Here is a 276,098-nt window from a genome sequence, read left to right on the forward strand (position 1 = left end):
ACGAAAGTAGAGCTTTTTGGGAAAAGGCATGGACATAGAGTTTACAGGTAAAAAAGGAGGCACACAGTCCCCACAGTCAAACATGGCGGAGGTTCCCTGAAGTTTTGGGGTTGCTTTGCTACCTCTAGCACTGGAGTGCTTTACTGCCTGCATGGCATTATCAAGTCTGAAGACTACCAACAAATTTTGCAGCATAATGTAGCGCCCAGTGTGAGAAAGCTGGGTCTCTTCCAGAGGTCATGGGTCTCCCAGCATGACAATGACCCAAAACACACTTAAAAAAGCACTAGAAAATGGTTTGAGAGAAGGCACTGGAGACTTCTAAAGTGGCCAGCAATGAGTGCAGACCTGAATCCCATAGAACATCTGTGGAGAGATCTGAAAATGGCAGTTTGGAGAAGGCACCCTTCAAATCTCAGAGACCTGTAGCAGTTGGCCAAAGAAGAATGGTTTAGAATTCCAGCAGAGCATTGTAAGAAACTCATTGATGGATACTGAAAGCGGTTGTTTGCAGTTATTTCGTCTGAAGGTTGTGCTACCAAGTATTAGGCTGAGGGTGCCAGTACTTTTGTCCGGCCCATTTTTGGAATTTTGAGTAAAATGATAATGATTTTTTTTTTTAATTCTCTTTTGTGTTTTTTCATTGACAGCAAAATAAATGAAGATAGTACTACCAAAGCATTTGTAATTGCAATCATTTTCTGGGAGGAATTGAGCATTATCTCACAGAATTGCAGGGGTGCCAATACTTTTGGCTAGCACTGTATAGCACATTAATCTACCAGAATTCCTAGTGTATGATTTATTAACATTTTTTTTTTTACTATACCGCTGTGAATAAGTATATTAACACCTGAGAAAATCAATATCAATATTTGGTACAGTAGCCTTTGTTTACAATTACAAAGGTCAAACGTTTCATGTGCCTTTTCACCAGGTTTGCCCACACTGCAGGAGGGATTTTACAGCACTGCTTCATACAGATCTTCTCTAGATCAATGAGGTTTCTGGAATGTCACTGAGAAAGATGGAGTTTTAGCTTCCACCAAATATTTTCTATTGGGTTTAGGTCTGGAGACTGGCAAGGCCACCCTAGAACCTTGATATGCTTTTTACGAAGCCATTCCTTGGTTATGGCTTCAGGCAATTGTAAGACCCAGTCACGACCCATTTTCAATGCTCTAACTGAAGGAAGGAAGGAAATTATTCCCCAAAATCTCACAATACATGGACCTGGTCATCCTCTCCTTAATACAGTGCAGTCGTCCAGTTTAATTCGCAGTAGGCATGGTGTTCTTGGGATGGTAGTCATTCTCATCATTCTTCTTCTTCCAAGCGCTATTAGTGGAATTAAGACCATAAAGTTCCATTTTGATCTCATATGACCACATGACTTTCTCACTAGGTCATTGACAAACTTAAAACAGGCCTTGACATGTGCCGTTTTAGCAGGGGAACCTTCCATGCCATGCATGATTTTAAACTATGACGTCGTAGTGTATTACCAACAGTAACGTTGGAAATGGTGGTCCCAACTCCTTTCAGATCATTGACCAGCTCCTCCTGAGTAATTCTTGGCTGATTCCTCACAATTTGTAAGACGATTGAGAACCTATGTGGTAGATCTTTCATGGAGTCCCAGTCCGAGGGAGATTGACTGTCATGTTTAACTTCTTCGATTTTCTAATACTTGCTCCAACGGTGGATCTTAAATCACCAAGCTGCTTGGCAATTGCCCTGTAACTCTTTCCAGCCTGGTAGAGGTCTACAATACTGTCTCTGGTGTCTTTGGACAGGTTTTTGGGGTGTATGGTGCGGACAGGTGTTTATATGCCTCTTACCGCCTCAAACAGGTAAAAAAGTCAGACTCAAAAAGTCCACTAGATATTCTCTTAAATAAGTGGAGTGGAGGTTGACTTTTTAAAGGCGACTAACAGGTCTTTGAGGCTCATAATTCCAGCTCATCGACAGGTGTTCAAATACTTCTTTGCAGCAGTAAAATACAAATAAATTGTTAAAAAAGAATGAAAGTTAGTGAAACGACCTCCGTGAAGTTGCCCCTCCATCAGATGCAAATTTATAGAAAAATTATGTGATTCGTTTGTGCTGAAAAAATTTTTGTTCGTGCTGCTACTATCGTTTTTGAGATATGAACAATTCTTTTTTTGGTTAATTAGATCAACCAGTCCCCCATTTGGAATCAAAATGGCTAAAAATTGTGTCAATCATTTGTGCTGGTTTGCGCTGTACAAATTGTCGTTTGTGCTGCAACCATTGTTGAGATGTTGAGATATTAATTTTGATTGATGACATCATGCAGCCCCCCCTTTATTGTAAAATGGGCCTGTGCCTTGTGCTGTAAAAATATCCAATTGACTCAAAGATTAAGCCATATATGTAAAACATTCTGAACTTCCCCTTTAAATTCATTTATAGGAAAGTCAATAACATGCAATGATATTTTTCGGCCACCAGGAGGGCATTGTCTGCCCTACCTCCCCTCAATCTCCGCCTATGCCACTGAGTGGATGTACTATTACACTTTACACAAAAAAGTATGTTACCAGAAATCACATGCGCCACCCCCGGCATCGCTCGCGGCCCCTTGGTGGGCGGCGCACCCCACTATTTGAGAAATACTGGTTTAATCATTGTTTTGTAGCATTATGATGTCTCCACTTGCTTTTGTTGGTCTCCACTTCGATGGGAAAATGCACAGAGGTTAATTGGGGACTCTGAATTGCCTATAAGTGTAAATGTGGGAGCATGGTCATTTGTCAAACGGTGCTGTCAACTGTAATGGGCTCCATTTTACCTGTGATGCAAATAATAGATTGACAGATTAATCAATCTACTGTATTGGGTTGGCAGTCAGACGTCAATGATCAATTTCATGCATTATTTAACTTACATAATCTGCCAATTGATGTTTATTCATTTCGATCAGTTATAAGCAGTTGATTTTAACCTGTTCGTGCACATACTATGAGTATTATTAAATAGTGCTTTTATAACACTGTAGGCTTCATCAGGAATAATCACCGAGCTGTCCACTGTCTTGACCCTATTTGGCTTCCATTGTTTTTCAGGAATTACTTTAAGTTTATTTTACCTATTTCTTTTCTGTCTGCATTATCCATAAACTTCACTATCAGTTCACGGAACACGGGGCTTGGGGGCCGATCCGTAGGGGGTCTATTTTCAAAAACTTAAAATATTTTCAAAACCAAAGCCGCAAGCGACCTAAAACCAAAACAGGCACCTCCCTAGGCATATATAAGTCTCCATGAGCAGCGACATCAAACAAAAGTCGTTCCCTAATAAAATCCCGATGAATTTTTTAAATTATTACAAAACTTACAATGGCTATAAAATTCTCAAATTTTACGCCAGATACACAGAAATCACTAAATGCAGAGATAATTACCTATATTTTCAGGATCAATAGCAATATTTAGCATATCATATGTTTTTGCACCAAATAGCAACTTGGATTTAAATTTTTTTTTTTTAATTTTATTTAGTGCAAGTTTTAAACAGCTAATAAGTTACTCAATTTTCACATCAGAGACTTAATACTTGAGGAAAGCATGCAAAATCATCTTAATTTTACTCAAAAAAAGCATAATTTGCATTTTTCTAAATACAATCACAATTTATTTAGGTTGAATTCCGCTATCGCGTAGCGATACATAATCTAACATGGCGGCATTCACGAAACAAAGAGCGTTTTAAGTTGAAAATTGTTGTAAATAAATGCTTAAACTGCGGAATTTCTATAAGTATGAACGTAAAACAGTCTCGATTCTTGGTTAAAAGCAAAAAATCAGGCAGTTATCGTTCATTTTACGTAAATATTTCAGGCCAAAATTACGTTATTGTGTAATCCAACATGGCGGCTGTGACGAAACAATGCGCTTTTTAAGTTGAAAATTCTTGTAAATAAATGCTTAAATCACAGAATTTCTATGGATATGAATGTAAAACAGTCTAGATTGTTGGTTAAAAGCAAAAAAATCAGGCAGTTATCGTTCATTTTACGTAAATATTTCAAGCCAAAGTTTTACTAATTTTATCCATTAATTTTTTTTTTTTTTTTTTACGTTTCAAAGTGCATGCATGGTGCTATTTAATATAATAATTACCTTGAATCCTCGACCAAATCACTCTTGAGACACTCCTGCCTGCATGTATGCAGTAAAACCTTGGTCCTGTTTCCACCTAAATCCGGAGTTAGAACGCAGCGTGTGTTTGAGTTTATCACTGTGAAAGCCAACTCAACATTCTGCTTGGGTCGGCCCCCTACGGGAAGGCGTGGCACAATGTCTCTGGGCGCTATCTTGTCAACTGATGGTGGAGTCTATGCATTATCCATATGACATGACTTTGATGCAGTTATTAAGACTACATATTATTTCTGCCAAACAAGCAATGTTTCCCCTCTACAGTGGATTGAGTTTTTAAAAAACGAATAGAAAACTTTCTTTTTAATCTGAACTGATACTTTAGGTCGCATATGTCGACCGTGTCATTCTGTCATCAATATAGCCAACTATTCTATTCCTTATCTCCAGTGTTCAGACCCATTTTTATCTCTCTGCATTGTAGATTGTGTGCAGGATTCCTAGATTTTCCTGGACATTTTTGCTTAAGTGGCTGATGAGATGATAAATAAATAATTTTTAAAAAAATCCAATATCTGTGAAATATATAATGCGCTCAGCGGGGGCTCGGTTTCCCTTAGACAGAGCATATTGAAAAACATTCATAAACAGCTTCACTGGGGACGTCTCCCGGTAATATAATGCACACATTACTACTCTTACACAGTTTCGGGGAATCGTACCTATCACAGTTGCCAACAGCATCCATAATAGTATTACTAACTGATTGTTTGCTTTTATTGAACACATAAACATAGCATAGACGAATTATATTAGAAAGAATGAAACAGACCCAACCATAAATCAATACATTTTTTTACACTTGTCTGGCTGATAACTGGACTACCATATATAAATGTACAAATAATTTACTACATATGGAGGAGGAACATGTGGGCAAAATAATAACGGTAAATCGTGTAGATACTGTAATAGCGCTATGAAAGTACACTCTATCACAGTGTAGATGTGTGGCTCACATTTACCCATACTCATATACAGAGATGGGTAAAGCAGCCAAAGATTTTACTCAAAAAAGAGCAGCACTACTTCAAAATTATATTACTCAAGTAAAAGTAGTCATCCAAAAAATGTACTCAAGAACAAATTAAAAAAGCGATCAGTGAAAACAACACCCAAGGTCAATGACAAGGTGAGTAACTGCTTATAATGTCTGATATTTTTTAAACAATGTTATATTTTTTTTCTCAGCACAACATCATCTATATGAACTGTTGTTATTATAATACTGTATAATAACCTATTACATGACTATAATAGGCAAATTAATACACAAAAATCAACACATTTTAACTAGAAAGAGCTACAGAAATAAACATCATCAGTCCAAAGAGCATGATAGTCCTCATGTGGAGAGAAAACATATTTCCTGCTATGAAATTTAAACGATCATAGTTCTGGCTTTCGTTGGCCTATCGGTGCAAAAAATAAAAATAAAAAAATTGAGAGAATCCGCTCTTTCTAGTAATGTTGAATTCAAAATAATATTACTAAACTCTTTAGGTACAAGTAGTCACCCCAAAAATGTACTCAAGTACAACTATAAAAGCATTTAGTAAAAAGAATACTCAAGTAATGAGTAACATTGTGAGTAACTGCTTACAATGGGTGATATTTTCTTAAACAAGAGTAGTGAAGGGAATAGTTACCTTTCTCGCACACACCATATAACTGTTTGCATTACTCTTACACATTTAATATAATTAATCAAGGAACAGTATTGTTTCTCATATTTACTGTAGGACTGTTTGTATTACACCGGAGGTGGGTGTTGAAGCTCTTTCTGACAGGGGATTCTGCCAGACATTCCCAGCAGACCCTCACAATACGTTTGGACCTGCCAGGTCTGGCCAGCATCTTCCCCTGCCATCGGAGCCAACACACCACCAGGTGGTGATCAGTGGACAGCTCCGCCCCTCTCTTCACCCACGTGTCCAAAACATGCGGCCGCAAGTCCGATGACACGATTACAAAGTGGATCATCGAACTGCGGTCTATGGTGTCCTGGTGCCAAGTAAACATATTGACACCCCTATGTTTGAACATGGTGTTCGTAATGGACAAACCGTGACGAGCACAGAAGTCAAAAACACCACTCGGGTTCCGATCGTGGGGGGCCGTTCCTTCCAATCACCCCCCTCCAGGTCTCACTGCCATTGCCCACGTGAGCGTTGAAGTCCGCCAGGAGAATGAGGGAGTCCCCAGAAGGGGTGCTCTCCAGCACACCCTCATAGGACTCCAAAAAGGTGGGTACTCTGAACTGCTGTTCGATGCATAGGCACAAACAACAGTCAGAACCCGTCCCCCAGGGGTCGCGTTAACCGAATATTTTCCGTCGTTGACCGGTTTTTTAAAACGGTGACGGAAAAAACTGAAGTCCATCTGTCATTTTGACAGGTTGCAATTCACACCCCAGACCACAGGGTGGCGAGTGAGCATATTAATTAGCTATTGTCTCTCTTGATGCATGACGTCGTTGGCCTTACTCGGAAAAATGTCAAGGCAACTGAGTGTCTGAAGTTTCTTCAAAAAGCCCCAAAACGACGATGGATGAAAGAGGTGAAAAAAGAGGGACTTGTGCAGTGGAGGATGAAGGATGACAACGAATCAAGTGAATCGCCGGTTCACTCCTCACTGCGGCGAGCAGTTGAAAACACCGCCAATTACTAAGAAGGGCAGAATTGGTAACAAGGTAAAAGCGGCATAAAGCCAAAAAAGCGGACCAAACTAGCCAGAGCCTGAAATTATTTCAAGGAAAATATGGAGGGTGCCACCACTGTGTGTACTCTTTTTGCTTAGCTGAGCTCGCATACCACGGTAGCACGTCAGCTATGAACAAACACTTGACGCGCCGTCACCCAGGTGTATTTCGGAAGACAACAGGAAACAACAAGCTAGCGGATTGTAAGTCCATACAACTTTCTAACGATTTTTTTTTAAAAATTGAAGTTGCCTTTATGTGCGTCGTATCAACGTGCATTTTTAATTAGTAATCATAATACATTAATATATATATAATGGAATTATATAATATTTTATTATTATTAAATGTATTAGGATCATGGAAGGTCCCACTAGGGGGAAAAAAAAACATATATCCTGTATATACATAATATAATAAAAATATATATGGAAACACAGCACTGGCCTGCTTACTGTAATCCATGACTGCACTGATGTTAGTTACTTTATATTACGCATCAAGATATAGTCATTTTAAAAATTTAAGTGACTGGTAAAAATAGATTATGACCGGATTTTTATGACCCTGTCAGTCAAAATGACAGACAACGAAAAAGTCTAGCGCAACCTCTGCCGTCCCCCCACCCGAAGGTGGAGGGAGGTTACCCTAGCGTCTACCGGGGTAAACCCCAACATACAGGCGCCAAGCCGGGGGACCATAAGTATGCCCTTACCTGCTCGGCACCGCTCACCGTGGGCTTCACACACACACCAGCTCGGGCTCCTTCCCTGCCAGAGAGGTGACATTCCATGTCCCAAGAGTTAGCCTCTGCAGCTGGGGGTCGGACCGCTAAGTCTCCCGCCTTTGGCTGCCTCCCAACTCCCTGCGCACCAGACCCCTTTGGCCCATTCCACAGGTGGTGGGCCCAAATGAAGGGGAACCAGCGTTGCCTTTTCGGGCTGTGCCCGGTTGGGCCCCATAGGGACAGGCCCGGCCACCAGATGCTTGCCTTCGAGCCCAACCTCCAGACCTGGTTCCATGGGGCGGACCCGGTAACCCACGTCCAGGCAAGGGAAACTTGAGTCCATTTATTTTACTCGTCATTTTGTGCCATGCTTTGTCTGGCCCCCCACCTAGGACCTGTTTGCCATGGGTGACCCTGCTAGGGGCTTAAAGCCCCAGACAACATAGCTCCTAGGGTCAATGCGACACGCAAACCCGTCCACCACGATAAGGTGATGACTCAAGGAGGGGAGCATGAAGCACAAAAACGAATATATTTTTAAAATTAAAAACCTGATCCTTTTCACCCGATTCCGATCCTTTGAAACAGGGGTGCCCAATCCCGGTCCTCGAGAGCCCCTATCCAGCTTGTTTTCCATGTCTCCCTCCTTTAACACACCTGAATCAAATGATCAGCTCATCAGAAAGCTCTGCAGCAGCCTGATAACGATCCTGATTAGTTGATTCAGGTGTGTTAGAGGAGGGAGACATGGAAAACAAGCTGTATAGGGGCTCTCGAGGACCGGGATTGGGCTCCCCTGCTTTGAAAGATGGCGCGATTGACCCGATTTCCGATCAGGTGATCGGATCAGGACATCCCTAAACATTAGTATACTTCTTTTCTCAGCACAACGTCATCTATTTGAACTGTCATTATCCAAAGATCATGAAGAAAACAAATTCCTACTATAGAATTAAAATGATCATATCCCCAGTTTTTCATGGTTTATCGGTGCCAAAATAAAACTTGGACAGAGCTTGATATCAGCGCTTTAGAGTAATTTCGACTCTATGTCAAATATTTTACTTTTTACATCGCTTTAAATACGCCACTTGATTGAACAGGGCGGCGTGATCATAGGACTTCCGAATGCAAGCTTGCGTGTGGTCATGTCGCTGTGTGTTTACATCTGATTGGTATCGTGGAGTTATGCGATTATTGTTGCAATATCTCATTGCTGAAACCGGAGGAGCCCTGTGTGCATCTCTGGCGAAAATAAAGTGAAATCTAATATTTGGAATAAGAAGGAAAAATGTTAACGTGCTGCCTGTAATGTGTTCCCAGAGAGTGTGCCCAGTTGTTATGAGTTTTTTTTCCGATCACTGTATAATCAAAAGCTCATGTACCCAAAAGAGCAAGTCGAAAATACCTTTATTCGACATACAAATTTGCGAATGCGTGCGCAGTCACAGACTGTATACATACATACAGTGGGGCAAATAAGTATTTAGTCAACCACCAATTGTGCAAGTTCTCCTACTTAAAAGGATTAGAGAGGCCTGTAATTGTCAACATGGGTAAACCTCAACCATGAGAGACAGAATGTGGAAAAAAAACAGAAAATCACATTGTGTGATTTTTAAAGAATTTATTTCCAAATTAGAGTGGAAAATAAGTATTTGGTCACCTACAAACAAGCAAGATTTCTGGCTGTCAAAGAGGTCTAACTTCTTCTCACGAGGTCTAACGAGGCTTCACTCGTTATCTTTATTAATGGCACCTGTCTAACTCATTATCGGTATAAAAGACACCTGTCCACAAACTTAGTCAGTCACACTCCAAATGTCACTGGCCAAGACCAAAGAGCTGTCGAAGGACACCAGAGACAAAATTGTAGACCTGCACCAGGCTAGGAAGACTGCAGCTGCAATAGATAAAATGCTTGGTGTAAAGAAATCAATTGTGGGAGCAATTATTAGAAAATGGAAGACATACAAGACCACTGATAATGTCCCTCGATCTGGGGCTCCATGCAAGATCTCACCCCGTGGCGTCAAAATGACGGGGAAATGACAAGAACCATGAGCAAAAATCCCAGAACCACACGGGGGGACCTAGTGAATGACCTACAGAGAGCTGGGACCACAGTAACAAAGGCTACTATCAGTAACACAATGTGCCGCCAGGGACTCAAATCCTGCACTGCCATACGTGTCTCCCTGCAGTACACGTCCAGGCCTGTCTGCGGTTCGCTAGAGAGCATTTGGATGATCCAGAAGAGGACTGGGAGAATGTGTTATGGTCAGTCAGATGAAACAAAAATACAACTTTTTGGTAAAAACACAGGTTCTCGTGTTTGGAGGAGAAAGAATACTGAATTGCATATGAAGAACACCATACCCACTGTGAAGCATGTGGGTGGAAACATCATGCTTTGGGGCTGTTTTTCTGCAAAGGGACCAGGACGATCTGTGTAAAGGAAAGAATGAATGGGGCCATGTATCGAGAGATTCTGAGTGAAAATCTCCTTCCATCAGCAAGGGCATTGAAGATGAGATGTGGCTGGGTCTTTCAGCATGACAATGATCCCAAACACACAGCCAGGGCAACAAAGGAGTGGCTTCGTAAGAAGCATTTTAAGGTCCTGGAGTGGCCTAGCCAGTCTCCAGTTCTCAACCCCATAGAAAATCTGTGGAGGGAATTGAAAGTCCGTGTTGCCCAACGACAGCCCCAAAACATCGCTGCTCTAGAGGAGATCTGCATGGAGGAATGGGCCAAAATACCAGCAACAGTGTGGGAAAAGCTTGTGAAGAGTTACAGAAAACGTTTGGCCTCAGTTATTGCCAACAAAGGGTACATAACATAGTATTGAGATTAACTTTTTGTATTGACCAAATACTTATTTTCCACCATGATTTGCAAATAAATTCTTTAAAAATCAAACAATGTGATTTTCTGTTTTTTTCCCCCCCACATTCTTTCTCTCATGGTTGAGGTTTACTCATGTTGACAATTACAGGCCTCTCTAATATTTTCAAGTGGGAGAACTTGCACAATTAGTGGTTGACTAAAGACTTATTTGCCCCACTGTACATTTTCATTGGTAAATGGTAAAAAAATGTATTGCCATATAGTATAGTACATCTATAAGGCATGTTTTTTTCTAAAACTGAATTTTTCTATCCAGACCGAGGAGGCACACTCTAAATACATTAAAGTGATATAGGCACCTTCAAGTAAAATTCAAGTATCTCGAGCCCGGGCCGAGTGCTCTTTTTTTTGGGAAATCAAAATATGGTCACCCAAGGGTTCAGCATTTGCTAATTTTCAAAATGACATGGAAAGCAGGAGCTTGAATTACATGCAAAACCTTTGGAAACCATTTTTGTTTTGTTTTTTCCCAACAACATAGGCTTCCACTTGAGCATTCTCTTTGCTTGCCTCCAACACTGCAGGACACAAGATGAAACGAAAATGGCAAGTAAAGTTCATTTTACTGCTCAGAGCAGGCCTGTCACTTGGCGTTACCTGGATAAATCTTTGCTTGCATGAGGTGAGAAGAAAGAAGATTGAGGAAGTTAAGCTTTTGTACGAAAACACATTTACGACAAGTATTATTGTCGTTGCTTACAATTTGGATTGCCTTGTGGTATACACTCATAGTCATTTGCTTTTTGGCAACGATGCTAATGGAATATAATTAGTTTAGGCATGATAGTCTGCCAAAATGTGGAAGCAAACTAATCAAGTCATAAAATTGCCCATAATTTCACTTTATGTGCAGCAATCGTTTTGTCAGGAATACTAAATTGTTGGCGGTTGTCAGAGGAACAAAACTAAGACTAAATTTCAAGTGTTTGTATTTTCTGAAAGAGACAATAGGCATAGGCAGAGATTGATGGGGAGCGGTGGGTGGTACCACCTGGAGGCCGAAAAATGTCATTGCATGTACCCCTTGCTTGAGCCAGCTGTCGGGCGTTGTGTTGACAGTACTCATCTCAGCAGTAAACTGTGAGAGAGATTTCTCTGCAATGAACAGAGTAAGACATTTGGTCAACAGTACATTGTACAGAACTGTACAATGTAAGTTAGAGATGCTTAAGTGCAGGGGTTAATTTGTGTCGGATCCTGCCGGAACAAGATCGGGCACCTCTTGATTTTGGCCTCCCTGTGTTCCTGGACTTATTTGGGAAGATCCGGCACCTCTCGTGTATAGAAAATAATCATAATAATATAAAAATGTTTTTTAAAAAATTCTATAAAATAAAATAATAATATGCATAAATTAGGGCTGTCAAAATTAACGCGGTAACGCGCGGTAATTAATTTTTTAAATTAATCACGTTAAAATATTTGACGCAATTAACGCACATGTCCCACTCAGACAGTATTCTGCCTTTTGGTAAGTTTTACAGCAAGGCTTTTTCTGCTGTCTAACAGCGAACTCTTGTGGTCGCTTTGCGACATGGTTTATTCTTTTCTTGCCAGTTCAATATGGCTCCACAACGTCTCTGTTGTGCTTATATGATCCTTGGACAGGATTTGTCCGTAAGTATGGTTGTTGTAAAGAATGTACATATGTTAATTAGCGAAATGTTATATTTTTTGTATGAGATGCTTTTTGTTTATGTTTAGTTAACCTGTATAGACCCTACCCACCGACGTCACAAAATCACGTGCTCGCTGTATGGTTCCGCCCACTTGTCCGTCATTTTGTGTCTGTATTATCAATGGTCTCAATTGATCGAGCAATTTATAATGCCTTTCATGGAAGACCCGGTGCTTTCGGATGCCGTAAACTCACTTGATGCGTTTCATAAAAGGCGTTATGTGGAAAAGCTTCAGTTTATCCATTCGCCAGATCCATATTTGATGCCTAAATCGATGTTTTTCGACCCGCTGTCTCCGCCGTATTTGCCTGACATCTGCTAGCTACCCTGAACTGTACAACTATCTTGTCCACACAAAATCAGCCTATTCTCACGAAAGTTTGAAAAACTTTAAGAGCTTGGAGGCTTATAAATACTTCGTTGCTGGTTGGGTGAAACAGGTCCTCGTCCACGAAAATTCGGCAGGAATCTATCTTGTGCTTGGAAAGGTGAGTTACGAAATTTTCAATTCAAAATCTTTTGTTATTGCTAACATCTACTGTCAAGTCTAATGTATTTCATGTCGTTTGTCAATGGAGTTAGGGCTTTTAATGTTTATATGGTTTAGCGATAGCACTCTCACTACATACATAAGTGTATGTTGTCGGCGATTAGCCTAGCAATGATCTTAATTGTGGTTGTCAGCCCAAAACCCTCTAAATATATATTAAAAGCATCTTACCAGATATAAAATGACTACTACATAATCTGTGGTAATCGTTTGGAGCCCAGTTTTCTCGTCGAATTGCAGCAGCCCATCTCGCTCTCTTCTCTCCGGGTCTCTCGGAATCCGGTAGAACTTCAAGTCTCTCCGTCTTCTCCGTCTATCTTCTCTGTTATTGCAACCGACCGCCACACACGCCTTCACCATTTTGATTATTAATGTTAACGAGCAGAAAAACACGTCGTAAATAGGAGGAATGTACGTAGCCGTAACAGGGAAACATGATGTGTTGACGGACAATTGGGCGGCACCAGTCAGGAGGAAGGAGTTGTGACGTCACGTGGGTAGGGTCTATAGCGTGCTAAGCTAACGTTGTTGCTAATGCAATGCTTGTGTACTTTTTTTTTTTTGGGGAGTTTTAGGACGGTCTAAAGAGGACAATGGTTTGAGGCCATTTTATTAATAAATCAGATGAAAAAGGAAGAAGTCTGATTATTAAGGCGTCGTTCACTAGCTGTCTAGCTTTGGAAAAAGTAGACGCTTCGGAGTGAGGACAGCATAGACAGATTTAAATGACAGTAGAGTGAAATGCCAACTACAGTCCTTATGTACCGTATGGTGAATGTATATATCCATCTTGTGTCTTATCTTTCCATTCCGACAATTTATTTTACAGAATATATATATATAATTCACAGAAAAATATGGCATATTTTATAGATGGTTTGAATTGCGATTAATTAATTTTTAAGCTGTAATTAACTCGATTAAAAAATTTAATCGTTTGACAACCCTAGCATAAATACATTTACAGAACAAATCCCAAGAATTGCATGTTCATATAAATTTAACCTCATTTGAAAGAGTTGGAGATTTGTTGATGCGCTGAAAAGCTGGACCAACAAATCAGGCACCTGACATAAAAAAAAAAAAAAAAAAAAACTTTAGTAATTTGCGGCATCTGGGGAGCAAGCAGCCAGGATCAAACAGTATTTCAACATGCCAAAAAAATAGAAGGAAGATGATTCAAAACGAGTCACAAAAGCAACAACCGGCAATGAGGGCAGCTGCAGCGATCATGCTAACGGGCCGGAGCAGGTGCAGCAGGAGGCTAGCGCCGCAGCAGCTAGCCAGGTTCCCGGACAGCCAGCAAAGCCGGGCCAGGAGGCTGCTACCATGGCAGCAGCTGGTCAGGTTCAGCGTTACCCGGAGTGGGGGCCAGCTAGAGCGCCAGCAGTCAGCCTGGTGGACCAACAACAGCCATTGCAACAGGCCAGTACCCTTATGGCAGTGCTTCTCAATTATTTTCTGTTACGCCCCCCCCAAGGAAGACGTAAATGTTTCGCGCCACCCCCCAACTCTCTGCCGCCACTGTAAATAGTATCATTTGTCTATAATATTACTATTATAAGCAGGGGCGCCGTATAGGGGGGAAAAGTGGTACTGATTCTAAGGGCCCATGGCCTGAGGGGGCCCACAAAGAAAATTAGAGCATTAGGTAATCGTTTGCAAATTTAAATATTAATCATTATAATTTTAAAAGGTATAAAACGAAGGGTTTCTTTTTCTTGTTTTGTTTTTGGCAAAAAGTAAACATCCAGAGAGCATATGTATTGCCAGCAACACCCCCGCGTATTTTCATTAATTGGTTTCGTCCGCCCTTCCTTTGATCAGACCGCGCGCAGGCTGAGCAGCGGTGCACATTTACAACACCAGTCAATGACTCTGAGTACTGTGCGTGCGGTAGGCTACATCAAAAATGTTTTCAAAACAGAAATCAGGCTATCAAAAGAGGAAAGAAAATAAAGCAAAGCAGGAGAGGGGTAGAAAAGGCCAACAGGATGTGAAAAAGTACTTCACAAAGGAAGGTTGGTGTAAATTGTGTCAGTGTAGTGCTGAAAATTAACCTGTTATTTTAGCTCACGCGACGTCTATTGGAAAGCTCAGAAGCAGGTCTCAGCTCACTCCGTAAGAAATACGGGATTTTTCCCGACCTCAGTGAGCGACATTGACCAATTCAAGAACATGAATTCCAAATAATGACGGCATTTTTTGGTATCATACAGATGTTGAAAGTTGGTGTGGATTTTTTTTTTTTTTTAATCTGGTTGAATCCAGTTTGTCAAGAATTTATTGAATTTAGTTTGTCATCAATTAAATTTAGTTAGTTAACAAGGAAGGGACCTGGCTTCGGAGCTGTAGCCTATAGTGGAGATTGTAAATTTTCAAATGGGGCTAAGCCATGAAATACTGTAATTGTTTGCTAGCTAGTGTTTGCTCCACTTTTAGCTTACATTTAATTAGTACAGCAGGTTAACCCTTTCGCAAGCTCTCCACACCAAAACAGTTGTCTCTGCCCTCGCCTGTTGTAATAGGCACAAGCACAACTCCTCTTGCTGCGTCTGGCTCAGCAGCCCTGTCTCCTGACACCCTTTATGAGCCAGCCTCATCTTTACTCCCAACTGAAGGAGGTGAGGAATCAACTTGAACACTGCCACACCACACATAAAATATCAGTGGCTAAGAGACAAATAGTAATAAGTAATAATAATTAATAATAATAATTATTATTATTAATTAATGATACATAATTAATAATTGAATTAAGATACTAGAATAATATAGAAGATATTGTTATATTTGTCATTTTATGTACACTACAGAGCCAGGACCATCTTCAGTAAGACACCTGAACTCTGTGTATACTGCTACATTCCCCCCTAACTTGTCCTCTCTTGGTCTCCTGAATGCAATTTTTAAGATGCAGCTGCAAAGCATTTTTGGAGAAGTGTGCATCGCTTTACGAATATTTTGCACACTCCCCGTAACGGTTGCAGGCGGCGAGAGAGCTTTTAGTAAGCTAAAACTCATAAAAAATTAGATGAGGTCCACTATGTGTCAGGACAGGCTTTCTAGTCTTGCCATGTTGTCCATTGAAAGTCAGTTGGCTAGGAAGCTAGACTTTAATGATTTGATCACTGACTTTGCTATCAAGAAAGCTCGGCGCTGGGCTCTTGGTGACTAAGGCTGAGCAACCTGCAATCTGCTCGCTTTGTTTGTAATTGTGAGTGTGATTGCTTGTGTGTGTGTGTGTGTGTGTGGGTGTGTGTGTATGTGTGGTGTTCGCTTTGTTTGTTATATCATTCTAAAGATTGTGTTTTTGATTGGCGTTAATGTATGCTGTAGTATTGTTAGAATAAAAGTTTTGTTTTAACTTAAGTCATTCATTGTGGTATTGGAGAATATTTCTAATAAAAATATATTTAGATTGTAAAAGATGGGCTTCAGTACATTTCTTAAAGATGATATCAGTCTATTCATTATTGCTCTATTCGCTGTATGTTTACATAAATATATTTTCATCTTAAATTAATGCAGAAAATGCACAAATTAGTGTGTAAAGATTCACCAGAATGCAGGAAATTACGTAGTTGATACTCTAAATGTGTGTGTGTGTGTGTCCCGGCACTGGTGGTGGGGCCCAAAGTGATATCTTTTCATGGGGCCCAAAATCCCTGGCAGCGCCCCTGATTATAAGTACGCCTCAGCCTAACATTGTGTCCTTTTTTTCTATTAAAGAAAAAAAGTAACATAGATCAACTTATAATAAAGTATAACTTTATTAACATTGTTTTTGCTTATAACAGAAAAGACTTAACGCGCATCAATTTGCCTGAAGTAAAAAAAAAAAAAAAAGTTCACATCCAATCTGTAAAAATACACTCAAGGTACATTTTTGACCATTTGATACTGAAAAATAAAATGTAATAAAATCAGTAAATAATAGCAAATTCAAATTGATTAGAAACATGTACTCTTCAGGACATGCCAAAAATTTGACCGAAAAAAACAAAACTGAATAGAAGGGGGGAAAAAGTGTCTTTGGACAGAAGGAAAGTTTTTATTTTCGCTGATTCGCCACAGTGCTCACTGGTTTACAGATATAACACTGACAAAGCGGGACGATTGTGACAATTGGCAATATTCGGCACGTTTTCGCTGAAAAACAATCAAGCGGCTTATCAATGAGATTGAGGTCCAATGTCTTTAAGTGGCGTCTTAACTGATTTGGCTTCAGACTCTCCGCTATAATCATTTTTAGACTCAGTAAACACTGGTCTTTCCTCATTTCCCACCATATTAAAAGTCAAAGCCAAAAGGCAAACGGCCCGCAAAAAAAGCGCATTCTCGGCGGCCGAGGGAGAACCGTAGGTGAGGGCGGTGATCGTGACGATCCCAAGCCGAAAACGGCACTTCTCGGCCGGACACGTGAGAAACGGAGAAGACAGTGGGTCGCTGCGTGAGTCCAGCTCTGCATTGAGTCTCTTCCGTGTGCACTTGCTTATTTCAAAAATACTGCACGTACTTTGAAAATGAGAGCGCCACTGCCACCCACGGAGTGGATGTGCAAGTACACTTTATTCTAGTACGGCAAAAAAAAAAAAAAAAAGCATGTTCCCCGAGGTCACTCGCGCCACCCCTGGCATCGCTCTGCGCCCCCCTGGGGGGGGCGTGCCCCACCATTTGAGAAGTACTGCCTTATGGGAAATTCGGGTTTGGACTGCACAATTTGTAAGGCGGTGGGAACTTTGGGGCCAGAGAAGACGGGAGGGGATGAAACTCGCAAGAGAATGGGTTTGTGTTATTTATCTCCAAAATACATACTTAATTTGTTACATTCCTATGAAACATCTAGATCCCTGAGGTCATCTGGAACCGGTCTCCTGTATATTCCAAGAACAAGACCCAAGCAGGGTGAGGCAGCATTTAGTTATTAGGCTCCTCACCTCTGGAACAAGTTACCTGAAGGTCTGAAGTATGCTCAAACTGTTAGCTCCTTTAAATCAGGGCTACAAACGATTTTGTTTAGCACTGCATATCCATAACTGTCTATATATTTTCAATCTATTTGCTTTCTATTCCTCTTCTGCCTTATCTGATGTCAATTATTATCAGTAGCAGTAGTATGTAGTAGCATAATTTATTATTATTATTATTATTATTATTATTCTATTTGTGAGTAAATATGATTTTTATGTATAATTTTATTTCCTGTTTCGATTGTATTTGTTTTTACGTTCTATTGATTTAATGTGATTTTTATGATCTTATGTGAAGTAAGGCACTTTGAATTTGCCTTGTGTTGAATTGTGCTGTATAAATAAATTTGCCTTTGCCTCAGATATTTGTTTTGTTTTTCCAGTTAGATCTGTTGAGAAACTCATTTCTGACCTTGTACTGTAAGTCCCATCTGTGGTTATGTGTGCCAGTATAGCCTAAATAATTGTAAATGTTGATGACTCATAACATTTATATCATGGATACTATTACGAAATACTATACTACGAAATTGAGGCTTTTACGTCCCACAGAATGGCAAGTGGGCATTTGTGTGTCGTTTTCAGCACCATTTTCTGCGTATGTTCCAGGACCTGTGCCGTCTCGTCATCCCTGTGCTGTCATATGTACTTTGCGTTCGGGCACCTTATGATTCACATATTAAATACTGCTTGTGTTCATTTCCTAGATCTTATATATTTCTTATTCCTGTGTAGGTGAAGACGGACTTAAGGAACAGGGGGACAATCTTGCAGCATGCCTCACATTGACAATGAATGGACCACCTATTGCTGATTTCCCTTATTTTTTTTTCTTAGTCGATGAAAGTGTTCTCAGGCAGGATGCAAACCCTGCAAATAGAAATTTGTTATTTTTCTTGTATAAAAAAAATGTTGTTAAAAAAAATCATATTTGTCATGACATGAAACAAATTCGCCGCGGCACAACATGATGGGACTGTCCGACTCCCACGCAGCCCACCACCACCACAGCTTCAAAAAATCCTGGGGGAAACCCTGTATTCTAAATTAATTTTATTACTGAAACTATGTTTCGGGTCATCAACATGTTTTGCCCCCCCTCCCTCCCACATAAGTCAAGCTCCGCATATGTAAGAGGTGGCATTTTAGATTTTTGTTTCCGGGTGCAAGAACGAAAGGAAAATATTGTAAGACTGAACTTTATTGGTTTCAAAAGAGATGGAATTGCACCAGCCCAAAAGTCTTTTAATTGACTTAACATCCTTGATATAAAGCACATGAACAGTAGGTGGACTACTACTCCAAAGTCATTTTACAGAAACCACTGAGACATGCACTTCACTGTTGTTTAGAATCCAATTTTAATATTTAATTGAACTATAAAAAGCAACATTAAAACAATTTCTCTTTCGTTACAAAAATGGGTCACCTTAAGGGTTTCTCATTGCATTGACAGAAGGGTTTTAACAGTGGATGTCTAGCAGTTGTGGAACTCTGTTTAAAAAATAATCCCCACCCGAAATATATCAACTTAATTGTTTAACCAAGGTATATACAGGGTATAGCATCCTTGCATCTTAAAAGGTTATCAAGTAAGTCTGAGGTATACAACCAAAATTAAAAGCCTGTCAGAAAACAAAACAGAGAAAACAAACAAATAGACTTAAATTAATAAAATGAATGCCATGATTGCTACTTGCAAAGGATCACAACATTAGTGGGAGATGTTACCGCATTGTTGTTTCACCAACGGTCATCACGGCAAACAACCTTAAGCTTTGAAGTGTCAATATATACAAAGGGCAATGTCTAAATTTGGCAATGAAGAATCGTTTGGATGCTCACTTTATTTGCCTCGTGAAAGGTACACAGTATTTAGAAAACAGAACAATAGCAGAATTCAAATGAAGATTCCTTTGCTGAAATAAAGGAGCCGGAAGCAGAATGTAACACATGCAAGTTTTGAAAGTGGATTCAGAAATAACAGTAATGTACAAAATACTTACAGTTTTTATTATTATTATCAAAATATACCTTCTTTCATTTCTTAGCACCTCTATATTCCTTTTGAATATATATTTTTTTAAACAAGCACCATTGATTTTCGTACAGCACCTGGAGATTTCAAGAAGAGGGCCTTGTCGTCTGACCGTCTCCTCTCTCGGCTTACTCCGATTCGCCCTCCTCTGCCAAGCTTTCAAATGTCCTTCACCTTTTGCTCCGTGATGGGGTTAAGTCATGTGGTTAGAGCCCTACAAGGGCAACAAGTATTCTCCTGGGTTACGCATACATACATGGAAAGGACACGTTTGCTACACCATCTCTTATTCAAAACTTGCATGTGGCATAGAAAAGCCCGGGGTGGTGGGGGAGTAGTTGGGGGGCTAGGGATGCCTCAACGACTTTCTCTGCTGACCCCATCAAGTCCTTTTTTTATTTAGTTTTTTTTTTTTTTTGGTCATTTTTATTTATCCGAGGAAGCAGACGGGCCCAACTTCAAACCCGAACTTCTGATTTGGGTCTCCAAAGTCAGTCAACATGACATCGATGATTGGAACCTGATCAATTTTGGGAGTATTAATCTCCATCACAGTCTTTCCGTAGCCCTTCCTCGTCTGCAAAAGAGGGACAGGGAAACTGATTAGAGAAAAACATCCAGAAAAAAACAGCATACAAGAACATACATCATTGATAGATTAGTGATACTGCAGCGATTTAAATACTGTATTTTCCGCACTTAATGGTGCCTTGGAATACAAACTGGATTCGGTTGAAGTTGGGAAATTGTGTAAAATGTAAATAAAAACAAAGTACAACAATTTGAAAATCCTTCTCAACCCATATTCAATTGAATACACTATAAAGACAACATATTTAATGTTCAAACTGATAAACTTAATTTTGTTTTTTTTGCCAAATAATAATTAACTTCGAATTTCATGGCTGCAACACGTCCAGTGGAAGTTGAAATAGGTGGCAAAAAATACTGAGAAATCTGAGAAAAGCTCATCAAACACCTATTTGGAACATCCCACATGTGATCAGGGTAATTTGGGAACAGGTGGGTACCATAAATGGAACCTCCCCAAACATGCTCAGTCATTCACAAGCAAGGATGGGGCGAGGTTCACCACTTTGTCCACAACTGCGTGACAAAATAATTGAACAGTTGAAGAACAACATTTCTTAAAGCAAAATTGCAAGGAATGTAGGGATTTCAACATCTACGGTCCATAATATCATCAAAAGGTTCAGAGAATCTGGTGAAATCAATGCACGTAAGCGCCACGGCCGGAAACCAAGACTGAATGACCGTGACCTTCGATCCCTCAGACGGCATTCCCTTAAAAACCGACATGAGTGTGTAAAGGATATCACCAAATGGGCTCAGGAAAACTTCAGAAAACCACTGTCAGTAAATACAGTTCGTCACTACATCAGTAAGTGCGGGTTAAAACTCCACCATGCAAAGCTAAAGCCGTTTATGAACAACATCTAGAAACGCTGCCGGGTTCTCTGTGCCCGAGCTCATGTAAAATGTACTGTTGCACAATGGAAATGTGTTTTGTGGTCTGATAAGTCCACTTTTCAAAATGTTTTTGGAAACACTGGACGTCGTGTCCTCTGGACCAAAGTGGAAGCGGACCATCTGGACTGTTATCAACACAAATGTCAAAATCCAGCATCTGTGATGGTATGGGGGTGCATTAGTTCCCATGGCATGGGTGACTTACATTTCTGTGAAGGCAACATAAATGCTGAAAAGTACATAGATTTTGGAGCAAAATATGCTGCCATCCAAGCGACATCTTTTTCATCGACGCCGCTGCTTATTTCAGCAAGATAATGCCAAGCCACACTCTGCACGTGTTACAACAGCGTGGCTTCGAAGTAAAAGAGTCCGGGTTCTCCCCTGGCCCGCTTGCATTCCAGACTTGTCTCCCATTGAAAATGTGTAGGGCATTATGAAGCGTAAAATACGGCAGAAGACTGTTGAACAACTAAAGCGGTTCATCAAGCAAGAATGGGAAAGAATTCCTCATGAGAAGCCAAGAGAATTAGTTTCCTCTCTTTCTAAACGTTTATTGAGTGTTATTAAAAGGAAAGGTGATGTAACGAAGTGGTAAACATGCAAAAAATAACACACGTGTTGCAGCCATGAAATTCTAAGTTAATTATTATTTGAGAAAAATAAAATACAGCTTATGAGTTTGAGCATTAAATATGTTGTCTTTGTAGTGTATTCAATTGAATATAGGTTAAAAAGGATTTTCAAATCATTGTATTTTGTTTTTATTTACATTTTACACAATTTCCCAACTTTAACCGAATCCGGTTTGTAGAAGGCGCTCCTTCAATAAATGTCCTATTTTAAAACTGTTTTCATATATAGGGTACGCTGTATTATAAGGCGCAGTAGTAGTGATTGTTAGAGTTGCATTATGCATCCACTAGATTAGTGGTTCTTAAAGTGCCTATGACAGCAAAAAGCATGTTTATTTCATATTTCGCGCAGTATTTTATGCTCTTGAATAAAATGGACCGCTTGGATGTGTGTGGAAGCGATCGATTTATATATACAATTGTTTGAATCCCGCGCCATGAAAATAAGTGGCTTCCTGGATTGAGGAAGAATGCGAATGTGAGGTCAGATCACATTACAGCCACTACTACAACCACTATAAAAAAAATGTGGAATCACCAGTCTCGGACAAGCAACTCACTCAGACATTTTATCATGTAGAACCTTGTCGAGAGTCAATAATCTGCATTGGACAAGGTGTCAAGAGTCAAAAATCTGCATTGGACAAGGTGATGATGCTGGAACTTTTGTTTGGTGCTGTTCCAGTGAGATTTACAAAGATGACTGCCTGAACAAAACATCAACATTTCCTCAGTCTTTAATGATATGGGGCTGCATGTCAGGCAAAGGCACTGGGGAGATGGCTGTGGTTAAATCTTCAATAAAAGTACAAGTTTACATTGAAATTTTAGACAGCTTTCTTATCCCTTCAATTGAAAATATGTTTGCCATTTTCCAAGATGACAATGCATCATGCCACAGAGCGAAAACTGTTAAAGCATTCCTTGGAGAAAGACTCATCCAGTCAATGTCATGGCCTGCAAATAGCCCAGATCTCAACCCCATTGAAAACCTGTGGTGGAAATGGAAAAAATGGTCCACAGCAAGGCTCTGACCTGCAAGGATGATCTGGCAACTGCAATGAAAGAGAGTTGGCACCAAATTGATGAAGAATACTCATCAAGTCCATGCCTCAGAGACTGCAAGCTATCATAAAAGCCAGAGCTGGTGCTACTAAATAATAGAGATGTGTTTTGACCGTGTGTGACATGAGTCAGGGTATATTTGTGTGATTTTTTTGTTTTCGAAAGGCGGGGAAAAAGACTTGTTATATGCCACTCGGGTCGGGTTAGCACTTCGGCTAGCTGTCACGCCTCCTGTTTTGTTTACGCTCTTTCCTCCATCTCCAAGCTGGGGCAGGGAAGCCGGGGCAGGGAAATGGCAAAAGCCGGACTAACTCTGGTGGCATAAAATACTTTTCGAGAGGTTAACAAGTCGGCAAGTTTTGACCATTATGCAGTATTTTTGCCCTGTCGTACTGAATAAATGCATTTTTTTATATTTCATATTCCATTTAGCACAAGACTGTTATTTGTCATGACCATACCATTTATTTTGCAATCTAGGAAAAATACTTGGTTAAAAACAATATCCTGTAAAAATTTTGCAGTACAGAGATTGAAACATTGATGACATTTTGCTGCTCTCTTTCACATTTTGTTCGTTCTGAATCTTCCCCCTCAATAGGTTGAATCCTAAATCAGCTGAAATCGTTACCCTGCCGACGTCATCATCCAGCTGGGGACGCTACAGTGCTATAATGACAAGCGAAGCTAAAAGGCAGATTAAAAGACTCATTTCCCGTCATCTGCGCTTTGCTAAATTGTTGTATATCGTTGAATTGTCTGAAAATGGCATTTTAATTCACATATGTAATAATGCTATTTAAGATTTTTTTAATGCTGTCACAGGCACTTTAAGAAATAAAACCAGGGTACACTAGTCTGGATAAAAGGCGAGTCTAAAAACGTGGGTCTTTAACCGTGATTTAAAAAGGCCTAGATTCTTAATAGTGCGGATTTCAGGGGGCAGGCTGTTCCACAATCTGGGAGCAGCAACTGCAAAAGATCGATCACTTCACTGTTTAAGTCTCGAGTCCCTTGGAACTTGCAAAAGAAGCTGTCCGGTAGAACAAAGAGCCCTGCCAAAGTTGCAGAGGGTTAAAATCTCCGACAAATAAGAAGGAGCCAGGCCATTAATAGAATTAAAAACAAATAGTAAACGTTTGAAATCAATTCTAAAATTAACTGGAAGCCAGTGGAGCGATGATAGCAATATGTTCACGTCTGGGTGTGCTGGTTAAAAATCGAGCAGCAGCATTGTGAACAAGTTGCAGACGATAAATAGAACACTTAGGAAGACCAACATAAAGTGCATTGCAGTAGTCCAGTCTTGAGCTTATAAAGGCATGAATTGCTTTTTCAAGGTCGTGGCGACTAAGAAAAGGCTTCACTTTGACCAAGAAATGGAGCTGGAAAAAACTTGCTCTTACAACAGAACTAATCTGTTTTTCAAAGTTGAGGCCTGCTATCGAATATCACTTTGAGATTTTTTAATGTGTGTCTTAAAATAAGGAGCTAGAGTGCCAGAGTTGGGCTCAAGGGCATTCGCACCTTCAATGAATGGCCTATTTTAAACTGTTTTCATATATAGGGCGTACTGTATCATAAGGTGCAGTAGTAGTAGTTGTAGGGGTTGCATTATGCATCCACTAGGTGCGTTAAAGGGAATGTCATGTCATGATGTCGATAACCTGAAGAGATCTAGTTGCACAGTTTCAAAGGCAACTGTAAGTAGAACAGTACTGTGCAATGGTTTAAAAACATGCATTGCTCAGAAGGTTCCCCTGTTGAAGCCAGTACATGTGAAGGCCTGTCTGAAGTGTGCCAGGGAAAATCTGAATGATGCAGAGGGCTCATGTGAGAAAGTTATGTGGTCAGATATGACCAAAGTAGAATTTTTTAGTGCAAACTTTACTCGTCGTAGCGGGAGATCGACAGGCGGATTGGTGCAGCATCTGCAGTGATGAGGACTCTGGACCGGTCCGTACTCGTGAAGAAGGAGCTGAGCCGAAAGTGGAGGCTACCAGTCGATCTATGTTCCTACCTTCACCTATGGTCACGAGCTGTGGGTTGTGACCGAAAGAACAAGATCCCGGATACAAGCGGCCAAAATGAGTTTCCTCCGCATGGTGTCTGGGCTCTCCCTTAGAGATAGGGTGAGAAGCTCGGTCATCGGGAGGGACTCGGTGTTGAGCCGAGTTGAGGTGGCACGTAGGCCTGTCGCGATAACAAATTTTAGTGTGCGATAATTTTTTTCATAAATTATTGCGATATGCGATATTATTGCAACCCCCAATTAAAAAAAAAAATACAATAACACTGTGAGAATACAGTATATATTAATAGATCATGACGAACGAATCGGCTTCTAATGTGGCGGACTTTTTTTTGCTGTACCTGAACGCACCGCGGGGCTGACGGTGAGCAGGAGAGCGCTATTTTACTTTCTGTTTCGATCCTGGCGTCAACAGCAGCGGACACTCGGCGAGTTGATGGAATAAATGATTTGAAACCTGACGAAGCTGGCGATTTCTTAGGCGATGTTACCACAATAAGAACTGTCACCTTAACTTATAAAGACTGGCGAACGGAGGGGGACCGCCGGCCGAGATCGGCATTCTACGACCCATTTAATGGATGCACACACCATGCTTATATTTTGCTATCATTCACATATTCATTTCATTGGTAAGCGTCACCTTTTCGTTTTTTTTCTCCACCTGCACTAAACTTAAACTGCACTAAACTAACAAAAGAACTGAAATGCATTTTGCGTAGTTGGTAACAAGGAAGCCGAACTTTTTAACAGCACGTCAGCCGCACGTGCGCATGCAGGTGCACGCGAGGCGATAAATCGCAGCGGAAAAATTATCGCCTTCATTTTTATTTACTGTGCGATAAATGGAATTATTGCATATTGCGACAGGCTTAGTGGCACGGGCATCTAGTTCAGATGCCTCCTTGGAGAGGTGTTCCGGCATGTCCCACCCGCGGGAGGCCCCTGGGACGACCCAGGACACGCTGGAGAGACTGTCTCTCGGCTGGCCTAGGAATGCCTTGGGATCCCGCAGGAGCTGGTTGAAGTGGCTGGGGAGACGGAAGTCTAGGCTTCCTTGCTAAAACTGCTGCCCCTGCGACCCAACCCCGGATTAACCGGCAGATGATGGATGGATGGATGGATGGATGGATGGATGGATGGATGGATGGATGGATGGATGGATGGATGGATGGATGGATGGATGGATGGATGGATGGATGGATGGATGGATGGACTTTACTCGTCATGTGTGGAGGAAAAAGAAGAATGAGTACAATCCCAAGAACACCATCCCTACTGTGAAGTATGGGGGTGGAAACCTCATGATTTGGGGCTGCTTTTCGGCAAAGGGGACAGGACGATTGTACTGTATAAAGCAGAGGATGAATGGTGAAATGTATCGTCAGATTTTGAGCAACAAACTCCTTCCCTCAGTCGGAGTTTTGAAGATTAGTCATGGCTGGATCTTCCAACATGACAAAGATCCGAAGCACACAGCCAAGCTGACCAAGGAGTGGCTTGCGTAAAAAGTATATCAAGGTTCTATAGAGGCTTACCCAGTCTCCAGACCTCAATCCAATAGAAAATCTTTGGATGGAGCTGATACTTTGTGTTTCTCAATGACATCCTTAAAACCTGACAGCTCTAGAGAGGATTTATGTAGAGGAATGGGCCAAAATCCCTGTTTCCATCTGTGAAAACCTGGTGAAGAACTACAGAAAACGTCTGACCTCTGTAATTGCAAACAAAGGCATCTGCACTAAATATTAGCACAGATTTTCTCAGGGGTACAAATACTTATGAACCCCAGTAAATTACAAATAGATTATTGAAAAATCATACAATGTGAGTTCCTGATTTTTTTTTAGATTATGTTTCTATAAGTGGAAATGCATCTGTGAAGGAGTTCTATAGTTTTACACTTGGAGTGGCTACAAGAGATCACATGGGATGCGTTTGAGAATACTAACACAGCACCATGCAAATTAATGTCTTAACCATCAATTGAAGCTCTACTTATAATTATCTTGCAGTAGGAAATGGACCTGCGTCTGTTTAAACAGATGGGCCTTACCGCACATCCGTCTGAGAGGGCCTTGATGTAAGGGTTGTTATCGTAAGACATCTCTTCATCATTAGCACCCAGGAAGCGCAGCGACTTGTCATAGCTGTCACTGGTGGCATCATGCCATGCTACAGACTGGTGGCAACTGTAGGTGAAGTTTTGCCTAGCTGAGGCTGTCAGTAGTCTGAGGAAGGTCATCTGCACCATGTTAATTGAGTTGCCTTCTGAGTCGACGTAGGAAAGCTGCGGGAAGAGCAAAGAAGCGTGTAAGCCATTGACTATATATAAAATGGCTAAGGTTTTCGAAAACTCAACATTGTTTCAATATATGGCGGAAAACACAGACAAGACAAGCAGTTTCTGCTCTTGTACTCCTCTTTAAAAGGAACTGCTGTATTTTAAGCCAAAAGAACTGGTGTGTTTAATAGAACAATATGTCTACCCTAATTTTCGGACTATAAGCCGCTACTTTTTTCCCTCATTTTGAATCCTGCGGCTTATAGTTCAGTGGGGCTTATTTGATGATTTATTTGGGTTAATAGGTAACACTTTGTTTGACAGCGGCATCATAAGACTGTCATAAGAACGTCATAATTATGACATGACACGACTCTATAATGGGCATTACTGAATTATTATGACAGATGTCAAAATGTGTCATGTTGCATATTATGTCACTAACTCCATTTATGTCCAGCTCAGATCTTTTACGTCCATTCAAAAGTGAGATAATTTGCTGGATGACACTAACCGACATCTATTATAAGCATTCAATAATGCCTATGACAGTGTCATGTAATAATTATGACAATATTATGACACCACCATCCAAGAATATGTTACCAAATACCATAACTAGCAATTAATGAAACAAATGGAACAGTAAATGAAGAAATAATTAGGACAAAACATGATTTTTGATTGTTTTTAAATCTGTAGCGCCACAATGCATGCTAGGAGGAATGTTGGATGACAACAGTGTTGACAGCAGGTGGCAGCAGAGGTTGACTGTCTCCCCCAAGGGAGCAGTGATGGCCAAATGAAGATTTTTAAAACAGTAAGGCTTTGCACCAAATTGGTTCAAGGCTTAATGGTGGTTCATTTGGTTTCATGACAGTCTTATGATGCCAATTTCAAATGAAGTGTTACCAGTTAATATCTTTTGGTGTAAATATCCCATAATACAATGAGGACAACTGCGGCTTATAGTCCAGTGCGGCTTATCTATGAACAAATGCCGTTTTCATGTCAAATTTGGTGGCTGGCGGCTTATGGTCAGGTGCGCCTTATAGTCCAGAAATTACGGTATATGCTGCCATAGCAGATCAATGGCGCATTAAGCCCCCGAACTATTTTAAATTTGTCCGTTTTACCCTGGAAAACCCCTGTTTACAGACGTCGCGCAACCGCTTTTGTTTCAACCCAGCCAAAAAAATGAAGGTAATTAATTATATTTATTATTCAAAATGTCTGTCATTTTTAGCTTAGAATCATTAATTGATGTCTAATATTTAGTTTAAAAATAAACAACTTTAAAAAATTATTCACTCACATATTTTAAACTTTTAAACAAATGACGTCACAATAAAAAAACTGGTGTCTGTAAAAAAGTCACGGATATCAACCTCATAACTATCGCTTAATTGTATTTTTTTTTTTGTTACTGACGCATTTTCTCATAATATTTTAGATGATAAATAATCGATCCAAACAAAGAAAAATTGAAAAAGAAAAAACAATTTTAAAGGGTAAATATATGACATAGAACATCTCGACCACTCCTTGATGTTTGCGATTTCTGCATCGCGACCCTTGTTATATTACCATGTTTCACCCATAAAATCCCCCAAAAATCCAGCTGTGGCCATTCACAGCTGTGTCTTGACACTCAGTGATATATGTTACATGGAGTTTTTGAATTGAAACAAGTACGCGATAATATCTCTGTAATTCTGCTCTTGCGTGCTGGATAGGTTTTTTTTTTTTTCTTTAAAAATGCCCTCCTGTTCAAAAATTTTCTTCCCACGGAAAATTGAGATTTTAAACTTTCCAAACATGTATCACATATGAATATCAGACAATTTTGAAATTTGGCCAGATTGGGGGTCTCAGAGTGGAACTTCAAGTCACCTGAGTGTTTTCCGCATAAATAATACGCATGAAACAACACAAAATGCAATAGCTCAAACAAACTAAGTTTTAAAAGAACACCTTTTAAAAGTTGCATATTTACTGTGTGTGAAACAGTCTTGTAAACCGTGTCCTCTAGCAACGCACAGGACACCAGTTTGATTGAGCAGTACATGTGTTGGTTATGACAGGACATTTTTACGTGTTCAAGGACAAAAAAAAGGCCGACGGTGGTATTTTAACGGTCCGGTGTTTTCATGACTCTGAAGTGAAATTGCATTCAACATTGTGTATTGTGCACAAGCTTAGTGAAACATTTATTTATTTATTTTTTACACTAGAAGCTGCACTTGTTCACAGTATAAAGTAGTAGTAGGAAAGAGGAATCTGAAGTAATTTCATACTGTTTGAGTTCATTAGTAATGGCTTCAGTTTATATAGATAATGTAGCTGACTGGATAAAAGAAGGTTTAAAATTTGGAAATATATTGATTTGATTTTGGTTGCACAAAAGTGATACATAAATAGAAGGGATTAGGTCCACTGGAGGGGAAAAGAGGCTGGCCAAGATTCTGAGAATAAAAGTCAGAATTCTGAGAGTAAAGTTTTTTTTCTGTTCTTCAGTTGCCCCAATCCTCTTTCGTATAAATACAATAAACATTAAGACTGCAACAACTAATCGATTAAAATCGATTCATAAATTAGTTGCCAACTAATTTTACAATCGATTTTTGCTGGTCTCATTTGTTTGGGGGTAATGTGAGGCTGCGCGCGCATGTGCCAGTGATTTGAGCAAGAGAGAGAGAGAGTTCACTGCTGCAACTGCTACTGTTGGGTTGCTGAATCAATAATATTACCAGGTGTCCAGCGTTATATTGTCTTTTGTGTTGTTAGATCCATTATGCCTCCGTCAGAGGTGAGTAATTGAAAACAATTGTATTGTATGTATTCTTTGTTGATGAGATGTTACCACTTAGCATGGAGCGCTAAGCTAGTTAGCAATTATGCTAAATAGTGTTTTAAGTGTCCGTTTGTATTGTGTTTTGGAGAAGCTTATTAGGAATTGAGTTTTTGTTAGATTGTAAAGTCGTCTCATTTCTTTTTTTTTTTAATAAAGAAACCACACACATAAACCTATTCATATAACAGCTTAGAGTCTAAACTGCAAATTGTCATACAAGAGCGTGTGCTTTGAAAGTGGTATTGTATTTATGAACAACTGTTTGATAAAGAAAGTTGATTCATTACAGTCTGCCTCCTCCTTATTCGCTATTGTTGTTTAGCTTGTTTAAAGGAAATGAGTTATTGATAACATTTATATGAGCACTTTGCCCATAAGAAAAACTGTAATCAGCAGCACTTTTTTTAATACTCAGAACCTTTATAAACCTTAACAGGTTTTATGTACTTAAAACAATACAGTTGTAGACTACAGTAAAGTTAAGTCAGTAAGCTGCAATAAAATATTTTCCCAAGGAAATAGTCATTCATATTGTCTTCATTGTTACTTACAGTGGTGGAATGTAACAAAGTAAATACTTAAGTTCATTTTTGTGTATCTGTATCTATTTGAGTACAAATATGAAAAGGTACTATGTAATTTTACTTCACTACATTTTCCGGTACGTATCTGTACTTTTTACTCCACTACTTTTCAAACTGTCGCTTGTGTTAAACCTTACTTTTGTTTGTTTTTCGCTCATTGTGAATTGATAGTTTCGTTTTCATGCCTCCAATGCAATCAATAAGCCCTGTGCAATTATAGCGTTATTGAGCACTAGAGGGAGCAACATGAGTACAAGTAAGATTAAGCAGATGAACAAAATATTGGCCAATAAAAAACAACAACAGTGAGAGTAGCGCGCCTTAAAGTGGGTGCTGCACACTCTTGTACTCTCAGGTGGGGGTATGCACATGATATTTGCTTGCAATTTGCAATTAAGATACATTTTGGAGTTTTTTTGAACTCGTTAAAGGGTATATGACAGGAAAAAGCATGTTTATTTCATATTACAGGCAGTATTTTATGCTCCTGAATGAAATAGGCCGCTTGGCTTTGTGCGGACGCAATCGATATGTTTATTCAACTTTTTGAATCCAGTGCCATGAAAATGAGTGACTTTCGTCCAGAGTTTCAGATTGAGGAAGAAGTCGGATGCACAATCAGCGGTTGAACGCTTCACCCAGCAGCCACATTTGTTTTGGCTGAAGTTTTTTGGATTTTGGATCGACAATATTGTTCAAAAGATCCATACTTTAACCAGAATAGCTTGAAAACACTTCCTCCTGTATTGTGCGCAATGTTAAATTCACTGAATTTGTTACTCCAGTGACATCATCACCAATAGGAGGCGCCGGAGTGCTACGATGACAGTCGGGGCTGAACGGCAGATTCAAAGACTGATTTCTTATCATCTGCGCTATGCCCCATTGTTGTATGTAATTTAATTTGCCTCAAAATATGATAATATAATAATATATAATAATATAATTCCAATAATAATGCTATTTAAGATTTCATTCAGGGTTTCGTATACACTTTAAGCTTTTGTTTACAGCGCAGTCATTTTTATTACTTTTTTCCATTCTGCACGGTTATATAATTATCTTTAAAATATAAAATATATATACAGTATTTTTATCACATTTTTGCATCGGGAAAAAAACACTTTTACTTTTTACTTGAGAATTTTAAAGCAAGTACTTTTCTGCTTTGACTTGAGTAAATTTTTCTCAGATACTTGAACTTTTAGTTGAGTGAAAAAGTCCAAAAGACTAAGTATCTGTCCTTTTACTTAAGTAAAAAAAGCGAGTGCTTCATCCACCACTGGTTACTTACAACAAGCCTAAGACAGATTCAAGTTAAATTGTGAAGGTAATTGAAAAAAGTGACATTTATCCTATTAATCGACTAATAGTTTAATGAATCGCCCAAATAATCAATTATAAAAATAGTCTTTAGTTGCAGCCCTAATTAACATGTTATTGCACTTCAACAACAAAAAGATTGGCTCAAACAAAGCAAGACAAAACACTTACTATTTTACCACGCTTGAATTCACTGTACCATGACCCAGGTACTTCTTTAGGCCATGAGGATATTCTGACCTGTAGAAAATAAAGACACAAACATTTTTGAATTTGGCGGAAAACACAGACAAGACTGAAAAAGCAGTTTCTGCTCTTGCACCCATCTTTAAAATAAACTACAGTATTTTAAGCCAAAAGAGCTGTTGTGTTTGATAGAACAATATGTCTAATATACTGCAATAGCAGATTCATGTCGCATTAAGCCCCCGAACTATTTTTAATTTGTCCGTTTTACCCTGGAGACCCCCGTTTACAGATGTCGTGCAACCGCTTTTGTTTCAATCCAGCCATAAAAAGAAGGTAAGTAATTATATTTCTTATTCAAAATGTCTGTCATTTTTACCTTAGAATCATTAATTGATGTCCAATATTTTGTTTAAAAAAAAAAAAAAAGACTTTAAAAAAATTATTCACTCGCATATTTTATACTTTTCAAACAAATGACGTCACAATGCAAAAATTGGCGTCTATAAAAAAGTCACGGATATCTACCTCATAACTACCGCTTAATTGTATTTTTTTTTTTTTCATTTCTGTCGGATTTTCCCCAATATTTTGGCGATAAATAATCGATCCAAACAAAGAAAAATTGAAAAAAAAAAACATTTAAAAGGGTAAATTATATGAAAATGAAATTCTCGACCACTCCTTGATGTCTGCGATTTCTGCATCGCGACCCTTGTTCTATTACCATGTTTCACCCATAAATTCCCCCAAAAATCCATCTGTGGCCATTTACAGCTGTGTCTTGACACTCAGTGATACATGCTACATGGAGGTTTTGGATCGAAACGAGATAAGTATGAGATAATATCTGGTTAAGATCATGGCATCTTTAATTCTGCTCTCACATGCTCTCTCAACTCCAGTTAGGGTTTTGCTGTTTTAAAAAAAAATGTTTTTTTTTGTGTTTTTTTTTTTTTAAATGCCCTCCAGTTCAAAATTTCTTCCCCAAGAAAATTTAGATTTTATGCTTTCCAATGATGTATCACACATGCATATCGGACAATTTTGAAACTTGGCCAAATTGGGGTCTCAGAGCGGAACTTCAAGTCTCCTGAGTGTTTTCCGCCATATATTAATTCCAGTATACAATTCAGATTTTGTTTAGATACTGCTTTTTATTGATACCACATAGTACTTTCACCCTGAGGCAAATGCTTTTAGTCAGTCATAAACTCAGACTGCTGATGAAACATGCCATGATAGGATTGCAGAGGAAAACATCACGGGTATCAACACAAAGCAACTTACCCCATTGGACTTGTTATCCGGATAAATGCATGTTTCTCCTCCAGCTGTAAAGTTACAGTAGACTTTGAAAGAATCCCCTGAGCAACCTTGGTTTGGATCAATCCAGTATTCACCTAAGCGGAAACAAAAACACTTGGCTAATGGCAGCCGTATAAATATGTAGTAGTGTACATCTAAACAAAACAACCCCTTGTGTTCAACTTGACTTCCGTTTTCCTTTTTGGACCTACCATCAGGGAACTCTGGGTGGCAGAGTTGAAGATCTTTACACGTTCTAGCTGGGTTGTTCTGCGTGCCCATTGGGTATTTCATACGCTCAATATCCTGTTTAAGGTTGTTGAGTGAGCCAAAGATGTCCTCCATGCCCTCGCCGTAGTCCATGAAGGTACCGGCTGCATCGGACTGCATGTTGCTGGAGCGCTTGGTCTTCTTGGGGGAGCGGACAGGCAGTGGCTGGATGACCTCGCCGGGCGGACCCTATAGGGTGTATTTTTTACATCTAAGATGGGAATTGTTTCTAAAAACACAACTGTGTAATTGTGATTTACTCACAGGAGGACCTGGTGGACCAATGGCACCCGTGTCTCCTTTGGCACCAGCTGGACCCTGAGAGATTCATGAATCGGGTTAATTTAGTTAAAGCTGACACATTAATTAGGTCAATTCATTTATTTATTTAAACTTTTTGTTCTTACCGATGAACCCTTAGCTCCTTTTGGACCTTGAGGACCCTGAATGAGGTAAAACAGGGACATCAGTTTGGTATTTACACCTTGGAAATCTCAACAATCCAATCACTGAAAAAACTTACAGGTAAGCCAGGGGGGCCAGGGGGCCCGAGAGGACCTGCTGATCCACTGATACCCTAACGAAAGATAAAACAGAAGCAGCCATGCATTAAAGAAAAAGTGAGGATGAGTAGTATTATTGTAAGACTCAAGTAATGAGAGAGTCAAAAGCCAGATCAGTGTATGGTATGAATACAGACACTGAATGGTTGTCAGCTTACAAGTATTGTGTTATGAATTATGTATGTGGATGATATTTTCTTCCCCTTAAATTTTGCACATTTAAGATGAGTTTGTGTATGGCTAGAACGGCTGCAGTGACATGCTCAGACAAATACTGATATGTAGGCATAAGAACGATGCTATTGTATATGCCAATGTAAACTATTGAGCAGTGTGTGCAAATGAGATAATAACTTAATTTTTCACAAATTTTATGTACTTAACAGTTTTTGTATTCATTCAAATGCAGTAGGCTTCTCAACAATTCTCTTTGCGGTGCGTCAAATCTACAGGACACATTCATTTTTACTTTACAGGGACTTTTGATTTGTGTTCAGGTCCGGACCAACAGTTCGTCTTCTGCATCTAAATTATCTAGCAATGCCTTATTTAGTGACGTAAAAACAAGACATGTGCCGATTACTGGTTTCAAGGTGTACCGTGGTATGAAAATGTCAAGGTTCCATAACTGCAAAAAAATTCCGTCATACCGTCTCTAGGTATTAGCTATTTTTTATGTCCCAAAAATAAATGGAGAAATCATGCTCAGTGTCAGTGAGTCAGCTGTGCTAACCGATGGCTGGAGGAGGTGAAACTCCTGAACTTTTGCCCCTATTAAAGAAAACAAAATTGCTGGTATGGGAAGACTTCGGCTACAGAAAAGTTACAGACACCTGCGGCTTACAGGACGAGGGCCAACCGACATATAAACATTTTTGCGGAGGGTGGCTGCCAGGGAGACAATACCTCCGATATGATTTTGCACTTATACAAAATTAAAGGTTGTTAAACACTGTCATGAACATTTCCCACCAGCTACGAGAGTTAACTCCAGTGTGTTTAGTGTGTCTAGTGGTGGTAAAACATGTGGTGTTTTTTCCAATTTGTTTAGAAAAAAAAATCATGTTCAATGGATTTCTTTTTTTTAAACCAAAATATTTCAAAGTAACACATTTTAGAGCTGTAATTGAAATACGGACATACCGTGAAACCGTGATATTTTGGCTTAAGGTTATCATACCATCAGAATATCATACAGGCACATGCCTAGTAAAAACATGTCATGGAACTTGAAAATCAGTGTTGTTTTTGTCAACAATGACGATAATGAAAATATTTCGGCGACGAACAATTTTCTTCATGACGATGACAAGCTGAAAAGGTGGCTCAGGAGACTAGAACATAACGAGACAAATGCCAGTTTTCATCTGACGAGACAATGCCGAGATGAAAATGTGACATCATTTTTGTCATATGTTCACAATGCGTGACATTTCATATTGTACATAGAGTACTGTATGTCACTCATGTGAGTTGTGCTGAGCCTCTCCCTCCCTCACGAGAGTTAAGGATGTATCTCCAGCCAGGCTGTGCTCCGCCTAGCTTGTTTGGAAACACAGTAAGATTTGTTTTCTTATCTTGGAAAAAGAGAATACGCAATGTTGCTTTAGCCTTTAAAGGTCTGTGCTGAGTGATCATCAGATGCTAAATGTAACTCCTAGCATCAGTGTAGCATTCGCGTTAGCATTAGCTTCAGAATGATGAGCGTCCTCTTAAAACACTGACCAGTTTAAAGCAGAGTGACTTGGCTTTTATGGTCAGTTCGTCTAGAGCATTGTTTTTTTTTAACCCTCTGAGTTACGGCACATTTTCACATTGGAAAAAATCTCACAGCACACCAGCAACCAAAAATGTTCCAAACTTACTTTCTGTACAATATATTTATTTATAAAATAATTTCTCAATATTTATACTTACTCAGTGTGAAAATTGAGCCTGTTTAGATGAACACAAAGCCAATATGCTGGCAGGAATCTTTAACAAATCTCATTCGCTCTGTTTTTATGTTTTAGCAGCAGTTAGGCTTGAAAAGATCAAAATGATCAGACAAGGGGACTTTAGCAATGTCTTTAACCGCATCAGGGCCGACCATGTCGCTGGCAATGGCTTTGCAGGGAGGTAATATTAATGTATCTGCCGCAGTGTGGGACTTTTTGGATTAAGCAACAAGTTCAGCAACATGGTAACTAGCTTTGAGGGCCTTCTCATATACCTTTGTTGTTTTTCTAAAAAAAAAAAAAAAAAATTGCCTGTTTCTGTGTTTTCACGAAGGAGAACAAAATAGTCCATCGACTAGTTTTGAAGCGATGGGTGTTTCGTTTGGAAATTAGGTTTAAGCTTGCTTGGCACTATGGCGCTGTTGGTAGCTGCTTGTGTCGCATTCACGAACTTCTCGGATTTCTAGCCATCAGCCACCTTGCTGTCCTCGCTGTCAAAGTGTTGGAATAAAACACGGAGAGGATTGAGGGTCGTTACATATGGGTAAAATGGAAAGGACATTTCCGTGTGTATCGACACCTGACGATTCTAATCAAGTGATGTACAGGAGACGTGCTGGGGTCCACTATGTCGCGGACAGCACGGTGGCTGAAGGCTAGAAATCCGAGCCGTTTTTGAATGCGACACGAGCAATGCCTCGCTCATCTGCACACGACCGCGACCTTCTACCTACTTCTTCCTTCCAACTGCAACTCCACCTGACGACGTTAAAAAAAAAAAAAATCCAATATTAGATCATTTGTCGCGGCACACCTGACGATCTCTCACGGCACACTAGTGTTTCGTGGCACACTGGTTGAAAAACACTGGTCTAGAACAGGGGTTCTTAACCTGGGTTCGATCGAACCCCAGGGGTTATGTGAGTAAGTCTAATGGGTTCGGCGAAGGTAAAAGAAACACAGAGCTTTTGGACTGGCTTGCTCCCAATTTACATTCTTAATCCATTTATTTTAACTGCTAGTCCTCCATCACACGGGAGGAGGAACTGGTTTGCTCAGTGGAAGGTGGATTTGCACTCGGTATGAGGGAATACAACAGACCAATGGGCAGCATGGTCTCAAATTTTGACCTGTTTATAAAACATGCTGTCAAAATGAAAATAATTTTGAAAGGGAATTTGCTAAATTAGTAGCTTGCTAGCTTAGATATATTGGTTTTGATATTTAAAAAAAAATCATGATTGTCTAAATCCGACGGGTTTGGTGACTTCACATGTGAAACTTGTGGGGTTCGGTACCTTTAGCAAGGTTAAGAACCACTGGTCTAGAGGATGCTAAACGCTCGGACAACTTTTTTTTTTCTTTTTTTTTTTTACATACAGTTTGTGGCTTTTAGGTAGTTTTAATTGAAAATAATGTGCTTCTTTTCCTGCTAAGTATGCATTATCATCACAAAGTTGTTGTTGTTCCTGTACTGTAGACGCTACAATATGTGCTCATCTGTCTATGTTCATTTGAAATTTTTGGAAACCTGTATTTATTCTTGGACCAAAACCTTTGAATTTTACAGATGAAATCATTTTGAATAACTGTCGACTAAAGGTGCTTTCACACTAGCACTTTTTGGTCAGTTATAAATGGACCAGAGTTCTTTTTCTCAGATAAAATGCTTTGTTTTGTAAATGTGAACGTGCATCCAAAATGTTCAGATTAAACAAACAAAATCTGGTCCGCTCAGAAATCATGGGTCTCGGTCCGCTTTAAGCGCACCCCGCTTTGCTTGTGAATGCAACTGGAGCAGGGTACGCTTTTGCTACTTTATGTACGGTGTTACAGCGTGGAGGTGTGATGCTCTAATCTGTGACGCGAAACACAGTGCATCCTTGGAGGCGAAAGTACAGGCTATTCAAAATCAACAATGGCAAGATGACAGACGATTAACCATGGCCGTTCCATTTGATGCACAGAATCGGGTCTTAATGTGGCATTTGTGTTTTGCATGCTGTTCCGTGTGAGAGTGACAGGTGGAGCCTCTTGGGATGTCTCATGAGTCTTGTCTTGCTCTCCTGAAAGTGGCGCCAATTTGACTGTCCAAAAAGTCACGAAAGGGAGAGCGATTGTGTGCCTGTGTAACGTGGGGTACCACGTGGTTCCCTTTTGCGGTTTAATTTTCCCTTTTGCATTTTTTATATACTCCAATTTGCTCGGCATCAAGTCGAGAGGGAGTGACAACACCACTGGCGGAGTGGCGACTTAATGTATGTTACATTACGTGCAAATATCTCCCTCCCCTCCCATCAATAAGTGCGCCTTTCAACCACGTGATGCTACTCGAAAAGTTTGGTTGGCGCAGTGTGAACGCTGAACCTTTTCAAAAAGTCCCTTGCAAGTGTTGTTGCTGTTCCTCTTGGTCTAATCTGAAAGCGCCCTAAAACTAGACGAAATTTGTATGAGGTTTCATTGACTAAAACGAGACGAAAACCTTTTGAAATGACTACAATATGACTAAGACTAATAAGTATTTTCGTCCAAAAGACTAAGAGACAAAAACTAAAAGAGCTGCCAAAAACAACACGGTTGCAAATTCACCTAATTTGCAACATTCAACCTTATTGACGAGTAGATAATGTGTACTGAAGATTTGTCCCAAGACATTTTTCTATCGTTTCCTATTAAATCAGTATGTATCAGTACATGATAAAAACTGACAGCTTTTGGTACTGGACATAAACTACTTACACCATCTCCTTTGTTGCCAGATGACCCTTGTGGTCCAGGCAAACCTCGGTCTCCCTTCTCTCCTTGTTCACCAGGAGGTCCGATCAAACCGATCAAACCTGGATGTCCCTGAAATTGATATATGCATATTTTAAAGCAAAGCCACAAAAACACCCTTTTTACTTAGGCTATTCAGCCAAAACTATGACTGTCCTCCTTCCACAAACTATACGGAAAACTATGCATAGGGTTATAAAAGCTGACATTTCATTAGCATTTAAATTCATGGATATTGTTACGTTAAAAAAAATAAAAAGACCAGTTTGAAGTACAGCCATAATGGTTTTGAAACTGTTATGCTCTAACCAGACACTATGCATTTAAAGCGAGATAAAACACAACACTTTTCCTCACACAGTACTTTTAAACTGCTCTGTCTCAGGCAGTTGTGTCAGTGTGTGGGAGGCAATTTTGATGGAATAATGTGGGCTGTCACAATATTCTCACTACTTATATTTCACCAGCAAATTCAACAGAAGAAAAGAGGATACGATTAGAGTGTTCCTGTACATCACACTATTGAATCTCATTCAGGTTTAGCCTTCAGTAGCCACTTTGGTTTAAAAAATAATAATTTGTGCATTATTTATTATTCTTAAATATATTAGTTTTGAGCTTTCTCAAAGACATAAGAATGTTGTGCCATCTGCTTGTGGGAAAAATTAAGTCAGGGTGCCACTGTTACCTTTTCACCCTTGGAACCTGGGTCACCTTTCAGACCAGGAAGTCCAGGAGGACCCTGAGCAAAAGTAGATATTAAATGATGAGAAGCTGAAAAAAGAATGACTGAAAGGTCATTTATTAATTTCAATGAACAGAATGATGAAGACTAAAGAGCCAAGACCTTCTCATCCTCTTTCCAAAGTCAGATGTACTAACCATAGGTCCAGGTGGGCCATCTTGTCCTGAGGCACCGGGGAGTCCTTGCTCACCCTGTGAAAAACATGACAGTATTAGGGCCATTGTATTTACCCACCCCCTCATTTTCTATGACTAGAAATATCTAGATATTGTACTTCATTATTTTTAACTGACTGGAAAGTCATTGAACATTTTGAACTTATTTCATACTATGCTTGTGCCTGAAAGGAGTTACTCGATTTCCTTTGGACCAGGGGTGTCAAATGTACGACCCGTGGACCTGAAGTGGGGGTTCAACCTGGCCCATTGGGTTGTTCTGCCTGACAGTAGATTTGTGTGATCGAGTGCGTGGACCAGGGGCACCGTATAGGGGTGAAAAGTGATTTTGATTCTAAGGGCCCATGCCCTGACGGGGCCCACAAAGAAAATTAGAACATTAGGTAACCGTTTGCAAATTAAAATATTAATCATTATAATTTCAATAGGAAGAAAACGAAGGGTTTCTTTTTCTTGTTTTGTTTTTGGCAAAAAGTAAACACCCAGAGAGCATATGAATTGCCTGCCCCCCACCCCAACCCCCGGATTTTCATTAGCTGGTTTGGTCGGCTCTTCCTTCGATCAGACCAGGAGCAGCGGTGCGCATTTACACCAGTCAATGACTCGGAGTGCGCGGTACTGCAGAAATGTTTTCAAAACAAAAATCGGGTTATCAAAAGAGGAAAGAAAAGAAAGCAAAACAGGAGAGGGGTAGAAAAGGCCAACAGGATGTGACAAAGTACTTCACAAAGGAAGGTTGGTGTCTTGTGTCAGTGCAGTGCCAAAAATTAACCTGTTATCTTAGCCCACTCCAGACCCATCTGGAACCTCACGATGTCTATTACAGAGCTCTGAAGCGAGGTCCCAGCTCACTCCGCAAGAAATACGGGTTTTTCCCGGCCTCAATGAGCGATATTCACCTATTCAAAAACATAAATTCCAAATAACGACGGCATTTTTTGGTATCCTAGACGATGAAAGTTGGTGTGTAAATTTTCTTTTTTAATAACGGTTTGAATCCAGTTTGTCAAGAATTTATTGAATTTAGTTTGTCATCAAACATGATGAGCTGTAGCCTATAGTGGAGATCCAGATGGGGCTAAGCCTACTCCATAATGAAATACTGTAATTGTTTGCTAGCTAGTGTTTGCTCCACTTTTAGCTTACATTTAATCAATACAGCAGGCAAACCCTTAGCAAGCGCTTCATGCTAAAACAGTTGTATACTGTATACTGTAATATATACTGTAGTATAGTTAAGTTAAAACAAAACATTTATTCTAAGTCATTCATTACGGTAATATATATTTACATTGTAAAAGTACATTTCAGACAAAACATTTATTCTAAGTCATTCATTACGGTAATATATATTTACATTGTAAAAGTACATTTCAGAACATTTCTTATAGATGATATCAGTCTATTCATTATTGCTCTATACGCTGTATGTTTACACAAATATATTTTCATCTTAAATGCAGAAAATTCACAAATATGTGTGTGAAGATTCACCAAAATGCAGGAAATTAAGTAGTTGATACTCTAAATGTGTGTGTGTGTCCCGGCACTGGTGGTGGGGCCCAAAGTGATATCTTTTCATGGGGCGCAAAATCCCTGCCAGCGCCCCTGGCGTGGACTACTGCACTTGGCTCACTTCCGTGTCAGCAATAACATTTGTTCCTTCGACCCCTCCGAGTCAAAATGGATTGGATGTTGAGCACCGTCAATGGAAGCCAATGAGTTGACAAGGAAGTGACCACCCAAAAATGACCTCAAACCAAAAGAAAATCAGACGAAATCAACAGGAAGCAACCTGGAAATGTGCCAAAATCAACAGGAAACACTCTGTAAATGCCCGAAAAAAAAAAAACAGGAAATGAACTAGAATTTACAAGAAGTGACCAAAAAGTATCTTAAAATTACAAGTAAGTGCCGAAAAATTATATCACTGTAAATGCTAATATACAACTTAATTAAATATGATAAGTGAAGCAAATTCAATTTTTATCAACCTGTTGTGAACACTAATTTTTAATAAGTAAGTAGTAATCTGGAGCTGGAAAAATGCCTAACTTGATACATCTCAGTTAAGTCAAATTAGAAAAAAATGTTTTGTGCCCAGTGTTCTTTAGGCGTTCTTTCAGACGTGCAGATCCGCCTCGTCTATTTCATGATTTCTGACACCAAAACATTCCCGCACATGTCCACGGTGAACTGCACCTTCAACCAGAGCTCTCTTTAGCACCTTCACTTACTTGACTCACTTCACATCGATTTGGTTAGTAAATATTTTACTCTTTATACTGTCACGTTGCCTTGTTGTATATGGCAACGTGACACTTTATAAAAGAGTAAAATATTGTAGCGTGTACCGTGCTATTTATCTGTTCAGGCGTAATGGTTGATGGGTAGCTGTGGCAACCATGACTGAGAGTAGTGATTACTGATTTATGTTATGTATGTTCTGTTTAATAAAGTGTGTTGTTACTAGTGTATGTGGCACAAGAACAGCAAGTGTTAAAAAAAAAAAAAAAATGCCAGTCTCTGTCATTCTTCTCCACGTTGCTCGCCACAATATTTACTTACGAAATCGATGTGAAGGTGTTGAAGAGAGCTCTGGTTACACTACTGATTGTTCATTTAACACCAAGCATTAACAAAACATTCAGCAGTGTGTCAAGAGCCAATGTCTCTTGTGTCTTAAATGCATTGTTTAGCATTTTAAAATAGTTTAATTCCACTGAGGTAATCCATTGAGTGTTCTCTCTTGATTTATTTGGGGGTAATAGGGTCATTACCGTTTGAAAATGTGTTATTAATTAAACTAGCATGAGCTGTTTTTATTGTAGAATTATTTCAGGTAAAAATGAAAGGAAGGTCACCTGCAGATGATCAATGAGCAGCACTAAAGCTAACTAAGTTATCACTTCAGCACTGGAAGCTCACAATAAATTAGTTACTGTAATCTAATTCATTTGAGTTATTTTAAGTACTGCAAACTCAAAATAAATAAATTACAGCAATCCATTTATTAAGGTTAATTTGAGTCCTTAAAACTTGAAAATATTAAGTAAATTGCATCCTATTAATGTAAGTAAGATGAATTACATTTTCTAAGGCAGCAAGTTTGCTTTTTTTTTTTTTAAGTAAAGTCGACTTATCATAATTTACAGTGTGCCATTGACACCATCCGATTCACTTAAACTGGCTGTGAATGCTCATCTTTTAGTGCCATTGACGACGCTCGACGTCCAATCCATTTTGACTAGGGGGGTTCATTCATCTATTTTGACTGGGAGGGGCGAATGAACGAACCCTCCCAGTCAAAATGGATTGGACGTCGAGCCCCGTCAATGGCAGCCGGTGAGTTAACTTATTTGGCCAAAAATAAACTGGTTCGCCCCATATGATTCTAATTGCCCTAAATGTGGCATGCAAACTAAAATGAGTTTAATATGCCAGCTTTAGACAACAAACTAAATAAGAGTTTACAGCACAAATTCCATTTAAGAAATACAGCTGCCTTGTTAATGAATATTCAAATAGAATCAAGGAATTAACAGAAAAAAACAAAAGTAAAAACAGATTATTAACATTATTTTTAAATGGTCATTGAAAATGACCTACTTCATTTAGGGGTGTGACAAAATTACAAAATGTTGATGTAGCAGGATACTTTGAATCCCAAAAGGTTATCGATATGCTCCTGCCAAGAATCGATATATCGTTTTAAAAATGTTTCACTGAATGAAAAAATTAAATGAAAGGAACCGACAGGTTACTACCAAAATCTTTCACTAGAATAGAGTCTGTGTTAGCTCACTGGATACCATTAACGACGCTAGATGTCCAATCCATTATGACTGGGAGGGTCAAAGATACAGTGAAGAAAATAAGTATTTGTACACCCTGCTATTTTGCAAGTTCTCCTACTTAGAAATCATGGAGGGGTCTGAAATTTTCATCGTAGATGCATTACCACTTTGAGAGAGATACTCTGAATAGAAAAATCCAGAATTCACAATGTATGATTTTTTTCACGATTTATTTGTGTGATACAGCTGCAAATAAGTAATTGAACACCTAAGAAAACGAATGTTAATATTTGGTACAGTAGCCTCTGGAGACTGGCTAGGTCATGCTAGAACCTTGTTATGCTTCTTACGGAACTACTCCTTGGTTTTCCTGGCTGTGGGCTTCGCGTCATTGCCATGTTGGAAGACGCAGGCACGACCCACCTTCAATGCTCTGACTGAAGGAATGAGGTTGTTACCCAAAATCTCACAATACAGTCCTGTCCTGTCCCATGTGCAGAAAAACACCCCCAAAGCATGATGCTACCACCCCCATGTTTCACAGTAGGGATGGTGTTCTTGAGATAATACTCATCATTCTTCTTCCTCCAAACACAGGTAGTGGAATTATGACCAAAAAGTTCTATTTTACCCTCATCTGACCACAAGACTTGCTCCCATGACTCCTCTGCATCTCCAAATGGTTATAGGCAGGGGTGAAAGTGGACCGGAACGAGCCGGACCGGAGTTCTGCTTTGAGTTTATTAGGTGGAACCACCCGGAACGCCGCTTTGATCCCGCATATATGACGGCAACTGTCCAAACACTGTTAAAAAGAAAAAACCCTGCCACGCTGCCACACACGCATCTCCAATAAGAACAATATACTAACGTCAGATTTACATAAGAGAAAGGAAAGAATTAATGAGGTTTATTTTATTTTAATCTACCATGTTAATGTGCACCTTGGACTTATTTTTTTCATTTATGTAAGGCTACTTATTTATTTCCTTATAATTAAAAAAAAAAGTGTTTGCTTTGTCTTCAAAATATATTCCATTTCACTGTGTATAATGTATGTTATTTGTACTTATTTTTTTGTTAATGTATGTTACTTATATCTCTATCATTTAAAAAAGTCGATGTTTACATTTTCTTCCATTTTAAAGTGCATACTATGTTATTAAATAGTAAAAATTAAGGTTTTGCTTTTAGATTTTAAAAAATGAGGGGAAAATAAAAATTACATTGAGTTTTAGATGGAATTTTGTAAATAAGTGAAAAAATACAATTTTGAATGGAGATCAGTTTCTCATTTATGCCTTCTTCCAGTGTATTGCAGTAGCCTAATGCATGTGTTAAATTCTTTCATTTTCTGAGCCGCTAATCCTCACAAGGGTCACAGGGGCGCTGGAGCCAATCCCAGCTAACTATGGGCAATATACGGGGTACACCCTGAATCAGTTGGCAGCCAATCGCAGGGCACAAGGAGACTAACAACCATTCGCGCACACAGTCATACTTAGGGACAACTTAAAGCAGGGGTGTCCAAACTTTTTGCAAAGGGGGCCAGATTTGGTGTGGTAAAAATGTGGGGGGCCGACCTTGGCTGACGTCCTTTACGTAGAACAACATATTTAGGCAAATTTTAGCAAGCCATTTTGTGTGTCACATTTGCTTTATTATTTTTTAAAAATAATTTCAAAAATCTCGCAACTAGCCTGTGTGGCGTTCTCTTTCGACTCTCGGGCTTTTGCAAACTAACTTCAAGTTGCTTCAATTTCTCGCTGCGTATCTTCCCTGTAATCTTGTCGTACATGTCAGTGTGTCTTGTTTGGTAATATTGCCTCACATTGAAGTCTTTAAAAACAGCAAGTGTCTCTTTGCAAATGATGCAGACACTGTTGTTGCGTATTTTAGTGAAAAAACAGTCAAATTTCCACCTATCCTTGAAGCAATATTGAAATTATTGTGAATGAGCCAACATTAGTTGGTTGTCTGTTGGTTTAGTTGTTTTTGTCTGTTTTTCCTTTTTTCTTCTTTTTCATTGTGTGGACAGGAGTATCCCACGAGTAAGGATGCTGGACAATGAGATCAGGGGTGGGACAAAATAAGTTTTTTCTTCTTCCCACTCCCTTTCGAGCGCAATTGTTTTTGTTGAATTATATTGTATGTTTTTTTCCTTTTGTGTGTGCATGCTCGAAATAAAGAAGTTTCATCATCATCAAGCGTCGGCCAATGCAGTCAGCTTTTTTGTTGTTGTTGATTATCACCATTTTAGAAAATTGTAAGTAAAGGGTCACACGGGGTAATGTTGCTTAGAGTGCTGCTGCCTTTTAGTGGGTAAATGAGGAGCAGCATTTAGTGTGTAAGCTACTTCATATGCTGGTAGCAGTGCTGCTGACCAATTCATTAAGTCTGTGTGCGGGCCAGACGTTATTGAATTTATGACAGAGGCTGGGGGCCGGATGAAATTTGACCATGGGCCGCATTTGGCCCCCGGGCCGGACTTTGGACATGTCTGACTTAGAGTGTTCGATCAGCCTACCATGCATGTTTTTGTTATGTGGGGGGAAACCGGAGTACCCGGAGAAACCCCACGCAGGTACAGGGAGAACATGGAAACTCAACACAGGAAGGCCGGAGCCCAGTATTGAACCCTTGATTTTTTGCATTTCGGTGGTTTTAGGAGGTTTGACACTCCCCCACCCCACCCCCATTAAAAAAAAAATGGAGTCAGGGAGTTCTGGCAAGAAATTCTAGCCACTTTCACCCCTGGTTATAGGCAAACTTAAGACGGGCCTTGAAATGCGCCGGTTAAGCAGGGGAGCCTTCCGTGCCAAACCTTGACGTTTTAGTGTATTACCAACAGTAACCTTGGAAACGGTGGTCCCAGCTCTTTTCAGGTCGTTGACCAACTCCTGTCGTGTAGTTCTGGGCTGAATTCTCACCTTTCTTTGGATCATTGAGACCCATCAAGGTGATATCTTACATGGGAATCGACTCCGATTGATATTGACCGTCATGTTTAGCTTTTTCCATTTTCGAATGATTGCTCCAACAGTAGACCTTTTTTCACCAAGCTGCTTGGCAATTCTTCCGTAGCCCTTTCCAGCCTTGTGGGGGTGAACAATTTTGTCCCTGGTGTCTTTGGACGGCTCTTTGGTATTGACCATGTTACAAGTTTGAGTCTTGCTGGTTGTATGGGGTGGACAGATGACTTTATGCTGCTACTGACCTCAAGCAAGTGCATCTGATTCAGGATAATACATGGATTGGAGGTGGCCTTTTAATAGGCATTGTTAAGAAATCATGCATTGCCATTTCTGGATTTTTCTTTTTAGATTATCTCTCTCACAGTACACATGCAGCTATGATGAAAATTTCACACTACTCCTTTGATTTCTATGTGGGAGAACTTGCAAAATAACAGGGTGTTCAAATACTTATTTTCTTCACTGTATATTGGACGTCTAGCGCCATCAAGGGCAGTGCCTTCACAGCCAGTCTTGGTTTTGGGGCATTTATATGTCACTTCAAGGTAATTTTGGGGTGTTTACTAGAGGCATGCGAAATTTCCGATTCTTAGATTATTAGCGATTCGGCCGTGGAAGATTCGAGAACGATTCACAAATATCCAAATTCCGATTATTGAATTATACCAGGTAAAGCGGAAGTAAAACACAGTCGGCGCGGTCTTTGGGACGCCGTGAGGAACGGATCGAGAGTAAATATCATGTTCAACTCATGCCGCTAGATAGAAAAAAAAAAAACTATCATACCTGACTGCGGCCGACAGCCGCTACAAACAACGCCCAGTTGCTAGTTGCTACAAACATACGGCTACAATAGATATCATATATATGTGGAACTAGATGAAAAATGACAGATGACGTCGGTGTTAGAACATGTATTATTTAACAGAGCTGCGAAATTACAGACTTTCCGGCGTAAGTAAACAGCCGCGATTTTAAAGCAGTAGACCTTTCTAGAAGGCTCTGTTGTAGCGAACCTAATTAACTTTTTATCTAAAATACTCCTAAATCGACAGAATCTTGTCTTGAATCTATCTTTAAATGATGAAATAGTTTTAGAACTTTGACAAAAGTAGACAGAAGGGAAATTATGGAATAACGGGAGCAGTTTTAACAACTGTAACAGTTGATTCACAACATTAAATTAATTGAATGTAGTTTAAAGCTGCTGATACAGAATGGGGACTGGAGTTTTTTTATTTACTGTTTTTTTTGGATATTTGTTTACTGTTGTATGTTAACTTGATACTGTAATAGTAGTTTGGCTTAGCCTGAGAGGATTTTTGAACTATTTTGGAACTAATGTACAAAACATAAAAAAAAAAAAAATAAATAAAAAAAAAAAAAAAAAAAAAAAGGAGGGGGGTGCATCAATAATCGTTTTATAATCGAATCGGAGCCTCTGAATCGTAATCGTAATCGAATCGTTAGGTGCCCAAAGATTCCCAGCTCTAGTGTTTACATGTAACTTCTTGTTGATTTTGACTCACTTCCTATTCATTTGGGGACATTCCCAAGTCACTACCTATTGAGTAACCCAAAATTATCAGGAAGTGGTCTGTAAATGCCCCAAAATCAACAGGAAGTAACCAAAAAACAATATGTTGCATATTGTAGAATGATTTCCTGACCCATGTATCAAAACATGTTGTATCACCTTATCGTGAGATAATTTTTATTGTGAGCCTTGTATCACAAATTGTATCGTATCATGAGTTACCCAGAGGTTCCCACCCGTAACAATTTATCATCATGTATATGTAGGACTGTTGTTGGTATTTAGACTTACTACAGGGCCAGGGATTCCACGTAGACCCTCTGGACCAGGTTTTCCGGCAGGTCCTTGAGGCCCAACTGGTCCTGTTTTACCAGCTGGACCTTCAGACCCAGCCTCTCCCTGTGAGGAGAGAAACAGGAAATGTGGCAAAGTTGTAATAGTTGGTAAAAGTCACGATGTTGCAATGTCACTTCAAGCGAAGAAATCTAATTAAGTGTTTGTTACCTTGGCGCCCTTCTCCCCTTGTCTGCCTTCAGCACCAGCAGCTCCCGGAGGTCCCTGGAAAGGGAGGGCAGGACTATTAAGCATTTGAACACATACTTGACAATATTATGCAGCCATTGTTTACAGACAAGTTGCTGATCGTCTATGATTCTTCAAAACATTTCAGAGCATAACTGAACAGAAATAGCAATTTTTTATATGAAATGTAGAATGTAAGATTTATAATGAATGGCAACTGGATGAAATTACGTGCCCAAGATAGGAATATTGAATTTTGAATTTCTGGGTATAGCAAGAAAAAAAATTTTTCTTTGTCAATATCTCAGATTGTTTACATTATTTTTTTCCCCAAATCACTTTCATATTGCAATACTTTAGTTTGACTCTAGGAGTGCTACAGTGTCCCCCAGAAGTGGGCCTATTCTTGGATAGCTCCCCATTTTTTTAATGAAGGGAATTGCACTTCAAAATGTTTCTTTAGTAGTTTTTGAAAACAAAGGTTTTAATGGAACATTCTATCACCAGAACCAATACACATGAAAGTTAATATAAGTCAGTACAAATTCATTTTGCATTGACCATTTAGCCTATCTAATAATAAGGCTCATATTCGTGAGAAATAAACAAGAAATAAACAAGCTATGGTAACAGCAGGGGTCGCGTTAACCGAATATTTTCCGTCGTTGACCGATTTTTTAAAACGGTAACGGAAAAAACTGAAGTCCATCCGTCATTTTGACTGGTTGCAATTCACACCCCAGACCACAGGGTGGCGAGTGAGCATATTAATTAGCTATTGTCTCTCTTGATGCATGACGTCGTTGGCCTTACTCGGAAAAATGTCAAGGCAACTGAGTGTCCGAAGTTTCTTCAAAAAGCCCCAAAACGATGATGGTGTTGATAAAAGAGGTGAAAAAACAGGGACTGCACAAGCGGGCACGCAATTCAAGTCCATGCGCACCAGGAGGAAAGTGTGAGACTACATTCAGGCCACAGCAGGTGAACTGTTAATTTCATTGTTCCATATGCTACATATGGTAGGCTACCTACCTACTGGGGCCACAGTCAGCTGTTTTTGTCACTGCGGAGAAAAAGTTACATATTCATCTGCTTGATGTGTGATGGCACGGTGTGGATTCTCTGTTAAGCTTGTTCGGACAGAATATTAACCCTTGAGAGTCGAAGGACGCGCCGGCGCGTCCTCAGCGCACGTCGTCTTTGAAGCACCCTCGCGTTTTAATTACGTCACCCACATGCCGTTGGTTGGTCTCGTTTTAAAGTGCGGAAGTTGCGGTTTACTCTCGTTGTTATTTGAAGTCAATCGACCAACTAAAACGTGAGATATTGTCATTTAAGTTTTATAGTTTTATTGTCCTCTCAAAAAAACATTAAAACACTGCATGGATCATTTGTTTATGTCTATATTTCCATAATTTCTTGTCCTTTTTCAAAACGGAAGCTCCATGAAAAAAACACAAATCAAACGAACCCTTTCGAAGTCACAGTGGAAGCACAAAATGCGTTTTTTTTTTTTTTATAAATATGCTCCAGCACCTCCGCGACCCTCGTGAGGAAAAGCGGCATGGAAAATGAATGAATGAATGAAATATAACTGCCGTGCGAGGTTCCACCGAACGAGAGGCAGGAGTGTTCTGACGCAGCGACGGGCGAGCGACGGCCGTTTGAATCAAGCAAGCGGGCGAGCGACTTTGTGTGACTTTGAGGATGAACGGAAAACTAAATTTAGCGCAAGCAATTGTGCTTTTTGATCAACTTGAGGAAGAGGGTGGTCCAAATTCGTCATCATCGTCTTCTTCGGAAGAGTCCTCGAGTGAAGATAGTGACGGATTTGAACACGTGGGTGACGCCATCGACGAGCAGAGGTAAGCCAACTCACTTTTTTTTTTTTTTTTTTTAATGCTGTAAAAGTTTCTTTTGATATTGCAAGACAAAGTTAATTTTGATGCAATATAAGTGCGTGTTTGTGTATGTAATAATAAAATGTGCATATCAGATCAAAGTATAATTTGTGGTCTTCTTTCTATATGAAGATTAGGGATGTAGCACATATTCAGCTACGGTATTCTTTCTATTGTCATACATATAGATTTCCATTATTATTTATTGCTGTATATATTTTTATTTTATACTTTATTATTTTCATAAATACTGACTTTTGTTTCATGTACATTTATAGTGACAATGAAAGTAAAGTGAAATGAAAATGGAAGGGTGGAAAGAGGACCGACACCCCATGGAAGTGTGGGCTGTGATGTAGCCCTGTGTCTAATTCCAGGACGAAACTGCTTTTCGGAGTGGCATGCCTGAAAAAAATTTAACTTGTTTATTGTAAATATTTTTGAAAATACTTTTTTCCCCAATGTTATATACATATATTTTTTCCCACAATCAGTCTTCTCAATTTGTGTATATAAATGTGTGTTCAAGAAGCTTGATTGTGTGTACATAGTTTTCATCAGGTGATGGGCCGCAATACCTAAACTCATAAAGAGATGGCCTCTAAACACTTTTTGTGTTAGATGGTATATTTTTTCACTGTTCTTCACTGTTTGGTCTGCTGTATATAACCTGTTTTGACTAGAGCATGTATAAATGCAAAAAACGCCTATGGCTATACCTGTTGTTTATGTTGAATTGTCAAATAAAAGACTATTTATTCTAAATTTTTTTGGTTGAATGTTCATCCTAACATGTTGAATAAATATTACAAAGTTTCAAAACGGTTCGTTACGCATGTTTGGTTGTCAATTGGACATCAATATTAAAAATTTTGACAAAACGATTTTGGAATTTTTGGTCTTTTTGGGCCCAAAATTATGATTTATAATTGGTCAGTGAAGGAAACAACAGTTTGGACATGAAGTTCAAGGTGTCACAAAAAAAGGGACCAAACCAGGCCATCGTAAACAATTCTGTCTTTGAAATATAAAGGCAACTTCAAAGGCATGCAAAATCAGACAAAATAGGCCCAGACCTTAAAGGGTTAATTTAAAATGAATGAAAACTAAATACTATTGAATATGTTGAAGCGGTATGCAATGTTAAGAGTCTTGTTAGCTGTAGGCGCACTATCCTATTCCCCTCACTTTCCACTCGTGGGGGCCTGCGCTTGTCAGTGATGTTTCTTATTCTCGCTATATGATTATACAACTTTAACATTTGTTAATAATACGCTCTGTGTGTAGTATCATCCAGCGCTTTTACTTTTTAAATGGGCACTTATAAGCGAAAGCAAGAAGTAACAACGGGAATATTTTTAAACAGGCATTTCACGGGAGAGCATTTCGACTCTTCGGCCAATCATATAGCGAGAGCGAGTGGATAGTGAGGGGACCGCGCGCGGCTCTTAAGTGTCTCTGTCACGTGACTGCGTCGTAGCCGGTAACGCGCTCGGCCAAATGGACACACAAGTACGGAAGGTGAATTATGCCAAACAAAGGGTCACCACCATGTCATTATCATCATTTTAAAAATTTAAGTGACGGGTAAAAATAGATTATGACCGGATTTTTATGACCCTGTCAGTCAAAATGACAGACAACGAAAAAGTCTAGCGCAACCTCTGGGTAACAAGTAGAGATTTGGCAGTTGAGATGGGCATGGTTTGAGCGGACACACCTACACTCCAAGACCTGATGGCCGGGGCCTAATTTTTTCCCCTTTTGAGTAATTTTTTCAAACACTCAAATTTGACAGGGTTGTTAACAACGCTGTCTTCTTTGACCTGATCATATAATTTATTAATGTTGACTTCTACTTTAAAGCTTTCAGCCACTTGTCATGTTCACATCTATCTAGTGCTAAAAAGTCATTTTATATGTCAGTTGTAGCACAAATTGATCAAGTTCACAGAGCAGGTCTGTTATTCTCCAGTTTGCCATATTTTAAGATTTCTGTAAATTTAAATTAAACAAAATGATTATGGCTAAAACTAAATAATCATAGGTGATACTAATGAACAAAACTTACTGTTTGCCTCAGAGAAAGCATAATTTATTTAAAAAAAAAAAACAAAAAAAAAACCAAGTAAATAATGACACAGCTCTGTAAATATTGAAATATTACATCCAAAGACTACGTTTACTTAGTTTAGTTATACTATTGTTGTTGTTGTTTAAACAAACACTAGTAGTTTTTCTGTTTTGGTCAATTTTAGCGACGCCGGTGGACAAAACCATACTGTTTTGCCTTAAGGAAGACTGCGTTTCCCATGAGAATCAGCGCACACCCGCAAAGTGTTGCAAAAATCTTCAATTAATAAAAAATTAATTGTGTCGCAAAAATCATCAATCAATAAAAAATTAATCTCCTGATCGCCAGCAGATTAATTATGCCAGCAAGTCAAAGCCAGGATTTTTTTCCCCTCCTCAGACAAAGTTTTGTCTCTTTTGTTGCCATCCATGCAGAGTTCGCGCGAAAGCGTTCACATCGACTTCAGTCTTTATAATAAATGGGTAAAGGGGGAAATGACGAATGCCATAAAGCAGTCAGCACATTTGTAGTTATTTCTGTGTGGCAGGATTCCTTCATTCGACATATTATCACAAATGTTCTAAACATATTTTATAAAGGTTGAAAAATTACCTAGTGTTACCTTAAATCCCAGTTTGGAAATGCTAATCTAGACAAATCCATTATTGTAGGCTATGTATTTAAATAAAAAATCTGTAATAATTTTCTTTCCAATGAAATACAACCCTTTTTGGTGCACGTTATGGTGATGTTTTAAATCATGTTGTAATCTTTACAATGACAATAAAGGCTTTCTATTCTATTCTATTCTATTCTATTCTATTCTATTCTATTCTATTCTATTCTATTCTATTCTATTCTATTCTTAGATGGACCATTATGCTAAGTCATGATCATGCGCAGGACAATTAATGAGAAATGTATAGGCCCAGATGACCACCAGGCATCCAATTATATGACGGATTACCTTAAAGTGCATATGCCACCAAAAAGCATGTTTATTTCATATTTCACGCGGTGTTTTATGCTCCAGAATGAAATGGACCGCTTGGATGTGTGTGGAAGCGATCGTTTTATATATTCAATTTTTGACTCTCGCGCCATGAAAATGAGTGACTTCCGGCTTCAGTCTCGGGTTAAGGACGGATGCGAATGTGACGTCACCCGGGTCAGCATCTCACAATAAAGCATTGCTTATAGGATGCAGATGGACTGAGGATTGAGCTTATTTTGCTGATTAATTCATTTATTCTTCGCATCACGCCAGCCAAACGGCTGCAGAAAATTGTTGCTGCACCAGGGAGAGGCGTGTGAGCCTTTTTGGGTTTCAAAAGTTCCCGTTCACTGTGGATATTGGCCAAAACAAGTCCTACTGTGGGACCATTGGACTTACGAGGAAGTGAGTAAACATCGTGTTTTGTATTATGTCAAATGTGTATGTCGCCCATCCCTCCCGACCCCTCCCCCCCGCCAGGAGAGCGCTATACTCAGCTTATTGCCCCCTTCGTGTGCCCGGTGTTCTGTCAAAGTTTTAACCCCATCAGAAATGACAACTTTGTGTTAAAAATGTCCTCGAATTCAGCGATTACAAAGAAACATTAATGGCAAACTTTCTTTAGATAAAGAACTATTTACCTATGTTTGATCATGGACAGACAAATAGAAAATCTCTCCTCAGACAGATCCTGCCATGTTAGCTGCACAACAACTGCACGCCGCTCTCTGTTTACATCGTCGGCGTGTAGTAAAGCATTATTTTACACCATATTCGTGTTAACCCTGTGCCAGCTGTGCATTCCTCCGGCATCGGCCGGTTTGTCCGGCGGTACTCTCCAGCTGCTTCCCCGGCAAGTTCTCCTGTCCGTAGCAAGGGAACGAGCTGTAACTTGCTCGCTGCCGGGCGGGTTGCTGATCAGCGAAGACAATCGACAACCCTGCCGCCGTGTGAAATTATCCGGCTAGTTTTGTGTGATTTTTTGCTTCGAAAAGCGAAAATAATACTTTGCGACGTAACTCGGTTCTGGTTATCATGTCGGCTAGCTGACACGCGTCTCGGTTTGTTTACATTCTCCAAAGCCGGGGGGCAGGGAAATGACAAAAGCCTGACTAACTACGGTGGTATAAAATATCGTTCGGGAGGTGCGAGAGTAAAGGCGAAGTCAACAGGTTTGATCATTATGCAGTAATTTTGTTATGTCGTACTGAATAAATGCATTTTTTATTATTTCATATTCCATTTAGCAGAAGACTGTTATTTGTCATGACCATACCATTTATTCAGCAATTGGGAAAAAAATACTTCGATAAAAAGAATATCCTGTAAAAATATTGGAGTAGAGAGATTCATTTTGCGGCTCTCTCTTCATTGCATTTTCCTCGTTCTGAATCATTCCCCCTCAATGGGCTGAATTGTAAATCAGATGAAACTATTCTCCTGCCAACGTCATCCTCTTGTTGGGGACGCTAGAGCCCTACAATGGTGGGCGTGACTAAACGGCGGATTAAAACACTAATCTCTCGTCATCTGCGCGTTGCCAAATTGTTGTATATAGTCGAATCACCTCAAAAAATGATTCTAATTCACATAATAATGCTATTTAAGATTTTTTTTATCCTGTCGTACGCACTTGAAACGTTAATAACAAAACAACCACGTTCTAATTATGTAAAAATAACATCATAAATTTTAGCCACTATGAAAATGCAACAGTAATCTGTGTTCTGTCCACAAAAAGACTCTGCCACTGTTGGAATCCAATGAATCTCCCTAATTTCCCCAGAGGATACAGTTGATAAATTTGAGAAAACAAAATACTTTTTCTCATACAAGACAGTAAATTTGCTAGCTTTTCAAATAAAGTCACCTGTTATCCATTTTGTGACTTTGTGACGCCAAAAATACCATCTAATTTTCTAAAATCTTAAAAAAAAAAAAAAAGCACCTTAGTATGATGCAGACATTTTATTCATGTTAAATTCGATATTTAATCTCATAAACTAAAAAGACTGTTATTGATTCAATTAGCACAACAAGCAAAAATCATAAAATATCTGGCCAAATTGTGTTTAACAGCTGAACAACTACCACATCCTGTTAACGATGGTTCCACATTCATGTTATAAATCTACTTTTCCCCAGCTGTCAGACAGCCGCATGGAATCAATAATGTGGCACACTTGCAATGGCCCTCATTTTGACGAGGATTTAAAGGAATCAAAGATCAATTTCTTGTTAAGCCTTTTTCCATTTCTTTTGCGTCGAGGGTGAAAAAAAAAAGAAGAAAAAAGGATTACTGATTTTGAAATCTCAATGCTTTTTTCCCCCCCATCAGGCTTCAGGGCATCTTTCATTCACAGCAATGCTTCTTAAATCTCCACCCTTGTTATCCCCACTTTATGTTTAATGAAAATGAATCACCCGTGCTTAAGTGCAAACGTGACAAGACCGAGCTGTTGAGGACAAGCACTGCCTCATTTATTTCAGGGCAACACTTGTAATGGCTCAGGAATGACAACTTCTAAGGCATTCATATGAAGTCCCTACAAAAGTATGCATTTTAATATGAAAACTTTTTAATAGATTTAACAGTAATAACTTACTCTTTTGCCAGGAGGTCCAGGCGGGCCAGCTTCCCCTGATGGACCTGGAGGTCCCTGAAAATAAGCATAGATATGTTATGTTTTTTTGCTAATATTTGCCATTTTAGGAGAAAAAAAAAATAACAACAACAATACACACATCCATATCAAAATGCTTTACTACTCTCACATCCAAGATGTTCATATTCGTAAATGTTCTTGCTGCATTAACTATACAGCTGAAAACTTTTATTGTAAAAAATATTTTTGAAATTTGGATGTTTTGAAACCTACAGGACTACCTGTACTTACGAAGGTCTCTACATACAGAATTTCCAGGTTAAGACACGCCACAAGGGAAAATATTGCCTCTTGTTATGAAGGAAATTTCAAGATACGAAAGGCTAAAATACAGTATGGCTGGTGCTTACAATTCCCTGAGTTTACTGAACGTATCATACTCATAGCTGCTCGGCCATTGGCTTTTGCCTGCCATTCCTGGCATCCAATTGGCTAAGAGGGACCTCTACTGTATATGTATGTGTGTATCCCAGGGCCCTGTTCATTCGCCCCTTGTGTTCTGACAGCTTTACATGAGTGCATTAACTTTTATTCTTTACTTTGTTCTTGGTTTTTTACATATTGCACAACTCTGATGTTATGTTTATTGTGTCATAATCTAATTGTAACATGTATTTGTTGTATGATGTATGTTTTGATGCATTTTTATGCATTATAAAAGATGTATGTCTGAGTTTTGGGGGGCTTGGAATGGATTAGAGCATTTACATGTAAAACGCATCTCTACTTAGAGAATTTTCAAGTTACGAAACTACTTTCAAAACCAAATAATTTCCTAAGTAGAGGTACCACTGTATTTTATAACTGGGGTTTATTACCGTATTGGCCCGAATATAAGACGGTGTATTTTGCATTGAAAAAAGACTGAAAAAGTGGGGGTTGTCTTATATTCGCGGTCTAGACATTATACCTATTCACGTACCTATTCACGACGCTATATGGCGCCAGATATCATTGGAGCGATGTTCTGTCATGACAGATCTCAGCTACTCTCAAGTTTAACCAGTTTGCATTATTTTATTTAAATGTTTTTCCTTATTTATTCCTTAATTTTTAGTCTTAAATAACCTGTTATTTTTAATGTGGGAACCCTGGAAAAACCTGCAAAATCACAGTGAGAAAAGCAAACTCCACACAGAATGTCCTCAGTCCAGATTCCAACCCCTTATAATGGATTTTAACAACTTACTGCTTGTCCAGTTTCACCATCCTCTCCCTTCTCTCCTGGTTCTCCGTCTGTGCCCTAAAATATATTAGATGTGTTAAAAAATGCTCACCATATTTGTACTTAATGCAATTCATATAGTTAAATCAAATAACTAAATCATTTTATATGGCCATGAAGTCAATTTTGCTTGAGGTATCTGTACTTACAGCAACACCGGGCTCTCCAGGAGGACCAGTGTCTCCGGGGAATCCAACAGGACCCTTGGGAGTGAGACAAAAAAGATGTGTCAGTGACAGAATTTGACAGAATTTTTCTACATGGAAGAAAAAACAATCTTAGCCCTATGGTTTAGTACTACTGTAACTGGTTGGCACCAAATCGAATTCATGAGAAGAATCCAAATGACAATGTATCTAATCCTGCTATTGAAATGGATAAATTCATGCATCATTAGAAAGCAATCATGAATTACTATCACATCAAATAAGAATAATAAGGTGTAATATTTTAACAATACTTACAGGATTCCCCTTTGGACCATCATCTCCAGGGGGTCCTTTGGCGCCAGCAGGTCCGGCAGCACCAGGAGGTCCTGCTTCACCTTTCTCTCCTCTCTCCCCTTTGGGTCCCTGCAGTGGTTGAGGTGATAAATGTTCATATTTTATGGAGTCAAGTCAATTCAGAGTCAAAAAATACTAATTGCACAACATAATTTTTAGAATTGTTGTGCCACATAACCAATTACTTTACTCATTAATAGATGTAAATACAGAAACATTTAAAATAAAAATTTAAAAAAAAAAATATATATATATATTACACATTTTGCCTCCATATTTGCCTGAAACTTGAAAAAAAGAGACTATTTTAAATAATTCATAAGCAGTAAATAACCAAGTACAGTGATCCCTGCTACAGTGAATCGCGGATTTTTAATAAATGTTCATCAAAAATTTTAAATTGAGAACAAATATTCATCTAAAATTAAAAATTAAGAAAATATTTTGTTATTTCATTTTATTATATTACATAATTATGCACACTTTATTTACATTTACGTATGTAGCAATTGAGAGAATTAATATACAGTACAGTGTGTATTATTTATATTATTTCTACATTATTTTATATATGTTATATATATTACTAAGGTTTTCTTAACATGTTTCAAACTATTATTTAATATTCTAATGATAACATATGCATTTATAGGGTTTTACATACAGTTATTGATATTATATATACTCAAAAAAATGTTTGCTAAAAATGGGGGGGGTGACACTAATTCACGATTTTTCACATTACACGGGGGGTTCTGGTCCCCATTAACTGTGATAAATGATGGATCACTGTATTCAGAAGTTAGGGTTGGCTGAATATTTGATATTATTCCAGTTTTACGTGATAGATTTTGTTCCTCTTGTGCTTATAAGCGTCAACCATTCTAAAGTAACACAATAATAATAATTAATGTCTCCATGATAGAACATTCCATATAAAAACAGTTTTCTCTAACTCACTTAAATGACAACTGAAATATTAATTGTAGTGCTTTATATTATTGGCGCAGGATGTAACATTTTTAGAATGGCAACGTGCTCTATATCAAATCAAGCTACATACCCCAGTGCCAGGCTCTCCAGGTGGTCCAGGGTTTCCAGCCTCACCTTGTTCACCCTATAGGAAGACAAACTTAAGTGACTAAAATGATTGCTATGCAAATGAGGTAACTGCACCCTTTTTGACTCGTACCTTCTCTCCTACTGAACCCACTGGACCAACACCGCCTGGAGGACCTTGTGAACCCTGCAATACAGAGAAGCGAGGACACCTGTTTAGAACTGTATACTGTAACTGGTGAATCCCATAACAATTTTTTCTCAAGCTTGGCTAAGATGGCCACAACTCAAAATTGTTCTTATTTAATTAAACTTACATCAGCACCACTCGGACCCTGAGGACCTCGAGGACCAGGTGGGCCAGGAGGACCCTATTGACAGAAAAGGAGACCATGTATGTCAATATACAGTATTATAACATAATACAACTATAAATGTAGCAGCAATGTTTCTTACCATGGGACCAACATCACCGTTCTCTCCCTTCTCACCAGGAGGTCCTGGCAGCCCCTGAGGATATGAAAACAAATATGCTGTATGTTTTACAATGTCGCATGACATACAAAATTGAAAAGTTTATATCTACCATGTTTTCCACACTATAGGCGCATCAGAGTATCGAATGCACGTTCAATGAATGGCCCTTTTTTAAAGGGTACAACGGACAGAAAGACATGTAGTTCTTGAAAGATAAATGTGAGGATGAGTTAGAGTTAGGGTTTTGGTTTTAATAAAATTTGTAAAATTTTAAATAAAAAAATAAACTATTAGCTCGCATTTGTTGTTGACGTCACAGGGCGAGGATGTCACATGGCCACGCTGCCGTACTTCACAGTGTCAATCTTTAACTATGTAAGGTAGTGATTTAAAAATACCACAAGGTGTCAATGGCGAGGTTTAAATTAATAAGAGATCAAGCCAGTTAGTGCGTTTTGACCCTCGACTGACGCCGTAGTTCCCTGTTAACTGCGGGTCCGTTGTAGGTTACGTTCATTGGAGTGTTGTGTTCACAACAAACAAGACACTTGATAATGGCTCCCTGCATCATAGTTTGTATATTGTAACAAAATATTGCCATCCAGTGTATTTGTTGAGCTAAACGAGTTGCTAAAATGTTTAAATAGTTTGTCCAAAGTCTGAGTAAGTTGTATGTGTATTTTGCATATCTATTTTTATTGTGAATTTGTGAATGCCAGTTCTTTTTGCATTGTTGTTTAACTGTGTAAGAACAGGGCCTCATCAATACAAATTGAATCACTTTTCTTTTTGTGAACATTATTTTTTGAGAGATATGAACACTATTTTTGTTGTATTTTCACTATATGATACTTATGTTGGTTGTGAAGGAGTTGCTGAAGCTTATGCCAATAAACAGCGCGGTCTAAGCTACGAATCTTTGTCCACTCTCCTTTCTCTCTGCCTTACAGCCCACTGTGGACTAAAGGAAACCTAGAGCGTTAGTCAAAGGACAAAATGCACTCATTGGCTTCATCCCTAGTTAATTTAAACCCGCCATTGACACCTTGTGGCGTATTTAAATCACTAACATAAATAATAAAAGACTGACACTTTTTTTTTTTTTTCTTTTTAAGAGTGACACGTGGAATTCCGGCAACGTGGCCATGTGACGTCACCGCCCTGCAACGTCAACAACAATGGCAACCTACTAGTTAAAATAATTTTACAAATTTTATTGAAACGAAAACATTAAGAGGGGTTTTAATATCAAATTATTATAACTCGTACTTTAGAGATTTATCTTTTAAGAACTACATGTCCTTCTATCCGTGGTTCCCTTTAAAACTGTTCTAATACAGTATATAGGGTGCACCGCATTATAAGGCACATTAGTAGTAGTAGTAGTAGTAGTAGTAGTAGTAATGGTGATAAAGAGTGATGGAAGAAGAAATGTTTTATTTACAGTAACTGAGACCTTAAAACATGCCAACTAAGAAACAGTGATGGAATTTTCACTTAAAAAAAAAAAAAAAAAAGATGTTTTTTAAATGGCGTCCTCCTGTATCTACTGTCGAGATTCTTCATTGACTCCTCATCTTAGCTGGAATACTGTGAATTTCATCCTGATTTCACCATGGTTACTAAAATGGCACATTGTTTACTTGCTCAAGTGCTGCCACTTGCTCATGTCTGCCAATACGCAAAAATTCCCGTTTTTCTTTTTAAAGTGGTCAACAGCAGATTTCAATAATGCACTCATGTAGGAGGATGCCATTTAAAGGACAAAATTTTAAAATGAAAATTCCATAGATGTTGTTTGTTGTTTTACGGTTCCAACTACTATAAATAAAATATTTTTCCTCCATCACTCTTTGTTTTATTGGATTGTCAATAAGTTGTTTTGGGGTTTAGTTGTAGTAGCTTTATGCATACACTAGACATAGCTAGGCCAAAGGGAATGTCACGTCATGATTGACCGATATTGATCTGAATATAATTGCGCTTCTGGTTATAAGGCGCACTATTGGCTTTTGAGTAAATGGAAGGCTTTTAGGTCCGCCAAATAGGGTAATTAAAATTTAATAGCTGGGCAACTTTTCAATGAACATAACCGAAAGGTTTCATTGGAGATTTAGCATCATCCTCATCATTATATTATTAGCGTTCAGAAATTTATTAACCCTATGTTTCTCATTTGTGCCTGTGAATTTCAATTCCAAGACAGCTTTTTTTTTTTTTTCCTTGTAAGATATAAGCATTCACAGACAAGTTTCAGAGGTACTTCAGAATTTCTGCTCACAACTTCCATTTTACACTTTCTCTAACCAAAACAACAGTGGAGCTGAGGTGGCATCTCTCTTCAAAATCACTCAAAAAAGACAATATGGATATACCGGATCCATCTGCCATCACCACGACATGGGAGGACAACATATTCATGAAGGCAGATGTGGAACCAAGCCCGTGCCACCACAAAGACCGGGTGTTAATGTAGCCATGTTGCCGCTGTGTTATGGAATGTGTGTTTTTCCTATCCCTGCATTTTCATGTGTCCATTGCTCCAAAAATACTTAAGATCTTGCACATGAAACGACCTGTTGTCTTTAATATTGCTATTACGATGATAATTGTAAGTATGATGTTTAATTGTACTACAACTACGGAACGGCTGTGGCTCCAACATATGCTATCTTCTGCTTGCCTGTTGCTAATCAGTATGTGTAGGATGGCACAGTTCTGTTCAATTTGACTACAATTCTGTGTTTTGCGTCACAGCTGAGACATCATTAGCTTTGCTAAATCAAGTTACACAACGATAAAGAAATGGGAACAAACACTCATCTACTAAAAGTCATACATGGGTTTATTACCCTAAATGCATAAATGCAAGTGTGACAAGTTTTTGTTCGTTTGTTTACAGGTGGAAAATGCTGTTAGGCAAGGGAAGACAAGTGCCTCGCAACAACACTTACTGTACGTTGATGAACATATATCAAGACTACTTGCATTCTACTTTGATGATGGCAGGCTCGACTTATGCTCCACCTTTGTTAATATTTTTCAAATAATTTTATAAATTGTGAGTTACTGACCTGTTTTGCACATGCACCAATCGATTTAAATAAAATAAGAAATGGAAGTCCGGAGCAGAAATTGTCAAAAATGTCACCGCCCATGTTTCGCTCAGGAAACTTGTCTATACTTTTTCAGGTACGAGCTTTTTTTTTCTCGCATTTTCTTTGTAATTAAAATGCTCAGACATGCATGAGATCCCTCAAGTGTTTCTCCATTAAATACTAAACCGTCACCCAGCTGCTTAAGTTTTGTTTTCTGAGTCAAGGGACGTGGCTGGTGCCCTCAGAGTGAGTTCACATTGCTTGTGAGTCAGTTCTATGGGTGACAAAAGCTCTGTGTAATGCATGCTGATTCCTCCGATGCCGATCTCATCTCATCGGTGTCAAGTTGTCCTCTGAGATTAAATCGTTAGTGGTCTAATTATGCAGAATGCTAAATGTGATAAACAGAAAGAGACAAGTGGAGAAGGTTGTTTGCTGCAATTAATGGAAAAGTGGTAGGAAGTGAATGAATCCTAATTAAAAGTCAATTAAATGCTACATAGTGCAGAATAACTGTAATACATAAACAATGTTTGTAAAGTCAGAAAAATTAATGACAACAATTTAATCGAGATTCCAATTATATATGTATACAGGTTTTGTTGTACTACAGTACAAGTGTTGTTGAACACTTTCTCATAATATTTAAGAGACATGAATTAATGGCTCCAACCTGCAAACCGATGGGACCTGGTGGTCCAGGGAAACCTCTGGCTCCTTCATCACCCTTCTGTCCAAACATACCCTGTTGACCCCTGGGCCCAGGCTCTCCATCGGCTCCCTGAGAACCGACAATTTTTCATATGACACAAACCACACAAAAGATGAGAATGATTTACAATTATTCAATAACAAAATCAATCACTTCAATATCAGCTCATTGAAATGAACCATAAGTGTTGTTACTGTTACTTACAGCAGGACCTGGCGCACCAATGGGACCTTGAAGACCTGCTGGTCCGGGAGGACCCTAGTAAACCCAAACCAAAAATATATGAATAACAATGTGTAGAAAATAACCAATTGTATTTGTAAATGTGTGAATGAAACTCCTCCAGAACACACCTGTTCTCCCTTATCGGCTTTGCTTCCTTTCTGGCCCGGTTCTCCAACCTCTCCCTAGGAAATACAGAAAGATCAGTCTCAAATACATAGACGGACAATACAATTATTGAAGCTATGTACTACTAATACAACTACCACTGCTGCTACTTTCTAAAGAATCAGACAAACTAGCCTATTGTGGCTTATTACATACTTTGGATGTTGCTGACTAACCTTATCACCATCCTCTCCAGGTGGACCCTGGGGTCCGGCAGGTCCAGGCAGACCCACAGGACCCTGAACACCATCACGACCAGCTGGACCTTGAGGACCTTTCTCACCCTAAAAGCAGTGTGTTTGCAACATTTTTTTGAAGGAACAAAGACTAGGAAAGAAAGTCAATCCATCAGTGTTCAACACTACTTACAGGTGCACCTTTCTCTCCAGCAGGACCTGGGGGACCTTGTGGGCCAGGTCGACCAGACAGACCAATTGGACCGGCTGAGCCAGCAGGACCTCTCTCACCAGGAGAACCCTGGATGAAGCCATTTATAGCCACATATCAATAACTACAATAGATTAAATTACTGCATTTTCCATACTATAAGGCACACCTGAAAGCCTTCAATTTTCTCAAAAGCCGACAGTGCGCCTTATAATCTGATGCGCCTTATATATGGATCAATACTGGTCAATCATTCCCTTTAGCACAGCTTCATCTAGTGGATGCATAACGAAACCCCAACTACTACCACTACTACTACTGCTCCTACTACTACTTTTGCGCCTTATTGCGTCCGATATATAAATAACTGTTTTAAAATACTCCCAATGCGCCTTATAGGGTGAAAAATACGGTAATAATTTTATACCATTTTATACGTGTATGGATTAGATGAATAACATTTTTATCCAGCCATTCAGCTCATATGATCCAAGGAGGCTGAATGACAATCGGATTAGATTTCAATAAATCATTTTACCATTATTTGCTTTTAAGTCATTGTAAAGGTCCCTTTGCCAATTTTCAACACAGCTTTAACAAGAGCAACACATATTACACAAATTGGTTTTAAGCTTTACTAAAGAAATAATGGTTCCGGTTACAAAACTCTTTTAAAATACCAAGAGTGATTTAGTGCTGCAATGATTAATTCGATGAGAAAAAAGCTTCAAATCAAATTTTGCAGCTTCGAAGATTTGTTTAATTAGAGTGGCATTGTAATGGTTTGTTTTCAAAGTGTTTGCAAGTGTTTGTTTTATTGATTTGGGCAGATACACTGCCCTCTAGTGGAAACAGTGAATATGACAACTCTTCTAACAGCTGAATTCAACTGCTCAGCTGTTAAGGCCAACATAAGGTTGTAAGTTTTTGCTTGAGTTAATATGTTTGTCTATGTATTTATAATTTAGTTTAGCTTTTAGTTCATTTTAGTTCAGTTTATTGAAATATATTTCACAATTTTTTCTGGGAATATGTATTTGAACGATTTGTTAAGATTTTTGTAAAAAAAAATATATACGATACAGACCAAAAGTTTGGACACACCTCATTTAGTGCAACAAAAATTAAGGTCCCAACCCCATTAATAAAGCAATACATTCCACTAATTAACCCCGAAAAGGCATACTTGTGAAGTCAAAAACTATTTTAGCTGACTCCCTCTTGAAACTCTTCAAGAGAATGGCAAGTGTGTGCAAAAATGTATTTAGAGCAAAGCATGGCTAATTTGAAGATGCTAAAATATTATACATGTTTTAGTTATTTCACCTTTTTTTTTGCTAAGTACATAATTCCACTCATGTTCATTCATAGTTTAATTTCCTTCTGTGAGAATTTACAATGTTAATAGTCATGAAAATATAGAAAACACACAAATGAGAAGGTGTGTCCATCCTTTATAGCATTTAAGCTAGTGGAGTTTTGCTATCTATGTTAGCCAGTTGTTCTTTGCTGTACTTAGATCTGCATTTAGTTATTTTTTATGCATTTAGTTATTCTTTAAACTGTTTGGGGCAAAGCTCAGGTATTTTAATTTGGTTTTAAATACATTTATTGCTCTTGTGAAATGAAAGCACAATTCTGCATCGTCTGGGGAAACACTCAGGAATTGTATTATGTATTTGCATTTAATGCTCTTTTGAAAGTACAATCTGAACAAGGCAAAAATAAATATTATTTGAAGCATAAACACTTGTTTATTTGTTTTTAGGTCTCCTAAAATTTATTCTGCAAGGCATTAAATGTTTGCAAACCGATTACTCTATTATTAAAACTAACTAATCAATAGGTTAATCGATTACTGGAATAATTGATAGTTGTAGCCTTAGTGTGTTTATCTAATGCTCACCAAAATACATTTAATGTTCTGGTAAATCTCATGTGTGCAAGAACTGAAGCAAGTACTGGTAGACATGATGCATAACCATGTATGACTGTGACAAAAATAAAATGTTTACTGTGAAACAATCAAAACCTATGTAATATCACTGAAAAAAATATAATATTTGGTGTGTTGGCACTCAAAAGAGCCCTTTCAGACATTTCCGCAAAATTGAATTGCCTTGAATTTTAGTGTGTATATTATCATTTTATGAGTAAAGTAACTATGAGATCCACTTCAGCTTATTCACTGCTACATTGTTTTGTTAGTTTAAAAAATAAGTCTCATACAGATGGTGAATATGTCAATGATTTTTTGATTACTTTTTCACAGAAACATTCACTTATAAAAAAAGTACTCACAACAGGACCAGGTGGACCCTGAGGACCCTCGCCTCCCTTCAGACCTGCTGGACCCTGAAGACGAAGGGAAATAAAGATTATTTCCTTCTGAGCAAATGCAACAAACGCATGCCGTGTATACTAAAATATGTAATTTACGACACTTCATGTGAAATCATGCAGGCAGACCCAACAACAACATTTGCCATTTAATGTTCGAGAAAGGACAATTAAAAAGCAGATGGATCCTTAACTACAAGTATCTATTGTACATGTCTTTCAGGTCGCACCATGATGCATTGCAGCTGAAGTCTTCATTTGCTACGTGTCAAGTTGCATTTCCACTACACAAGATTAAATGTGAAAGCTGCTGTCTTGAAATAAGTGAATAGCTGGAGATATGTGCTGGTTCATTTGTTACGGAGTAAAGGTCTGCCCACTGCTCCTGTAGTAAACTAATGGCAAGAGAGAAGCAGTGATAAATATGTTAAAATGGAGTGGCGCTTTTACCGTGGCACCAGGTAGACCTCTCTCGCCTGGGAAACCTCTGAGGCCGGGGGGCCCATCCTTTCCGGAAGTACCCTGAGGTCCGGGGTCTCCCTGAACACACAATCAAAAATACTGGGTAAGTTTGATGTATTATTTTACAAAACAATGTCCTTACTACATCATGATTTTGTTGCAAAACAGCTCATATACAAATCAAAACATGGACATAAAAATGTATCCAGTGTGAACTGATTTGTTCACTCAAATGATTAAGGGCATAGGTTATCATAGAGACGGTAGGGACATAACACTACCAACTTTTCAGGATGCTCAAATTATCCCCACCAGCCTTTAAACAACTTTATATGCATTATATAATGAGTTCAGTTATACAGGTAATTTAGATTGTCTTTCCATATATTGTAAGGATAGACTTGACCCTACCATTATTAAGTGAATTATTTTCATTTTGTTTAAACTTGTATTTACCCCTTTTCACTTGTGAAATGCACCGGTCCCTTTTTTTCTCCTCAAACACACGTTTGATTGGCTGGTGACTTGAGCCATCCCCGACACTCACACTTGCTCACACTCACTCAGCCCTGACAGAAATGCATGTCGACAATATGTTGCCTCCTCCGCCCCCTTCAAAGAGGAGGGATATTATAAGTTTTTTTTTCAGCCAGCAGCAGCCACTGTTAGTAATTTGAAAAGACGCCAATATTGTGGAAGAGGCGAACACATGACTAATTTTGCTACTGAAAGTCCGACCTGCATCAGAGTTAGCGTAACTGTGTGAACTTGCTAACCTGCAAAGCTCGAGTAGGAAGCTGCAGAAGTGTCCTTCTGCTTGTGTTTTCTACTGCTATAGTAATTAAGCTGTGACAAATGTAGTGAACTGAAAAAATGTGAGCAAGCTGCTGCTTAGAGAGAGATGGGTTTTTTCATAACCTCATATGTTGCTCACACAACACAAAATAATCATAATTAACTATGTACATTAAAAAAACACTTTTTTTTGGGGGGGGGGGGGGGCTACCCACACTAGCATTGCGATCTCTGTGATCACCCCTGATTTAGCATATCAATTAATTAGGTTCATATTCGTGAGAAATGTACCCCTGACACCCATTCAGTCTTACTAATGTCCCATCCCGAGCAAGAAGTGTACATGCAGGTTATGCTGTTATATCGTCACTACCAATGTTGAGTCCAAATCTACGCCCTAGCAAATGGTTATTGCTGATCTTGAATTTACTGAGACTATTTTGGTAACTATACATAATATAAAGGCTCAAAATTTTAGCATCCCATTGTACAGCCAGTAATGATTTAGTTGTATCTAGGGGCAAAGAAAGCTGTCAGTCATTTTTTTTTAGGACTTCATTCAGACGCATGTAAATGTGTAATATGAAGTGGTGTGTAATAATGATACACCTAACCTTTATTGAAAATTGAAATCAACTGGGAATAAAGAGGAAATTCACTGGAATTCAGGTGAAATCCCTTCATTTTGGAGCTCACTGATTTCTGGAGTCCTCAGCTGACTTTTGAGTGAGAGGCGGGGTTTAATTAACCATCTATGATAAAAGGGCATTAAAAAGGGGAATAATTACTCACTGCGGAGTTTAAAAGCAGAAATGGTTTAGCAAATATTCATGCTTTCCATTAAACTGTTTAAGCTGTTTTCAGCCCTTGTTTGCCTTGTTTGACTGATATAAACCGTAATTTTCGGACTATAAGCCGCTACTTTTTTCCGTCATTTTGATTCTTATTTGTTGATTCATTTGGGTTAATAGATAATACCTCATTTGACAGCGACATCATAAGACTGTCATAATTATGACATGACAATGTCATGGGCATTAATGAATGCTTATGACTAGAGGTGGGAATCTTTGGGCACCTAACGATTCGATTACGGTTACGATTCAGAGGATCCGATTTGATCATAAATCGATTATTGATGCACCACAAACCCCGCCATCCCCGCTTTTAATTTTTTGCACACTAGTTCCAAAATTGTTCGAAAATCCTCTCAGACTAAACCAAACTACTATTTCAGTATCAAGTTAACTGTTAAAAACAGTAAATAAAATACTCAAGTCACCAATCTGTATCGGCAGCTTTAAACTACATTCAATTAATTTAATGTTGTGAATCAACCATTAAAGTTGTTCAAATTGCTCCCGTTATTCCATAATTTCCCTTCTGTCTATGTTCGACGTAAAAGTTTTAAAATTGTTTCATCATTTAAAGATAGATTCAGGTCAAGATTTTGCCGATTTTTTTTTTTTTTTTTTTTGGATAAAAAGTAATTAGGTTCGCTACAACAGAGCCTTTTAGAGAAGTCTACTGCTTTAAGATGGCGCCTGTTTACTAGCGCAGGAAAGTCTGTCATTTCGCATCTCGTACTTGGTATATGATCTAACACGGCTGTCGTCTGTCATTTCACATCTAGTTCTAGATATATGTGATATCTACCATTGCCGTATGTTGCCGTGTGTTTGTAGCAACTAGCAACTGGGCGTTGTTTGTAGCGGCTGACGGCCGCAGTCAGTTATTATTGTTTTTTTTTTTTTTTTTTTTTATCCAGCGGCATGAGTTGAACATGATATTTACTCTTGGTCCATTCCTCATTGCGTCCTGAAGACCGCACTGACTGTGTTTTATTTCCGCTTTACCTGGTATAATTCAATAATCGGAATTTGGATGTTTGTGAATCGTTCTCGAATCTCCCACGGCCGAATCGCGAATAATCTAAGAATCGGAAATTTCGCACACCTCTACTTATGACCAGTGTTGTTAATAACGATGTTAGAGTATAACAACGTTACTAACGGCGTTATTTTTTTTCAGTAGTGAGTAATCTATCTAATTACTTTTCTCATCTTGGCAAAGCCGTTACCGTTACTGAGGATGTAAAGGCGTGGGTTACTACGTGTTACTACGTTGGTTGAATGACACAAGAAAAGTCTGAGAGACACGGATTCACGGAGACCAGAGAGCAGTGCGGAAGTGGGGAGGAGGCAAGGGAGTTGTGAACCCGTTGTAATCGCGATGTTAGGTGGCTTCAATATTACCTTACTGTAGCCGATAGCCTAAAAACTACGCCCACATGATGCTATGGTAGATATCATATGTATATAGAACTAGATGCGAAATGACAGACAAGGCGGCGTTAGCACATGTATAGAGAACTAGATGCGAAATGATAGACTCGCCTTCGTTAGTAAACAGCCGCCATCTTAAAGTGGTAGACTTGTCAGTAGGGTTCTGTTGTAGAGAACCTTCCTCGCGAACATAAGTAACTTTTTATCTAAAATACTCCTAAATCGGCAAAATCATAACTCGAATCTATCTTTAAATGATGAAACAGTTTTAAAACTTTCACATGTCGAAAGTAGACAGAAGGGAACTAATGCAATTATGGGAACGATTTCAACAACTTTATCAGTTGAGTCACAACATTAAATGACTTCCAAACATAGCAAAGGTTACAATCTAGTTATCACAATATCCACAATACCGCTGTATCTAGTTAATTTTAGGGTAAAGAATTGGGCTAGGGCCAATTGTCCCAAAAACCTTTTGAACTTCACATAGTGTGACCTGATTTTTTGTTTTTGAAATGAAAAAAAAACATGAAAAGTAACACGAGTTACTTTGCCATGTAACTAATTACTGTTACATTCAGGTAACTGAGTTACTAACTCAAATTACTTTTTGGCAGAAGTAATTTGTAACTGTAATTAATTACTTTTTTTTAAAGTAAGATTAACAACACTGCTTATGACAGATGACATTAGGTGTCATCCGGCAAAGTATGTCATTAACTCAATTTATGTCCTGCTTGGATCTTTTACATCCATTCAAAAGTGAGATGATTTGCCCGGTGACACAAAATAACAACTGTCATAAGCATTCATTAAAGTTCATGGGAGTGTCATGTCAAAATTATGATGGTCTTATGGCAGTCTTATGGCGCCACTGTCAAATAAAGTGTGACCAAATACCATAACTAGCAATTAATGAAACAACTGGAATAGTAACAAAACATATAATAAGCACAGAAATGAATTAGGATTGTTATGTATCTGTAGCGCTGCAATGCATGCTAGGAAGCATGTTGGGCAGCAACAGTGTTTGGACAAAGGAGCAATGATGGCCAAATGAAGCTTCCTGAAGCAATGAAGCTTTGCTGCCAATTGGTTCAGAGCTTCATGGTGGTTCATTTGGTTTTATGACAATCTTATGATGCCACTGTCAAATAACGTGATGCTGCTTAATATATTTTGGTGTAAATATCCCATAATTCAGTGAGGACAGCTGTGGCTTATAGTCCGGTGCAGTTTATCTATGAACAAATGCCGTTTTCTTGTCAAATTTGGTGGGTGGCGGTTTTTAGTCAGGTCTGCGATTTATAGTCAGGCCTGCCTTCTAGTCCAAAAATTACGGTATATGAAAAGTGAAACTCATCAATGGCATGATATCAGAATTTTATTCTGATCAGTAAAGCTTCTTCTAGCTTTGTTCTTCGCATTGAGTACGCTGTAAACAGTGAGGCACAGATGCCTTTGGGGCTTATAAAAGGATTTAGGCTCTGCTGCTTGGACCAAAGCAATGTGTCCCTGGCATACTAAAGCAGAGGCCTGTGTGTGAAAACGAGAGACGGAAATTTGTCTGAGAGTAGTAAAGTGTTTGGAGTTAGCTGACAGACTTGATTAGATTGTCTGTTTTAGAGAAGATGGGGGTGGAAATGAAAACACAGGACTTGAAAAAGGAGGGACAAAAGGGAAGATAAATGTTGCTGAACGTCAGGGGAGTTACTCCAACAAAATGTCTTCTGACTAATATACTTTCAATTGTTGGCAAAGGGGAGAAATTAAACAAAACATTGCAAATATGTAGTGAATAATATGTAGAGTTGTCCATATTATCGGGAAGCCGATAACATCGCCCAATAAAATCATGTTAAAATGATATCGGATAATTTCGACATCGGGTTTTCATTATTTGTTTTGGGCCAATATGCATATGGCAGTGCTGTCATGTCCACTTATTGCCTGCCTGGTGTTTTTTCGACACCTGCTGGCGCTTAGGTGTGATTACAATTCATAAGTTACAGCCTTTTCCGCTGACGTAATCACCACGTAATGTCAACGCGAGCTTATTGTGAATAGAGATAGCTAAATGGACAAGCTAACGTCTTCAACCAATGTACCATAGCAGTTCTTGCCATCTCAACATGTTGTTTGTGCCTTAAACAAGCATCAATGATTGAGAATGAACGTGAGTATTTTTCCTTCATTCTGAAGGGTTCCAGAGATCGGTTGGAGCTGCTACATGCATGGCTGTTTCGTAGCTTTGTTTACATAATATTCGTGTTGCACATTTATACCGTGAGGTGACGTGTTCGTTCAGCATCTTTGGGATGTGTTGGAAGTCTGATTGAGTCTAAAGTGCTTACCAGTAGTTGCCGCCACGTTTTGTGGCAAAATTGACTGCGTGTGTACAGCGTACTTCCGGGTTGTGCTCGTGCATTCGCGCGTGCCCCCATCTTTTTGTTTATTGCATTGTTTATTCCACAATTCATTTGTGTCTTGTTGATTATTGTGCAGTCAATTTCCATTGTTTTACATTGGCATTGATATGCTGTTAACCCTGACTCCCTAACCCTAACCGGAAGTTCATAATTTTTGACATTAGGGTTAATGTTCGAGTTAGTGGGGGTTTAATTAGTGGGTGAAGTTGATTTTAACAAATTCCATGCAGTTTTTCAGTTATTTGTTAGTTTCAGGGCTCCGGATTGGTTCAGCAAGTGCGAGTCAGTGGTGGTTGAACTCAACTTCATCGACTAATTAAACCCCCGCTAATTCGAAGAGCAAGCTTTAAGTGAAAAATTCTGATCTTCCCCTTTAAATTATCGGAAACTCAAATACATGTGATGACATTTTCTGTTGTCATTTTTATGTTGAGGCAGCAACGGGAGGAAAATTGATAAAAAGTAACCGATAAATCCATTTTAAAGTAACTTAGTTACTTTGATAATAAAGTAATCAGTAAGGTAACTAGATTTTTTTTTAGGCGTAATCAGTAAATAAATTATTTTTTCAAGTAATCTGTGACAACACTGATTGCTAGCTGTTCTACCAGATGCTATTCAAATTAACATGCAGTGTATACGTTGCTTTACTTTGTGACTTTATTTCATATTATTGACACAATATTTTGTTGTTTTCAGTTTTACAAAAAAGTATGAGTGCTCTTGTCAGGAGAAAGATGACCACAGTAAAGCCAATTCAACTTTACTCCAGCATCTGACTTCACTTTAGAGCCTAATTTGTTTGCTATCTGTCGATTTGTGTACCCACATACACATTGAGGATAGAATATGTGCCTTATTGGCACTTGCACTTGATCCCAAAAACTTATTTGTGCACTATTTTGATACAACAATAAATATAGTGGTTCAGTATAGGCACTTTTGTAAGTCCACGACCACATATATCGGTATCGGTTTGATATCAGTACCGGATTTTTGGGTTATCAGTTATCGGTTAAAAAGTCATTATTGGACAACTCTAATCATTTCTGTTGTATTTTTAATGGCCACTGCCTCTTTTGTTAGGACCGCACTCCATCGTTAAACTGTATACTGCGTCATCCTATGACAGATTTACTTTCCAATGACGTAACATGAATTTGTCTGATAGTCGAAATGCGATAATTGTCTAACATTATCACAATAGCAAAGTCGTGATTCAAAAATGAATTTCTATGACAGACAATAAATAGAAAACAGTCAATTGAAATGCTAATTAATCATCGATTATTGCTCTGTAGGACATTATCAGAAATCCAAGCAATAATTATACTGTATCTCCTTCAAGGATGTAAGAGTATTTTTGGCCACTGGACTAAGACTGTTACACAATTGACATTGCAATAATAATGCGTTTTTCTTTTCACATCAAACCTAAATGAAATTATATTAGATCAGTACTTTTCAAATAGTGGGGCGTGTGTCCTCCCAGGGGGTGCAGAGCGATGCCGGGGCTGGCGCACGTGACCTTGGAAGACATACTTTTTGCCGTACTGGAATATAGTGTAATTGCAGTGGGTGGCAGCAGCGCTCTCATTTTCAGAGTGTGCGCAGTATTTTTGAACCAAACGAGAGCACACAGCAAAGATCACTGGAGATATCAAGAGTTAAGACGAGGAAATATGACAAAACATATGTAGCTTTTGATTTTTGGCTTTGACTTTTAATACAGTGGGAAAGATCAGTGAATTTACAGTGTCTAAAAATGTTTGCAGCTGAGAGCAGGAAGCCAAATCAATTAAGACGTCACTTAAAGACATTAGACCCCATGCACATTGATAACCGCTTTGAGTTTTTTTCAGCAAAAATGTGCCGAATATTGCCAACAATCATTTCACTTTGTCAGTGTTACATCAGTAAACCAGCGAGCACTGGTAGCATCTTTTAATGTGGCATACCAAGTTGCTCAGTGCAAAATAACCCGACACCATAGCAAAGGAGCTGATACTGCCTGCAGCAAAAATAAAAACTGTCGTTTTTGTTTCATTAATTTTTGTTTTTCGGTCAAATTGTTTGGCATATTGCCCTCATGAGTTAATATTGGTAATCAATTTGAATTTATCATTATTTATTGATTTTATTACATTAAAATTTTCAGTCTCAAATGGTCATGTGTTTTTTTTGTTTTTTTTTTTAATTCAGGCAAACTGATGCACTTTAAGTATTTTCTGTTACAAACAAAACAAGGTTAATAAAGGTTATATGTACTTTATTGTAAGTTGATCTATATTACTTTTTTTCTTTAAGGTGTACTTATAATAATAATAATGTTATTCATATTATGTATAATTAATTTCATAGACACATGATACTATTTACAGTGGTGGTAGAAGAGAGTTGGGGGGGGTATGTAAGAGAAAATAATTGAGAAGCACTATATAGGATGCTAAATGAAGTTCACCAAAACAACTCCATCCTAAAATGAGATCAGAAAATGCACTGAGAGCAAAAAGGTGTTTTATGTTTTCTATTTCATTTGCAAACACAAGCCAATGTTGGACCATGTCATCCACCATTTGTCACCAAAAACATACAGTGGGCACTGTAAAGCAGAGGTGCCCAATGAGCCTCATTTGAAAAAGAAAAAGGAAAAAAAAACAAGTTCAAAATGAACCACGACCACACGGCTCTACTGGCTAATTCAGGACCTTCAGGCAACAATACGTCTGTAATTGATTAATGTAATTTATTTGCCCAGAGACGAAAACTCCAAAATTGGGCTTAAAGAGTGTACATCCCTAAAATATACCTACTAAATTTCATTCTAATCCATCAACGAATAACAGAGGAGCGACGGTTTTAGTTAGTATTCTCCCTAAGAACAATAACAAACTGAGTTTTTGAGACCTCTCCTCGGGCTATCTAAACAGGCTGGTAGTATGTCCATCCTTCCTTGCTATTAGATTTATCTTCAGATAGACATAGTGCTAATCATGTCAAGCTTTCACGAAGGAACCAATGTCAGAGGTCAGTAGCCTATCACCAATCCCCCCTTAAATCTTGTCTTCACTGTTTCAATTCAAAGGCATTTTCAACTATTATCCTAATATGCTAAATGTATTGCTGTATAAAAAAGCTTTAACAGAAATGTCAGTAACACTGTTACGGAATATCAAAAAAAGTAATTCACTGGACTACCATTAAATGCTATATTGACTCACCTTTGCTCCTTCTTTGCCAGCAGCTCCAGGTAGACCCTGTTCTCCTGGTGGACCAGGAGGTCCAGGGTGGCCTCTTTCACCTACAGGACCAGTTTCTCCAGTGGGTCCCTAAAATTTCATCACAATCACATTTATTTTAAGCCCAACCAGGAAGTCATGGTGATTTGGAAGTGAGTTTGAAATGAATGCATTGATATTGTCTTTTAATACAAATTTAGTTTTTTGTTACCTGGGGCCCGACAACACCTCCTGGGCCTGGTGGACCAGTTTTTCCTTGGAAACCCTGAAAGAAAATACAGAAACTTCAATTTAAATAAATAAACGAACAAACAGTCAATTTAAGTGATCGTGCAATAACTGCATGTTAGCATCCCTTTGATGTACTGAAGATGGAGTATTTAAACTATGCCCACAGAGTTTAAAAGAAATCATGTGCCAGGATTAGTGACGAGGTAAGCATAGAAGAGGATGTCAACCTGTCCACACTTACAGGTGATTTACATAATACTGGGTTCCCCACCTCATGTCAGATTTATGTACTCTCCACCCCAACTAATCACCTCTCCTAAGACTTACCTTCCCTCCTCTTTCTCCTGGGTTATCTGGCCCCCCACATGGTGTTCAACGGTAATATGATTAGATTGCTATCGTGCCACTATGTTCATAGGTAGCATAGGATTTTGATAATGTTTTTATTTGTTTGTTTGTTTGTTTAATTTGTTCTTCTCCTCTTCCAGCTGCTTCCTTCATTCCTTATCTTTCCCAAACCCCTTCTTGTTCACTGATGTCTTCTAATAAATAAAACATCATGAACAACCACAATGGGAATATATCAAACTCCCATGTGATACACAGAGGTGAGTAGTAACTAAGGGTGGGATAAAATATGCTCCTGTAGAGAATTGATATATCGTAGGGTGACCAAATGTCCTCTTTTGGCCTGGACAAGTCCTCGTTTCACGTCGTGTCCTCGTCGTCCAGCCGGGATTTATGAATTCATGAAAATATCCGTTTTTTATGATTTTTCACAGGACCATTTTGAAAAAAAAAAAAACCTTCGGCGGCTGGGGGGCAGCGCGTGCCTGCGTTGACGTGGCTCCTACTAGTAGGGAGGAAAGGAGTAGTTCTTCTTGTTGGAAGTTTACCTCTTGTATAATAGCGCATTACTGCCATCTACTGGGTTGACAGTTTGGCAAGAGAATCAGGAAGTTACAGACTACAATAAGTAGTTCTAAGAGATGTGGCTCCATACACCTTTCTGTAAGTTTATCTTCTGTTAATGTCTATCATGTGTCTTGTGTTGTATATTGGATTATATGTGTACACAGTGATGCAGTATATTGTATTAGTCTTGTAATTGTTCTGCATTCGTGTATTTGGTTGAATGTTAGTATTATATTCTAAGTAGCTGTGTTTCTGATGCCTCAGGTTTCCGTCATCTACATTGATAAAAGGAAATTCATAATTAAAACGGAGGAGTATTTCTTCACAATTAGTGTGTGTTTAAATTGACTATTTTCACAGAATACTAAGGTACTGCTGCCTGTGACGTGTTCCCAGAGCGCCTGCCCAGTTAAGTTTTTTACGATAAATACATATATAATGGCAACTGTTGACTTCTGGCAGAGCTTTGTACTGGCGTGATCTGTAAAATCACATTTGTTGTCGCATCGTCGTGCTGCCAATGATTGTAAAATTTTATGGCTTATAAAGTTTGATTTTGACTCGGCTCCCGGTACTCGCTAACTGGATAGCTATCAGTGAGGTAAGCCTCGCAAGGCATAATGGGAAACCTAGTTTTGAACTGCTGCGTTTGGAAATATTCTGGTTGAATAGTTTCAGTTTATTGTCGGTTATCATTTGCGTGCGATCTAGAATATTGAATGAGAATGACAATTGAGTGGGAATGATAATTTGTCAACGACCATTGTCGTGATAGTAATTTATAAAAATGTTTAGTTGGCACATAGCCTACTGTGTGTGTATTGACTGGAGTACATTTCCATGGGTCTGCATTTTTTTTAATCATTATTAATTGGTTTTGTTTGTTTGTTTGTTTTTTGTTGTTGTTTTTTTTTCGTTTTTCTATAAAACTGAATTTTTCCATCCAGATGGAGCAGGCACACTTTAAATATCTTAAAATGATATAGGCATCTTTGAGGGAACTTCGAGTAAAATTCAAGTATCTCGAGGCCGGGCCGAGTGTCCTCTTTTTTTTTTTTTAAAATCAAAATATGGTCACCCTAATATATCGTTTTAAAAAGGTGTCAATGTCTAAAAAAATAAATAAATAACATTATGGAACGAACTTGATGCTACCAAACTCTTCTACCATAATAGTGTCTCTGTTCTGGGGGAGGGGTGAATGAAAGTTAGTCATTTAAAAACAGAACATTCACAATCAGTTTTTCCAATTATGGACGCGTTTACAGGCCACTTATTGTTTATTTTAGGGCATTCACAGGTGACTTCCTGTTGAGTTTGAGTCAATGCCTATTTACAGTGCCTTGCAAAAGTAGTCGGCCCCCTTGAATCTTGCAACCTTTCGCCACATTTCAGGCTTTAAACATAAAGATATGACATTTAATTTGTTTGTCAAGAATCAACAACAAGTGGGACACAATCGTGAAGTGGAACAACATTTATTGGATAATTTAAACTTTTTTAACAAATAAAAAACTGAAAAGTGGGGCGTGCAATATTATTCGGCCCCTTTACTTTCAGTGCAGCAAACTCACTCCAGAAGTTCAGTGAGGATCTCTGAATGATCCAATGTTGTCCTAATTGACCGATGATGATAAATAGAATCTAAATGTGTGTAATCAAGTCTCCGTATAAATGCACCTGCTCTGTGATAGTCTCAGGGTTCTGTTTAAAGTGCAGAGAGCATTATGAAAACCAAGGAACATACCAGGCAGGTCCGAGATACTGTTGTGGAGAAGTTTAAAGCCGGATTTGGATACAAAAAGATTTCCCAAGCTTTAAACATCTCAAGGAGCACTGTGCAAGCCATCATATTGAAATGGAAGGAGCATCAGACCACTGCAAATCTACTAAGACCCGGCCGTCCTTCCAAACTTTCTTCTCAAACAAGGAGAAAACTGATCAGAGATGCAGCCAAGAGGCCCATGATCACTCTGGATGAACTGCAGAGATCTACAGCTGAGGTGGGAGAGTCTGTCCATAGGACAACAATCAGTCGTACACTGCACAAATCTGGCCTTGATGGAAGAGTAGCAAGAAGGAAGCCATTTCTCAAAGATATCCATAAAAAGTCTCGTTTAAAGTTTGCCACAAGCCACCTGGGAGACACACCAAACATGGTGCTCTGGTCAGATGAAACCAAAATTGAACTTTTTGGCCACAATGCAAAACGATATGTTTGGCGTAAAAGCAACACAGCTCATCACCCTGAACACACCATCCCCACTGTCAAACATGGTGGTGGCAGCATCATGGTTTGGGCCTGCTTTTCTTCAGCAGGGACAGGGAAGATGGTTAAAATTGACGGGAAGATGGATGCAGCCAAAAACCTGTTGGTATCTGCACAAGACCTGAGACTGGGACGGAGATTTATCTTCCAACAGGACAATGATCCAAAACATAAAGTCAAATCTACAATGGAATGGTTAAAAAATAAACGTATCCAGGTGTTAGAATGGCCAAGTCAAAGTCCAGACCTGAATCCAATCGAGAATCTGTGGAAAGAGCTGAAGACTGCTGTTCACAATCACTCTCCATCCAACCTCACTGAGCTCAAGCTGTTTTGCAAGGAAGAATGGGCAAGAATGTCAGTCTCTCGATGTGCAAAACTGATAGAAACATACCCCAAGCGACTTACAGCTGTAATTGGAGCAAAAGGTGGCGCTACAAAGTATTAACGCAAGGGGGCCGAATAATATTGCATGCCCCACTTTTCAGTTTTTTATTTGTTACAAAAGTTTAAATTATCCAATAAATTTTGTTCCGCTTCACGATTGTGTCCCACTTAAAAATTTTATATCTTTATGTTTGAAGCCTGAAATGTGGCGAAAGGTTGCAAGGTTCAAGGGGGCCGAATACTTTTGCAAGGCACTGTATTTGGGGAGATTCCCGGGTCATTTCCAGTTCTGTAACTCAAAATCAAAGTGACCCTGAAATGCCTCAAAATCAATGGGAAGTGACTGAAAATCAACAGCAAATTACCTGAAACTTATTATTAAATGAAACTTATTGGTTGCCATGGACCACCATAGACGTCCGATCCGTTTGAAGTGGGAGGGATGGCAGCCATCCTCCGAGTTCAAATTGATTGGACGTCTACTAGTGACAAATTCATTCCAATTCAATGCAGAAGGATGAAAAGAGCTTGTTTTTCTTTTGATTAGTTGCTCTGTATAATATCCTAGAATGATTTCCTGACCAATGTATCGATAATCGTCGTATCATCACATCGTGAGCTTTATATTGCATATCGTATCGTGGGGGACCAAGAGGTTCCCAAACTTCCCACCTCTAGTAGTAATGTGTTACATTTGCTCAAATACATTTACTTGAGCAACTTTTTATGAAAAAAAAATACTTCTAGATACTAGAGTAATTATACAAAGCCATGCTTTTTTACTTCTACTAGAGTAGGTTTGTGAAGAAGAAACGCTACTCTTACTCCACTACTTTGGGCTACACTAGTCATTACAATTTTCCTCTTTAATCTACATATTAGATTTTACTCTTTTTTTGCCAGAGATGCCAACAGTAGCGTTTCACCAATGAGACATCGCAACAATAATCACATGACTCCATTATCCCCATCAGATCAAGCTTTCCCTTCTATGATAACGCCGGCCTGTTCAATCATGTGGCATCTTAAAAGGACTGTAAAAGATCAAGTATTTGACATAGAGCACTGCCCTCAACATAACTCGAAAGCGCGGATCTCCCAGGTTTTATTTGGCACCTAATGACCACGGAAAACTAGATATGATCCTTTTAATTTCTTAATAGGAACTATTTACTTTTCAAACTTTACTTTTTGAAATTTACTTTTTGAGTTTTTTTCCCACTAGAGGGCACTAATACTCTTTGAACGAATGTCTTCAGGTCTGTAGATTTTGTTTCTCTCGCCAGGATTCAATGATTTTTTTTCTTTGGCTTAATATTGTTATGTATTAGGTATAGTATATTATGATAATATCGGTTTAAATAGATAACAAGAAAAATATTACCATTGTTTAAAAAACAAAAAAAAACAACCATCGGAAGCAGTTACTCACAATCTGTGATGAGTAAATTGAGTAATTCATTTCACCAAACTTTTTTACTTAATTTGAGTTATACTATTATGAAGTAACGCTACTCTCACTTGAGTACATTTTTTGGCTACTCTACCCACCTCTGGTGATACATTATAAGTGATCAGACCATAAGGACACACAGATTCCTATTGTCCACGTCTGAGCAGCTGAACAGGACAAGTAAAAAAAAACCAAACAAAAAAAACAATCTTTTCTAAAGGCAACATCCATCCATTTTCTGCAGCACTAATTTTTACTTGGGCCACTGAGACACTCGACACTTGGTATCCTGAACTGATTACCAATCATTTGCAGGAAATGATAAAATAAGCTTTGACACTCACATTGACGCCCATATACAATCTTAATTCAACCTTATAAATGTTTTGGGAATGTGGTGTACAGGAAGATAAGGCAAACAAACACAAAATGGCCAAAAACAAGATTCAAACTCAAACAGTGAACTGAGGAGGATGTGCAAAACACACACCAAGGTGCCTTAAATGTGGATGTTTACTCTTAGAATGAATTTAAAGCTACAAAATATAGTGTATCACAAAAGTGAGTACACCCCTCGCATTTCTGCAGATATTTAAGTATATCTTTTCATGGGACAACACTGACAAAATGACACTTTGACACAATGATAAGTAGTCTGTGTGCAGCTTATATAATAGAGTTCATTTATTTTCCTCTCAAAATAACAGTCACATGACATTTTGGAGGGACCATGACAAGCAGTACTCATTTTGGACATTTAGGGATGTACGTAGTTCCCATGCGGTGTACTCACTTTTGTTGCCAGGGGTTTGAATATTAATAGCTATATTCTGAGTTATTTTGGGGGGAAAATAAATTAAGTCTATTATATAACCTGCACACAGACTACTTTTCATTGTGTCAAAGTGTCATTTTGTCAGTGTTGTCCCATGAAAAGATATACTTAAATATCTGCAGAAATGCGAGGGGTGTACTCACTTTTGTGATACACAGTATATCCTAAAATGTTATGTATATAGAATCGATGTAATTCCTAAGCAGCACGTCTTTAACCACCTTCTGTAGATAGAGCATCTCTTTTAAGCACCTTCATAACTTGACATAATCTCAAGAGGATGTCTGATTCTTGTCTCAAGAACAGTTTGAATGTCATCATAAAGGAATATATTCATACATGCACACACACAGTTCTCTAGGGAGTGGAATGGAAGCTACTGAACAATTAGTTGTGGAAAAAAGCTGCTGAATAAGTTCACAGTCGTGCTTGATTGGTTTATGCAGTGGAGTATTCCCCTTGGATATGCTTTAACATTCTTTACCCTTCATAGGGCAAACTAACTTTTCGCCATTTTCAAATAAATGATGCGGTTGAAAAATACATTGCTTTATTGCCTGTTCTTAATAGGCAAAGCAGGAGCCTATCCCAGCTGACTGGGTACAACTTAGACTGGTAAGCAGTCATTTCCCAGCAGTCATTTGAGTACATATCAACCATACGTATTATTATTACTTTACCTGACTTACATCAGTAAACCAGTGAGCACTGTTAGCATCATATGACGTTGCATACGAAGTTGCTTAGTGCAAAATAACCCCACACCCAGTGATTCTTAACTGGGGTTCGATTGAACTTCAGGGGTTCGGTGAGTAAGCATCAGGGATCGGGGAATGCTAAGAAACACAGAGCCCTAGTTTTTACAATGACTAAATCTGGGCAAAGTTTTTTACCAGGTGTTGGACTGGTTTGCCCTCAATTTACAGGCTTTGTTCCATTTCTTTCAACTGCTAGCCCTCTATCTAATGGGAGGAGAGATCGGTTTGCTCAGTGGAAGGTTGACTGGCACTTGTTATCTGGAAGTATAACAGACCTACAAACAGTGTGAACTACATAGATAATTTTTAAAAAGTTAAAAAAAAAACACATTTGCGTCATTTTATGCCATAAAAATAGTATGTGATGCAAGGATGCGACAATAAAATCAGAATGTAGACATGAAAACAAAAAAGGGAAAAATGTGAAAGAGTTTCATTTCATTTTCTAACGTGAAAATCAGTAAAAGGCATAATTATTTGTAGTCAGTTGAAAATTTTGGAAGAAATGTGAACAAGAATTCACTTAGATGTTAGCTTTCTAGGTTTTGAATTTGTAAAAAAATGGGAGTTGGGGGGCACGGAACGTTTAGGTTTTCCTGGGGGGGGGGGGGCGTAACAGAAAGTAATTGAGAAGCACTGTGCTAAAGCAACATATCATTTTCTCTCATGCAAGATAACAAAAAGAATCTTACAATATTTACATAACAGGTAAACCTGAAGCTTCCTGTAGCAGCCTGCCTTCAAGCTGCTGCGGGGTCCTACTATCAGCCAGCGGTGGTCACAGTTACCCACACAGATGCCTGATCGAAATCCTTTTTTTATCGGCTTATTTTTTTGTTTGTTAATCGGCCGATTTTTGGGGGGCTAATCAGCCAATAGCCGATGTTGGAAAAAAATCTATATACAATGATCCCTCACTACTTCGCGCTTCAGACTTCGCACCCTCAGTCCATCGCGGATTTTTTTTCCATTACAAAAAAAAAAAAAAATACAGATGAGCTGTCCCGAGCCGATCGTGTAGTCTCACTCTCGCTCCGTCTCTTCCTCTCCCTGCTCTTTGTTAGTCACCCCATGCACAGGAGTTGCTTATTAAAGTTACAATTTTGACAGATATTTAGGTTTGATCTTATGGGGTCAGATTAGTCTCATAAGTACTCGTACACACATTGTGGGATTCATAAACACATAGCATGCGAAACACACACACATTGTGGGATTCGTACACACATTGTGGGATTCGTAAACACATAGCACGCGAAACACACACACATCGTGGGATTCGTACACACATAGCACGCGAACCACACACATTGTGGGATTCGTAAACACATAGCACGCGAAACACACACACATTGTGGGATTCGTAAACACATAGCACGCGAAACACAAACACATTCACCAAATGTGTGTGTGAATTGTTTTACGCGCATTTGTAACGTGCTTCCAATTACAAATTCCCACTTACGAATACAAATTCCCACTTACGAATGTGTGGATCGTTTTGATACCCGTCATGCGCAACTGAGAAGAACACATGCATTTTTTTAACTGGAGCCCGTCTTCAGCCAATCAGACGTCTTCTTCTTAAACAGCCAATCACAAGGGCTGGGCTGTTTCGTTACGTCACTGCTGTGCGCCTTCAAGTCCGGCTGGAGATTCCTTTTAGACTACAACGCAGTTCATGCGGTTGTCGTGCGGGTAAGTAAATTTCTAAAGTATTTTCTTTTTATAGTGCCTTTTGACCACTAACCTATGTAAGCAATTACATATACACGAAATACTTAATTGGAATATTGTTGATATTGCAAGACGAAAGCGTAACGAAGTTAACGTCTCATGATAAGGAGTAAACACTAGCTTCCTTGCTTCTATTGTTGTCGTTGGAAGGGAGTAATATTTCTAAAGTATATTCATTGTATAGTGCGTTTTGTCCGCTAACCTCTGTAAGCAAATACATATACACGAAAGACTGAATTGGAATATTGATGATATTGCAAGACAAAAGCGTAATGAAGTTAACGTCTAAGCAGTAAACATGTTGGTCGCCAAAGTTTTAATGGCGATTCGGTTATTGTTCAAGAGAGATTTTTTTACATTATAGCCGGTTAACAGCGTACGGAAGTTAGCATTGTATGATATAAGCATTAAACATTTGGGTCACCTGGGTTTTAATGGAGTTTCGTGCTTGAAATCATACAGAAATTAACCATATGGCTAGTGACCCAATTAAGCCATTATATTTTGAGAAGGCTAAGTCCTATATATATTAAAATTTTTCAAAAAAGCTTAACTGCTAATCATTGTTTTCGGGAGTGTATGTATAAAGTATTTGGAAGTCATTTTTCAAATTTGTCTTTCTGTGCATGTGCTTTACAGTTGGTGTACAACATGGAGAAGAGGTTCCAGGAGATTTTCAATTTTATGTCTAGGGGTGAATTCCCTAATTTATAGTGAATCTCAGAAATGTGCTTTAAGAAGATATATGCAGAAGCTCAAACTGAAGGGTGAGTAGGCAAAGTATTTGTGATGTTGCTGTTATTTATAATATATATATATGTGTGTGTGTGTGTGTGTGTATACAGCTATATATTTGTTATTTGTGTGTATTTGTGTTTATATGTGATCCAGTCCCAAACAGAAGCACGATCACTGTTTAATGAAGTACACTCGGCTTCAATTGGTGCACACACAGGCACTGTTAAAACCAGATCCTCAATGTACTCCAGAAATTATTGGGATGGCATGACGGTGGACATTGACTGGTGGGTATGTGATGGTTTATTTCTGCATTTTGTCACTAACTAATTTTGGTGAGCTATTTCAGATCTTATTAACCTGACCCGTTTCTCATGACGATTTGTTTTAAGGTCTCTGAATGCGACGGATGTCAGAGGACTGGTAACTCTTTGGCTGTGTGTGACACAGCCATTACAAAGCATTAAGGTATATTTTCATACTGACCGTGTGTAATCAAATAAAGAAATGTATTTCTGGTTTTTATTACATGCGTGAAAAATTGGAAACAGCTTTGTCTAATGTCACGCATGTATTTAATATTTGGACATGCGTGAAAATTAGGTTTTTATGTGTTCCCTTCATATCAAGGTGGGAGCCATCTACCCAGATTAAGTTAAAAACTTCAAAGATAAAACATGGTGCTCTTCAGATTTTGTAGGAATAGCTGTAAGAGATATGTTCAATATTGGATTTGCCTTTCACAGGTGTCTGCTGTTTGGGAGTTGGTTGGGATAGACCTGACTGGGCCTCTCCCAAAAACCAAGGATGGCTTTCAGTACATTCTTACTGCCACCGATTATTTTTCCAAGTGTGTTGAGGCCTTTCCTTTAAAAAACAAAACAGCATCAGAAGTGGCATAACGTATCTGCTCAATTGTTTATAGACACAGATGCCCCCAAAGAATCCTGTCCGACCAAGGAAGAGAATTTGTCAATTAGGTATCTGAATGCATTAAATTATTTTCACAGTGGGATTTTGGCATTGTTGTTTTCCCCCTTTTTTATTTATTTTTTATTTTTTTAATTGGATTTATTTACAATGTATCAATTTTTCAGCTCAACGATAACCTTTGTGCCTCCTGTGCATTGAAAGGAGTGTTACAGCTGCATATCATCCTAAGACGAATGGGCTGGATGAGAGGACAAATAGCAAACATAAAACGGCAAGTTGTTGTTGGTGTTCTAAAATGTATAATTGTACCCTTCTACTTCGTACAGCTCTTACAAAATTGGTGAACGACCGACAGGATTTGTTTGGTGGTTTGGCCTATTCAGTAGATAATTTTGACCGGATGGTCATCTGGTCAAGTGCCGTAAATAATAACTTTTTTGATTTAACAATGTTGTGTTTTCAGTTAAATTACTGTGGGCTGCAGAGGATCAAGGCAAGGTGGAGGCTGTCGTTGGACCGTATAAATTATATGACACATCTTTTCATACGCTAAAAGGCAACGGCTGGCTGTCTGATGAAGTCAGTGGGAGCAATAAGTGTTTAGCAAATAACAAAGATTCTTGCCTTTTGCCAATTTTTTTATTTTGCTATGCAAGTATTTGATGCATACATGCATATCCTCATTGAAAGGCAGCAGCCAAGTGCTGGATATAGTTTTTCTCAATGCATTTATTTTTTGCCGGAGTATAGTTGTAATGTTGTTACCCCTTTTTTTAACAGGAGCCCATTCACCAACTCTCTGCTGTGGTAGCTGGGAGTCTGCTTTTGGGAAAATTTCAGCCTGTTAGAAAGGTAATCCATTTCATGCCAATATTTAGCTATATTATTTTAACGCCAGTAACCCAAAATAACAATAATTTGGTATTGTATGTTCTTCAGAGGAAATTCCCTGTTGAAAAAAAAAGTGTATTTGTCCTGTCCTGTCCTGTATGCGCTCATTGGATTTTAGTGGTTAGTGGGTTTCTTATATTTTCTTAAGACCTACCGATTCTGGAATGTATTATATATAGCTATTAATTTAGCTGATGCCATACAGAAGTTAAATTTCATTAAGTTAACTACATAAATCTGTCATTGTGCAGAATTACACAAAGGAACTAACCTTTTATAGATTGTCCACATTTCTAAGAGAACACTGGTGATCAACGATCCCTTGAGTAACGAGGACAAATATGAGCAAAATCTTGCGGAATTGGAGGTAACCGCTTCAGAAAGTTTAAATTCCTAGTATTATGTTAATATGGAAGTTAATAGTTCAATGTTCATCTTCATTGTTTTGCTTATAAAACAATAATTAGGAACTTCTTGAGGTTGGCGGGCCGTGAGTTCCAAATAGAAACTTGGACTACCAAAACTGTGGCCCATAACAAGCAGCAGAACAACAGTAGCTGTGGGGTTTTCACATTAAAGGTAATGATTTTAAGATTTCGGAGTCTCTGCAGTAAAACTTTGCTGCTGTTGTTGTTTAGCACTGATATGTAACAGAATGCCTAAAATGCCATTTCAGTTTGCGGAAGAGTATATGGCCAATGGAGATCTCAGGCACAACCAGACCCACCTTCCCGAAGTTCTGAAGGCTCGAGGAGATCTAGCCTGTGCCCTCCTACAGGCTGGGAGTCTGAGATGTCTATTTAAATTAAAAAAATGTCTCAAAACTTACTTGGTCTCCTCACCTCACATAATTGAACTCCTGATTGCTCTCAATGTCACTATTTACTTTCAAAGGCATCCAAAGAACAGATCTGAGGATTTGCTGCTGCGCTTTATCCTCTCTTGCCATCATTGATCACTTATTAGGTTTGTCGCAATAAAAAAAAGTGTTTAAAAAGGTAGTAAAATTCATGTGGCAGGTCTTAACCCCTTAATGCCTGCAATATGAAGCAATTGTCAGAGAATCACAAAATGTGAAAAATAAGGTCTTAAACCTTTTTTTTTCCAAATTTGTAAAGAAAAATGTGTAATAAGCGCTCTAATATCTATTTTCCTTGTTAAATCCTGTTTTTCTCATGGAACATGCAGATGCATGAGTTGACTTGCATCCATTTTTTTTTTTTTTTTTTTTTTTTTTTTGAGGAAAGAGTTCTAAATCCTAAGTGTATCAAATGTGATTCATTTGGCAAGAAAGCTCTGTTGCTCCAAGTCTTTCAAAAAATATATTTTTTTATATCCGTAATAGACTACCATCCTTTAAATACTGTCACTGTAGGTAGCATTTTTAACAGGCTTATAATGTCTATTTTTTTCCTTTTAAAATGGTCTTAAATTGGTTTAAGCATAGACATCACAATCATACATTAAGAAGTCTGAATTTTCCCAAGTATGACTTTCAAATAGGCTTGAAATGGAGAAAGTAATCTTAAAAAGACTTATTTAGCGGAAAAAAAGCCTGTTAAAAATGTGCCACATATAGTACAGTATTAGACATCTAATCTTGCTCTCATCATCCCTCTGCTGAGCGGTTCAATGAGTTTTTCACCAGTTGACATCCAATACATTTGAAGTGCATGGGAGGTCCTCCCACTCAAAATGGATGGGACGTCTTCAGCTGTCAATGACAGAGAAAGGCAAAACCGTTAAACGTATGCTACACGTACGCTACATTTGTTCGACGGGACACCTTGCATCGATAGTCCCCGCGGTCGAGTTGAGCTGTCAAAAACGGGGCTCCTACTTTTACAAAAGCTCCCCATTTGTCACTTGTCACTCAGTACACCGGACTTGAAGGCGCACAGCAGTGACGTAACGAAACAGCCCAGCCCTTGTGATTGGCTGTTTAAGAAGAAGACGTCTGATTGGCTGAAGACGGGCTCCAGTTAAAAAAATGCATGTGTTCTTCTCAGTTGCGCATGACGGGTATCAAAACGATCCACACATTCGTAAGTGGGAATTTGTATTCGTAAGTGGGAATTTGTAATTGGAAGCACGTTGCAAATGCGCGTAAAACAATTCACACACACATTTGGTGAATGTGTTTGTGTTTCGCGTGCTATGTGTTTACGAATCCCACGATGTGTGTGTGTTTCGCGTGCTATGTGTTTACGAATCCCACAATGTGTGTGGTTCGCGTGCTATGTGTGTACGAATCCCACAATTGCGTGTGGTTCGCATGCTATGTGTGTACGAATCCCACAATGTGTGTGTGTTTCGCGTGCTATGTGTTTACGAATCCCACAATGCATGTACGAGTACTTATGAGACTAATCTGACCCCATATGATCTTGCCACAGATGCTTGTAAGACAAAGCTTCAAAGCACCGCATGCGTCAATTATCGCTTAACTTGTTAAACAGTTGCTGTGGCAATTCTGTGTGTAAGTGAGCAGCTTCAGTAGATTTGAGTGGACTTACTCAATGAAGCCAAACATTTTTCTACTACTTTATTTTTGTTTAAAAATAATTCGGTGGGACAGTAACATGTTTAAAATGTTTAAAACTTATCATAATAATTACATTTGATGTGCTTAAAAAACATTTATTAAAATACATTTATAAACATTTTTTTTAAGGGGGAAAAAAGTAATATAGATCAACTTACTGAGCTACTTCATGGTTTTTCATTTAACGCAGTGGGTTCTGGTCCCCATTAACCACGAAAAATGAGGGATCACTGTATAGGCCTGATATAGCCTTTAATATGTATACATTTACATCCGCACCCATGAATAACTTAGATTCTTAAGTTAACCTAATATGCTTGTGTAATGCCACTCCATTATTTAATATCATTTAGTGTCAAGAGAGATTCAGCTTGACTCTGTGATAAACACTCAAATCTTTCTTCATGCAATGCAACTTTTGTGGATGGCACTAAGTGTCTATAAGCATTTTTATTGCTGTAATCAATCCACATATTTGATGCCTGCAGAGCTTGCTTTTCAGCAATAAATTCACAATCATAAACATCCTAATGAAGAGTAAATTGTCGCTCAGACAGCAGAAAAGGAATGTATGATATGAATACGGAGATGTGCAAGCATTTAGAAAAACTTAAGTCCTCTGAGCCTTGTCTAACTGGCGAGGCATTTCAAATGAGATAAAAAGGCTGTTTAAAGGCCATTACAAATGAATATGACTGCTTTTTTATTGTTGAATTAATCTCATCTTAACAATATAGCCCCTTGTGTAAAGATGAATTGTTAGAAAATAAGTACTCACCGTCTCACCACGCTGGCCTGGATGTCCAGGCAGCCCATCCTTTCCAGGTGGTCCCTATTTGGAGAAAATGAACACGATGATCATCACCGGCAAGAAATAACAGCAAATTTTTCATTTTAGTTAAAACGTCAGCATTTTATAAATGCTGTAGAAGGGCGCCATATGGTGCACACAAAATAGGAAATATCTGTCTAGACAATAACATTTCAACTAATGACCCACAAAACTATTATAGAGGTATAAGAATTAATGGAAATGTTCTTGCTCCCTTTAGTATCATTTTTCTTAATTATTATTTTACAGGATTATACATAGTGTTATCCTAGGTACCACTGTAGCGAATGAACAACTAAAATCAGTTTACATGCATGGCAGTGTTCTAATAAGCAAAGTGAATGTATTACTAATATATTGCCTTAAGTACATTGTTTTAATATTCATTGGTGTGTTCAAGCTACTTACAGGAGGGCCTTTTGGTCCAGGGAAGCCCACAGGCCCCTGAGGTCCTTGTGGTCCCTATTGTAAATATACAAATGGTCAGACAAATGACAAAGATGTGCACATGAATTTATAGGTCTTAGTTAAGCTTCAAAAAATTAAAACATCAATGTGCATGGAACGAAACTGCAGACAGATGCAAAAAAAAAGTGCTCTGTACAAATAAATATGGACTTTGCTCTTAATAATGCTTTGTTTAACCAAAAAAAAAAAAAAAAGAAAGAAAAAAAAGGAACGTTGTAATGACCATCAAGGGAGGCTCTACGAGACAGTTCAGTATCTTTGGTTTTAATAGTGTCGTAAAAGATTTGTCGCTGCTATATTTAATAAGTGGCTGTAAAACTAAAAAAAAAAATATACAGAGGTAGTCAAATGAATTAAAATACAGAGAGAGAGAGAGAGGGAGAGAGAGAGAGAGAGAGAGAGAGAGAGACCTACATGTCAGGAATGAAATGTCAAACATGAAAGGTACTATTGAAATTGCTCATTTCAAACAATATACTAGATGCAAGTGAGTGCATAGACAACACAATCCTCATTTTATTGACACATCGGGCCCTATTTTCATAGACTGTGCCTAAAACTTGTGTTTTTTGTGTCAATGCAGCCCAAGCTGGATGTGTTTTGGAATTGGTCTGCGCCTAGAAAGACATACAGGTGTACAAGTGAAAATTTTTGTGGGTAAAGGCGCACTTTTACTACGCCACCAAATAGTTTTGCGCTAAAACTAGTTTTAGCACAAACATGTTTCTCCTTCATCAGTTAAGAATAGAATGTTTGCCAACAAATGTCGCCGTCGTCATCTCCCGCTTATCCGAATCTGGGTCGCAGGGGCAGCAGCCTCAGCAAAGATGCCCAGACAGCCCTCTCCCCAGCCACTTCCACCAGCTCGTCTGGGAGAATCCCAAGGCGTTCCAAGGCCAGCTGAGATATATAATCTCGCCAGCGTGTCCTGGGTCGGTCCTGGGGTCTCCTTTCAGTTGGACATGCCTGAAACACCTCCCGAGGGAGGCATCCAGGTGGCATCCTAACCAGATGTCCAAACCATCTCAACTGGCTCCTCTCGACATCTCGGTCATCTGGGAGGGACTCCCAGATGACCGAGCTCCTCACCGTACCGCTAAGGCTTAGCCCGGCCACTCTGCGAAGGAAACTGATTTCAGCCGCGTATCTACAATCTTGTTCTTTCAGTCATTACCCCAAGTTCAAGGCCATAGGTGAAGGTAGGAACGTAGATTGACCGGTAAATCAAGAGCTTTGCCTTCCAGCTCAGCTCCCTCTTCACCATGAAGACTGGTTAAGTGCCCGCAACACTGCGGACCCCGCCCCAATCTGCCTGTCGATCTCACACTCCAACCTACCCTCACACGTGAACAAGATCCCGAGATACCTGAACCCCTTTAACTGGGGAAGGCCCTCACCACTAACCTGGAGCGAGCAATCCACCGTTTTCTGGCTGAGAACCTTGGATTCAGACTAGTAGGGGCTGATTCTCATCCGCTTCACAATCAGCTGCGAACTGTCCCAGCGAGAGCTTGGGATCGCTGTGCGATGGACCTAGAAGGACCACGTCATCTGCAAATAGAGATACCACCACCAAACTTGACCCCCTCCAACACCCGACTGCACCTAGAAATTCTGTCCATGAAAGTCACGAACAGAACCGGTGACAAAGGGCAGTCCTGGCGGAGTCCAACCCTCACCGGGAACAGATCTGACTTGTTGCTGGCCACACGGACCAGACTCATATTCCTGTGGTACAGGGACTGGATGGCCCCTAACAGGGTGCCCCTGGGGACCCGGTTATAAGCCTCCAAATCCACAAAACACATTTGGACTGAATTGGCAAACTCCCATGCCCCCTCAAGCGAGGGTTAAGAGCTGGTCCGTGGTTACACGGCCAGGACGAAAACCACATTGTTCCTCCTCGATCTGAGACTCAACTATCGACCAGACCCTCCTTTCCAGTACCCTGGACTTTCCCGGTGAGGCTGAGGAGTGTGATCCCTCAATAGTTGGAACACACCCTCTGATCGCCTTTCTTAAAGATAGGGACCACCCCCCGGTTTGCCATTCTAAGTTCTAAGGGCACAGCCCCTGATGACCACGCAATGTTGCACAGGCCTGTCAACCAAGACAGCCCTGCAACATTCAAAGCTTTGAGATGCCCAGGGCGGATTTCATCAATCCCCGGCGTGCCGCCGTCGCAGAGTAATTTCACTACCTCAGTGACTTCTGCCCCAGTGATTGACCCATCCAACCCCGGGCCCCTCGGCTGTTTCCTCCATGGAATGCGTGTTGGTGGTTATTAAGGAGGTCCTCAAAGTATTCCTTCCACCGCCCAACAATGTCCTCAGCCTCCCCCCTTTGAAGCACCGGATGGTTTGCCAGAACCTTTTTGTAGCTAATCGATAGTCTTCCTCCATAGCTTCACTGAACTCCTCCCACATCCGAGTTTTTGCCTCGGCGATCGCCACAGTTGCACTCTGCCTGGCCCGCTGGTACCAGTCAGCTGTCTCAAGGGACCCACAGGCCAACCATACCCTGTAGGTCTCCTTCTTCAGCCTGATGGCCCCCCTCACCTCTGGTGTCAACCATATGGTTGGGGGGTTTTCACCACGACTGGTCCCCGCTACCTTGCGGCCACAGCTCTCAGCAGCCACCTCCACAAAGGCAGAGCGAAACAACCAAAGCACCCATGTTAAAGGGAATGTTAAAGACCCTGTTTATTAGCACACAGCGGCAGCAGTCATCCTACCTTCTTTCCAAAGCATATGCTTATGCCTGTCCACGAAATGACCAACAACTGGTCTAAAGCACCCATTTGCTGAGTGTACACTCGCTTTGGTTTCGATTTGTATGGCGTACAAAAATAAAGTCCATTAAGTGTTTATGTATTAAGTATTCTGGTCCATCGTTTTCAATGAGGAGCACAATAGTTGAGTAATTATGCAGAAATTTGAAACAATACTGGCAAATTTTGTGTACCAGATGTTTGATCAGACTCATGCATCATGGACTTACTCTCTCACCAGGTGGGCCTGGAGGACCGTCATTGCCTGATGTACCCTGCAAGGTTCAACAACAACAACAAATGATTATTATTCCAAGTTGTCAAAGTTTTCATCAAAGAAGCCCATTGACAACACTTTTTTAATACTTATGTGATTAACAGCACTGAGTCATATCATATACCTTAGGTCCTGGCTTTCCTGTTGGGCCTCTGGCTCCTCGAGCCCCACGAGGACCCTGCAAAAGAACAATGTGTAATGTTAATTTTAAAAAATTTAGATACAGTATAACAAAAAAAAAAAAAAATGAAGTACATAAAGATGATTAATAAAAAGATTGGTAGATTGTCACATACCGTTGGACCTCTTTGTCCTCTCGGTCCAGGTTTGCCTGCAACACCCTATGAAAGACCAAACAATAACAAAAAGAAGGTGAGCTGAAATGCTCATCTGTCTCTACTCAGCATCATCCAACACATAATAACAATGTAGAATAAACATCAATATGTCGTGTTGGATGTATTGAATAGAGTAGAATAGAATAGAATAGAATAGAATAGAATAGAATAGAATAGAATAGAATAGAATAGGCATGTATCGTCATAGTGATTCATTAATGACAGATTGGAGCAGTGTTTCTTACCCTGGCACCTTTCTCTCCATTGGCTCCCGGGAATCCAGGGAAGCCACTTGAGCCCTATCAAAAAAGAATGGAAAGGACATCAAATAAAGCAATGATTCGTAACCATCTTGCCACGGCCTAACTATGGGACTTGAGCTCCGACCTGTTGAGGCGATAATGTAATTGTTCTACCCCTGGGCCTCAAGGGCCAGTGGCGGGGCTGCCTATTTTAGGGTTTCTACAGACAGCAATGGTTTTGCACCTGATTGATTTCTATGTGCGAGGTTGACAGCCAGTGGTCAAAATTTTAATCACAGTTGTACGAAAAAAAAAAAAAAAAAACGACTTTTCGACCAGGGAGGTGGGAAGTGCGTTGTTTAGGGTGCTGCAGCACCCCTAGTGTTGGGGAGAAAAAAAGTTTTGGTAGCTTATTTTTGTTAAAATAATAATAATTAGCGCTGCAACGATTAATCGATAAACTAGAGTAATTCCATTAGAAAAAAGCTTCGACTCAAATTTTGCTGCTTCAAATATGTGTTTAATTAGAGTGGTGTCTTAATAGTTTGTTTTGAAAGTGTCTGCATTTAGTTTTATTGATTTGGGTGGATACATTGCCTACTAACAGTGAATATGACATAACTCATTTAAAACGGCTGAATCCAGCTGCTCCCTGTTAAGACCAAAAAAGGTAAGTTTTTGTCCGAGTTAGTATGTTTTTTTAATGCATTCGTAATTTAGTTTATGGGAATACTTAGGAATATACTTGGGAATATGTGTTTGAACCATTTGTTAAGAAAGTTGTAAAAAAAGTTAACATTTCATAGCATTTAAGCTGGTGAACTTTTCCTATGCAAGTTAGCCAGTTGTTCTTTTGTTGTACTTAGATCCTCATTTAATTGATTTTTTATAACGTTTGAGACTAAGCTCAGGTATTTTAGTTTATTGTTAAAATAAAGTTAAATTCCGCATAGTTTGAAAAAACAACATTGTATTCACAAGTATTGCTCTTTTGAAAATGCAATATTATCCAAATTATATATTATATAATTATATATCTATATTAATAAAAAAATCCAACACACACACTGTAGGGGAAATAGAATGTTGTCTTTGTAGTAGCCCCGTAGTAGTATGTAAACTATCCAGCATGCATGTGTACTCCCATTGTGCACGCCTTGTATGGAGAACATGAGCGAGCATGACGAATTGGGACTGAAACGGCTGATTTTGGATAGGAAAAACTAAAAATGGTCCTCAGGAACCCCTGTTTTGAGTTACTTCCAGCACCCCTGTTTTCTACTAATAATAACAGTAATAACAATGATGTCCATTTGCGTTTTTGCTCACTGGATGCACTTTTTATTTTAGTTTGTTGTGAGTCCTAAAAAAATGTTCAAGGGCCATTATATTATTACACTAGTACATCTCAAATAGTGGGGCGCGCCCCTGGGGTGGCGCATGTGACCTTGGGGAACATACTTTTTTTCCCCCATACTAAAATAAAGTGTAATTGCACATTCACTCAGTGGGTGGTAATGGCACTGTCATTTTCGGAGTGTGTTCAGCATTTTTGAACCAAACAAGACCACACAGCAAAGAGCACTGGAGATATGAAAGCTAAGACGAGGAAATATGACGAGCCGTATGTAGCGTTTGGCTTTGACTTGTAATACAGTGAGAGATAAGGAAAGACCAGTCTGTTTACTGTGTCTAAAATGTTTACAGCGGATAGCAGGTAGCCAATTAGCCCCAAATTCACATAGCCTGCGTTTGCGACACGGTTGCGTGACGGCTATGAAAACATAGCAGGTCCATTTCTACTGGTTGCGTTAGCGATACAAATGTCTGCGGCAATCAGACAGAACAAATCACGAGAGCACTAATGAGAATGCACAAATTCAGGCACAATATGTACTATGTACCTCCAAATGTCAGACACTTGAGAATCAAGGTGTAATAAGTGCAACATTTGTTTTTTGTTGTTTTATCATGACACAAATAATAGACAAATAATAGACAAAGTTTCTTTTTTTTGTGCATGAGGACATTACAAGCCCATGGAAAAAAAAGTAAATAAATATATTATCTATTCGTGATAATGAAAAGTATGAGAAAAGTGCTTTATTTTGAAAGGAAACCGGTAGTTGTATTTTGTTTCAGTGCTAAATGTCCTTTCCAACACGGTGGTATTGTTGTAACTTCATTCGGTCTGGCTGCGCCGTCCGGAAAAAAATAGACTGCTGCGTTAAGCCTACGGTTACCTGCTGCACGTCCTGGATGATTCCGCAGGTGGTGAAAATTGTCATACTGATTAGTATGCTTGCGAAAACCTACGACGTCGTGAACGCAACCAATATTGTCACAGCCGCAGGCGGTGTGAATTACACTTTAGACGTCACTTAAAGACATTAGACCCCATTCACAATAATAAGCTGCTTGATTTTTTTTTCCCCAACAAAAACATGCTGCATATTGCCAACAATCGTCCAACTTTGTCAGTGTTACATCAGTAAAACAGCGAGCACTGTTAGCATACCAAGGTGTAAGGTGTCATACCAAGTTGTTGGTGCAAAATAACCCCACACCAGTAGCAAAAACAAAAACTGTCCCTCTGTCCAAAGACACTATTGTTTTTTGTTCTATTAATTGTTGCTTTTTCAGTCAAATTGTATGGAATATTGTTTTCTTGAGTTAATGTTGCTAATCAATTTGAATTTCTTGTTATTTATTGATATTAAATTTTATTTTTCAGTATCACATGGTCAAAAAATGTACCTTGAGTGCATATGCGGAGATTAAGGGAGGCCTTAGCATAGGCCCCCTGGTGGCCAAAAAATGTCAGTGCATGTATCTGACGTTCCAATCTATTAATTTAAAACTAAGAGTTTGCCGGTAATATGTTGTCTATAAAATTTGTAAAGCAATAAAACAACAAAAAGGAATGAATTGAACAAAATATATATTTATCATGAAAAAAATTTTTTCGAACAGATCATGTGACTAGCACCTAAGCCGGTCATTTGCTTTGCTCAGCCAAAACCACCTGAGAGCAGAAGACGCAAGATGGATATACATAATTTTTTCAAACCTAAGCTTTCAAAAGCGACAATTACTGAGCAAGAACCAAGGATTGAAGATGTGGACCATGAAACACCAGAGAGCACCGCCAAAATGGTGAGTGGAGTTTCAATTTGCCCCACTAAAGACGTTAATTGTACAACACAGCCACCATATTCTTCTTCTCCACTAAGAAAGAAAAACAGCATGTTTTGCCCCCTCTGCCACCAAAGTCAAACTCCGACTATGCTTGAGTTTGAGTTTTTTACAGTTTGGATGTGACCTTTTATTTAATTCAGGCAAACAAAACAAGGGTAATAAAATTATACTTTATTGTAAGTTGATCTATATAATTTTTTCACTTTAATATTAAAAAGGACACAATGTTATGCAGAAGTGTACTTATAATAATCATAATTTTATAGACAAATGATACTATTTACAGTGGCCGGAGAGAGTTGGGGGTGGGGGGCATAAAACGTTCACATCTTCCTGGGGGGTCATAACAGAAAATAATTGAGAAGCAATGTATTACACTAATGGGATGAGGACTACATTTAAATAAACATATGAGTAAATTATGCACAAATGGAAGAGTATGTGTAAAACTAAAGAAAAAAATGAACATTGTGTACACCAAGTAGGTGATTAAAAACACATCTTACCAGAAAGTAACGTCCACATCAAGTTGCATTGGAAACATTTAGTGCAAATGTGTTGAGTCACATGATCTTTGATCAATTTACATCTCATTTTCTTGAAATCTAAAGCAATTCTTACATATTATGTATGAAATATAATAGATCATTAGTTTACTCTTGTAATACAGGTAGTCCCAAGGTTAAAACCTGCCCGGCTTATGTGATTTTGACTTTACGATGCCAGAGTCTCACCCGCCATTTTGTCTCCAGACTTTATTTATTTTTTAGTCGCGTAAACAGTACCTTGTTGTACCTCACCGTATCTTGTCTTTTACTGAATTTTATTAATACGACTGTTGACTTTACGACTGAGACGCGTGCTTTTATTATAGTGCAGGAAGCGTAAAGTAGGTAGTACTTCCACAAGCGAGTAAGAGCATGAATAAGAACATATTTACGCACACGAGGAAGTGTGCACGCTAATACACGAGGTAGAGCGCATTTGCAACGTTAGGCGCTTTCTAGCTAGGATGTAGCTCCAACGTCTTGGCGAGGACAGTAAAATGACGTTGCCTGGTACACCAGACTCACCGCTGTTCCAGCTATTGAGTCTGGCCACCATTCAGCGGATACAATTTCCAGGGCGGAGCAAGCCACAGCAAACAGACAGCGGAGTGGACCAATCAGCGACGGGCAGACGTGACATTAGTAAAACGACGAGGGCAGGGCGAGGGACTTGCGCGCAGAAGTAAACATACGAGGAGAGCGGAGTTTATTCAACATGGCTAGCGCGAGACAGACTGTTGTCACTGACTCGTGTCGATATGTTTTTGGTAATTTAAAACTGATTTTACCATGGATTGGAACATATTCTCGGCTCTCCTGTTCACCATCTGTGTTGTTGTGGAGACGACGTTGCTCGTTAAGAACACGTCACGCAAATAAACGAATCTGATTTGTCGATTGATTTTGTACCTGCTTGAGAGGCCGTTAATGGGCTGGTTCCCAGACTTTTCTCTCAGTGTTTGAAAAATACAGGGAGAACAGTCTGGCCGTGCCAGGCAAAAAATGACGTATAATACATGTTTTGATGTTCTGATTTAGGGGGTGTTTATGGGTATTTAAAGGGTTCATTCCGATTTACGCAGAAATTTGGGTTATGTCGCCAGCATATGAACAGAACTAGTTCGTAACCCAGACACGACCTGTACTCAAGTATTTTGTTGCAGTGCACTGTTGTACAAGATGCTCTGCAATAAACTCTGATAGTAGCCATATATGGTAAAATGACTTACTTATTTAAAAAAACAAACCTACCTTAGGTCCTTGTCTTCCTGGATATCCTGGCAATCCTGGAACTCCCAGTTTACCCTGAGTAATATTAAATTATTCATTAAGTATGCTAACTGAAAATAACTTAAGATGTAGACTCTTGTCCCATTACCTTTTCTCCAGCAGGACCTATGGGACCTGACTCTCCGTTGGGGCCAGCTCTTCCCTTAGGACCCTCTGGACCATCTTCTCCACGGGCCCCAAGCATGCCAACTTCACCCTGATGCCATATTAGATCAAATAATTAATATTGTATGTCCTGGACATGGATTTAATGAGATGGATAAACAATTTCTCACCCGATCTCCTTTGATTCCCATGTCCCCTTTGAAACCTGGAAAACCGTCTTCACCCTAAAAAAGAACAAGAACAACCTATAAACAGTCATTGTCCCAGTGACACCTGCTCAATGGAATTATTCATGCTTCTACAACCCATGGCAAAAAGTATGGAATCAGCAGTCCTGGACGAGCACACAAACTCAGATAAAAAGCTTGAAAAATAATGAATTAGTTCAAAAGTGCAACTCTTTAGCATTCAGAAACACTAAAAGAAAATGAATAAAAAATATTGTGGTGGTCAGTAAATGTTACTTTTATAGAGTAGGTGCAGGGAAATAAATATAGAATCACTCCATTCTGAGGAAAAATATATAGAATCATAAGAAACAAACAAAGAAATAAAAATCAAAACACATCTCTAGTATTTAGTTGCACCCCCTCTGGCTTTTATGACAGCTTGCAGTCTCTGAGGCATGGACTAGATGAGTATTCTTCATCAATTAGGTGCCAACTCTCCTTGTCAGATCATCTTTGCTGGTCGGAGCCTTGCTGTGGACATTTTTTTTTTCAATTGAAGGGATAGGAAAGCTGTCTAAATTTGAAGAAGATTTCACCACAGCCATCGACCAGTGCCTTTGCCTGACATGCAGCCCCATATCATCAAAGACTGGGGGAATTTGGATGTTTTCTTCAGGCAGTCATCTTTGTAAATCTCACTGGAACGGCATCAAACAAAAGTTCCAGCATCATCACCTTGTTCAATGCAGATTCTTGACTCGTCACTGAAAATAACCTTCATCCAGTCATTCACAGTCCATGATTGCCTCTCCTTAGCCCATTGCGGTCTTGTTCTTTTCTGTTTAAGAGTCAATGATGGTTTCCTTTTAGCTTTCCTGTATGAAAATCCCATTTCCTGTAGGCGATTTTGCACAGTTCTGTCACACACATTGACTCCAGCTTCCTCCCATTTCTTCTTCATTTGTCTTGTTGTAGATCTTCTGTTTTCAACACATATGGCCTTTAGTTGTTTGGATGTCTTCCTCGGTCTACCAGTATGCTTAACTTTAACAACCTTGCCATGCTGTTTGTACTTGGTCCAGATTTTTGATACAGCTGAAAGTGAACAGCCACCATCTTTGGCAACCATATGTGTAGCGTTACCTTCTTCAAGAAGTTTGATAATCCTCTCCTTGGTCTCAAGAGACATCTCTCTTGTTGGAGCAATGATTCTTGTAAATCCACTTAGTCCAGCAGCTCTCCAAGGTGTGATAACTGCACTGTTTTTAACTGCTGACTAACGAGCAGATCTGATCTGAGGCAGGGAAAGGAAATTGACTGGGCGTGTCAGTAATTTCTACTCAAAATGGAGTGATTACAATTTTTTTCTTCAGAATGGAGTGATTCTATATTTATTTCCCTGCACTTGCTCTATAAAATTAATATTTACTGACCACAGCAATGTTTTTTATTCATTTATTTTAGTGTTTCTGAATGCCAAGGAGTTGCACTTTTGTACTAATTCATTCTTTTTTCAAGCTTTTTATCTGAGTTTGTTCTACCTAATAAAATGTCTGAGTGAGTGCTCGTCCGAGACTGGTGATTCCGTACTGTTTGCTAGGGGTTGTACCTGCAGGTCGTACTGTGAAACAGCATCACAGACCACGTGCAAAAGCTTAGTGTTGACGCCTCTCATCAATTGAATTACAAAATACTGATGCTATATGTTAAGCATTTTTGTTACTTGAGTAAATGTTAAGTAATACTGCTTTGAGTTTCAAATGAGATTAATCCTACATACATCAAAGTTTCAGCTGCTGTCAACTTGACTATTTTTTGAGTCACCTGTCCTTTTTCATTCTATTTGATAGATAATTCAACGCTGTCTTCTTTCATCATTCTCACATATGAAAAAAAAAAAGCAAAACATTCCTTATTCATGACAAAGCCTACATTTCCAAGGCTCAGAATTTTCACGATTAATGATTCAGTAAGAAACATACATGCGTACCTGTCACTACGGTAACCACATCACAGAGTCTTATCGTGTAGTTTATACAATCCAATACAGTATCGATCTCAAGTGACCATCTGCGATACTTCAAAGGTGGATTTGTTTTAAATTCTGTGCGGTGGCACGCACGCAAACACTTCAAACAGCTCCAGATGAAGTGAATTGTTCTTTGAAAGTGTGACGCCTTGTGCAGATTCACATTCACACAGCCATTGTCTCCACCGAAGGAGGCCATTGTGTGACCTCTGCTTGGCGGTAGCTCAAAGGATTCAGACGGACGTGAGACAGGCAAAGACAGGTCCGAGTCACTGAAGCTGAATCTTGAATATGTTATCAGGCGGCTTCACAAACTTTCTTTCAATGGTCAAATTCTTCCCATGTTTTAAATTCGCAATACAGTGATCCCTAGCTACTTCGCGCTACAAACTTTGCGCCCTCAGTCCATCACGGAGTTTTTTTCAATTAAAAAAATAAATAAATAAATGGATACATGTGAGCCCTCCCGAGCCGATCACGTAGTCTCACTCTCCCTCTTGCTGCTCTTTGTTGGTCAGTGCACTGAAGTTGCTTATTGAAGTTAACGATGATTGACTGACGTTTAACATTTGATCTTGCCACAGATGGTTGGAGCCGAAGCTTCAAAGCGCCGCATGCGTCAGTCATCGTTTAACTTGTTAAACAGTTGATGTGGCAACTCTTTGTGAGTAAGTGAGCAGCTTGAGGGGATTTGAGCGGACTCACTTAATGAAGCATTTTAAACAGACAAGACTTTTCCACTTTGTTCTTCTTAAAAAAAAATAATTCAGTGGGACAGTAACATGTTTAAAACATCATAATTGTTACATTTGAAGTGCTTAAAACCATTTGTTAAAAATTATATATACATATATATTTTTTTTAGGGCTGTCAAACGATTAAAATTTTTAATCGAGTTAATCACAGTTTTAAAATTAATTAATCTTAATTAATTGCAATTCAAACCATCGCTAAAATATGCCATATTTTTCTGTAAATTGTTGTTGGAATGGAAAGATAAGACACAAGACAGACATAAACATTCAACATACTGTAGATAAGTACTGTATTTGTTTATTATAACAATAAATCCACAAGATGGCATTAGCATTATTAACATTTATGTGTATTTTGCATAGCTATTTGATTGGGAATGCCAGTTCTCTTTGCATTGAGCTCTTTTCTTTTTGTGAACATAATTTTTTTGAGAGATAGGAATATTAATTTTGTTGTGCTTTCACTAAATGATACTGTAGCGACTTAACTGTTCGGCCCAAAAGCATGATGGGAAGTTGGGCAACCATGACTGTCAGTGGTAGCTGCAAATGGTATATAGTATGTTCTGCTTTGTGTTCAATCAGGCGTGTTAAGAAAAAGAACGTCATGACTGTTAGTAGTGGCTGCTTAAGCCAATAAAAGGCGCGGTCCAATGAACACCTGTGTCCACTCACATTTCTCTGCCTTTTCAGTCTCAATGTGCTAAAACGGCATCATAGTAAACTGTTTGAGGCAACACATGAACGGGTCATTCCGTTCACGAGTTAATTGTGCCAAATATTTTAACGTGACTAATTTAAAAAATGAATTACCGCCCGTTAACGCGATAAATTTGACAGCCCTAATTATACTTTGGGGAAAAAAGTGAAAAAATCATGTCTTATATGTATCTATTTCCACTGCTAAATCTGAATAAATACATCGAACACACAAAACATTTTTTCACAGTTTTTCACTTATCGGGGCTCGTTCTGGTCCTTGGCGGCAAAAAAAAATGAGAGATCACTGTTTTATAAAGAAATTGTAAAAATTATCCTATGCGGGGCCAGTAGTGGGCATTGTGTGTTTACAAATAAATATTACACTATTGGGCAGCAACTGTAATAGAACACAACACTACTAGAGTATTTAACTGCAATCATATAGAATTCACAGGGTTCACTTTGGTTAATGTTAATATCTCGTTCTTACCTTTTCGCCCTTTGAGCCTTTCAACCCCCTCACGCCATCAGCACCCTGTTTTACAGAGAACATGTTAAATCTTACATAAAACTAGAAAGAAGAAATTGCAATAATAGCTTTGCTCTAGCAGGTTAACCCCTTGGCGCCACTTCCTGCTGACATCAGGTCACTTCCTGTTGATATCAAGTCACTTTCTGTTGATTTGGGGACATTTCAGGGTCACTTACAGTACTGTTGAATATCATGTCACTTCCTGTTAATATTTTGACGTACATGGCTGTCAATGGCATAGATTTGCATGGCCGTCAATGGCGTGGACGTACACTGGTGTCAATGGCATGGATGTACTTTGGTGTCGGTGGCATGGACATACATTGGTGTCAATGGAATCTAAGTACATTGGCATCAATAGAATCAACATACATGGCCCTTAATAATGTGGATGTACATGCCCATCGATGGCATAGACTTACATGGCCGGCAACGGTATGGACGTACATTGGTGTCAATGGCATGGATGTGCATGGCCGTAAATAGCACGGATTTACTTGGGTGCCAGTTGAATGTCAATGGGCTGTAATGGTTAATACATTTTCAAGTCAAAAATCACAACCACCCATGTTTTTCTGCCCTTGAAAATGAAGAGGAAATGACTGTCAATGGCATACCATTAGAAATGAATGGGAAAGTTTTTGTGGATGTATGATTTATGGGATTTGCTGTTTTTTTTTAATTGGAGGACATGATACATTTTTCAAAAAACTGGTGTTTTGCTGCGAACGGTAATTTTTTGGGGGGTCATTCAAAAGATCCCTGCATCGCACAAGAATTCCGGTCCTTTCGGTATTCAAATGGGGTTGGTGGACCAGACAGTTTGGGCTGTGCGGCACGCCGAAGAAACACCGTTTAAAAAAATGAATAACATAGATGGTTTTTCTGTACATGCTAAACTACTGAAACATCTTACCTTGACACCACGAGGCCCAGGATAGCCAATTGGACCCTGTGGACCCACTGGACCCTTGAAAGAATAACAGCGTGTCAAACTTTGCATTCAAGTATTTATATGAATATGTTGTAATATCCATTATGTTGTATAGGTACTGAAGTTAATTTAAATACGTTACTTCTATTGGTGAACTGCTATGATATTTTTAATTGATGCAAAAAGGTTGTCTTGCTCAAGAAAGGTTGGGAAAAACCTAGATTAAATTAGATGGCCCCTCCGTGAAGTTTGCCCCCCATCAGACACAAATTCATATAAAAATGATGTCAAACCCTTCTTTTATAGATCAATCTAAGGTCAACCAGCCCCACATTTTGATTAAACAAATTGCTAAAAATGGTAGTATTCGTTTATGCTATGTTTGTGCTGTAAAAAAATTATATTTAAATTTCTAAATATCTAAATTTATAGATAATAGCAATAGATATCAATTTCGTGTGATAACGTCAATCGTGGCCCTTCTGTTGCGGCTGACGGAGCATACCAATTCTCTCAATAACAGAGGGGTATCTCAACAACGAGAGCAAACGTAGCACAAACGAATGGCACCCCTTCGGGTCCACTATGCAGTAAATAGGGGGCTGCGACTCACGTCATCTCTCGAAATTCATATCTAAAACTCCCATTTACTGCAAAATGGACCCGAAGGGATGCCATTGACAATGCCATGACACCCCTCTGTTACTGAGAGAGTACGTACGCATCCCTTAGCCGCGGGAGTCGGATACGGAAAAGCCGTGATTGACGTCATCACTCTAAATTAATATTTCAATAGCTATAAAACAATAGCAGCACAAACGAAAATTTTTACAGCACAAACGAGCACAAACGTAGCACAAACGAATGGCACCATTTCAGGCCCATTTTGCATTAAAGGGGAGGTTCCGTGATGTCATCACTCAAAATTAATATCTCAGTATCTCAAAAACGATAGCAGCACAAATGAAAATGTTTACAGCACAAACCAGCACAAACGAAGCACAAACAATTGACACCATTTTTAGCCATTTTTAATGAAAATTTGGTGCTGGTTGACCTCAGATTGGCCGATAAAAGAAATGTAAACATCTATACTATTATTTAACATAATATATTTAAAAAATATTAGAAAACTGAGCTGTTTTCTAACATTCTTTTTTAAAAATATTTTAGATTTTGTGGAAACCGACTCATGAAAAACTTCATAGGTGATTCCTACAGCTACAGTATCTTAAAACTTGTGTTACTTGTCCTGGCAATGTATGACAAACTGTCCACTTGAGTACATAATTTACAATATTAAGAACTGTTAAAATACAGTATTTCCCGCACTATAAGGCGCACCTAAAAACCTTCCATTTTTTCAAAAGCCGACAATAGGCGCTATAATCTGATGTGCTTTATATCTGGATCAATATTGGCTAATCATGGCATGAATTTCCTTTTAGCGCAGTTCTATCTAGTGGATGCGTCATGCAGCCCAAACAACTACTACTACTATTACTACTGCGCCTTATAATGCTGCGCACCCTATGTATGACAGAAACATTTTAAAATAAGCCATTCATTCAGGGTGCGCCTTATACTTTGATGTCTTTTATAGTGCGTAAAATACGGTGATAATAATTAAAAAAAAAAAACTAAATAAATATATGGCTTTGTGATCCAGAAGTAGCGCCATAGAATGATGCTACCTGGCATTATGTTTACATAGTATACTATGTTTGAATCTTCACATTCCAACTCAGCGACATGAAACACAATTATTTTCTTCTTGTACTTTAACTTATAAAAAAAAAAAAAAAAAAAAAATCTTTACCAAATAAAGCAAGGAAAATGTTTTGTGCAACATGCAGTACCTATTTTGTAACACACTTATGATTTGTCTTTGTAAAAAAACAAACATTTAATTTCTGAGGCACATACCTGGGCTCCTTTCTCTCCAGCTGGACCCTCCTTTCCGGGGTGACCCTGTAAATCATAATCAGATGTAAAGATCATGCTAATGTTTGAAAATTCAAATGAGTCATGGCAATGTTAAGTGGTATTTTTTTATGGCCGGTACAAAATATTGTCACACATTTCATCTTGATCTTACTCTGTCACTCTTACATCTGAAAATTACTGCATTAAGGCTTTTTAACTCGTTTAATTAGTTTGGTAGTAGTCAGACTAGAACACGTGTGACATTAAAGCCAGAGGTGGGTAGTAACGTGTTATATTTACTCTGTAATATTTACTTGAGTAAGTTTTTGAGGAAAAATGTATCTCTAAGAGTGGTTTTACTAAGCCATATTTTTTTACTCATACTTGAACATATTTGTGAGGAAGAAATGCTACTCTTACTTCGCTACTTTGGACCTATTTTGTTTCCTTTTTTTTTTTGCCAGAGACACCAACAGTGGCTAAACCAGTTTCACCAATGAGAGGTCGGAATAATTACATGCCTCCATTATACCAAACAGACTCAAGCTTGCCGTTCTATGATCGTGCCGGCCTGATCAGTCATGTGGCGTCTTTAAAGCACCGTAAAAAATTAAGCATTTGACATAGAGCGCTGCCGTCAACATGACCCAAAATTGCAGATTTTATTCTTTCTCCCAGTTTTTATTTGTCACCGATTGACCATGTAAAACCGGATATATGATCGTTTTTAGCTTCATAAAAGGAAGCTATTATGTCTGTTTTCTCCCCTTGAGGACGAATAATGCTTAATTTCTGTGTTTTTTTGGTTGTTGTTTGTTTTTTTGTATTTGTTTGGCTTAATGTGGTTATGTAATTATGTTATGGTACAGTATAATAATAACAGTTAATATAGATGAAGTTGTGCTGAGAAAAAAATATACCATTATTTAAAAAAAAAAAAAAAATCTGACATTTACTCACAATGTGACTCATTACTTGAGTATTTTCACCAAATACATTTTTACTTGTACTTGAGTACTTGGATGACTACTTTTACTTCTACTTGAGTAATATTATTGTGAAGTAATGCTAGTTGTACTTGAGTAAAATTTTTTGGCTATTTTACCAACCTCTGATTACAATGGTTGTTGTTTGTTTGTTTTTTTGTATTTCTTTGGCTTAATGTGGTTATGTAATTATGTTATGGTACAGTATAATAATAACAGTTAATATAGATGAAGTTGTGCTGAGAAAAAAATATACCATTATTTAAAAAAAAAAAAAAAAATCTGACATTTACTCACAATGTGACTCATTACTTGAGTATTTTCACCAAATACATTTTTACTTGTAGTTGAGTACTTGGATGACTACTTTTACTTCTACTTGAGTAATATTATTGTGAAGTAATGCTAGTCGTACTTGAGTAAAATTTTTTGGCTATTTTACCAACCTCTGATTACAACACAAGATCAAGTACAGAACAATAATCTTAATTAACGATTTGAAAAAAAAAACAAAAAAAATTGAATTTCATTTTTATGAGTAATAGTGGAAATATATGTCCAAAAAAAACAAATGGTTCCAGGAAGTAGACAAAATTGATGTAAACTGACTTTTTAAATGCTAGAACCGTCTTAGCCAATGACATTCGAGTATTTCAGCTTGTCCACCGTGACATCAGTTACACCCACGATTTCCTCGGCTATTGTGATGGCGAGGCTAATTACATGCGACTCGTCACTTAAAGGGTATGAAAACACTAAGGGGCTGTGAGATATCAATAGAACCGTTATGTGGCAAGATAACAAATATTAATAAAGTTAACAAAAAAATAAATCGCATTCATGAGCAATTATCGAAAATAGATCGAAAATTACGAACATTTCCGAAAGTATTCCGGAAACAGCCGAATGGGGCAGAGACGTCAGAACAAGGAAACAAAAGGTCGAGGCAGGTGCCATCGTTGTTTATCGACGAGAGAGTTGCGTTCGTGTTTTATCAAAAAATCGCTAAAATGGTTCAAACCTGTCATGCTATGTGGTTTACAAATAACCATTTGTCGCAATGTAGTACCCATGAGTTCCCGAACGCGAGAAAAAGAGCTGGACTACGCAGACAATGAGTAAAGTTCGTCAGTGCTAAGAGGGCTAATTTTTCAGACCCAGCCTCCGGCACGGTTTTGTGTGGTGCGCATATTACACCTGAAAGCTATACGAACTATGGACAAATGAAATCAGGTTTGCTACGAAATTGCTGCTGAAAGCAGATGCAGTGCCCAGCTACACGCGCAGCCACCTAAATGTCCCAAGATAACAAGAAAGAGGACGATGACTGGCTCTGATGAGACCACCCCAGCACCCCAGGCAAAGCAAAGGCCAAGCAAATGGCCAGAGTGAGTACTCTTTTATAATAAAAACATATCATGCATTGGATATAGGACTGGACACATGTATAAATTATCGCTCGTAAAATATATACAACAAATCCTCTAATCCCATTCATATTTGTGTCGGTTGGCAGAGCGAAAACCGATGATAGCACATTAAATGATAATTATTCTATACATTATTTTGCGGTCACGGTGTATCAGCTTCACAAAAAGAAATGCAAAACAAACCATTCTGTGTTTCTGTTGCCGCCGGTGTTTCATCAGTGTGATTGCTCGCCTCAATGATCCTTTCATTAGGCTGCATTTGCTTTCGTTTGGGCTCAAATTGATAACCCAAAACACCAAAGAAAGATTCATAACTCCCCTCATCACCATTAGAAGAATGTTCGTTACGTTGGATTCGTCGCTGCAACTAGAAACAAAATTGTCCGCCATCATCGCCGCCATTCAGTACTAAGCACTAAGCCGGTTGTTTCCTTATAGTGACGTCACGCACACAATATGCTAGATTTCCGACATTTTGGGGGCGGGTCGTTTCAGCTTGACAATCGACCTAATTTCTATCATTTTCTTGGTGTTGCGATGTGTGTAATTACACTAAGTGGCATGATATAATTTCAAAAGGCATGCGTTGATGGATAAATGATGGAATATTAGCATTTCCCCAGGTGTTGTCATACCCTTTAAATAGTCGTATATAGATGAATTTTGTGCGAAATATAAAAGGTTAGTATTGTTAATGTTATTTTCCGTATTTTGTTCCAGTAAGCATATGTGCTGCTTTGCAGTGCTCCCAGTCATGTCAACACGGAATTTACTCGAAACAACGACATTAAGAAAAGCTAGAAAGTAGTGCCAGTATGCTTCAGTGTTCGGCTTTCGGCTGTACAAACAGGATGAGTAGTATCGTTTTGGCCCAAATATAAGACGGTGTTTCGCCCTTTCAACACGCACAGTATATAGACCATTGACTTGTGTATTTTCGTTGTACTCCTGCGTGGTCACAGCTCCTGGCTGGATCACACATTTGTACCCTTGATATATATCTTGTTTATCTATAAAGTCTTCAAAGCAGGCAATCCTTAGCTGAGTTTGATTCATTTCTCTCATTTGAGCTATCTGTTGATACTTGTCTCGGAGTTCAAAAGTGAACTTCCCTGACAGCTTTTACGTCGAAAATTCTTCTGAAAAAATGCTTAAATCCTGAATTCCTTATAGATACGAACGTAAAACAGTCTTGATTCTTGGATTAAGGAAAAAAACCAGGCAGTTAGCATTAATTTTACGTAAATATTGCGAATAATGACACCAATGCCGTAGAGGTTAATTTCTCCCATTGATTTTTTTCACATTTCAAAATGCATGCATGGTATGAAAAATATAATAATGACCTTGAATCATCGAACAAATCACTCCTGAGACAATCCTTCGTATGTGTATGCGGTACAGCTTTCGTACTTTTTCAACCTAACCTTACTGTCTCAGGAAATTAGAATATTGTGTATTCTAATTTCCTGAGACAGTCCTGTATATATACACAGGACTGTCTCAAAAAATTAGAATATTGTGTATTCTAATTTTCTGAGACAGTCCAGTATACCATGGATATTATCTGAAATTGAGGCTTGTAAGTCCCACAGCATGGCAAGAAGGCATTTGCGTGTTGTTTTCAGCACCATTTTCTGCGTATGTTCTGGGACCTGTGCCCGTCTCGTCATCCCTGCATTGTCATTTGTACTTTGCCTCCCGGCATCTTATGATTTACAAATTAACCACTGACTAAGACTAAAACAAAAATTAAAAGCGGTGCCAAAAACAACACTGGAGCTTGCAAATATTAGTGCTTGATTTGGTATGTTCATGTAATATTGACATTCTGGATACATGTGTACAGATAATAAGAGTACGTACAGGAGGTCCATCGGCACCAGGTAGTCCAGGCAACCCTGACCTGCCCTGAGGTCCCTGCAAGCGAGAAAAACACCCATCATTGACATCTTTGGATGAAAACAAAAATAAGAATATTTTTTTAAATTATGTAACTGGGTGAGCACATACTTTTTCACCAGGAGGTCCAATAGGGCCTTGTGGACCTGGAAGACCCTATGAACATAAAAATAGGAATGAGACATGGTTTCTCTGACAACACATACTCAAAATTAACTGTGGTGTATGTCGGGCTGTAAAGTGTTGAGCCCATGTAAGAATGTTAAGCTTGTGTACGTGCGTTTGTGTGTCTTCAATCAGGGGTTATCAGAGGACATATTAGCATTAAACCTTCATTTGGGACTGCTTAATTAAAATATGTGCATGAATTTATGTGCAATGTTTTTTTTTAACGATAAACAAGAGTATTTCATTTGAGTCACTCGAGCTTAGTCTAACAGGTGTAGTATCTTTGAAGGAATTCCACTAATATGAAAGGATAAATAAATATGGATTAAATGAATTAACTACAAAACATGTCCCCGAAACACCACTAAAATACTGAAAAAAGGGAGCTTGCTAAACAGTATGTGTTGACTTATTGTAGATTCAAATGAGAAGGTTCAAAAGTTAATTTAAACATTATGGAAGCTTTTACACTCACACACCCACACTCCTCTTTGTTTTGACATAAATTTGCTAGACAGGTTGTGATTAATGAGTTTACCTGTGTGCCTGAAACTCCCTGTTGGCCTGGTGGTCCAGGCTCTCCTTGTGGTCCCTAGATGAAATTAGGAATAGCGGTCAAATCAGACACAACATCTAACAGTACATGAAATTGAACTGTCACTTGGACTGTGCACATTAAAACAATTGAAATAAAATTGTCGTCCAAACCTTTATCAAGCAGCAAAATAAAATTTACAACAGTTAAGCATTGACAGTAACCCAAACATAAAAAATAGATTGGATGTCTATCAATGAGTTAAAATGCATTTCATAGCTTTCAAGTGAATCTTTATTTCTATAGACATCCTTTAGATCTTTATTTATGACAAGTGTCATAACAAATATGGCATAACATCGTTATCAAACAGTAAATAGTGAGCATATGATGGTTCTGCTCTGTAGGTCCTTTGAGGCAGAGTTGACTTTTGACCTAACAGCTGTGAATCCCAAAAGAATGTTAACAACCTAATGTAGACATCACAGAGATAAAGAAACTGTTAAACATAAGACAAATAATATTCTTTAAGAGCTTAGAGAAAACTCATGTCTACTCAGATTTTTTTCAGTAGTGAGTAATCTATTATTTTTCCCATTTTTGCAATCCCGTTACCATTATTGAGGATGTGAAGGGGCGCGTAACTACAATTTGCATGAATGAAGGTCAAGTTGTCTGCTCATGTCACACGTCCACCTGCTTGCCTGCCCTGGAGAGAGCAGAGCGGGACCCTGTTGCAAACGCGATGATGATGGGCTAGGCGGCTGGGAGCGTTAGCATTGCATTCGCGTTCTTGTTGGTAAATGGTAAATGGAGAGTACTTATATAGCGCATTTGTTTACTTTGTTACAATGCCCTAAGTGCTTTACATTAGCACAGATTTACCCTTTCACGCACACATTCACACACCAATGGTGCTGCTGCCTTGCAAGGCGCTGCCAAACCATTGGGGGCAAATTAGGGTTCAGTGCCATGCCCACCGGCACTTCGACAGTGGGCAGTCACAGCCTGGAATCGAACAACTCACCCCAAGGACAACTGGAGCAACCAACTGCGCCATGGCCGCCCGTTGTTAGCAATAGCATTTAGCGTAGCGAGCGTCATCTTAAACTCTCGGGCAACTTTTTTTTATATATATACAGTCCCTGACAAAAATCTTGTCGCTTATCCATTTTGTAAAAACATTTATTTACACTATTTATGTTGCCTTCCACCCTGCAGATTTCTCGCACACCCTCATACTGGATGGAACCCCAGACCGTGATTTTGCCACCACCAAACTTTAGTTTTCTGAGTGAATCTCAGATCCATGCGGGCTCCAGTAGGTCTCCTGCAATATTTGCGGCGACTGTGGTGTAAGATTCATCTGAAAAATCCCCCTTTTGCCACTTTTCCAGCGTCCATCCTTTTGACAGGGTGTGGGCCTTGGCAAATGCCACACGTTTTTTTAATTGTCTGCACTCTGAGAGATAAATAGTCTGAAATATCAACAAATCTTAGCTGCCTCTTACATTCCTAATACATAAAAAGGGACAAATTCTGCAGCAGGATGGTGCTTCATCGCATACTTCAATCTCTACCTCAAAGTTCCTCAAGGCAAAGAAGCTCAAGATCCTCCAGGACTGGCCAGCCCAGTCACCAGACATGAACATCATTGAGCATGTCTGAGGTAGGATGAAAGAGGAAGCATGGAAAACGAAACCCAAGAATGTTGATGAACTCTGGGAGGCACGCAAGACTGCTTTCTTTGATGTTCCTGATGACTTCATCAATAAATTGTATGAATCCTTGCCGAAGCCCATGGAAGTCATACAAAATATTAAATTTGGATCTCACAGCACCACTACTTAATTGGCTTATGTTATGTAACATATTTTTGTATTTGAAGTACATTTTTTAGCTCAATTTTCACACTACTTTCTGTAGGCGACAAAACTTTTGTCTTGCCAAAATTTGACCTTTATGTCTTCATTAAATGATCTATCTTTTTTCAGTGAAACATATATATTTTTGTACATTCAACATAATTTGGGAGGGTCTTAGCTTTCATAGGAGCCATTTCTGAAACCAACTGAATCATTGAAAGTCAGGTTATTAGCAATTGTTTCTACAAATTGGATAAGCGACAAGACTTTTGTCATGGACTATAGTTTGTGGCGTCCAGGCTGGTACAATTAATTGAAAATAATGTACTGTTTTCCTGCTTAGTTTGCATTATCATTACCAAGTTTGCGTTGTCCTTGTAAACGCTACAATATAATATTACTTATGATTATTATTATTATGGCCAAAACAGTCACTTGCCCTAAACTTTTCTTGACTGACGTATCCATGAACCTTGTTTGACTCTTTTTTATTTTAATCAAAACAACTAGATTAAAGACAGGAGAGCCATGAAATTCAGAGCCTCATCTGCATATTGAAAAATATAGCTATATATATTAGTGGTGTGATGAAACACAATCAGTCAATATAAAAAGCTTTGATGTGAAAGATGTTCTAGAATGTATAATGTAAAAACGTGTAAAACGTGCTGAGTAAGTAATTACTCTTACAATTAGGTAACTGAGCTACTAACGCAATTACTTTTTGGGAGAAGTAATTTGTAACTGTAATTACTTTTTTAAAGTAAGATTAACAACGCTGCTCATAATTAAGCGTTTCGTATTTTTCTAGTCGGTTAAATGCACCATCACGGATCTTGAGCTTCTTTCAGACATACTCTGAACTCAGGTTAAGTCCCGGGGTTTAAACGGCCCTTATGTCTGAAAGCAATACCTGGGTCGACTGACATAGAAATGACACGGACATTAATCGGGTCGCGTTGTAGTATAATGTCCAGGACTTCACTGGGACGCAACATGCATAAAAGCAGCCACTTAATTCCCCAATCACACCGCGAAGGCTGATGACGTAAATATCATGGCGGGCCGATCGTCATTTAGTTTTTCTTCGCAGTAAGACGAAAAGCAGTGAAAAAATGTCACAATTATCAACAAGGCAAACTGAAAATATTGCAAAATTAAACTGGAAACATCCCGAAATTAATTTGCTACTGAATCTCAGGCCCATTGTCCATCTTTTGAAATGTGTGGTTTATTTTTTTGCACGTGCCGAACAAAAATGACGTCATGTCCCTCGCCTTCCACATAGAGAGAGTGCTGAATCGCCAATACGGGACAGGTCTAAAAGTATCCAACCCCGGTAATTCCCGGTACATCTCCGCACGTCACGGGTAAATCCCGCGTCACATTACATGGGAATTTATCGGGATATAAGTCTGAAAAGGGCTTTGGTCTTCGCGCCTCTGCCTCTTTGTAAACAGGCTGACCAGCCATTAAGAGAAATAACCCCCCCCCCCCCCCCCCAAACCGCCACACACGCACGCACTCGTAGCAGGGGGGAAAAGACACAAAGTTGGGGAAATTTTGTCAAACATATCAGGAATGTATTTCTCTTTCAGTTACTTTTACTCAGTCAGTTTTTGTAACATCAATAGTAGAAACATCATGCTCAACTCATGCCGCTAGATAAAAAACCAATAATACCTAACTGCGGCCGACAGCCGCTACAAACTACGACCACATATGCTACAGTAGTTATCACATGTATATAGAAATGACAGACTCGACTGCGTTAGCACATGTATAGAAAACTAGATGCAAAACGACAGACTCGTCAGTGTTAGTAAACAGCCGCCATCTTAAAGCAGTAGACTTCTCTGGAAGGCTGTTATAGCGAACCTTCCCAGCGAACCTAATTAACTTTTAATCTAAAACACTCCTAAATCAGCAAAATCTTGACTTGAATCTATCTTTAATACAGTCCTATAAAATTCTGGAGCAAGGGCATTTGTATTGGGAAAGGCCAAATGGACCTCTGCTGGGCATTTTAAATCATGAAACAGTATTAAAACCTTCACATGTCGAAAGTAGACAGAAGGGAAATTATGGAATAATGGGAGCAATTTTAACAACTTTAACGGTTGATTCACAACATTAAATTAGTTAAATGTAGTTTAAAGCTGCTGATACAGAATGGGGACTTGAGTATTTTATTTATTGTTTTGAACTGTTCAACTTGAAATAGTAGTTTATTTAAGCCTGAGAGGATTTATTTACAATTTTGTAACTAATGTACGAAAAATTAAAAGCAGCTTATAGCCTTGGGTCCTTGGTGCATCAATAATCAATTTAAATTCGAATCGTAGCCTCTGAATCATTATCGAATCGTTAGGTGCCCCAAGATTCCCACCTCTAAGCAATAGTACGTAAAACAACAACTTTTCCTGAATGTTTGGGCTTAAAATAGCTCGTAAATGCACAAAAATTTTGCATTTTAAACTTTTTTATTTAATACTGTATGTGTATTAGATTGCAATTTTTTTTTGTGCTTATAGACCAGTCACAATTAAAATATTTGGCTGGGAAATTAATCGAAATTCCCATTCCTAATCTATACTTAGTAACACACAGTACAATATATATTACCATGTTTCCTTTTGGACCTGGAGGCCCATCAACTCCAGCAACACCCTGTGAAAGACAAATAGAGAGGAAGTTAGGTCAAATACTGATTATACATGAAGTTAGATGATGATCATGAGGAGTCTGATGATGCATACAGGTGAGCCAGGTGGTCCAGGGGAACCGCGGGGTCCTAGCAGACCTCTTGGACCCTGAGAGAAAATGAGAAAAATTTATTCATATGTTTAAAAAAAAAAAAAGAAGTGATGCTGTTCCATAAAACAAGTGTATGACCCTTGTGGATATTTTGGGTAAAGCATGGTCGAACACACTCTTAAATTTATTTGAATAAATGTGTTCAAAACATCTATGACCCTCAGGATATTGGATTATTAGTTTAAAAGAAAAACACATACACTCTCGCCAGCCAACCCTCTGGGCCCGATCTCTCCATCCTCGCCCTGTCGGGAGAAGTTGACATCTTAGTTATTTCTTGAACTCAAGTTTGGGTGGAAAAAAAAAGAAACAGCACAAATTAGCCTTAAAACATATTTCTATATTCATTTACTGGCAGAGAATAGCTCCCCACAGTTTGCTGACCTTAAGTTCAGCATTTTTGCTGTTGTTTCTTTCTTTTGATGCATGCTCTGTATTTGAAATGAGAAGTACTTACTCTCTGGCCATCCTCTCCAGGAGAACCGGGGGGTCCAATTGGTCCTGGCTCACCCTGATAAACAGAGCTAGATTAAGAAAGTCACCACTGTTTTGTTTTTATCCCCTTATCTAATCGTACCTTCCTTAATGAAAAGGTGAAACGCAAGCGCTCCGGCAAGGTCAAAACATTTTCTAACCATTTTTCTTATAAACTAACTGCATTGCTTGGCTTTAGTAATATAGTCTAGAGCAATAGGTTTTATAAAGTCATCCAGGATCCTTAAAATGAGATTAGGAATGATTGTTTGAGGAATAATTTGGCAAGGTTTCACCGATATAGAAAACACAATACAAAAATACAACATATCAATGTAACTTAATTCATGTAGGGACATTGATCAATATTTTTCCTTTTCGTCACATTACAGATGGTCACTCAGCACACATTAAGATAATTCACTGATGATGACAACGGAATGTAATGTAACACAAATAGGATCAGCCAAAAGTCACTTGATTGTGTTTCAGACCAACACTGTTGACGGTCAATATGTTTTGTTCTTCATACATGGTTTATAATTCAGTTTACATCAACAAACACTCCAAAGAACAAACGAAACAATCAATAAAAAGTTGGGTAAATTTCATCCAACTGCACTTACCCTGTGTCCTTTTTCACCAGGCAATCCGGGGAGTCCGTCAAAGCCTCGATCACCCTGTGTTATGAACACACAAATGTCAACTCACAGCAACATACCGTAACCATTACCAGAACTAGTTTTTTACATTTTACATTGCATTTTACAAACATTGTAATTTTAACCATCATTTTTAGACTATAAGGCACAACCCATAAGATTCAACAAGCTAATTGGATGTGTTAATACAATATCTAACCAGTGGTGGAATGTAAAGTATACTAAGAAAGTAGAGTATTTTTACTCGAGTACAAATTTGAAGTGGTACTTTTTACTTTTACTTCACTACATTTTATAGCATGTATCTGTACTTTTTACTCCACTAATTTTATATTGTCGCCTGCGTTACACGCTTTCTTTTGTTTTCTTTTTCTTTCTCATTGTGAATTGATAGTTTCGTTTTCATTCAATCAATTCAATCGAAGCAATCGATAAGCCCAATGTAACTAAACCGTAATTGAGCACGAGAGGCTGCAACATGAATACAAGCAAGATTAGCCAGGTGAACAAGATATTGACCAATAAAAACCAACAGCTAGAGCAGCGCCTTGAGATGGGTGCTGCACACTCTTGTACAGTAGAGGGCGGTATGCACCTGATAGTTGCCTGCAATACGCCATTAAGCTAAGTTTTGGAGTTTTAGAGCTTGTTCAGCTCCTGTTTACTGAATTTCAATGTTCAATGAATTTTCTGTATGTATGTACGGTATGTATGAATGAATTTTTTTTTTTTTTAAATGCATAGATCTATGATTATACGTATATTAAATTTTTTCATCGGGAGAAAATACTTTTTACTTGTAAAGTTAATTAGAAAGCAAGTACATTTATACTTTCACTTAAGTACATTTTTTCTTAGATATTTGTATTTCTGTTTCAGTAATTTTTTGCACCTTGAAGGAATCTGACCTGAAAGCCAGACTGCCGGAATTAAGCCAGCCGAGCCGCTCGACCTGCGCTGGCGCAGATCCAACGACCCGGGCCAGCATGACCCGACAACTCGGCCAAAAGGACAAACTCCACGCCTTCACCTTAGTCTTAACCCCTCGTACTGACTCCATTTTGAAAGCTGGAAAAAGGCTTTGAAACACAAGTTGACAATTTATTCAGGTTGACAGCGATCAAACGGCAAGGCAAAACAGCAACAGACCCAGGTGAGAAAGCAGACTGGTTCCAGGGTCACCGTATTACAAGTCAACAAAAGATTCCCGAGAAAAAATGACAAAAGTTTGTTATAATGTAATCTTTTTGAAGGCTGTCGCGGGGCGGGCCATGTGCAGGAAGAGGGGTGTGTTTGGGTCTTCTACTGTTGCAGATTTGGGCAGTCAAGTTCGTGTGTCACCGTTGCTCTTTCATGGTTAATGAGGCAACTAAGGTGGGAGGTTTGGCGTGCCTCACCGACTGAAATGCGTTGAGCTATCAAACTTAAGAGTTCTTTTTGTTATCAGGTGTTGTGGTAGTACAGGACGTCCCGCCATTTGTTCTGGACTGTCCTGAAGAGCTGATTGAGGGATTTGGTGTTGAAGATGTCTTGCCTATCACCTGGTAGTCAGCATCAATCTTGCTCAGTCAGCTGCATGACGCAAGCGTTGGGCTTCCATGTTTAGAGGACGTCATGTATCTCTTATGCCCTATGTCAAATATATTCTGCTTGCTTTCCTTAAACTATGATATAAATGCTATTTATTTTATATTGGGTACGTTAGAGTAATACAAACAGCCAAACAGTATATACGCGAAAAGATGCTATTCCTTCAACCTGTATCTGTACTTGAGTATAAAAAGTAGGGCTGTCAAACGATTAAAATTTTTAATCGAGTTAATTACAGCTTAAAAATTAATTAATCGTAATTAATCGCAATTAATCGCAATTCAAACCATCTATAAAATATGCGATATTTTTCTGTAAATTATATATATATTCTGTAAAATAATTTGTTGGAATGGAAAGATAAGACACAAGATGGATATATACATTCAACATACGGTACATAAGGACTGTAGTGGGCATTTCACTCTACTGTCATTTAAATCTGTCTATGCTGTCCTCACTCCGAAGCGTCTACTTTTTCCAAAGCTAGACAGCTAGTGAACGACGCCTTAATAATCAGACTTCTTCCTTTTTCATCTGATTTATTAATAAAATGGCCTCAAACCACTGTCCTCTTTAGACCGTAGTGAAACTACAAAAAAAAAAAAGTATACAAGCATTGCATTAGCAACAACGTTAGCTTAGCACGCTATACAGGTTCACTAAACATAAACAAAAAGTGTCTCATACAAAAAATATAACATTTCGCTTACTAACATAATATGTACATTCTCTACAAATCTTGTCCAAGGATCATATAAGCACAACATTACAACGTAGGCGTCAACCCGAGACGTCGTGCAGCCATTTTGAACTGGTAAGAAAGCAATACTGTAAACCATGTCGCAAAGCGACCACAAGAGTTCGCTGTTAGACAGCACAAAAAACCTTGCTGTAAAACTTACCAAAAGGCAGAATACTGTCTGAGCGGGACTTGTGCGTTAATTGCGTCAAATATTTTAACGTGATTAATAATTTTGACAGCCCTAATAAAAAGTAAATACTTTATCCACCACTGTATTCAACTCGCAATACACTATAAACCTCCGGCGTCCACAATGCATTATAGGATATTGAAGGCCTTTTCAAATTAGCGCCAGCCTAGTGTGAAAGGTTTAGCGGCTACCTATTCATTGTGTATGTGGGTGGGGACTTCTCCTCGAACGTGAGCGGCGGTGATCGTTTTGGACGGGGCGGAAAGTCTTGAGTGAATTTTCGCCGAGGGGCAGGGGCCCAAAATAGAGACTTGTTTTATTTTCATATCGCCGCCATGCTGACGTCAACACGCATCCAATAGCAGAGGGGAAGGCGTACTTATGTCTGTGCTAACAGGCTGTTTCGGAAGACAGATATATGCAAAGCACGGCTGACGAAACCTTGATAAATGCGCTTTTTTAATGTTTTGCAAGCTCTCAGACATTCGAAAATGACTCCCATACCTCTCCTTGCTAAGCTAAATGGTAACTCAATGTGCGTTTGTGTGGAAATGTGGTTCACGAACAACAACAAAAAAATATTCACCTATTCACCTTCTCATTTACTTTACACGGCTATTATAATGGCCCCTACTCCTTGAAATAGGACAAGTCACTGTTTTCTTGTGCAGCAATGAAAAATAAATGCATTATGCTTGCTTGCTTGTTTCCTGACAGCGTCTATGTCAGCTACGTGGCTCCTCTCGTTTTGCGCTTGCCTTTACACAAAAGCTCATTAAGCCTGTAAAACTCCATAAATATGTCACACTGGACTATAAACCACACGATTCAAAGCAGGATGAAAAAAAGTAATGGCTTCAAGTCCAAAAATTACAGTAACTATATTGTAATTGCTAATGCTATTTAGTACCTTGCTGCCTGGCTCTCCGGGCATCCCACGTGCACCGTCAGCTCCTGCACGGCCCTAAAAGCAAGAAAAATTTTTAGCAATGATACAAGAGTGGCAACATAGTTTTAAACAAAAGTATACACTCAGTATGATGAAAATAAAAGAGAACATCTGACATGTAGAGAACATTTTAAAAATCTGACATTAGAGTGGAAATGGGTGCAGTAATATAAGGTTTTCAACAGACGTCATCAACGATACAAAAAGAAAACAACAAAACGCCTCCATTTAGCTCATTAGGATTTGCTTTATGTTTATTATGAGCCAGTTAGTAGGTCAAGACATTTAGCAAGTGACACGATTTAAGGCTGAACGTCCCAGATTCACTTTCTGACTCATTTTGACATTTTCAGACAGATTAAACAGGCCGGCTATTGATCCACGGATTGGAAGCTGCATAGGCCTTTAAGCACCTATCAAGCGATTGTTTGTTGCGTTGTAAATAATCCTCTCAGCGCTTGAGCAGCAGGTACAAACAACTGTACACACAACAAATTTGGATATTCTAACATGCACTAGAAGGAGGGTGGATTGGGGTCAACGAGTTCACTTACCCGTTTGCCAGGTTTTCCTGTTTGTCCTGGTGGCCCTTGGACACCTCGGGGTCCCTATGGACACATAAGAGGAAGTGACCAAAACTGTCTTTGGATGTGGCTTTCACTTACTGGTTATTTTTTATTTTTTACTTAATGCATGGTTTTCACCTGAGGCCCGTGATCTCCACTTTCACCTTTCAGCCCAGTAGAACCAGGGAGACCCTTGAAAGAAGATAGGACTTATCAAACAAGTTGTTTCTAAACATCATCATTAGTCACGTTTTTTCCAGCAAAGACAGTTTGTTTAAATGTAACCACTAGAGGGAAGTGTTTCGCTATATTACATACATACGTACAGGCTTCAAGAGGAGTATGTAACATACAGTAAGGCAGGGGTGCTCATTGTTTTTTGCCCTAAGATCTACTTTCAAGGAGACAACCTTAACAGCAGAGGGGGGTTGGGGTGGTCCCCAAAACTTTTTTTTTTTTTTAAATGTACGTTCATACAGGGGTTGGACAAAATAATGCAAACACCTTAAAAAAATCAACAAAAACTAATTTAATATGGTGTAGGGTTGCTTTTTGTGGCAATTACAGCTTCAATTCTCCGAGTTTTTGATTCATAACACTTCTAAATTGTTTCCAAATTAATTTCAAGCAGTTCCCCGGTTAGAATACTATCTAACTCTTTCCGAGACGACAGCGGTGGAAATCGATGTCTTAATTGAATCTCTAAAACTGACCATAAATGCTCAATAATATTGAGGTCTGGGGATTGTGCCGGCCATACGAGATGCTCAACTTCATTAGAATGTTCCTCATGCCATTCTTTAACAATTATGTACAATGATTATGAAGCCAAATGTTAGGTGTTTCCATTATTTTGTCCAACCCCTGTAGTTAATTAAGTTGTATGAGTGACATATGAGGTTATGTTGCCTAAATAACGTAATTAACTATGTGCATTTAAGAATATATGAATAAATACATAAAATGTTTGTTTTTTTGATGCGGCGAGCTACCCACGATCGACGTAATGGGCACCCTTGCAGTAAGGTATGAAATACAGTGCACTACTTAAAACCAAGGGTTTGGTCTCAATATTGGTAGGGACGTTATAACAGCATAACCTGCATGTACACTTTTTGCTGGGGATGGGACATACAGTAAATAAGACCAAACAGATTGGGTGAACGGGGGTCAGGGTTACATTTCTCAACAATATGAAGTGAAGGAATCCGACCTTTTAGCTAGATTGCCGGAATCACGCCAGCCGAACCGCTGGACCCACGCTGGCGCAGCTCCAACGACCCAGACCGGCGAGATACCACCAACCCGGCCAAAAGACCAAACTCCACGAGTTAACCTTAGTCTTAACCCCTTGTACTGACTCCATTTTGAAAGCTGGAAAAAGGCTTCGAAGCACAAGTTGACAATTTATTCAGGTCGACAGCGATTAAACGGCAAGGCGAAACAGAAACAGACTCAGGCGAGGGGGCAGACTCATTCCAAGGTCACCCTATCACAAGTCAACAAAAAGTTCCTGAGAAAAATGACAATGCTTAGTTAAACATTCAGTCTTTTGAAGGCTCTTGCGGGGTGGGCCGTGGGCAGGAGGAAGGGTGTGTTTAGGATAATCTTCTATCGCAGTTTAGGCTGTTCGTGCATCACACTTGCTGCGTCACCGTTACTGGGGCAACCGCAGTGGGAGATTTTGCCCGCCTCAGCGTCAAAGGGGCTCTTGGAGTCTTATCAGTTGTGTTATCATTGGATATCGGGCGTTCTCCGGTGTTCCTTGTGTTGGGACAGGACATCCCGCCATTTGTTCTGGACTGTCCGGAAGAACTGACGTGGAGACGTGAGCTTGTAGATGTCTTGCCTATCACCTGTTAGTCAGCGTCAATCTTGCTCAGTCAGTTGCATGATGCACTGGGCTTCCGTGATAAGGAGGCGTCATGTATCTCTTATGCCCTATATTCTGCTTGTTTTCCTTAAACTATGGTATAAGTAGGGATGGGAATTGATAGGATTTTTACGATTCCGATTCCATTATCGATATTGCTTAACGATTCGATTGTTTATCGATTCTCTTATCGATTCTAATTTGGGGAAAAAGAACAAACGTTTTGATTGGCATCGAGTTTGTTTACTCAGAAGTCACAACCTTACAAACTCACAACGAGATCAAAAGAGGCCCAAAGCCTCAATGTTAACTGTGGCAATAAGTGGCAAATACACAAGAATGTGTAACATTTTACTGAAACATTTATCTAATAGAAATAAAAAATATTGGTATATATTGGCAGATAGGTTTTTGTTCTGCCTTTGGCAATATGTGTTAAAGCAGGGGTCCCCAAACTTTTTCCTGTGAGGGCCACATAACTTTTCCCTTCTCTGATGAGGGGCCGGGGTCAGTTTGTTACAGAAAAAGTGTGACGATTGCAGAAGTGCATAAATGTAAAAAATTATTGTTTTTCAGAAAGCCACAATCAAATAACCCTTTCTGGATTCTTTAAAATAATAATAATAATTAATAATAAAAACACTATTGATTAAATAGATAATAACCAAATAACCCTCTCTGAATTCTTCAAGGAAAAGGCCAGAAAATAAATAACCCGATTGAGAAAAAAAAAAAAAATTCAAAATGGCCGGACCTAATGTGGAGGCGGGCCGTATTTGGGCCGCGGGCCGCAGTTTGAGGACTGCTGGAGAAGAAAGAAGAAATACCGCATCCAAGTGAGTGAGAGAGGGAAACACTTCTACGAGCCTACGTTCTTTGTTAATGTTAATATCTACAGAGGCAACGCCTGTATGTATCATCTTTTGTGTTGTTGTTGTTGTGTTTCCACTCGCGATCGGACACTTAATTCCAGTTGTGTAGTGGTTTGAACGATTTGCTAATGCTAGCGAACGAATGCTAACCATACTGTTATTAGCAGCTAATCATCGCTGATTTACGTTGATGCAAACCTGTTTGTTATTGGGGACGAATTTGATTTGTTTGATTTCTATTCTTAGTTTCACTCTTCAAGTGATGGTTGAATAAAGTCAGCAAATTATACCAACGTCTTCTGCATCGTCATTTGGGAGTTTAGCTAGCTGTATAGCCGGGACTTTTTTTTTTTTTTTTTTTCTTTATAGCCAGGACTGAGCCTTAGCCTCTCTGTGAGGACAGCGCAATCGTATTCCCTCCCGATGCAGTTATCTCCACCTTGCAATGACTGCAAGTCGCTTTGTTGTAATTTTTCCTCGTGAAGTGAAGACACACTTTTGAGCGTTTGAACCTATGTGCTGTCATTGTTATGTTTATGGCTGCAATGCTCGTGCTTACCCGTCGTAACCTTTCATTTTCACACTCTTTCCTGGTGAAGTGTAGTCAAACTTTGGAGCGAGTGGTTCTTGGCGCCATGCTAGTTAGATGCGTCTGGACAACAACACACGTCACGATGCAATACGCATCTTTAGGAATCGTTAAAGGGATCGTTCAGGCTTTTTCATTGTGATGTCGAGGCCTCGAAACACTCGGAACCGGTTCCGAATTGGAATCGGATTTCGATTCCCATCCCTAGGTATAAGTGATATTAATTTTAGATTGGGTGTGTTAGAGTAATACAAACAGTTAGACGATGCCTACAAGAAAAGGTACAATTCCCTTCAGAAGCCAATTTATTGATAGGAACCTTTACATTTGCTGTAAATTGGAATGAGTTTATCATTGCTGTCCCTCCCACTTCAACGGATTGCACGTCCATGGCCATTAGTGGCAGCCAATGCATTAATTTTGGGGCATTTCAAGTCATTTCCTGTTGGTTTTCGGCCATTTCCTTTTCCTTTTGGGGCGTTTACAGTTCACTTTCTGTCAATTTTCAGTCATTTCCTGTTGATTTTAGGCAATAACGGGCCACATCCTGTTAATTTTGGGTTACTGGGCCATTTCGCGTCATTTCCTGTTGACTTTCGGTCACTTCCATTAACGTTAATAGTAGAAAATACACAGGAGGATAGTTCTCTCAAAGCAGCTTCCTCCTCGAGTTTGAGAAATTTGCACAGATTAATGTCATGCTAACTCTGATGCAGGTCAGACCGTCAGTAGCAAAATTAGTGGTGTGTTTCCCAGCAGCATAAAATTGACGTCTTTTTACATTACTTACAGTGGCTCCTGCTGTCGGGAAAAAAATTCTAATACCCCTCGTCTTCGAAGGGGGCGGAGGAGTCATCAGCCAATCAAACATGCGATTGAGGGGGGAAAAATGGACTGGCACATTCAGCAAGTGCAAAAGGGTCAATATAAGTCTGAATATAATGAAAGTACTGTGATTCACTTAATAATTGTAGGGTCATTTCTATCCTTACAACATATGGGTAGACAATCTAAATAACTGAAGTCATTGTATAATGCAAATAAGGTTGCTTTAAAGTTGGTGGGGACAATTTGAGCATCCTGAAAAGTTGCTAGTGTTCCGTCCCTACCGTCCCGATGTAAACCTACGCCCTTGCTTAAAATGACTGTTAGTAAGCATGCCATTTGAATATAAATACAGATTTGTAAATACTTTGGTTAACTAAAACCATGTTGATGAATGATTATTATATATTTATTTTGTATGTTACACTACAGTAATTATTATACAAAAGCCTTAAAAATAGCAAGACAAAAGGACACACAGCAATACAACATGTTGTGCACTTCCGTTGGACTATTTCAAGCTAAATCCACACACAATGCAGTAAGATTTTAACGTGTTCGATTTTAGATGATTGCACTTGGACTGAAGCCAGTGAAAGGCTGACTTCACAGAGGCCCAGTCGGTGCACTTTTTGCAGCAGATGAGTGAATCGTGTATGAACAAGCCCGACAGGGAGGTAGTGGAAAGTGGGGGTTGGACAGAAGTACATTTAAGAAGCTGGTAGCACCTAGATGGTAACAAGCAGGCGGTGTGCATGGTGTCACAGAGCCAAAATGTGATGATGCAACATTTCTCAAGAAATCATCTGGCTTGAACTTTGGCACAATGTAATACATCAAATTACATGTAACCCAAAACATTAAGAGACAACTTTATTTAGCCTGTTGTAATGTAACAATTGATGATGATGAAAAAAACCTACTGTAAATTCGCACTTAAACATGTTTCATTGAAAAGTACTTTTTTGCTGGTTTTACAATCAAAAATTAAAGCCAGAAAGATATATGAAAAAAGAGAAAAAGGCATTTAATGGTCAAAATAAAAGTTACTCACCACTGGCCCTGATCTTCCTGTCAAACCCATTGGCCCTGGGGGTCCTCTCATTGCGAGCTGTGAGGTAAATACGAAATGAATGGCAGTATAGATGATTTCTGGAAATTATAGACATTTTGTTTCTTCAAATGTACATCAGCAATCATTTTTTTGCGGGGAGAAATAGATATAACACAGCTTTAAATACATTTGTAATAGGTTTTATAGTCAAATAATGTTTTTATCATGTTATGCATGCAAATTCTTCTCATTGTACCATTAATCCGAGTTACCATTAATCCGAGTTAAAATATGTTATATGGGTAATAATTAAGAGTTTTAATTATGAGGATTTTTTGCAGTTTTCCTCAACATCTGAATGACAAGATGTATTATCCCGCGCATTGCATTTCTAACATTGAACATTCCTTAATTATCTATACCTTACCACTTATAATATTGTATTGTACTTGGGATGGATTTTTAAACTTAAAAGTTAAACGCTAACTCTGCACCGACATACAGGGGTATTCTCAACACCTATAAATTTTGGCCACCCCAGGCTGAGAGTTCTAGGAGTACTTTTAACAGTCAACTATTTGTTCAGTGGCCTTTGCATATTGCTATTTTTCAGCCCACGTGACAAATACATTTTTACACACTTACTCTAGCCTGAGAAAGAATGGCTTGAGCTTGGGCTTCTTGGGCTGACACCACTGGACCCTTCTCACCATCACCACCGAAGCGGAACTGTTATACACAAATATACAGACAAAAATAAAGCCATGAATAGGTTCTTCAGTCCGTTAGTAATTGTTCCTATTTATTTAGTGGGACAGAAATATGTTTGGTTTTAACATTTAATATTTTTAGAGCATACCGGAAGCATGAGCATGGTACCAGGGGGCCCTGGCAGGCCATCAGCACCGGGCAAACCAGGACGACCAGGAGGACCCTAAAGTGGAACACATGTATAGAATAATCAATGATTAATTAATTGTTATACACTATCATCAAATGCCGTTGAGCGTCAATAAAAACCAATACACTTTGGTTTAATATTTTAATTTGTGTTTCACATCTTGGATGAATCCAAAACTAAATGCAACTCAAGGTAATATTAGATAATACATTTGAGAGTGCAGGGATCGACAATATAAATGGCCCGGTGGCCCGAACGTTTAAAACTTTTAAAAACCGTCAGGGTAAAATAATGTAAGTAAAATGAATGTGTCGATTTTTTAAAAAATTCGTATTCACCTTCATTCCCAGTGGTTCCGTATTTTGATGACGTTACGCTATCCGGATCAAAGACAACCTTACAGTCTAAGCAGCCAGCCGTTGCTGTCCGCGAGGCATAACCCGATTACTGTTGCTGATTGATTGTCAGTATCTCAGTACCCACCTAACGTTATACTACGAAATGACATGTTTCTGAAACCCCTAGCACCCGGCCAAGCACCAGGGAAAAAAGACTACTTAAGAAAAAGAAAAGTACCGGACGAGTTCAGAGAAAGACAAATCCAATATGAAAAGAAAAGGAAGAGAACGTTTCAGCCCCAGTGGCTATAATGTGACAAAAAACAAGGTTTACGGTGAGGTGTGCAGATCAATGCCCACATATGCAGACACGTAAGTTAGAGAAAAGTTAACGAGTATGAAGCCTATGGTATGACCATAATGTGATAATTTTGACTTCTAAATTGTTGCCACGGCAACAGAGACAGAGAAGACTTCCAGAGGGCAGTCATTTGCCCAGGCACCGGGCTCTCCCGCGGGCCCGCCTTCCTCTGGAGCTTCCAAGAAAAAATGTTTTTGTTGTGTGTGTGTTTGTTGTTAATGTTTGTGGTTGGGTTATTCGTTTTCCAGGTTGGTGTAACCCGTAAAGTTGAAAACAGGTCCTGTAATTTTCGGACGTAAAGCCGCTACTTTTTTCCTTCGTTTTGAATCCTGCGGCTTATAGACCAGTGCGGCTTATTTGTTGATTGATTTGGGTTAATAGGTAGCACTTATTTGACAGTGGCGTTATAAGACTGTTTAAAGACCGTCATAATTACGATATGATGCTATCACGGGCATTACTGAATGTTTTTGACAGATATCATTAAGTGTCATCCGGCAAATTATGTCACTAACTCTATTTATGTTTAGCTCTTTTACATCCATTCAAAAGTGTGATTATTCGCCGGATAACACTAACTGACATCTGTTATAAGCATTCATTAATGCTCATTACAGTGTCATGTCATAATTATGATTTCTAATGACAGTTTTATGGTGCCACTGTCAAATAAAGTGTTACCAAATACCATACCTAGCAATTAATGAAACATCTAGAACAGTAACTGAAGAAATAATTAGCAAAGAACATGAATTTTGATTGTTATTTACATCTGTAGTGCTGCAAAGCATGCTAGGAGGCCTGTTGGACAATAACAGTGTTGCCAGCAGGTGGCAGCAGAGGTTGACAGGCTCCCCCAAGGGGGCAGTGATGGCCAAATGAAGCTTCTTGATGCAGCAAAGCTTTGCAGCCAATTGGTTCAAAGCTTCGTGGTGGTTCATTTGGTATTATGACAGTCATGTGATGCCGCTGTCAAATAAAGTGTTACTGGTTAATATCTTTTGGGGTAAATATTCCATAATACAGTGAGGACAACTGAGGCTTATAGTCCAGTGCGGCTTATCGATGAACAAAAAACGTTTTCGTGTCAAATTTGGTGGGTGGCGGCTTATAGTCAGGTGCTCAAGTTTATTATGTTGCGAAAATTACGGTAAATGCCGATGACAAAACGCCAGTTCATAACACGCTGATGTTACACAAAATAATAAAAATTATAAACATAAACACAAAAATATCCCTTTTCAATAAATCTACCTAAAGAAATAAAAATAAAGGTTATTTGTGTTATTCAAGCAAATTATTATTTTTTGGTGATTATTGGGATCAACAACTGACGTGTTGACCTGGGCCAATGGTTTTGGTAGTGGGGCCAGTGAACTTCAGTGGCTTATTTCCCTTATTGTCAACACTAGAGTGTTTGTCATTTTGTGAAAAATTCCAAAAAGGGACAAGAGTATCTTGGAATAGCTGTTACAGTAATTTTCGGACTATAAGGTGCACCTGTCTATAAGCCGCTACGCACCAAATTTGACACGAAAATGGCATTTGATCATAAATAAGCCGCACTGGACTATAAGCCGCGGCTGTCCTTACTGTATTATGGGATATTTACACCAAAAGATATTAACCAGTAACAGTTTATTTAACAGCGGCATCATGTGACTGTCATAAGACCAAATGAACCACCATGAAGTTTTGAACCAATTGGCTGCAAAGCTTCATTGCTTTAAGAAGCTTCATTTGGCCATCACTGCTCCCTTGGGGGAGACAGTCAACCTCTGCAACCACCTGCTGTCAACACTGTTGTCCTCCAACATGCCTCCGAGCATGCATTGCAGCGCTACAGATGTAAATTACAATCAAAATTCATGTTCTGTGCTAATTATTTCTTCAGTCACTGTTCCAGTTGTTTCATTAAATGCTAGTTATGGTATTTGGTAACACTTTATTTGACAATGGCACCATAAAACTGTCTTAAGACTAAGCCTGTCGCAATATGCAATAATTCCATTTATCGCACGGTATATAAAAATGAAGACGGGAATTTTCCTGCTGCGATTTATTGCCTCGCGTGCACGTGCGCGCGTGACGCACGCGCTTGCGGCAGATGTGTGGCAGACGTGCTTGACAGCGCTGTTTAAAGTTCAGCTTCCTTGTGCCACTCTGTTTTGTTGACTTCTGGGTATGTTCGTTTTATACATTTGAGTTTGAGTGACCGTCATTTAATGGATGGAGGCAGGGCCGAGTACACTGGCGGCGCACAGCAATGAGCGAGCGGAATGAGGAAGAGGACGAACCAGTCTGCAAAATGTTTCTCGAGGTTGTTTCAACAAAGATGGCCAACAGAATAAATCTACATGCTCATTCGAAACACTATCATCCTCTCCAGTTTTCACTGCTTAGTAAGAAAACTGCATCGCAACAAGCAAAGCCTCCTCATCACGTTAATTGACAATTAGAGGTATTCGCTTGATGTGAGAAATACAGACGACACCGCGCAAAATAGCGTTCCCTCACAGAAAGTGAAGTCCGCTACATTGCGGAAGAAATGAGACCGTTTTACCTCTGTTAAATGATATTTGATACCTTTGGGAGCCAATTTTTTGTTACTGCTACTTAATTAGTCTATTTTTCTCTGTTGTTGTTGAAGTGCAATTACTGTTACTGCAACTTTATACCTATGTGCCTAAATGCTTCAGTTATTAAGTGCAATTTTATTTTTTGTTGAAAAAAGATATTTATTACGTGTTTCTGTGTGGTATTAATACTGTTGTCTTTTACTTGAAAGAGGCATCGTCTATTGTTTTTAGTTGTGATTTCTTAAAAGGTATTTTTTAATTTAAAAGTAAACATTTATTGCGTTTAAATGGGTGTACTTGATCTATTAATATATACTGTATTCTCACTTTGTTATTGTAAATCGGTTAAAAAGGGATGGGACTTGATAAGCATATGCTTCTCTCGTCAGCCCTAGTCTTTTTTTCGGGTTGCTCATATCACATCTTGCAACTGTCAATGATACAGATGATGATGATGACAATAAATAAATAAACGCTCAAAAAAATTGTTTTTGGGGGGGGGGGGGCAATAATATCGCATATCGCAATAATATATGAGATAATTTATCGCCCACTAAAATTTGTTATCGCGACAGGCCTACTTAAGACCATCATAACAATAACATGACACTACCATGAGCATTAATGAATGCTTACGACGGATGTCAATTTGTGTCATCCAGCAAATTATCTCACCTTTGAATGGATGTAAAAGATCCCAGCTGGACATAAATTGAGTTTGTTACATAATTTGTTGGATGACACTAAATGACAATCATCATAAGCATTCATTAATGCCCATGATAATTTCATGTCATTATCATGACGGTCTTTGGCAGTCTTATGACACCGCTGTTAAATAACGTGTTACCTATTAACCCAAATAAATGATAAATAAGCCACACTGGACTATAAGTCAAAATGACAGCAAAAAAGCAGCAGCTTATAGTCCGAAAATTACAGTGTATTGACCTAAATGAATGAATGATTGAATGAATTGCACTTGTCCATATGAGTAAAGAAGTTAGTCAGTCTTAGTTCTCCCCCTCATGCACACAACTAGCCATGTCCATCTTTAAGCATCTGTCTGCAGTCCAAAACAAACATCCAATGTTAGATGGAGTGTCTTCAAGTTTGGGTTGCCTGCCTGAGTCCAGAAAGTACACCATTTAATATGCATAACTCAAGACTAGAGCACAAAATGTTCAAGTTGGCTTAACTTGTCGAAATAAACACTTCCATGTCTTATAAGGTCATATCTAACCAGAATACTAATATACTGATAACTTAAAATAGCAATAATAATTTTGATAAAATCTTGTTAAGTGTAGTAAAACGATGCAAAGCACTCAAACGGCATGAATGTAAATAGATGACTCTTTGACACACTGTGTAGCAAACAAAGACTTTTCACAGTACAACAATTTGCTTTGACGTGACAAAAACATTTTTCTGATATTGTGCAAACATGGCAGTTTTGACCTCCGGGGCACCTAACCGATTAAGTGATTAGTATGCACACACACTGAAATCCTGGGCTGGATGTAATTAACTTTAGCAGCTGCTGAGATCATAATTAACTTAAAACAACATGCAAGTAAGGCATGCATTTGACACTTTACGCCAATGATACCCAACTGCTGAAAACACAATCATCAATCAGAGTTAGATGTTTGGTGTCCATATTTTGACTTCATTGTACAATTGTGTGGATATATTTATTTTCATTACAAAATTTTTTTTTTTAGTTCTTATTACCAATCGAATGGACTGTAATTACGAAATAAAATGTCTTACCAAAGTTGTAATCATCTTCATTACATGTGTTTTCTGCCAATATACACATTTAGAAAAATATATTTCGTCTAATTTAGTGACTAGTGTGGTTCTTTTAGTAGTGAAAAGAGGCGGAAAAAAGCAAATCTTTGAATGAAAATTACTCACTCTGTCACCAGAATCTCCAGCAGCACCAGGGGGTCCTTGTAGGCCTGAGGGACCAGGAAGACCCTTAAAATATCCAACAACAGTAAGTTAACAGACAAACACCATAATGTGACTATCGATTCAGGTGATAATTATGGTGAAAAAAATTATATACAGTGGTACCTCGCATCCAATCGCATCGACATATGATCCTTTTCACGTCCGATGTACAATTTAACTCGTCATTCAACTCGACAAAGGATGACATGCTCGAAATATGACGATTTACAACACCGTCACAATTTCATTATTTTCCTGCAAGACGGCCCCACGGCGGAATCTCTTGTGAGGGAAATCAACATGGGTCCAAATAAGGTTAGTGCAGGTAGTGAAAAAACGTAAACGGTGACTCTTACCTTTGAAATTAAGAAGAAAATGATGAAAAATGTGAGCATGGTGTGCACGTCAGTGAATTGGCTCGACAATACGGCCGGAATATGTCTACGATCCTGAGGACGACTCTCATTACTAGTATTATTATTATTGATATTGAAACATCGTCAAGGAAGTCGCCAGCTCCATCAAGTTTTCCATCCATCACATGCCGCTTAATCCTGGGTCGGGTCGCGGGGGCAGCAGCTTTAGCAGGGAAGTCCAGACTTCCCTTTCCCCAGCCACTTCAACCAGCTCCTCCGGCGGGATCCCAAGGCGTTCTCAGGATAGCTGAGAGACATAGTCTCTCCAGCGTGTCCTGATTTGCCCCTGGAGCATCCCGCTGTTAGGACATGCCCGGAACACCTCTCCAGGGAGGCGTCCAGGAGGCATCCTAACCAGATGCCCGAGCCACCTCAACTGGCTCCTCTAAACGTGGAGGAGTAGCGGCTCAACACCGAGTCCCTCCTGGATGACTAAGCTTCTCACACTATCTCTAAGGGAGAGCCCGGACACACTGTGGCGGAAACTCATTCCGGACGCTTGTATCCGGGATCTTGTCCTTTCGGTCACGACCCACAGCTCGTCACCATAGGTGAGGGTAGGAAAGTAGATCGACAGATAAATCGAGAGCTTTACTGCAGACGCTTTTCCGATCCCCCTGTTGATCTCCAGCTCCCTCCTACGCTCACTCGTGAACAACATCCCAAGATATTTGAACTCCTCCACTTGGGGCAGGATCTTATTCCCAAACCGGTGATTGTACACCACCCTTTTCCAACTGAGGACCATGGTCTCGAATTTAGAGGTGTTGATCTTCATCCCAACCACTTTACACTCGGCTGCGAACAGCTCCAGTGAGAGTTGGAGGTCACGGCTTGATGAAGCCAACAGCACCACATCTTCTACAAAAAGCAATGTAATGCTGAGGTCACCAAACTGGACCCCCTCAACGCTTAGATTCTGTCCATAAAAGCTATGAACAGAATTGGTGACAAAGGGCAGTTTTGGCGGAGTCCAACCCTCACTGGGAACGAATTCGGTCCTACAGGGACCGAACAGCCCTTACCAAGAGGCTCGGTACCACATACTCCCGGAGCACCTTTGACAGGACTCCCCGAGGCACACATTCGAACGCCTTCTCCAAATCCACAAATCACATGTAGACTGGTTGAGTGAACTCCCATGCACCCTCGTGGACCCTGCCAAGGGTGAAGAGCTGGTCCACTGTTGCACGGCCAGGACGAAAACCACACTGCTCCTCTTGAATCCAAGATTTGACTTCCCGACGGACCCTCCTCTCCAGCACCCTTGAATGGACCTTACCAGGGACACTGAGGAGTGTGATCCATCTATAATTGGAACACACCCTCCAGTCCCTCTTCTTAAAAAGGTGGACCACCACCCCGGTCTGCTAATCCAGAGGCACTCTCCCCGATGTCCACGCGATGTTGTAGAGGCGTGTCAATTATTATTATTATTATTATTATTATTATTATTATTAGTCCAATTTGTATTTATAATTTATTTGTTTTACTATATATAATTGCTATTTCAAATTGTGCCTGCAGTATTTATCAAGGACTCAGCGTAGGTTTTTGGGCCATGGAACCAATTAATCGAATTACGTTATACAGGTAGTCCCTGGGTTACGAACGCTGGCGACGTAACCTGAATTTCCACGTAAATCGGAATTAAATCTTTAAGTAACCCTAAATATCCCTTAAATCTCATAACTATCCAAAAACATGTATAAAATAGTTATCGTATTGTACGTCATTGTACTGTCCTCTCCAAGATGTTGGAGCTAAATCCTAGCTAGACAGTAAACTAAGCTGTAATCTTTCCCTTCTCTCGCTCACTCGGCTGCGCAAAATTTCCTGGGAGCAAATGCGCTCTTCCTCGTGTGTGCGCTACGCTCTTCTTCATGTGCGCAAATATGTTCTTCTTCGTGTGTACAGTGTATCACAAAAGTGAGTACACCCCTCACATTTCTATTTAAGTATATCTTTTCATGGAACAACAATGGCAAAATGAGACTTTGACACAATGAAAAGTAGTCTGTGTGAAGGTTATATAAATAAAAATTTATTTCCCCTCAAAATAACTTAAAATATAGCCATTAATTTCTAAACACCTGGCAACAAAAGTGAGTACACACCTTAGTAAAAACGTACGTTTTGTGCGGCGTATGGTCTGAGCACTAGCAGCCTAACCCCCACCTCTACAACCTCTGCAGCAATCCTGTAACTAGTCACATGACATTTTGGAGGGAAAATGACAAGCAGTACTCAATTTGGACATTTAGGGATGTATGTAGTTTCTATGGAGTGTACTCTTGTTGCCAGGGGTTTAGATATTAATGGCTATATTTTGAGTTATGCTGAGGGGAAAATAAATTAACTCTAATATATAAGCTGCTCACAGACTACTTTTCATTGTGTCAAAGTGTCATTTCGTCAGTGTTGTCCCATGAAAAGATATACTTAAATATCTGCAGAAATGCGAGGGGTGTACTCACTTTTGTGATACACTGTATGTACTCGCGTGGGGAAGTACTATCTGCTCTACGCTTCCTGCGGCAAAATAAAAGCATACATCACAAAACAAAAGTCAAGATTATACACAAATACACATTTTGCCAAAGTGCAGAACAATCATATTAATAAAATAAAGTCAAGAAATAAGATACAGTACTTTGATGTATACTAAGTTACTGTTTACGCAAAAAAAAAAAAAAAAAAAGCAGCAGCGACAAAATGATGTTGTAAAGTCAAAATCACTTCGTAACCCGGGGACTACATGTATACGACCATTTCGACTTAAAAGCCAGGTCCCGGAACGAATTAAATTCGTATGTAGAAGTACCACTGTATATAAATATATACTCACAGCTGGGCCTGGGGGTCCTGGTGGTCCTTCAATCAGCATCCCCTTGAAAAAACAAATATTGTTTCACCCCACAAGCACTGGCCATAGAAAAACAATGAGTATAAACAAACACATTTACTCCTGTTCATAGTATTTTACACTACTACAGAAAGAGTAAAGACTGACTTGTCATTTTGAATCCCTGACTACCAGGTTTTAATGTCTTACAGGTTCAATCACAGCTGGCTCGCCCTTCTCTCCCTTTTGGCCAAAAGCTCCTCCAGCTCCAGCGACCTGTGATAACAAGGACAGCAAGAGGTAACACATTTTGCTCCGTATGTATACTGGACGTCATGAATATGTGGGAGCCAGAGGCATAATTAAGACTGACACACTGGAGTGAAATGACTAAACAGGCAAATGTTAGTTATCTGGAGCAAGATTTGAAGCCCAACTGAGTGTGTTGGAAGTGGAGCAATACAGTACCTGTATTTGTACAGTGCAGAATAACCAATGGTGAGGTAAAAGTGAACAAATTGTTGCTGCTGACATGCAAACCCAAGGAAAGAAAGACATGATAAGGTGCATTCACTTTGTGCAAAACAATCAGAGGTGGGTAGAGTAGCCAAAAATTTGACTCAAGAAAGAGATGGAAAATTAAAATAATAATTTAATTTAAAAAAGAGACTAATAATTTTACAGTCATCCAAAAGATGTACTCAAGTCCAAGTAAAAAAAAAAAAAGAATGCTCAAGTAATGAGTAACATGGTGAGTAACTGCTTACAATGTTTGATATACTGTATATATTATACTGTAATAATAGTATTATACTGTACTATAAATTATTACATAACGACATTAAGCCAAAGAAATACAAAAAAACATTAAGGAAAAAAATCTGCAGAATAAAAAAAACATTATTCGTCCAAACAGCATTAGTGCCCTCTGGTGGAAAAACATGGAATAGGAATAGTAAAAAGTCTTCTGGCTTCGAAAACTACTCTCAGAAGTCCATTTTTCTCAAAAAGTTACTCAAGTAAATGTAACCGAGTAAATGTAACGCGTTACTACCCACCTCTGGAAAAAATATATATATTCTATCAATGATGGTGGTGTTTGGGAAGTGGAAAGGGTAAGTGAATAAGAATAAGAATATGTAGTATGTAAAGAAAATGTATTTGTTGTAACAGCTTGACTGGTGCATGTCATTTGGCAGTCATAGTCCAGTAATCCTGCCTCAAAATAAATGCTTGTGCTGAGATTGATACTGGGTAAAATGCTTTACTGTCTTTGGGAAATTGGGTGATTCTTATGAAGCTAACCGAAAATATGTCTTTTTTATGATTTTATTTTTTTTATTTTTTAAGATTTTTATGGATATCGCCACGAAAACCCGAAATATTTCATTTTTAGTTGAAAGATGGTTATGTCTATTATTTAACCCATAAGTTGTTACCAATATAGATTTTTTTTTTTTTTTTACGTATTCAATCAATTTGGTAATATAAATAAACGGATTTAAAATTATATAATTTAGCAAATTATGATAAGATAAAATGTTTTTTTACTTTGCATTAAAATATTTAAGAAAAATCTAGTAAGCACCCAGCATTCATTACTGATGCAATGTATTCAAGATCCCGTCAAAATCATAGTGTTTGTTTTTCTTAATAGTTATTCTGACTCATAATGCACCAAAATGAAGGCAAGACAAAAGCTGGCTACAAGATAAAATTGTTTGGCCTCTTTGGATATTGTTAATAGTAGGGATGCCCCGATCTGATCACGAAAACTGAAATCGGGCGGATCGCGCCATTTTTCAGAGTATCGGAATCGGGTGAAAAAGATCTGGTTTTTAATTTAAAAAATGTATGTTTAAGTTTTTCTGCTTCATGCTCGTACAGCCTCTCACTCTCCTTCCTGCTGGTTTTTTTTGTCTGAAGGCAGCTGGAGTCGTAGGTTTGTAGCTTCGATCAGGCAAGTGAAGGCTCTGTAGCTCTACGATCAAAGGCCCGAATGTGTCAATCATAGTTTAGTCAATCTTCGTTGTTTAGAGGCTGTTGTCGGTAGCGTGAGCGTCAAAGCGTGACTTAATTTGAGTGCATGCACTCATATGAAATATATGACTGTTATGGAGCGTGATTAAAAGTATAGTGTTAAAGGTGATGCAATGAAATATGTGAGTGCACCTACATTTTTATAATAAAAAAGTTGGGTGTACCAGTGCAAACAATGCAAAACGTAAGTGTGGAGCCTCGGCAATATATATCGTGATGTTAATTTCTTCCGATATCATTTAATTTTTTTTTTACTTTTTAAGGGCTATAAAGAAACAATATAATTCCGAAATACAATGGCATCGCCTAAAGATACATAAATATATCCGTTTTATACTAGTCAACACTCCAGGAAAAAGCGGAAGAGGAAGTACTGTAAAAAGTACAGTACTGTAACATGTTTGGAAATTTTGTTCAACTTTAAAAAAAATCGGATCGGGACTCAGTATCCACAGATTCTCAAAATCAGGTAACTTGGACTCAGGTGCAAAATATGCGATCAGGACATCCCTAATTAATAGTTAAGTTTATGTTTTTTATATATGCCTACTTCCCCACCATCGATGATCATTACTATAATGTATAATATTCCTTGTAAATAATAAATAATGAATAACATAATATTAGGGAGCTCAAACTGTTGATAAAAAAAACTTAGTCATCATAGCTTTTGGAAAATGTCCTAAAGTACCGTAACGCATAGCTTTCATGAGAATCACCTGATTATGCAATAACCTGTAATGATGAATTCTTGTCTGAATGGTTGATGAGGTAAAATAAACAGTAGAGGTCGACCGATATATCGGGCCGATAAATGGATAGTGTTTTTCCGCCATTTGATGGCAAACAACAACAAAAAAACAAAAACAAACAAACAAAAAAAAAAAGGATTTTGATCAGGCATCTGTGTGGACAATTGCAGTCACTGCTGACTGACGGCAGAACCCTGGAAGGACCCTGCAGCAGCTTAAAGGCGGGCTGCTACAGGAAGCTTCAGGTTTGCCTGTTTTATAAATATTGTACGATTTTTTTTTTCAATGCTGCTTTAGCTATTTAAGGTTTACTGAGTGATCCTTACACGTTAAATGTAACTTGTAAAGCATAGCATTCGTGTTAGTATTAGCTTTAGCATGGTGAGCATCCTTTTAAACACTCACTCTCACTTGTCTACATCGACATTTGAAAATCCCACATCGGTCGACCTCTAATAAACAGTTATTTAAATGACAAAGAAATAGAACTGGTGAATGATTAGTAGTTAGGGACCACCTTATTACTACCTAAATGAGTATGTTGCAGAGAGTCTGCTTAGGCATGAAGAGATGTCAACACAAACAAGATCATTTGGAATGCAATGATTTCAGCGTTGTAGAGTGTGTCAATCTATGAAGTGAAACATTCTGTTATTGCAAATCCAAACAATGAGTACTTCTGAGAGGTCAATCATATCACCGACAAACCATAAGCCCGGACGCAACATGCCAACGATTCTTTACTCATGCCAACTACAAAAGGTGCACTGGAAGAAAGAATGATCCCCTTACACAAGTATACATGCACACACACCTCAGTTTTCAACTTGGGGTGTGGATACTTACGGCACTTTCAGAAACGTCAGTTTCAGCAGCCACCCCGGGCCCCACTTCCTCTTCATGGGCACCGGTAGGCTTCGAGGGGGTAGGGCCATACTCATCATATGTCCCATAATCATACAACCTGCTGTCAACCTCTCCCAAGTCATATTCCTTTAGGTCATCATATTCCTTCAAGTCATATGCTTCCACACCAGTGTCCACATTTCCCGCTGTTTCTGGGACAACGGCAGGTTCCAGAGCAACAGGAGGGGCTTCAGTGTCATAGTCACCGATTACATCCTCCTCCACAGCCTTGAGTTGTTACAAAAGCCAAGAAGAAGGGAAGCAATTGCCAGGAAAATGTTAGTTGGAGCGTACTTGTTTTAATTATTTTTTTAGGAGTAATCACATATAAAATTATATCGGTAAAGTGAAAATGTTAACACATTGAGCATCCGTCACAAATTTGAGGGCAACTTTATTGAATTATATACTTTAAATTAGGGATTTGACCGAAAATTTGGCCCCGAAAACTTTCGGCTGAAAATAGCTAAAATTGCAGGTCGAAAGTTTACCATTGAAAAGTGTGAAGAACCTTAGTCCTCTTGTGATGATGTCATCATAACACTGAGAGCTAACACTACTGGCTCAGAGCCAACATGTCTGATTTATGGAAAGATTTTGAGCTATCAAAGAAATATGTAAATTGTTAAATAAAGGAAAATAAAATAAATTTCGTTGCTGCTTCACGCCCGTTCTGTAGTTCCTTTTAAAGGAATTCGGCCTCCCAGCCAAGTCGGCGGAACAGCGACAGCCGAACTAGAAGGCGTTCTGCTGGCGCAGCTCCAACAAGTCGGTTGGGATGGCCAAACTCCGCGCGTTCACTCCGGTGTTAACCCTTTGGACTGACTCCAAGTTCCAAAAGTTTGAAGAAGGCTCACCGAAAACAGGTTGACAATTTATTCGTTGACAGTGATCAAAAAGCAAGGCAAAACAGACGACGGAGAGGCAATGCTAGATCCAGGGTCAGCAAAACAACGGATACATCGAAATGTCCCCGAGAAGCAACAGTTGTTAGCTAAATGGTCAGTCTTTTGAAAGCTGCGGTGGATTGGGCTGGGCGGAAGGCGTGCCTGGGTGTTGTGTTGGGATCATCCCTCTGTGGCAGGTTTGGGTGGCTAAGTTCGTGTGTCATCTTTCGTGGCTGGGTCGTGGTTGCCACGGCAACTGGGATTCGGCATGCCTTGACGTCTAAGGCGTCGAGCTATCAATTTGTTGTCTTGGTAAGGCGGGGGTTCTCTGAGCCCACCGAAGAGTCGCTGCCGTCTTCTCCTTACCATATCAGGCGAGGGCTGATAAGCTGGTCCACTTTACTGTGTCAGAGGGCATGGGGTAACATCTCCTTAAACTATGGTTAAATGCTTTACTATAATGAATGTGTTAGACTAATGCAAACAGTTATACGGTGTCTGCGAGAAAGGTAACTTTCCCCTTCACTTTCCATTGATGTCCCATGTCACATCGAGTACTGTGCATTTGTTGCCTGAGTTGGTTGGAGTATAATCACGGGAACAGAATACAAATAATGTAGTATTAAATGTGTAGATGTGCATTTTGCTGTGGTTTAGTACAAAACACTTCCTCTTTTTGTCACTTTTGTCCGTGGCTTTCACACCCACTCTGCCAGTCGCCATTTAATCTTCGCTCGGCTTTGTTGCCGCTAGGACCCACTCGTCTGGCTTCGACAAAAACAGAATAGCTTTTTCTTGTTGTTTTGAACTACAATTCCACACAAGCATACATTGACATCTCATTTAGCTTAGCAATTGGAGGTGTGAGACCCCTTTTTCGAGTATCCCAAACTTGCTGTGAATTGCAACTTCTGATGGGATGCAAAATCTGCCAGAGCCCCTGAAACACACCCTCCCATGGGGTTTCAGAATCGGCACCTTTCAAACTAAATTTCCTTAGTCTCTGGGGTTGTAGAACCAATGCAAAGGCAAAGGGCAGTAATCAGAAAATAATGAAATAAAATATCCATCCATCATCTACCGCTTAATCTGGGGTCGGGTCGCAGGGGCAGCAGGTTTAGCTGGGAAGTCTAGGCTTCCCTCTCTCCAGCCACTTCAAACAACTTCTCCGGCGGGATCCCAAGGTGTTCACAGACCAGCCGAGAAACATAGCCTCTTCAGTGTGTCCTGGGTCATCCCCAGGGACTCCCGCCGGTGGGACATGCCCCACCCATCCAGGGAGGTGTCCAGGAGGCATCCAAACCAGATGCCCAAGCCACTCAAGCTGGCTCTTCTCAACGCAAAGGAGTAGCTGAGTCACTCCAGGATGGTCGAGCTTCTCACCCTATCTCTAAGGGAGAGCCCAGGCACCCTGTGGAGGAAACTCATTTCGGCCGCTTGTATCTGGGATGTTGTTCTTTAGGTCACGACCCACAGCTCATGAGTATAGGTGAGGGTAGGAAGATAGACTGACTGTTAAATCGAGAGCTTCGCCTTTTGGCTCAGCTTATTCTTCACCAAAATGGATCAGTGCAGAGTCCGCATCACTGCAGACCTGTTGATCTCGTGCTCCCTCCTGCCCCACTCGTGAAGATACTTGAACTTCTCTACTTGTGCCAGGATCTCATCCCTGACCCGAAGAGGGCATGCCAGCCTTTTCTGACTGAGGACCATTGTCTCGGATTTGGAGGGCCTGATCTTATTCCCGAACGCTCCACCCACCGCTACATTGAGAGTTGGAGATCACAGCTTGATGAAGCCAACAACACCACATCATCTGCAAAAAGCAAAGATGGCATGCTGAAGCCATCAAACTGGACCCCCTCAATGCTTCGGCTGCACCTACAAATTATGTCAATAAAAGTTATGAACAGAACCTGTGACAAAGGGCAACCTTGGCAGGGTTCAACCCTCACTGGGAATGAATTTGACTTACTGCCGTCAATGAGGACCAAACTCTGACACCGGTCGTACTGGGACCAAACTTCCCTGGAACTCCAGACTCACCGCTGTTCCAGCGATAGAGTCTGGCGACCGTTCCACGGCTCAAATTCCCAAGGCGGCGCAAACCACAGCAAACAGACAGTAGAGTGGACCAATCAGCGATGGGCAGACGTGACATTGGTAAAGCGACAAGAAACTCTAGTGTGAGGAAGCACATCGTCTTTTAAAAGAAATGCTTACAGTGCTGTCAGTTGCTGGGGTTTTTATGGACTCGATGTGTTTTTGGTTATTTAAAATTGAATTTGCCGCGGATTGAATACATATACATACATACATATTCTCGGCTCTACCGTTCGTCATCTGTGTTGTTGTGTGGAGATGACTTCCACCGCAAGAAATACATTGCTCGTTAAGAACACGTCACGCAAATAAACAAATCTGGTTGCACGGTTACTTTCGTTCGTGCTCGAGAGGCCAATGAGGAGCTGGGTTTGGAGAAGGCGTTTGACAGTGTCCTGTGACGAGTGCTTCGAGAGTACGGGGTACCGAGCCCCTTGGTAAAGGCTGAAATGAAATAACTAAAACAAAAAAAATGCAATTAAAAAATCGATTATAATCGATTATATGCATGTGTATTTTTCGGCTTTTCAGTTTTCACCCCAAGTATTTCCCATAGCCTATACGGTTTTCGATTTCGGCCAAGACTTTTACTTTCGGTACATCCCTACATTAAATAAATGTCACAATACCACAGAATGCTCAAGGTGTTATCATTGTAGCTTCAAATACAGTCAAAGCATGTTAATACATAGATGTTGCGGCACATTTAATACTATTCCAGCCTTACTTTATTCCCAATCATAACTTGTACCGAAACAAAGAAAGACTGGAATAATTGTTTCAGCAGTCATTTTGCAAGCACTATCATTCAAGATTGTAGCCAAATTCACAAATTTGGATAGACCTGATAAACCACAGGAACTTGGCACAATCATTTCTTACATTCCAACTTGTGGATTCAATTTTGGCGAGCAACAAAAAGAATGTGATTACACAGGTTTAGCTAGTACTTATCCACATCGCCAATTGACAGATTGGAAGTCGTCTGTGTCATCACATCCGCTTCATCAAAAGCTGCGGTAAGTAAAGCAAGTTGAGAGCTGGCTGTGGCAAGCTTGAGTTTTTTACACTTGAAACCAAGCTTCTTCTTGTTGGGAAACGGAACATATGTTGTTCAATAATACTAGCCCATGCCGTATCAGTAACAGAGCTACCTTATAATTGTGTGACCAATAAATGGTGGATTATATTAGCAAGGGAATCCGACCAGACAGCCAAAAGAGTATCATAGTTTTAAGATTTTAACAGTTAAGAGTTAGTTAAAATCTTTAGCAAAGCTAATGAAAACCAAAAGACGCACCTATTTCAATCAGCAATAGTTGTGTCTTTAATACTGTACCAGATACCATTTTGGGAAAAATCCTCCTGGATAAAATTCCCTCTAAACTACTTCTAAAATTTTAATTTAAAGAGTATGAAGGTAAAAATTACCTCACTGGGTCCAAGCGTGGCAAAGGGGGACTGAGTCTGAGAATCATCTACAGTTCCGTAGTCAATGCCTGTATTGTAATCTCCTTCTACATTGTTTAGCTGAGTCATGTTGGAAAAAGGAAAGAAGAATAAAGCAAGGGTTAACACAAAGGTTTGAACCTGAGGTTATTTGCTATCGGGGTCCTCCCAAGCTAACTAAAGACTCTGCTACTTCTACTTAGAAGAGGTTAAGGAGCTCGCGGGCTACCATCACAGATTTTCTCTGCAAAATCTTGATGGGTTTCGTTTCTTTTCTCATCTTAATCGTTTACCCTAAAACTGCCTCGGGGTCGGGCCGGCGCTGTGGCTTGGTAGCCAGGCATCTGTCGCTTCTTCTTAGCGGCAAACTTTTTAGCCAGTGATTTTTTGGCAGCCAAGAACTTTAACGGCTTGCCCTTAGTTTTACTGAGGGACTTTCGGGTCCTCTTCTTTTTCATGGAGACACTACGTTTGGTTCTCTGGAAGAGGGAGGGCGGCGACAAAACAAACACCAAGAAAAACATTCAAGAGTGGAAAGGCACAGTCTGTAAGTGATGTTCAAACAAAACATTATAGCCAAATAACAGCGCATGATGTGCTTGTTTGTTTTAAAGCAACACAAAAGCTACTTGGACTGGTGTTCACCATATTAAAGATTGAAAGGTGTTAGACAACAATCACAGATTGTGCTTTTCATGAAAAACGCAGCTCTTTGGAGCTATTGCAACACAATAAAATCGCCAGGTTTGTTTTGCAAACATTCAGCTTTAAAGACATGCTTGAACGCAAAGACAAGGATTGAAACAAAGATGTTTGATACGCAGAGTATGTTTACATGCACATTAAAATCTACCTAAACAATAAGGAAATCATAGGCACAATGACTAGTTAAGAACACTATTCATTTGATGGGTTTTGATGCATGGCAGACATGAACTGAATAAACACTGTTATACAGCGCCAGTGACAATGATAGCTGTCAAATCATATAAATGCGAAACCTGGCATTGAATGAGGTTTTAAGTACACCTGCAGAATCTAATGAGATCCAAAAAGAGTGTTCTACAGGTGCGCCTCGAATAACATAATAATACTCAGCTTTGATTGACATTGCAATAATACTGTATCCATTCAGCAATATATAGCGGAAAACACAGACAAGACTGAAAAAGCAGTTTCTGCTCTTGCACCCTTCTTGAAAATAAACTGCTGTATTTTAAGCCAAAAGAACTGTTGTGTGTAATGAAACAACCGCTTTTGTTTCAACCAAGCCATAAAAAGAAGGTAAGTATTACATTCATCTATCAAAAGGTCTGTCATTTTAGCTTAGAATGATTAAATTATGTCTAATATTTTGTTTAAAAAAATAACTACTTTAAAACATTATTCGCTCGCATATTTCAAACTTTTAAACAAATTACATTACAATGAAAAAAATGGTAGCTGTAGGTCACAGATATCCACCTCATAACTGTCGCTTAATTGTATTTTTATTGTTACTCTTGCATTTTCCCCGATATGTTAGATCAGAGGTCCCCAACTGCCGGGCCGCGGACCGGTACTGGTCCATGGCGCAGAGAAATAATAATTTATTAACGACTGCATTCTGTCCAAATTAACTTTGGCCTGTGCCCCTTAACACACCAATATCCCTGTCTGCTCTAGATATAATACTACAGGATAGAATGCCGTCATAGAAATCCATTGATTGGACTGCTCGCACTACATATTCTTTTGTATATTGATGTGTGCTTGTCCTCGATAAAAATGTATGATGTAGGGCGGGCGCATCACATTTGTTCCCGGAAATTATTAGCCCCCACACTAGAATGACTGAAAAAATAGACGTCTTTGGACAGATATTTTACAGGGAAAAGGGCACCTGACAAGCCAGAAGATGAGCCAACAACCTCAAAGAAAACAAAATCGACGCTACTTCCCAATCACTAAAGACCCACAAACTGCGAAGGAGTGTATTTATGACCCATTTGTGAATAAACCGAGTGATTCGAGCATGTCTGTGCAACAGGAGGATCATCTTGTAATGATCGCAAATGACGGCGACCTTAAACGTACATTTGAGAAAACAACTCTACCGAGGTTCTGGATTAAAGTCATTCTGGAATATCCTGACATCGCTAGGAGAGCACTGAAAACCGTGCTAAAATTTCCAACATCGTATCTTTGTGAAGCTGGCTTCTCTCACTCTCCCATCACACCTAGAAGGGACCATTTCGTCTCAACTAAACAAGCTCAGGCCTTCCACTGATTCAGCGGGTGAGTTATATTTTCCCTGCACTTAACACGACGGGGCTAAAAAACAATGTTATTTAATATTTGCTGTATCTTTCTGACGCACATTGCCGGTGTTCTGACAAATTTTGCATGCGCGTAACGTTAAAAATGGCCGCGAATGCAGCGATTCCACAGTAAACACAACAAACTTTCTTTAAAGAAAGGAATATTAACTTACTTTTGCCATGTTAGCTGCACACAAATACTGCACGCATGCAGGCAGCTCTCTCACTTAATGACTTTGCCGTGTTATTAAGCATTCATTTACGCAATTTTCGTGTTGCACATGTATGCTTATGATGTAAATAATTTTTTAGAACTGTAGGATAACACTGAGAGTCCAACTGAATATAAAAGAGGGCTTTTTCACTGCCACAAAAGCTTTGGGAGCAAGTCCGTGAAAAAAAGACCCAAATCACACCGGTCCGCGGTGCAAAAAAGGTTGGGGACCACTGAGATAAATAATCGATCCAAACAAAGAAAAATTGGAAAAAAAAAAAAACGTTTAAAAGGGTAAATATATGAAAAAGAACATCTCGACCACTCCTTGATGTCTGCGATTTCTGCATCGCGACCCTTGTTATATTATCATGTTTCACCCATAAAATCCCCAAAAGATCCAGCTGTGGCTGTGTCTTGACACTCAGTGATACATGCTACATGGAGTTTTTGGATCGAAACAAGGTAAGTACGCAATAATACCTCATTAATGTCATGGCGTCTGTAATCCTGCTCTTGCATGCTCTCACCTCCAGGTAGGGTTTTGCTGTTTATTTTATTTTTTAATGCCCTCCTGTTCAAAATGTTTCTTCCCCCAGAAAATTGAGATTTTAAGCTTTCCAAAGATGTATCACACGTGCATATCGGACAATTTTTAAATATGGCCAAATTGGGGGTCTCAGAGCGGAACTTCAAGTCACCTGAGCGTTTTCCGCCATATATTGTAAATATTAAAGATCGAAAATCGAAAATTTGGCCGATAAAGCCTTCGGCCAAAAACTGCTAAAATTGTGTTTTCGGTTTTCTGTCAAAGGGCCGAAAGTTTACCACCGAAAAGTGTGGCGAACCTTAGTCCTCTTGTGATGATGTCATCAAAACACGGCGAGCTAACACTCCTGGCTCACAGCCTACAAGTCCGTGGTGGAAGTATTTTGAGGTATCAAAGAAATATATTTATTATTAAATAAAGGGGTGGCAGAGTGGTTAGCAAGTCCGGCTCACAGTTCCGAGATCAAGGGTTAAATCCCGGGCTCTGGCCTTCCTGTGTGGAGTTAGCATGTTCTCCGCAAGGTTGCGTGGGCTTTCTCCGGGAACTCCGGTTTCCCCCCACATCCCAAAACCATACATGGTAGGCTGAACGAACACTCATAAATTGCCCATTGGTATGAGTGTGTGTGCGTGAATGATTGTTAGTCTTGTTGTGCCCTGCAATTGGCTAGCAATCAAATCCGGGTGTACCCCTCCTATTGTTAGCTGGGATTGGATCCAGCTTTCCCATGACCCTCATGATGAAATGTATACCTTTCGGTTTTTCGGCCAAATGTTTCCAATATTCGGTTTTCAATAATTTTGCTTTCGGTACAGCCCTAGTTTATATTAATGTGCCTGCAATTGCAAAGAAATAATCCTGAAATAATCAGATTTTTCATTTTTCTTACATTATGTAGTAATAGTGGAAAAATTATCCACATTGTCATTAATGCTGTAGTGCTACAGTATAGTCTTTATATAGTCATAATGTGACTTATACAGAAGGTGGATCAAAGAATAAATATATCACAATGTCATTATTTCTCCTGCGAGAATCTATCCATCCATGTTTTTCTATCATACTTAATCTGTTCAGGGTTCTTGGGCGCTAGAACCCATCCAAGCTAACTTTGGGCCAAAGACAGATAACAACCTTTAATGATTCACAGTCACTCTAGGTGTATTGTTGGGTTTACACAATCATTCACTCCCATCCACTGGGGCACTGAGTGGAAATTAAATTTATTTATAAATTAAGGATCTGTTCTTTTTAAGCACTCACCCTAGAATGGGACGATGACGGTAACGAAAATATTTCGTCAACAAACAATTTTTTTCATGACGATGACGAGCTAAAAACTTGTCTTCGGAGACTAAAACATAAAGATGGATGCCAGTTGTCGTCTGACAAGACGAGAACGAGACAAAAATTCACCATTTTCCGTCATAATTTGTGATATTTTCATATCGTATGTGTAGTTAGCACACATTTTAGCAGTGTTTGGTCGTACCACTCATGTAAGGTGCTGCGCCTCCCCCCGCCCCACACACAGGCTTAAGCATGTGCCCATTCCAGGCTCCTTTTGTGAAAATGTGCTGCTGGGTAAGTTTTGTTTTCTTATCTTTGCTATGTCATTTTGCTTTATCCTTTAAAGGTCTGTGCTGAGTGATCCTCACACACTAAACTAACTTGTAGCGTTAGCATAGCATTCGCATTAGCATGCGTTCGCGTTAGCATTAGCATTTAGCACGGTGACTCGGTGAGTGTCTTCTTAAACTCTTGGAAAACTTTTTACATACAGTTCGTGGCGTCCAGGTGAGTTTAATTCAATGCAAATAACTTGCTGTTTTCCTGCTGAGTGTGTATTATGATCATGAAAATGTTGATGTCCTTGTACACTCTACAATTATGTGCTTGTCTGTCAACGTCAATTTGAAATTGTTGTAAACCTTTTATTTTTTTATTCATGGACTAAAACTTTTGAATTTATAGACGAAAACTTTTTGAGAATTGTCAACTAAAACTAGACAAAATTTGTCAGCGTTTTCCTTGACTAAAACTAGACGAACACATTTTAAAATAACTAAAATATGACTAGGACGAATAAGTATTAAAAGAGCTGAGTCCAGCTAACTTTGGAGAACTTTGAAGCATGCTTTCTAACCACTACTATTCTATTCTATTCTATTCTATTCTATTCTATTCTATTCTATTCTATTCTATTCTATTCTATTCTATTAAAAATTTTTATTTTTTTTTAAATAAAAATAAAAAAACATACTTAGGAGTAAATCTGTTCCTTCTTAAAATGAATAGACTATATAAGGTTTTCACAGCTTTTTGGGTTCATTTATTTTTTTAGTAATATTTAATGTTATTATATCAGGCATGAATATCACTTTTTGGCGAAATTTACCATTTTGAAGTCAAAAAGGGTGACCTACGTGAATTGTGTCGATCCGAGGAGAAAATCTTTTATTGGTGTGGGGGGGGGGGGGGGTCGGCAGATTTTTTTAATGTCGGATGCTTGGTATGCAGGTGGGGAAAGCGGAACAAAGTCAAAAAAGCGCACCAGAGTGGCCAAAACATTGACTTATATCAACAAAACAAAGGAGGGTACACTGTTGTGTCCTGTCTCTTCAATGTTAAGCTTGGCTGCACGTCGGCCATGAAGGAACACCTAAAGCGCTGTCACCCAGTTGTAATTTTGGAAGACGACAGGAGACAAGCTGGCAGATTGTAAGTCAATCTAACTAACTAACTAATGACATGTTTTATTGAAGTCTGTCGCAATATGTGAAGAGTCCATTTATCGCACGGTAAATAAAAATGAGGGCGGTAATTTTCATGGCTGCGTTTCATCAGCGCATGCGTGCATGCATACATCTGTGCGTGCGCGTACGTGTTGATGGCATATTAGACTCCAATTCCTTTCACAGATGTTTATTGGTCATCAACACGCTGTACAATTAAAGTTCAGACATACAAAATATATTAAACACTGTAAACGTTAGCATTGCTAGATTGAGTATAGTGGGGAAAAAAGACAATCTACTTTAGCCTGCTATAAAAGATTGCCAGTCTTCTCCAAGACAAACTTGCAGTTAAAAGGTGACACTTCAAACATGAATAATCACTAGTTAACAACATTTGCAAATGAAAAAATATTTTAAAAATTGATTACTGACACCACACGCAATGACAAAAGACCTTTTTTTGGGGAAAGCAAAGCTTACTGTTAGCGGTTTAGCTAACGTACTTCCAGTGAACATTTAAAAATAAAAGCACGTCATGTTCGTCATATAAATAACGATTTCTGGAGTTAATCCCACATACTTCCGAATTCAGATTCTACATTAAGAATAGCTTTAAAATGACACCCTTTATGAAAAATCTGATTGGCAATGATTACAATACTATTATATACATATATATATAATGGTAATGCTAGATATTTTTTTTCAAGAATTGTTTTGAATCATGTTGGAAAGGCCAAATCAGTGTTCTGAATCTGTTTACATTCCATTCTTTTGCACAGCATTTGACCTAATTGTTTATTTGTGATTTATTGTTGTTATTTATGTGTTTATTTGTACTTCAATGAAAAAAATTGTGAATTAATAAGCGTCATCAAAAATTTCATTGCTAAATTGGTGGGAAAAAAAAAGGGGGGGGGGGGATTAGTAGATTGGTCGACTAATCGTAAAAATAGTTGGCTGACTAATCGGGAGAAAATTAGTCGTTTGGGACAGCCCTAGTTGTACAGTGTACCGGAACATATTTCCTCCACACCCTTTTCACCTTTTTAACCCCTGACCCATTTTCATGCCTGTATAATATCATGGTAATTTGGTAAGATTACAACCCTCAATAAATCATATATTTAGTCAGTCACATAGATTTACACATTTCAGAACAATCAAAAATATAGTGCTTCTGGTGTATCAATAATTTTGCAAAAACTATAATAATATCATCAAATTGTGCAGTGAATTGTTGTGTAGCACCCCCCGTGCCCGCCCCGCCCCCCTCACCTACCCCCATCCACGCACAAACTCTAAGATACATAAGGTAACCAAAAATTGTCAATCAAAAACAGAGCATTAGAACCTTTGTAAAAGCACAATTTCATAGAACAGCATTCGAATGGAGCTCATCTCAAACCTATCATGATTGTTGATAAATTCTGGAATTCCTATAGTAATGTGCATGTAAACATAACATTGAGATACAGACAACACAAAAGACAAACCGTAAGAAGGATTGAAACAAAGAGGGATGACACATTTGTTTTACATTTTTCATTTACCTTCGGCTCAGAATACTCATCATCAGTAGGACCGATGTCAGTGGCTCCCTCAGCATAATCATAGAACTGAGAGTATTCTATATCATCAGTAGTGTACTACAGATGTTGGTAGAGAGACAGAACAGGGAGATAGGGAGGGAATTTGTTAACATTAGCGACAAGGATGCAGAGTGCAATGATGTTGCTTCTAATGCAACCATCACAAGCATGTTAAATAGGTAAAATCAAATAACTGCATTATTTGTAAGGGGGCAAATTAATATTTTCTTTTTTTGGATGACACTGTATGCATCCAGAATATATGCAAACATAGTATATAGTCAGGAGTTGCATAATGATAAATAATCAGAAACAAGTGTTACTGAAAAGGTAGTTGCTTAAATGTGGCGAGCAGATGAGCGAAATGCGGGAACAAGCTCTGCCGGTATTAGCCTCCAAAACATGCTAACAGATGGGATGTTTAAGAGCTCATAAATTAGATGACTACAACTAGTAAACTTCAAAGTCCGATGTACCAGTTGCATCTTAAACCCATTATAATGGAACTTTCTCAATGAGAGCATGTAATTACGCAGTTCAGGGCATCTAAGGTCACCTTAATGACAGATGAATTGACAAGAAGTATGCAAATCCTCACCGAGGAAACAAAAAGATGGAATTCACTCGTTTTTCAAAGTCATCACATTCTAACACCACTCACAGTAATATTTCATTGATACCCTAAAAATGAGATATGCTGTTCAGAAGCATAGAGGCTAAATAATCATAATTACAGCATAGCCAGTTTGACCTTGCTTGATAAATGAGCAAACTATAACTCATAAGAGCAGTTCATTAATTGCACTTCAGTCTGATGTACTTTTGGATTCATTCGTACGTACCATATACACCTACAAATGAGAATGACATATTTAACTGCGATGACTGTTCCTAGGTCGATTCACCAATAGCTCTAAAGCTAGCAATTGGCAAGTAATTAGATTTTTCTATGCATCCCTATACGTAAAGTGGTATGAAAAATTATCTGAACCTTTTGGAATTTCTCACATTTCTGCAATAAATCCCCATCAAATGTGATGTGATCTTTGTCAAAATCACACAGATGAGAAAACAGTGTCTGTTTTAACTAAAACCACCCAAACATTTATAGGTTTTCATATTTTAACGAGGATAGTATGCAAAACAATGACAGAAGGGGGAAAAATAAGTAGTGAACCATCACGTTTAATATTGTGTGTCCCCCCCTTTGGCAGCAATAACTTCAACCAGACACTTCCTGTAGTCTAGCACAGTGTTTTTCAACTGGTGTGAGGGATCACTGTGATTCACTGTGAGGGATCGTCAGGTGTGCCACAAGAAATAATTGTCGCATTTATATATACATACATATATACACACATATATATGTGTATATATATATATATATATATATATATATATTTTTTTTTTTTTTTTAATTTTTTTTTTTTTTTTAACGTCGACGGGCGGAGTTGCAGTAGCAAGGTTCTCGGTCGTGTGCAGCAGATGAGCGAGGTATCGCTCGTGTCACGTTCAAGAACTGCTCGGATTTCTAGCCATTAGCGACCATGCTGTCTGCGACAATATGGACCCTAGCACGTCTACTGCACATCATTTGGTTAAACTGATTATATTTCGATATACTCGAAAGTCTCCTTTCTATTTTATCGATATGTGACGACCGTCAATCCTCGAACCTGTGTTTTATTCCAACACAATGTTGAGGACAGCAAGGTGGCTAATGGCTAGAAATCCGAGCAGTTCTTCAAAGCGACACGAGCAGCTATCCAACAGCGCCATGGTGCCAAGTAAGTTTAGACGTCATCTTCAAACGAAACACCCGTCGCTTCAAAACAAGTCGATGGACTATTTCGTTCGCCTTTGTGAAAACACAGAGAAAAGGGCAACTTTTTTGAGAAAAACTACAAAGGTAAATGAGAAAGCCCTCAAAGCCAGTTCCCTTGTTGCTGAACTTGTTGCTAAATCGGAAAAGTCCCGCACCGTGACAGAGATATAGAGATATTATTACTACCTGCTTGCAAAGCCATTGTCTGTGAGATGTTCAGCCCTGATGCGGTTAAAAACATTGCTCAAGTCCCAGTCTTATACTGTAATTCTGAGCTTTTTCAAGCGTAACTGCTGCAAAAAATATAAATAAATAAAAACACAGAAAGACTGAGAGCTGTTGAAGAATCGGCTTTGTATTCATCTAAACAGGCTCAAGTTTCACACTGAGTAAGTATGCATACTGATAAATTATTTTATAATTAAATATACTGTACAGAAAATGATTTTGGAACATTTTTTGATTTGTGGTGTGCCGCTAGATTTTTTCCAATTAAAAACGTGCCGTAATTTAAAAAAGGTTAAAAAATACTCGTCCAGCACATTGATCAGTACTAATCTTGGCCCGTTCTTCTCTTCAAAACAGCTGTAGTTCAGTTAGACTCCTGGGATGGCTGGCATGAATCGCTGTCTTTGGGTCATACCACAGCATCTCCATGGGGTTCAAGTCTGGACTTTGACTTGGCCACTCCAGAGCGTGTATTTTGTTCTTCTGAAACCATTCTGAAGTTGATTTACTTCTGTGTTTTGGATCATTGTCTTGTTGCAGCATACATCCTCTTTTCAGCTTTAACTGTCTCACAGATGGCTTCAGGTTTTCCTACAAAACATCCTAAACATGTTTTGTATTCTTTCTTCCATTAATGATTGCAAGTTATCCAGGCTCTGAGGCAACAAGCAGCCCCAAATCATGATGCTCCCTCCACCACGCTTCACGGTGGGGATGAGGTGTTGATGTTGGTGAGCTGTTCCAATTTTCCTTCACACATGACATTGTGTGTTACTCCCAAAAAAATAAACTTTGGTTTCATCAGTCCACAAAATATTTGCCAAAACTTCTGTGGAGTTTCCAAGTGCCTTTTTGCGAACATTAAACGAGCAACAATGTTTTTTTTAGACAGCAGTGGCTTACTACGTGGAGTCCTCCCATGAACACCATTCTTCGCCAGAGTTTTACATATAGTTGATGTGTTCACAGAGATATTGGACTGTAACAGTGATTTCTGTAAGTCTTTAGCAGACACTCTAGGGTTCTTTTTACCTTTCTGAGTATTCTGCGCTTAACTCTTGGCATCATCTTTGGTGGACGGTCACTCTTTGGGAGAGAAGCAACTGTGCCAAACTCTCTCCATTTGTAGACAATTTATGTGACTGTCAATTGATGAACATCCAAACTTTTAGAGATGGTTTTGTATCCTTTCCCAGCTTTATACAAATCAACAATCCTTGATCGCAGGTCTTCAGACAGCTCTTTTGACCAAGCCACGATGCACATCAGACAATGCTTCTCATCTAGACATTTCCTACCAGGTGAGTGTTTTATAGTGGGCACGGCAGCTTTAAACCACTCATCAGAGATTGGGCACACACCTGACTTAAAATGTTGGGTAAAAATTGGTTTCAATTGCTCTTTAAGTCTCCTTAGGCAGAGGGTTCACTTACTTATTTTTCTCCCGTCTGTCATTGTTTGCATGCTATCCTCATTAAAATGTGCAAACCAATAAATGTTTGGGTGGTTTTAGTTTAAGCTGACACTGTATTTTCATATGTGTGATTCTGACAAAGATCAGCTCCCATTTGATGGGGATTTTATGCAGAAATGTGAGAAATTCTAAAAGGTTCAGATACTTTTTCATACCACTGTATAATGGATAATCTGGAGGAAGAAAGAAAGAATAGACAGATGAAGGGAACTATATCTTGAAACCAAAATGACACCCTACAATATTCACAAAAGATAAAAACATTTCAGTACACAGTGCCCTGTACGTACAGTTTCTTCGGGCTCTTGATTTTAATAGTGTGCATTTGCACTTCTGGAAAAACCTTGACGATTGATATTCACAACTGACTCAGGGCGCATGCTATAGCATCACCGAAGAGTAGAATGCTGCATAGCCCTTATTTGTAGCCAACACACTATGATGATTTAGACAATGAACCCCAATAAAACTGCCAATTGTGCTTTTCAACACTAGTGTATTACACTGAAATATACAAGATTAAAATACAAAGTACAGGTAGTCCCCGGATTATTAACGCGTTCCGTTCCTACGCTGGCGACGCAACCCGAATGTCTGCGTGACTCGGAATTAACCTTTTAAATTACCCAGAAATTTCAAAATAACTATCCAAAAAATCTAAAAGTATTGTATTTTGTTTAATGATGGAGGACACACCTCCCTCTGGTGGCAGCATTGGGTCTGGCTGGAGCGTCGCCTTGTATGACTAAGGAGCAGACCCGTCTAACATGGATAAAGGATAGCTGCGCTCTGGTTTGGCCAATATGAGGCTGTAAGTTGTTTCAGCTAATATATGTTTGTCTACGCATTTGTAATTATGTTTAGAGCTACAGTTTGTGGAGTTATGTGTGAGCGATTTGCTGTGAGAATTGTAAATACATTAGCATTTGCAGAATTTAATCTAGCGGATTTTTGTTAAGCAAATTTGTCTAATTCAATCTACTAAATTCCCATATTGATCAGACTAGATGAACGTTTAAACACCAATTGTTTTGTGCCAAGTGTTTTATTGTTAAAACGTGTGTTGTTTTTGAACATAAGTGTAAATATGTGTGTTACGGCTTTACAAATGTCAAAGCTGAAGGAAGTCAAAAGCTTCAAAAACCACAGTTGCCTTGTTTACTGTCTGTCAAGCTAAACAACTTAACATGTAATGAGGAAAGAACATGTCATACTTATAAAGAAATCTAAAAAATAAGATCCTGCGAGGTACAATAAGGTACTGTTTATGGGACTAAAAAAAAAAAAAAAAAAAAACGACTGGATACAAAATGGCGGAAGAGACTCTGCCATCGTAAAGTCGAAATCACTTAAGTCGAGTACGTCACTACCCGGGGACTACCTGTATATAAGTATACAGTATGACTGAAAAAAATTATGACATCGCACTTTAAGTTAAGCTTTCCTGGCTTTACAGTCTCAAGTGTATGCATTCACACATTTAAATGAAGTGTTTGGATGATATGCAGATTCTTGTTAAGAGCTTTTACCAGAAACTGAAATTCCTACAGGCTAACTCAGACCAGAAGAATGTGAAATTCAGTAACATGTTTTAAATGAAAGAATGTATATAGTACAACGTGTAATTAGGTAGCTGGCCAAATTTTCATTCGAATAAACAATGCCATCAGAGTACCCCCATGAGGCCCAATATTAAAACATAAACTATTTGTGTGCAAACAAAGAAAAAAAAAACACGCTGAACTGTTGAAGTGACCGTGTGGAGCGCTGAAATAATGAAACGTTAAAAAGAATTAATGCTTTCAATGGAGTACAAAGTATAATTAGGGTCCTAAACATGTACTTTTCAGAATTTCCCCACCCTCCCTGGTTGGCTGACCTCTTCCTGAGCCTGCTGGGCCTGCAGGGATTCACCATGGGGGGTGTCACAGTCCGGGCTGTAATGTTCACAGTAGTCATATGCTGCTTTGGAATCAGCTACAATCAGAAGTTGCTGGATGTCACCCTGCGGAAAACAGTGAAAACATACTCAGGTTAAGTCATGTAAGTGTTTACTTAGTGCATAGATACAATTCACAGATAAGATAAAGCTTCAAGACTGAATGACAATGTGAGAGGTCTCATATTGCCCATAGACTCCCACATCTTAGGTGGGATGGTGTAATGTAAAATTATATGTGACAACTCTCAGGCCCTTCACACTTATGAGGTCTGGCAGCATAAACAAAAGCCCTTGTGTGATAAAAGATCGACATGAGAAATGAGCACATCTCAATCGAATGGTGCAGGGAGAAATTTAAAACACTGGGAAATGATTATTATTAACATTGAAGGCTCTTACCACACGAAACTATGTAAATACATACCAACAGACGCAATCAACAGGCATTATGATGTGCTCCTTTGCAGCTTTCTTCAACTACGTTCTAGGTTTAATGTGTCCAGCAGTGTTATAGATTAACCCTTAGATGCATGATGCAGGGTCCTTTGTAATGCAATGTTTAAAGTAATGGTAGCAGCTATGGGATTCTAGATGAGAAAAAAACAGCTTTTTTTATTGTCCTATGAAACTATGATTCAATATGTGGCTAAATAACTACATAGACAAACTAGATACACTTTGCTGTCTTTCCTTGCATGCCTCAGCAATCCAAAAATTTCAGGGTGGAGTTCATAAGGGGCATGGAGCATGTTCAACTGTTGAAACCAAATGTGAAGCTGGTTTGGCATGTACAGTATGAGAAATCAGTACACGCTATATATGACATAAGGCTCAAAATAATCCTCATGTAGATGGGTATCAAACAAATACAGTTTTTAAGCAAGCATGTAATTGGATTTATGCTGTATACAAGTATATAATAGAGGGGTTTACAAGTATGTGCCCATTCTGTGTGACAACCTGGAGGGACTGCAATGCACTGAAATGACCCAGAAGCACAGAAATACAGACATGAGATTTTGTCATATGGGGGTGATTTAGCAATTAGCATGACTCCTTGTTGTGATTGGCCTCGAGCCGGGGTCCTCAATTAGCGGACCGCGGTCCACGACCAGACCACGGCACACCTCTCTGCGGACCCAGAGCAAACGGCACTTTTCAAAAAAAATATATATATACTTTTTGTAACACATATTATTTGTATGAATCGCCAATCTATCGCTATGCACTACTATTGTATCGCTAAATTCTGTTTCATTTTTGGTCTTCTTCTTCAGATGTTCCCACATCTTTTGTCATCTCTAAGACAACGATGTACTTATTGGCTGAGAGAGCCTGCATGGATGCGCTGATTGGCTGAGAGACCGCGCATGGATGTGCTGATTGGCTGAGAGAGCCTGCATGCTGCTAGCTATCTAGAGTGGACCGCAGCAGTGTGAAACACGAGTCGCACCCGGCACTTTGCAATCTGTTTGTTTTCTTTTTGCCATCAGTAGAAGACAGAATCTAACAAAATGGCATACTCAGATTTGACCAAGACAAGAAAAATGGACAACGAAAATTGCCGTTTAAATGAGGAAATGACTGACAAATATGCGTCCATTTTACCAACTGCAAGTAATAAACCTGTGTGCTTATAATGAATGCTTCAAGACAGTTGCTCTGATAAAAGGTGAAAATGTGAAATGCCATTATGTTAAAGAGCACAGCTCTTTTGAAGACAAGTGTTCTCCTAAATCAGAATTGAGAAGGCAAGAAATTAACAGGTTGAAGCAGTCATATCAATAGTCAAGGAAGGTTATTGTTAAATCTATGACACAACAACAAATTGCAACGGAGTGCTCACTCAGAGTGTCGTGGGTGTTGGCCAAACATAAGCCGCTCTCTGATGGACAAATAATAAAAGAATGTATGACTGAAGTGATGGCAGCAATGTTAGAAGGAAAAGAAAAGAAGGAAATGACAACAAAAATCAAATCTCACATCTCATCAACCACAAGACGCATTGAAGTATACTGGCTGATGATGTGAGTAAACAGCTTTGTGACCCCCCAAATGCCATTTCTCTCAGTGAGCAGTGTTTTACAGTTAAAGTTACTGTCAATAAATAGTATGTTTGCGCCTTAATGACATAGCTTGTCATTTACAGTATGTCCCGTACATGTGAACATGTACTGTACTACTTGCACATTTTCTTTTTGTCCAACAGTGTTTTACAGTTACAAAATTTACTAATAATACTTGCATGTTTTGTTGTTTTTTGTATTTTTATTTTCAAGCAAATGTTTTGATAATTTACTTTTATTTAATCAGAACGTGCACTGTATTTTTGTTTGGTCATAAGAAAACCACGTTCAACACGTTCAACCTGCCTTGTACTTGACCGACATTAATAAATGGACTCATTCTTTTATGAAAAAAATGATAGTAAACCTTCAAGATTTGTATTTGAGGACCCCTGGCCTAGAGTCTGCCCCAGTGTTGCTTTCGTCAGTGACGACAATAACGAATGAATTTCGTCAACGAACACTTTTTTTCATGAGGATGACGACATGAAAACTTGTTTTGGGAGACCAAAACATAACGATACAAATGCCAGTTTTTTGTCGGAAGAGATGGAAATGGGCAATGGTTTATGTCACATGTTTACAATGTGTGATATTTTATGTGCCGTGAGCCAGCATTGTACCAGTGTCTGGTTGGACGTGTCGCAATCCCCCCGCCCCAATTCGCCAGTCTCGTCTCTAGGCACTCCAGATTGCACAAATGGTAAGATTTGTTATCTTATCTTGGTCAGAGAAGAGAGAAGATACAATGTTGCTTTAGCCTTCAAAGGCCTGTGCTGAGTGATCATCACACACTAAATGTAACTCGTAGCGTTAGCATAGCATTCGAGTTAGGAAAAGGCTAATGCCAACGGCGAGCGTCTTCTTGAACTCTCTAACAAATTTTTTTTACATACAATTTGTGGTGTCCAGGTGGGTATTATTCATCGAAAATAATGTACTGTTTTCCTGCAGTGTGTATTATCACTAAGTTGGAGTTGCTCTTGTAGTTGCTACAATATGTGCTCGTCTGTCAATGTTCATTCGAAATACAGGTAGTCCCCGGGTTACAACGTACCCGACTTACACGATTTTTCGTCCGCCATTTAGTCTCTAATCTTTTTTTTTTTTTTTTTTTTTTTTGTCATGTAAACAATAACTTACTGTACCTCACAGTATCTTATTTTTTACTTAATTTTATTAATATGACTGTTCTGCCCTTTGGAAAAATGTGCATTTGATTTAATGTTGACTTTTGTTTTGTAATGACTGCTTTTATTTTGGCGCAGGAAGCGTAGAGCAGATAGTACTTCCGGACACGAGTAACGGAACATATACACACGAAGAAGAACACATTTGCACACACACGAGGAAGAGCGCATTTGCTCTCACAAAGAAGTCGCGCAGATTACATTTTAGCTCGCTATCTAGCTAGGACTTAGCTCCAACGTCTATGTGAGGACAGTACAATGATGTATGATACATGTTTTCGGATAGTTATTTAGATATTTAGGGTGGATTAAAGGGTACTTAAAGGGTTGGTTCCGATTTACGCGGAAATTCAGGTTACGCCGCCAGCGTAGGACTGGAACTCGTTCGTAACTCTGGGACTACCTGTATTTGGAAAACTTTATTTATTTATGTTTGTTTATGTGAGTTTATGTGTATATGTGAGTTTTTTTTTTTCTTTACATACGAAAACATTTTTAATAAATGTGGACTAAAACTAGACAAAATAAGTCTTACGTTCTCGCCAACAATGGAGTTTATTTTTTCTTTAAATACGAAAACATTTTTAATAAATATGGACTAAAACTAGACGAAATAAGTCTTACGTTCTCGCTATTATTGTCCAAAAGACTAAGGCCAAGACGAAATTTAAAAGGGCTGCCAAAAACAACACAGGTCTTGCCCTAACAAACGCACAATCATGAATTTCATTGGTGAATAGTCCGTACTGTTCATCACAATCATTTTTGTTGGCATCTAAAAAGACACTTGAACAAAAGGAAATCGTGAACCACACGGAAAATCAACCAATGAAATTTGTCTTAGGTTTGACACATCGCATTGCTGTTGCTACAACAAGCAGTTTGCAAATGATGCTCCCACAATGTAAAACATTAACTTCACCACACTTGAGCGTGCTTGGTAGACGCGATCCAGTTGCGCCTAGTTAGTAGAAGGACGACCACGTGTTTGGATGAGCGAACAAGTTACCACCTGTTTTTGCATGCGCAAACCTTTAGGAAATCAGGCCCTCAGTGTCAAAGGGCCAAATAGATGATTGGCAGTCAAACATGAGATGAGTGAAGCAGGCCGTAACTTGTCAAGAGAATGTGAGCACGTATCCCCCCTCTGCATGAAAATATGATCTATGGATCCTGAACATGTACCTTCATATAAACCGTCTATTTGCTAAGACTTGCAGAGCCCCTTGAAAATCTCTTTGTTCAACCATCCATCAACATCTTGCACCGTTTGACTTCAACACTTAAGATTCCACCCTGGCTACCTCTTGGTGGACGTAATGCTATTTTTAAAAGGGTTTAATTTCCCTATAGTTACAGTTACAAAGGTATTACTGGTCATTTCAAGTGGAATACAAAATGCACAACAACACCCTTTCTCGTCTAATGACATTTTCAGTAGGGGCATAGACTTCATAATACAGTATATCACAAAAGTGAGTACACCCCTCGCAGTTCTGCAGATATTTAAGTGTATCTTGTAATGGGACAACACTGACAAAATGACACAATGAAAAGTAGTCTGCGTGCAGTTTATATTATAGAGTTAATTTATTTTCCCCTCAAAATAACTCAAAATGTAGCCATTAATATCTTAACCCCTGGCAACAAAAGTGACTACACCACTTAGAAACTTCATCCCTAAATATCCAAATTGAATACTGCCTTAGTGAAAGTTGTTGATATTAACATACAACATGTCAACTGTCAATATTTTGTGTGGCCACCACTATTATCCAGAACTGCCTTTACTCTCCTGGGCATGGAGTTGACCAGAGCTTCACAGGTTGCCACTGGAATGCTCTTCCACTCCTCTATGACGATGTTGCGAAGCTGCCGGATATTTGAGACTTTGCGCACCTACACCTTCTGCTTGAGGATCACTCCAAAGATGTTCTATTGGGTTCAAGTCTGGAGACATGCTTGGTCAGTCCATCACCTTTACCCTCAGCCTCTTCAGTAAAGCAGTTGTCATCTTGGAGGTGTGTTTGGGGTCATTATCATGCTGGAACCCTGCCCTGCGACCCAGTTTCTGGAGGGAGGGCACCATGCTCTGCTGCAGTATTTCACAGTACATGTTGGAGTTCATGTTTCGCTCAATGGAATGTAACTCTCCAACACCTGCAGCACTCATGAAGCCCCAGACCGTGGCATTCCCACCACCATGCTTGACACACTTATCTTAGTACTCCTCACCTGGTCGCCGCCACACATGCTTGAGACCATCGGAACCAAACAAATTAGACTTCGTCTCATCAGACCATAGGACATGGTTTGATGTAGAGTGTAGCGTATGGTCTGAGCACTAACAGGCTGACCCCCCGCCTCTTCAATCTCTGCAGCAATGCTGATAGCACTCCTGCGACGATCTTTCAAACAAAGCATTTGGGTGTGACGCTCAGCACGTGTGCTCAGCTTCTTTGGACGTCCAACCCGAGGCCTGTCCTGAGTGGACCCTGCTGTTTTAAAACACTGGATGATCTTAGCCACTGTGCCGCAGCTCACTTTCAGGGTGTTGTCAATCTTCTTGTAGCCTTGGCATGTAGCGCAACAATACGTCTTTTAAGATCCTCAGAGAGTTCTTTGCCATGCGATGCCATGTTGGAACTTTCAGTGACCAGTATAAGAGAGTGTGAGAGCTGCACTACAAATTTGAACACACCTGCTCCTTATGCACACCTGGACCAGGTGTAACATGACATTTTGGAGGGAAAATGACAAGCAGTACTCAATTTGGACATTTAGGGATGTAGTTACTAAGGGTTGTACTCACTTCTGTTGCCAGGGGTTTAGATATTAATGGCTATATTTTGAGTTTGACAGGAAAATAAATTAACTCTATTATATACGCTGCACACATACTTTTCATTGTTTAAAAGTGTCATTTTGTCTGGGTTGTCCCATGAAAAGATATATTTAAAAATCTGCAGAAATGGGAGGGGCGAAAATGAGCTTTTTTTTTGTTTCCCATCATTTTTGAGGCTGCTTAGGACAGCTATAATTTTCTCCAAGATCGTCAGCCATTGAATATGGTATGCTCGCCGGTGGTGGCTCTGTTGTACAATTAGTCTTTAGTGGGGCAAATTGAAACTCCGCTCACCATTTTGGCGGTGATCTCTGGCATTTCATGGTCCCAATTTTCAATCCTTGGTTCTTGCTCAATAGTTGTTGTCGCTTTTGAAAGCTTAGGTTTGAAAAAATGACATATATCCATCTTGCTTCTTCTGTCCTCAGGTGGTTTTGGCTAACCAAAGCAAATGACCGTCTAAGGTGCTAGTCACATGAGCTGTTCAAAAAAATAATTGACCCACTATAATGTTTTTTTTTTTTTTTTTTTTCATTTTTGTTGTTTTATTGCTTTACAACTTGTATAGACAATATTTTACCGGAAAACTCTTAATTTTAAAATCATATATAGGAAAGTCAATTGCATGCAATGACAATTTTCGGCCACTGGGGCTGGCCAGGTCTTCCTGGCCCCCTTAAACTCCTCGTATGCGCAAAATAAACAGAACATGACTGGAAAATCAACAGCAAATGACCTGAAATGCCCCCCAAATTAAACTCATCGGTTGCCATTGACCACCACAGATGTCCAATCCGTTTGAAGTTGGAGGTTGACAGCAAATGAACATTAGTTTAATGAATTGGACGTCTACTAGTGGTAAACTTAATTCAATTCACAGCAGAAGGATGAAAAAAGCTTGTTTTTCGGTTTATTAGTTTTGTAGAATCCTAACATGATTTCCTGACCCATGTACCGATAATCGTTATATCACAATGTTGTGGGATAATCGTTATCATGAGCCTTGTATCGTAAATTGTATCTTATCATGAGGTACTCAGAGGTTCACACCCCTAAATGTCAGGCAGTTTGTGGGCCAAATAGAAGATGCCAATGACTTAATCTTACACTGCAAGAATGTATTGCATAATGCATTTGCAATTAAGTTTTAAAAAAATATATATATTTATCCTGATGTGGTCTCACGCAGCCCTGCAGCAACAAATAGCTTAGTTGTTTTCATAGAAGCCAACTTACAATTGTGAGCCCTTGAAGTAACCAGCTCTAAATCTGTCTTCAGCAAGAATGCGATTTGTCTGAGATGTGTTGCCACACCCCTTCGGCAAATTTGGTGGTGACTGGTGATTAACATGTACACAAACTACTAAAACTGACATAAGGGCCCGTTCATGGTTAACGTATGTAATGACCTATATGTGACTGTTTAATGTGTGCATGAACTGCATGAAAAGCTGTCCGTTTAGTGAAAATCAGCTGATTCTTTCTTGGAAAATTCTGAACTCCTCTTTCAATATTAGTGTTGAATTGAGGAGTGCAGGGTTGCCCCTACATAGAGAAGATTGTGGCACGTCGCTACATCAAAATGAGCTGCCACGCATTGCAAATGAGATTGTTTTTAAAGATACATTCTAATTTATAATTTGTATAATTTAAAATGACGTCTAAAATAATATATATAGCTCATTATTTACGCACTATTTCTGAAATAGCACGTGAAATACAAATTGTTCCTGCACACGCCTTATTTGAAAATCACATCGGTTTTCCTGTAGTTAACTAGCGCCTCAGTAGGGGCGCGTAGTTGGAAATAGACCCTACCCACGTGACGTCACAACTCCGCTCTCCTGACTGGTGCCGCCCACTTGTCCGGCAACACATCGTGTTGACCTGTTACGGCTACGTACATTCCTCCTATTTACGACGTGTTTTTCTGCTCGTTAACATTAATAATCAAAATGGTGAAGGCGTGTGTGGCGGTCGGTTGCAATAACAGAGAAGATAGACGGAGAAGACGGAGAGACTTGAAGTTCTACCGGATTCCGAGAGACCCGGAGAGAAGAGAGCGAGATGGGCTGCTGCAATTCGACGAGAAAACTGGGCTCCAAACGATTACCACAGATTATGTAGTAGTCATTTTATATCTGGTAAGATGCATTTAATATATATTTAGAGGGTTTTGGGCTGACAACCACAATTAAGATCATTGCTAGGCTAATCGCCGACAACATACACGTATGTATGTAGTGAGTGCTATTGCTAAACCATATAAACATTAAAAGCCCTAGCTCCATTGACAAATGACATGAAATACATTAGACTTGACAGTGGATGTTAGCAAGAACAAAAGATTTTGAATTGAAAATTTCGTAACTCACCTTCCGAGCACAAGATTCCTGCCGAATTTTCATGTACGAGGACCTGTTTCACCCAACCAGCAACGTAGCATTTATAAGCCTCCAAGCTCTTAAAGTTTTTCAAACTTTCGTGGGAATAGGCTGATTTTGTGTGGACAAGATAGTTGTAAATATCAGGGTCAGGCAGAGACGCTGAAGGCAGCCGGTCAAAAATCATCGATTTAGGCATCAAATATGGATCTGTCGACTGTATAGAACGAAGCTTTTCCACATAACGCCTTTTATGCAACACATCCAGTGAGTTTACGGCATCAGAAAGCACCGGGTCTTCCATGAAATGCATTTTAAATTCCTCGATCAATTGAAACCAATACTAATAGAGAGACAAAATGACGGACAAGTGGGCGGAACCATACAGCGAGCACGTGGTTTTATGACGTCGGTGGGTAGGCTCTATAGGAAAAATCTGCAGAAAGGTATTTCAACTTAATGAATGCAATTCTGGTTTAAGCCTGTGAAAAGGGACCTTAATATGGACATCGAGGTAACGTTTAAGTTCTTTATGGCGTGTTTTTGACCCGAATCGTCACGTCCTAGCATAGCATTTTTTCGCTACAGATGTCATTTGTTGTAATTTCAGATGAGTTTTTGAAGTATTTTGGAAAGAGACAAATTCTAGAAGATGAGGTTTAGGTAACAAAAATACTATTATTGTTGTGGTGATGTAGACCGTCACGTTCTGAAATTAATTAAATAATAGTGAAAATAATTAGCATGCTAATTAAATACCTTGGAACGCAAGGCTCACGCTCCCAGGTTCTATATGTATTTAGCGCTCACTTTCCGAGGAGTAGAAATAACCAAATGGTTATGACAAGCGTTGTATTTTAATGTTGAAATAACGTTTTCAAAAACGGAATGAGGCAAGATCACAGCTGGAGATGCAGATTAGGAAGGTGCACTAAGTCCAGGGAAGGAGAACTAAGCTAACAGGGAGGCAACATGGACAGAAATGGCAAAGGTCAAGTCCTGGCTGCACCACACAAATCAAAGTGAGTATTAAGAATTGTGCAACTATAATTTTTATTAATCATAATTGTATTGTTTTAACTTATGTTACGGTGTTGAAAAAGGTTTATGTTACAGTGTTGAAAAAGGTTTATTGTTCATAAAATGGCATATTCCTGATCCCAAAAATTACAAAACAGATGGCGAAATAAGTACTATTCATCTCATTGAAAGAAATCGTTTTTTTTTTTTTTTTTTTTTAATATCAGTTTACACTACGGAGTAACTTTAAAACAGAAAAGTACTGTACCTCCCACAAAGACACTTCAGTTTTAACTTTTAACTTAATCTGTGAAAACAAGGGAATGAAACAAGGTAGTCCTAATGGCTGATCCATTGAATGCGTTTCAGAATGTGGACCAGGTCAGCATGATGGTAAAGATTGCCCCACAGATGAATGGGGCGGGCTGTAACCTTGCTTGAGCCAACGGTCGGCTTTTGCGTTGACAGTGACTCAACAGTGAACTGTGAGAGAGATTTCTCTGCAATGAACGGAGTAAGACATTTGGTCAACTGTACAATGTACAGTTAGAGATGCTTGTATGTCTTTGTTTCCTGGATCTTTTTTTTTTTTTTATTCCTATGTAGGTGAAGACAGACCTGAGGAACCGGCTGCAGAGGGACTTGAACCATGCCTTGCATTGACTATAAATGTGACCACCGATTGCTGATTTCCCTTATAAAAGAGCCCTCAAATTGTTTTTTTAAGAAAATCCAGGAAAATCAAGTGCAAGCCGGATGCAAATTTTGCAATTAGGTGTTTGTTTTGGTTCGTCTTGGAAAAAAATAAATGTTAAAAAACATTATTATTATTAGTCATGATATGAACCGAGTTAGAGTCACTTTTTTTTGCACATTTAAAACATTATTTAGCAACTTAAATATTTTTTTAAATAAGATGTTTTGGACCTGATTGTTTAAATCCAGAACTAAATATTTAATTTAAATCTTAAATTTATGTCCTGCATCCTAAATGTTAAATCTGGAAACCGTTGGAACTAAATATTTAGCTTAATATGCAAATTCACATGACTGGAGACCGGAAGTAACAAAATAAAAGCTGGCGCACACAAAACACTCTTTAAATAGTTTCTCCTAAATGTGTATTTTAGCTATATATTGTTATAATCACAATGACTCATGTCCAAGAGCCGACCGACTGCCACCGTTGAGTAGGTTTTATTCATTTTTAATTAACATAAACGGACAGTCTGAGCCTTCCCATGGGCTCACCACCTGTGGGAGGGGCCAAAGGGGTCGGGTGCGTAGGGAGTTGGGCGGCAGCCAAAGGCGGGGGCCTTGGCGGTCCGACCCCCAGCTGCTGAAGCTAACTCTTGGGACATGGAATGTCACCTCTCTGGCAGGGAAGGAGCCTGAGCTGGTGTGTGAGGCAGAGAAGTTCCGACTAGATATAGTCGGACTCTCCTCCACACACAGCTTGGGTTCTGGTACCAATCCTCTCGAGAGGGGTTGGACTCTCTTCCACTCTGGAGTTGCCCATGGTGAGAGGCGCCGGGCAGGTGTGGGCATACTTATTGCCCCCCGGCTTGGTGCCTGTACGTTGGGGTTTACCCCGGTAGACGAGAGGGTAGCCTCCCTCCGCCTTCGGGTGGGGGGACGGGTTCTAACTGTTGTTTGTGCTTATGCACCGAACAGCAGTTCAGAATACCCACCCTTTTTGGAGTCCTTGGAGGGTGTGCTAGAGAGCGCCCCCTCTGGGGACTCCCTCGTTCTACTGGGGGACTTCAACGCTCACGTGGGCAATGACAGTGAGACCTGGAGGGGCGTGATTGGGAGGAACGGCCCCCCCGATCAGAACCCGAGTGGTGTTCTGTTATTGGACTTCTGTGCTCGTCACGGTTTGTCTATAACGAACACCATGTTCAAACATAGGGGTGTCCATATGTGCACTTGGCACCAGGACACCCTAGGCCGCAGTTCGATGATCGACTTCGTAATCGTGTCATCGGACTTGCGGCCGCATGTTTTGGACACTCGGGTGAAGAGAGGGGCGGAGCTGTCAACTGATCACCACCTGGTGGTGTGTTGGCTCCGATGGCGGGGGAAGATGCTGGCCAGACCTGGCAGGCCCAAACGTATTGTGAGGGTCTGCTGGGAACGTCTGGCAGAATCCCCTGTCAGAAATAGTTTCAACACCCACCTCCGGCAGAACTTCTCCCTTGTCCCGGGGGAGGTGGGGGACATTGAGTCCGAGTGGGCCATGTTCCGCACCTCCATTGTTGAGGCGGCCGATCAGAGCTGTGGCCGTAAGGTGGTTGGTGCCTGTCGTGGCGGCAATCCCCGAACCCGCTGGTGGACACCAGCGGTAAGGGATGCCGTCAAGCTGAAGAAGGAGGCCTATCGGGCCTTTTTGGCCTGTGGGACTCCGGAGGCAGCTGACAGGTACCGGCTGGCCAAGCGGACTGCGGCCTCGGCGGTTGCCGAGGCAAAAACTCGGACATGGGAGGAGTTCGGTGAGGCCATGGAAAACGACTTCCGGATGGCTTCGAGGAAATTCTGGTCCACCATCCGGCGTCTGAGGAGGGGAAAGCAGTGCACTATTAACACTGTGTATAGTGAAGATGGTGTACTGCTGACCTCGACTCGGGACGTCGTGAGTCGGTGGAGAGAATACTTCGAAGCCCTCCTCAATTCCACCGACACGCCTTCCTTTGAGGAAGCAGAGTCTGGGGACTCTGAGGTGGGCTCTTCGATCTCTGGGGTTGAAGTCACTGAGGCGGTTGGTAAGCTCCTCGGTGGCAAGGCCCCGGGGGTGGATGAGATCCGCCCGGAATTCCTAAAGGCTCTGGATGTTGTAGGGCTGTCATGGCTGACACGCCTCTACAACATCGCGTGGACATCGGGGACAGTGCCTCTGGATTGGCAGACCGGGGTGGTGGTCCCCCTTTTTAAAAAGGGGGACCGGAGGGTGTGTTCCAATTATAGAGGAATCACACTCCTCAGCCTCCCCGGTAAAGTCTATTCAGGGGTGCTGGAGAGGAGGGTCCGTCGGGAAGTCGAATCTCAGATTCAGGAGGAGCAGTGTGGTTTTCGTCCCGGCCGTGGAACAGTGGACCAGCTCTACACCCTCAGCAGGGTCCTCGAGGGTGCATGGGAGTTCGCCCAACCAGTCTACATGTGTTTTGTGGATTTGGAGAAGGCGTTCGACCGTGTGCCTAGGGGAATCCTGTGGAGGGTGCTCCGGGAGTACGGGGTACCGAGCCCCTTGGTAAGGGCTGTTCGGTCCCTGTACGACCGCTGTCAGAGTCTGGTCCGCATTGCCGGCAGTAAGTCGAATTCGTTCCCAGTGAGGGTTGGACTCCGCCAAGGCTGCCCTTTGTCACCGATTTTGTTCATAACTTTTATGGACAGAATTTCTAGGTGCAGCCGAAGCGTTGAGGGGGTCCGGTTTGGTGACCTCAGCATTGAATCTCTGCTTTTTGCAGATGATTTAGTGCTGTTGGCTTCATCAAGCCGTGACCTCCAACTCTCACTGGAGCGGTTCGCAGCTGAGTGTGAAGCGGTTGGGATGAAGATCAGCACCTCCAAATCCGAGACCATGGTCCTCAGTCGGAAAAGGGTGGAGTGCCCTCTCCGGGTCGGGGATGAGATCCTGCCCCAAGTGGAGGAGTTCAAGTATCTTGGGGTCTTGTTCACGGGTGACGGTAGGAGGGAGCGGGAGATCGACAGGCGAATCGGTGCGGCGTCTGCAGTAATGCGGACGCTGCACCGGTCCGTAGTGGTGAAGAAGGAGCTGAGCCGAAAGGCAAAGCTCTCGATTTACCAGTCGATCTACGTTCCTACCCTCACCTATGGTCACGAGCTTTGGGTCGTGACCGAAAGAACAAGATCCCGGATACAAGCGGCCGAAATGAGTTTCCTCCGCAGGGTGTCCGGGCTCTCCCTTAGAGATAGGGTGAGAAGCTCGGTCATCCGGGAGGGACTCGGCGTCGAGCCGCTACTCCTCCGCGTAGAGAGGAGCCAGCTGAGGTGGCTCGGGCATCTGGTTCGGATGCCTCCCGGACGCCTCCCTGGAGAGGTGTTCCGGGCATGTCCCACCGGCGGGAGGCCCCGGGGACGACCCAGGACACGCTGGAGAGACTATGTCTCTCGGCTGGCCTGGGAACGCCTTGGGATCCCGCCGGAGGAGCTGGTTGAAGTGGCTGGGGAGAGGGAAGTCTGGGCTTCCCTGTTAAAGCTGCTGCCCCCGCGACCCGACCCCGGAACAAGCGGAAGATAATGGATGGATGGATGGATGGACAGTCTGAGTTGCTCCAGCTTTTATTTTGTTACTTCCAGTGTCCAGTCATGTGAATTTGCATATTAAGATAAATATCTAGTTCCAAACCATTTCCAGATTCAACATTTAGGATATTGGATATAAATGTATTATTAAAATTAAATACTTAGTTCTGGATTTAAACATTCAGGTCTAAAACGTCTTATTAAAAACTAAATATTTCAGTTGCTAAATTGCATTGTAAATGTGCAAAAAAAAAAGTGACTCTAAAAATTTCAAACCATTTTAAACACTGTGTGGCGCTAAATGTGAGAAAATTATGTCGCAATTTTTAGCATGTACTGCTTTACAAACGGCGCCCCATAGCCATAGAGGTTCTGTTTCTGTAGATGATTTTTGGATGTTTTTCTTCAGATTGAATCATTGTTGCTTTTGTCAACAATGACGATAACGAAAATATTTCGTCGACGAACAATTTTTTCATGTCGATGACGTCACGATGACCAACTAAAAAAGGTGTTTGTGAGACTAGAACATAAGGAGACAAATGCCAGTTTTCTTCTAACGAGACGACAACGAGGTGGAAATGCAACATTGTTTCTGTCATATGTTCAAAATGCGTGACATTTTCATATTGTGCGTGGAGTACGTCAGCTTGCATCGTTGCAGTGTTTGGGTCATGTCACTCATGTGAGATGTGCTGCAACTCTCCCTACTCACCGGAGTTAGGTTGCATCTAGAGCTAAGCTGCGCTCCATCTTGCTTGTTTAGAAGTACTGTAAGGTCTGTTTTCCTGTCTTGACAAGAGAGAATATGCAATGCTGCTTCAGCCTTTAAAGGTCTGTGCTGAGTGATCATCAGACCAGAGTGACCACCTGTCCGGTTTTAGGATGGAGACTCAGCCTTTTCAGTGATTCAGCTGCGGTTAAGTTATGTGTCGCAACTCAGCCCCACGGTTGTCACAACCAGTCTGTGATTGGCCAAGAGTGACTTCAGTTAAAAACGTCCTATAATATGAAAACAAAACTACACGCATGCCTATCTGACAACATAATTTCCTCGCCGAGATTTTACAACACTGCTAGCAAACATGCCAAAACAGTGGACATCTTTTAACACTGAATGGACGAAAGAGCACGATTTCCTCGCCAAAACAGTCGAGACTCATTCAACGGTTTCTGCATGCATTGGCGGTGTGACGTGGATGTGAGCAGGAAGGGCAAAGCAGCGGTAAAACGTCACGCGGCGAGCGCGAAACATAAATGTGAGGAGCTGGCGCGTCGACATTGAAAACACTTTTTGAGAACCATCATCGCCTCTGGATAACAAAATAACTAAATAACTGAACTGTGTAAAGTTGTTCCTCTTACAGTATAAAGGGTTCACTTCTTTTGAGTCGTTGAAAATGCTCAAATTTTTTACCATAGTAAATTTCTTGTTCTTAAGAATTTTGTTTGTTACAAATGTTTCTTGTTAATACCGCTGTTCTGCCAAAATATCTACACCAGCGAAACATCTACCAATGGTGAATTTGAGACACTAATACTGCGTGCACGTTTAGCTTGTTTTTTTTTAGATGCGTACTAGAACGTACTAGAAAATGCCTTAAGAAAATACTTAAACGTAATAATATCAAGGCTGGTTTAAATACGCGACGTGACTAATGTGGTCAAGAGATTAACAATCTGCTTTAAAGCTACCACAAGAAAACACAATGCTTAAAAGCTATCAGAGGAAAACACAAGTCAAAAGTATTTTGAGGCATAGACTTCACAATGATATTTACGCGACGCACCCCAGACACTGCGGCACGCCTTCAAGTAGGGGGCCATCTCACACGTCCCCTTCAGTTGGTCGAAGTTATTATCAAACACATGCAGCCATCCAACACCGGATTTAGGTTGAAAAAGTACGAAAGCTGTACCACATACAAACAGGAAGGATCGTCTCAGGAGTGATTTGCTTGAGGATTTAAGGTAATTATATTTTTCGTACTATGCATGCACTTTGAAACGTGAAAACAAATCAATGGGAGAATTTAACTGCTACGGCATTGGCGTCATAATTCTCAACATTTACGTAAAATAAATGTTAACTGCCCGTTTTTTTGCCTTTGACCAAGAATCAAGACTGCTTTACGTCCATATCTACAAAGAATTCGGGGATTTAAGCATTTATTCACAACAATTTTCAACGTAAAAAGCTCTTTGTGGTGATAAGGCGGCGCCACAGTGGCTTAAAGACTGGCAGCACATTTGACATATTTACATAGAAAAAATGCTAACTGCCCGTTTTTTTGCTTTTGACTAAGAATTGACTGTTTTACGTCCATACCTATGAAGAAATCAGGGATTTAAGCATTTTCAACGCAAAAAGCTATTTGTCTGTGTTTCCCCTCGGTCAGCTTTGACGGAGGTAGGCCCCCTATTAATCGGCCCCGCGCCGCATGAATATATTATGAAGTCTATGTTTGAGGAAATGGAAAAGTAAAAATAAATAATGAATAAAAACTTACTTATTACTTACTTATTTACTTACTTTATTTTGGCCGAACATTGTCTCACGATAAGATTTGTTTTTGGGCACATTGCAATTTGAAAATACAGTACTGTCAACTAAATAACTTATCCAAAAAGTTTGACTTTTAATTAGTATTTTTTTTTACTATTTAGTTACACAAATATGATCTTTAAAAAGTGAAAAACTTTTTTCATGATGAAAATACACCTCAAGTCTGATGTCAAGTGTTTCTTTTTTTTTTTTTTAATATGTCCTCCATTTTGACCTTATGGAAGTGGTCACCCTAAAACGAACACATTTTGAAATGACTAAAATATGACTAAGACTACTAAGTATTTTTGTCCAAAAGACTAAAACAAAAGGGATTAAAAGGGATGCAAAAAACAACACTGGACTGAATCAACAGCATCTTTCCTGGCAGATGACCAATTCAGTATTATCCTTTTAAGCAACATTCTTTTTCAAAAGGTCTCAATGAACCTCCTATGTTTACCAAAAGATTTAATTATCTCCCAAAGCAAATGCATGGCTGTAACAAAAACTCTATGACTGACAAGCTCTCGCCAATGTAAGGTGTGTATGCGTTTGGGGAAACTGGACAGGAAAAGCTAGATCAAGCTTTACCCTGACTCAAAATGACATGTATTACCTCATGTGTCACCCTAAGACCAACATTGAATGCTTGAACCTTACCTTGAGTCAGTTCTAATTAGTCCACATCTGTGAGCCAACCATTTGCACACAGACCGCAGCGACATAGAGGTTACAAAATAATTACAATAAAAACATAATTTCCCAAAAATACAAGTGCAACATGGAATTTCCAGTAGCATAGAGTAGAATGAATAAAAAAATTACAAGATCATTAAGTCTACTTGGAAACCTACTTGCCACTCTGACCTTTCTTTCCAGGCAAAAATAATATTGTAGCCGTGCCATTTGGCAAAGACGAGCCAATTCACGAGCTCAAGAACAGGCAAGTTAAAAGCTGCCAACTCAGGAGGGGGAACACCAAAAGGAACCAAGAGACAGACAGGCAGGCAGGGGTTTGGAGAGAGCAGCTGTGATGGTAAAAGATGTTTTGTGCAGGGTAACACCTGGGGAGTGTTAGGCCGAGGCTTCAGGTCTGTCTTCTATGGTTGACTGCTGAGATAAAAGCCTTTGGCAATTTGGAGTAAAGCCAGAACTCCTAAAATAAGCCCCTCCTAGAGGAAACATTGCAAAGTACTGCACAAAAACCATCTCATGGGGCGGTCATAATGACTACGGTACAAGAGTTCAATGAGAAAAAGGACTTGTGCATAAAAATATTTAAATAGGCTGTTTTTGAATGTAATCTTGGTAGAAGTGACTTTGAGAGCCTGGAAACCATGTTAAAATTTAAGCGAGCAAGAACCAAAAGTGGTATTTGCCATGTACCAAATTGGATTTTGCCATGCGGCATTTTTTATTGATATGTGGCAAAATGGATTTTGGTTTGTGGTATATTTTGTTTGGTATGTGGCATTTTTGGAGGGTATATGGCATTTTTGCAGGCCATGCACATCCATGCAATTGACAGCTATGCACGTCCAAATTTTCCATTCGTTTTAATTGGCAAAAAAACATGTGTGGCTGCGATTTTTGACTATACACTTACCATTAGAGCGCATTGACATTCAACTGGTACCCAAGTAAGGCTATGCCATTGACGGCTATACACGACGAAATTTTGCATTAATTTTAAATGGCAGAAAAACGTGTGGCTGTGATTTTTGACTATACACTTACCATTAGTCAATGGCATAGTCTTATTTGGGTGCCAGTTGAACGTCAATGCGCCGTAATGGTATAGGTATGGTCAAAATTCACAGCCACACATGTTTTTCTGCCATTTAATATGAATGGAAAATTTGGATGTGCATAGCCGTCAATGTCATGGCCTGCAAAAATGCCATAAACCCCCCAAAAATGCCACATACCAAAAAATAAATAAATAAATAAAAATGCCACAAACCAAAATACATTTTGCCACATACCAAAAAAACACATGGCACATGGCAAAAATAAAAAAAAATACCACATCGCAAAATCCATTTTGCCACATGACAAATACCACTTTTCGTTGTCGGCCCAGCTGATTTTGTAAGTACTGTACATTGCAGATAACACTGGATAAAATATGTAATGTGTTATAATATATACGTATAATGATAATATGTACACAGACATGCACTGGTTTACTAAAAGAAAGATCTACTTTTATCGCTAGTTATGATCATATTCTTTCATACGCAACCACTTGGCAAAGCAGATCAAATCACTTCGGCTACGTCTACAGTGGAACGGATATGAATGTATCTTGTAATTCGGGCAATATTTTATACCTGTTCGCACTACGTTTAAGGTGTGTTTATAAACGTCTGCATTTGCGCAGACTACACCTGCGCTAAAAGGAGCAGCCTCATTTGAGACGTCATCGTCCGCGTGGGTCACCTCTGAACCGGAAGCTTATAATTTTTTAACATTGTCTTCTCCGTACATAACTAAGCGTAAAATTTACAAGCTCTTTCAGTTGTAAAAAGAGGAGCAGGAAAGCCACGTCTGTACAATTCGCCTAATGGCCTATCCAATTATTATTTGGATAGCCTGGCTATACTAGGTGCTTTAGGCGCCATTCAGGAAATATTGCGCTCTTGTAGTCCGTGTAATAAGATCTCCGGAAAAGAGGTACATTAAAGTAGCTGACATGCTGTATAGTCTAACTAATTGCCGTAATTTTCTCACTATAAGGCACCCTTGAGTGTAAGCCACCACCCAACAAATTTGACACGACAACGGCATTTGTTCATAGATAAGCCGCACTGGACTATAAGCCATAGCTGTCCTCACTGTATAATAAGTGTCTATCATTAGACCAAATGAACCACCATGAAGCGTTGAACCAATTGGCTTCAAAAAGCTTCATTTGGCCATCACTCCTCCCTTGGGGGACACAGTAAACCACTGCTGCCACCTGCTATCAACACTGTTGTTGTCCAACACGCCTCCTAGCATGCATTGCAGCACTACAGAGGTAAATATCAATCAAAATTCATGTTCTGTGCTAATTATTTCTTCATTTACTGTTCCAGTTGTTTCATTAATTGCTAGTTATGGTATTTGGTAACACTTTATTTGACAGTGGTGCCATAAAACTGTCATTAGACAATCATAATTATGACATGACACTGTCATAAGCATTTATAAATGCGTATAACAGATGTAATTTAATGTTATCCATCAAATTAGCTCACTTTTGAATGGATGTAAAAGATCCAAGTTGGACAAAAATTTAGTTAGTGACATAATTTGACACTTAATGACATCTGTTATAAGCATTCAGTAATGCCCATGATAGTGTCATGTCATAATTATGACGGTCTTATGACGCCCCAGTCAAATAAAGTGTTACCTATTAACCCATATAAATCGACAAATAAGCCGCACTGGACCATTAGCCGCAGGATTCAAAATGATGGAAAAAAGTAGCGGCTTATAGTCTAAAAATTACAGTACCGTATTTTCCGTACTGTAAGGCACATTAGAGAATTAGGCGCGCCTTCAATGACTGGCCTATTTTTAAACGGTTTTCATACATATAGAGCATTGCATTATAAGGCGCAGTAGTAGTAGTAGTAGTAATAGTGGTTGGGGTTGCGTTATACATCCAATAGATGGTGATACGCTAAAGGGAATGTCATGCAATGATTAACCAATATTGATCCATACATAAGGCGCACCAGATTATAAGGCGCACTGTCTGCGTTTGAGAAAATTGGAGGCTTTTAGGTGCACCTTATAGTGCAGAAAATACGGTACACGTTTAAGGCCATTATCTGTCCTAATGTAGCTTAGCCCATTCAGGTCACTAAAGCAACTATGTCATCTGTCTTCAAGGGCTCACAAGATGACCATATCTAATGTTGAGCGTTTGTTCGTGTTGACTTTACTTTATGACTAAAAAATGTGTAATTTGACTGACGCATGTGTTTAAAAATTGCATCCTTTAAAACAAGCCATATGATTTGGGGGGGAGGCAGGTTCAGGGTCAAATCATCATCTCATCAGCCCACAATTATGCTTGTTCTCGCAACGACCGCACAAAGTTTACTAACGGTTTACTGTAGCGCTCCAACGATTAATCGAGTATTCAATTAAAAAAATACATTCGAATTACATTTTGTTGCCTTGACTTTTCGTTTAATTTATGTGGCATTGTAATGGTTTATTTTGAAAGTGTTTGCATTTAGTTTTATTGATTAGGGTGGATACACTGCCCTTTGGTCTGCCTCTTTTCACATGGCTGAATCCAACTGCTCCCTGTTAAGACCAACTTTAGCTAAGTTTTTGTTTGAGCTAATGTTTTTTAATGCACTCATAATTTAGTTTATAGGTATAATTAGCCATTTTTTTGGGAATATGTGTCTGAACCATTTGTTTAGAGCATTGTAAAAAAATAAATAAATTAAAAAAAACTAGCATTTTATAGCATTTAAGCTAGTGGAATTTTCTATGTATGTTAGCCAATTGTTCTTCTGTTTTACATAGATCCTCATTTTTTAAAAATTATACTGTTTGAGGTATTCAATACCTAATTAAAATACTCAGGTATTTTAATTTTTCATGTTCCTTATCCGATTACTCAATTATCCGAACTGACTAGTCCATCGATTAATCGACTACTAAAATATTCGATAGCTGCAGCCCTAGTTTACTGACAGTCCTAGTGAAGCAGATTGGGCACAAAACAACTTCGATACATTTGAATCATTAAACAATACAATTTAGGTGAACTGGAAGAGGTCACAAAACAACATTGATATGAGGTGCAACAATTAATCAATTAATCGACAACTAATCGATTAACAAATTAATCGACAACTATTTTAATAACTGATTAATCCTTTGGGACCTTCTTCACCTTAAACTTGTCTAAATTCTTGAAGACTTCTCAGTTGTATATATTAGCAGCCGTTTAGCTACTCCTGTCATTATAGCGCTCTGGCGCTGCCATCTGGGTGACGACATCGGCAGAGTAACGATTTCAGCCGACTTAGAATTCAGCCCAACGGAGGAAGACGATTCAGAATGAGGAAAATGCGACAGAAAGCAGCAAAATGTCATCGTTGTCTTTATCTTTCCACTACAATATTTTTACAGGACATTCTTTTATTCTAAGTATTTTTTTCCCCCAATTGCTAAATAAATTGTATAGTCATGACAAATAAGGGTCTATATTTTAATATTTAAAATCCATTTATTCAGTACGACAGGGCTAAATTACTGCATACTTTTCAAAACTGCCGACTTCTTAAACCTCCCGAATGATATTTTATGCCATTGAGTTAGTCCGACGAGCAAGTTTTAAGTCACTGCGGCCCCGGCAGGAAGGCAGTGCTCGTCACCAGGGATGCGGGGGGAAAACAATGGTGAAAATGGCGCAATGTGTCGGTGGACAAATCGGGCGACATCGGAGCGCGTGGCTCCCTGAGCCCAAACCGAGCATAGCGCTCTCTAGGCGGGCACGTGAAGAGGGCCAATGGGGTGGAAGTCTCGACCCAATCGACAACCAGAGAAGAGAGCGGGGGGCTCCCCGGGCCCAAGCTGAGGATAGCCATCAATAGATGGGCACGCCTTTATCGGCCAGCGACAATGTTGTGTCACAAGGCACCAGTCGTGGGCCAAGTGGCCTTCTCAGTGGACAGGGAGCATTATCGCCCACAAAATGCAAGCCACCTCCTTATTAAAACGTTTGCCGTGATCCAAGTATTTGACAAAAATCTTTTGGGAATTCCAAAAAGCACATTGGGCTGGTGTGACGCAAAAAATAAACGATTTAACCTGCAAAATCAGCTGAATCCGCAGTCCATAAGCATACATACTGTATTGTGACGATGATTAGTCCACTGACGTCACATTTGCCTTCCTCCTGAATCCAGACTCTGGCCAGAAGTCACTCATTTTCATGGCGCGGGATTCAAAAATTTGAATAAATATATCGATCGCTACCACACACATCCAAATAATCCATTTCATTCAGGAGCATAAAATATTTATACTTAATTTTAAATAAACATGTTTTTTTGTGTCACAGGCACTTTAAAGTCTGTGCTAAGTGATCATCACACACTAAATTTAACTCAAAGCATTAGTGATAGCATAGTATTCGCGTTAGGCTTAGGCTAATGCTAATGGTGAGCATCCTCTTAAACTCTCGGACAACTTTTTTTAAATGGAGTTCGTGACGTAAAAAAAAAAAAAAAAGTACTGTTTTCCTGCTGAGTGTGCATTATCACCAAGTTGGCATTGTCCTTGTAGATGTAGGTCCTCGTCTGTCAATGTTCATTCGAAAAACCGTATTTTTCAGACTATAGGTCGCAGTTTTTTTCATAGTTTGCACATTACACATTATTATATCATTTCACATGTTATTTTTGCGTTTTGGAGTGACACTGATGGTTTGGTAAACTTGTTAGCATGTTCTTTATGCTATAGTTATCTGAATAACTCTTAATAGCTTTGTTACATTAACATACCGGCCACGTTCGCATTTCGTTGCTCATGCATCATGTATCATTATCAATACTGTACTCTTATTCAGCATGTTGTTCTCTATTATATTTTTATTTTAAATTGCCTTTCAAGATGGCATATCTGTTCTATGTCTTGGATTTTATCAAGTAAATTTCCCCCAAAAATGCGACTTATACTGCGGTGCGACTTAAATGTTTTTTTTTCCCTCTTCATTGCACATTTTTGGGCAGGTGCGACTTATAGTCCGAAAAATACGGTAGTTGGAAACATTATTTATTTATTTATTTTTGGAGGAATTTTTAAATATTAACAGACAAAAATATTTTTAGTAAACATCGGACAAAACTAGACGAAATTAGTCTTGTGTTTTAATCAACAAAAACTAGACGCAGACAAACACATTTTGCAATGACTGAAATATGACCAAGACTAATAAGTATTATCGCCCAAAAGACTAAGTCAAAAATGAGAAGACCTGCCAAAAACACCACTGCCTCTAATGAATTGCAGTTGATCTCGGCATATATCAAATAAAATAACATTGTTCGTGTTAGCCAACACTGATAAAATGCCAAAATCATTCATCAACGTTCTGTAGTTCCTTTGACATAACTCTACCTAAATGTCAGCCCAGGGCAACCTTCCTTTTGTCTGACGATCACAAGCTATAATTAGACAACCCCATACAACAATTAGCTAAGCCTTTAAAAGGTCAACACATAACCACACACGCGCCTGCAAGGACACACACCTATCAGGCAGTCTGGTCACAAAAAAACTCCCTGAGAATATACACACGGTATTTGACTAATAGGAATTGCATTTCCTCTCGCTATAATAATCAAATCCTTTAATCAAGCCACATGACACAAAAAATACTGCGCTTTAACCCATTACAGAACAGTAGGTTTGCATGCGGTTAGAATGCCAATGTTGAAAAAGACAAAAAGTAGCACGACCATGAGTAAATATGCATGCATTTATCGCATTGTTTTTCCAAATATGAATTATCCAAAAGTTTATTTTTTAATTGATTTATTTGAATTAAAATTAATCCACTTCAAGAGCGTCTTAAGTATATTACATTACTGTATATTATTGTTTGTCTAAAGTAAGGGCAATGTGAACACTATTTGGAGAAATATAATGCTAGCGGAAAGATTTAAGGGATATAGTCTTGAAAACTTGAAATAGTTTGTTTTTAGTTGAAAGATGGCTATGTCTATTATGTGGCCCAGTCCAACATTTGTTACCAAAGTAGTATTTTGAACGCTTTTTTTAAACAGGATTTTAGAGTAAATTTATTACTGAAACGCGCCTATGAAAGGCTCTGATGTTCTCACCTCAATACAGCATCATAAATATTCAATCAATTCAATTAAAAAAAAAAAAAATATATATATATATATATATATATATATATATATATATATATATATATATATATATATATATATATATATATATATATATATATATATATATATGGCAAAAAACACAGATAAGGCTGAAAAAGCAGTTTCTGCTCTTGCACCCGTCTTTAAAATAAACTGCTGTATTTTAAGCCAAAAAAACTATTGTGTTTGATAGAACTATATGTCTATATCCTGCCATAGCAGTTTCATGGCACATTCAGCCCCCAAACTATTTTTAATTTGTATGTTTTACCCTGGAGACCCCCGTTTACAGACACCGCAGAAGCGCTTTTGTTTCAACACAGCCATAAAAAAAAGGTAATTGTATTTATCATTCAAAATGTTTATCATTTTTAGTTTGAATCATTAATTGATGTCTAATATTTTGTTTATAAAAAAAAAAAAAAAAAAAAAAAAACTTTATAAAATTATTCTCTCTACACTAAATGCCTCCCAAAATGTCCCCCACGTCAATCTTAGACAGTTTAGCCTCTTGGACTATGCCAATTTAACAGAAATTGTGTCAAAATTAAAGCCCACAACATGCTGCCTTGACATCCTTCCTTCAAACTTTTTCAAAACTGTTTTTCATTGCATAGCCCCAGACATACTTCAAATTATAAATACTTCTCTCCATACAGGAGAGTTTCCACAGACTTTAAAAACTGCAGTAATAAAACCTCTCCTAAAAAAACGTAATCTGGATGCCTCAACCATTAGTAATTACAGGCCAATATCAAATCTGACATTCCTGGGGAAATTATCGAAAGGGTTGTGTTCGAACAGATCCAGACTTTTATGACGCAAAACAATCTTTTTAACTTTTCAGTCTGGATTTCGGCCACAACACAGCACCGAGACTGTGCTTATCAAAGTCCTAAATGATATTCGTCGGAATATTGATGCAGGCAAATAATCTGTTCTGCTACTATTGGATCTCTGCGCCGCATTCGACACGGTTGATCACAACATACTACTCAGCAGATTGGAACAGTGGGTACGGCTTACTGACACTATTCTTCAGTGGTTCACACCCTATTTACATGATAGGGATTTCTTTGTGTCAATCGGAAACCATCAGTCAGAATGAACCAAATTCACGTGTGGAGTCCCTCAAGGGTCAATTCTTGGACCATTCTTGTCTAACATCTATATGCTTCCCTTAGCTCAGATTATGGAACAGTATGACATCTCCTGTCACACCTATGCAGATGACACACAACTGTACATTTCTGTCTCCCCACATGATTATAGTCCCTTAGTCTCCCTGAGTAAATGCATTCATCAAATCAATGAATGGATGTGCCAGAATTTTCTCCAGTTAAATGTGGAGAAGACAGAAGTGATCATTTTTGGGCCAAAAAAGGAAAGGTCAAAGATAAGCAGGCACCTTAGCACAATGTCCCTTACAGCTACAAATCAAGTCAGAAACCTTGGCATAATTATGGACTCAGATCTAAAATTTGATAGCCATCTAAAGTCAGTCACTAAATCTGCTTATTACCACCTAAAAAAATATAGCCAGAATTAAGGGGCTTCTGACTCAACAAGAGATGGAAAAACTTAGGCATGCATTCATTTTCAGCAGATTGGACTATTGCAACGGTATATTTACGGGTCTTGATAAAAAATCAGTCAGGAAGCTGCAGCTAGTACAGAATGCAGCCAGAGTCCTCACAAATACAAGGAAGCTGGACCACATTACACTGGTTTTGAAATCGCTACACTGGCTTCCAGTGAGTCAAACGATAGACTATAAAATACTACTGCTCGTCTACAAAACACTTAATGGCTTTGGACCAAAATACATGCTTGATTTGTCAGATTCCTATGAGACATCTAGACCCCTAAGGTCGTCTGGAACCGGTCTCATGCATATTCCAAGAACAAGAACCAAGCAGGGTGAGGCAGCATTTAGTTATTATGCTCCTCACCTCTGGAACAAGTTACCTGAACGTCTGAAGGGCTGGGCATCGAGCATCGATGGGAACAGGGACTAACACTCCGGTTCTCCAAGAACCATTCCAATTTTTTCCAATTTTCGAACTTTCGATTCCCTGACCGCCGACCAGATAAAATAGCTGCCGAATACCACGAAGAAGAAGCCAAATGAAGTGTGTGTTTGTGCATTGCTACTTGATTTCAACCATGGACGCTACGGCGGCGCTCAAAAGTTTGGCTCAACTTCACAACGAAAAATGACCAGATAGCTCAGTGCAACAACGACCAATATGACTAAACAAGCTAAAATTAAAACTTCATAGAATACAAGTGCTGAGTAGTGTATAGCTGAGTGCCGCGTATTTGACACGCTGTGGCGCTCCTTTAACCAGTCTGAACCAGGTAAGTAAAACGATAAATTACGTCTGTCTTCTGTTGCTCCCGCAACCTGACCCCGGAGTAGGCGGTAGCTGATGGATGGATGGAGTAGTACGATATAAGTCGTATATTACGTCAAGCTAAAGTAGCTATAAAAGCAGATACATACTTTACGTAGCGTGTTGCCGCCTTCATTGAAATCAACAGTATTAAAAGCATATTTTGTTTTAGAATCAGTTTTACAAATAAGGACATCCTTATTATTTTGTCTCATTTACATAAAATTATAATCAATAGAAGAACTTATACTAATACTTCGTCTTAGCTCCCAGCTAAGGTACATGTATGTAAAGTACGTAGCGGCTCACAGCTACCTTACCCCGACAAAATATTTGCAACTTTCTCATAACAATAGTACGACTAATCTGATAGTCCTTTTAAAAATGTATTAATTTGGCCCTAATACCCCGTCGTATCAGCGTGCATCATTAGGTTTTTTTTGGGGTGGGGGGGTTCTACGTACGTCACTTGTGATGCGTGACATTTATTTATCTAATCTGTTGTGAGCACCAGTAAGCAGCTGTTATGCGTTCAAGCTTCATCTACACCCAGTGAACGTGTGTTCTATTTGTCCAGAACGCTGATGCTTACTGCCTGAGAAGGCAGATATGATCATTTTCCACAACAAAAACGGTTTCTGATTTCATACTGTACCCGCTCCTAATCTGGACTGGGTTTTACAAGTTGTTTTTTTGTTTGTTTGTTTGTTTGATATTCTGCTCCAGGTTAGCCCATTAGTGGAAGCTAGATAACATGTAAAAACACCTGCATGTTATTTTGCCTCATTCAAATCTTAATATCTGAACATTTAAATATGTAAACTAAAGTGCAATCACATTAGTAAATGAATTGCCTCTGGTTTTTTAAATGTAAATAAACCAATCTGTTGTTATAAAAAAACAAAATTGCAATAACTGCATTAACCATCAAAGTGAAGTCTAAGTGTAACTGTAGTCTTGAAACAAATCTGAATGAGGAAAAACATTGCAATAAAATAATGCAAACTGGTTAAACTTGAGAGTAGCTGAGATCTGTCATGACACAACATCGCTTCAATAATATCTGGAACCATCTAGCATCGTGAATGGGTATAATGTCTAGACCGCGAATATAATACGAACCCCTCTTCTTCAGTCTTATTTCAATGCAAAAAACACCGTCTTATATTCGGGCCAATACAGTAATTTAAAAAATAAGAAATTATTATAAACCATGCTATTTTTTTACCCTGAATCCTGAATCAACAGTCGTTTGGTACCGGAATCGTAACGTGGAATTGGAATCGGAACCGTTCAAATGTAAACGATGCCCAACCCTATGAATAATACATGTTTTTAGACATTAATCAATTACACATTTTACTGTAAATAAAATATAAGCAACCTCAAACTGTTGATGAAAAAGAATTACTGAGTCGTCTATTTTAAACTAGCTTTGGTAAATTCTCGGTTTCTCGGTTATAAACATTGGGGCTCGCCTATTGAATACATGTGACTCAGCGCTTACGAGTATAGAATCATTTAGTTACTTCAACACAACAACAACAAAATGTTCCCACAACAAAAAGATGATTGAATGTCAGGGACAGAGACAAAGTCATAACATTGTACGCCTTGAAGATATGCTCTGTAGCAAACTCAGATCACTAATCTGCTAGTGTAAGTGCCTGCTGTGTGATTTTAACAATCGTTCGAAATGGAGCTGCTTGACTGGACGCTGAGCATTGGACAGAATTTTCTCAACAATGCGACCTACACCTAACCAACGGCACTCTACTCAATGAATTTACACAAATCGACCCTGGCAATTAACAACTTTTGGGAAGATAATATAAGTCAAAAAGAAAAAAAAAACAACCAAAAAACGAAAAAGAAAAGCTCATGTAATGTGATGTATGCAACCCTACCATGTTATACTGTGTGTCCCTGGCTGTAGGGGGCCGGGTATTGATAAGCTTATGCTTCTCCCGTCTGCCTTTGTCTTTCTTCGTTTTTTTCTCTTTCTTCGGGCAAATCATATCACATTTTGTAACTGTCAATGATACCGATGATGAGGACAATAAACATTTCATTCATTCATTCAAATGTCCTTCATTACTGTAATTCATGGCTTTCATGAGAATCACCCCAATGTGCGTTGGAAAGTAAAGCTAAGTACATACAGCTTCTTAGTCCAGTCACCGGTCTTACAGATGATACAGACACTGTGAAATGGAATACCTTTTTGCCATCAACTTCTGCAGCTGAGAGCAAGGATTAGTGTGTTATAACCAAGATACGAAGGAACAGGCAGGTACGTATACTAATGTCTTCACTTCAGCCAAGTAATGTCACCCTTGCATGAATAGGTGGTCTCATTGCTTTGGCACTGTGGGGAGGCCTCAAGGTGGGGAGAGGGAGTAGGTGCTGGCGGGAAGGAGAGAATACACAGGGAGGGGAGGAGATGAGGAAGTGATGGGGGGAATGAAAGACTTCCATTCATTTGAAGCAGATTCCTCTGCAAAGGTGGTCACCTCAAACCTGGGCCAAATATGGTATGAATAGACGTCTATGAAAAATTCAGGTCAGCTTGCAAAAAAAAAAAAAAATGCACGTTTTAATGTGAGATTAAAAAAATCCAATATTTCAATATAATTTGCTGTACAGTAAAAACTAACTTTGCCTCCAATGAGGCACAGAGAGCAGTTGATGCTTGATAAAAATTTGGTCCCATTCACAGATAAAACTACACTTCCCATTTAAGCCATAGAAAGGAATTAATTAATGTGGTTCTAACCTCCTTTGACGAACAGAAATAAGTTCAAGCAAACTGGTTTCACTGTTTATTTTCACATTGTAAGCGTGTGTATGCTTAAGACTTCGGTATTTCCTTCCCCTTTACATCCCAGCATGCAATGGGCCCTGTGGATTTGCGCAGGGACAGAGAACAGACAGGAGACCTGTTCCAAAAACCACACAGCAAAGACACTGTTGGCGGACTTATGGCTCCTATTTTCAGCACGTCCACTTTGTCAGTTTTTGACTGGGGACACTGTTTCATACAGATGCTGCCTTCAGGGCCCTCTCATGAAAGCAATCAAAATTGATGGGATATGCCAGTATATTGGTTTAGGAAAAACTAGGTTTTAAAGAAATTATATATAAAAATTGGAAATTTACCAATGATTTCAGGGCTACATATGTTTCAGCAAAGTCTTCCTTCGTGTGTTTCTCATTGTTGCCGTGCAAATTGTGCCAAGATTGTCTTGGATGTAAGCATAGACAGCATATTAAAGGCTATTTGGGTTCCTATGGCAATGAGAAGGCATACCAAAGATAGAAGCTATTCTTTAAAAAAAAAAAAAAAAAAAAAAAAAAAAAAAAAAAAAAAGAAGGCGTCTTAAATAATAGCTGCTCATAAATAAACCAACCCGCTCCCAAAAGCAAACATAGCCTCTCTATGACCTTTCCTTCCCACCAGAGATGACCAAGGGTGTCATTTCCATTATTTGATTGTTCTTCACCCCTCTATCCTCACATGACCTTGAAAGCATTACCAAAAATGAAACTTATTTGAACACTCACATACTGTATATGAAAATACTAATACTATACTAAAAGAGTACAACAGTTATTCTCATGAATATGTGGCTGACTGCATAAAATTATAGTCACTGTTTACAATTAAACCCTTCACTCTGATTGGCCGTTGGCAAGTCGGTGTGTTGGTGGGAAAGTGCTTATATCCTGACCTCAAATGACCGTTAGCCAGTGGGATTGAGGAAGCACGAAATAAGCAGGAGCTACTTGCATAATAGGCACGATGCGACCACATACTGTTTTTCACTGATTTAAAATTTGCTCGTTTGCAGAGAGGTTTAACTTACAAGAGCAATTGCAATGAAGTCACAACTAGGCATGTGCCGGTATAAGATTCTGACATTATGATAACTAGGGGTGTGCCATCTTAGGATCCCCACGATTCGATTCAATTACGATTCAGGGTGCTACGATTCGATTATTGACAATGATCGCGGTTATGACGATTATCAATGCATCGTGCATTACTAATTTTAATGATTTTTTTCTACTCACAAGAAAGTTCAAAAACATTCGCCATTTTAAAGGCAGTACTTATTTCTCAACATGCCCATACAACACACAGCTGAACTTGAGATACTCATTTTCAAAAGAAGGTGCAAAAACATTAGCTGTTTTAAAGGCAGCACTTATTTCTCTCCACAATACAATAAAATTTACATTGGCAGAATGAATTTCACATTTTCTGGAAACAAACTAAGTGTCTTTAGAAATATGACTTCTTTTAACCAATATACCTTGACTTTACATATTTTTGTACTATTTCGCATGTTTGTAGTGTTACCGCGTACTTAATCCTGGTTTTAAACATTCTGCATCTGGAGTAACTTATGTACACCACCAAACAACGTACAACCAAGAGAACTCGCTAACTAGCATAGCCCTCTGCGCTAACTAGTAACGTCTCAAAAACAACAACAGTCAAGGCTAAACAGTACAAGAGGGTTCGTGTCCTCACCTCTGACAGACGGACACGGGACTTAGCAAAACACTAGGGACTTTTTCCAATTAACATGACTTGAACCTACTGCTGGACAACTGAAAGACAAGGAGCAATGAACTATCTCTCTTCCCCTCTCGCTCTAAAAAATAACTTGCGCACAGAAGTGTGACCGCCGGGTCCCTGCCTGTCTCATGCACAAATTTATTTTCCAGTCTTTTGAAAAGCAGTAAATCTCCTGCAGCATCTATCATAACATTGTGTGTGCGTCCGTTAAAGGTGTCTGGGCGGCAGACGTGTCTTGAATTTCATTCCGCTACGAGCGGCTGTCATAAAGTTATTAGGGAAAATTGTTTTTGAACATTTATGAATCGTAATCGTATCGTCACGTGTCAAATCGCATTGCATCGAATAATCGATTTTTGGCACTCCCTAAATGATAACCTTAAGCAAAAATTTCACGGTTTCACAGTATCACGCTATTGCAATTACAGCTCTAAAATGTGTTAATGTTAATATAATGTGTTAACAAAAACGTTTCTATTGAACATTTTTATTTTTCAAAAGATATTAGCAAATTGAAACATAAATATAATGTTAAGTTAAAATAAATTGCTAAAATATCACAAACAATTACTGAAATTTTCTAAATAAAATGGGAAAAAATGCAGTCCTTTAGGTAAGCGTAAACCCACAACAATTGCTCAGCATTATTACCATCAGAGCAAAAATAATCAAAATATTTTCCATAAAAAGAACATGTGTATGACTCGTATCATGTTTACATTATACACACACTCTTTCTAAATACAGACAGTTGCTAGAGAAAAATATAAACGTTTTACCACCACTAAACACACTAAACAAGTTAGAGTTAACTCTCGTAGCTGGTGAGAAACGTTCATGACAGTGTTTACTAACCTTTAATTTTGTATCAATGCGAAATCGTATTGGAGGTATTACCTCCTCGGCAGCCACCCTCCGTAAACATGTTTTACATGTTGGTTGGTCCTCCCCCTCGAAGTCGCGGCTGTCTGTAACTTTTCTGTAGCCGAACTATACCAATACCAATGATTTAGTTTTCTTAGATGGGGGGAAAAGTTAATGGGTTTCACCTCCTCCAGCCATCATGTAGCACAGCTGACTCACTGACACGGAGCAACAACCGGTGTGGCAGGGTGGAGCCTTGCAGCTGCAAGTAAGGGATTTTTCCATGCATTTTTGGGACATGAAAAATTAGCTAATACCATAGGGACGATATGACGTAATTTTTTTGCTGTTTTAAAACTGTGATGTTTTCATGCAGCGGTATACCTTGAAACCAGTAATCGGCACATGTCTAGTCACAAATAGATCCTTCAACTATGTCACATTCTCATTTTGACTTTATACTGTGCATTAAAACACTGAACTCTAATTACAATTTATGATGAAACTTTTCTCATGATTGCAGACATGTTATTGATATGTTGGGTATAATCTGCACAACAAGTATTACCAACACGTCATTGTTTGACCAATCAGCCACTCAATTTTCTTCAAACAAACCTCACAAGTGAAGATGCAGCAATAAATGGGTACTTGAAAATTCTACACGATAGGAGTTTTTCTGATTAGATAGAGGAAAAACTAGAGAGGTGACCGAAAATTTGGCCCCGAAATCTTTTGCCCGAAAATAGCGGAAATTGCATTTTCTGTTTTCGGTTAAAAGACCGAAAGTTTACCACCGAATAGAGTGAAGAACTGTAGTCGTTTTGTGACGACACAATCAAAACACGGCGAGAAGCAACATTGCTTCTCCTCCCGCTTCAAATCCAGTACAGTACATTTGAGCCCGTGAGTAGTTTGGAGTTTAATCAAGCGAGCAGTATACCCATAAAGTAATATTTAAATGCATTAATGTGCATTTGCTGTGGTTTAGTACAATAATTTTATGGAACGACCACTTCGACCCACTTCACACCCCCTCTGCCAATCGCTGTTTAATCCCACCAGGAGCAACTTCGCTTGAGTTCGTCGCCGCTAGGACTTGGCCCACTCGCTTGACTATCGATCAATTCCATTTGTTGTACAAGAATACAACAAATTTTATTCTAATAAGTACAAGACCTTGCTAAACCCTTGTAGAGAGCTTTAAAAGTTTAATCGAGAATGGAATAGTTTAGTAGTTGTTGTTGTGAATTACAGTCGAGATCTCAATTAGCTTAGCAACTGGAGGCGTGAGACCCTTTTTCAAGTGTTGCAAACTTCCAAGAAAGCGCATTTATCAAGGTTTCATCGGCCGTGAAGCCCTCAGAACAGAATGCTACGAAGACGCCGGCAGCTCTGCTATAAGATGCGTTCAGAGTTTGCCACAAAATGCTCACTGCCACCAGCAACGCACCCTCCCAAGGGGTTTTAACTGGCACCTTTCAAACCAAATTTCTCGAGCCTTTGTTTGAATACTTGTGATAAGGGACCGTTATTCATATTAGCCTGATCGTCAAAAAAATGGCCAAGGCAAAGGGCGTTTATCAGAAAATAAAGAAATATAAAATTAATTGTACACATGTGTATTATTTGGCCTTTCGGTTTTCGGTTTCGGCCAAGAATTTTTCTTTCAGTAAATCCCTAGGAAAAACATTGAATATCGCCTGCCTTTAGGCGTTTACGAAGATCCAATGTCAGCATCACTTAATCATTTAGTGGAGCAGGCTCCGATTCGATTATAAAACGATTATTGATGCACCCCCCTCCTTTTTTTTTTTTTTTTGGAGTAAATAAAATACTCCAGTTCCCATTCTTTATCAGCAGCTTTAAACTACATTCAATTAATTTAATGTTGTGAATCAACCGTTACAGTTGTTAAAATTGCTCCCATTATTCCATAATTTCCCTTCTGTCTACTTTTGACATGTTAAAGTTTTAAAACTGTTTCATCATTTAAAGATAGATTCGAGACAAGATTTTGCTGATTTAGGAGTATTTTAGATAAAAAGTTAATTTGGTTCGCTACAACAGAGCCTTCTAGAGAAGTCTACTGCTTTAAGATGGCGGCTGTTTACCAACGCCGGCAAATCTGTCATTTCGCATCTCTGTTCAATAATACACATTCTAACACCGCCATCGTCTGTCTTTTTGCATCTAGTTCTACATATATATGATATCTACTGTAGCCGTATGTTTGTAGCAACTGGGCGTTGTTTGTAGCGGCTGTTGGCTGCAGTCAGGTATGATTGTTTTTTTCATCTAGCGGCATGAGTTGAACATGATATTTACTCTCGGTCCGTTCCTCATTGCGTCCCAAAGACCGCGCTGAGTGTGTTTTCTTCCACTTTACCTGGTATAATTCAATAATCGGAAATTGGATGTTTGTGAATCGTTCTCGAATCTTCCACGGCCGAATCGCGAATAATCTAAGAATCGGAAATTTCGCACGCCTCTAACAATGACTATAACGGAAATATTTGGTCAACGAACAGTTTTTTTAATGGCGATGACGAGACGATAACGAGCTAAATTGTGTTCTTATTTTGCCAGAGAGACTATACAATGCTGTTTTAGCTTTAAAGGTATGTGCTGAGTGATCATCATACATTAAATGGAACTCGTAGCGTTAGCATAGCATTTGCAATAGCAGTAGGCTAATGCTTATGGCAAGTGTCCTCTTTAACTCTCGGACGACTTTTTTACATACAGTTCGTGGCATCCAGGTGGGTATAATTAATTGAAAATTATGTACTGTTTTCCTGCCGGGTGTGTATTATCACCAAATTGTTGTTGCCCTTGTAGACGCTACAATATGTGCATGTCTCTCAGTGTTCAATTGAAATAGTTGGAAACCTTTATTTATTTATTCATTCATTTTTGGGGGAGTATATATATATTTTTTTAATTTTACAGACAAAAACATTTTGAGTAAACATCGAATAAAACTAGACTAAATTAGTCTTGAGTTTTCGTCAACAAAAACTAGATGGAGACAAACACTTTTTGAGATGACTAAAATATGACTAAGACTAATAAGTATTAACATACAAAAGACTACGACTAAAACGAAAATTAAAAGGGCTGCCAAAAACAACACTGCAATGGAGCAAATACCTATAAGCTTGGTATGGCCAACCACTGATAAATAATTAACTAGCGACTATGCAGATTTGCATATGGTCTTACTATTCAATTACTCTAGACATGAACAGTGATTCTTAACACCATGGTGTTAAACAAAGACCAGTCTTCTGACATTCAGTAAATATTAGGTAAAAAAAATCTTAATTGTAAAAACTAATACGTAGGTCTACCATAAAGCTGAATTATACTATGGTTGCACTCATTACGAAGTAGGCCTGCAAGATATGTCGCTTATAGCATATCGTTACAGGCTTAGTAGTCAGTGAAGAAATAAGTTGTTAAATAGAAGTCGCACAATACCCTTCATTGACAGATGTTGAGGACAATTGAAGCTACGGTCCATCTACCGCATCTACTTGGCTATTGAGTTCGAATTAATCTACCACGGCTATGAGATTTTTACCTGGAAAAACTCCTCATCAAGGATCCTGGTGCCAAATACAGTAATGCCATCCGTGCTGATGGAGGTCTGTTCATTTCTCAGGAGAGGCTTGGTGATCTTCTTCTTGCAATCCACAATGATGGTGACTGTCTTTTTCTCCACACTAATGGCAACGCGATGCCATCTGTTCAAAAGTAAAACAACAACAAGGGATGGTGGATCAGTACACGCATAACTCAAAGCAAAACACAAGACACATGCTTTTTATTCAGTAGAAAGAAAATCATTTATTTTGGCCAGGAACCTCTTGAGACACAACGTGCGAGCTGGGGTCACACGTGAGTATGACACCTCCTTCAATTTTGGACCATTTATTACTGCGCTTAAGAGCTATTGCATACCAGGCAGCAGTGGACCACATTCTTGCCCCCACACTTTGGCCCTGTTTAACACAGGATTACACTCATTAAACTCCAAACTTAATCCTCCTTCTGGGTTACTCGGCATGACAGACATGGTGAACATTGTGGAAAGTGTGTGTCAGGATTCAGGAAGACCTGCCTAGCCCGAGCAGGAGGCATACAGTCAAAACATTGTTCTGAAGTGGAAGATGAGACTTGGCACCAATGAAAGCTCAAGCTGGAGTACACAAGGCATTAATCACAGGTACAGATCCATATCTCATCATGTATGTGTCAATTTCCGCTCATAAATCTTCTGGTCACAAATTTATTTTGAACATTAATACAGAAACATTCCAGCAACACAGCTTAGAGGCAAATACTGTAAATGTGCTGCACTGCAGTCTTTGGGCTTTATTGTACAGCTAGAAGGATTATACGTCACATTATATAGTACAAACTGACGACTTCAATGGGTTTCAACCAACAGTTGCATTGTATTGTAGTGGGAAGACCACTGAAATAATTCAGTACCTGTAAAATTGAGCTTATTTACTATAAAACAGCAAAAAAATTCACAATTTCGGAACTTTTGGTGATCAAATGGCTGGAAATTTACTTTTTTTTGTGTGGAAGATGTTCAGTTTTAAAAGCAGGGGTAGACAGTAAGGGAAAGTTCACTGGGCCCACTATCAAAACCACTGGCCCAGGTCAATGCGTCAGTTATTGATCCCAATAATCACGAAAAAAAAAAAAAAAAAAAAACAGGTGCAAAAACAGGACTCTAGTGCAAATAATTCTATTCCAATTCCATAATTGCCCACGGGAGAGCATGGCCGAAGCTTTCCTATCTTCCCTTTACCACCCTCTGAAAGTCTCCCCCGGCTTGGTTGTCTTGACAACAATAGTTGCTAAGAGTTTTCAAGCTCGACCATCGTTTTGACGATATTATTTTCTCCGTAATCAAATGAATTATCACGTTATGTTCATACCATAGGTTACATACCCATTAACTTTTCTCTAACTCACTTGTCCGCATATGTGGGCATTGATCTGCACACCTCCCAGTAAACCTTTTTTTTTTGTTTCTTTGTAGCCGAACCAATACCAGCAGTCTTGCCACTGGGGCTGAAACTTTCTCTCCCTTTTCTTTTGATATTAGATTTCCTAACTCCTCTGGTGACTTTCTATTTCTTTAGTGGTCTTTTTTCCCCAGTGCTTGGCTGGGGTTTCAGAATCATGTCGTCTTGTAGTATAATGTCAGCTGGGTACTGGGATACTGACAATCAATCAGAAGCAGTAATCGAGTTGTGCGGGTTTACGCAGGAGCGAGCAAACGAGGTGTGTTTACGCCCCACAGAGAGGTTGATGGTGCGTCCCCTCTTCCCATCCCTGAAGGCCGATTGATGTGGGTGCGGGTGGCCCGGGGGACCACCCTGGATCCCTGGGGGGTGGCTATGGCCCCTTTGCTGGACTGCGGGAGGAGGGATGGGCTGCGCTCGGGTGGGGCGCCTTGGTGCTGGGATTGGTGATGGGGCAGTATAGAGTCGGTTGCCAACGGGCTTACACTCACAAGGGATTCACACGATTACTGGTTTCTAGATCACAGAGCTGATTAGTGTACATTCCAACCCTCCTAATCACTTATCTTATAGACCCCCCCCACTTCTTTCCCTGGCCAACCTGGTGCTGACGATAGCACGAACATATTCATAGTTAGTGTAGGCGTTCAATGTATTTCTTGTTGTTGTTTGTATTTCTTTTCTTTCTTTTCTTGTGTTTCTTTTCTTTTCTTCGGTTCCCCCATAACCCCTTCCTGTTCGCTGGTTTGTCTTAATAAACGAGGTATGTTGAATGATCACAATGGGAGTACTCATACTCCAATGTGAAACAATAAAACTGTTCAGACCAACCGGACACTTAGACTACCATTCTCCGTGTCAAACAGCTGAACAAGACAGGTTTAAAAGGAAAAAAAACTCGTAAGTAGGGATGGGAATCGAAATCCGATTCCAATTCGGAACCGGTTCCGAGTGTTTCGAGGCCTCGACATCACAATGAAAAAGCCATAACGATCCCTTTAACGATTCCTAAAGACGCGTATTGCGTCGTGACGTGTCTTGTTGTCCAGACGCATCAAACTAGCATGGCGCCAAGAACCACTCGCTCCAAAGTTTGACTACACTTCACCAGGAAAGAGTGTGAAAATGAAAGGTTACGACGGGTAAGCACGAGCATTGCAGCCATAAACATAACAATGACAGCACGTAGGTTCAAACGCTCGAAAGTGTGTCTTCACTTCACGAGGAAAAATTACAACAAAGCGACTTGCAGTCATTGCAAGGTGGAGATAACTGCATCGGGAGGGAATACGACTGCGCTGTCCTGGCTATACAGCTAGCTAAACTCCCAAATGACGATGCAGAAGACGTTGGTATAATTTGCTGACTTTATTCAACCATCACTTGAAGAGTGAAACTAAGAATAGAAATGAAACAAATCAATTTCGTCCCCAATAACAAACAGGTTTGCATCAATGTAAAACAGCGATGATTAGCTGCTAATAACAGTAATAACAAATGGTTAGCATTCGTTCGCTAGCATTAGCACATCGTTCAAACCACTACACAACTGGATTTAAGTGTCCGATCGCGAGTGGAAACACAACAACAACAACACAAAAGATGATACATACAGACGCCTCTGTAGATATTAACATTAACAAAGAACGTAGGCTAGTAGAAGTGTTTCCCTCTCTCACTAACTCACTCACTCGCTTGGATGCGGCATTTCTTCTTCGGGTGTAAGCGCGCTCTTCTTCACGTGAGCGCGTTCTTCTTCGCGTGAGGAAGCGCAAGGACGCCCCCACTTGAGCGTGTAAGCGCCACAAAAACTAAAAGGCATGCATTTCAATGTAATGGTAAATAATACACGTTAACCCAGCAGTCCCCAAACTGCGGCCCACGGCCCAAATACGGCCCGCCTCCAAATTTGGTCCGGCCATTTTGATTTTTTTTTTTTTTTTCTCAATCGTGTTATTTATTTCCTGGCCTTTTCCTTGAAGAATTCAGAGAGGGTTATTTGGTTATTATCTATTTAATTAATAGTGTTTTTATTATTAATTATTATTATTATTATTATGTTATATTATTATTTTTATTTTATTTACTTTCATTCCGTGAAGAATCCAGAAAGGGTTATTTGATTGTGGCTTTCTGAAAAACAATAATTTTTTACATTTATGCACTTCTGCAATCGTCACACTTTTTCTGTTACAAACTGACCCCGGCCCCTCATCAGAGAAGGGAAAAGTTATGTGGCCCTCACAGGAAAAAGTTTGGGGACCCCTGCTTTAACACATATTGCCAAAGGCAACAACCTCTCTACCAATATATACCAATATTTTTTATTTCTATTAGATAAATGTTTCAGTAAAATGTTACACATTCTTGTGTATTTGCCATTTATTGGCACAGTTAACATTGAGGGTTTGGGCCGCTTTTGATCTCGTTGTGAGTTTGTAAGGTTGTGACTTCTGATTAAACGAACTCGATGCCAATCAAAACGTTTGTTCTTCTTTTTCCCCAAATTAGAATCGATAAGAGAATCGATAAAGAATCGAATCGTTAAGCAATATCGATAATGGAATCGGAATCGTAAAAATCCTATCAATTCCCATCCCTACTCGTAAGTTGAGGTACCACTGTACATATACTGTATATAAATATATATATAATTTATAAATAATTTTAATGGCTAAAAAGTAACAAAATAATCCAGAAAAACAATGGCATTGCCAAAAGAAACAAAAAAAAATTTACATGCATATACTGTATATAAACATTTTATACTCCACAAAACCCCCGTATAAAGCAGAAGATGATGTGGTGAGGGAAAGGGAAGTTTGGGGATCCCTGCTGAAACATCTGCCTCCGTGACCCTATTCCGGGAGGGAATACGACTGCGCTGTCCTGGCTATACAGCTAGCTAAACGTGCGGTTGAAGATGGATGGATGGATGGATGGATGGATGGATGGATGGATGGATGGATGGATGGATGGATTGATGGATGGATGGATGGATGGATGGATGGATGGATGGATGGATGGATGGATGGATGGATGGATGGATGGATGGATTATTTTTTTTTTTTTGCGGTATCGGATCGGCTGATTCTCAAAATCACGTGACTCGGACTCGGGTTCAAAATCATGTGATCGGGACATCCATAGTTAGCGGTCCACATTAATGGCAATTTGATCTCATGTGGGCCGAACAAGTTTATTTTTGCGAAATAAGTTAACTCACTAGCTGCCATTGACAGCCCTCTTGGCAGGTCGTTCTTTCTCTTCCTAGTCAAAACGGATTTGACGTGGAACGCCGTCAATGGCACTGGAAGATGAGCATTCACGGGCAGTCCTTCCAGGATAAGTGAATTGGACATCTATTGTTGTCAATAGCAGGCAATGAGTTCATTTTACGTCACTTCCATGTAATTTTAGGATACCTACGGGTCACTTCCAGTCAATTTTGGATCAATCTACATCACTTCCATGTAATTTTAGGATACTTACGGGTCACTTCCAGTCAATTTTGGATCAATCTACATCACTTCCATGTAATTTTAGGATACTTACGGGTCACTTCCAGTCAATTTTGGAGCATTTCTAGTCGAATTTTCGATCATTTCCCGTCTGCTTCCTGTTGATTTTGGGGCATTTCCGCGTTACTAACTGTAGATTCGGTGTTACTTCTTTTTGGTTTTGGGGGGTTTTGACTGGAAGGGGGGGGGAGGGTGAACGGATATAACTGCAGACGCGAAAGGGAGCCAAGTGCAGTAGTGCATGCACTCAATCACACAATCTACAGTTTTACCGCACCGATGATACAGTATGAATGAGCTACAACGTGCTTGTCACACAGAGCAACCCTGCTGGACCCCCTGGTGTGCCCACGGGCTGTTCATTTGACACCCCTTGGGTACAGTGTGCTGGATCACGAGAGTGAGGCAGATGTCGCAAAACAGGATAGTTTTAAACTGATAACTCCCAATTAGGAAGTGGCCAAGGCAAAGTTTCAACAACTCCACTGAGTTGTTCTTCAAATATACAGTCGAATAATATGCATGGTGCAGTATATGCTTCTTTTCTCAAGCGCTGCAAACGCAGTAAATCAGTGTACAATGTCCCTAAAATGTATTAATTTCTGGCCTGCCTTTTTGTTTATTTATTCCTCCTTATCCCTGCACAAGGGTTCATGTCAGCTAAGGCAAAGCTCTTTGTGAGAACTCGAGGATTTCTGAACCCGGGAGCATATAATCAGTTTTATGCTAAAAGGTTATGAGCACTGTTCCTGGTTGGGTGAGGTAATCCAAGAGGTAAAAGGAGGGGAAAAAGTTTAGCACTGCCTCCTCCAGAACTCCCTCTAAAATAACAGAGGCAGTGAGTTCATGGATGAGGTCAGGTTGCCCACTGCAGTCCCTGCTGTGTCCCTGTAATCCAGAGTCCCTCGCTTTTCTCTGTGCCCAAAACCCCCCGACGAGATAGATAATCCAGTGATGGGCACCTATGGTGCACAAATGGGAAGATTTACATTAGGTTCTTGCTTTTATGTAAAATAGCAAAGCATTGAGGATCTAAAAGTGTCAATCTATGTTTATACAGTATGACAACGCCCGATAAAAGGGGAATATTTTTTCTTGTCCACTTCATTTTTTATTGATGTTTCTTGTACAGACAGCAGTGTATATACACAACTTCCATTCAAACAATCCTGCAAATCTCTACATTCCAGACCATATATATCAGATATCATCAGAAATGATGATTTGATCCCTACCAATAGCACAAAATCTTTTGAATACTTTTTGTCAATATGTACAACATGTATAATATAGCTAAATGAAGACTTGTACATACTGTAATCCGAATCATCTGAACACTATACTGTGCTGAAGGCTGGAGAAGCAAAACAAGGGGTTCAGATTGTGCCATACTCCCTTGTGCAAAAAAATAACATACAACATAGAGGTCGACCAATATATCGGCCGCAACTCACTTTTGTTGCCAGGGATTTGGTTATTAATGGCTATATTTTGAGTTATTTTGAGGGGAAAATAAATTAACTGTATTACTGTATATAAACTGCACGCAGAGTACGTTTCATTGTGTCATTTTGTCATTGTTGTCCAATGAAAAGATAGTATACTTAAATATCTGCAGAAATGCGAGGAGTGTACTCACTTTTATGATACACTGTATCTATATGAAATGTCATGATTATACTGTACTATAACCAATTACATAACCACATTAAGTCAAAGAAATACTAAAAAAAAATCATTGAATTCAGGCAAGAGAAAAAAGTACAGAAATGAAGCATCATTCGTCCATGTAGCCCGAGTGCTCTCTAGTGGAGAAAATAATCCCTAGTTTGAATAGTTGAACAGTGAATGCCTGTAGTTCCTTCATACTTCCTATTATGAAATTAACAGGATCATAACTCTGGATTACCGTTGTCAATCGGCGCGAAATAAAAACTGGGAGAGGTTAAAATCTGCGCTTTCGAGTCATATTGAGGGCAGCGCTCTATGTCAAATACCTAATTTTTTGCGATGTTTTAAAGACGCCACATGATTGAACAGACCGGCGTGATCATAGAACGGCAAGCTTGAGTCTAATTGGTATAATGGAGTCAGTTGACTATTGTTGCGATGTCTCAGTGGTGACACTGGTAGAGCTACTGTCGGCATCGCTGGGAAAAAAAAGAAGTAAAATCTAATATGTAGAATACAGAGGAAAAATGTAACGACAAGTGTTGCCTAAAGTAGCTGAGTAAGAGTAGCGTTTCTTCTTCACAAATCTACTCAAGTAAAAAGTATATACTCTTAGAAGTATATTTTTCATGAGAAGTTACTCAAGTAAATGTAACTGAGTAAATGCAATGCGTTACTACCCACTTCTGGAATGTCAAAGCATTCTGCATTTTTTTATATCATTGATACATTCCATCACTCTCTGCAAGCTTCTACACAGTTTCATTCTCCATTAGGTTTAGGTGCTATGAATTTTTATGTTTTTGATTGTGATTATGAAAATATTTGGAATTTGACATACTTTCCATCAGCGAGGTTCAGTGTACGGAATAGAGGGTAGTCTTCCGGAGCTGGCTTGCCGTTCTGATCCTCATACAGGAAGACAGGTGAGCGTCCGACTTCAATCCCCAGCTGCTGGACCCCCTGCTCGTTGTAAATAGACAGCAGGAAGGACTGGAGGCCAGACTTGGGGCGCACTGTAGTCAGGATGGAGAAGTCCTCAGGGAAAACACCTTCTGTGAAGGAAGACCAGTTTGTGGAGTGTTAAAAGGAGTCAAATCAAGTCGTATCTCCATTGGTTGGAAAAATCCTAGTTTTTCTATTGGAGGTGTTAGACGGTTGTTTTGATGCCAAAGGATGACAAACGTCCAAACTCTCTAATAAAATGTAGGACTGCTGGAGCTTTAAAAAAAATCTTTTAAAAACCTACTTAATTTGTTTTAGGGCAAACATTCTGCTTACTTTAAAAAATAGTGACTGCTTCAATATGTGATAATTAGTCATTCAAAGACCAAAAGCCAGATGTAGACAGTCTTTTGCTGGTGTAAAACTGCTACATGCAAGACCCATTTTGGTTTTCTTGAAGCAGTTAAACCAAAAATGTGGAATTTCAATGTGCTGAAAGTTTGCAGGTTGTTAAACAATATAAAATGGTAAATATGTTGACTTAAAAAATATATATATATCTTGTAATCATGATGCGGTATTAATTTCAGAGGTTTACCGATTTATCGGCCGGCCGATATATTGGGCCGATATATGGACTTTTTTCTAACATCAGCCATTGGGTGATTAAAAAAAAAAAAAAAAAGTCCGATTAACAAACAAAAAAATAAAGCGATAAAAAAAATATTTTAACGAGCACATCGATCGACTATGGACTATTGGGAAAATGAACAATCAGAGGGATGGTTATTATTTAAAAAAAAAAAAAAAAAAAAAAACTTGTGATCATTACGAAATCTGAATGTCAAAAATTTTATATTTGTTATTTTCTGCTTCCTTTATGGTATACTGGGGACGGGTTTCAATAAGCTTCGGCTGTTCCCGTCAGCCCTTTTCTTTTCGGGTTGAATTAATTGTAAACACATATAAATGCTGTATGTTTGTTTGGATTTGTCATGCCTGAAGGGAAAATAAATAAATAAATAAATAAATACAATTTTGATCAGGCATTCGTATGAGCAACTGTGGCTGCCGCTGACTGACTGTAGGACGCCAGAAAGAGCCAGAAGGTGCCTTCGAGCAGCAGCTCAAAGGCAAGCTGGTACAGGAAGCTTCAGGCTTGCCTGTTTTGTAAATATTGTAAGATTTTTGTTCTATCTTGCATCAGAGAATACAAAATATTTCTTTAGCCTTTTAAGGTGTTTACCGAGTGATCATTTCACTCTAAATGTAACTTGTAGCCTTACAGTAGCATTCGCGTTAGCATTAGCTTTAATTTGGCGAGCATCTTCTTACTCTCAGTTGTTTACATCTCATTGTGACGCCCTGATGGGTTTAATTACTGGAAAATAATGTACTGTTCTTGCTGAGTGTGTGTAATCATAAAAAGAAATGCTGCGTCCGTTGGTTTGGCAGCACTAGACTGAATAAATCCTTTAAGTTTCAATTCATTACTGTAAATTCGAAGCTGTTGAAGCGTATTTTTAAAATTGCCTTTATAATCTTCGTGCTTTATGAAAACAAAGTAGTTCAGCCTCAATTATCAGCCTACAAAATCGGCTTTGGATATCGGCTGAAAGTTTTTGTAGATACCGGTATGACCGCCTGAAAATCCCATATCGGTCGACCTCTAATTAATTTGCATATACCGTCATTTTCACAGTATAAGGCGCACACGTCGATAACCCGCCACCCACCAAATTTGACAGGCAGACGGCATTTGTTCATAGATAAACTGCACTGGACTATAAGCCGCAGCTGTCCTCACTGTATTATGGGATATTTTCACCAAAAAGATATTAACCGGTAACACTTTATTTGACAGTGGCATCATACGACTGTCATAAGACCAAATGAACCACCATGAAGCTTTGAACCAATTGGCTGCAAAACTTCATGGCTTCAAGAAGCTTCATTTGGCCATTACTTGTCCCTTGGGGGAGACAGTCAACCAGTGTTGCCACCTGCTGTCAACACTGTTGTTGTCCAACACGCCTCCTAGCATACATTGTAGCACTTCAGATGTTAATAACAATCAACATTCATGTTCTGTGCTAATTATTTCTTCAGTTACTTAGTTCATTATTTGCTAGTTATGGTATTTGGTAACACTTTATTTGACAGTGGCACCATAAGACTGTCATTAGACAATCATAATCATGACATTACACTGTCATGAACATCAATTAATGCTTATAACAGATGTCATTTCGTGTTATTCGGCAAATTATCTCACTTTTAAATGGAGGTAAAAGATCCAAGCTGGACATAAATGGAGTTAGTGACATAATTTGCCCGATAACACTTAATAACATCTGTCATAAGCATTCAGTAATGCCCATGATAGTGTCATGTCATAATTATGACGGTCTTACAGTGTATCACAAAAGTGAGTACACCCCTCGCATTACTGAAGATATTTAAGTATATCTTTTCATGGGACAACACTGACAATGAAAAGTAGTCTGTGTCCAGCTTATATAATATAGTTGATTTATTTTCCCGGTAAAATAACTCAAAATATAGCCATTAATATCTAAACCCCTGGCAACAAAAGTGAGTACACCCCTTTAAAAAAACGTACATCCCTAAATGTCCAAATTGAGTACTGCTTGTCATTTCCCCTCCAAAATGTCATGTGACTCGTTACAGGAGTGCTGTCAGCATTGCTGCAGAGATTGAAGAGGTGGGGGGTTAGCCTGTTAGTGCTCAGACCATACGCCGCACTCTATATCAAATTGGTGTGCATGGGTGTCACCCCAGGACGAAGCTCAAGGCACACAAGAAAGCCCGTCCGTCTCATCAGACCATCGGACATGGTTCCAGTTATCCATGTGCTTTGTTGACATGTCTTCAGCAAACTGTTTGCGGGCTTTCTTATCTACCGTCTACAGTAGAAGCTTCCTCCAGGGGTGACAGCCATGTACACCAATTTGATGTAGAGTGCGGCATATGGTCTGAGCACTAACAGGCTGACCCCCCACCTCTTCAATCTCTGCAGCAATGATGACACCACTCCTGTAACGAGTCTATGACATGTCTTATGACAGTCTAATGATGTCGCTTTCATATAAAGTGTTGCCTATCAACCCAAATATATCAACAAATAAGCCACAATGGACTATTAGCCATTCATCTTTGTTGCTTCATTTGCTGTTTCTGATTGTGTATCATATTGCCTCTGCAAAGCCCTTTGAGACAACGTTGTTGTGATCCAGGGCTATGCAAATAAAATTGAATTGAATTGAATTAAGCCGCAGGATTCAAAATGAAGGAAAAAAGTAGCGGCTTATAGTCCAAAAATTACGGTAGCTCCATTAAATGTGTGCAGTTATAATTGTAAACAAATTCAAAATATGGACAATGAACCACTAGACATTCATATTAGTATTAGTATTAGTACTAGTATTAGAATTATTATTAGTATTAATATTCGTATTAGTAGATACTGTAGTAGTGTAACTTACCAGGAAATAGCTGAGTGGTGGGGGCACTGATCTGGACCTGCTTGCCAACTCTGTAAGCAGCGTCCGGCTTCGATGCTCTTCGGTTTGTGCAAAATCCTGTTGTTTTTGTCACTCCTTCTGGGTAATTTTGAAATTCTAATACTTTTAACACGTCCACTGGCTCTGCTGTTAATAGAAACAAATGGAACATCAGTTAGGAATTAGTGCTGCTGTTCAGTGAAATCATAAATGAATCAACATTTTAATTCACATAAATTGGTACTTGTAGCATTGACAAGGTAGTGCCATGGCCCAAGAACATAACTCTTTATCACCAGGCATAAGGAAAGAATCATCTTGCAGTAAAATACATGACTTTACGATTAAATCGCCTAATAAAACCCACACGGTGCCCCAATAGGCCAATACTGCAGACAATAAAATAAGGCCTCACGTAAAATGTTACATTTTTATCGGGTACAAAAAAAAAAACATAAATCAAAGGTCAAAAACCATGAAACATGTCACTCCTGCTTTCTTGGAAAACCATAGGGTAAAACAAACCAGGTGCCATCTGAGAACCATTCTTGCACCAGTCTAGGTTTACCTGGATAAGAGGTCTCCTAGAGATTTCCATTCTCTTCCATCTAATGCCCTTCACATAAAGGAGCCTGTGTGGCACAGTCATGCCCACTGAGACTCATGTGAAAGCACCATGACCCTGATTATTCTTGAAAACAACCTTCCAGTCTGTTTAAACATGGGGTTGGTAGACCAGCCCGTGTATAAAACTCAATATTGACCGAGTCATTGAAAAAGTAAACTCATAGAAAAATAACATAAAACCAGTCAAATGAGAAGACAAACAAAGTGAAAGAAAGAAAGCCAAAGCCCCCCTTTTTTGGTTGGCATGTGGAGGTTTAATCCCTCTCAGGGTCTCTTTAGCCGCCGAATACAAGGGGATCTTTTGCTATTCTCTTCAGAAAAGCATGTGGTTTGGGCACAAGTCCCTGTTTCAACATCAATCTAATCCCGGTGTATATGACGGGTGCCGCAAGCACTTTTCAAATAAAAGCATGGATCGCGTGCTGTCAATACACATTCACCTTATTTAAGATTTTGCAGATTTTAGCCCAGACACTTAAATTGTTACTGTACTCAGCAAGCAGCAAAAGGTGTAATACACGGTCCAAAAAGATTGTTTAAATGTACATTTTTGAATGAAAACTAGATCTAATAGCATGCCATCTAACAACATATCAGTATTTACTTTCAATTTTACAGTGTCCATGAAAAAAGCCATTATTTGGTTCACAACTAAGTAGTGCTGCAACGATTGATCGATTAACTCGAGTAATTCGATTAGAAAAAACATTCAAATTAAATTTTGCTGCTTCGAGTATTCGTTTAATTAAAGTGGCTTTGTAATGGTTAGTTTTGAAAGTGTTTGTATTTAGTATTATAAATTTAGTTGAATATACTACCCTCTAGTGGCAACAGTAAATTTGACATAACTCATTATACATGGCTGAATCCAGCTGCTCCCTGTTAAGACCAATATAAGCTAAGCTTTTGTTTGAGCTAATGTTTTTTCTAATGCATTCGTAATTTAGTTGGAAAATATATTCAGCCATGTTTTTTGTGGAGATATGTGTTTGAGCCATTTCTTAAGAGCATTGTAAAAAAAAAAAAAAAAATAGCATTTATAGATTTTAAGCTAGCGGACTTTTGCTATGTAAATTAGCCAATTGTTCTTTTGTTGTACTTAGGTCCTCATTTATTTACAGTATCTTTTTAAACCGTTTGAGGCTAAGCACACGTACAGTATTTTAATTTTTTATGCTCCTTATCCGATTACTCGATTATTTGAACTAACTAGTTAATCGATTAATCGACTACTAAAACAGTCGATAGCTGCAGCCCTACAACTAAGGCTGCAACAACTAATTGATAAAATGAATTAATAAATCAATTGCCAACGACACAATAACACAACAACATAATCAATTTTTGCCCACAGCTATGAGCTGTCCAGTAAGATGGAGAAAACTGACAGTATATAGCGCATATATCTTCATGTTTAACATGCCTGAAGCACTTTAGCAGACATTAACCCTTTCACACAGACATTCAGAGACCAATGGTGCTGCTGCCATGCAAGGTGCTGCTAACCCATTGGGGGCAAATTAGTGTTTAGTGCCTTGCCTTGACTAAGGGCACTTTGACAGTGGGCAGTCATAGCCTGGAATCAAACCCCTGACCCTTTGGTCCCAGGACAACACAAGCTACCAACTGCGCTACGGCCACCCTGGTGATTCAAGTTTGGTTGCTGAATCAATAACATTACCAAGTGTCAAAAGTTAGGATGTTTTTTGTGTTGCTAGGGCCAGCGTGCCTCCGTCAGAGGTGAGTAATTTGTTGATGAGACATGACTACATAGCACAGAGCGCTAAGCTAGTTAGCGATTATGCTAATCAGTGTCTTAAGTATCCCTTTCTTAGTGGGGTTAGTATAGTTGTGTCATTTCCTTTTTAAAAAGAAACTACACTCATAAACCCATGTATATTACAGCTTAGTCAACTGTCCTGACAACACAAACTCCCATTCAAACTGTAACTTGTCATACAAGAGAGTGTGCTTTGAAATTGGATTGTATTTATGAACAACCGTTTGATAAAGTAGCCCTTTTTTTTTTATTTGAATGACTTTTGTTCAGATATGTGTACTGAGAAATTCTTTTTATGTTTCGTACTCAGAACCTTTATTAAAAACTTTAACAAGTTTTTTGTACAGTACAGTTGTAGACTACAGTACAGTTAGGTCAGAAAGCTGTGATAAAATATTGTTTTTTAAGGAAATAGTCATCCATTTTGTCTTCATTGTTACAACTAAAACAACTTCAAGTTAAAATGTGAAGGTTATTGAAAAAAGTGACATTTATCTGATTAATCATTTGAATAATCATCCTCTGAATCGATTTCAAAAATAATCTGTATTTGCATCCCTATCCACAACCAATGTAGAATCCATTTCAACTCAGTGCTTGACTTTATATTTAAGCTGGCGATGACACTAGGGTGATCCTAAACAGCATAGGCGGTACAGTAAATGGTTGAACAGCTCATCAAAAATAGACACAACCTTACATCAAAAACAACTGGAGAAAAATGTTAGTCCCCAGGTGAATCATAACAAAACGAAGGTTTCACTTTCAAAGAGACAGAAAGTTTTTGCATTAAGCAGCAGGAACCAAAGCAGGTCCCATGACGGTTTTTTAAATAGATTGTTAGCATAACATCCTGGATGCAGATTGTGTCAAGCGAATACGTTATTTTAAATTTGAGTCCCACGGACGTATCTAATTTCTAAAGTGTTGTGCTCGATACAGAAAGCTTGAAAAAGACAAACATAGAATGAGGAATGTCCCCGATCCAATTACATGATCGAAAAACGAGCAATTTTTCAGAGCATCGAAATCGGGTAAAAAAAGATCAAGCTTTTAATTTTAAAGAAGCTTATTGTGCTGGCTACAGTCGCCAGTGTTAAGAGCCAGTTGACATATTATAGTACATTATTGCCACCTTGTGGTCATAATAATTCATTGCATCCATCGTGTGAGGCAGTTTGGAATACAGGCTCATTCACTTGCACAGAACACAGCCTGTCGGTTGCATTGACGCTGATGAGTGCTTTCTGTTACGTTGCTGCCTTGGAAACTATATGTCACAAGTATTTTACATCTATACCAACCTGTAAATATGCAGTATATGTGCAGTATGTGTTTATGGGGAAAACGAAATGTGTTAATACGTCCTGCTGCATGGTAGCTAGCCTATACTTATAGCTTATAGCTCAAGTTAAGTGTTCTGTCTATGGTATTTGTATACCCGTGTGTAATGTGTTGTGTTGAATCATGCATGCATGTTTCTTTGCTAGCTTCACAAACTTAAACAAATTACTTCATATAAAAACAAGAAAAGACCAAGCCTTGTGTTTTATTGGAGGACATTCAATGTTAGCTGGCTGTCAGGCAGTGCACTAGGAAACTCACTGTTTTGGGCAGTACACTTAGGGCTAAAGCCTAACAAAATAATCCAGAAATACAATGGCCAAAAGAAACAAAAATATACAAATTTTATATTCCGCAACACTCCCGGAAAAAGAAGAGGGAGTACTGTAAATAGCACAGTATTGTAACATGTTTGTAACATGTAACATGAGCGTCAAAGCGTGAGTGGATTTGAGAGGACTCACTCAATGACGTATTTAATAAAGAAAAGCATTTTTTTTATGTTATTCTTGTTTAAAAACAACTCCTAATATTATGAAGACGGCATGGTGGGACAGTAACATGTTTAAACTTTTGTTCAAATAAAAAAAAAATAATAAATACATTTTCGGTATCGGATCGGGACTCGGTATCGACAGATTCTCAAAATGAGGCGACTCAGACTCGGGTGCAAAAATATGCGATCGGGACATCCTTCCACAGAACAAAAGGCAGGATGTCGTCACGAAAGACTGTAACCAGTTGTAACAGAAAACGGAGCATCTACTTACTTTGGAGAGGGAACTGAGGACGCCTAGTGAGCTCCTGCAGAGTTGCTCTGCGTTCAAACTCCACTGCTCGCTTGTTCCAGATGTTGCCATTTGGCAGGACTAGCAACCCTCACACGTTGGTGCTGAGGAAATGTCAATAATGGCAATCTACTCTACACTAAAGTAGCACAATGACTGTGCTGAAATTTTAAGAGTGCATCTGATGCACTGGTGTGAGTTTACTATGAAGGGGAGCTGAACACTAAGCAAATAGGGCCACATAGCGGCCACCAGAGTTAAGGTGGCATTTAAGGGGTAGGCTTTCTGATATGGCTGCAACAACTAATCAATCTATTAAATCGATTAATAAATTATTTGACAATGAATTTGATAACCGATTTTTGCCGGCAGGTCTGAGCAGTCCCGTTTGGGTCCTTGTTTGTGTGTAATGTGAGGCTGCACCTGCGCACTAGTGATAAGAGCAAGAGAGAGAGAGAGGTCACTGCTGCTGCTGTTGGGTTGCTGAATCAATAATATTACGAAGTGTTGAGAGTTACATTGTCGTTTGTGTTTCTAGATCCAGTCAGATGTGTTATCTCTGTTAGATGTGAGTAAATGAAGCCAATTGTATTGGTAATGGTGTTATACTTGTATAGCCCACCTACTGGCGGTGCAGCACCAGGAGCTACGTGGGGTTCAGGATCTTGCTCAAGGACACTTCGACAAGTTCATCAGGGCAGAGAATGGAACCCACAAACTCTGGGTTGGGGGACAAGTAATCTACCAATGAGCCACAACATCCCCACATTGTTTGTATTGTTTGTTGAGAAGTTACTACATAGCATGGAGCGCTAAGCTAGTTAGCGATTACAGTATGCTAATTTGTGTCTTAAGTGTCTATTTGTATTGTGTTTTGGAGAAGCATATTAGCACTTGAGCTATTGTTAGATATTAAAGTCTCATTTCAATTTATCAAGAGATCTCACACATAAACCCATTCATATAACAGCTTAGTTTCCTTTCAACAATAACTCAAACTGTTTGATAAAAAAAAAAATAATAATAATAATAATAATAATAGTGCTACTGCCATGCAAGGCGCCGGCGCGCTGCTAACCCATTGGGGGCAAATTAGGGGTCAGTGCCTTGCCTCAGGGCACTTTGACAGTGAGCAGTAGAGCAAGAGAGAGAGAGTTCACTACTACACTCTGGTTGAGTTGCTGAATCAATAACATTACGAGGGCTGTGTGCCTCAGAGGTGAGTAAATAAAGCCAATTGCGTTGTTTGTATTCTTTTTTGATGATATGTTACTAGATAGCATGGCGTGCTAATTTAGCGATGATACTAATCAGTGTCTTAAGTGTCAGTTTGTATTGTGGTTTTGAAGAGTATGAGCGCTGAGTTATTGTTAGATCGTAAAGTTGTGTCATTTCTTTTTATAAAGAAACTACACACATACTGCAGCCCCATTCATATTACTGCTTAGAGTCTCCTGTCAACACAAACACCCATTAAAACTGTAACTTGTCATACAAGAGAGTGTGCTTTGAAATTGGATTGTATTTATAAACAACCGTTTGATAATGAAAACTGATTCATTACAGTCTGCCTCCTCCTTATTAGATTTTTTTTTTTTTTTTTAATATAAATGAGTCATTGACACAATTTACATTAGCGATTTGCCCACAAGAAAAAAATGCCAATCCGCAGCACTTTTTTTTTTTTTTGAATGAACAGCACTTTTGTCTGATTTGTGTACTGACAAATTTCATTTTTATACTCAGAATCTTTATTGAAAACTTTAAAATGTTACAATGATTTTATCAAGTAAATCATTATAACATTTTGCACTTATATTAAGTCACAATGATTTTATCAAGTAAATCCACCAGTTATTTTTTTTTCAATGTACGTAAGTTCAGTTCACAAGCAGTAAAATTTACTTAATAGAAGAGCACATTTTTACGATGATTTTATCAAGTAAATCCACCAGTTAATTTTTTTCAGTGTACAGAACAATTGTAGACTACAGTACAGTTAAGTCAGGATTTTTTTCAGTGTGCAGTACAATTGTAGACTACGGTACAGTTAAGTCAGGAAGCTGTAATAAAATCAATGTTGTCTTCATTGTTACTTACAACATGTCTAAAACAACTTCAAGTTATACTGTAAGGGTAACTGAAAAAAGTGACGTTTATCCAATTAATCGATTAATCGTTTATTTGATCGTCCGATTAATCTATTAAAAAATAGAATCGTTAAAATAACCGTTAGTTGCAGCCCTACTTTCGGAACAGATTGGACATTAATGACATATGTCCAAACTTCCTCTATTACTGAGACAATCTTTATGCAAATCTTAGCCGCATAAAGGCGGGAGGGGGCGTTATGACGCATCACTATTGGACAAATTTGATATCATGCCCATAACAGGTGTAATCACTGCTGATAACATTCTTAACACAGGTGCATATAAAAACATGAATGTCCTTATGTGTCTTTTCCAGGCTGCCCGTCTTTACAGAAATTAGGCATGGCAAACGGAATAGGACCTTTTCACCTGCAGCTCCCTGAGACTCTAATAATATCTTCACCAAGAATGTCTCTCTGTCTATACCCCCCTTACTCCTCACCCACTCGCCTTCCGTAAACGTCCAAACCACCATCCCGCCGGTTCAAACAAGACAGCTTTATGCCGGTGTCATACCAAGGGAAAGTCTGTCAGACAGACCTACCCGGTTTTCAAAGAACTTTTCTCCAGTTCCACTTCATTAAACCCCTTTATGTCATCTTCTATGACATAAACACTTCATATATCCAAATATTTACAGAAAAGATTTTTATTGTAATTTTATTGTAACAATTCCAGTGATATTCAAATTATCCAATTTTCTTGACTGTATTTAGGGAACACCTCCAAAAGGTAAAACAAGAAGTTGATTAGCCGTTGTTTCTCGCTTCAGCACATTATGTGCAGAGGACTCTGAAAATGCTAGCTTTGTCTTGTGGAATGCACATCTGAACCTGCGCCTCGGGGGCTGAGAAAACGTGTCAGTACACTGCTAGATGAAGAGGGCACCCTGCAGAAATTGCGCCGACTGTAATGAAGACCTCCAGAGGAGTACTGACAATACTTCATAAAAAAGAAAGCTAACAATTAATGAGTATGGAAAGCGAGCAGTATAAGGCGGAAAACACAGACAAGGCTGAAAAAGCAGATTCTGCTCTTGCACCCCTCTTCAAAATAAACTGTTGTGTTTTAAGCCAAAGAACTGTTGTGTTTGATAGAAAAATATGTCTATATGCTGCCATAGCAGATTCATGGCGCAATAAGTCCCCGAGCTGTTTTTAATTTGTCTGTTTTACCCTGGAAACCCCCGTTTACAGACGTCACGCAACCGCTTTTGTTTTAACCGAGCCATAAAAAGAAGAAAAGTAATTATATTTCTTATTCGAAATATCTGTCATTTTTAGCTTAGAATCATTAATTGATGTCTAATATTTCGTTTAAAAAAGAAAAAAGACTAAAACAAATTATTCACACACATTTTTTAAACTTTTAAACAAATGACGCCACAATGAAAAAAATAGTGTCTGTAAAAAAGTCACGGATATCTCCCTCATAACTATCGCTTAATTGTATTTTTTTTGTTGTTACTGTCGCATTTTCTCCGATATGTTAGATGATAAATAATTGATCCAAACAAAGAAAATGTGAAAAAAAAAAAAAGTTTAAAAGGGTAAATATGTGAAAAAGAAAATCTCGACCACTTGTTGATGTCTGCGATTTCTGCATCGCGAACCTTGTTATATTACCATGTTTCACCCATAAAATCCCCCCAAAATCCGGCTGTGGCCATTCACAGCTGTGTCTTGACACTCAGTGATACATCCTACATGGAGTTTTTAGATCGAAACAAGGTAAGTACAGGATAATATCTCGTTAAAGTCATTGCGTCTATAATTCTGCTATTTTATGGTCTCACCTCAGATATTGTTTTGTTGTTTAAATTTTATTTATTGTTTTTTTAAAAGCCCTCCTGTTAAAAAAATTTCTACCCCCGGAAAATTGAGATTTTAAGCGTTCAAATAATGTATCACACATGCATATCCGACAATTTTGAAAATTGGGGTTCTCAGAGCAGCGCTTCAAGTCACCTGAGTGTTTTCTGCTATAAATACAATTGTGAATGCACTGTTAAATGCACGTCCTTGCCCACATTCTGAGTCAATATGAAGGCCAAAACTTAAATCAAAGTACCAAAATTCACTTCTTATAAATGTTTACGCGTCGCGAGCCATTGGTAATTCAGAAACTTGTGACTTGTGGTCTTTACAGCTAGCAGCACTGCTCTTTGAAGGCTTTGAAATCATAGGGAAGTGCAACAAGGGCCATCATCAAATAACTGCTCACTACTTAGAGGGGAAGCATTCCCACACAAGACACACATTGTCCAGTAGGTTGAGTAAAAAAGCATCTAGGTGCAAAGTTGAAGAAGAGCTGGGCACCAAGTGGGATGGGGGAGCGGGGGTGGGGGGTGGGGGGGGTGAGCCAGCTTTTGGCCTTCAGTGTGGACCAGGCCAGTGTGGTGATAGGGTGAACCTGCCTGGCCAATAAGCCCCCTGGAGCTATGGAGCTTTTTACAATGATCATGACATGTTTGTATCCACAAATCATCACTGCTAATATATTATGTCACAATTGCAGATTTATTGTCGATGTGATTAATAGAAGCAACAAATCAAGCTTGACAAATACCCCCCAAAACTAAAACTCATCATAAATTCCAAGTGGATGTTAAACTACACTTGAGCATTGTGCATCCAAGTGCTTGAGGATGACTTTATTTATGCGATCCATCCATGCGTAATAGATGAACAATGTGCGCACAATTCAGCATTGTGCACCTTTCCAAAGCGGGTTTATAATAGAGCGCAACTTTCATGCCTCGGTGTGACTTTTCTTAAATGCTCCTTAAGTGGAAGGTAGGCACACGCAATGTCAAGATAAATGTGCTAACTGCCCAATCTCCATCATGAGTAACCAGGCGGTCGGGCTGTGTTTACTTTTTTAAAAGGGTTCGAGTGCCTGTATTCTTACCTGCCGAGACATTGGTCGTCTGTAGAAGCAGGGTTAACGTAACAAATGCAGTTACAAAGGAATCCATAAGCCTCCTTTTCGTTTTCCACCTTGTGGACCACCTCTGCATCTCCATAGTCGTCAATGAAACTTTGAGGAGACTTCAAGGTGATTTCTAAGTGACGTCCCTTCCACAATCCCAAGTGATGATGGAAACGGTGCTACAAAAAAGCCATATGTGATGAGTTCTAGGCTATTCTCTCAGCCACCACGAGGCCCCCGATCCTTCTTGCCAGTGCCCAGCCTTCCCAGTGAAGGTAGTCGGGCTTTATCCAAAACGCACCGAGTGCAGTCGCTACACTTGGTGAGTGCGCGGGCAGGAGGGCTGGGCAAAATCCACAAACCAGAGCTCCGTTTACAGAGGGGGAAATGACAAGGAAAGCAGTACCCGATTAGCAAATCACGGGGCTAGAAATTCTCCCGTGGGTCCACCCATCAACCTCACAGCGTGCCCCGGCACTCGCCAGAGTGCGTCTGAGGAAAGACAAACATGGAGAAAGTTATCAAGGAGCTGCAAACGAGAGCATCACTCCGAGGGATCAGTGGTTTTCTAAAATACTGAGGCAAGGCAAAGATATTTTTTTTTGTATGGCAAAATTCAACAAAAGGCTTAAAACTACATTTAAATCAGCAAAAAAAAAACAATTAACACAACCAGTCAAGAAATAGAAATAGAACACAAATAATGTTCAAATGAATGTCACAATAAAATCAACCAACTACTTTTTTTCAATGATGACAACTTCTGACTGGCAACCCTAATGGTTATAGTTTACTTCAAGGGGGTAGGTTTGCATAGGGACAGTAGGGACATAACACGACCAACTTTTCAGGACGCTGAAATTGTCCCCACCAACTTTTATGCAACCTCATTTGCATTATATAATGACTTCAGTTAGATAGGTCATTTTGATTGTCTTCCCATGTGATGTAAGGATAGAACTGACCCAACCATTATTAAGTAAATTACAATACTGTACTTTCATTATGGTCAGACCAAGGGCGTAGGTTTGCAAAGGGATGGTGGGGACATAACATGATGTTGTGATGATAGAATTGATCCTACCATTATTAAGTGAATTACAGTACTTTCATTATGTTCAGACTTGCAATGACCCCTTTTCACTCGTTGAATGTGCCAGTCCATTTTTTTCCCCTCACACGTACGTTTGATTGGCTCATGACTTAACCCCCCCCCACACACACACACACACGCACGCGCATTCACAGCCCAACAGAAATACAACATGCCGCCTCCCCCGCCCATTTGAAGACGAGGGATATTAGAATGTAGAATATAGAAGTAATGTAAAAAGACGTCAATATTGTGGAGGTGGGGAACACACCACTAATTTTGCATCTGCTACAATGCTTAAAGTCAATTTTACTCACTTAGATTTCATGACATAAGAAAAACAGCTAGGTGAAAATAAGACTAACAGACTTATTTTAAGCAAAACGTTTGTATATTTAATCTTAAAAGAAAAACTTGTTTGTCAGAAATGTTCTTAATGCAAGAATATTGTTCAAAACAAAAGCAATTTTTTTCTTGATTTAGGTGAAAAAATGACAAACGTTTGGATGTATGGGCTTCATAAAAACAAATACTGTAGTAATATGTACTTAAAGTAAGTGGAAGAACTAGCCTTTAACACTCAAAACAAGATGGGAGAAAATTATTTGACTAGATTTAACAAAAAATATTAGATGAAGACGTTATAAATTTGCAGTGTGAAAGTTAGTAGAGGTCAATACAGATTTGTTTTGCATTAATCATTTAGCCTATCAATTAATTTGGCTCATATTGGTGAGAACTGACCCTGAGCCCCGTTCACCAAATATATTTGGTCTTATTAATGTCCCGTCTCCAGCAAAAAGTGTACATGCAGGTTATGCTGTTATATCGTCCCTACCAATATTGAGACCAAACCTACGCCCTTGGTTCAAACTTACATTGACCCCTTTTCACTTTCTGAATGTGCCAGTCCATTTTTTTTTTACACAATACAAAATGCTGCCTCCTTCACCCATAAGCTGATTTTAAGGGGGGACGGGGGGGGGTCAGGCCCCCCTGGTGGACGAAAAGTTTCAATGCATGCATTGAATTTCCTATATATATATAAGTTATAAAGCAATAAAACTGCAACAAAAATGAATGAAATGAACAAAGAAATGTATTTTTATAATGGGTCAAAATTATTTTTTGAACAGATCATGTGACTAGCACCTTAGACGGTCATTTGCTTTGCATATAATTTTTCCAAAAAAATTAGGGGAGGGCAATTTTATTTTTCAAATGATTTTTTTCTTTGATTGAAAATATTTTTTGATTGAAGAGTTGAAACTTTTTTGGGGATTGAATGATTTAGACACAAATGTCAAAAAGGATTGCTTCAATCAGAGAAAACTTTTCCAATGAAAAATTAAGTGTTCAGATGCAAATTTTTCAATCTCAAATATTTTCTAGCATCCAAAATCGTTTTCTATGATTGAAATGTTTCTGTTTTTTTTTTGATTTATTTTTTTTTTAATATATATATTTTTTTGAAGCAACTTACTTTTTGATTGAATAATGGACAAAAACGTCCTAGCCAAAATGTGGCCCCAACACAAATCAACATTACTTCAATCAAAAAAGTTGCTTCAAACAAAAAAAAAAAAATCAGTCATAGAAAAATAGCTTTTACATGCATTTTTTTGAGTTTCAAATGTATTTTTGCACTTTTTTTGATTGAAAATATATATTTTGTTGAAGCAACTTTTTTTTTTTGATTGAATAATAAAGACAAATTTACCTCTATATGGCTCGCCCAGGGGATACAATTTTTGACTGGAGTAACTACATTGGCAAGACACCGCTGGGTGTACCATATTCAATGGATGATCTTGGCAAAAAGTATTGCCTAAGCTGCCTGGTTTAGAATTCCCCTCAAGAATGATGGGAAACAAAAAACACTCATTGTAAACTTATCATTATAAATATTACTGTAATTTAATTTTATTGCTGACACTGCATTTTTGTGGTCATCAACATGTTGTGCCAACCCCCTGACCCAAAAGTCAAACTCCGCCTATGCCTCCACCCCCTTCGAGGGATATTAGAAGTTATATTTTTCCGCCAGCAGCAGCCACTGTAAGTATTGTAAAAAGACGTCAGTGTTGTGGAGTTTGGGAACACACCACTAATTTTGCTACTGAAAGTCCGACCTGCATAAGAATCCGCATAACATTATTCTGTGTGAATTTCTTGAACTCAAGGAAGAAGCTGTGTTGAGAGAAATATCCTCCTGTATGTTTTCTACTGTTTACGTTAATTAAACTGTAAGAAATGTAGTGAACTAAGAATTACCCCCTTATAAATACTTAATTAATGATTAACAAGTTTGTATTTCTTATGTATGTTAATATAATTTGTGTTCAAATATTGCAATTTAAATTTGCTAACAAAATCCAGACATTAATTCTGGAAGTTTTCAAAATTTTTCTTTAGTAATTTTTGAAAACAAAGGTTTTGATCAAACAATACACTTGAAAGTTAGTATAAGTCAATACAGATTTATTTTGCATTGATCATTTAGTCTATCAATTACCGTCCCCAGTGAAAAGTGATCATGCAGGTTATGCTGTTACTGTATATCATCCCTACCAATGTTGAGACCAAATCTACACCCTTGGTTTACTGAGAACAACAATATAAATCAATACCACTTTGCTAGTGCCATTTAAAAATCACCAACGTCTCTAAAGGCAGAATATTTCATTTAGCGCTCAAGATGATGCCCCTATAATAAGGACAAGTGGATAAATTGATGTAAATGCCATTGGTTGGTACACTGTAAATGCAAATATGCAACTTAAAGGACAGCTGAAGAGCTTCTCGGATTTCGTTGTAATTTTACGAGTATAAACTTTGGACAAGTTTGTCAAAACAACCATGTCATTTTTAACGCTTAACTGCGAGGATAATTTGCGAAACATGGGCGGTGCCAGGGGCGTTACTGGGGGGAGGGGGTGCAGGGGTGGGCAGTGCCCACCCACACACACGCTCTGCCCACCCAAAGAAAACTGGATGTAGTATACTAAAGGCAGTCTGGGCACCCCGTATGGTATCCCATTCATATAGTACTGATGTGTTCTAAGTTTTAACCTTTGCGTTGTTACCTCCTCTTTCATCTTAAAAATAAAATAAAAAATGAAATGAAATGTTTTGTTCCTAGGGGGCGCTACACACATGTGCGCATATTTTGTTTTTTAGGGTTTTTTTTACATTTTATCAAAGTTTTCACCAGTGTTCACCTGGCTGTTGAGTTTGGTGAGTTTTGAAGCATTCTCAGGGGGGTCAAAGTAGGGCTCAAAGCGTCGGCGGGACAAAGAATGACTGCTAGGGGGCGCTACATAGTGTAATTTGTCTTTATACGTTATCAAATATTGCACCTGTCTTGACCTGCTTGCCGATTTTGGTGCATTTTGAAGCATTCTAAGGGGGTCAAATTGAGCTCAAAGGGGCTGCGGAACAAAGAATAACTATAATAATAATAAAACCGAGGAACCACAATAGGTTACCTAAAAAAAAACATTGTCACCTGCATGTCCATAGTGTTCAGTGTATTCTAGGGCAAATAAAATCAAAGCCACTTTTATTTGTTTTATTTGTTGACCAGTCCAAAGGCGGCCCGTGGTCAAATTTCATCCGGCCCCCAGCCTCTGTCATAATAATCATTAACGTCTGGCCCGCACACAGAGTTAATAAATTGGTCAGCAGTACTGCTACCAGCATATGAAGTAGCTTACACACTAAATGCTGCTCCTCATTTACCGACTAAAATGCAGCAGCACTCTAAGCAACACTACCCCGTGTGACCCTTTACTCCCAATGTTCTAAAATGGCGACAATCAACAAAAAAAAGTTGACTGCGACAGCCCACGCTTCAAGGATAGGTGGAAATTGGACTATTTCTTCACTAAAATATGCAACAACTGTGTCTGCCTCATTTGCAAAGAGACAGTCGCTGTTTTAAAGAGTTCAATGTGAGGCAATATTACCAAACAAGACATGCTGACATGTACGAAAAGATTACAGGGAAGATACGTAGCGAGAAATTGAAGCAGCTTGAAGCTAGTTTAATTTTACAGCAGCAGTATTTCGCAAGCCAGAGAGTCGAAAGAGAACTCCACAAAGCCTAGTTGTGAGATTGTTGAAATTATTAATTTAAAAAAATTAAGGCTGCAGCTATCGGTTATTTTAGTAGTCGATTAATCAATTAACTAGTTAGTTCGAATAATCAAGTAATCGGATAAGGAACATGAAAAATTAAATTACCTGAGCTGAGCCTTAAACTTACATAGCAAAAGTCTGCTAGCTTAAATGCTATAAAACGCTGACGCTTTTTTTTTTTTTTTTTTTACATTGCTTTTGACAAATGGTTCAGACACATACTGTATTCCCACAAAAAAGCAACAAAAAAACTGCTAAATATACCAATAAACTAAATTATGAATGCATTTAAAAAACATTAACTCAGACAAAAACTTGGCTTATGTTGGTATTAACAGGGAGCAGCTGGATTCAGCCATTTGAAATGAGGCAGACTAGAGGGCTGTGTATCACTTTAGTTAAACGAATACTCGAAGCAGCTAAATTTAATTCGAATCTTTTTTCTTTAATCAAATACTCGAGTTAATCGATTAATGGTTTCAGCACAAAAAAAAATATAAAGCAAATGTGACACACAGAATGGCTTGCTAAAATTTGCTTAAATATATTTTTCTACGTAAAGGATGTCAGCCAAGGTCGGCCCCCCACATTTTTACCACACCAAATCTGGCCCCCTTTGCAAAAAGTTTGGACACCCCTGGTTTAGACCAAATCACAGCAACACTTATCTCAAGGAGAAAACAAAACATGTTTTAAAGTGCAGTAGCCCTACGCTGGATTTTGACCTACTTGAGCATTGTTAACCCCCCCCCTCCCCAGGTAAGACTAATGTCCACCCACACCAGGCATCCTGGTAACACCACTGGGCGGCGCCATCTTTAATCATTTCTTCTCCTAACGTCCAGTTTAAGGCTGAGTTATGCTTCTGCAGCAGACCTATGACGTCAAGCAGACCTGATTTACGACCCTTCGCCGTAGCCTGATGTGCATCTCCACAAATTTCTGACTGGTCGACACGCCAACGCGTGGTGACGTGCCGCAAATGGACTGTGATTGGTCCGCTCAGACTGTTGTTCAGTGCAAAATCACCGCCATTTTCAAACATTGTTTTGCTACACGCAAAAATGTGCCAAGCCGACGGGAGTATCATTGAAGAGCAAGTACGACAACTTCTACAATGTCTCGTCAAGACATCAAGATTGCCAAATGGCAAGGTCAGCGATTGCATAAAAAAATGGAAGAACCACCGAGAAAAGTATGTGTGTGTTCTGAAGCGAACGGCCACCCGAAGCGGTGACACAGTCGGCCAAAAAATGCCAGCTTTTTATCACTTTATGTCGTATTTTTGGTTGGTGCACTTCATCATTAATTGTGTACATATGTTTGCTGTGAGTCTGTGACTTATTTACATTTCACACTTCAAGTATATGAAGAATAGGTAGGTAGTAGGTAATATCATCAGAAAACACAGCATTAACTTTCATTGTTACGCTGACGACACACAACTGTATTTATCAATTAAACCTGAGCAGATCAGGCAAGTGGACAAATTAAGCACCTGCGTCCGAGACATAAATACCTGGATGAGCACCATTTATCTTCTACTTAACCCTGAAAAGACAAAAGTCCTTCTAATAGGCCCGAAAAGTGTGAGAGACTCTTTAGCTGCCCAGATAGTCACTCTGGACAATGTAAGTGTAGCCTCTAGCACCACAGTTAAAAACCTAGGAGTTTTATTCGACCCTGACTTATTGTTTAAAGCACACATTAAACAAACCTGCAGAATGGCCTTCTTTCACCTGCGCAACATAGCCAAAATTAGAAATATTTTATCTAAAAGCGATGCAGAAAAATTAATTCACGTAATTAATTCTCGTTACTTTGAGATTGGATTACTGTAACTCCCTACTTGCAGCTTGTCCTAAAAGTTCTCTAAAAGGTCTTCAGCTAGTCCAAAACGGAGCAGCAAGACTTTTAACAGGAACCAATAGAAGAGAGCACATCACCCCTGTGCTCCAGGCTCTTCACTGGCTTCCAGTCGAGTTTAGAATTAAATTTAAAATCCTCCTTCTTACATTTAAGACCATTAATGGTTGGGGCCATCTTATCTCACCGATGCTCCGATTCCATACCGCCCCAACAGAACACTCCGCTCTCAGAATGCAGGCCTACTGGTAGTTCCCAGGGTTTTCTAAAAGTACTGTCGGAGCTAGAGCCTTTAGCCACCAAGCGCCTGTTTTATGGAATCAGCTTCCAGCTAATATTAAAGAAGCCGAGACAGTCTGCCATTTAAGATTAGATTAAAAACGTTCCTATTCGACAAAGCTTATGGTCAGGCTAGTTGAAGTCGGAGTAGACTCACAGTTTAGTCTAAGCTGCACTAGAAGCTATAATGCTGGAGGAAGTACAGCCACTGAGTTCTATCTCCTTTTTCTCACTCTACCTACCACTTGTCTTACTTTATTTCTATTTTCCAGTGTTAATATGTAGTTGTCTAGTCTCTTCATCACTAGTCACCTGGTGTCCCCTTTCCCCCCTCCCCTCTGGGGAGGGGCTATTTTTCAGCTAAAGCCTCCTGACTGTCCGGACCCCTGACTGGATGGACATCCTCGTTGCTACCCCCGTCTCATCTGGCTAGATGGACCTCTTCTTGTTCCTTTACTCCACTGCATCTTTACGGACTGTAACTTCACCTGCTAATTTCCGTTAGCAGTCCTGGGGCTTCCTGTCTATCCGTCCTGGGAGTGGATCTCTCCTGACTGTAGTACTCCCCAAGGTTTCTCATTTTCTCCCAAAGACTCTGGAGGATGGGAGATGCCCAGGACTTGAACTTTATTTATTCATCTTTGTTGCTTCATTTGCTGTTTCTGATTGTGTATCATATTGCCTCTGCAAAGCCCTTTGAGACAACCTTGTTGTCTCAAAGGGCTATACAAATAAAATTGAATTGAATTGAATTGAATTGAAAGAATAAAACACAGGTTTGGTGTCAAAAGAGTTGTTTTGATGTTTAATTTTCAACAACAGGTCACACGCTTGATACATCATCACTGATTGAGAGTGCCTCAGTGCTTTTGCTGGATGTTTTTCTGGGATGAATGTTGGAGCCTATCCCAGCTAAGTATGAACACATTGTAAAATATGATAAGTTGACATGACTTTAAAAAATGCAAATTTGCTGCCTTAGTGAATGTAATTTATGTTACTTACATTAATTAGATGCAATTTACTTAATTATTTCTTACTTGTAATTAATTAACTTGTTATTTGAAGTTTTAAGGACTCAAATTAACCTTAATAATTGTATTATAGGAATTGGTTATTTTGAGTTTGTAGCACTCAAATTAACTTGAATGAAGTAACTTATTTATTGTGATGTTCCAATACTAATGTGATACCTTAGTTAGCTTTAGTGCTCATTTTTCATATGCAGGTGAACGTTTTTTTTTTTTTTACTTGAAATAGTTCTACAATGTAAACAGCATAGGCTAATTTAATGAATAACACATTTTCAAACAGTTCTGACCTTACTCCCAAATAAATCAAGGGAGAACACTCAATGGATCAATTCAGGGGTATTACCGTATTTTTCGGACTATAAGTCGCGTTTTTTTTTCATATTTTGGCTGGGGGTGCGACTTATACTCAGGAGCGACTTATGTGTGGAATTATTAATACATTATGATATAATTTCACATGTTATTTTGGTGTTTTGCAGTGACACTGATGGTTTTGTAAATTTGTTAGCATGTTCTTATGCTATAGTTATCTGAATAACTCTTTATAGCTATGGCCACCTTCGCGTTCTGCCTTTGGCAGTGTATGTTCAATTGTATTATTGACTTTTTTATCTTGAAATCGATGCATTTAGTTTGTGGCGCTTTCACGCCTACGTGAGGGCGCACTCGCACTTGTTTACGTGAAGAAGAGTGCTCACACGCCAGAAGAAGACGGACAGCTACGTAGCTCTGAGTGAGTAAGTGAGTGAGTGGGCGAGTTAGCGAGAGAGAATAGACGGCTGCGAACCTACTTTCATTGTTTATGCTTTTAAATCATCTCTACAGAGGCAACACCTGCGTGTATCATCTTTTCTGTTGTTGTTGTGTGTTTTCCACCCGCGATCGGACACTTAGAGCCAGTTGTGTAGTTGTTTGAACGATGTGCTAATGATAGCGAACGCATGCTAACCTGTTACTTATTACTAATAGTACCTAATTATCATTTATTTACGTTGATGCGAACCTGTTTTCTATCGGGGACCAAATTGATTCAGCAAATTATACGGACGTCCAGCATTGTCTTTTGGGAGTTCGCTGTATAGCCAGGACTGAGCCGTAACGTAGGACAGTATATTCACATTTCGTTGTTCATACACTGTACACTGTACATTTATTTAGCATGTTGTTCTCTATTGTATTTTTATATTAAATTGCCTTTCAAGATGACATGTCTGTTCTATGTGTTGGATTTTATCAAGTAAATTTCCCCCCAAAATTCGACTTATACTCCGGTGCGACTTGTATATGTTTTTTTTTCTCTTCGTTGGGCATTTTATGGCTGGATCGACTTATACTCAGGAGCGACTTGTAGTCCGAAAAATACGGTAAACAATTTTAAAATGCTCGACCATGCATTTAAAACACAAGAGACGTTGGCTCTTTACACGCTGCTGAATGTTTTGTAAATGCTTGGCATGAAATGAACAATCAGTGGTATAACCTTATACTGTATAACCAAGCACCGTATTTTCCGCACTATAATGCGCATCGGAGTACAAGGTGCACCTTCAATGAATGGCCTATATGAAAACTGTTTTCATATACAGCTTGCAACAAATTATAAGGTGCAGAAGCAGTAGTAGTAGTGGCGTTTGGGGTTGTGTTATACATCCACTAGATGGTGCTGCGCTAAAGGGAATGTCATCCCATAATTAACTAATATCGATCCATACATAAGGAGCATCGGATTATAAGGTGCACTGTCTGCTTTTGAGAAAATAGAAGGCTTTTAGGTGCGCCTTAAAGTGCAGAACATATTAGAAGCTCAGTGTAGGTGCTTAAGAGAAAGGTACAGGGTACTCGACTCAGGGTACACCCTGAGTTGGTTGCCTGTCAATCACAGGGAACATATAAACAATCAGCCCTCCATGCATGTCTTTTTAAGCGTGCTAGGAAACGAAGCCCTGGAACAAACCCATGCAAGGATGGGGAGAACATGCAAAGTCAACACAGGAAAGCCCTAGGCCGGGATTGAACCCTTAATCTTAGGCATGTGAAGCGAACGTTAACCAACGCTAACCAGTCGTCCACTGTGCAACCATATTTTTAAAAGCTCAGAACATACTCCTTTTTTCAATGCATTTATTGTTGAATTAAAATTGTCATGCATATTCTAGTGTACACAATAAAAGCAACAATTCAGGACGTTTTGCAATTTTCCCACAACAATGCATGTGAACTGTTGTTGAAGCAATGATGACTCCACTGTAGAAACTGCATAGACAAAGCTGACACAACTGAAGCAAGAGTTGAAAAGTGTCACTTGTATTTGATTAGTAACTGTTTTTGAAGTGTTCCAAACATATAAAATCTTTTAAAAAAATATCCACAAATCCACTACTTGGTTAATTTAAGAAGCTCTTTTCTTTTTTTCCTTTTTTACGTTACTGGTCAAACTGTTTAATCCAGGTGTGTATGAATATTGTGATTGCTTAGATCAGACATACTAAGTATAACTGAGTGAATTATTCTTTTTAAACTACTACAATATGAAAAAAACCACAATGAATGAAAATCAGCATCGTTTCTCATTTTAGTGTATGCTGATATAAAATTACAGGAAGTGCCAAACAGTGGTAAGTGTCGTGTCAAATTAACTGCCTTTAAGAACACTGAAATGGACAGTCATTCAGGAGGAAGAGGGTGTGGTCACTACAGACTGAATGAATGAATACTTTAAGATGGTTGAATCCCTCTTCATTCATAAGTTTTTTTTTTTCTTCTTCCTGCACATGAAGATTGCCATGACTGCATCACCATCATACCAAATTAAAGTCTAACACAGCATTGTATTTATAGAATAGAAATATATTTTCCCCTGAAAGGTAACCAAACCACAGCACACATTAGTTTCATGCAGTGTGTTTCTACGCAACTGCAAATTACTTTACAAACACATGCAATGGCCTCCATGTCAAAGAAGTAGAACATACAGTCCGTGGGCCAGAAGCGGCATGTTAGGTGGTCCAATTCGTCCTGCAGGGCAGTGGTGGAATAAAAGTACATTGTTACTACACTTAAGTACATTTTCTGTGTATTTGTAGTGTACTTGAGTGCAAATATGAAGTGGTACTTTTTAAATTTACTTCACTACATTTTGCAGCGAGTATCTATAGTTTCTATACGTTTTACTCCACTATTAGTGTAGCTTTCATCAACGATGACAACAACGAAAATATTTTGTCAACGAACCCTTTCATGATGAGGATGAGACGATAAGGAGATAAAAAACATGTTTTGGGAGACCAAAACATAACGAGAAAAATGCCAATTTTCGTCTGACAAGCCGAAAACGAGACAAAAATTTGCAATATTTTCCGTCACATGTTCACAAAGTGCAACATTTTATCTGCAGTTAGCCTGCATCGTAGCAGTGTCTGGTTGTGTCACTCGTGATGTGCTGCCCCCCCCCCCCCCTTTCCCAACTCACCAGTGTCTGCCACTCTCCATGCAGGCTTGAACATAAGGTAATATTTGTTTTCTTGGCCAGAGAAAATTTTCAATGTTGCTTTAGCCTTTAAAGGTCTGTGCTGAGTGAACATTACACACTAAATGTAACTTGTAGTGTTAGCTAATGCTAACGGCGAGCGTCCTATTAAACTCTCGGAAAACCTTTTTTATCATAGTTTGTGGCATCCAGGTGGTTATAATTAATTGAAAATTGCTGTTTTCCTGAGTTTGTATTACCACCAAGTTGGCGTTGTCCTTTTAGATTGATTCATTTATTTTTGAACTGACATTTTTTAATTTTATAGACATTTATAGCAAACATCGACTATAACTAGACAAAATTAGTCTTGAGTTTTTGTCACCATAAACCAGTAGAATACAAACACATATTGAGGTGACTAAAATATGACAAAGACTAATAAGTATTATCGTCTAAAAGACTAAGACGAAAATTAGAAGGGCTGCCAAAAACAACACTGTCCACTGCGTTTCAAATTCAAACATTACTTTTGTTGCAAGATTAGTCCTTTGGTTTACTGGGGACGGGATTTAATAAGCCCAAACTTCTCCCATCAGCCCATGTCTTTTCATCGGGTAAATTTATCTTATCACAATGTTATTTTGTAATTGTCAGTGATACCGATGATGATGACAATAAACAATACAATATTAGGCAGGTGAACAAGCTCTTCACAGATGAAAACCAACAGTGTATATGTGTCACTATATGTGACATATATATCTATAACAGTTTTGCATTGAGAGAGTACTTTTACTTTTTACTTGTAAAGTAAATTTTAAAGCAGGTTCTTTTGTATTTATACTTGAGTATTTTTTTTCTTAGATACTTGTACTCTTCTTAAGTATTTTTTTACCCCTATATCAGTACTTTTACTGAGTAAAAAAAAGTGAGTACCGTATGGCCCGAATATAAGACGGCCCTGATTATAAGACGACCCCCTCTTTTTCAAGACTCAAGTTTGATAAAAAGACTTTTTGAACACCAAATTAATCTTTATACAGAAAATAATTACAGTACATCTGAAACAAACAATTATGACAATATATTTGAGAGAAAAAGCATGTTATTTTGCCTCATTCAAATCTTAATATCTGAACATTGAAATATGTAAACTAAAGTACAATCACATTCGGAAATGAATGGCTTCTGGTTTTTGAAATGTAAATAAACCAATCTATTGTGATAAATCAACAAAATTGCAATAACTGCATTAACCATCAAAGTGAAGTCTAACTGTAACTGTAGTCTTGAAACAAATCTGAATAAGGAAAAACATTGCAATAAAATAATGCAAACTGGTTAAACTTGGGAGTAGCCGAGATCTGTCATGACAGAACATCGCTTCAATGATATCTGGCGCCATCTAGCGTCGTGAATGGGGAGAGTAGCTGAGATCTGTCATGACAGAACATCGCTTCAATGATATCTGGCGCAATCTGGCGTCATGAATGAGTATAATGTCTTGACCGTGAATATAAGACGAGTCCCTCTTTTTCAGTGTCATTTCAATGCAAAAAAACACCGTCTTATATTCGGGCCAATACGATACTTCATCTCAATTACTTTTTTTTTTTTTTTTAGCTTGGTCTCCACGAGAGCTGGATCAAGACCAAATTCATGCATGTCGGTGAGGGACCTGATCCACCCCCCATTCTGCTTGGTGATGACACTGTAAAGCCTGTGAAGAGCTTTGTTTATCTGGGGTCCACGGTGACCGATAACGGAGATCTTAAATCAGAGGTTCTCCGCCGGAGAGCCCTGGCAGCCTTTGCCCTGCAGTCTCTCTGGAAAACACTCTGGCGGCACCAAGCCATCTCACGGAAGACGAAGTTCCAAATTTCCAGCATCGCCGTACTCTCTATTCTCCTCTATGGCTCTGAAACATGGCCCTTAAACAAGACACTGGCTGCAAGAATAGTTGGCTTTGACAGCAGGGCTCCCAGAACCATCGAGAACATCAGATGGCCGCAGCAAATCTCCAACTAAACCGTGGGAGCCCGGACAAATCAGCCCAGAGCCTCCCGCCTGGCTGCAAAATGCCGCATCCGCTGGCGTGGCCATGTTCTCCGTCTTCCTCCTGACCACCCGACATAAGCCATCCTGAAGTTTGACCCAAAAGCTGCAGGCTGCAGACGACCACGAGGAAAGTCCTGCACTCGAAGGCTTGACACCATCACAGACAACCTCCAACAACACGGAGTTACTTTGAAGGAAGCAAATCTGCTGGCACAAGACCGCCAGTACTGGAGGGGCCTAGCTCACCTGGGCAGCTCTACACAATGGGACGGGAAACCAGCCCCAACGCAAGAGGCATGATGATGATGATGAGTGCTTCATTTACCACTGCTGCAGGGTTGTTCTGCCTGACAGGCACATTCTAGCCCATTCATACTGCACGTACAGAATCACAAGCTTTTATTTTGACATCGGCGCCATAAAACCAGAAATATGGGAATTGATTGAGTGCGCGCACTACTGCACTTAGTTCAGTTTTGTGTCGACAGTCACATTCGTTCAATCGCCACCTCCCAGTCAAAATTGCGCCGTCAATGGCAGTCAATGAGTTAACGAGGAAGTGACTCAAAAATGCTCAAAAACCAAAAGGAAGTGACACGAAATAAGCAGGTGGTTCTCCTTTGCTTCCCCTTCACTTTGGAACTCACTCCCTAAAACCATCCGCAGCTGTTCTGATCTTCCCACATTCAAAAAATTTTTAAAAAACACCACCTTTTAAATTGGCTTTTAATTTATAATTGTGTTCTCTATTGTTTTGTAGTGTGCACGTTGTGCGGGCCTTTTCTTCGTTTCAACTGTAAAGCGTCTTTGAGCATCGGTCAAAGCGCTCTATAAATGAAATGTATTATTATTATTAGAGATCACGTCATTTTCAAAGTATCGGAATCGGCAAAAAAATATTGGCCATCCCTTTTTTTTAATATATATATATTTTTCAATTCGTTTTCTAATTGTATGTAACGTTACAAACATAATATGTTACACTCATCCAGAGTCTTTAGTTTAGGCTTAAGGTAGGGTTATCAATTTTATCCCGATAACGACGGTAATTAATTTATTTTTTAAATGTATCAGGTTAAAATATTTAACGCAATTAATGCATGCGCTGCACGACCCACTAACGCATTGTCGCGCGCAATCTGTAATGGCGCCATTTTACCTATATAGAGAGATAAAACGCAGCGTATAATGAGTAGAGTGAATTTTGGCAGCCTTTTGAGCCTTTTTTTAATTGGCTAAAGCCTTACAATCCCTCTCCCTATGATTAGAACTATCATGGGAAGCAATGTGGGGAAGCAAGGTAGCAATTGATCTTTTTCTTAACACCTTATGTTATTTCCCAACGCAGAGAAGATATATCAATTGGTAGCACTACGCACAGTCATGGTTCCACTTCCCATCATGCATTTGGGCATGGCTACAGTATCATTTACTGAAAGCTCAACAAATACACTAGATGGCAATATTTAGTCACAATATACAAAGTCACAAGTCCTTCTATCCGTGGATCCCTCTCACAGAATGTTAATAATGTAAATGCCATCTTGAGGATTTATTGTCATAATAAACAAATACAGTACTTATGTACTGTATGTTGAATATATATATTCGTCCAAGTTTTATTCATTTTTTTCTTAATGCATTGCCAAAATGTATATGATTGGGAAAAATTATCGGGAATGATTGGAATTGAATCGGGAGCAAAAAAAAAGCAATCGAATCAGGAAATATCGGGATCGGCAGATACTCAAACTAAAACGATCGGGATCGGATCGGGAGCAAAAACACATGATCAGAACAACCCTAATTATTATTATTATTATTATCATTATTATTATTAACAGGAAGTAACCTTGAAATGCCCCCAAATCAACAGAATGCTTCCTGGAAACACTCCCCAAAATATCAACAGCAAATTATCAAAAATTAAAGGAAGGGACTCGTAACTACCCTAAAATTGCAAAGAAGTGACGCAAAATTTACTCATAGTAGGACTAGCTGTGGATGCATTCAGTGCCAATGAACGAATGTTCATTCGCTCCTCCCAGTCAAAATGCATTAGCTGTCTTGCGGCGTCAATGGCAGCTAGCGAGATAACTTATTTGGCCAGATATTAAATCTGACCTCTGTGTTGGATTTCAGTTGGGCGTTCAGGTATACCTACAGTTGTTGATTATTAGTTACTGGTGTGAGCATTTCATTTTTATGAATTGCAGTTAGAAAATCCAAAAAAGGAGGATGACGAAAAGACATTCATTGGGACAACCTTGAGCAAACATTAACCTGAGTACGTCTCAGTGTTTCATGTTGCAGTTCAAGGGATGGTGAACACGCTGGGTAAGGAATGGCCTTGACTTGGCTCTTCAGTTTTCAGGGAAAATGGTATCAGATGTTCAGTCCTTCATGCCCCCAAGCTACATAAACAGATTGCTTTTCCTGGCATAAATTATCTGGTCATGATAACATGACATCCTGTTCTCGCATGCATTCACTGTCCATATAAAGTCAAGTAGCAAAAGTGGTGAAGTAGCATTTGTAAAGGTTATTCTCAAACTTTCCCATAAAACTGCCAACGGTTAACAAAAAAAAAAAAGATAATAATAATAATAATCCCAAAAAATAATGAAGGATATTGATTTACAAGGACCAAGATGGTGCAATCCTTAAAATCATTGAACTTTTAAGTTATAAAATACTTCCTTCTACTCTTACAAAGCAGTGAACCTCCTAATAATCGATCTTGCGAATTACTATACTGTAATTTTAACACCCATTTATCATGATGTTGCCACATGCTAACAGTGGGGTTTTGTGATTGTAGGACTCTTCATTTACTCTGGTCTCAAACATAAATGTACAGAGGCACAGTACTGTATATATATTTTTTTAATTATTAAATTTATTAGGATCATGGAAGCTTCCACTTGGGGAAAATATATACATACAGTATATCCTGTATATACATAATATAATAGAAATATACAGTATTGTGCAAAAGTTTTAGGCAGGTATCCTGCCTAAAATTTTTGCACAGTACTGTACCTCTACTGTATATTCGAATTTAATTCTGTCCTGGACCTGGTTTGTAAATTGAAATGGACATATGTCGAGCGAGATTTTCCCATATGAATACAGTGTATCACAAAAGTGAGTACACCCCTCGCATTTCTGCAGATATTTAAGTATATCTTTTCATAGGACAACACTGACAAAATGAATCTTTGACACAATGAAAAGTAGTCTGTGTGCAGCTTATACAATAGAGTTCATTTATTTTCCCCTCAAAATAACTAAAAATACAGCCATTAATATCTAAACCCCTGGCAACGAAAGTGAGTACACCGCATAGAAACTACGTACATCCCTAAATGTCCAAATTGAGTACTGCTTGTCATTTTCCCTCCAAAATGTCATGTGACTCGTTACTGGAGTGCTGTTAGCCTTTCTGCAGAGATTGAAGAGGTAGGGGGTCAGCATGTTAGTGCTCAGACCATACGCCGCACTCTACATCAAATTTAAATATCTGCGGAAATGCAAGGAGTGTACTCACTTTTGTGATACACTGTACATTATAATTCGATTAATTCATTCCAAAGCCCAAAAACCTATGCCAAGGCCTTGATAAATATTGCTGGTAAAATTACAAATGGCAATTAGACATAGCAAAACCAATTATAAATACAAATAATAATAATAATAATAATAATAATATAAAAAATTGTGCTCTAATGTGGCAGTTATCAGACTGATAGAGACAGAGAGAGGGGGGGGCAATAGAGTGGGAAGTTTTTAACTTTTTTTCATGTTGTTGGCGTCAGCTACAGCAGACAGTAGCCGTTTGGTGTTGAACAAGTTCTGAAATAAGTGATTAAAAACCTGACGAAGCTGGCGACTTTCTTGAAAATGTTACAGTAATTAAAATAATAATAATAAATCAGAAATAAATGTCACCTTAACTGATCAACGTAGGTCAGAGGAGACCAGTGTTCTGTCAGATTTTGCACCCTAATCAGATTTTTCTCCCGAATCTTTTGTGGTGGTCAATAAGTACTGTTTTACATTCAGTTGGAGTCAATATTTTTAAAAGGTGCTAAATAAGTTACATCTTAAACATACTGTATATGTTCAACATGAAAATGGCACTGGGAAGACGTTAACGATGAGAGATTGGCGTGCAGTCGAGTTGAGCACAGCCACATGGTAGGATGTGTGTGAGGATGACTTTCCTTTGTGTGCGTCCATGACCACACGTAAGTACCGGTAGGTATTGCCCAGATAGCAAAATATAACTGGAGCAGACATGGGCCAGATGTACTGAAAATTCTGGCCCAATTTCGTAAAACGGATCCGCCAGTGTCTTTTTGAACAATGGCCCAAACTCAGTAGGGAGTCACATGCCGGATCAGCAACCAGTTTTGGGCCAGAACTGGTCCAAAGTAGCAGACAATACAAAAATGTGTGGCACACGTTACCCAATCTGGGCCAGATTTGTATCAAAACCATTTTTTTTTTTTTTTTTTATTTGGGGTCCATTTCGTTCAACGTATCATACTGTAATGTGTTTATATTGCATATTAAATGTTTCTATTAAAAGCAATAATAACAACACTTTTTCAGTCATTTATTAATGCTAACATATTAATGCACCATAACAATACAGCATTGTTTTTTCAAAAAATATTTTAATTGGAACAAGCAACTCCACATTAAACATGACCTCTTTTTAGACTGTAAACAACATGTTGTCTTTGTTAAGGTTCTGGGGTAACGGGGGACCTAAGCGGAGAGACAGAGGCAAACTGGCAGTGGTAACAAGAGTTCAATGATGATTATAGGGAGTAGCAGATAGTGTCCGAAAAATCCGGTGGGCGGTTTGGTGATAGAACAGGTGAATGGGAAGGCAGGCTTTCTGGCACCTGATCCCAGGCTCACCCATCTGTGCAATCAAGGCAGTGACACAAATACACAAACACAAGGAGGAGGGGCTCAGTGTGAATAGTAGTATTCAAACATTGAAACATTTACAGCAACATAGAGTAAATGCTTTCTCCTTCCATATGTTGTTGTGCAACAAACTTTGAATTACTTAACTTGCAGACATGGCAGATCACTTGAATACACTGTCCATTTTATTAAGATTCGGTTGAAAAACTTGTTGAGCAGTCAAGGAGTGACTTCAAAACGCAATTATGACTTTAAAATAAAGCACTTACCATAAAAATTTCCGTACGCTGAGATGACGTGTCCTGAATCGTGCGTGTTCTCCTGTTTAGTGTCGCAGCGGATGCCCGCCTTCAGGGTGCGAGCTGTTGTGACGTCACATGTCAACTGTGAAATTTCAGATTTTTAGTGCGTACAGTTTGCACAGTCCGCCCCGGACCAAAGCGTAGTCATTTCAACTGTCAGAATGATGATCTGGGCCGCACCTGGCGCACTGATGTTCAGTGGGCGTGATTGCTATGTGAATCTGGCGAGCTGAGGCTGGATCCGGCACGGCGTCACTGGCTATTGGGGTCCTTTCTTTATAGAAAGTGTGTGTTTACTTTCGACCTTGTCACGTTCTGCTCCTGGTCAGATTTTGTGTTGTTACAGAGCCGGCTGTAGGGGCGTTCCCAACATCGCACCTGGAGCTAATTCCTGTTCATCATCAATAGTATGAGGACGCAGGCGATCCACTGGAGGGGCGCCGAGATATTCCTTGCTGGTCGCCATTCGACATCCTTGTCATTCGAGTAACTTGCTATTTTGGTAATTTCGCCCCTGCCGTGGGTTTTGGTCGCCTGTCGCTTTAGTTTTGTATGCCTCTACCTTGTGCAGATACGTGAGTGTATTTTAGTTGTTTTATTGGCTCTCTGCCTACCATCTTGGTTTATCTTCGCGTTCGTATATTAATCCCCGTCGACCTCGTGTCACGGACCCGTTTTGTTATTTCCCCTTTGTGCCGCGATCCTATGTGTTTTTGTTTTGTATTTAATAAACCCTTGTACGCTTCCCTCAGTAGTCTGTTGTCTGTTGTGAGGTCCAACCTTGTTTCCGCGTTCGCGGACCCTGACAGACCTACTGCATACGAGGCAATTTGTAACGTGACGCGCATGCGCAGAACCGCAAAATTGCAATTTCTGATGGCGTGCAATATCTGACAGAACACCTGCCATACAGTGCATTGTCGAGCCGGTTAACTCACGCAAACCATGTTCATATTTTCCAATCAATTCCTTCTTAATTTTAATGGTAAGCGTCACCTTTTTCCTATTTTCAACACCTGCACTTAACATCTTGGGACAATCTTGCGGGTAAACAATCAAATTGCGGTGTTGTCATAAAATGTCGACTTTCGAGCATGTCGTCATATGTCGAGACAAATGATGAGTTATATTTTACGCCGAATGTCGAAGCAATCGTATGTCGATGCGATCGTATATCGAGGTACCACTGTAAAACCATATCCATTTTCACTGAACATACAGTATATGAAAATGATCTTACTATTTTGTAAATAGTCATATTGTACATTCAGAGTGTTGGTATCCCAGGACAAGCACTTTTCACAGTCATGCTCAAGCCAGTCACCGGCCACTGTCTGTCACTGTTTACATACTGCACATGGGAGAGTATAAAGAGCCCTTTCTCTGCTCTCACTCCAGTCCACAGTCTCAAAGCAGCAAGAGTAGGTTTGCTAATATTACATTTGAGCCTGCAAATATTTTACAGGCAATAGCACACGACATTGATTATTTTCTATCAGGTCTTCAAATTGAAAATGTTTTGGTTGCTTATTCCTATTTTGTACAATTACCAGAAGGATATTGAAAACCTTGTTGCAAAGGGTGTAAGACATTAAATGAAGAAAGAGGGGTGCAAGAAATATATGGCGGAAAACACAGACAAGGCTGAAAAATTAGTTTCTGCTCTTGCACCCCAATTTACTAAACTGCTGTACTATAAGCCAAAAGAACTGTTGTGTGTGATAGAACAATATATCTATATAATAACACAGTTTCATGGCGCGTTAAGCCCCGAACTACTTTTAATTTGTCCGTTTTACCCCGGAGACCCCTGTTTACAGACACCGCACAACCGCTTTTGGTTCAACCCAGCCATAAAAATTAGGTAAGTAATTATATTTATTATTCAAAATGTCTGTCATTTTTAGAAAAAAAAAAACGACTTTGAAAAATTATTAACTCGCATATTTTAAACTTTTGAACAAATCACGTCACAATGAAAAAAATGGCGTATGTAAAAAAGTCAAGGATATCTACCTCATAACTATCGCTTAATTTTTTTTCTTACTGTTGCATTTTCCCTGATATGTTAGATGATAAATAATCGATCCAAACAAAGAAAATTGGAAAAAAAAAAAACTTTAAAAGAGTAAATATTTTTTTGGTTTCATTGGTTTCATCTGACCATAACACATTCTCTGAGTCCTTTTCTGGATCATCCAAATGCTCTCTAGCGAACCGCAGACGGGCCTGGACGTGTACTTTCTTCAGCATGGGGACACGTCTGGCAGTGAGGATTTGAGTCCCTGGCGGCGCATTGTGTTACCTATAGTAGCCATTGTTACTGTGGTCCCAGCTCTCTGTAGGTCATTCACTAGGTCCCCCCGTGTTGTTCTGGGATTTTTGCTCCCCGTTCTTGTTATCATTTTGACGCCACGGGGTGAGGAGGGAGTTGAAAGTCCGTGTTGCCCAACCAGAGCCCCAAAACATCACTGCTCTAGAGGAGATCTGCATGGAGGAATGGGCCAAAATACCAGCAACAGTGTGTGAAAAGCTTGTGAAGAGTTACAGAAAACGTTTGGCCTCCGTTATTGCCAACAAAGGGTACATAACAAAGTATTGAGATGAACTTTTGGTATAGACCAAATACTTATTTTCCACCATGATTTGCAAATAAATTCTTTAAAAATCAAACAATGTGATTTTCAGGGTTTTTTTCCCCCCCACATTCTGTCTCTCATGGTTGAGGTTTACCCATGTTGACAATTACAGGCCTCTCTAATATTTTCAAGTGGGAGAACTCACACAATTAGTGGTTGACTAAATACTTATTTGTCCCACTGTATGTACGTATATATATTTAAAAAAAAAAAAAAACATATAAGTCACACTGGAGTACAAATCGCATTTTTGGGGGAAATTTACTTGATAAAATCCAACACATAGAACAGATATGCCATCTTGAAAGACAATTTAAAATAAAAATACACTAGAGAACAACATTCTGAATAAGTGTACAGTATGATAATGTTACATGATGCATGAACAACGAAATGTAAACGTGGCTCGTACGTAAACGTAACATAGCTGTTAAGTTATTCAGGTAACTATTGTATAAAGAACATGCTAACAAGTTTACCGAACCATCAGTGTCACTCCAAAACACCAAAATAACATGTGAAATGATATTTGTTAACAAATTCACAAATACAGCAAGTCGCTCCAGAGTATAAATCGCAACCCCAGCCGAACTATGAAAAAAACTGCGACTTAAAGCCCGAAAAATACGGTATTTATTGAGTGAGTGAGTGTGGGCTTAGTGCGTTATTGACAGGGCCATAAGTAGGAGCGGGGTGATTTGTATCTTTTTTGTAAAAGAAATTCTTGTAACTGAAGCAACTCTAGCCTCATGTATCACATACCTGTCAACCTTGGCCCAAGGTAGTCCTGATGAAACATCGTTTTTTTTCCCTATAAAACGTAAAACCCGAACGGGGCTGGAGCTTGTAGAATGTTTACCCATACAATATTTACTGTATGCCGTATCTGTTAAAGAGAAAATGCTGGTGGGAAAAAAATTGCAACTATGATCATAGTGCAATAATAAATTGGATTTCAAATCTTCTCTTCTTACTGTATTCAATTGATTAGCCATTCACTATAGTTTATAAATGTCCTAGAATAGATAATGGATGGGTGAATAGATAATTACAAATCTTGTAATTAACCCTTGAGAGTCGAAGGACGCGCCGGCGCGTCCTCAGCGCACGTCGTCTTTGAAGCGCCCTCACGTTTTAATTACGTCACCCACATGCCGTTGGTTGGTCTCGTTTTAAAGTGCGGAAGTTGCGGTTTACTCTCGTTATTATTTGAAGTCAATCGACCAACTAAAACGTGAGATATTGTCATTTAAGTTTTATAGTTTTATTGTCCTCTCAAAAAAACATTAAAACGCTGCATGGATCATTTCTTTATGTCTATATTTCCATCATTTCTTGTCCTTTTTTCAAAACGGAAGCTCCATGAAAAAAACACAAATCAAACGAACCCTTTCGAAGTCACAGTGGAGGCACAAAATGCGTTTTTTAAATAAATATAACTGCCGTGCGAGGTTCCACCGAACGAGAGGGAGGAGTGTTCTGAAGCAGTGAGGGGGCGAGCGACGGCCGTGTGGCTCGAGCAGCGACTTTGTGTGACTTTGAGAATGAACGGAAAACTAAATTTAGCGCAGGCAATTGTGCTTTTTGATCAACTTGAGGAAGAGGATGGTCCAAATTCGTCATCATCGTCTTCTTCGGAAGAGTCCTCGAGTGAAGATAGTGACGGATTTGAACATGTGGGTGACGCCATCGACGAGCAGAGGTAAGCAAACTCACTTTTTTTTTTTTTGATGCTGAAAAAATTTCTTTTGAAAGTTTCTTTTGATATTGCAAGACAAAGTTAATTTTGATGCAATATAAGTGTGTGTTTGTGTATATAATAATTAAATGTGCATATCAGATCAAAGTCGTACGTGCACTGTGTGTATCCAAGGCAGGAATTTATAATTGTGATGATCTTCTTTCTATATGAAGATTAGGGATGTAGCACATATTCAGCTATGGTATTCTTTCTATTGTCATACATATAGATTTCCATTATTATTTATTGCTGTATATATTTTTATTTTATACTTTATTATTTTCATAAATACTGACTTTTTTTCATGTACATTTATAGTGACAATGAAAGTAAAGTGAAATGAAAATGGAAGGGTGGAAAGAGGACCGACACCCCATGGAAGTGTGGGCTGTGTGATGTCGCCCTGTGTCGAATTCCAGGACGAAACTGCTTTTCGGAGCGGCATGCCTGAAAAAAATTTAACTTGTTTATTGTAAATATTTTTGAAAATACTTTTTTTCCCAATGTTGTATATATATTTTTTCCCCACAATCAGTCTTCTCAATTTGTCTATATAAATGTGTGTTCAAGAAGCTTGATTGTGTGTACATAGTTTTCATCAGGTGATGGGCCGCAATACCTAAACTCATAAAGAGATGGCCTCTAAACACTTTTTGTGTTAGATGGTATATATTTTTTCACTGTTCGGTCTGCTGTATATAACCTGTTTTGACTAGAGCATGTATAAAGGCAAAAAACGCCTATGGCTATACCTGTTGTTTATGTTGAATTGTCAAATATAAGACTATTTATTCTAAATTTTTTTGGTTGAATGTTCATCCTAACATGTTGAATAAATATTACAAAGTTTCAAAACGGTTCGTTACGCATGTTTGGTTGTCAATTGGACATCAATATTAAAAATTTTGACAAAACGATTTTGGAATTTTTGGTCTTTTTGGGCCCAAAATGATGATTCATAATTGGTCAGTGAATGAAACAACAGTTTGGACATGAAGTTCAAGGTGTCACAAAAAAAGGGACCAAACCAGGCCATCGTAAACAATTCTTTCTTTGAAATATAAAGGCAACTTCAAAGGCATGCAAAATCAGACAAAATAGGCCCAGACCTTAAAGGGTAATAAGTTAAAAATGTTTAATTGCCTAACACTAATAGTATATGCTTTATACTACATTGCAATGTTTTTGGAAATAATCATAACCTGCCTGTTCTCCCTGTGACTCCTCCACTCCTTTTTTCAACAGTTTGGCTTAACTAATGAAGAGAGAGAGGGGCTCATATATTAATTTATTCCTTAATATTTTATTGATTGATTTTATTAAATTGATTTTCTTTTTTTAATTAATAAGCTTGCATTTTTTGATGCTACGAATTTTAAAAAGATGCTTAGCAGTTTAGCATAAGATAAAGTGTGATAAAACATTATCAGTCCCACCGTGTGGAAATGTATAACGACAAACATATATATAGCTATAAATTTTAAACATTGTGGAAATAATAGCTATAAACTGTAGTACATGCAAACTGACATTATAGAAAACTAAAACAACACTGTAAATTACAGTCTACTCATTGATTCGTTTCTCTTTTTAATAATCACTTTAATCATTCTCTATTTATGTGTATCACTCTCTCTTTAAACACACATATACACACGTGCGCGTACTACGATGTACCCGTTTTTGCTGACGCTTTTGTGGGATTTCCGTCACAGTTGTCCGGGGGCAGGGGTGAATGGGGCACTGAGATATTTCATTGGACTAACAAAAATTGAACCAACGAACACCACAGTCGAGAAACTTTTTCATATTATCAAACAGCGCCACTGACCCAAAAATGTGTGTCCGCCCACTGGAAGGTGCCCGGTATTCCCCAGTCCACCACTGCTGTCAATGAAAACTCTCTTCCATTTTTAACACAAAAATACTTTTTCTCTTTTGTTAGGGCCCGAGCGCTAAGTGTGCGAGAGCCCTATTGTAATGCAAAGGATTGTTATTATTTCTTTTCCTTGGCAAGTGAAAATGGCCAATTTGGAGGCCTGAACATGCTCGAAAACTCACCAAAATTAGCATATATGTGCGCGCACCTTTCGATAATTTTGCAACATTGCAAAAAAAATGTAACAAAATGGCCGAGTGACGCCCCCTTGAATTTTTAAAAAAGGCCTCTCCATTTAGGTTTTTTTCAACGCAGAGTGATGACATTTGGGGAGTCGATACGTTGTGCTAAACTGCTCCAAAAAGTCTCTTGCACCCATATTCGAAACCCAACAGAAAATAGGGTATTTTGGATTGAATGTTACATTTTTATCGATTAACAGGGTGCACATTTGAGACTTTGGTGCCTAGGGAAATAATTGGATCCTCCTTAAAATTTGTGAGAGGGTTCATGAGACATATGAGATCTTAAGTTCTCAAAATGGTGAGTTTTCATTCACGGGCCTGACCTGGGCGGGGTGCCAAAAATTGCCATTTTTTGGGGGCAAAACCACAAATTCAGTACATGACTAATAACTCCCTGATACAATGTTCAGTCTTTTTCATATCTGGCATGTATGTGAGGTATCCCAGCCTGAACACGACTGCATTGAAATATTTGCCAATAGGCCTGCTGGGAACAGGAAACGGCCTGATTTACGAGACCGGCTACTCCTCACAGGGAAAAACAAATTGACCTCAAACCTGTTTCAGGGGAGCCTTTAGACATGTGTTCAGGTAGCTTGGCGTAAATTTCGATAATTTTGCAACCTCTCAAAAAAACTTAATAAAATGACTCAGTGGCACCCCCTTGAATTTTTCAAAAAGGCCTCTCCTATTATGTTTTTTCAAAGTCGAGCGAATACATTTCGGTTTTGAATTAGGGCATGGCTGCACAGCTCAGTGGCGCTTCCTTTTTTGTAGGACCTTCTTCAACAGGGTTTTTCTCTTCTAGGTGTGTGAATGAATTATTAATACCCCCCAAAAGAAGGCGAGTTTCGAACAAGTTAGGTTCTCATGAGATGATGAGAGGGGCGACGATCTGCCACAACTCTGACCCGTGTGCCGTCCGAGTTTGCGTGACGTCCGTGTTGCGCCAAATTGCGAGGGCCCATTCAGTCCTGCTTGCAGGCCTGGTTTTTCTTGTTTTATTATTAGTTGTATTTTAGAGTACATAAAAAAGTAAATGGTTAGTATAATGTTGCTGAATCCAAACTATGGATGGCCTTATTGCTATGCAAAGTAAAGTACTACAATGTGTGCTTACATTGATCAGAAAACTCAAACCATCCTGCCTTCGTAACATAAAGTACATCACAAGATTTTTAACTTTGAGGTCTGACAGGGTTGGTCCACAGCTTTTTCTAATGGGAAGCAGCCTCATTTTGAAGCCATGACAGGAAGAGGCGGTCTAGCCCCAGACATGCAACATGGTGTTAAAAAGCCTCCAAAAGTAGGGAATGTGCGTACTACTGCTTGAGAACACTTATGTTGAAAGTCATTTTGATGTGATAACTTCAGCTACTAATATTATTCTTTCATAAGCAGTTTTCCTACGCTACTGCACAATGTTGTTGTTGTTTTTATTGTAATTAATTTTGCATGATTTTGGAAGGTGCCAGTTTTCTTCACATTGTTTAACTCCAGTCGTCCACAGGATATTCTTTGGATGTCAAATAAAATATCAAATGAGTGACATTAATTCGATTTTTTTTTTTCTTCATTTTTAGAGCCGTTACAAGATTTGTGGCATCGTTTGTTGGACAGTTTGATTGCTTATATGTTTAATGAGGCGGTTATTTAACTACTGTTGCTTTCAGCCTCGGGACAATAAGAAAAATGGATAAATTGAAAGTTGTAAATTCCAAGCGGAGGCTCCCCGAAAATTCCTCATATTATAAAACGTAGTAAATTAGTACCTGAAGTTGCACTTGATCATGCAGCAGTTGTGCAGCACTTGCTTTCCTCAGATGGTTGCGAAACAGCATTTTGGAAAAATATCAAATGCCCTTAGGCAAAAATAGGATTTCTTTGTTTGTTCTGTTGCCAGAAAAAAAATCAAGCCTCAATTATACAGTATCTTTGTATACTGAAGGATATAGATATAGATGTTTTGTGGCTGGGTTACACTACGCTATCCTATTATATTTTATCACCTTATGGTTTAAGAGATTATTCAAAGATGGGAAAACAAAAAGATGCGCTGTAATATTAGCTGTGTTTTCAGTATAAAAAATTGTACTTAATGAGTCAGTTTTGAGTAAAAAAATGCATTAAAGCATCTCTTCACGTTACAGAGACAAAATTAAATGGCCATAATCTGTATATTTTTTGAAAATTTTAGTGTGTGGCAAGGTTGAACAAGCACCACTTACAGTGTATGAAAAAGTGAGTACACCGCCCGTCTCATCAGACCATAGGATATTGTTCCAGTAATCCATGTGCTTTGTTGACATGTCCTCAGCAAACTGTTTGCGTGCTTTCTTGTGTACCGTCTTAAGAGGCTTCCTCCTGGGGTGACACGCTGACCCCCCACCTCTTCAATCTCTGCATCAATACTGACAGCACTCCTGTAACGTGTCACGATATTTTGGAGAGAAAATGACAAGCAGTACTCAATTTGGACATTTAGGGATGTACGTAGTTTCTAAGCGGTGTACTTATTTTTGTTGCCAGGGGTTTAGATATTAATGGCTACATTTTGAGTTGTTTTGAGAGGGAAATGAATTAACTCTATTATATAAGCTGCACACAGACTGCCTTTTATTGTGTCAAAGTGTCATTTTGTCAGTGTTGTCCCATGAAAAGATAAACACTGGTAACTCGACATACGATCGCTTCGACACACTATCTTTTCGACATCCGACGTAAAATTTGACTCGCCATTTATTTCTGCATCCGACGACATGCTCGAAATACGATGACATGACAGCACCGCAGACGGACGCATGGCTGACTTTTGTGTGAGAGAAATCAGCACAGGTTTCAAAAAGGATGGTACATGTGGTGAAACAAGGAAAAAGGTGACGCTTACCTTCTAAATAAAGATACAAATTATAGAGAAATATGAGCGTGGGGTGCGCATCCATGAACTGGCTCAACAATACATCTCCACGGGCCTCCTCCGACCACCAGTCTTTATAAGTTAAGTTGACAATTATTATTGTGGTTACATCGCCAAAGAAATCGCTAGCTTTGTCAGGTTTTTATCATTTATTTCAGAACTTATCCAACACAAAACGCCTGCTGTCCGCCGCACATGACTGTGTACTTAGGAAAACATTGAAAGCGAACGTAAACTCAACCGTACCGCTCCTCTCTCTTGTCACGTCAGTCACGCCACGCGGTGCGTTCAGGTACAGAAAAAAACGTCTGCCACATTAGAACCCGATTCGTTACATTATTAAAGGAATTATTATTATTATTATTATTACCGTAATTTCCCAAATATAACGCGCACTTTTTTCGCCAAAATCAACTTGTAAAATCATGGTGCGCATTATAAACGGGTACAGGGATGGAGACAAAAATATGACTATATTTTATAATATATATATATATATATATATATATAGATATATAGATATATATAGATAGATAGATAGATAGATAGATAGATAGATAGATAGATAGATAGATAGATAGATAGATAGATAGATAGATAGATAGATGATAGATAGATAGATAGATAGATAGATAGATAGATAGATAGATAGATAGATAGATAGATACATATATATATAAATACCGATTTTTAAAAAAGGTTTTTTTTGACCTGGCCATGTTGTGTTGAAGAAACGTATGCGGCGATCCGTTGCCGACCATTACGTGCATGACGTCACCATTTTGTTTCGGTCGTGGCCAGCTAGGGAAGGAGTCGGAGGCGGAGTATCATACAACAGAGCTAATCCGCGTTGCTTTATTGACATTTAGGCTGCAACAAAATACGGTAGCAATGTCTGTCTCACATGCAACCCACGGAATATAACTATCTTTCTGGCTGTTCCCTGAACAAAATACCTCCCCCCGGGAACTATACAACGTGCCAACATAAGTTCTGCCGGTGAATTCTGTTATAACTCGCTACACGGTAATACTTCACTCTGATTGGTCAAATGATTTCGTCTGTGTTAAATTCAGCTTTTTTCACTCTTCATAAAGCACAGAATTTAGTTTCTTGAACTCATTTGAGTCAGCGCTTATTGCAGCTCTGCAACTCAGACCGTAACAAACGTAACACAACACAGACTTTCTGTGTCCGTCAACTATATCTGTCCCTCGGGAAACTCAAATCCAAATAACAATAGTTCCTATTGTTACATTCTAGTCAACAGCGATGCGCTCTTCTGATTTCCGACCTAAATCATCACTTTTATTTTACTGTATCAATCCATGGAAGAAAAATTTATTCATCATGATGAAACGAGCAAGTTATACAGCAGCCTTTAAAAGAAAAGTCACATGTTTTGTTTTCTCCTGGATTCTGGTAAGTTGAAGAAGTTGTCAGATCATATTATTACCGTACATATTGTCAGTTTACGGTAATGTTTTAAACTATCAATGTGCTATGCTTGTGCTGTGTTTCACCAGTCAGTAAAATGACATTTCTGTATCTGTATACGAGCTCTGGTTTCTTGTATTCTTCTACTTATTGGTGCTAAAATTAGGGTGCGCGTTATACACGGGTGCGCCTTCGGGAAATTACGGTATATTGTTATTCCGATTTTTATTGATAATAAATGTGTTTTCCTATGTGTAATTGCCATTTGTAATAGTACCAGCAGTATTTATTAAGGATTTACTGTAGGTTTTTGGGCTGTGGAACGAATTAACGGAATTAAAATGTATTCTTATTGGAAAGTCCTGCTCGACATACGACCATTTTGACTTACAAACAAGGTCCTGGAATGAATTAATTTCGTATGTAGAGGTGCCACTGTACTTAAATATCTGCAGAAATGCGAGGGGTGTACTCACTTTTGTGATACACTGTACATAGATCAATCCATTGCTAATGCTAACGACTCCACACATATTACATGTAAAATGCATTCCATTCACTGGTAAATTCAAATTTTCTCAGTATTACCCTGTATTGCACTGTCTCAATTCCACCAACCAAAGGATCGGGCCACAAAGCAAGTTTAAAAGAAGAATGACTTCAGTGCAAAACCTCATTTGACAAATAATGATGAGGTAGCCAGCCAGTGTTGGTTTCGTCAATGATGACTAGAATGAAAATATTTCGTCAAAGAACAGTTTTTTCATGACGACGACAAGCCTATAACGAGCTAAAACGTGTTTTGGGAGACTAATACATGACGAGCTGATTGCCAGTTTTCATCTAACGAGACGAGAACAAGACAAAAACGCGCAATACTTTCCGTCACATTTTCACAACGAGTTACATTTTATATGTAGTTAGCTTGCATCGTAGTAAAGTCTGGTTGTGTCACTCATGTGACGTGCTAGCGACTCACCATTGTCTCTTCTCCAGTCTCCAGGCTTGCACACACGGTGATTTGTTATTTTACCTTGGCCAGAGAGAATATGCAATGTTGCTTTAGCCTTTAAAGGACTGTGCTTAGTGATCATCACACACTAAATGTAACTCGTAGCATTAGCATAGCATTCGTGCTTACAGTAGCATTAGGCGAATGCTAATGGCGAGTATCCTTTTAAACTCTTGGACAAGTTTTTTCATAGTTTGTGGCATCCAGGTCGGAATAATTCATTGAAAATAACTTATCTGGCATCTGGTTCGGATGCCTCCTGGACGCCTCCCTGGAGAGGTGTTCCGGGCATGTCCCACTGGCAGGAGGGCCTGGAGATGACTCAGGACACGCTGGTGAGACTATGTCTCTTGGCTGGCCTTTGGATCCCACCGGAGGAGCTGGTTGAAGTGGCTGGGAAGAGGGAAGTCTTGGCTTTTTGCTAAAGCTGCTGCCCTCGCGACCGACCCCAGATTAAGCGGCAGATGATGGATGGATGGAAAATAATGTACTATTTCCTGTGTATTATCACCAAGTTGGTGTTGTCCTTGTAGAAGCTACAATATGTGCTCGTCTCTTAATGTTCATTCAAAATATTTCTAAACCCATAGACTTCATAATGATATTGACGGGTCAGATTCGACCTCCACTGCGCCACACATTCAAGTAGGGGGCCATCCCACAATCCGCTTAGGTTATTTGCAGTCAGTCTCAGCGACACATGCAGCAATCCAATGCCGGATTTATGTTGAAAAAGTACGAAAGTTGTACAGCATACAAACAGGAAGGATTGTCTCAGGAGTGATTTGTTCAAGGATTCAAGGTAATTATTATATTTTTATTTTTTTCACAAGAATTTTCAACGTAAAAAGCTCTTTGTTGTAAGGCTGCCGCCACATTGTCTAAAAGACTAGCATCATTCTTCGACATATTTCCGTGAAATAAATGCTAATTGCACATTTGTTTTCTGCTTTTAACCAAGAATCGAGACTGTTTTACGTATATATCTATAAAGAATTCAGGGTTTTAAGCATTTATTCACAAGAATTTTCACTGGAAAAGCTCTGTATACATATAACGGCAACCACATTGGCTGACAGACTAGCATCATACTTTGACATATTTAAGTAAAATAAAAGCTAACAACACCTTTTTTTTTTTTTTTTTTTTTTTTGCTTTTAACCAGGAATCGAGACTATTTTACATCTATATCTATAGAGAATTCAGGGATTTATGCATTTAGTCACAAGAATTTTCACCGGAGAAGCTCTGTTTACATATGACGGCAACCACATTAACTGACAGACTAGCATCGTACTTTGACATATTTAAGTAAAATAAAAGCTAACTACACCTTTTTTTTTTGCTTTTAACCAAGAATCAAGACTCCATATCTATAAAGAATTCAGGGATTTAAGCATATATTCACAAGAATTTTCAACAAAAAAAAGCTCTTTGTGATTCCACTCAGTCAGCTTTGACAGTCACACCAACAATGCAGGCCCCCTATTAACCGGCACCGTGTCCCGTTAATATCATTATGAAGTCTAGGTGTAAACCTTTATTTATATATGTTTGGCGTAAACATTTTAAAATGTTACAGACGAAAGCATTTTTAGTAAATGTCGACTAAAATTAGTTTTCGTCAGCAAAAACTAGACGAAGACAAACATATTTTGAAATAACAAAAATATGTCTAAGTCTAATAAGTATTATCGTCCAAAAGACTAAGACAAAAATTAAATGGGCTGCCAAAAAGAACACTGTATCCAACCATGAAAATCAATAGAATCATGACAAAAAAGATATTCTGATTCTCTTCACCCACTATGTATTCAACTTTTATGTTATGGAGAACATACAGACCTTAATATTTATACCCTGCAGTGGCTTACATGTGTGCACACGTGTACATTCTGATTTAATGTGAGTTAGCAGCCTATTCAAGATGGTTATCCCGAGGCTTGGATGATTTTGAATAGCTCAGTCATAGTATGGAAATTGCTGATTGCTCCATTCCAACTCTTAAGCCATTTTCTCAGGTTTACAGTGCAGGGGGTCCTCAGTTTACAAAGGAGTTCTCTTTCTATAGTAGTGACATTATGCCGTCACTGAAGTACCGTAGTGGTAAAATAAAAATTATTTGAGTTTGCTTGAACTCTTCAATTTCCAATGCAAATCCTTTTATATAACTCTTATATATAATCGATAACCACGATCATGTTACTCTGACCTTAAGTCATTCCTAATTAGTTTGCAAATCTTGCCAATCTATTTGCACTGGTTGGTTTGTGGTGTGCAGATCTGCAAATCTGTGTGCTGCATTCCTCACATTCTGCCACATCCCTGGATTGCTAACCTGCCTTCACTCTTGACAACATCCTTTCCCAGAGGGGCACACCTTGTTTGATTCCTGCTCACTCTTTAACGATCTACTTCAGGTTTTTCATGTGTTTGTTCCAAAAGAAGAGATAGCAAAGCAAATGTGAACTTGCCCATTGAGAAGTGTGTCCCCTCATTACTCTTAATTTTAAAGGACAGTTACAGATATCAGATGTCATCAATTTAATCCAGAGAGTAACAACAACCCCTAGCAAAAAGTATGGAATCACCCGTCTCGAGCACTCAGTCAGACATTTTATCATGTAGAATAAACTCAGATAAAAAGCTTGAAAAAATAATGAATTAGTTCAAAGTGAACTCTTTAGCATTCAAAAACACTAAAAGAAATGAACAAAAAAACATTATGGTGGTCAGTAAATGTTAATTTTAAAGAGCAAGTGCAGGGAAATATATATGGAATCACTCCATTCTGAGGGGGGAAAAAATGGAATCATGAGAAACAAACAAAGACATAACAATCAAAACTCATCTCTAGTTTAGTAGCACCACGTCTGGCTTTTATGACAGCTTGCAGTCTCTGAGGCATGGACTTGATGAGTATTCTTCATCAATTTGGTGCCAACTCTCGTTGATTGCAGTTGCCAGATCATCCTTGCAGATCGGAGCCTTGCTGTGGACCAAATTTTTCATTTTCCTCCACAGGTTACTATGGGTTGAGATATGGGCTATTTGCAGGCCATGACATTGACTGGATGAGTCTTTCTCCAAGGAATGCTTCAACAGTTTTAGCTCTGTGGCATGATGCGCTGTCATCTTGGAAAATGACAAACATATTTTCAATTGAAGGGATAAGAAAGCTGTCTAAAATTTCAATGTATACTTGTGCATTTATTGAAGATTTAACCACAGCCATCTCAGCCAGTGCCTTTGCCTGACATGCAGCCCCATATCATCAAGGACTGAGGGAATTTTGATGTTTTCTTCAGGCAGTCATCTTTGTAAATCTCACTGGAACAGCATCAAACAAAAGTTCCAGCATCATCACCTTGTCCAGTGCAAATTCTTGACTCTTGACACCTTGTCCAATGCAGTTTCTTGACTCTTGACAAGAACTCCACCCCCTCCTCATGCTGTACATCAATGTTCAAGTTACATTTTTACTGTCCTCTGCCTGGTTACGCTCATGTCAATTTCAGAACAAAAAACATTGCACAACCTGTCATATTATGATAATACCATTCAGGGAATTATTTTCACATGCACACACTACACACTATTTATTACAGTAATTTGCTACTTTGTGACTCAACTTTCGCACAGTCAGTGAATCACAGATTTTTTAATCTTGTCATAAGTATTTTGTTATAGGAATAAAAGAGTTCTAAAAACATATTTATGTGCACTTGATATCCATCTACGTATTTATCTACACCTACACATGTACCATAAGAGATTGAATATACAGTGTGTATTGTGTATACATTATTTTATGTTTGAAATGAACCCTTTCGCGAACCAATTGACTCAAGTGATTCAATGCTTCACGAGGCTTCATCATACCATCACTAGTTTTAATAATAAACAAACAAGTCCAACAAAGCAAAGTACAAACCGAACTCAAGAAGAACAAAAGACTGGCGAGCAAAACTTACTTATATGGGAACGAGGGCTTGGACGGAGCTGCAGACACTGGATAGACACATGGATTGACAATGACCCAACAAAAAGTGAACACAAAGTAGGAGCTTAAATACACAGACAAGGGGTCATGAGACAATGCATACCTGTCAGCCCGAGGCCGGTGGCAATCTTACAAATGGTGACGTATGCCCTTACAAATTGGTGACCAATCTTACAAGTTTTTATATCGCATGCAGTATGAAACTAAAATAAAACTCAATTTTTAAAATTATATGAATTTATTGGTAATATTGTCACATATAACCTGGTGCAATCAAAGAACAATATCTTCAGCTACATCATGATTACCAAAATTTAACAGTGACTTTTGCTATAATTGTATGTAGCCCTTTTGGCAATTTCTATCACGTCTTTTGATGGCTGCACTTCATGGCACTTCAGCTCATAATTCAGTTTGACTTGAAGGTAGTTCGTTAGTGTGTCCAATCATGAATTAAAAAGGTCAATTGATAAAAGTAACTTCCCGATGCAATCTTTGAGTTGGGGAACATTTCTTTTGCTAATTCTGAGAAGTAATCAGCGATAGTTGCAGGGAAATTGTGTTGGGCAAGAAACTGGCAGAATAAAATCTATGCTTTTCGTTTTTTCATTCTAAAAAAAAAAAAACAGTAACCTTTGCGATGTTTGGAAGTCATTTAATGTTGTGAATCAACCGTTAGTTTTTAAAATTGCTCCCATTTTTGCATTAGTTCCCTTCCATCTACTTTCGAAGTGTGAAAGTTTTAAAACTGTTTCATCATTTAAAGATAGATTCAAGTCAAGATTTTGCCAATTTAGGAGTATTTTAGATAAAAATTTAGGTTCACTGGGAAAGTTCACTAAAACAGAGCCTTTCTGAGAAGTCTACTGCTTTAAGATGGTGGCTGTTTACTAATATCGTCAAGTCTGTCATTTCGCATGTAGTTCTATATGCATATGATATCTAGTGTAGCATCAAGTGGACGTATATTGTAGGCTGTCGGCTACAGTCAGGAAATATTGGAGCAAGCTAGCCTAGCATCGCATTTGCAACAGCGTCACAACAATCTTCCCTCCTTCCCACTCCTGCTTTTCTCTCTCCGTGTCTGACTTTTCTCGCGTCATTCAACCAACGGAGTAACGCTTAGTAACGGACAGTCTCGTTACCAAAACGGTGGCAAAATCCGAACGGAGAAAAAAAAAACGTAATGCACGAAAAACATACAGATTTTGAATGTACGGCGTACACATTAAAAAATCAGTCCTCACTTGTACAAATTACACCAAAACCGTACAACTTGACAGGTATGACAATGAGACACAGGTGGTTGATACAAGAGGGAGCGGATTGGTCGGCACACCAGGAGCAGGCCACAACAGGTGAAAACAATGGGTAATCGCAATGACCAGACACAACAGGCCAAAATCTTAACAAAACTCAACTCAATGCACGACAGATAAGCGCTAAAAAAAAAAAAGAAAGAAAAATAAAATGCTTGCTCACCAGTGCCCCGCTGTGCCCCACTATTGTACTGGTCTAGTGACGCCCCTGATATATAGTGTCTATCAATCTTTCTGTCACAAAATTCCACTTATCTATTTTTCAACACTGCTAATCCTGGACAGGGTTGCAAGGTTCAGGATCCTATGCCTTACTTTGAGCAAAAGGCACTCTGAACTGTGACCGGTCAGTCACAAAGCATATACAAAGACGGACAATAATTCGCACTCCAATTAACACAGCTTCTTTACTTGTACACTGTAGAGTGCAGTTTTACTTGAGCTGGATGTGCTCAGTGACAGATACATCCATTATATTTTATTTTTTTTACTCTGCCTTCTCTAAAGCACTGCACTGACAACTCACCCTTTACCACAGTAATGAACTATTTCTTAAATGCACATTATTCTGTTTTAGCTTTGAACCACGTCGTTGTCTTTTGTAGAACAAGACTAAGCTTTTACTCCCTCAAGTGTTCCTGAGTCATTCTGTCTGGCAAAGAACGCAAGATCAAACTTGCACAAGAGGATGTGAATGTAATAAACCTTTTAATGTAGCTGGAATCAGACTATAATTGTAATTATAAAGAAACGATAATATGGAACATCTGCACAACAGTTGAGGCTCAGTTGCCAGCACATGTTTTTCCAGAACGAAAGCTTTTATATTTTTAGCACCAATTGAGATGGATTAAATCCAGACTAAGACTATTTTAAAATTACTGTACTATATATAGTTCCATTTCAACAACAATTGTTTTAGACACAAAATTAGTTTGGTAATTTTCTCTATAAAAACAATTGTCATCATCAGAATATTGGTCCCTGAACAAAACATAAAACCATTAGAAGCCGCTTTTATTTTTTTTCTTTCTGGCCTCCCAAAAAAAAAAAAATACTTGGCTGCCACGTTATTGCAGCCAATTTACCAATTTAGCACTCTTTGTATCCCGTTCATTGTGAACAACTCGTTAGACAATCTCAACGTCTGGCATTATTTTTGCACTGTTACATCGATATATATGCACAAACTGTCATTTTTACTATCATATCCAGTCAGTCATCTGCCTCCTAGTCTTAGTACTGTACATTGTCATATATGCACTGTTATATTACCACTGCATCACAATTTCCTGCTTGTCACTTGTTCACTTTATTCAGGTGTGAAAGTGGCTAGAATTTCTTGCCAGAACTCCCTGACATAAAGGTCGCCATGGAGTCAGATTTTGTTTTGGGGGGTGGGGTCATACCTCCTAAAACCACAGAAATGCAAAGAAGACTGCTTTTGGCAGTAACTGTATACCTATAACACACAATAAAACACAACGGGTTTTACACATGCATTAGGCTACTGTATTACTCATATATGAGAAACTGATTTTAAAGTTCATATGACACCAAAAAGCATGTTTATTTCATTTTTCACACAGTGTTTTATGCTCCTGAATGAAATGGACTGCTTGGATGTGTGTTTAGGACGAATACGAATGTGACATCACCTGGGTCAGCATCTCACAATACAGCATTGCTTTATAGCGTGCAGATGGACTGCGGATTCATCTGATTTAGCAGATTAATTCTTTTTTGCATCACGCCAGCCAAATGTGCTGCAGAAAATTGTTGCTGCACCAGGGAGAGGCATGTGAGCCTTTTTGGGTTTCAAAAGGTTCCCATTCACCGTGGATATTGGCCAAAACAAGCCCTACTACTGATTTACGAGGAAGTGAGTAAACATCGTATTTTTTATTATGTCAAATACTGGGATCATGGCTCACGTTTTAATACAGAAGTGCCTTGCATTTTGTGGCTGATCATCCACCGAAAATGCCACTCGGGCGTACACCCTCCTCGGTCCTTCGCGTACCCGCCTGGAGAGCACTATACTTGGCTTATTGCCATCAGAAATGGATACTTAGTGTTAAAAATGGCTGCGAATACAGCTATTACAAAGTAAACACTACCAACTTTCTTTAAATAAACGTTTGATCATGGACGGACATGTAGAAAAGTTCTCCTCAGACAGATCCTGCCATGTGAGCTGCACAACAACTGGACGCCGCTCTCTCACTGTTTACGTCCTCACCATGTAGTAAAGCCTTATTTTTTGCCATATTTGTGTTGACCATGTGGCAGCTACGCACTCCTCCGACGTCAGCCGGTTTGCCCAGCTGCTTCTCCGGCTCTGTTGCCTGCAGCAGGGGAACGAGTCCAACGAGCTGTAACTTGCTCGCTGCCGGGCAGGTTGCCGATCGGTGAAGACAATCGACAACCCCGCCGCCCTGTGATATGATCCTGGGTAGTTTTGTGTGATTTTTCGCTTCGAAAACAGTGAAAAATGCTTTGAAACATCACTCGGTTTGGGTTAGCATGTCGGCTAGCCGTCATGCCTGCATGTTTCTTTACACTCTTAGAAGCCGGGGCAGGGAAATGACAAAAGCCGGATTAATTCCGGTGGCATAAAATATAGTTTGGGAAGTGCAAGAAGTGGACAGTTTTGACCATTATGGAGTAATTTTGCCATGTTGTACTGAATTAATGCATTTTTAATATTTCATATTCCATTTAGCACAAGACTGTTATTTGTCATGACCACACCATTTTTTTTTTTTTTTTTTGCTATTGGGGAAAAATACTTGGATAAAAAGAATATCCTGTAAAAATATTGGAGTAGAGAGACTGAAACAGTGACATTTTGCGGCTCTCTTCGTCACATTTTCCTCGTTGTGAATAATTCCCCCTCAATGGGCTGAATAGTAAAATAGATGAAACCATTCTCCTGCTGACATCATCCTCCTGTTGGGGACGCTAGAGCCCTATAATGGTAGGCGTGGCTAATCAGCAGATTAAAAAACTAATTTCTCGTCATCTGCGCTTTGCCAAATTGTTGTCTCGAATCGTCCCAAAATATGATTCTAATTCACATAATAATGCTATTTAAGACTTTTGTTTTATCCTGTCGTAGGCATTTTAGTTCAAAATTGTATTTTTTCAATGATGTGCAAAATAAAACACCCATCGCTTCAAAACAAGTCGAAGGACTATTTTGTTCGCGTTTGTGAAAACACAGAGAAACAGGCAACTTGTTTGAGAAAAACTACAAAGGTAAATGAGAAAGCCCTAAAAGCTAGTTACCTTGTTGCTGGACTTGTTGCTAAATTCAAAAAGTCCCACACTGTGGCAGAGAAATTAATACTACCTGCCTGCAAGGGAATTGTCAGCGAGATGCTCGGCCCTGATGCAGTTAAAGATGTTGCTGAAGTCCCCGTCTGGTAAGTCTGAGCTTTTCAAGCCTAACTGCGATTTAAAAAAAAAAATAAAAATAAAAACAGAGACAAAGAGCTGTTGAAGAAGAGCTTTGTGTGCGTCTTTCTTCAATTTCAGACAGGATATCGGCTTTGTGTTCATCTAAACAGGCTCAAGTCACACTGAGTTAGAATAAATATTGAGAAATTATTGGATAATTAAATATACTGTACAGGAAGTAATATTGGAACATTTTTGGTTTGTGGTGTACCGCGACACTTTTTCCCATGTAAAAATGTGCCATGACTCAGAAAAGGTTGAAAAACACTGCGATAAACAATACAAACTGGGACACTCATGTTAAACTTTACTCCCTAAAATAATGTTAAAAATGTAGACAAAACCAATGAGTGCCCTACAAAAAAAGGGTAAGAGTTAGTATGTTTTTGTTTTTAGGAAGTTTTCATTCAAATATTTGTTTTGTTTGTCCCTTCATATATTGAAATTTCCTTTCCTTTCATTAACAATTCATCTTGTTGTCACTTAAAGTGCGTGTGACAGGAGAAAAAGTCTTAAATAGCATTATTATGTGAATTAGAATCATATTTTGAGACGATTCGACTATATGCAACAATTTAGCAAAGCGCAGATGACGAGAAATTAGTCTTTTAATCTGCCGGTTAGCCACGCCTACCACTATAGGGCTCTAGTGTCCCCAACAGATGGATGACGTCAGCGGGAGAATGGGCTCATCGGTTTTACTATTCAGCCTATTGATGGGGAATTATTCAGAACGAGGAAAACGCGACGAAGAGAGCCGCAAAATATCATTGTTTCAGTCTCTCTACTCCAATATTTTTTCAGGATATTCTTTTTTTTTTAGTATTTTTCCCTAGTAGCGAAATAAATGGACTGGTCATGACAAATAGCAGACTTGTGCTAAATGGAATATGAAATAATAAAAAGGCATTTATTCAGGATGACATGGCAAAATTACTCCATAATGGTCAAAACTGTCGACTACACCTTTACTGTCACACCTCCCGAACGATATTTTATGCCACCTAAGTCGGGCTTATGTCATTTCCCTTCTCGGCTTCGGAGAATGTAAACAAACCAAGAGGCGTGACAGCTAGCCGACATGCTAACCCGAACTGAGTGATGTTTCAAAGTCTTTGAAGCGGAAAATCACACATAACTAGCCCTGATCATTTCACATGATGACTGGGTTGTCGATTGTCCTCGCCGATCGGCAACCCGCCCGGTGGCATACAAGTTAGAGCTTGTCGTTCCCCTGCTGAGGGCAGAGGGCTCATTTGCGGGGAAGCAGCTCGACAATGACCGCCGGTCAAAACGGCCGATGTCGGAGGAGCGTGTAGCTGCCCAATGGTTAACACGAATATGGCAAAATAATGCTTCACTACACGGCGAAGTTGTAAACAACGAGAGACTCATAGGAGGGCGCCTGCAGTTGTTATGCAGCTAACATGACAATATGTGTATGAGGAGAGCTTTTTACATGCCCATCCATGATCAAACGTAAGTAGTCCTTTAACCCTTTAAGGTCTGGGCCTATTTTGTCTAATTTTGCATGCCTTTGAAGTTGCCTTTATATTTCAAAGAAAGAACTGTTTACGATGGCCTGGTTTGGTCCCTTTTTTTGTGACACCTTGAACTTCATGTCCAAACTGTTGTTTCCTTCACTGACCAATTATAAATCATCATTTTGGGCCCAAAAAGACCAAACATTCCAAAATCGTTTTGTCAAAATGTTTAATATTGATGTCCAATTGACAACCAAACATGAGTAACGAACCGTTTTGAAACTTTGTAATATTTATTCAACATGTTAGGATGAACATTCAACCAAAAAAATTTAGAATAAATAGTCTTATATTTGACATTTCAACATAAACAACAGGTATAGCCATAGGCGTTTTTTGCCTTTATACATGCTCTAGTCAAAACAGGTTATATACAGCAGACCAAACAGTGCAGAACAGTGTAAAAATATATACCATCTAACACAAAAAGTGTTTAGAGGCCATCTCTTTATGAGTTTAGGTATTGCGGCCCATCACCTGATGAAAACTATGTACACACAATCAAGCTTCTTGAACACACATTTATATACACAAATTGAGAAGACTGATTGTGGGAATATATATATATATATATATATATATATATATATATATATATATATATATATATATATATATATATATAACATTGGAAAAAAAAGTATTTTCAAAAATATTTACAATAAACAAGTTAAATTTTTTTCAGGCATGCCACTCCGAAAAGCAGTTTCGTCCTGGAATTAGACACAGGGCTACATCACACAGCCCACACTTCCATGGGGTGTCGGTCCTCTTTCCACCCTTCCACCCTTCAAATTTCATTTCACTTTACTTTCATTGTCACTATAAATGTACATGAAAAAAAAAGTCAGTATTTATGAAAATAGTAAAGTATAAAATAAAAATATATACAGCAATAAATAATAATGGAAATCTATATGTATGACAATAGAAAGAATACCATAGCTGAATATGTGCTACATCCCTAATCTTCATATAGAAAGAAGAACACCACAAATTATAAATTCCTGCCTGGGATACACACAGTGCACTTACGACTTTGATCTGATATGCACGTTTTATTATTATATACACAAACACACACTTATATTGCATCAAAATTAACTTTGTCTTGCAATATCAAAAGAAACTTTCAAAAGAAACTTTTTCAGCATGAAAAAAAAAAAGTGAGTTGGCTTACCTCTGCTCGTCGATGGCGTCACCCACGTGTTCAAATCCGTCACTATCTTCACTCGAGGACTCTTCCGAAGAAGACGATGATGACGAATTTGGACCATCCTCTTCCTCAAGTTCATCACAATCAAATCACAATTGCTTGCGCAAAATTTAGTTTTCTGTTCATTCTCAAAGTCACACAAAGTCGCTCGCTCGATCCAAACGGCCTCGCTCGCCACCTCGCTGCTTCAGAACACTCCTCCCTCTCGTTCGGTGGAACCTCGCACGGCAGTTATATTTATAAAAAAAACGCATTTTGTGCTTCCACTGTGACTTCGAAAGGGTTCGTTTGATTTGTGTTTTTTTCATGGAGCTTCCGTTTTGAAAAAGGACAAGAAATGATGGAAATATAGACATAAACAAATGATCCATGCAGCGTTTTAATGTTTTTTTGAGAGGACAATAAAACTATGAAACTTAAATGACAATATCTCACGTTTTAGTTGGTCGATTGACTTCAAATAATAACGAGAGTAAACCGCAACATCCGCACTTTAAAACGAGACCAACCAACGGCATGTGGGTGACGTAATTAAAACTTGAGGGCGCTTCAAAGACGACGTGCGCTGAGGAGGCGCCGGCGCGTCCTTCGACTCTCAAGGGTTAATTAAAGAAAGTTTGTAGTGTTTACTTTGTAATCGCTGTTTTCGCGGTTATTTTTAACACAAAGTTGCAATTTCTGATCGTTTGGAAAATTTGACAGAACACCGGGCACATGAAGAGGGCAATAAGCCGAGTAAGTGCTCTCCGGGCGGGGGGATGTGCGACAAGCCGCCGATCGTCAGCCAAGGGGACAAGGAGCATATCAGCCACAGAATGCAAGCCACCTACGTATTAAAATGATCCCAGTATTTCAGGCATGTCCAAAGTCCGTCCCGGGGGACAAATGCAGCCCGTGGTCAAATCTGGCCCCCAGCCTCTGTCGTAAAATCAATAACATCTGGCCCGCACACAGACTTAATAAATTGGTCAGCAGTACTGCTACCAGCATATAAAGGAGCTTACACACTAAATGCTGCTCCTCGTTTACCCACTAAAACGCAGCAGCACTCTAAGCAACATTACTCCGTCTGACCCTTTGCTCCCAATTTTCTAAAATGGCGACAATCAACAAAAACAAGAAAGTTGACTGTGACAGCCAACGCTTCAAGTATAGGTGGAAATTGGACTATTTCTTCACTAAAATACGCAACAACTGTGTCTGCCTTATTTGCAAAGAGACAGTCGCCGTTTTTAAAGAGTTGAATGTGAGGCGATATTACCAAACAAGAGATGCTGACATGGATGACAAGATTACAGGGAAGATATGTGGCGAGAATTGAAACAACTTGAAGGTAGTTTAACTTCACAGCAGCAGTATTTCGCAAGAGCCGAAGAGTCAAAAGGGAACGCAGCAAACGCTAGTTGCGAGATTGTTGAAATTATTATTACAAAAAAATTATAAAGCAAATGTGACACATAGAATGGCTTGCTAAAACTACCTTAAATATATTGTTCTAGTAAAGGCCCCCCACATTTTTACCAAATCAAATCTGGCCCCCTTTGCAAAACGTTTGGACACCCCTGCAGTATTTGACATAATACAAAACACAATGTTTAATCACTTCCTCGTAAGTCCCATGGTCCCACAGTAGTAGGGCTTGTTTTGGCCAATATCCACCGGTGAATGGGAACCTTTTGAAGCCCCAAAAAGGCGCACACGCCTCTCCCTCATACAGCAAGATTTTTCTGCAGCCGTTTGGCTGGCGCGATGCGAAAAATAAACGAATTAATCCGCAAAATCAGCTGAATCCTTAGTCCTTCTCATGCAACAGTACGGCTGTATAGTAAAGAGGACTCCTTCTCCCGTACACGTCACAGCGCCCTCTTCCTCACTGCAAGATCGAAGCCGGAAGTCTGTCATTTTCGTTGCGCGGGATGCAAAAAATTGAATAAATATATCGATCGCTTCTTCACACATCCAAGTGGTCCATTTCATTCAGGAGCATAAAATACCGCATGTATTACTAAATAAACATGCTTTTTCATGTCACAGGCACTTCAATCTCCCTTTATACTGTTGAAGCTTCTTCCCAAATAGCAGGCACATGCTAAAAAATGTCTCAGCTTTCGTGATGAAAGTCCCAACTTCCTTTTTTTGTAAACATAGACTCTTCAAACAATTAGTGCGACTTGAATGCTTCCGCTTCACAACTTTTGGCGCTTGAGGATCACAGATGTTCAGTGAGCGAGGAAAGTGAAGACTTCAGACCTGAGCGAGTACTCATTGGCATTCCACACCAATCTGACACATCGGCTTTGTCAAACACACACTCACATGCGCAGGGTCAAAGAGACAGGCAGGAAGAGGATGGATTGCGGCGGCCTCCTTGAAATATATTCCTTTAGAAAGCATGAAAGCTGGCTTCAGTTATTTTTAAAGTCATTAAGCATACTGCATATTTGGGTCATATAGAACATACTGTTCATTGATGAAATACGGATGACTTGAGCTGCATTTGGGATATCCTAAAAATGTATGCTCCACTCAAAGCAAAACAGCTTCCTTTAGGGACAAACAATTTCTCTGTAGTATATTTGCAGATGATATGATATATTCTGAACCTGAGAGTTTCCACGCAAGCTGCTGGAAATACCCAACACATTCATTGCCACGAATGGTGAAAGGGTTCATTGAAAAGCTTGAAAGTTGGACTTAAGTTGCGTTCACTGTCTAGGAAGTAGAAACCTTCCCTTTGTACAAGCAAAAGACCTTGAAATGGATTGCAGGGCTCCACTGAAGGAGGATATTCTCCCAAAACATGACTGACAACATATACAATGAAAAAAAACCCTCTAATATTTGTGTTTCCAAATATAACATAATTTGGACCAGAATAAAATGTCATTAATGCAATCCTTTGACATCAGACACACAAACACATTTTTTTTTTTTTTTTTAATGATGGAAGTAAACTTGATCCATATCAATGACATCTTGTAACCAGTCAATTCAATTATTTTCTTAAGAGGCCTGAATAGGGAATTAAACGTTTAAGTCGTTAATTCGATGTGAGTGTGCGTGTGTGGTAGAATACACTATTTCAACATTTGCCAATACAGAGCCTTACTTGTTACTTTAAATCCTTGAGTTCTCACGCGTAAGCAGAGGTGGGTAGAGTAGCCCAAACATTTCTTCAGGTAAAAGTAGCGTGACAAAATATTGTTACTCAAGTAAAAGTCATCCAAAAAAATGTACTGAAGTACAAGTAAAAAAGTATTTGGTGAAAAGAATACTTAAGTAATGACTAACATTGTGAGTAACTGCTTACGATGTTTGATTTTTTTTTTTTAAACAATGGTCTTTTTTTCTCTGCACAAAATTATGTATATGAACTGTTATTCTTATACTGCACTATAACTTATTACATAACCACATTAAGCCAAAGAAACACACACAAAAATCATAGAATTCCGACGAGAGGGGAAAAAAAAGCAGGGAAGCCCACACTTCCCTCTCCCCAGCCACTTCAACCAGCTCCTCCGGCAGGATCCCAAGGTGCTCCCAGGCCAGCTGAGAGACATAGTTCTCCAGCGTGTCCTGGGTCATCCCCAGGGCCTCCCGCCGGTGCGAAATGCCCGGAACACTTCTCCAGGGAGGCGCCCAGGAGGCATTCGAACCAGATGCCCAAGCCACCTCAGCTGGCTCCTCTCAACGTAGAAGAGTAGCGTCTCGGTGGCGAGTCCCCTCCGGATGACCAAGTTTCTCACTCTATCTCTAAGGGAGAGCCCGGACACCCTGCGGAGGAAACTCATTTTCGCCGCTTGTACTGTATCTGGGATCCTAGGAGTGTCGAGATTGCAGAGATTGAAGAGGTGGTGGGGGGGTGGTCATTCCCACCACCATGCTTGACTGTAGGCATGATTAGAGGTGTGCAAAATTTCCGATTCTTAGATTATTCACGATTCGGCCGTGGAAGATTCGAGAACGATTCACAAACATCCAAATTCCGATTATTGAAATATGCCAAGTAAAGCGGAAGTACAACACACTCAGCGCGCCGCGCGGTCTTCGGGACGCAATGAGGAACGGAGTGAGAGTAGCTAAACATAAACCCTCGGGTAATGCCAATGCTCAACTCACGGCTCTAGCTCAACTCATGCCACGAGATAAAAAAAACACAACAACATACCTGACTGCTGCCGAAAAGCTGCTACAAAGTACATCCACATAATGTTACGGTAGATATCATTTATATAGGACGAGATGCGATATAGATTCGGTAGTGTTAGCAGCACATCTACAAAAAGCTAGATGCGGGCATTAGTAAACGGCCACCATCTTAAAGCAGTACACTTCCCTGCAAGGCTGTTGTAGCAAACATAATGAACTTTTTATCTAAAATACTCCTAAATCGGTAAAATATTGACTTGAATCTATCTTTAAAATAGTTTTAAAACTTTCACATGTCGAAAGTAGACAAAAGGGAAATTATGGAATAACGGGAGCAATTTTAATAACTTTAACGGTTAATTCACAACATTAAATTAATTGAATGTAGTTTAAAGCTGCTGATACAGAATGGGGACTGGAGTTTTTTATTTACTGTTATTTTGTATATTTGTTTACTGCTATATGTTAACTTGATACTGAAATAGTACGTAGTTTGGTTTAGCCTGAGAGTATTTTTGAACAATTTTGGAACTAATGTACAAAACATTTAAAAAAAAAAAAAAAAAAAAGGATGGGGGTGCATCAATAATCGTTTTATAATCGAATCGGAGCCTCTGAATCGTAATCGTAATCTAATTGTTAGGTGCCCAAAGATTCCCAGCTCTAGGCATGATACACTTATCTTTGCTTTGTGCTCCTCACCTGGTCGCCGCCACACATGCTTGAGACCATCGGAACCAGACAAATTAATCTTCGTCTCATCAGACCATAGGACATGGTTCCAATAATCCATGTGCTTTGTTGACATGTCTTCAGCAAACTGTTTGCGGGCTTTCTTGTGTACCGTCTTCAGAAGAGGCTTCCTCCTGAGGTGACAGCCATGCACACCAATTTGATGTAGAGTACGGCGTGTGGTCTGAGCACAAACAGGCTGACCCCCCACCTCTTCGATCTCTGAAGCAATGCTGACAGCACTCCTGCAATGAGTCACATGACATTTTGGAGGGAAAATGACCAACAGTACTCAATTTGGACATTTAGGGATTTTCGTAGTTCCCATGCGGTGTACTCACTTTTGATGCCAGGTGTTTAGATATTAATGGTTATATTTTGAGGGGAAAATTAACTAACTCTATTATATACCCTACCCACCGACGTCACAAAACCACGTGCTCGCTGTGTGGTTCCGCCCACTTGTCCGTCATTTTGTCTCTGTATTAGCATTGTTTTCAATTGATTGAGGAATTTAAAATGCATTTCATGGAAGACCCGGTGCTTACTGATGCCGTAAACTCACTGGATGTGTTGCATAAAAGGCGTTATGTGGAAAAGCTTCGTTCTATACAGTCGCCAGATCCATATTTGATGCCCAAATCGATGTTTTTCGACCCACTGTCTTCGCCCTGTCTGCCTGACATCTGCTACGCTGATATTTACAATTATCTTGTCCACACAAAATCAGCCTATTCTCACGAAAATTTGAAAAACTTCAAGAGCTTGGAGGCTTATAAATACTTCGTTGCTGGTTGGGTGAAACAGGTCCTCGTCCACGAAAATTCGGCAGGAATCTATCTTGTGCTTGGAAAGGTGAGTTACGAAATTTTCAATTCAAAATCTTTTGTTATTGCTAACATCCACTGTCAAGTGTAATGTATTTCATGTCATTTGTCAATGGAGTTAAGGCTTTTAATGTTTATATGGTTTAGCGATGGCACTCTCACTACATGCATACGTGTATGTTGTCGGCGATTAGCCTAGCAATGATCTTAATTGTGGTTATTTGTCAGCCCCGTAGACGAGGCCAGTTTCTTTCACTTGGTACCAGCTAAATATTATTCAAAAAATAACGATGGTGGAAGAAAGGGAAGTCACAAACATCTTGAATTTGAAACTATGTCGTACTACGTCGTATGTTGTCGGCGATTAGCCTCGCAATGATCTTAATTGTGGTTATTTGTCAGCCCCGTAGACGAGGCCAGTTTCTTTCACTTGGTACCAGCTAAATATTATTCAAAAAATAACGATGGTGGAAGAAAGGGAAGTCACAAACATCTTGAATTTGAAACTATGTCGTACTACGTCGTATGTTGTCGGCGATTAATGTGGTCAACAGATCAACAATCTGCTTTAAAGTTACCACAAGAAGGCTCAATGCTTAAAAGCAGTGTTGTTAATAATGGCGTTAGAGTACAACAGCATTCCTAACAGCGTTATTTTTGTCGGTAATCTAAAGCTAATGAATTACTTTTCCCATCCTTGCAACGCCGTTACCATTACTGAGGATGTAAAGGTGTGCGTTACTATGCGTTACTATGTTGGTTGGTTGACAAATGTCTGAGAGACATGGAGAGAGAAGAGCAGAGCGGGAAAGGGGCGGAGCGGAAGGCGATTGTGACGGCGTTGCAAATGCGATGCTAGCTGGCTCGGAGCCAGGGGTTAATTTGAGCCGGATCTTGCCGGAACAAGATCCGGCACCTCTTGATTTTGTCCTCCCTGTGTTCCGGGACTTATTTGGGCAGAACCGGTACCTCTCGTGAATAGAAAATAATAATAATATAAAAACGTTGGGGGGAAAGAAGGAGAGGAGTCGTTGATGGCTTTCTTCATTTTATTGTGGCATAAATAAGAAAACAATAAACAAAATAACAGCGGACTGCCGCCACATTCGGGCGCAAACTTTTGCTTCTCGCCCATCTCCCCCTTGCTTCCTACTACTCACAACTCTCCAGTCCCAGCGTCTCTTAAACGGACTGTGCATAGTGTCTTATTTTGAGCTTTTTGTTGACAAAGGTATCGAACACACGACGTGCTAACAACTATGTTTCTTTATTAATACATGGAGCTAACAGGACGAACACAGCTTGGTGCTCTCGGCAGGCTGTGCCTTTCTATCTCACTCCCGCATTACGTGACCAAAACAACAGTAACGTTGCGTGCACTTCTGGGTGCCTCGGAAAACATTATATAAGAATATTACACATTGTTACGGACATTACAGTATAAAATAAAATAATAATGTGCATAAATTCATTTACAAAACAAATCCTAAGAATTGCATGTTGTTTATAAAAATTTAACGTCATTTGAAAGAGTCGGAGTTTTGTTGATGCACTGAAAAGCTGGACCAATATATCAGGCCCCTTACATTAAAAAAAAAAAAAAAAAAAAAAAAAAAAAGAAAGAAACTTGAAATTTGCAGCATCAGGGGAGCAAGCAGCCAGGATCAAACGGTATTTCAACATGCCAAAAAGACAGTTTCATTTACTGTCTTTTTTATTAAAGAAGGAAGACGGAACGAAATGTTCAAAATGAGTCAGAAAAGCACTAAGAAAAGAAAGAAAAAAAGCAAAGTCCCACAGCATGGCAACTGCATTTTGTTTTCAGCAGTTTTCTGCGTATGTTCCGGGACCTGTGCCCGTTTCGTCATCCCTGCGCTGTCATATGTACTTTGCGTTCCGACGCCGTATGATTTACAAATTAAGCACTGCTCGGAGATTTAGCATAGCATTCGCGTTCTCGCTAGCATTAGCATTTAGCGTGGCGAGCGTCATGTTAAACCTTACCGTAGGAAACTTTTTACATACAGTTCGTGGCGTTCAGGTGGGTACAATTAATTGAAAAAAAATGGACTGTTTTCCTGTTCAGTATGCATTATCATCACCAAGTGGACGTTGTCGTTGTAGATGCTACAATATAATTATTTTTGGTAATAAAAAAACAAAATATCACCTGCCCTTTACTTTTCTTGAATGACGTATCCATAAACCGTGTGTGATTTTTTTTTTTTTTTAATCAAAACAACTAGAGCAAAGATAGAAGAGGGAAGAGATATATTGAAAAATATACCTATATATATTAGGGGTGTGCCGGTATACACAAGTCACGTTTCAGTACAACAGGAAAAAGGCTTTTTCTTACAGCACTTGAAAGTTAAATTTTGTATACCATTACACTCTCATATAGATGATTTTTTTTTTTTAAATGTCAAAAGAATGACCTATGTTTTGGGGGGGAATGAAAAAGACAGTTCAATTCACTCAGTTACTATAAACATATTTGATATGAAAGACGTTATAGAATGGATCATGTAATAACGTGTAGAACAGAGGTTGCGCTAGACTTTTTCGTTGTCTGTCATTTTGACTGACAGGGTCATAAAAATCCGGTCATAATCTATTTTTACCCATCACTTAAATTTTTAAAATGATGATAATGACATTGTTGTGACCCTTTGTTTGGCATAATTCACCTTCCGTACTTATGTGTCCGTTTGGCCGAGCGCGTTACCGGCTACGACACAGTCACGTGACAGAGACACTTAAGGGCCGCGCGCGTTCCGGCTTGAATAGAGTGTTCACAGAGAGCAGCAGAGCTACAGCAGCTGGACACAGCAATTCGAGCTAACAAGACTCTTAACATTGCATACCGCTTCAACATATTCAATAGTATTTAGTTTTCATTCATTTTAAATTAATATTCTGTCCGAACAAGATTAACAGAGAATCCACACCGTGCCATCACACATCAAGCAGATGAACATGTAACTTTTTCTCCGCAGTGACAAAAACAGCTGACTGTGGCCGCAGTAGGTAGGCTACATATGGAACAATGAAATTAACAGTTCACCTGCTGTGGCCTGAACGCAGTCTCACACTTTCCTCCTGGTGCGCATGGACTTGAATTGCGTGCCCGCTTGTGCAGTCCCTCTTTTTTCACCTCTTTTATCAACACCATCGTCGTTTTGGGGCTTTTTGAAGAAACTTCGGACACTCAGTTGCCTTGACATTTTTCAGAGTAAGGCCAACGACGTCATGCATCAAGAGAGACAATAGCTAATTAATATGCTCACTCGCCATCCTGTGGTCTGGGGTGTCAATTGCAACCTGTCAAAATGACAGATGGACTTCAGTTTTTTCCGTCACCGTTTTAAAAAATCGGTCAACGACGGAAAATATTCGGTTAACGCGACCCCTGGTGTAGAACATGAAAAGTAACGTCAGTTACTTTGCCGAGTAACTAATAACTCTTACGTTGATGTAATTGAGTTACTAACACAATTACTTTTTGGGAGAAGTAATTTTTAACAGTAAATAATTTTTTAAGTAAGAGTAACAACACATGCAAAAAGTATTTTGAGGCAATGAAAAAGTAATAAAACACTCAATAAAAACACAAATAGTAAGTACTCGTTGCTTTTAACCGATGTGTGCATGTGTTGGACGTCTCGCCACATAGAAGGAATTGCAGTAACCCGTTAGTGTTCGCCTAGTGACATTGACAAACTACATCATCACCCCGAGCGTCCATTGTGCTCATAAAACATGGCGCCCTCCATAGGTCAAAACATGTACCGTGTTTTTCGGACTATAAGTCGCAGTTTTTTTCATAGTTTGGCTGGGAGTGTGACTCATACTCTGGAGCGACTTATGTGTGAAATTATTAACACATTATTATATAATTTCACATGTTATTTTGGTGTTTTGGAGTGACATTGATGGCTTGGTAAACTTGTTAGCATGTTGTTTATGCTATAGTTATCTGAATAACTCTTAATAGCTATGTTACGTTAACGTACTGGCCACGTTCGCGTTTCTTTGTTCATGCATCATGTAACATTATCATACTGTACACTTATTCAGCAGGTTGTTCTCTAATGTATTTTTTCATTTAAATTGCCTTTCAAGATGAAATATCTATACTATGTGTTGGACTTCATCAAGTAAATTTCCCCTGAAAATGCGACTTATATGTTTTTTTCCTCTTTATTGCGCATTTTTGGGCTGGTGCGACTTATACTCAGGTGCGACTTATAGTCTGAAAAATACGGTACTAAATACTATAGATTTTTAAATCAATGGCAATATTTTATGTGTTTCTAATAACATATTTTATTAAAAGAGAACAATTGTAGCTTATTAGAGCATATAAGTCTTTAAGAGCGAGTTTCCCTTTAACAACAATGTTGGCTGAGCGGCAGACTTTGAGGTTGCAATGTGAAATGGAATATTAGCCAATTAGGAGGAGACCTGAAGCTTGTGTTTTCCTGGACACAAATAGAGAAACAACAGTGTTGAGTGAATAGTGTGTCTCCCACGCAACCACAGGCAAAATTATGAGAATTATAGACTGCCATCCAGTTACCGGGTATGGAAACTAAGCCAGTCTTACACTGTGCAATGTTTCCAAAATTTTGGAATCATAATGTTTAAAGTTATTGTGTTTTTGATTGCAGAGTTCTTTATCCACACAGCGGTGACACAAATTGTGGGAGAAAAATCATTTGTCGAGTGACCGGCCATTAATAAAAAGAGTTGCTAAACATTAGACCCCAATCACATTGATAAGCCTCTTGAATTTTTTATTATCAATAAAACCGTGCTGAATACTGCCAACAATCGTCACGCTTTGTCAATGTTACATCAGTAAACCAGAGAGCACTGTTAGCATCATATCAGAAAATATTTTGTCAACAAACACTTTTTTCATGACGATGACCGGACAGTAACGAGCTACAAACGTGTTTTGGGAGACTAAAACATAACAAGACACATGCCAGTTTCTGTCTAACGAGACAGTAATGCATTATAGTTTCCATCACATGTTCACAATGTGTGACATTTTAATTGTAGTTAGCCTGCATATTATCAGTGTCTGGTTGTGATACTCATGACATGCTGCATCGTCCCCCTCTTCCCGACTCACCAGTGTCTTGTCTCCCGTCTCCATGAAGGCTTGCAGACACGGTAAGATTAGTTTTCTTAGCTATAAAAATGTCCAATGTTGCTTTAGCGTTTAAAGCTCTGCGCTGAGTGATCATCACACACTAAATGTAACTTGTAACGTTAGCATTGCATTCGCGTTAGCAACAGGCTAACACTAATGGCTAGCATGCTCTAGAAATCTTTGTAAAAAACTTTTTACATACAATTCGTGGTGATGAAGGTGGGTATAATTAATTTAAAATACTGTATTGTACTCTTCTCTTGCTGAGTGTGTATAATCACCAAGTTGGCGTTGTCCTTGTAGACGCCACAATATGTGGTAGCATGTCAAGCGAAATAATTGGAAACCTTTATTTATTCATTTAATTTTGGAGTAATTTTTAAAAGTTTTATGGACGAAAACATTTTTTGTGAACATTGACTAAAACTAGACAAAATTAGCCTTGAGTTTCGGCATCAAAAACTAGACACATTTTGAGATGACTAAAAATATGACCAAGACTAATAAGTATTATGGTCCAAAAGACTAAGCTGACAAAAACTAAAAGGGCTGGGAAAAACAACACTGATATAAGGTGGCACACCATGTTGCTCAGTGCAATGTAACCCCACACCATAGCTAAGGAGCTGATACTGCCTGCAGCAAAAATAAAAACTGTCCCTCTATCCAATAACACTGTCATTGTTGTTCTAATATTTTTTTTTTTTTTTTTTTTTTTTGCGGTTTGGCATATTGCCCACATGAGTTAATGTTGCTAATCAGTTTGAATATATCATTATTGATTGCTTTTATCAAATTTTGTTTTTCACTATTACATAGTCAAAAAAATGTACCTTGAGTGTATTCACACAGTGTGGATTTTTTTTTTTTAATGCAGTCAAAATCTATTCTGTTACAAACAAAAATATGATATTAAAGTAGGGCTGTCAAACGATTAAAATTTTTAATCGAATTAATCACAGCTTGAAAATGAATTAATCGTAATTACTCGCAATTCAAACCATCTCTAAAATATGCCATATTTTTCTATAAATTATTGTTGGAATGGAAAGATAACACACAAGACGGACATAAACATTCAACATACTGTACATAAGTACTGTATTTGTTTATTATAACAATAAATCCACAAGATGGCATTAACATTATTAACATTTTTTCTGTTAAAGGGATCCACGGATAGAAAGACTTGTAGTTCTTAAAAGATAAATTTGAGTACAAGTTATAGTAATTTTATACTAAAACCCCTCTTAATGTTTTCGTTTTAACAAATATTGTAAAATTTTCAATAAAAAATATACTAATAGCTCGCCACTGTTGACGTTGCCGAGCAGTGATGTCACATCAGGCTCCCTGCCGTTCTTCCACAGTGTTAACAACGTAAGGAGTCACTGAAATACACCACAAGGTGAAAATGGCGAGTTTTAAATTAATTAGAGATCTAGCCAATGCAAAGTCTGAGTAAGTTTTATGTGTATTTTTCATAGCTATTTTGATTGGGAATGCCAGTTCTCTTTGCATTGAGCGCTTTTCTTTTTGTGAACATTTTTTTTTTTTTTTTTTTTGATGGATAGGAATATTATTTTTGTTGTGCTTTCACTATATTAGTGCTTCTCAATTATTTTCTGTTACGCCCCCCCCAAGCAAGACGTAAATGTTTCGCGCCCCCCCAAACTCTCTGCCGCCACTGTAAATATTATTATTTGTCTATAAAATTACTATTATAAATACGCATCTGCCTAACATTGTGTCCTTTTTTTTCTAATAAAGAAAAAAAGTAACGTAGATCAACTTATAATAAAGTATAACTTTATTAACATTGTTTTGTTTGTAACAGAGAAGACTTGACGTGCATCAATTTGCCTGAATTTTTAAAAAAAAGTCATATTCAAACTGTAAAAATACACTCAAGGTACATTTTTGACCATTTGATACAGAAAAATAAAATGTAATAAAATCAGTAAATAATAACAAATTCAAATTGATTAGAAACATTCACTCATGAGGACAATATGCCAAAAAATTTGACCGAAAAAACAAAATAAAGGGAAAAAAAGAGTGTCCTTGGACAGAAGGACAGTTTTTATTTTTGCTGCTCACACTCAGTAATACCTCCTTTGCAATGGTGTGGAGTCATTTTGTAATTAGCATGCTAACAATGCTCACTGGTTTACTGATATAACACTGACAAAGCAGGACGATTGTTGGCAATATTCGGCACGTTTTCGCTGAAAAACAATCAAGCGGCTTATCAATGAGATTGGGGTCGAATGTCTTTAAGTGGCGTCTTAATTGATTTGGCTTCTGGCAGTCCGCTATAATTATTTTATTTAGACACAGTAAACAGTGGTCTTTCCTCATCACCCACCGTATTAAAAGTCAAAGCTAAAAGGCAAACGGCACCAAAAAAACGCATTCTCGGCGGCCGAGGTAGATCCATAGGTGAGGGCGGTCGTCGTGACGATCCCAAGACGAAAATGGCACTTCTCGGGCGGCGACGTGAGAACCGGACAAGACAGTGGGTCGCTGCGTGAGTGAGTCCGGTCGGAAAACGGCTATCGAAAACGGCGGTGGCGCACTGCTCTTCATATCTGTTTTCTGTGTGCTGAGTGCTCTTCCTTAGTTAAAAAATACTGCACGCACTCTGATGAGAGCGCCACTGCCACCCACTGAGTGGATGTGCAAGTACATTTTATTCCAGTAGGGGAAAAAGAAAAAAGAAAAAAGCATGTTCCCCGAGGACACATGCGCCCCCCCTGGCATCGCTCTGCGCCCCCCTAGGGGGGCGCGCCCCACTATTTGAGAAGTACTGCACTATATGATACTGTAGCGACTTAACTGTTCCGCCCAAATGCATGATGGGAAGTTTGGCAACCATGACTGTCAGTGGTGGCTGCAAATGGTATACAGTATGTTCTGCGTTGTGTTCAATTAGGCGTGATAAGAAAAAGATTGTCTCCTGCTCCGCCCAAATACATGCTAAGAAGTTGAGCAACCATGACTGTTAGTAGTGGCTGTCAAAGCTTAAGCCAATAAAAGGCGCGGTCCAATGAACGCCTGTGTCTACTCGCACTTCTCTGCCTTTTCGCTCTCAATGTGCTAAAACGGCGTCATTGTAAACTGTTTGAGGCAATGCACGAACGGGTCATTCCGTGCATGCGTTAATTGCGTCAAATATTTTAATGTGATTAATTGAAAAAAATTAATTACCGCCCGTTAACGCGATAAAGTTGACAGCCCTATATTAAAGTTGTACTTCATTGTAATTTGAACTATATTACTTTTTTCCCTTTTAGTATTTAAAAGGACGCAATGTTATGCAGAGGTGTATTCATAATAATAATAATTTTATTGACAAATGATACTACTGTATTTACAGTGGCAGTAGACAGTTGGGAAGGTGTGAAACATCTTCCTTGGAGCGTAACAGAAAATTATTGCGAAGCACTAATCTAAACTGTCCTTTCTGTGTTGACTGAACAAGTGAGAGTAATATAGCCAGAAATTATCATTTCATTGTATTGCACTTTATTTGACTGTGAGGATGAAATCCACAAGTTATCTGCTTTCTTAAACGTCGTGAGGCGTGACTCTGCCCAGGAGGTGGTGTCGATTGGAATTGGGAAGTTTGCAGACAAGCACAAGCCACTAGATATTAGAGAGTCGGCACCACGGTGGGAGCAATCACAGCCAATTTCATTCATAACCAATCAGTGTGCTCCCTCTCATTCCCTTTACACATGGCTCACTGACAGTTTTGACATGACAGAGTGCTGACAACTGTATGAGAAGAATTTGGTTTGCTCGAAGCACGCAAAATAAGCATATAAAGAACTGACTGGAAGTAGATACCTATGGGCAGGTGATGTTAATTTCGTTAAGATATATTGTGAATTCAACTTCTGATGGCTCACTGAAAACAGGTGGTTCAATGATGTTTTGACAAAGAGCCTAAAATATACTTAGTTTTATCCACCAAGAGCAGGTGGGGGGGGGGGGGGGGGGGGTGACCTCCATCTCCTTAAATTAGTTCCCTTTTAATGTCTGTTCAGTTCAGGGTGACTACAAATGCTACATAAAGTCAGGATTAGGGTGGTCCTTATATGGGGTCAAATTTTTTTTTTTTGGAAATGTTCAACTCTCACCTCCTGTTAGGAAATAAAAAAAAGTAAACTGTGCAAATTTTCAAAGTAATTATGCAATATTTTGAGGTTGCTCACAGCCTTTGAAATTTCCAAAATGTTCGTATTTTTAGAAATGTTACCGTTATCGGTTATTTTGGAAAAAATGCTTTCAATTTCTTTATTATCAACTGAATGTAGTGAAACTTCACAATGCATACACCAGATACAAATCTAAAAATTAAAGCATAATACAAACAACACATGGTTACATGTATATTTGTGGAATCATAAACCTAATTTGCAACCGCCTTATGAGTACAGTCATTGTTACAGAATACCGCTGGTGTCCTCAGGTTCACAGCTAGTGCAAAACTGTGAGGAGTGCTTCAAAACAAGAAACAAATTGATTTGAACCAAACTATTGTCAAGATATTTTGACTGATTAATAAACTAAAAAGTATGGCAACATACAAAAGGTTCACTATCAGTGACTGATGATTATTTATTGATTTCACTAGTCTGGAGCAGTGTGGCCTTTTTTGCATCGGGGAATCTCTTCCTGTGGTCCTGTACGACTTGCAGCAAGTATTGTTTCTGTTCCTCATCATTAGTTAACAAAGGATTGTACTCTTCGATGAGTGCCACTCCCCTTTCAGCTAAATTGTTAACAACCTTCGGACTGTGCACGATGGAAGATGCTGCCTTGAAGTCGTCTCGGGAGTCCCATGTTTCTGGTTCAGCCTGGAGAAATTCTGCAGCTATGTCCAAATTTGTGAAGAAAATCTTGGTGTTTCGGTTCACACACCCCACAAGGGACATTTCCTGGATGGACTTCTTGGCAGCTTGTATGCGCTTTGGACCTTTTGGCAAACTATCAGAAGCAGATCCTTCCTCCAACATAGCTTCCACCATGGCTCTCTTTGTATCATTGGCTACTGCTGGGTCGAAGAGGGCCAACGCTACCAACTCTTCACTTAAATACCAAAGGTGTCCTGAAAACTTACTGACTGCAGCTTTGGAAATTGCTGGGTTGATGTCCTCATACATCTTCAAACTTTGCAAAAACCACAAATCATGACAAGGAGCAGAGACGGCATCAGGAGCAGTGAACCAGACTCGGACGTTCAATCGGACGATGAACACACAAACATCACGAATGCCTTTGTTTTCATGAGCAGTGAGCTTGAACTGTTCTCGAAATAGATAAATCTTGAGCGCATACAATGCCTTCGCCATCCAGCGTGCGTGATGTATAGCTCCAGGAATCCTGAAATGAACACCACGAGGAGGACTACCGCCGAGAAAAATTATGACGAGTTCCAGGAGCTCTCTGTAATCATCTCTTGGTTGAAAACAGTCGAGGTGTTTTATGACAAAATCAGTGGTATCATCTTTGATGTCTGCAATCAAATCATTATCATCAGTTGTCACAGCCGGCCTGAAATCTGTGCGGTCAATGTACTCCCAGTGCTTCTGAAACCTTTTGAAAATCTGAACATCAGGACCAGAGGTTGGACCCACTGGAAGCACATGCTGGGGCAAAATAGCACTCGTCATCACCATCACCTTCTGTGTTGTCTTCGGAACCAGTCAGTGACGCTAGCTCATTCATCATGGATTCCTGACTGGATAAAACCACTGAATGTGACAAACATGAATCAATATTAATTCACGGCTGTGTTTTTAAGAATAGCCAAGTCAATTTCAACATAAATGTATGATACAAAATACCATAATCTGTCACACAATACATCTTACAAAACTCAAAAATACGGAAAAATGACAATATTTTTTAAACTTCTTGAGCAACCTCTAAATATTCTCTAATCTCAAAAAAAAATTTTCCTAATTATTTTTACATTGATTGTAACATGTTGGTGGGGTGAGAGCATGAGTATTTGAAAGTTGAAAAATAAGGACCACCCTAGTCAGGATGAGTCCATTTGGAAGTTAGAGAGAACTTTCAAGATTTGCACAGAAATATTATGACTTCATAAAGTGAAGAATTTATAAAACGACTCTGAACGTTTGTGGTTTCAGGTAAAGGCAATTCATTTCTATTTAAGATATTAAAAAGTAAATAGAAAATAAACAATAAAGAGGCACAGTTAGAAATTGTTTTTTTTTTTTTAGCTTTCAAAGCAAAATATGACAAATTCAAGAAAATAATTACTTTTCACATGGCTTTTATGTTGCATTATAATGGTAAGCATTATTCTACAAATATTATAATAATGTCAGGTGAATTTACCACAACCACAATCTCCTAACCTAACCCTTAACTTGATCATACAAACTCTTCGAACGAAAAACTTGCTGCTATTTTCATGATCCTGTTGACTCACTTAACTGCAGTGGTGCAATGTCCGTAAGTACATTTTTTGTATACTGTACTTGTATATCTGTATTTTACTTGAGTACAAATATAAAGGTGTGCTTTTTACTTTTACTTCACTTCATTTTACAGCGCGAAACTGTACTTTTTACTTCACTACTTTTCAAATTGTCACCTGTGTTACATGTTACTTTTGTTTGTATTATTTCATTGTGAATTGATTAAATTGCTTTCATTTATTATGCCTCCGGCGAAGTCGATAAGCCCTGTGCAACTATACCGTAATTGAGCACTAGAGGCAGCAACAAGTTGTACAAGCACAACTAAGAACGAGCGCAACTTGAGATGGGTGCTGCACACTGTTGTACAGTATGTGGCGGTATGCACCTGGTAGTTGCTTGCAATCAGCTACGTTACTTTTGTCTGGTTTCTTTTTTCTCATTATGAAGTGATAGTTTTGTTTTCATGCCTCCGGCTGAGCACTAGAGGCAGCAACACCAGCAAGATTAGGTAGGTGAACAAGATATTGGCTAATAAAAATCACCACATTCCTGAGTCATGTCTCGGAGGTCATGTTAGGGTTTTGTGTTTGTTTGTGCAGAATTTCCTGCTTTTATTTTGGTAGTGGCATTCCGCCTGGTTCCCAACTTTACTTCCTGCTCTTCCCAATCAGGCTGATCGTATCCACCTGTTATCCATTGTATATATAGTCTGCATTTAACCTTGCCCTGTGTCGGTTCGTCTTGTATCCTGCCACGTTCCATGTTACCAGCTCATGTAAGCCTTTTCTTGATGAACATTTACTAGTATGTTTGGATAAAATACCTTTTTGTTACTCTGCTCAGTTTTTTGGTATCCAGCAAGTGCTGTAAATTTTTGTTATCTCCTTTTGAACTCTTATGGACTGATTAATAAAACTTCTTGTTTAAACGGAACATTCGAGCATTTGGGTCCTAAGTGAATCCATGTCATAGAGTAGGTGGCAGTATGCACCTGATAGTTGCTTACAATCCACCATTAAGCTAGGTTTGTCAGTTTTTGAGCTTGTTAAGCTTCTGTTTAAAGTGCAGTCATTTCTTGCTATTTTTTTCCATTGTACAGTTTTAAATAAAGTGTTCTGAGTATTATGTATGAATACATCACGAAGATGGCCACAAGAGATGAAACACTTAGTGAATGTCTCAGGCACTGGAAACTAGAGGAACCATCATAGGAGGAAAACCGAAAGCACAGAGGCGCTTATCATGGAAGCACAGGAGTAGGCCTTGAGCACCAGAGCAATAGAGGTGCAGATATACCACACCAGGGAGGATCCCAGGTACAGGCTGTGCAAAGAGTCCCCTGAAATAGTCCAGCACATAACAGCAGGGTGTAAGATACTTGCAGGAAAAGAATACATGAAACACCATAACGAAGTTGCCGGTATAGTGTACAGAAACATCCGTGCAGAGTATGGACTGGAGACCCCTAGGTCGCAATGGAAAAACTTCCCAAGGTGGTGGAAAATGAGAAGGCTAAGATCCTGTGGGACTTCCAGATACAGACTGATAGGACAGCTGTGACCAACCAACCGGACATTGTGATTGTAGATAAGCAGCAGAGGACAGCCGTGATCGATTTAGCCATCCCCAACGATGGCAATATAAGGAAAAAGGAACACGAGAAACTAGAGAAATTCCAAGGGCCAAGGAAGAGCTGGAGAGGGCCTGGAAGGTGAAAGCAACAGTGGTGCCCTTGATCATCAGAGCACCGGGGGCTGTGTCCCCCACACTGGAGAAGTGGGTCTAGCAGATACCTGGAAAAACATCAGACATCTCCATCCAGAAATGCACAGTCCTAGGAACAGCAAATTTAAAGCAAGTACTTTTGCACTTTTGCTTACTTTTATTAGATAATAGATGTTTTACTTAAGTATAAAAAGTGAGTACTTCATCCACCACTGCTTGATTGTGACCAACATAGGGAGAGGCTTTTTTTCCCCCCTGTGAACGTACCGAGCCTTTACTGTACTCTTCTTGAGTGGTACTTTTTCCACAAATTTTGACTTTTCTGTTGTTTAGGTGTCTTTAAGCTCCCTGTCCAATCACATGCAGTAATTTAATTGAGTGAATATTTGTACTGGCATTACACCTTTAGTAAATGGTGAAAATCATTGTCATAACGCCATTTCTGACTATCTGTGTCCTTAGTTACCGTCTGGTTTGTAATGAAAAAGGTTCCATTTTCTCCTAATTGTGCTCTGCTGAGCAGCTGTATCATGCCACTCCAGAGAACCCTCGTCTGGACACATTTACTGCTCTCTTCCAGACAGCCACTCCCCTTCAGAGTCTCTAAGCCTTCCCTTCCCCTTCAGTGGAGAGAAGGGTCGAGTGTCCACGGTTCCTCCCATCACCTGTGAAATTTCTGAGTCAGGTCACGGTGAAAGGGGGCATTGTGTCCCCCTGATGAGGAATGCCCCTGCATTGCTCCTCAAAGAAAAGGCTTCATTTGGAAAGGAATTTGGAAGCATCTTGAGAAGTGTTACAGGGGTTTTCTGTGGGCTAGTGATTGTAAGTTGAAGACCGTCATAAGGCTGCTCATTGGTTTGCTGG

The 276,098-nt window shown here is 39.1% G+C and overlaps 1 protein-coding gene and 2 long non-coding RNA genes across 9 annotated transcripts; 2 read left to right on the top strand and 1 right to left on the bottom strand.

The window, feature by feature from the left end:
* Positions 1–20,165: 20,165 nt before the first annotated feature.
* On the bottom strand, positions 20,166–213,945 carry col11a1a (collagen, type XI, alpha 1a). 2 transcript variants are annotated; one of them, XM_057824243.1, is made up of 68 exons: positions 213,554–213,945; positions 203,934–204,098; positions 200,324–200,537; positions 192,829–192,991; positions 157,100–157,225; positions 151,655–151,750; positions 144,593–144,778; positions 144,282–144,380; positions 139,801–140,088; positions 136,373–136,438; positions 136,166–136,207; positions 132,863–132,925; positions 127,620–127,694; positions 127,406–127,489; positions 126,761–126,817; positions 121,686–121,739; positions 121,536–121,589; positions 120,943–120,996; positions 117,472–117,525; positions 116,829–116,882; positions 116,572–116,616; positions 116,314–116,367; positions 116,180–116,224; positions 111,693–111,746; positions 111,098–111,142; positions 110,951–111,004; positions 106,669–106,713; positions 104,725–104,778; positions 103,767–103,811; positions 99,791–99,844; positions 99,604–99,711; positions 99,477–99,530; positions 94,483–94,536; positions 94,196–94,240; positions 94,024–94,077; positions 93,853–93,897; positions 90,793–90,846; positions 90,331–90,384; positions 76,072–76,125; positions 75,843–75,950; positions 67,098–67,187; positions 66,609–66,662; positions 64,290–64,397; positions 64,097–64,204; positions 63,884–63,937; positions 63,735–63,788; positions 63,492–63,599; positions 59,700–59,753; positions 59,561–59,614; positions 59,377–59,430; positions 59,248–59,301; positions 58,146–58,253; positions 57,831–57,884; positions 57,646–57,699; positions 56,397–56,450; positions 48,804–48,857; positions 48,591–48,698; positions 39,952–40,005; positions 39,758–39,811; positions 39,034–39,141; positions 34,318–34,371; positions 34,202–34,237; positions 34,059–34,112; positions 33,737–33,983; positions 33,507–33,619; positions 32,202–32,270; positions 27,042–27,275; positions 20,166–20,339 (listed from the first exon to the last, which is right to left on the bottom strand). In XM_057824243.1, exons 1-68 carry the CDS (start codon positions 213,666–213,668, stop codon positions 20,193–20,195), a joined length of 5,628 nt encoding a protein of 1,875 aa, XP_057680226.1. In that variant the 5' UTR covers positions 213,669–213,945; the 3' UTR covers positions 20,166–20,192. The 2 variants fall into 2 exon arrangements, with proteins under 2 accessions (XP_057680226.1, XP_057680227.1); XM_057824244.1 differs by lacking the exon at positions 144,593–144,778.
* On the top strand, positions 84,093–86,393 carry LOC130908621 (uncharacterized). 2 transcript variants are annotated; one of them, XR_009061632.1, is made up of 7 exons: positions 84,093–84,406; positions 85,085–85,212; positions 85,337–85,470; positions 85,576–85,651; positions 85,930–86,033; positions 86,109–86,163; positions 86,281–86,393. It is a non-coding gene; the product is annotated as an uncharacterized LOC130908621 (long non-coding RNA). The 2 variants fall into 2 exon arrangements; XR_009061631.1 differs by having other exon boundaries at positions 84,094–84,406; positions 85,337–85,474.
* On the top strand, positions 86,439–87,835 carry LOC130908620 (uncharacterized). Of its 5 annotated transcripts, XR_009061628.1 has the most exons (6): positions 86,443–86,695; positions 86,897–86,968; positions 87,056–87,127; positions 87,288–87,374; positions 87,475–87,586; positions 87,684–87,835. It is a non-coding gene; the product is annotated as an uncharacterized LOC130908620 (long non-coding RNA). The 5 variants fall into 5 exon arrangements; XR_009061630.1 differs by having other exon boundaries at positions 86,439–86,481; positions 86,580–87,127; XR_009061626.1 differs by having other exon boundaries at positions 86,443–86,968.
* Positions 213,946–276,098: the final 62,153 nt, after the last annotated feature.

This window comes from Corythoichthys intestinalis, chromosome 20, assembly GCF_030265065.1.
Source record: "Corythoichthys intestinalis isolate RoL2023-P3 chromosome 20, ASM3026506v1, whole genome shotgun sequence".
Classification (NCBI taxonomy): Eukaryota; Metazoa; Chordata; class Actinopteri; order Syngnathiformes; family Syngnathidae; genus Corythoichthys; species Corythoichthys intestinalis.

Excerpts from the sequence above, each read along its gene's own strand:
- col11a1a (XM_057824243.1), bottom strand. The coding sequence starts at position 213,668 with ATGGAGATGCAGAGGTGGTCCACAAGGTGGAAAACGAAAAGGAGGCTT. Across the intron at positions 136,208-136,372 it reads AGCCAGCTGTGATTGAACCT|GGGATGCTGATTGAAGGACC; the intron begins GTAAGACATTAA and ends TGTTTTTTCAAG. Across the intron at positions 106,714-110,950 it reads CTGGTGCCGATGGACCTCCT|GGTCACCCCGGAAAGGAGGG; the intron begins GTACGTACTCTT and ends TATGATTTACAG.